Source organism: Dendrobates tinctorius, unplaced genomic scaffold (genome assembly GCF_039654945.1).
Source record: "Dendrobates tinctorius isolate UK_male_01 unplaced genomic scaffold, ASM3965494v1 ptg000104l, whole genome shotgun sequence".
In the NCBI taxonomy this organism is placed as follows: Eukaryota; Metazoa; Chordata; class Amphibia; order Anura; family Dendrobatidae; genus Dendrobates; species Dendrobates tinctorius.
The window spans coordinates 19,678,726-19,949,507 of NW_027361772.1; the positions used below are offsets into that span (position 1 = coordinate 19,678,726).

Sequence of the window (270,782 nt, forward strand, 5' to 3'; positions counted from 1 at the left end):
GTGTGGCCTCACAACTCCAGGAATCACCGCACAGATCAGCTCACAATTCTTTTTCACGCTGCATTTTTGTGACATTTCAAGATGAATTAATAGGGATGGATCGCCCACCAGGGCAGTGGGGTACTCGGTACCGGGCCGGTATTTCACTGGGAAGTGTCATAGTAGCGGTGACCCGGTCCGTGGCCTGGGGCATCCATGTAAGAGAGTGAAGTGATGGAATAAAGTTTATGAATAGATGATTTGTGACGCCACCTGTGGTGTTCGGCAAATGTTAAGCCGACGCTGCAGACAGATTCTCTGGGACTGATGGTGTAGTGCAGCAATGATGTTATAGCCCTCCACAGGCAGGGCTGTAGTCCCAGGGCAGTGTAGGTGGGTGTTGGGAAGGAAGGTGCAGTGTCAGGCACAGAGATGTAGCAGTGCCGGGGAGATTGCACCAAGAAGGCAAGGACACAATAGGTTGCAGTTTCTTTACCTTTACTTGGCAAATGCAGTCCAGGGTCCTGAGTACAGATGGCACAGGAGCTGGTTAGCCTGGAAGCAAATCAGGAATCACTCTGGCAGATGGGTTGTGCAGTCTCCTTACTAGCGCTCTCTATGAAGTACTCCCAGTACTGAGTTACACTGGAGTTCCTCCTTTCTGATGTTATCCACACTCCACTCGCATGGCAGACAGCCGTAGCCTTCTATCTCTCTTGGCTCACCCGTCGCTGTTGTGCCTCCGAGGATTATGTGGGAATAGGGCATTTACAGCTTCCTATTCCTCTGGATTCTGGTGCAAGACCGTTAGTATCCATACACCCTTGGAGACCAGGCTCCAGATTATGCGCTATCACTGGGACTGAGCTCTCCACTTTCCTCAGTCTTCCCAGCTCTTCTCCTCCACGTCTGCACACGACGCCCTCCTCACACTAACTGACTCACTCCTTCCTGGCCCCCAGAGACAGCTCCTCCCCTCAGTTCTGCGTTCAGAGCTCCCTCTGCTGACCGGAGTGGGAACTGTGTTGCATGCAGTGATTAACTGCCAGAGAGACCCTTCATTGCTTCCAGGCATGACATCACTCTCCCTAGGAGGAAGGCAATGCCACTGTGGTGACCATACTCCTGGGGGCACCACAGGGACACTAATCTTATCTCTATCTGCTCTGTATATATACACAACCTACTGTTCTCTGCTATCAATCATTTCAGACCTGCACAGAATATCTACTCCAGAACTTCACCTTTGTACTTGTTATCATATTAGTTTAGTGAGTATTAGCGTGAGATATACTCTACCATCAGAATCAGGGTGCCCGGTGGGGAGTAGAAGAGCGTGGCTAACGATTCTATATAGGAAGAAAGAGAGGACTGAATTAATTGGACATATTAAAACATACACATAAATGTACCAATATCCACACACTTCTGCCCTTAATCTCGTGTGATAAACTTATACAAGGTATTATTTGTTCAAAAAATATTACAACAACCTTATAAGAAAGCGGATAAGTCATAATTTCGATTTAGCGCTTTTCCATATGGATAATACATAACATTAGTTAACATTTGTGACTTTTTCCCCAGGCATTTTCCTTTTATCATCTTTCCAGCTTATCTGAAGCACACTATCATATCCTAATGAACCAGGTGCCACTTGGATTTTCTCTTGTCTTAAGACCACTGAGCACTCATATCCTTTACAGTTATAAAAATAAAGTAGTACCATGTGCACAGCTGTCTATACACTTTAGACGAACTGCGTTACACAACGGCATAACACGGTGTAACGCAGTCCGTTAACGCTGCCATTAACCCCTATTATCGGGTGCATCGCCAACGCATGCCATAATCGGCATGCGCTAGAGATGTGCCGTCATTCAGTGACGGAGCCCCGGACACGGGCTGCAGCAGCTGAGGCTCCGTCACCGCTAGCGCAGATAAATCATCTGCGCTAGCGGTATAGCATAATCTGGTATACTGTAGTAAAATACCAATCAATACTCTGATGAAGGTCCAGAGTAGGATCGAAAACGTTCAGTAATTTTCTTTTTGTCTGGATGCAAAATAAATGGAATTTCCTCTTTTTTCACCAATTTGAGTGCCAAGTTCATTTTTGCTTATATTACGGGTTGCATACCGGGGCGGACCTACCGCTCGTGCAGCCCGTTCATTGAACGGGGTCCCCGGGGGACAGGGGACCCCTCCAGCCTCCAGCACCGCATGGCTAATTATTTTAGCTTTCAAATTAGCCATGTGGAGCGCGGTGGAGCCGAGGCACAAGGAGGAGAGCAGGTTGCTGCGGGATGGCGGGAGAGGGTCTGACTCCTCAGAGTGCAAGCGCATGTGCAGAGGAGCCAGCCCTGAGGTGAGATCAGCCAGCGTCAGTGCTGCGCTGCCGCTGTGGGGGAGGAGAGAAGGAGACAGACTGACTGTCACTCACTGTGCCTGTGGCGCCGGCCGGTTTTGTGAGTTCATTTTCCCCTCCGTCACTGAGGCCTGGTGAACTCCCTATTCTAGTGAAGGAAGGTAGTGAGCCTGATTATCAGGCACCTGGGACTAATGAAGACGATTGGCTGAGTGGAGTCACTGACTGGATTTAAGGCAGCCTACGCCCTTTCTGCCCTGCGGGTGATTTCTCTGTGGACTCTTGGACACCAGTCTGATTCCTGCTCTCCTAAAGCTAAGTTTTCTGTTTTGCCTTTTTGCATTTAAGATTTGTTTTTGTTTTTCTTGCTTTTTGGATTCTGCCACTCCCTGCTGGAGTGTGCAGTGTTCCGTTAGCTCTGTCTTCTGAAAGTTCCTGAGTGCTGATTTAGTTTTTGAAGCTTAGTTGCTTCAGGGCCATTTTTATATCAGCTTGTTGGCTTTTGTCTCTGATAGGGTTTTGGCAGATTGCAGACAGCAGCCTTCTTATCCGTTCCTATCTAGGTAGTTTTGGCCCCGTCTTTGCTCAGCCTGTCTTTCTGTCTGTGTAAGTGTTTTCATCTTGCTTCACCGTCATTATATGTGGGGGGCTGCCTATTGCTTTGGGGTCTGCTCTGGGGCAGTTAGATTTCCCCTTTCCTTCTTTAGGCCTATGTATCTCTCCGGCTGTGATCGAGGGGTCTAGGTCATCGTAGGAACCCCCCACGGCTACTGCTAGTTGTGTTGATAGGTTCAGGGGTCTGCAATCTGATAGTTGCCAACTTCTCTGGTTTTCTGGACTTAGCTAGCATTTCTATTTTTGCCTGCTACGGTGACTCAATCATAACAGAATCACCCGCCGAACCGCAGATCCTGGGGTACTCAATAGCAGGAAAGAATTGTGTTTTAAAAAAAAAAAAAAAGTGTGTGTATATTCTTTCCTCTATATCTCTGAGGCCGTAGGGGGAATTTTTTTTTCTCTCAATAGAGATAAAGCAAGTGTCTGATCGTGTGGAGCAGCTCGCTGCTGAAGTGCGAGGAATTTCTGCCTATCTTGCTCGTTCACATGCTGTTGAACCAAAGATCCCCACACCTGATGTATTTTTTCGGGATCGATCTAAATTTTTGAGTTTCAAAAATAATTGTAAATTATTTTTTGCTTTGAAGCCTAACTCGTCAGGGAGCCCCGCGCAGCAGGTTAAAATTGTCGTCTCTTTGCTGCGCGGCGATCCCCAGGATTGGGCGTTTTCTTTGAAACCAGATGACCCTATTCTGACTAATGTGAATGCATTTTTTCAAGTCTTGGGGTTGCTGTACGACGAACCTAATGCTATTGATCAGGCTGAAAAGACCCTGTTAGCATTGAACCAGGGTCGAGAATCTGCAGAGTTGTACTGTCAAAAGTTCCGAAAGTGGGCGGTCCTTACTACCTGGAATGATAGTGCCTTGGCTGCTCTCTTTCGGAAGGGTTTGTCAGAAGCCGTAAAAGATACTATGGTGGGATTTCCTGTTCCCTCTGGTCTGGACGATTCTATGTCTTTAGCCATTCAGGTTGATCGGCGTTTACGTAAACGCAGGATTACACGAGAGGTGTTGCCACCGGTTGAACAGACGTCTGAACCTATGCAATGTGATAGAATTTTGTCTAAGGCGCAACGTCAGGAATTCATAAGGCGCTATAAGCTGTGTTTTTTCTGTGGAGATGCCTCACATATTATTTCTGTTTGTCCTAAACGTGAGAAACACTTTGCACACACGTTTTCTGTTGGTGGGGTTCAGCCTAAGTTTCTTTTGGCGATTACTCTGATCTGTTCCCTGTCCACATTTTCCACCAAGGCTTTTGTGGATTCGGGAGCAGCGCTAAACCTAATGGACTTGGATTTTGCTAAACGTTGTGGATTTCCGTTGTCACCTCTGCAGACGCCTATCCCTTTGAGGGGGATTGATGCTACCCCTCTGGCTAAAAATAAACCTCAGTTTTGGACCCAGTTGGTCATGCGGGTCGCCCCAGACCACCAAGAAAATTGCAGATTTTTGGTGTTGCATGGTCTGCATGATGCCGTTGTTCTGGGGTTTCCCTGGTTGCAGATTCATAATCCAGTTTTGGATTGGAAGTCTGTCTGTGGTGAGTTGGGGTTTCCGGTGTACCTTTAGTGAGGCTCCGGTTTTTCCACCTCTCCTCAGTCGCATGAGGTTCCTGACTATTTGGCGGACTTCTATGATGTATTTAGTGAGAATGAGTCTGCATCCTTGCCTCCTCATAGGAGTTATGACTGTGCAATTGAACTAAGCCCGGGGTGTAAATTTCCTAAGGGTCGGCTCTTCAATTTATCTGTACCCGAGCACGAGGCTATGCGGTCCTATATTAAGGAGGCGTTGGAGAAGGGTCATATTAGACCATCCTCTTCACCCTTAGGTGCCTTTTTTTTTGTGGCCAAGAAGGATGGTTCTTTAAGGCCTTGTATTGATTATCGTGCCCTCAATAAAATTACTATTAAATATCAGTATCCGTTACCCCTGATTTCGGATCTATTCTCTAGAGTCAGAGGTGCTTGCTGGTTTAACAAGCTTGACCTCAGGGGGGCGTATAATCTTATCCGCATTAAGCAGGGGGATGAATGGAAGACGGCGTTTAATACTCCGGAGGGACATTTTGAGTACCTGGTGATGCCTTTTGGGCTCACTAATGCCCCTTCTGTCTTCCAGTGCTTCATGAACGATATTTTCCGAGACTTTGTCGATAAATTTTTGATTATCTATCTGGACGATATTTTGATCTTCTCCAAGGATTGGGATGCTCATGTGGAACATATTCGGACTGTGTTCCGGATCTTGAGAGAGAATTCTCTGTATGTCAAAGGATCAAAATGCCTTTTTGGAGTACAGAGGATTTCTTTTTTGGGATTTATTTTGTCTCCGTCAACTATTGAAATGGACCCGGCCAAGGTACAGGCCATTTATGATTGGGTTCAGCCCACTTCTTTGAAGGCCCTCCAGAAGTTTTTGGGTTTTGCTAATTTTTATCGGAAATTTATAGCAAAATTTTCTAGTTTTGCCAAACCATTGACTGACCTGACCAGGAAGGGTGCGGATGTGTTGAATTGGTCTCCGGAGGCGGTTGCTTCCTTTCAGGAGCTGAAGCGTAGATTTACCTCCGCCCCGGTTCTGCGGCAACCTGATGTCTCACTCCCGTTTCAGGTAGAGGTGGATGCTTCTGAGATTGGTGCAGGAGCAGTGTTGTCCCAAAAGGATCCGGTAACATCTAAAATGAATCCCTGTGCTTTCTTTTCCCGAAAGTTCTCTTCATCTGAACGTAACTATGATGTGGGGAATCGGGAACTGTTGGCCATGAAATGGGCATTTGAGGAGTGGAGACATTGGTTGGAGGGAGCCAAACATCAAGTTGTGGTCCTCACTGACCACAAAAATTTGATTTACCTAGAGTCGGCTAAACGCTTGAACCCTAGACAGGCTAGGTGGGCCCTGTTTTTTACACGTTTTGATTTTGTGGTCTCTTTCCTTCCTGGAACTAAGAATGTCAAGGCAGACGCCCTCTCTAGGAGTTTCTTTGCTGATTCTCCTGTGGTGACCAAGCCTGCTACCATCTTAGGCGAAGGGGTAGTTCTTTCTGCCATCTTGCCCGATTTGAGACTTGCTCTGCAAGAGTTCCAGGAGGACAAACCTGAGCGTTGCCCCAGTGGAAAGTTGTATGTTCCTGACCAGTGGAAGAAGAGAGTGATGTCTGAAGTTCACTGCTCTGCATTGGCTGGTCATCCGGGTATTTTTGGTACTAGAGATCTGGTGAGTCGCTCTTTTTGGTGGCCCACCTTGTCTCATGATGTCAGGAATTTTGTGCAGTCCTGTGGGACTTGCTCCCGGTCTAAATCTTGTTCGCGCTCTAGTGGGTTGTTGATGCCTTTGCCGGTCCCCAGGAGGCCATGGACCCATATTTCAATGGATTTCATCTCTGATATGCCGGTCTCTCAAAGAATGACTGTTATTTGGGTGATTTTTGATAGGTTCTCTAAGATGGTTCATCTTGTACCACTCCCTAAGTTGCCATCTTCCTCTGAGTTGGTGCCCCTGTTTTTGCAACAGGTGGTTCGCTTGCACGGGATTCCTGAGAACATTGTATCTGACAGAGGAGTTCAATTTGCGTCTAAATTTTGGAGGACGTTCTGTTCCAAGTTGGGAATTCAGTTGTCCTTCTCCTCTGCTTTTCACCCTCAGACCAATGGGCAGACAGAGAGAACAAACCAGACCTTGGAGTCATATTTGAGATGTTTTATTTCCGCTGATCAGGATGATTGGGTTTCATTTTTGCCCTTGGCCGAATTTGCTTTAAATAATAGAGCTAGTTCTGCCACTTTGATGTCACCTTTTTTTTGTAACTTTGGGTTTCATCCTCGATTTTCTTCAGGGCAGGTGGAGTCCTCTGCCTGCCCAGGTGTTGACACTGTGGTGGAGAGAATGCACCAGATCTGGGACCAAGTGGTGGATAAGTTATCTCTCTCCCAGGAAAAGGCCCAGCGGTTTTCCAACCGACATAGGACCATTGGTCCCCAGTTTAAGGTTGGTGATATGGTTTGGTTATCATCAAAAAATATTGCTATGAAGGTGGCTTCTCCTAAGTTTAAGCCTAGATTTATTGGACCTTACAAGATTTTGGAGATTATTAATCCGGTCTCTTTTCGTTTGGCTCTTCCTGTCACATTTAAGATCCATAATGTGTTCCATAAGTCCTTGTTGAAGAGGTTTGTTGAGCCAGTTGTGCCTGAGGTGGCACCTCCGGACCCTGTATTGGTTGAAGGTAACTTGGAATATGAGGTAGAGAAAATTCTGGATTCCCGTCTGGCTAGACGGAGACTCCAGTATTTAGTTAAGTGGAAGGGTAATGGTCAGGAGGATAATTCCTGGGTCTCTGCCTCTGATATTCATGCCAAAAGATTGGTGCGTGCCTTTCATCGGGCTCACCCTGATCGCCCTGGTAGCGTTGTTGAGGGTTCGGTGACCCCTCCTCAAGGGGGGGTACTGTTGTGAGTTCATTTTCCCCTCCGTCACTGAGGCCTGGTGAACTCCCTATTCTAGTGAAGGAAGGTAGTGAGCCTGATTATCAGGCACCTGGGACTAATGAAGACGATTGGCTGAGTGGAGTCACTGACTGGATTTAAGGCAGCCTACGCCCTTTCTGCCCTGCGGGTGATTTCTCTGTGGACTCTTGGACACCAGTCTGATTCCTGCTCTCCTAAAGCTAAGTTTTCTGTTTTGCCTTTTTGCATTTAAGATTTGTTTTTGTTTTTCTTGCTTTTTGGATTCTGCCACTCCCTGCTGGAGTGTGCAGTGTTCCGTTAGCTCTGTCTTCTGAAAGTTCCTGAGTGCTGATTTAGTTTTTGAAGCTTAGTTGCTTCAGGGCCATTTTTATATCAGCTTGTTGGCTTTTGTCTCTGATAGGGTTTTGGCAGATTGCAGACAGCAGCCTTCTTATCCGTTCCTATCTAGGTAGTTTTGGCCCCGTCTTTGCTCAGCCTGTCTTTCTGTCTGTGTAAGTGTTTTCATCTTGCTTCACCGTCATTATATGTGGGGGGCTGCCTATTACTTTGGGGTCTGCTCTGGGGCAGTTAGATTTCCCCTTTCCTTCTTTAGGCCTATGTATCTCTCCGGCTGTGATCGAGGGGTCTAGGTCACCGTAGGAACCCCCCACGGCTACTGCTAGTTGTGTTGATAGGTTCAGGGGTCTGCAATCTGATAGTTGCCAACTTCTCTGGTTTTCTGGACTTAGCTAGCATTTCTATTTTTGCCTCCTACGGTGACTCAATCATAACAGGCCGGACAGTGGCTGCAGCCACAGGTCAGAGTGTGTGACGTGTCTGTCTGTGAGTCACTCACTGTGTGCCTTGCCCCTGCCCATATGCTGCAGCAGCTCAGGAATGTGCGGACACTGGACAGTGTGGATGGATCCTCTTGGTCTGGCCTGCCCAGCCTGCTCCAGGTAAGAGCTGAGCAGGACTGAGGGACTGGGACCGAGGCAGGCATGATTTTGGGTGGCTCCTCAGGTGGGGGAGAACTGAAGCATGGCAGGCATGATTTTGGGGGGCTCCGTCCTGGGGGAGAACTGAAGCATGGCCTGGCTGCTCATGAATGGGGGGGCCCCTGGCCTGGGGAGAAGCATGGCCTGGCTGCACATGAATGGGGGGGCCCTGGCCTGGGAGAACTTGAAGCATGGCCTGGCTGCTCATGAATGAGGGGCCCTGGGGAGAAGCATGACTGCTCATGAATGGGGAGCCCCTGGGGGAGATGCTTGGCTGCTCATGAATGGGGTGGCTCATGGGGGGAGAAGAAACACGAATCAGGCGTCCCACATAGGGGGAGAAGCAGCATAAACTGGGGGCCACATAGGGCGAGAAGCACTATGCCAAAAGTAGACCGCATATGGGGGAGAGCATTATGAAACAAAGGGAAACAGGGGTGCCTATATATATTACCTGGAGGCTGTCTTGGTCTATATATGTTATTTAGAGGCTATGCTGGACTGTATATATTACCTGGAGTGGAGGCTATGCTGGGCTGTATATATCACCTGGAGGCTGGAGGATATACTGGGCTGTATATATTAACTGAAGGCTGTGCTGGGCTTTATATATTAACTGGAGGCTGTGCTGGGCTGTATATATTACCTGGAGGCTGTAGTGTGCTGTATATATCACCTGGAGGCTGTGGTGGGCTGTATATATTACCTGAAGGCTGTACTGGGCTGTATATATTAACTGGAGGCTGTGCTGGGCTGTATATATTAACTGGAGGCTGTGCTGGGCTGTATATATTACCTGAAGGCTGTGCTGGGCTGTATATATTAACTGGAGGCTGTGCTGGGCTGTATATATTAACTGGAGGCTGTGCTGGGTGCTGTATATATTACCTGAAGGCTGTTGCTGGACTGTATATATTAACTGGAGGCTATGCTGGTCTGTATACATCACCTGGAGGCTATAGTGGGCTGTATATATTACCTCAAGGCTGTGCTGGGCTGTATATATTAACTGGAGGCAGTGCTGGGGTGTATATATTAACTGGAGGCTGTGCTGGCCTGTATATATTACCTGGAGTCTGTGCTGGGTGCTGTATATATTACCTGAAGGCTGTTGCTTGACTGTATAAATTAACTGGAGGCTATGCTGGGCTGTATATATCACCTGGAGGCTTGGGGGGGCTGTATATATTACCTGAAGGCTGTGCTGAGCTGTATATATTAACTGGAGGCTGTGCTGGGCTGTATATATTAACTGGAGGCTGTGCTGGGCTGTATATATTACCTGGAGGCTGTGCTGAGCTGTATATATTAACTGGAGGCTGTTGCTGGACTGTATATATTAACTGGAGACTATGCTGGGCTGTATATGTTATTTGGATGCTGTGCTGGGCTGTATATATTAATTGAAGGCCCTATGAAGGGCGGGGGGGCCCAAAAAAATTTCTTGCACAGGGGCCCACTACAGTCTGTGTCTGCCCCTGGTTGGATACCCTACTTGAGCACCATCCATGAGCTAATCTGTTGAGTGCCTTGTTGTTTTCTATTTTTTCAATTCCTGTGATGTGTCACTTACTGGGCTGCATACTGTAGTTTTGATAAAATCGATGTTTTATCAGTAGTTTATCATTAGAGGACTAGTAAACCTGCTGCTAGTTAGTCCTTCATATTGATGAGTTCTTTAAACCCCGCCCTTGCCAGTTATTGGCAGTTCTGTGTACACTGTTCTACAGTGGTGGGACGTGGTTATACAGAGAAATGCTAGACCTGCAGCAGATAAAATGGTGATTTTATCAAAACTACACCAGGCAGACCTGTAATTGATACATCACTGGAATCAGTGTCTCTGCCCCTATATTATGCTGTTCTCAGATGTGATAGCAAAAACCTGGTGACAGATCCCCTCTTAATGGGCTCATGTGATGAACTCGCACCTCGCACGTCAGACAGATCATGTAATGCAGTCTCCCCACTTGAGGTTCTGCACCCCCTGGGGACATGTAGGGTCAGCCTGGTACAGTTTTACATAGCCACTCCCTGACCAAATGGGCCTAGAGAGTGAGAGGATGTGGCCCATGCAGTCACTGACTTGGCACCACACTCGCTCACAACCCTGACAGGCTGAGAGGCCCCTTTCACTAGCACCAGAGAAACAGGGTGCTGCCAGCCCGGAAGGACTACCACTAGTTCCTCGTTAGATATAAGCCCAGTCCCTTACCGGTATTATATCTTCCGAACTGAATCGCAAACATAACAGAGAGACCATATGGCCTTACACTATCCTTTATCCCCTTTGGGTCACTCCCCTCCTGCCCTCTCGGCAGAACCTATATCGCCTCACCTTGACTCTAGCAGCTAACAAGTCCAAAACCTAAGATGGTTCATAGCTACTTAATGGACGGACTTAGGGAGGTGGTTTTGACGCCATCAGATCTGGAAGTGCCCCTGCTAAGTGTTGAGACTAAACAAATTTTTTCCATCAGGTTCCTACTAGCTATTTTACATTAAGCCCCTCCTTGGATTGAGACCCTGGAAGGCGTTCACCCTTTCCAGAAACCTCGAAAATCTTGAATACGGTAAGTCCATATTCTCCTTATGAAATCCAAGCTGTCTGAACAAATCAGTAAGACCGCATGGTTTGAATCCATAAGGGGTATTCCTGTACTAGCTAGTTGTTGTGGGTGTGAATTTCTTTTTTGAAGCTGAGAAGCTTGGTCCCCCTGCTAAGCCAGGTTTCCTGTTACAGCTATATGTTTTCAGGAGGGTTGAAAGCTGTCAATAAATCCCCTCATCCTTCACAGATCAAAGAAAAGACATCCCATATGGATGCCATCCATATAGTATCCATAATGTACTCATCCATTGCACTGATTACATAGAAAACTGTACTTGGCTTTAGTTTTTAAAGTGTGGTCAAATGGATTTCAAAAACAAACGTGAAAAATGGATATACAGATCACCATGCAAAAAAAAAAAATCTGTCTTGTTCTGCATAGAATGTGGCCAGTTTTTCATACGCTCATCTAAACCAGGGTTTACTGCCCAACTACTTTTATTAAACATGTAATCTAAACACAAGTATAACTGATATAAATTGAACAAATGGGGCACTGCCGCAGAGTAATCAACCAATGAGAGGCATCGGACGCCAGGGATCCCACCCATGCCCAATGTACTGGGTTACCTGCGGACTGCACTGTGAATACAGAAGGTAAAGGAGCACTGTTGTGATTACAGGAGAACTGATGTGAATATTGAGGAGATATGAAGGAGGCCTTGTCCCAAACTTTCTAAGGAAGTTTAAACTCTTATGATTGATCACACAGGTATGCAGAATGTGGGTTTATTAACAAAAGTTCAAATCCAATGACTAATTCTAATGTTTTCTTATGTCCTGATTTAAAAAAAAACACTTCACATATGAATTTTGCACAAAACGGGTGTGAAATTCCATATAAGCGAGAAGAACAAGAAAAATCTTTATTATAGCCACAAATGTACACAATATTATGTATAAAAATGTACTAAACATTTATTCTGTAACTTTATTGGAAATTAATTCCTGCGCCTTTTACTTTTCTCTTCAAAGCTTCTCTTGACTTTTTATCTTATAGGTCTGTGGGTCTTCTCTGTGAAGCATCCAGCAGTAGTCCCCCATCATGTTGACGTTCCATCTACCTTGGTATCGTCGTCCCATCTCCTTGATAGCCTGATGAAATCTTTCTCCTTGCTCTTCAAAAACAGCAACAAGGTTTTCAGGAAAGTAGTCCAAATGGGAACGTAAAAAATGTAACTTCAAATTCATCAGACAACCAAAAGGCTTTGAAACGTTTCAGCCTGTTCTCCACAATGGACTGAAATTTTGAATCTTTGTTATTACTTAAAAATTTCTTCCCAACTTCTTTAAAAGAAACCCAAGCCCTTTTCTCAACAGCTTTCATTTTTGTTTCAAACACGTTGTCCTTAACCCCTTTCTGACATGAGACGTACAATCCCGTCCACAGTACCCGGGCGGCTCCTATGACCGGGGACGGGATAGTACGTCTCAGCGATCAGCGGCACTCCCGGCAGGGGGCGCCGCTAATTGCGGCCAGGTGTCAGCTGATTATCACAGCTGACACCCGGCACTATGCGTCAGGGGCGGTCACGGACCACCCCCGGCACATTAACCCCTGGCACACTGCGATCAAACACGATCGCAGTGTACCGAGGGATTAGGGAAGCATTGGCAGGGAGTGGGCTCCCTCAGCGCTTCCCTGAGACCCCTGGAGCAGCGCGATGTGCTGCGCTGCTCTGGGGGCCTCCTTCCCTGCAGGCCCCCAGATCCAATATGGCCGCAGGGGGCCTTCGGAGGCCTACAGGGAGGCGGCTTCCTCAGTGCCTGCAGATAGCAGGCACGAGGAAGCCTGCAGCAGCGCTTGTCAGATCGCTGATCTGACAGAGTGCTGTCCAAACTGTCAGATCAGCGATCTTACACATTACAGTGATGACCCCCCTGGGACAATAAAATAAAGTAAAAAAAAAAGTGTCAAAATAATTAATAAAAAATCCCTAAATAAATTTAAAAAAAAAATATTCCCTAATAAATTCATTTTTTGGAATGACCCGCCCTATAGAACTGTTCCACTAGTTAACCTCTTTAGTGAACCCCTTAAAGAATAAAAATAAAAAACAAAGCAAAAAACAAGGCTTTATCATCATAATGCCGAACAAAAAGTGCAAATAACTTGCGATCAAAAAGACGGATATAAATAACCATGGTACTGCTGAAAACATCATCTTGTCCCACAAAAAAATGAGCCCCCCCACACAGCATCATCAGAGAAAAAATAAAAAAGTTATAGCTCGCAGAATAAAGCGATGCAAAAATAATTATTTTTTTATATAAAATTGTTTTCATTGCATAAAAGCGCCAAAACATAAAAAAACCACATAAAGGAGGTATCGCTGTAATCGTACTGACCCGAAGAATAAAACCGCTCTTTCAATTTTACCACATGCGGAACGGTGTAAACGCACCCCCCAAAAGAAATTTATGAAATGCCGGTTTTTGTTCATTCTGCGCCCCAAAAATCGGAATAAAAAGCGATCAAAAAATATCACATGCCCGAAAATGGTACAAGTGAAAACATCAACTCCGCAACTCGTCCCGCAAAAAATAAGACCTCACATGACTCGGTGGGTCAAAATATGGAAAAATTATAGCCTCAATATGTGGTGATGCAAAAACTATTTTTACAATAAAAAGCATCTTTTAGCGTGTGACAGCTGCCAAACATAAAAACCGCCATATATAGTAAATCAAACCCCCCTTTATCACCCCCTTAGTTAGGGAAAAATAATAAAATAAAAAAAATGTATTTATTTCCATTTTCCCATTAGGGCTAGGGTTAGGGCTGATATTAGGGTTACGGGTGTGTTGGGGTTAGGGTTGGAGTTAGAATTGGGGGTTTCCACTGTTTGGGCACATCAGGGGCTCTCTCAAACGCAACATGGCGTCTGATCTCAATTCCAGCTAATTCTGCGTTGAAAAAGTCAAACGGCGCTCCTTCCCTTCCAAGCTCTGCCATGCGCCCAAACAGTGGTTTACCCCCACATAAGGGGTATCAGCCTACTCAGGTCAAATTGCACAACAATTTTTGGGGTCGAATTTCTCCTGTTACCCTTGGGAAAATAAAAAATTGGGGGCAAAAATTTCATTTTTGTGGAAAAAAATATGATTTTGTTATTTTTATGGCTCTACGTTATAAACTTCTGTGAAGCACTTTGGGGTTCAAAGTGCTCACCACACATCTAGATAAGTTCCGTGGGGGGTCTAGTTTCCAAAATGGGGTCACTTGTGGGGGTTTCAACAGTTTAGGCACATTAGAGACTCTCCAAATGCGACATGACACCCGCAGACCATTCCATCAAAGTCTGCATTCCAAAATGTCACTACTTCCCTTCCAAGCCCCGACGTGTGCCCATACAGTAGTTTTCTCCCACATATGGGGTATCAGCATACTCAGGACAAATTGGACAACAACTTTTGGGGTCCAATTTCTCCTGTTACCCTTGGGAAAATAAAAATATTTGGGACTAAAAGATCATGTTTGTGGAAAAAATATGATTTTTTTATTTTCACGCCTGGGCGTTATAAACTTCTGTGAAGCACTTCGGGGTTCAAAGTGCTCACCACACATTGTCAAATTAGTACTATAGGTTCTATGGAACTCGGTGGCATGGGTCAGAGAAGACAAACACAGTATATGTTCAAAAGTTCAGTATTGTATTGTAGCAACAGATCTCAGTACTATGCAGATGTAGTTCAGGGTATTACAGTAAACAGGCTTCAGTATTGCACGGTATGTAGATATAAGTTCTGGCAACAGGTAAAGTCTGTACGAACCAACTGGCGAGAGTCTGAGGTCCAGGCGAACACAGTCCTAAGGTCCTGAGACTGGACCGGGCTCCAAGAGGAGAGCAGGCCGCAGAGATGACAGAAGCAGAGCAAATCCGGACAGGAGAGGCGGTCAGGCAGGACGGCAGGTAAGTAAGAATGGGGAATCCCGAGGTTTAGAAGAAGCAGGCACAATGCAAGTTCTCCAAGCTTGGCAGCAGGTGAAGATCCAGATACACAAGCACAGGTATAATGAGTCCCTTTAGTACACAGCAGGCAGGAAACAGGAAAAGTCAAACAGGAACAAGATGGCCCCTTGTGAAGCTACTCACTCCATCTTTGATAAGGGCAAAATTAAGGGCAAAGTCAAGCAGAACAGAAACATGGCTCAGAACCTCACACCATTCCCTCCTTCAAGGATGTCCTCCGGACGACCTTAGATCTGGTTTACTGGGGTATCGGCTATGGAACTGTTGGATCAGACGGGGAGCTCGAATGTTCTCCTGAGGTTCCCAGGAATTCTCCTCCGATGGGTAACCCTGCCATTTCTTCAAGTATTGAAGTTTCCTCCTATGGATCCGAGAGTCGATGATCCCTTCCACAATAAATTCTTCTTGCCAATGAGAACCAGACCAGGTGGAACGGGTGTACGTCCAGGAAAAGGATTCGGTACTACTGGTTTAAGCAGGGAGACATGAAAAACAGGGTGTATTTTCAAAGATGTAGGCAATTTAAGACGGCAGGCTACGGGACTTACTATGTTGTTGATTTTGTATGGGCCAACATATTTCTGTCCCAACTTAGATGTCGGAATCCTTAATTTTAAATTTCTTGTCGAAAGCCAGACCATGTCTCTTACCTTGTATGTTGGTGCTGGATTACGGAACCTGTCTGCAGCCTTCTTGTATCTCTCCTGAGCTGCAGCCAGCGTTTGTTTCAAAGACTCTAAATTCTGTTGTAAATACGTAATTCGGTCAGCTGCTGCGGGTACAGACGTGTCTATCGGGAGTCGAGGGAGAATGCTGGGATGATATCCCTTATTAGCAAAGAAAGGAGACTGCTTGGTGGAGGCACTCTGCGAGTTGTTATACGTGAATTCGGCCATCGGGAGTAAGTTTACCCAATCATCTTGTAAGTGGCATACGTAGCAACGCAAGTACTGCTCCAAGGTTTGATTAGTCCATTCCGTTTGTCCGTTAGACTGCGGATGGAAAGCAGGTGATAAATTTACCTTGATGTCCAGGGCGGCACAGAAGCTTCGCCAAAATCTTGAGGTAAATTGGACCCCTCGATCTGATATCACTTTGTCAGGAACTCCATGTAGCCGAAAAACATTTTGTACGATGAGGTCCGCTGTCTGTTCGGCTGTCGGAAGACCGATACAGGGAATGAAATGGGCAGCCTTGGTCAAACGGTCGATCACTACTAGGATAGTGTTTTTCCCCTTAGAAGTAGGCAACTCTACAATAAAATCCATTGAAATAGACCCCCAAGGGCGAGATGGAATAGGGAGGGGTTGTAGCAGTCCCGTAGGTGAGGAGCGGGGAACCTTTGATCTTGCACATACCTCACATGACGAGACGTAATGCTGAACGTCTCTCCAGTAGGTCGGCCACCAAAAGAAGCGAGACAAGAATTCCTGGGTCTTCTGGACTCCTCTATGACCGGCTATCTTTGAGTCATGCATTAATTTTAGTACACTTAGTCTGACCGTTTCCAGAATATACAGGCGTTGTCCCTGAAACCAAAGTCTGTTTTTCAAGGCTAGGTTTACCTGATTGGGGGGTCGGATCAGTAGTGGGTCTCCAGTGTAGGCTTCCTTAATACTTGTTAATAGATCTTGATTGTGTAATACCAATATCAAGTTTGTTTCTGAGAGTATGGTCCTCGGAGGTAATGCTGGAGTTACGTTACCTGAGTGAATCCTAGATAGTGCATCGGCCTTCCCATTACGAGAGCCTGGCCTGTAGGAAACAATGAAGTCAAACTGATTAAGGAATAAAGTCCATCGGGCCTGTCTGGGCTTTAGACACCTTGCCGATCTCATGAATTCGAGGTTCCGATGGTCCGTAAGTACGACAATCTGGTGAGATGCTCCTTGCAGTAGATGCCTCCATTCCTTGAATGCGGTTATAATGGCCAATAGCTCTTTATTTCCGACATCGTAATTCTTCTCTGCGGGCGATAATTTCTGTGAAAGAAAGGCACAAGGATGTAAAAGATCTTTCTCACCTGTTCTTTGCGAGAGAATGGCCCCTATCGCACAGTCGGAAGCTTCTACTTCCATTATGAAAGCTCGATCCGGATCCGGGTGTACGAGGATCGGTGCTGATGTAAATTTAGCTTTCAATTTGGAAAATGCTGTCTGCGCTTGCGGTGACCAGACAAATGGTATCTTCTTCCGGGTCAATTGGGTGATGGGTATGACGATCTCCGAAAAAATTTTAATGAATCGTCTGTAAAAATTGGCGAATCCAATAAATCGTTGTACTTCCTTCACAGACTTGGGAATTGGCCACTCCTGGATGGCTTGAGTTTTACTGGCATCCATGCTGAGACCCTGAGGAGAGATAACATACCCCAAGAATTGGATTTCCGTTTTGTGGAACTCGCATTTCTCTAGCTTGATATACAAGTGATTCTGCCGTAGGCGATCCAAGACTACTCTCACCTGCTGCTGATGCTCCTTGATGTTGCTGGAAAAGATTAAAATGTCATCCAAATAAACAACAACAAAAATATCGAGTATGTCTCTGAAAATGTCATTCACCAAGTGTTGAAACGTAGCCGGCGCATTACGGAGACCAAAAGACATGACGAGGTACTCAAAATGTCCATAGCGTGACCAGAAGGCTGTCTTCCACTCGTCACCGGGACGGATCCGTACTAGATTGTATGCTCCACGGAGATCTAATTTCATGAAGATTTTAGAGTGTCGCACCCTTTCCAGTAATTCGGGAATTAATGGAAGTGGATAGGCGTTCCTGATCGTAATTTTGTTGAGCTCTCGGTAATCAATACATGGGCGGAGTGAGCCATCCTTCTTTTTCACGAAGAAGATCGGGGCACCCGCCGGGGAGAAAGATGGTCGTATAAATCTATTGGCTAGGTTTTCATCGATGTACTCCTTGAGGGCTTTTAATTCTGGCCTAGCCAAAGGGTAAATGTTACCGAACGGAATCGCGGCACCAGGTAGTAGTTCCACGGGGCAATCGTACGGCTGATGTGGAGGCAATTTGTCTGCATTTTTCTTGTCACATACATCGATGAAATCCTGATACTCTATTGGTAGATTTAAGTCAACGGAGCATGCTGACCCAACTAAAGCTGGTTCCTTAGATGATATCTGTCTTTCCTTTGTCTCCCAATTGATAGTAGGGTTTTGCAGTCGTAGCCATGGTAGTCCTAGGATTATGGGAAAATGAGGGGAGGAAATTAACAAGAAGGACAGTCTTTCTGAGTGATCCGCCCCCATATGGACTTTCAGTGATGTTGTTTCAAGATCTACGGGCCCGGACACCAGTGGGGAACCATCCACAGTTTCCATCAATACCGGAGAGATCCTCTTTTGTGAACATATACTGTGTTCTTTAGCGAATGTAATGTCCATAAAATCGCCCCTGGCCCCTGAGTCCACCATAGCGAAACTAGCAATCCATTGGGACTGGGTCCATATCTTGATGGGGATATAAAAGTGTGAGTCCTTCCTTGAGCCGTCCAAGGTCGAAGTAGTGGAACTCACTGAAGAGATGGCTGCATTCACCGGTGAGGATATTTCTGAAGAGAAGTCGTGATTCCAGTCGACCATTTCTTTCCTAGGAGGATTTGAGTGGGAAACTACTGAAGATACATCCGAAAAGTCACATTCGATTACCGCAGCCGTGGTCTTGCGATTCTTACCGGGACAATTCGAAATATAGTGACCTGATTTTCCGCAGTAGAAGCATAAATTTTCTCTAAAGCGGTGCTCCTTGCGTGGGTCAGGAGGACTTCTCCGGACTGCATCGACCTGCATAGGTTCTGACTCTACTGGGAGGAAGGACTTGCTCTGGGCTTCCCTGGAGGGAGATGGCAGGGTTACAAAATTACTGCGGTTAGCATCTGCCCATCTATCTTGCCGGCGTTCTGCAAGACGGATATCAATCCGAATGCAATGATTTATGAAGTCTCCCAGGGCAGCGGGTGACTCGCCTCTAGCCAGTTCGTCTTTAATTGTGGCAGATAAACCCCTCCTAAACACTGCGTATTTTGCTGAGTCGCACCACGTAGTGTCCAACACCCATCTCCGAAATTCCATTGCGTGTTCTACGACAGGGCACTTTCCCTGATGGAGGGCTAGCAATGCGGTTTCTGCTGTGGCACTTCGGTTAGGGTCATCGAACATCTGACACATTGCGGAAATAAAATCATTTAAAGAATTCAAACAGACATCATTAATTTCAATCAGGGGATTTGCCCAAGCAAGAGCCTTGTTGGTTAACAGCATTATCATAGTCAACACCTTGTCTCGTCCTGTTGGAAACTGAGCCGCATGCGCAGCAAAATACAGCTGACACTGATTTAGGAACCCTCAAAATTTTTCTCTTTCGCCACCGAACCTAAATGGCGGGAGTTTAGGGAAAGCTGGAACCGAAGGTGGGGTTGCGGCTGGGGCTGAAACTGTAGTCTCCAGCTTTGAGAGACGAGTAGCTAATGCCTGAATGGATGTATCGGCTATAGTAGCATTATGGTTAGCTTGAGTCTCTAGTGCTGACAATTTTGTTTTGGTAGCCTGAAGCTCCCCTTGAAGTACTGAGATAAATGTGCATATCTTTTTAAGGCGTACATCCACAGAATCTGACCCAGCGAGCTCCATATTTGATGGCTTGTGTATCATGTCAAATTAGTACTATAGGTTCTATGGAACTCGGTGGCATGGGTCAGAGAAGACAAACACAATATATGTTCAAAAGTTCAGTATTGTATTGTAGCAACAGGTCTCAGTACTATGCAGATGTAGTTCAGGGTATTACAGTAAACAGGCTTCAGGCCGCAGAGATGACAGAAGCCGAGCAGATCCGGACAGGAGAGGCGGTCAGGCAGGACGGCAGGTAAGTAACAAACGGGGAATCCCAAGGTTTAGAAGCAGGCACAATGCAAGTTTTCCAAGCTTGGCAGCAGGTGAAGATCCAGATACACACGCACAGGTATAATGTGCAGAGTCCCTTTAGTACACAGCAGGCAGGAAACAGGAAAAGTCAAACAGGAACAAGATGGCCCCTTGTGAAGCTACTCACTCCATCTTTGATAAGGGCAAAATTAAGGGCAAAGTCAAGCAGAACAGAAACATGGCTCAGAACCTCACACACATCTAGATAAGTTCCTTGGGGGTCTAGTTTCCAAAATGGTGTCACTTGTGGGGGGTTTCCACAGTTTAGGCACATCAGGGGCTCTCCAAAGGCAACATGACACCTGCAGACCATTCCATCAAAGTTTGCATTCCAAAACATCACTACTTCCCTTCTGAGCCCCGACGTGTGCTCATACAGTAGTTTTCTCCCAAATTTGGCATATCAGCGTACTCAGGACAAATTGGCCAACAACTTTTGGGGTCCAATTTCTCCTCTTATTCTTGGGAAAATAAAAAAATTTGGGACTAAAAGATCATGTTTGTGGAAAAAATATGATTTTTCTATTTTCACGCCCGGGCGTTATAAACTTCTGTGAAGCCCTTGAGGGTTTAAAGTTCTCACCACACATTTAGATAAGTTCCTTGGGGGTATAGTTTCCAAAATGGTGTCATTTGTGGGGGGTTTCCACTGTTTTGGCACATCAGGGGCTTTCCAAATGCGACATGGCGTCTGATCTCAATTCCAGCCAAAATCGTCAAATGGCGCTGCTTCCCTTCCAAGCTCTGCCATGCGCCCAAATAGTCATTTACCCCCACATATGGGGTATCAGTGTACTCAGGACAAATTGCACAATAACTTTTGGGGTCCTGTAACCCTTTGGAAAATAAAAATTGGGGGTGAAAAGATCATTTTTGTGGAAAAAATTATTTTTTAATTGTACGGCTGTACGTTATACACTTCTGTGAAGCCCTTGGGGGGTTCAAAGTCCTCACCACATATCTAGATAAGTTGCTTGGGGGGGTTTAGTTTCCAAAATAGGGTCACTTGTGGGGGGTTTCCACTGTTTAGGCACATCAGGGGCTCTCCAAACATGACATGGCATCCAATCTGAATTCCAGCCAGTTTTGCAGTGAAAAAGTCAAGCGGCGCTCCTTCCCTTCTGAGCTCTGCCATGCGCCAAAACAGTGGTTCCCCCACATATCAGGTATCAGCGTACTCAAGACAAATTGCACAATAACTTTTGGGGTCCAATTTCTCCTGTTACCCTTGGTAAAATAAAAAAAATTGGACCTGAAGTAATTTTTTTTGTGAAAAAAAGTTAAATGTTCATTTTTTTTAAACATTCAAAAAATTCCTGTGAAGCACCTGAAGGGTTAATAAACTTCTTGAATGTGGTTTTGAGCACCTTGAGGGGTGCAGTTTTTAGGATGGTGTCGCTTTTGGCTAATTTCTATCATATAGACCCCTCAAAGTGGCTTCAAATGTGATGTGGTCCCTAAAAATAAAATGGTGTTGTAAAAATGAGAAATCGCTGGTCAACTTTTAACCCTTATAACTTCCTAACAAAAAAAAATGTTGGTTCCCAAATTGTGCTGATGTAAAGTAAACATGTGGGAAATGTTATTTATTAAGTTTTTTGTGTGCCATATCTCTGTGATATAAGGGCATAAAAATTCAAATTTGGAAAATTGAGAAATTTTTTCAAAATTTTTGCCAAATTTCTGTTTTTTTTCACAAATAAACGCAAGTTATATCAATGAAATTTTACCACTAACATGAAGTACAATATGTCACGAGAAAACGATGTCAGAATCACCGGGATCCATGGAAGCGTTCCAGAGTTATTACCTCATAAAGGGACAGTGATCAGAATTTTAAAAATTGGCCGTCATGAACGTGCAAACCATCCTTGGGGGTAAAGGGGTTAATTAGTTTCCGAATATCCAGACCCACAAAAAACACCTTGGTTCAGTTTTCCTTTGGACAGTCCCTGAAACTTGGTACACAGGTACTGAAAAGTATCTCCTTCTTTCAGTAGAGCTTTAACAAATTGCTTAATCAGTCCAAGCTTAGTGTGGAGTGGTGGCAGGAGAACTTTAGTGGGATAAACTAAACTAACCGCAACTATGTCCTTGAGTCCAGGTTGCAAAGATGTTCTTGTTGGTCAACTTTTTTTGGATCCAGTGTCGAGTCCTATCATGGCTGTCCCATTCACAGAAAAAGCATGGGTACTTTGTGTATCCTCCTCGCTGCCCAAAGAGCAAAGAGAGTTCTTTCAGATCATCACATATTGACCATCTTTGATCCTCGTAGTTAAGTTTAGGTTGAGAATAAAGTAAAAATTCTCATAGCTTTCCTTCAAGGGCACAGAATGCCCTAGGCACTGAAGCATACTTGCTGCCATTGTGCAGTAGCACAGCTGTCAGACTACTTTTTTTTGGATGAATCAATAAAGAGTCTCCACTCGCTGACATTGTACTCAATGTTAAATTTTTCCGTCAGCCCAGGAACATCACTTCAATACACTATAGCACTGTCTTGAGAAAAGTATGGAAGGAATTCCATTTCTCTGCTTCTGTACAATGAAAAACAGGTACCAGGAGCTAGCTAGTTCTTTTCCTTTAGTTTAGAATCTAAAAGTTCTGCAGGAATGTTTAGGAAGGTCCATGTCCCTGACTAAATCATTTAATTTGAGCTGTGAAATAAAGCTATGGATTGTTGGGACTAGCGTGAAAGTCTTCATGTTCTGAACCTTCTGAATCAGGTGTATCTTCAAGTTTCTCCAGAGGTGAAGGGACAGGTATTCCTGGACCGTGAGGCACAGGGTGAATCGCTGACGGGAGGTCTGGGTGTAGAATTTCCTTATTTTTAAGGTTGAGTCCCTCCACGTTGTTTGTACAAAAGTAGCAGTGATCACTATGATTTTATGGTTCCCTCCAGATCATAGGCGCACCAGTATGAAAGCTCTCTTCAGACCACTGCCGTAGTTCTTCTACACAAACAGAACACACCACGACTTGTCCTGATTACCTAGTTTTACATTAAAGTACGCATAATACACCTTTCTACCAAAGTCAGTAATGTTCCTTCATTGTTTCTTCACTACAAAACAACCGCAAATGTAGCAAAAGTTGTGAATTACGACACCCCCTTGAAAACATTTTGATCATATTGTTAGAAACAGAAGCTTAATCCACCACAACTACGAAATGCTGAGAGGAATCGTGGTGAGAACGCCACCACACTCTAATGAACTCTGTCTAAAAGAACATCTGCCATAGCAGCCAATCACAATGGAGCTTTCAGTTGTTAAACTGATGAGGTAAAATGAAAGCTATGCTATGATTGGATGCTATGGGCACCACCACACTCTTTGGAAGCTGGGTTAAGAAAGTCTTCTCTGCCCACAGCAGCCAATCGTCCATTAATTTCTAATCAATCTAATGACACCAAAATCATCCAAAGGTCGCGCAAAGGGGTCAAAGTTGGTGCAAGAAAAAGCCTATGGAGTCAGTGCTTGTGAAAAAATACTGTACATGATGGCATTTTTCGATATTTTTAGTTCAGCGATCGAAAATATATAAAAAAATCACCTATTACTTTTCAAACAATTTTTACCCTTGCAGACGTAATCGTTCACAGGACAGATCAGCCCTACGTCTAAGTATGTAATGTCTGTACACTGAGCAGGTGTTTAATATACAAATTGCAGCCACCCCACCCCCACTTCCCTTGCCCAACATGTGACACCAATTCGGTATCACCCATCCTGGACATTGTGTGACTTCTCAATGAAAGTCAGGAAGCCGGCCTGTTATTTATAACTCAGGAGGAGGGAACCCTAAGAACATGGCTCACAGCGCCTTGTCCTGTCCACTGTGGGAACAGCGACATCTAGGGACATACCATAGACTAGCAGCCTGTCTGTGACATCTTGTTCTTTTACCAATCAGTTTCATCCTTTTCTGTGTCTACAATCTCCTGGACAGAGATACTAAAGTCTTATTTCTATCTGTACCTCAACCCAACCTAACACAAAGCGATAAGAAACGCAAAGACCAATGTCATATATACAGAAACAGAAAACTTTTAATAAAAGAGTCTGGCCCCGGGAGTGTAACAATAGGAGGTGTAGTAGCATACAAGATACTTTAGGCCCCTGCATCTGTGGGTGCTTTCAGGCTACTCTGCCAAGTCAGAAGATCCTGTGTTCTGTCCCCACATGAGGCGAATGGAGGTGTAGTTGGTTGGGACTGGGAGAGATTCCTACCTTCCGTTTCATCAATGCCGAGCAGACAGGACCATTGTTGCTGTTCAGCGTCCGGAGATACACACCAGGGATTGTGAAGTCCAGACTTGTTTATTTGGAAATCTGGACATACAGCATATGATTGGAAATGCAGTACTTCTCCAGAAATGCAGGTGTAACAACCAAGGTGGTACAGCAAATTTGTGAAGCAAGGTGTTGCAGCAAGGTGTGCAGCAAATTATGAGCAAAGTGGTGCGGCAAGGTGGTCGAAAAACTGATGCCTTTCACTGCTCGGTACAAGCGCATCTCTCCCACAGAAAATGAAACTAAGAATGGCTGCTAGCAGGAAGAGAAGGCGTGACCTGACCCGGAAGTGGAAGGCATGTACTAGAAATAATTAGCTGCAGGCTGCTATACAGAAAAAAGGACAGCAGGTGGCAGCAGAGCAAATGCAGGACTATTATACATGGCATGGAAAATAACACATTCTATGAAACCATATATACATAACTTTAGACGGAACAGCACAATCCCCATCTGAAATCCGTAAGGGATTTCACTATATTAATTTTTTTGCTTTTTTTTTAAATAAAGTTCAATAACCTGGAAAACAAACAAATTTGCATACAATGCAATAATAACGCCAAAACGAGGTAGATGACAGACAGTTCCTGAGACAATCCAAAGATACCCATCTTTGTATCGGAGAAGCCGCACTAGGCCAAAATGTCTCCGACCCAACGGTAATCCAATGGACAAAGTACTAGGGCAGTGTTCTGTTCATGGTTCATCCTACCGGAATGTCCACAGAAGAGAGTGGTTTATGGCAGACGTGCCAACCGTGACAGTCTTTGTCTCCACGTGAGTTGTGATAAGAGCTCGCAATGTGGACTAACCTTGCGATAGTCTTGATAAGTGTCATCCAATTGGAGAAACATTCGAAGCACTGGCAACCGAGGCTGGAGGTTGGTTTTGTGTTTGTGGCCAAAGCACTGACCTCGGAGCGGATTTCTGGATCACCATTCGGATCCTGGATGCTAAAGACTTCCTGGACACATTCATTTCCCTTCTGTTCCAACAGAAACTTAGGACCTGAAAGCCAAGAAGAGTTAGCAAAGGACCTTATAGACATAGGTCTAGTGGCATGGTCAGCTGGATTAAGTACAGATGGGATATAGTGCCATTGTTCAGGCTTGGAAGACCTCCTTATTCTCTCGATGCGGTTACTGACGTACACGTAGACGTGCCTTGTTTGGTTGTAGATGTAACCTAAGACAGCCTTATTATCACTGTAGTATTGTATGTCGTCTATGTTGGTGTCCAGCTTGTGCTGTATAAGGTCTGCGAGTTCTACTGCAAGCATGGTCCCACAGAGTTCAAGCCTGGGAATAGTGTGATCAGGCTTGGGAGCCAACTTAGCCTTGCTGAAAACAAACCCAACGTGATCTTGATTGTCGGGTCCCGTCACCTTCAGATAGGCAACTGCTGCAATGGCCTCCGTGGATGCATCCAAGAACACATGGAGTTCCTTCCTAGTGCTAGCAGCAAGTGAGGTTCTGGCGTAGCATCTTGGTATATGGATTTCATCCAAGGCACACAAAGACTGCTTCCAGGTTTCCCATTTGGTTCCTTATCAGGGGGGAGTGGGGCATCCCAGTCCTTGACGGTTTCGAAAAGCTGTCTCAAAAGAGATTTACCTTGTATGGTTATAGGTGCTACGAATCCCAGTGGGTCATATAAGCTATTCACCACTGACTGGACACCATGTTTAGTGAATGGTTTGTCTGCACAGTTGATTTGGAAACTGAAGGTGTCGACTGACAGGTTCCACCTCAAGACTAAGCTTCTCTGCACAGGCGGACAGTCTGGTTCCAGGAATCCAGGTGCGTGGTCACTTGACAAAAAGGCTCTCATGACAGCTGGGCTGTTTGAAGCAATTTTGTGAAATCTAAGCTTGGCTCCGTACAGTATACCTTGGGTCCTCTTGAGTAGTTCGATCGCCGCTTCTTCTGTGGGTAGAGATTTTAGTCTATCATCTACGTAGAGGTCTTTCTCTACAAAGTGTCTGGCGTCTGTTCCATATTTGGACTCTCCTTCTTGAGTGGTTCTCCGCAGGCCATAGGTTTCCACTGCGGGGGAAGGGCTGTTCCTGAATACGTGCACCCTCATGCGATACTCCACCATCTGTTTGCTGGGGTCATTGTCTTTGTACCATAGGAACCTGAGGAAATTCCTATGGTCCTCTCTGACTATGAAACAGTGGAACATCTGTTCAATGTCGGCAGTGATGGCGATGGGCTCTTTCCGGAACCTCATCAACACTCCTACTAGGTTGTTTGTAAGATTAGGACCTGTGAGGAGGACATCGTTGAGAGATAAAGCCTTGATGTTTGGCGCTTGAATCAAAGACAACTCTAATTTGCTTAGGTTTCCGTGGGTGGTATACTCCGAATGAGGGTAGGTACCAGCACTCCTCGTTTTCCTTTAACGGAGGCGCTGGTGTGAGAGGAACGGCCCCCGTCGAGTGTCCGGGCTGGAACCAAAGGAGCCGTCATCTGGGTTCCGGGGGAAACTGTCCCCGGGTAACAGAATTCGGGGACGGACCGTTCTGACAGACAGATGGGCTGGGGGAGGGACCAGTATAAAGGAGGCGGGGAATTCCCCGGACGATGAGTCAGCAGACTGGGACAGAGACTGCAGGAGAGCGTGGGAGCGACTGGAAGCTAGAGCGACCCACCAGGGCCAGAGAGAACGCTCACCGAGGACTCCAGAGGGACGGTGCCAAGGCGACCGGCCGAAACTTGCTGCCCCGCTCCAGCTCGCGGCCGCTGCCGCCTCTTCTCAGCCCGTGGCTGTAGCCTATCCGCGGTTACCCGCGGCCGCCGCCCCACTCTCGCCTATGGCCGCGGCAGGTACCGTGCCGTCGGCGACCACCACTGCCCCGCTCCGGTCCGCAGCAGGGGCCGGGCCTCTGATGACTGCGGACTCCCCGTCGCAGCCGCTAGCTGCGCAAGTGGCCTGTCATTCGCCACAACCCATCGCTACCTCTTGCCCCAGGCCGGGGCCTGCTGCCCACCCGTCCAAGGACTCCGCCGGGGCCTGTGGGCCCTCCAGAGTCACCAGCGCGCCAGAGGGCGCGAAGACTCCGTCAACGCCTCAGCAACTGGGCCCAGCAACTACTACGCCGAAAGACCACCAACCGGAATGGCGAGGGACGTCTGGACAGCTAAGTTGAATTTACAATTAAGGACCCGTAGTCGGCCATACCGCGGCCCTATAGTGACCGGCTATTGCCGGAAGTAGTTGTGTTCTACCTATTTGTGTTTGCTTGTCTATAGCCCCTGCGAGGGCAACCCGTGTTACCCCTGTTGGCGATCAGGCCAAGACTGAGGAAAGTTCCCTCTAGTCTTATAAACGTTATTTTAGAAAGCAGCAAATTGTCTCGCGACTCATCACTTCATCCTGTGTACCTGCAATTACCACACTGGCTCCGCATGGTTATTATGTAATATCTTGCTCATAAAGGTGACAATGTGTTCTTTCATCTCTGGTTTGTTGCTAAGTGTGTGCTGGAGAGAGTTGAATCTGGACAAGGCTTGTTCACGATTGTTCGGGAGTCTTACCCTGGTAGCTCGGAAGGGTAGGGGAAAAACCCAGAAATTAGTCTCGTCCTTAAGGAACTCATTGTCCATTATCCTGACAAATTCCTTGTCTTCCATTGATGGGGCTACCTTGTTGTCATCCTTAGTAGTATGAAACACCGATCTTCCCAAGTCGTCTGCATAGGGAGAAGGAATGACATCAGGCAGCTGTACGGGATCAGGCTTCTCTTTCACCTCATAGTAATGAGGGCATGGTTTGCAGAAAGTAGTTCGTCCGTCTCGGCGTAAGTAGGTCTTAAAGGAATCGACTCTTGTTTGGCCCAAGCACACATTTCCTATTATTATAGGATTATCTTCCGCTCTTGCATGGCTTTGGACCTGAAGCCTCTACATTTGTTCAATGAGTGTGGTTTTTTGTGAATGGGACACTCACGATTGAAGCAAGGTGTTGCAGCAATGAGTGTAGCAAATTATGAGCAAAGTGGTGCAGCAAGGTGGTCGAAAAACTGATGCCTTTCACAGCTTGGTACAAGCGCATCTCTCCAACAGAAAATGAAACTAAGAATGGCTGCTAGCAGGAAGAGAAGGCGTGACATGACCCGAAAGTGGAAGGCATGTACTAGAAATAATTAGCTGCAGGCTGCTATACAGAAAAAAGGACAGCAGGTGGCAGCAGAGCAAATGCAGGACTATTATACAGTACATGGCATGGAAAATAACAGTCTATGAAACCATATATGCATAACTTTAGACGGAACAGCACACACTGGATTGCTGTGACGGTCTTTAAAAAGGGAGAGGGGCCTCAAACTGTCCCTGGAAGCTGGGACCCTAACTATCCCTGACCCGGGGATACTCTTGACAATAAAGAGGCATTACAATACTCTTGTTAAACCCTGCTCAATCTGATCTTACCATGTTCTTGTTAAACCATGAGCTGTTCCCACCCCATGAGGCAAGGGACAGAAATTTAAGATAAACAAGACACAAAGACAAATCAGGGATAACAGAAAACCTCTATCATACAAAAGCACTCACCAACAATAGGAAGGAGGATAGGGACAGGGAGGAATAAGCAATATGGGAATAGGAACCAGGAGATAAACTATCACAAACAACAGGTCACTACTACTACAACTTCTCTCTACTCAGGTTTAGCACTTAGCACAGGAAGACAAATCTTTCACCGGCAAGGAGTAAATGCCCAGACCCAGTATATACAGTTGTACTCAAAAGTTTACATACCGTGGCAGAATTTTATGCTTTCTTGGCGGTTTTTTTTTTAGAGAATATGAATGATAACACAAAAACTTTGAAAAAAGGCCAAGAAAGTAAAAATTCTGCTGGGGTATGTAAACTTTGAAGCACAACTGTATATGTCTCCATAGTAACAGACGACAAATTAATTAGTGCGTAATATTGGTCCCTTAACTCTTACCAGCTTATATTCATTAGGCTAGAAAGATGCAGAAGACAGACTCTGCACTTGCTAATGTCTGATAGTAGCCAGGGAGCATCCTTCCTAATTATGACTGTAATGTCCAGAAATACACGTAAACAACTGTAACTAACGGCAAAGTCCATTACTATAAAGAAGCCGCTAAATACATGACACATCACAGACTTTACTAGGTAAAGGGCATTTAGATAAGAAGCTCTGCTATCATCCAAGAGCATATAGCTCAAAGTCTCCATCTCTACTCATCTGAAAACACATATTTGTGATCCGTCTTTATGCAAGATTTCGCTTAGAGAGTCATCGTCGTTATAATTTCTATTCATAAATCAATAGTACACATGAAAATAAGGAACTTTGTAATATATCTTATCAGAGAAATCTGTTTCTTTCTCATCCTGGACTGATCTTCCACTTTCATTTAATGGATAAAATCTGTTTTCAGTGAAGACAGATTTTCCCATTACTGAGATAGGACATGACAGTTGGTGTTTATTAGATTCTATGGAGAGAGGAGGAGCTAGTGCCAGACACAGACATTCTGCTGCAAGGTCTCCTGAAACCACAGTTACAGAACTTCATAGAATTTTATAAGCACTAAGTGTCACCTCATATCTCAGTAATGGGAAAATCTGTATTCACTGAAAATATATCTTACCTGTGAATTTTGAGAATAAAAGATCAATCCTGGAGGAGAAAGAAGCAGATTTCTCTGATTACTTAAATTATATAGTTTCTTGTGTACTAATGATTTATGGGGAAAAAAAATCAAATGAAACATTTACTTTTTAAAGGGGTTTTCCACTTTCAGGAAAGTGGACTCCATGAATGCTAAAATAACTAGAATAGCAGAGCAGGTATTTACCCTCCCTGAGTCCAATGCCAGCTTTCGGCTGCTGCTCAGGTTTCAGTGTTGTGGCTGCAGGAGTCAAGACATATTGACAGTGCGTATCACCGCTGTAGCCAATCACTGATCTCAGGTGCTCAGTCACTGGCTACAGCAGTGATTTTTTCAGCTCTTATCATGACATCACCGCTGAGCCAAAACACAGGAACTCAAGCAGCTGCGGTCCAGTCACCTGATCTGAAGGTCCTTGCTGGTCCTTCAGTCTCTACCTTATGTAACAAGGTGGTACGGGGTGGTGGTCATGGGTGAGTCCACTAGGTGACAGTCAGTGAGAACCCATGCCCCTTGCACATGAAAAGGCAAAGTCCCTGCCCTGTGGCACAGTTACCTCTGACACACGGTTGCTCTCCACACTGGAATGGCGTCCTCTGGATGCACCAAACGTCACACTTCAGTGCAAACAGTGGCAAACTTTTAATAACGATGAGATAAAGGGAATAACACTTCCTGCACTTTCCCTATCCAGATGTGCAGCATTGTTGGCTTCCATCCGGTTCCTGGGAGTACACCATCCTTTGGTGGGCACTTCCACAGTTCCAGTGTCCGTTCCCACTGCCTGGCAGTGCTTGGCAGTAAGTAATTGTCCTCCAGGGGTATACCCTGGTCCCAACAGTGGAGCGCGTCCTGCCTCGGGCAAGTCTGCCCGGGCTCAGCCCCAGAAGCAGAAAATTCCTGCCTTGTCAGCCAGTTTCTTAACCTCTTCTATCTCTAACTTAATACAAATGCAATGACATAGGATACACAATGACATGAGAGGCACAAAGCATTACACATTACATATAAAACAGGACAAGACAATATGCAACATTAATACACAGAACAGTGTAAAATATGAAGGAACCATTGGGGTGCCATATGGGCCCAGTATACAGGAGAGAGGAGGCAAACAAGGGTCTCCGCCACCTCCTTACACCCTACACCTAAGGGTGAAGCAGAAACCTGACCATTCCCTGCTCCACCATAGTATTCAAATGTGTCTGAGTCCTGAAGACACATATACAGTTGTGAAGTACAGTATTCAGATGTACGGGCCATCTTGTTCTCCGGGATCCATTTTTGTGCTTGCGACGCCATTTTGTTGTTTTACGAGTTAAATTTTGTAACTTAACTAGATGAAAGTTCACGGCTGTTATGAAACCAGACTGTACCAGCTTGTACAAGATATGAGATATGAGATGAGACCCTAAAAGAATGTGCTATTGTTCTATTCTCTACGTCACGTAACTAGGGACATTTATGTAGTTTCCGGTTTTCTTGCAATATTATTGGCTTATAAAGTGAAGCATTACCATGATGTTATTGGTAGTTGAAAACTTTGCATAATTAAGCAAAATATTATAAAAGAAGTGACAAAAATAAAGGGGCTTAGTGATCTGTCTCGATCCTCCCGTACAGAGACCCCCGTCTCCATGTGGTCATTCCCAGTTGCTAGCAACGCCCTGTGAATTAATTTGGAAATCACTGGATCAACCGTGAAGGGTTAATTTAGCCCTCCCTAAATAGCTACCTCGACACAGTAATTCAGGAAGTACCCTGGATCTTCAAGGAAAACATGATGTCTTACCAAATTGGGGATTGTCCCACTGGATCTGTGACAGTCAAGGGAGTATATAGATATATAGATATAATCCAGAAGTTGTACAAAGCCATACTAATGCCATAAACATGAGGTCATGGTTATAATCTGAGGGGCATTGCTAAAATCTCAAGATGTCTTGGAGTAGAGAGTGAGAATAAATTAAAGTGGTTGTGCTTTAGGTGCCTGGTGTTCACCTTGGTAGCATATGGTAAATGTTGGAGTATACAACAGCTGCAGGTTATGTTGTGGACTTATGTTGGAACTAACCAAAAGAGGAATAGTTGCCGGGAGGACAAGTTTGAATGCAGCACTTAGTCAGGTGACATTGATGACGCAGTTCTTTAGTATAAAAGGTCTGTGCCCCAAACTGGAGCGGGTTTTGACACTGGAGGAGAGAGCTGTCCAGATGTCTAAAAGGAGAAGATGCTGCAGCCGGAGTGACAGACCACAGTGGGAAGGGTGTACCAGTGGGCTGTTGTCTGCTTGCAAACAGGACCCAAGTGGAACCAAGTCAGAACTAGAGTCCAGACTACCACAGACAGGTCCTGATGACCCGATCTGCGACTGTCAAGACCCAGAGCCCAGACTACTCCGGTCAAGGCCCGAATCCCAGACCTGTGCCACGCAAGACCCAGGGCCCAGATACCGCCAGTCCAGAGTTGGAACCAGCCCTCAGTATCCTAGAACTGGGAGACACCCGCCGTCAGTCAAGCCCTGAAAATCCATGGGCAGACTCCATCCAGAGGACGCCTGTGGTGGTGAACAAGAGACGCGCGTGAGCTGGGCCACCTCTTCCTGCACTGAGATACGGTACAGGGGATGGCCCGTGCTAGGACACCAGACAGGGTGATGGTCGATTGAAGGAAAGGAGGCTTAACGTGCTTTGGTAGGCTTTGTCAGGAGGACTTGCGGCCTATCGGGAAGAACCGGTGACCCCGGCTAGGGCCATTACCAGAGAAGAAGCCAGCTCAATTACTCTCACATGAACGGCTCTACAGCCCCTCTTAGGGGGCTATGAAAATAATCCATAAGAGGCTTCCATAACATTTAAAGTGAATTTTAGGACTCATTATGCATTCTGAATCATATGATCCAATTTTGATTACTCTGTTTTACATTGTTTGACTGTTGCTATAACTACTATGTTTTCCCGCCGTATCAGGGGAAATAAATAGTTAATTGACTGTTCCTGCCTCGTGCCTATCTGCGTGTTATATCCGATCACCTGGTTTACATAATCTCTCAGGGAGAGAGAGACCTGTTTAACAGGAGGGAGCTAGGATATGACAGAACACACAGGCAAGTGGGATGCCTGTCTGGGAGCCACGGAGGAGACTTCATACTAGGAGCTTAGGGGGTGAGACTGTGGGCAACATCAAGTTGACTCTGGTGGCTGAACTGTGGGGGACATCATACTGTGTGCTGTGTGGGGGGACTGTTGTGGGAATCATGGTGTGTGGTGGAGGGTCATTGTTATGTGTAAGGGAACTGTGAGGACATCGTACTGTGTGAGGGGGACTGTGGAGGACATCATACTAGGTGAGGGGACAGTGAGGGGCATCATACTGGTTGGCGGGGAAGCATCATTATGTGTGAGGGAACTGGGAGGACAACATACTGTGTGTGGTGCACTTGGGGGAAATTGTATTGAAGAAATGTGGGGAAAGTCATACTGTGTGACGGGAGATTCTGGGGAATTTATGCTATGTGGAAGGAACTGTGAGGATAAAATGCAACACAGTGCGTTTGGTGCACGTCGGCGCAGCGCCAAAAAGGCGGATGCGCCGGCAAAAGTGTGCCAGCGCACGACCAGCCTACCCAACGCTAAATATAGGGTACGCTGATCTCATGCAGGGGCATGCGATCAGAGGAGGAGCTGACCGGGGGTGGGTGCGGCCGTGGGCGGAGTTTAGCGGCGACCGTGCGCTGCGCCCAGGAACGCTAGTGTGAAACTAGCCTTACTTTGATAGCATAATACTCTGTTGGGTAACGTACTGTACTGTAGGGCATCATTCAGTGTTTGGGGGTCTCTGTGGGTATCATAGTGTGTGTGGGAGCCATGAAAGGAGTATCATACTGTGTAGGAACACTAATGGTCTTCAATACGAGCAATATTTCTTTGTGGGCACATATAGACTGGACGAGGTTGGGCAAGTAGCTGAGCATAGATTAAAAATTGTTGCTATGCATGTCGCAGTATATGTCCCTCTAGCCTATGGTTACAAGTTGGGAGGTAAGTGGGGTACGCTATGTACCACCATAGCCTTCAGCACATAATATCTACTTTATGCATTATGTGTACACTTTACGAACTTTGGTGACATTTTTCTATTTCTTGTTTCCCGCCTGAGCAATGTTGTAATTCAACCTAAAATGATGCAATACTTTACCACACATTAGATTATATGCCCACACCCACGTATATTACTCAAGGGACAGCTCTGCATCTTGCACAATGAGACACATACTGTAGATAAGGATGTATACAGTTTAACACTTATGAGAATGGTGATTTGAAGGCACATGATAAGATTATGACAGCACTGACCTCACCTTCAGCAAAAATAATACCACAGAAAACTGGAGGCTCATGTTTGCTTGATTTTTCATTTAAGGTCTTTGATTTTTTTTCCTCCTCTTCTTTCTTTATAGCTTTTTATTTTTTTGCCGACATGGCCATAGAAGGGCTTGATTTTGATGAAGAATGAATCCTAGTTTTGAATGACACTAATCATTTTACCATATAATGTACTGGTAAATAGGGAAAGAATTCCAAACAGTGTGAAATAGTGGGGAAAAAAATCACAAAATTGTTTTTTGTTTTTTTCTTTGTTTTTTTTAAGGTGATCATCCTGCACTAAAACTGACCTGGCAAAGTGATTCATCAAATGAGTATAATAAGTGAGTACAATTGCGACAATATCAAACTTTTATGGCCTAATTCGTCAAGTAGTTTACGAAAGTTTTCTGGTTTAAGATTAAGACTACTTGAAATTTTGGGTTAGGGATAGTGCTATAGTTAGGGTTAGGGTTAGTGCTATTGCTAGGGTTAGGCTTAATGCTATGGTTAGGGTTAGTGCTATAGTTAGGGTTAGTGCTATAGTTAGGGTTACTGTTAGGGTTAGGGTTAGGCTAAAGTTATGGTTACTGTTAGGCTTAGGGTTACTGTTAGGGTTACTGTTGGGCTAAAGTTAGGGTTGCTGATAATTAAGGTTAGTTTTACTGTTAAGGTTAGGGTTACTGTTAGGCTAAAGTTAGGGTTATTGTTAGGCTAAAGATAAGGTTATTGTTAGGCTAAATTTGGGGTTAGGCTAAAGTTATGGTTAGGGTTAGGCTAAAGTTAGGGCTAAGGTTAGGCTAAAGTTAGGGTTAGGGTTGGAGCTAAAGCTTGAGTTAGGACTGAGGCTAAAATTAGGGTTAGAGTTTGGGCTAGGGTTAGGGTTGGGATTAGGGTTAGGGGTGTGTTGGGGTTAGGGTTGTGATTAGGGTTATGGTTGGGATTAGGATTAGGGATGTGCTGGTGTTTGGTTTGTGGGTAGGGTTATGGTTAGGGTTGAGATTAGGGTTAGAGGTATGTTGGGGTTAGGGTTGGAATTAGAATTGGGGGTTTCCACTGTTTAGGCATATTAGGGGCTCTGCAAATGCAACATGACACCCGCAGACCATTCCATCAAAGTCTGCATTCCAAAACCAAGCTCCTTCCCTTCCGAGCTCTGTCATGCGCCGAAACAGTGGTTTCCCCCACATATAGTTTCCAGCATACTCAGGACAAATTGAATTGGAAAACAACTTTTGGGGTCCAATTTCTCCTGTTAAGTTTGTGAAAATAAAAAATTGGTGACTAAAAGATCATTTTTGTGGAAAAAAATGATTTTTTTATTTTCATGGCTCTACATTATAAACTTTAGTGAAACACTTAGGGGTTCAAAGTGCTCACCACACATCTAGATAAGTTCCTAGGGGGGTCTAGTTTCCAAACTGATGTCACTTGTGGGAGGTGTCTACTGTTTAGGCACATCAGGGGCTCTGCAAACACAACATGAAGCCCGCAGACCATTTCATCAAAGTCTGCATTCCAGAACATCACTACTTCCCTTCCGAGCCCCGACATGTGCCCAAACAGTAGTTTTCGCCCACATATGGGGTACCAGCGTACTCAGGACAAATTGGACAACAACTTTTGGAGTCCAATTTCTCCTGTTACCCTTTTTGTGGGAAAAAAATGTTTTTTTATTTTCACGGCTCTGCGTTTTAAACTTCTGTGAAGCACTTGGGGGTTAAAAGTGCTCACCACACATCTAGCTAAGTTCCTTGGGTGGTCTAGTTTCCAAAATGGCATAACTTGTGGGGGGGTTTCAACTGTTTAGGCACATCAGGGGCTCTCCAAACACAACATGGCGTCCGATTGATTTATATGCAGAAGTAAGCTGCTAACTTCCCTCCCACCTTCTGAAGAGAAGCAGTTATAAATCACCAGCTGTTAGCTTTCACAACAGGTCTCTTAATAACGTTCGTGCTTTCTCTGGAGCTATGTGGGAGCTGTCTGCTTGTTCAGATGCCTTGTCTATGATTTATTTTTCTATTAAGGATAAAGAACTTAATTTAAAAACTGTATTTTGTGTTTGCTTGTTGTGAAAGATCGCACAGGGGAAGGGATTGTGGACTTCGCTCACCTCGGGGAAGGGGAGAGAAGGACCTAACAGGGGTCGGCTCTCTGGCGCCACCACTTGCCCCAAGTCAGTCAGGGAACTGCACCGAGAGCAAATAGTTGCTGGAAAGGCTTCCCTTATAGGTACGAGTCATTGAGGCTCTCCCAGTGAGGGAGGATATATATCATCAGTGCAGGCTGGGGACATATATATAAACCTCCCCGCTGTCACTGCCAGAGTTCTGCCACCAGTTCTTCGTTCAAAATAAGCCCCGTCTGACAACAGGCTTATATCAGGTCAGAAGCCAACCCGGGTAGTAGTGTATAATATAACCAACCAAGCGTGCGGACGTGAGGATTCGTGAATTGAGATAGAAGAGCAGCTCAAGATTAATTTTATATTTAATTGCCGAAAAGGCGCACTAGAAATATACAGGCATATATTTACAGAACAATATACAAGTATGCAGTCAAGAGTGTAGTACAAGGGTAGGGTATAGATAGGTTGCAATTACCGTGTTATGTAGAATGTGACCACAGGGAGGCGCTGATGGATCACAGGTCCAAATCTTAGTTTGGTGGTTTTACTGGCTGCAGCAGCTAACATATCCTTCTGCCAGTAGAAAAACTCAGTCCAAAATGAGGGTCTGCCTTATATCTCCTAGGCTGTTCCCTCCCACACTCTGCTGCCACCCCTGGGCTGGGCTGCCTCCCTCCTGTCATGTCTGAGAATATGATTTTCTGTCCAGAATCATGGCCCATAACTTTCCACCCGAAGCTCTGAATGGGTCGGCGCCACCGCCACTGGGTTCCGCTGGATTTCATCTGCGCATAGAGACTAAATATGCCTACCGTATGTAATTCCGGGAAGCTATGCTTTATAACTCAATAACACAGAGTGCTACAGGTGGCTGCCAGGCACAATTGTATGGGGGAAGGAATGCCAATTTGGATTATGTGTTTGGCTAGTCTCAGAGATATTGCATTCTGTTATTATAGGTCATTTTCCAGATTCAATACCTCAGAGCCTTGCTGTGATCTATAGTGCCATGAGGTGTCCATGTGCTATGTGAGACAAAGGGAGCCAGCTAGCTGTAGCTGCAGGAGAGTTCACACCCTGGTGCTGATTGGTGGGGACCGAGTTTCAAAGAGCTTATTCCTGGATTTTTAATTAAAGAAGAGCATTGCATTGCTTAGTATGGCCTTGGAGAATTCATGCCAAGAGAGGAGGCACATTCCTGGAGTAGACGGAGATGTGCTGAACCTATAATCCAAAATGGATTCTCCCTCGTCCCTCACACTTGTGTTTTCTTTGTATAATATTTAAATTTATTTGGTGATCTGAAACACTTAAGTGTGACAAACATGCAAAAGATTAGGAAATCAGGAAGAGGCAAATACTTTTACACAACTGTATAGTAACTATGTAATTACAGTGCCTTGCGAAAGTATTCGGCCCCCTGGAACTTTTCAACCTTTTCCTACATATCATGCTTCAATCATAAAGAAACCAAATGTAAATTTTTGGTGAAGAATCAACAAAAAGTGGGACACAATTGTGAAGTGAAACGAAATTTATTGGTTATTTTAAATTTTTGTGGAAATTCAAAAACTGAAAAGTGGGGCGTGCAATATTATTCGTCCCCTTTACTTTCAGTGCAGCAAACTCACGCCAGAAGTTCATTGTGGATCTCTGAATCATCCAATGTTGTCCTAAATGACTAATGATGATAAATATAATCCACCTGTGTGTTATAAAGTCTCCGTATAAATGCACCTGCTCTGTGATAGTCTCAGGGTTCTGTTTGAAGCACAGAGAGCATCACAATGACCAAGGAAAACAACAGGCAGGTCTGTGATACTGTTGTGGAGAAGTTTAAAGCCGGATTTGGATACAAAATGATTTCCAAAACTTTAAACGTCCTATGGAGCACTGTGCAAGTGATCATATAATGAAATGGAAAGAGTATCATACCACTGCAAATCTACCAAGAACCAGCCGTCCCCTCTAAACTTTCATCTCAAACAAGGACAAGACTGATCAGAGATGCAGCCAAGAGGCCCATGATCACTCTGGATGAACTGCAGAGATCTACACCTGAGGTGGGACAGTCTGTCCATAGGACAACAATCAGTCGTACACTGCACAAATCTGGCCTTTAAGGAAGAGTGGCAAGAAGAAAGCCATTTCTCAAAGATATCGATAAAAAGTGTTTAAAGTTTGCAACAAGCTGTTAGAGTGTTAGAGTGTTAGCGACTCCTGGAGTGGACCCTCTGGGTCGCGGCACCAACCCTCCCAGGGCGAGCTAGCCTAGTGAGGACCACCCCCTATACAGGGAGTGTCAGGAGCAAGCCCCAGGGGATACGATACCACGACTGCTGGCACCAGGCGGCCGGCTCACAGGAGATACGAGACTGTGTGACTGGAGGGTGCAGGATACTAGGGAACACAGGAGAGTACACGGGAGTGCGCTGAGTACAGGGTAGTGCTAGACGGGTACACGTGGGCACATAAGGCGTGTAGCAAGTAACAGAACACAGGAATAGAGTGAATGCCAGGAGGCACGGCGGAGCAAGAAACAAGGGACAGGATACGAGAGGATGTGCCAGGAGGCACAACTGAGCATGAAGCAACAAGGGTTCAGAGCAAGTGCTAGGAGCACCACAGAATAGCAGACAGAGCAGAGGACCTGAGAACAGCGCACAGCCAGGCTGGGACACAGCTGACCCAGCCAGGAAGTACAACAATAATCAGGCACCTCCTCTAGGGGGAGGTCGTCTGATATAGCACATGACTACTACTGGTTCCGGGTCAGGACCTAGCCAGAAAGCACATGACCACTAGTGGTTCTGGGTCAGGTCCTCCAATACCATAGAGAGGACCGAGCCCTATACAGCACTGACAGGAGCGCGCAAGCGCAAATGTGGCATGGAGAAGGAGACCCGGGGACGAGAGTTGCGCGTGCGCACCCGACGGGGACCCCTGAGGGACCGCCGTACCGGAGGGAGTGACGTCGGGGCCGAAGCCCCGCCTCCTGGTGAGCGCGGCATAACAGTACCCCCTCCTTTAAGCCCCCTCTCTCTAGAACTGGAAAATAGCACCTTGACACTAGGAGCGGGATCCAGACACTTCCTAACTGCATGAGGACCAATGAGATCCAGAGTCTCAATACGAGAAAATTCGGTCTCCTGCCATACCCTGGAGAACTCCACGGACAGAGAGTCAGAGGCAGGTATCCCCGAGACAGGTCGAACCGGCAGAGGCACACAGACATGCTTGGAGGCCGAAGTGGTGGTGCAGTCATTGGAAGTCAATTCATCCTTAGGAGGCGAGCTGTCGGAGGATGGTTGCTTGGGAAGTCTCTTCTTGGCACACAGTAGGGGAAAGCAGCCACGAAGTCTTTGACGTCCTGAGCAATAGACGGCCATCAGTAATTGTGGGATAAACGGGAGAGTGTCCTCTTGGCACCAACATGACCGGCAGCCGGAGAAGAATGTCCCCAGGATAACACACCTTTACGGTTACCTTTAGACACAAAGGTCTCCCCTGGACGCTGGGGCGTCAACTTGACGGAAGCCACGGTAATTACCTTGGGACAGTCACTTGACGGAGGTGGAGACTGACTCTCAGCACCCCTGTTGATAATGTCACAAGTCACAGACCGGTTGCTTGAAGGATGTGGAGACTGACTCTCAGCCTCCTTCTCGACAATGTCACAAGTCACAGATGGGATGCTTGACGGATGTGGAGACTGACTCTCAGCCTCCTTCTCGACAATGTCACAAGTCACAGACGGGATGCTTGACGGATGTGGAGACTGACTCTCAGCCTCCTTCTCGACAATGTCACAAGTCACAGGCGGGATGGTGGACGGCGGACCTATAACCGTCGAAGACGAGCAAGCAGGGTTCTTCGGATGAATGAACAGCAGGCAACTCTTTTGACAGGACGGTCCCCAACGGAGTATATCACCAGATTGCCAGTCCAGGGTCGGCCCATGAATACGTAACCAAGGAAGGCCAAGAAGAAGGGTATGAGGCGAAGTCGGCAATACGTAGAAGGAGATCAGCTCCCGATGACATGTGCCAATCTGCAACTCAACTTCCTCAGTGACCTGGTTAACGGTGTCCTGCAAGGGCTTATCGTCGACCGGAACTACTGACCTAGGAGACTCCAAGGATCTGACAGGGATGCGAAACTTCTTAACTGCCTCGAGACTAATAAAGTTACCCACTGCGCCAGAGTCCACAATAGCTTTCACAGTAAAAGTCTCGAAACCAAAATTCAGGGAGACAGGCACGGTCAGGGGTAGAGAGGAATCACATACACTTGGGGAGACCTCACTTAACAGTCCCAGGCGGAGAGACTTCCCCAGTCTCTTGGGACATGAGCGTAGAAAGTGGGAGGCATCCCCACAATAGAAACAGAGCCCTTGTGCCTGCCTTTTCACACGACGCCGTTGAGCTATCTGGAGGCGATCCACCTGCATAGGCTCAGGTACCGGATCTGCTGCAGATAACTCGGGTAACGGATGAGAAAAACTGCGAGTGGACGAAGAGAGGCGAGAGGACCCTCTCTCTCTGGCTGACTCGCGGGTGCGCTCCTGAAAGCGCAAATCAATGCGTGTCGCGAGAGAGATAAGATCCTCCAAATTGGTAGGGGTATCTCGGCCCGCCAGTTCGTCTTTGATCCGACCGGACAGACCACGCCAAAAGGCCCCTACGGGGGCATCATTATTCCAACCTAGCTCAGAGGACAAAGTGCGAAAACATATCGTGTATTGTCCAACCGATAGAGAACCTTGACGAAGATTAAAGAGGGACTCGGTGGTGGAAGCAAGGCAACCCGGCTCGTCGAACACCTTACGGAAAGTGTCCAAAAAGATGGAAAGCTGAGCGACGAGCGGGTCATCACGCTCCCAAAGGGGATTCACCCACGCAAGCGCCTTACCCTCTAAGTGAGAAATAATAAATGCTATTTTAGCACGATCGGTGGGGTAATGCTGCGGCAAAAACTCAAAATGCAAACGACACTGGTTCAAGAATCCACGACACAACACAGGGTCACCACTATACCGGGGTGGCTTGTATAGGCGCGGAAGCGAGTGTGGAAGCATGGCCTGGGCAGATTGTATGGAAAGGAGCCGATTATCTACCGACGCTATATAGTTGAGAATCTGAGCCTGGGAGTCGCGTTGCTGCGCAAGTTCCTGCTGGAGACTAGCCAACTGGGCAGCATTCCCAGGCTCAGAGGACTGAGAGGCAGATAAACCGGACTCCATGGACTTGAGAAATGCCATAACCCTAATCTGGTTTTCCCGGAGGAACGTCAGCTCCTTTTGGACGGAAGCCGCAGTACCAGCGGGGTCCATGGCCTGATTATACTGTTAGAGTGTTAGAGTGTTAGCGACTCCTGGAGTGGACCCTCTGGGTCGCGGCACCAACCCTCCCAGGGCGAGCTAGCCTAGTGAGGACCACCCCCTATACAGGGAGTGTCAGGAGCAAGCCCCAGGGGATACGATACCACGACTGCCGGCACCAGGCGGCCGGCTCACAGGAGATACGAGACTGTGTGACTGGAGGGTGCAGGATACTAGGGAACACAGGAGAGTACACGGGAGTGCGCTGAGTACAGGGTAGTGCTAGACGGGTACACGTGGGCACATAAGGCGTGTAGCAAGTAACAGAACACAGGAATAGAGTGAATGCCAGGAGGCACGGCGGAGCAAGAAACAAGGGACAGGATACGAGAGGATGTGCCAGGAGGCACAACTGAGCATGAAGCAACAAGGGTTCAGAGCAAGTGCTAGGAGCACCACAGAATAGCAGACAGAGCAGAGGACCTGAGAACAGCGCACAGCCAGGCTGGGACACAGCTGACCCAGCCAGGAAGCACAACAATAATCAGGCACCTCCTCTAGGGGGAGGTCGTCTGATATAGCACATGACTACTACTGGTTCCGGGTCAGGACCTAGCCAGAAAGCACATGACCACTAGTGGTTCCGGGTCAGGTCCTCCAATACCATAGAGAGGACCGAGCCCTATACAGCACTGACAGGAGCGCGCAAGCGCAAACGTGGCATGGAGGAGGAGACCCGGGGACGAGAGTTGCGCGTGCGCACCCGACGGGGACCCCTGAGGGACCGCCGTACCGGAGGGAGTGACGTCGGGGCCGAAGCCCCGCCTCCTCGTGAGCGCGGCATAACACAAGCCACCTGGGAGACACACCAAACATGTGGAAGAGGGTGCTCTGGTCAGATGAAACCAAAATCGAACTTTTTGGCAACAATGCCAAATGATATGTTTGGCGAAAAGGCAACACAGCTCATCACCCTGAACACACCATCCTCACTGTCAAACATGGTGGTGGCAGCATCATGATTTCGGCCTGCTTTTCTTCAGCAGAGACAGAGACGATGGTTAAAATTGATGGGAAGATGGATGGAGCCAAATACAGGACCATTCTTGAAGAAAACCTGTTGGAGACTGGGACGGAGATTTGTATTCCAACAAGACAATGATACCAAACATAAAGCAAAATCTACAATGGAATGGTTCACAAATAAACGTATCCAGGTGTTAGAATGGCCAAGTCAAAGTCCAGACCTGAATCCAATCGAGAATCTGTGGAAAGAGCTGAAAACTGCTGTTCAGAAACGATCTCCATCAAACCTCATTGAGCTCGAGCTGTTTGCCAAGGAAGAATGGGCAAGAATTTCAGTCTCTCGATGTACAAAACCCATAGAGACATACCCCAAGGGACTTGCAGCTGGAATCGTAGCAAAAGGTGGTGCAACAAAGTATTAAGTTAAAGGGGCCAAATGATAATGCACGCCCCACTTTTCAGTTTTTGTATTTCCACAAAAATTTAAAATAACCAATAAATTTCGTTCAACTTCACACTTGTGTCCCACTTGTTGTTGATTCTTCACCAAAAATTTACATTTGTTATCTTTATGTTTGAAGTATGAAAAGTTCCAGGGGGCCTAATACTTTCGCAATGCACTGTATATGTAACTGTGATAACACCAAGAAATGACATGGGAATGGATATCAAATAAGACATGGAAAACAGGGAGGAATGGCAAGAACTGGCCTACAGAGTAGGCAAGAGTTGCATATGAGTGAATGGATAGAATCAGAATAAAAAATCATAAAGGAAAAAAACATTTTGTGCAGGACCAGATCCGGTGTGGACAAACTGACTACGAAGAAATAATAATAATGTCCTTATATAAGTGTAAGAGGGTCAAGGGTCTAGCCCTTTAAATGTTGACACTACTGTTTACTTATACATAATTGCCATATTTGAATGTGTCGTATTTACGTATCTGTGCATTATGTGTAAGCTGTATATACGTGTTTATTGCCATATTGTTATATGTACACTACCATTCAAAAGTTTGGGGTCACCCAGACAATTTTATGTTTTCCATGAAAACTCATACTTTTATTAATCAAATAAGTTGCCAAAAGAATTTAAAATCTCGTCCAGACATTGACAAGGTTCAAAAAAAGATTTTTATTTGAAATAATAATTTTCTCCTTCAAACTTTGCGTTCGTCAAAGAATGCTCCCTTTGCAGCAATTCCAGCATTGCAGACCTTTAGCATTCTAGCAGTTAATTTGCTGAGGTATTCTGGAGAAATTTCCCCCCATGCTTCCAGAAGCCCCTCCCACAAGTTAGTTTGGCTTGATGGGCACTTTTTGCGCTGATCTTCAGAAGCACTTCGTTAGCGTAGAGGATCAAACAGTTGCTTTGTAGTTGGCACAGTCTGATCTTCTCCAGTACTTTGGCCATGTGCAAGCCCTTCAAAAATTCTAGTATAGTGCTGTCAGTTCAGCTCTCGGGACTGGTTTGAGCAGCTCTGCTGGGATACCATCATTGCCAGGTGCTTTAATGTTTGGCAGATGCTTCAGTGCCCAATCCATTTCACTTTCCAATAGGTCTGGTTTTGGTTTCTCTTGGCCTCTGTGCTCCTCATGATGGTCAGTTCTGGAGCTAGCATATAGTTCCTCTGTGTATTCCTTCCATCTCTGTTTGATGTCATACTGATCGCTAATTTCATTTAGTCATGCCCTTTGGTGTGCTAAGTAAGGATAATTTACTTATTTCACTACAGCAAATAATTCCCTTGTTCTGTCCTTCTTGTAGACTTTTTCAAGGGTCATGCATCGGATATACAGGAAGTAGTTCTTGACATTCCTTGCTTCTCTTTGGAAGTTGAGATTGAGTCACTTCGCTTCATTCAACCTGCCATGAGCCATGGCTCCTCTCCTGATACTAGTGATCAGGGAGGATGGTCGTAGTTAATCAATTTCCACCATGCAATGGCTTTTAGTATGGCACATGCTCTTGAACATTTTCAGTGACAGTTCCTTTGATCTTATAAAGTGCTGCAAACCTGTATTCATGACAGAGTTGCTGTCCAGTTTCGCTCTGGCACTTTACATGACTGAGTTGCTGTCCAGTTTCGCTCTGGCACTTTACATGACTGAGTTGCTGTCCAGTTTCCCTCTGGCACTTTACATGACTGAGTTGCTGTCCAGTTTCCCACTGGCACTTTACATGACTGAGTTGCTGTCCAGTTTCGCTCTGGCACTTTACATGATAGAGTTGCTGTCCAGTTTCGCTCTGGCACTTTACATGACAGAGTTGCTGTCCAGTTTCCCTCTGGCACTTTACATGACTGAGTTGCTGTCCAGTTTTGCTCTGGCACTTTACATGACAGAGTTGCTGTCCAGTTTCCCTCTGGCACTTTACATGACTGAGTTGCTGTCCAGTTTCCCTCTGGCACTTTACATGACTGAGTTGCTGTCCAGTTTCGCTCTGGCACTTTACATGACAGAGTTGCTGTCCAGTTTCGCTCTGGAACTTTACATGACAGAGTTGCTGTCCAGTTTCGCTCTGGCACTTTACATGACAGAGTTGCTGTCCAGTTTCGCTCTGGCACCTTACAGACAAACGGTGTCCAGTCCCAGTGTGCTGTAGGGTGCGGGGTGGATCACACTTACTTGTAGGCTGCAGGCCTCCAGGCTTCAGTCCTCAGGAGCTGCCACTCACAATTTAGGGGACACTAAGTTCTTTACAACAGGCAAACGTTTACTATCAGTCCAAGTTCATCAGGTGGTTACATGTGGGATAGGGCACAGCAATTCACATTTTCTTACTCCTTAGTATAACTCCTCTTCTGCCTTGCCACCTGTTTTTCCTGGACTACCCCCAAGGACGCTGAGGGTAGTCCAGGGATTCGCTGTCCTCTCTGGCAGTGCACCGGGACCAGCCTCCTGCCGGCCACATAATTCTTCGTCCACTGTCCTCAAGATGTCAAAAAATCAGGCAGCTCCTTGGTCAGGGCCCTAGGCTTTAGATGTTGCAGGAATATCCATCAGGGAACTCTATTTGGCCTCCCAGTACCTCAAACGATTGGCTCATGCTGCAAATTGCAACTCACCGCACCTGAATTTGACCTTCACTTTTCACTTCTCTAACTCCTCCTAACTCCTGCAGTGCCCCCTTTTTCGTCTGTCTAACCAGCATCTCAAGTCTACAGCCTGCTCTAGGAATAGCCTTTGTAGTAGTGGGCAAGAGCAATAGAAACATGCAATAAAATACACACCAAATGGACAAATGTATTTAAACACCTACACATTACACCTACAGGAGCTTTAATGACATAGCATACATCCATAGGCATAAATATAGAGTCAGCACCCACTTTGCAGAGCTTCCACTCTTCTGGGAAGACTATCTACAAGATTTTGGAGGTGTCTTTGGGAATGTTAGTTCATTTATCAAAAAAAGCATTTGTAAGGTCAGACACTAATTTTATGACAAGATGATCTCACTCGCAATCTCCATTCTAGATCATCCCAAAGGTGTTGAATGGGGCTGATCTCAAGGCTCTGTGCGGCCGGTCATGTTCTTCAGCACCAGACTCTCCCACCCATTCCGTTATCGACCTAGTGCACTGGGCCTCAGTCATGGGGAACAGAAAAGGTAATTCCCCCAAACTTCCCACAAAGTTTTTTTTTAAACTGTCTTCATTGACTGCAATACAAAGTATACATATAATGTCCAATAACATAACAGAAGAATATTTATGCAATATTATTAACATTAGATGGCATTTTTTCAACTATAACAAAAAAGAGAGGTGAAGTGTGGAGTAATTAAGGGTTGTAACAGTTTATAAAACTCTACCGAGAACCCATCCGGGCCAGGGGCTTTATGCAGTTTTGAAGATTTAATGACTGATCTTACCTCCTCAGAAGAAATTGGTTGGTTTAGGATCTTCCGCTGAGAGTCAGTAAGCCTTGGTGGACAAGCCTTGCGTAGGAATGCATATCCATCCTCCTGAGAGTCCAGAGATGGGCCATAAAGATCTGCATAAAAGTCTCTAAAAACCCCACAAATTTGGGTTGGGTCACGAGTGATAGAGCCATCGGGTAAGGCAATATTAGGAACCCTAGTAGCCGCTTTGAATGGCTTCGATAAAGATGCCAGGAGACGGCCTGGTTTGTTACTGCAAGCAAAATAACGGTTACGTTGATGAGCTAATTGGTTGTGTGCCTGCTCATGTAATAGGGTATTTAAATTTTGTTTAGCTATCAGGTAATCCTCTCTGGAGGAGGGAATATTATGTCATTTAAAGTCTGTATACGACTGAGTGAGCTGGTCTAGGTGAGGCCGCAAGAAGGACAACTACTTCCTTTTTTTCTGGGACACATAAGAGATAACATGTCCCCTAAGTACTGTTTTAACATTGGCCCAAAATAGATAGATATCGTCCAAGTGTTCCAAGTTGTCCTCCACGAAAGTCTCCCACCAGCCCGTCATATAGCGCTTGAAATCATCTGAAGTATAGAGATAATAAGAGGGGAAGCACCAGCGCAAAGACACAGATCTATTAGTGGTGAGTTCCAGAGTAAGAAAGACTGGGGAGTGGTCTGAGATAATTGAAGTGAGAATGTCAACTGTTTTTAGAAGGGAAAGAAGAGAGGCAGAAGATAGCCAATAATCAATTCGAGTGTGAACATCATGTATCCTAGAATATAAGGTATATTCTCTTTCCATAGGGTGGCAGCATCTCCAGGCATCAACCAAGTCAAGCCTGTTTAACAAGGTAAAGCTCTGACTAATATATATCGCCCTGCCTGGACCCTCACCACATCCTGTATAGAAAAATTGAGATCCTTATGAAACAAAATGGCCACACCACTATATTTTTGTGTAAAGGAAGCCTCCAAACACTCCACATAATATCTATTACGGAGCTATGGGTGACCCCTGCATAGCCAATGGGTTTCTTGTAAAAAGACAATATGGGGGCTTAGACGAGTAATGTGATCTAGTACTTTACTGCGCTTGACCGGTGAATTGAGGCCTGCCACATTCCATGATAGCGAGCAAACCTACCAACCCAAGTTAGCAAAAAAGACCAGACATAGAGCGTGCCCAAGGAGACTGAACCCACCCCCACCTCAAACCCCAACTGAACTGAGAAACAACATATAAACCAAAAAGTTAAACATTGGGTTAAGTTATCTTAACTAATGGTATCCCCTGGAAGAAAAAACATGAGATAAGAACAAAAGTTCAATATAGATCAAGCCATAAGCTCAAAACCAAATCTTAAAGGTAAAATAACACATGGCTACAAATCAGACTCAAGTGACCAGAGAGGAAGCCCAGGAAGAGCGCTCAACTTCTGTAATGCTTTATCTGGGTCATCAAAAAACACTGGTTTGCCTTGAAGCACCACCCGAAGGCGTGCAGGGTAGAGAAGACCAAAACGATTGCCTTTGTCATGTAATAGTTTACATACTGAAGAAAAAGCACGTCGCTTGGTCACCACCAAGGAAGATAAATCTTGAAACACAAGGAGGGAATGGCCCTCGTATTTCAATGAGGTGACGGCTCGGTGCGCCCGGAGCAACTGAAGTTGGCCTGGTAATTGAGTAACTTGAAAATTACCGGGCGTGGACAAGCTTTCAGATCAGAGCGCTCAGGTCCAAATCTGTGCGCTCGCTCCACCACCATAGAGCCAGGCATGTCAGGCAAATTGAGTGCTTGTGGGAGCCATGAGGAAGTAAGGTGGTGTAGGTCCTTTACAGATTCAGGAACACCGATGATCCGTAGATTGTTACGACGACACCGGTTTTCAAGGTCATCAAATTTTTCCCGAAGCTGCTCTATCTCATGGTCTCTGTCCTTTATCTGGGTAACAAAGGATTGTACCGTGTTCTCCAAGTCAGAAATCCGCTGTTCTGTCACTGAAATTTTATTGGTGTGTTCAGTTAGCTGTGATGTGATTGATTCCAGCGATGATTGAAAAGATTGAAGTCTGGCATCAATCACCGGTATGAGCGTCATTGTAATAGAAGCAATTGCTTGCAGGGATTCCTCAGACATGGTGGTGTTAGAGTCAGATGTTTTAGGAGGAGACCTGGCAACCTGAGCTCTGCTCTTGACCGATTTGGAGCTACCGTAATTCACAAATTTATCCATGGATGGTGGAGCAGAGTATGCAGCCATGAGGTATACACAGAGAGAGAGAGGGGGGGATACCACAGCCAAGATTTGGCTAAAGAAGCTTACATAGTCTTGTTAGGGTTAGATCGAAGGTATATAACAAATTGGGCCTGGGTCAACTGCAATACGGAAGGCGAGCCCTGACAGAAGGGGGCTTTATCCGTTATTTATCCAAACACGTGTAGGTCTAAGCAGGCGCCGTTATAAAAAAAGCAGTAGTTGCTCAGCGCTGACCTCCGGAAGTTTATCTCAATAACTGGCTATGTAGTTGTAGGCAAATTTTCAGTTTGTTAAAAATGTCTTGTATGCTGAAGCATTAAGATTTCCCGTCACTGGAACTATGGGGCTTAGGCTGACTCATAGAATTAGCGTTCATTTTTCTCACATTAGCCAAATTCAGATTCAGAAGTGTGATTTAACACACCACAAAACATGTTTCCGCTCCATCTGACACTTGGTATTGTGCTTGGTGATGAAAGGCATATGCGCAGCTGGTCGGAGATGGAAACTGATGCCATGAACCTTGCGTCACACAGATTTTGTGCTGATGTAAATGGAGTGCCCGCCAGAGCCATGGGGATACTCGGTACCGGGCCGATTCTTAAGGGGATGTGTCACGGCATCAGTGACCCAGTCCGTGGCCCTGGGTGTCCAATGAAAATGATGACTAAAGGGGAATAAAGTTTATAAGAGATTTGTGATGCCACCCGTGGTACTCGGCAAGTAAGGTGTTAGCCGACGCTGCAGATTCAGTCCACAGGGGCAGCTGTTGATGCAATAGAGTTGGTTCAGTTCTCCACAGGCAGAGCTATTCCCCAGGGCAGATTATGGTGTTGAAGATAATGGTGGTTGTCGTGCAGGGCAGATGACACAGCAAATAATCTAAGGACACAGCAGAATGCAGTCTTAACACTTTTACTCACAGTTCTGTTGTTACAGTCCCCGGCCAGTGTGCTGTGTCCTCCAGATCTGTGGTTCATCCAGCTCCCAGGTAATTTAGTAGTCACCTCACCAGGATTCCCTTCAGATGTCCCTTTCCTGGCCGTCTCACTGCGCTGGTTCCCTCCTCTCCTGCCCTGCGCCTTCACATACAGTGTCCCAAGCCAGCAGCCTTGGATCTTTTCGGGCGATGGCCTCTAGGTCCCCTGGATCCTATATCCGGCTGCCTTTTCAGCAAATGTATGTGGGGTTGGCTGCCACACATGGAGATACTGCAGCCTCCGGTTTTCTAGCTGAGTCCTTAGTTTCTCCACTACTTTTGGGGCCGGTCCCTGTGACCTGGTCCCTCCACCTGACAGCGGTCAGCGTGGATAAGGGCCCCACGGGTGGACTTCTCACTACCCGTGCCCCTAGGACCCCTTCTTCCTCTCTTTCTCTCAAGGAAGCTTCTCTGTCTATCTTTCTTGCCTTTCTTCTCTCTTTCTTGTCATCTGCAGCTGGGACGAGCTTCTCACTGCTCAACTACCCAGCCCTGATTGACTGTCCTTCTCTCAACTCTCACTGTTCACTCACTACAAGCTCCTCCCCCTCCCCCTCTTTCTCCACCCCCACCCTCTATCCAGCTCTCCGCTGGCCATGAGAAGACAGGTGTTGAGTGCAAGTGTCAGAATCCTGGGTAGTGACCCCTCCTTACCCGAGAGCAGGGTACCACATCTCTGAATGAGGTGCAATACCTCTGTGGCGACTGAACCGCAGAGGCGCCACATTAACACCAGAGGAGTTTTGGACTTGCAATTATGGAGTCAGCAGAGCATTGGTGACATTTCTGTCCTCCACTCCTCAGCGCTCGGGCCTCTGCTCTGTAAAGTTACAGGGTCTCCACTTCAGGGCTAAGTTGCTGCAGTTGCTTCTCAATAATATCACTCACAGGTGATGTTTTAATATCTAGGAGTGAACAAATGTCTTGAACTGACTTGTTACTATAGCGCTGGCGTCCCTGCAGGCTGCCCCTCTTCCCCGGCAGGGGCATTGACTCACTCACTGCTGTTGCCCTGACGCGCACTTCCTCCTCCTTCCCGGGCACTGTGCTTAGGGCGCGCTCCCTCCCTCTTGAAGGTTCTCGCGTGCCGTCCTAAAGTATCCACAGCCAATGGCTGAGAGATATTTACTATTTAGGGGCACCTGTGCAATGTCGCTTGTCTGTTCCTAAACATGCTTGCTAGTTCTCAGGTCCGAGTCCACTAGTTCCCGCTAGTGTCTGTCCATCCCTAACCTTCTTGCTAGTACTTGCCTTGCCAGACTGAATATCGGCAGGATCCGCCAGCACTTTCCGCGTTAATCTGTATTTCAGCCGGAGCCGCTGGCATCTGCCGTGCTAGTCTGTACTTCAGATGGATCCACCAGCACCTGCTGTGCCAGTCTGTACATCAGGCAGACCCGCCTGCAACTACTGTGCCAGTCATGTAAACAACATTATGATGATTGTAATCAGTAGAATTAAGAAGACATCCAGAGTGTATAAAACATCCATTATTTATTAACAATAGATTAAAATATACCATTGAAAAAATATAAAAAAACAGAAATGTCTCACAGAGAGAGACGCCACACAATCAATTTACATAGTTACTCAAGAACTTAAGCAAGGTATTAAAAAATAGAATGTTACATATATTTGTCTAGTAAAAAACAGAAGATACAAAAAATCCCCTATTGCTGCATGTGCATAGCAAAAATAGACAGTGAAGGGGAAGAAAATTGTAGCCAAGCAATAAATCAGATGGCACAAATGGGGTAGGAAGTTATATTATAAACATTGTTTTGCTACAATTTTCTTCCCCTTCACTGTGTAGTTTTTGTATGCACATGCAGCAATAGGGGATTTTTTGTGTCTTCTGTTTTTTACTAGACAAATACAGTGGGGAAAAAAGTATTTAGTCAGGCACCAATTGTGCAAGTTCTCCCATTTAAAAAGATGACAGAGGCCTGTAATTGACATCATAGGTAGACCACAACTATGAGAGTCAAAATGAGAAAACAAATCCAGAAAATGACCTTGTCGGATTTGGCAAGATTTATTTAGCAAATTATGGTGGAAAATAAGTATTTGGTCATTAACAAAAGTTCATCTCAATATTTTGTTATATATCCTTTGTTGGCAATGACAGAGGTCAAACGTTTTCTGTAAGTCTTCACAAGGTTGCCACACACTGTTGGTGGTATGTTGGCCCATTCCTCCACGCAGATCTCCTCTAGAGCAGTGATGTTTTGGGCCTGTCGCTTGGCAACACGGACTTTCAAGTCCCTCCAAAGGTTTTCTATAGAGTTGAGTTCTGGAGACTGGTTAGTCCACTCCAGGACCTTCATATGCTTCTTTTGAAGCCACTCCTTGTTGCCCTGGTGGTGTGCTTGGAATCATTATCATGCTGAAAGACCCATCTATGTTTCATCTTCAATGACCTTGCTGATGGAAAGAGGTTTGCAGGCAAAATCTCATGATCCATGGCCCCATTCAGTCTTTCATGTACACGAATCAGTCGTCCTGGTCCCTTTGCAGAGAAACAGCCCCAAAGCATGATGTTGCCACCCCCATGCTTCACAGTAGGTATGGTGTTCTTTGGATGCAACTCAGCATTCTGTCCAAACACGATGAGTTTTGTTTCTACCAAACAGTTCTACTTTGGTTTCATCAGACCATATTACATTCTCCCAATACTCTTCTGGATAATCCAAATGCTCTCTAGCAAGCTTCAGATGGGCCCGGACATGTACTGGCTTAAGCAGGGGGACACGTCTGGCACTGCAGGATCTGAGTCCCTTGCAGAGTAGTGTGTTACTGATGGTAGCCTTTGTTACGGTGGTCCCAGCTGTATGCAGGTCATTCACTAGGTCCCCCCGTGTGGTTATGGGATTTTTGCTCACCATTCCTGTGATCATTTTGTCCCCAGGGGTGAGATCTTGCGAGGACCCCCAGATCGAGGGAGATTATCAGTGGTCTTGTATGTCTTCCATTTTCTTATTATTGCTCCCACAGTTTATTACATCACATCAAGCTGCTTGCCTATTGCAGATTCAGTCTTCCCAGCCTGGTGCAGGGCTACCATTTTGTTTCTGGTGTCCTTCGACAGATCTTTGGTCTTCACCATAGTGGAGTTTGGAGTGTGACTGTTTGAACTTGTTATCAGTAAAAAAGAAACCTGTCCACAACCTCAAACAGGTGCCATTACTACAGGTAATGAGTGGAGGACAGAGAAGCCTCTTAAAGAAGTTACAGATCTGTGAGAGCCAGAAATCTTGCATGTTTTTAGTTGACCAAATACTTATTTTCCACCATAATATGCAAAGTAAATCTTGCCAAATCAGACAAGGTGATTTTCTGGATTTGTTTTCTCATTTTAATTTCAAAATGGTTTTATTGAAATTTATGACATTAAAGAACAAAATGCTTAGAAACATAATCCCTCGCAGGGGAATTTTTAGGTTATCATAACTTACATAAAACCTATAGGGGTAGAGACAAGACAATTACAACAAGAGGGTAAAACAATAGGGAAGGGGAACGTTAAATCCACAGTGTACATTATAGTATCTTTAGCACTTTTTCAATAGCTTATTTGTAAATGGCGTTTCATTCCAATCTCATCCGCATCACGAGTCCAAAACAAACATATAATGATTATATACCTTGGTTTTCAATCTAGATTCAATTCAGTTCCCCGCCCCCCTGTCTGGTTATATTACGGTGATATGCGTAAAATTTGGTCCATTTGCGTGTTTGGATCTAAATTCATCCATGGCCCCCAAATCTTAAAGAACTGATCCCACGTATCGTTTCTGGTAGCTTCAATGCGTTCATAAAGCATAATATTGTTCATTTTTTCTTTAACAAGTAATAATGACAGTGTTGGGGATTTCCATTTTGCCGCTATATGAATTTTGGTGGCCATTTACCAATTTATGGAGACTTCTGGGAAGAGACGGGTGTTTCGCCCCTAGAAGAAAAATGGAAGGTTCTAAAGGGATTTTCTTGCCTGTCAATTGATTCACAATATGTCTCACTCCATGCCAGAGATCCGAGACTACTGGGCAATTCCACCATATATGTTTCATATCTCCCAGAAGGTCACAACCCCGATAATATAGCGCTGATACATTTGGGTATATACTATGACGTTTAGCTGGAACAAGATATATGTCCTGTGGAGAACCTTCAATGAGGTCTCCACGAAAGATGATTGGTGGCTTCCCTTGCACAATGTATCACAACAGGATCTCCAGTCCTTCAGTGGCATATCAAATCCCATTTCTTCTTCCCATTGTATCATAAATTTCAGTTTTTCCTCATCATGGGGTGGGTTAAGAATTGAGTATATTGAGGATATGGTTCCTTTTTCTATAGGGTCATTAATGCACTTTTGCTCAAAACTAGACACACGTAGAGGATTTTTATTCAGGAGAAGACTATTTGCAAAGAGGAGGACCTGGTTTATACGCATGGTCTCGCCAACTGGTGGTTCATATTTTCAAATAAATTCTGATCTGTCTAGCATAATATTAAATGGAGAGCATAAATGCTTTAATGTAATGATCCCTCTCAAGATCCACCATGCGAACATTTTTGGATTGAGGCCCGGTAGAAACATCGGGTTGCACACAATTGAGGTTAATGGGGATGGCTCAGACTGTAGCTTATATTTGAATCTAGCTTTCCTTTGTTTTCTCATTTTGACTCTCATAGTTGTGGTCTACCATTGATGTCAATTACAGGCCTCTGTCATCTTTTTAAGTGGGAGAACTTGCACAATTGGTGGCTGACTAACTACTTTTTTCCCCACTGTATATGTAACACTCTATTTTTATATACCTGGTTTAAGGTCTTGAGTAACTATGTAAGTTGATTGTGTGGAATCTTTCTCTGTGAGATATTTCTGTTTTTTTATGGTATTTTTTAATATATTGTTAATAAATATTGGATGTTTTATACACTCTGAATCTCTTCTTAATTCTGCTGATTACAATCATCATAATGTTGCTTACAATGTTGATTTGAAGTGCCAGTCTCATATGTGCCCTGGACATATTGAAAAATTTAAATTACTGTGCCAGTCTGTATATCAGCATGACCGGCCTGCACCTGCTGTGCCAATCTGTACATCAGCTTGTCCCGCCAGCACTTGCCATGCCAACCTGTGCATCAGCTTTACCAGTCCACACCTGCCAGTGCCTGCCTGTATCCAGGGCTGGTTTTAGGCAAAGTGAGGCCCTAGGCAAAAGTTTAAAATGGGGCCCCAAATGTTAACATATTGCACATCACACAGAAGCATTTCTGTTGTAGTTACATGCGCTGAGTTCAGGCCACTAAACGAGTGTGATCAACAATACTGAAGTTGTTTGCTTGTTTCCTTGGCCTCTTTACACCAACTGAGAAAGAATGATGGGAACAGTACTATCACTAATGGATCAATCTGTCCCCATACAGTATCATGTTATCAGCAGCACATCTACAGTTTACAGCGGGCGATGTGCTGCTGAGAACAATGATTTTTGTTCCGGCATAAACAATCCAATCACTCGATGAATATGCAGCATTTTGCTTGTTTAGTATAATACACCCCATAGCCCTCCATATATTATAATGTGCCCCACAGTATCCCTATAGTCCTTCATATAGTATAATACACTCCCTATAGTCCTCTATATATTAAAATACACTCCCCATAGTCCTCTATATATTATACACTTCCCATAGTCCTCCATATAGAATAATACACTACTCAGTCCAGCATATAGTATAATACACTCCTCATAGTCCTCCATATATTAAAATACACTGCTCAGTCCTCCATATAGTATAATACACTCCTCAGTCCTCCATATAGTATAATACACTCCTCAGTCCTCCATATAGCATAACACACTCCTCAGTCCTCCATATATTAAAATACACTCAGTCCTCCAAATAGTATAATAAACTACTCAGTCCTCCATATAGTATAATATACTCTTCATAGCCCTCCATGTATTAAAATACATTCAGTTCTCCATATAGAATAATACATTACTCAGTTCTCCATATAGTATAATACACTCCTCAGTCCTCCATATAGTATAATACACTCCTCAGTCCTCCATATAGCATAATACACTCCTCAGTCCTCCATATATTAAAATACACTTAGTCCTCCAAATAGTATAATACACTACTCAGTCCACCATATAAGAACAATTTCCACTGATACATGTCACTGCATAGAAATAAATAAATGCATATTTCACAGACACAAAAATAACTCAGGACACTCCAATCAATATAGATCCTACACTAAAGAAACGGAGTACATACGTCCAAATATATAAAAATATAAAGAGAATTTTATTTATAAAAATATCCACATAGATCACAAAATATTATAGTATACAGACTCAGAGACACAAAGCGTACTCCAAGAGCTCATGTATGAAGGTCACAAAAAACACTATTGTAGCAGCCTGGGTGTTGGCAAACAAACCTCATCTAGAATTTACATACAAAAGAGAAAAATGGCCAATAACAATTATATCACAAAAAGTGCATAGTGCATGTCAAGTGCAAAAAAAGGGGATTTCATGTGAAATGCCAAGAAGCCATTAAATCGCTGTCGCTCTCATATGAATCATAGTGATAGATACTCTAGTGAGGAAAAGTATGTCTTACCCATAGTTAGCTGCCAGTGTATGTGTCCTAATGCAGCCCCGATGCACGTTTCACGTGGGCTTCCTCAGGGGGCTGTGTTTTTTGTGACCTTCATACATGAGCTTTTGGAGTACGTTTTGTGTTTTTAAGTCTGTGTACTATAATATTTTGTGATCTATGTGGATATTTTTATAAATAAAATTCTCTTGATATTTTTATATATTTGGACGTATAGCTTTTGAGTGTCATCGTAAAGAAAGGTGGCTATATTGGACACTGATTTTTTTGTTTTGTTTTTGAATGTCAGAAATGTTTATTTCTAAATTTTGAGTTGCAATATTGGTTTACCTGGTGAAAATAAACAAGTGAGATGGGTATATAGAATCATAGAGTTGGAAGGGACCTCCTAGGTCATCTGGTCCAACCCCCTGCTCAAAGCAGGATTCGCTAAATCATCCCAGACAGCCTCTGTTTGAAGACTTTCATTGAAGGAGAACTCACCACTTCTTGTGGCAGCCTTTTCCACTCTTTGATCACTCTAACTGTCAAAGAAGAAGTTTTTTCTAATATCTAATCTGTGTCTCCTCCCATTCAGTTTCATCCCATTGCTTCTAGTCTTTTCTTGTGCAAATGAGAATAAAGATGATCCTTCTACAATGTGACAGCCCTTGAGATATTTATAGACAGCTATTAAGTCTCCTCTCAGTCTTCTCTTTTGCAAGCTAAACATTCCCAAATCATGCAACCTTTCCTCATAAGACAGGGTTTGCAGACCGGTCACCATTCTGGTCGCTCTTTTCTGAACTTGCTCCAGTTTGTTGATGTCTTTTTTAAAATGTGGCGCCCAAAACTGGACACAGTATTTCAGATGAGGTCTGACCAAAGAGGAGTAGAGGGCAATAATGACTTCACGTGATCTAGACTGTATGCTTCTGTTAATACATCCTAGAATTGCATTTGCCTTTTTTGCTGCTGAATCACACTGTTGACTCATATTCAGTCTGTGATCTATTAGTATACCCAAGTCTTTTTCACATGTGCTGTTGCTTAGCCCTATTCCTCCCATTCTGTATAGGCTTTTTTCATTTTTATTGCCCAGATGTAGTACTTTGCATTTTTCCCTGTTAAAAACCATTCTGTTAGTTGCTGCCCACTGCTCCAGTTGCTGCCCACTGCTCCAGTTTATTTATATCTTTTTGAATCCTCTCTCTCTTCTCTAGTATTAGCTATCCCTCCTAGCTTTGTGTCATCAGCAAATTTAATCAGTTTACCCTCAATTCCTTCATCTAAATCGTTGATAAAGATGTTGAACAATACAGGGCCCAGGACAGAGCCTTGTAGTACCCCACTTGAGACATTCTTCCAACTGGATGAGCAGCCATTTACGACCACTCTTTGGGTCCGATCATTAAGCCAGTTATGAATCCACCTAACAGTTGCCTTGTCCATTCCATACTTAGTCATTTTTTCAATAAGGATTGTGTGAGATACTTTGTCAAATGCTTTGCTGAAGTCAAGATATACTATATCTACAGCATTTCCCTGATCCACCCAATCAGTGATTCCGTCATAGAAGGAAATTAAGTTAGTCTGACATGACTTATTAGTTACAAACCCATGCTGACTCTGTTTAATCACTTCATTCTTATCCAGGTACTGACATACATGTTGTTTAATAATTTGTTCAAAGATCTTTCCTGGTATAGAAGTCACACTCACCAGCCTATAGTTGCCTGGGTCCACCTTCTTCCCCTTTTTGAAGATAGGAACAACATTTGCTCTTCTCCAGTCTTCTGGGACTTCTCCTGTTCTCCAAGAATTTTCAAAGATTATGGAGGGGGGTTCAAAAATTTCTTCTGCTATCTCCTTCAGTACTCTGGGGTGTAATTCATCTGGACCTGGAGGCTTGAATTCATTTAGGTTAGCTAAGTGTTTCCTCACTATCTTTCTGTTTATAGATATCCTGGATTCTTCTATTCCCTTAATAGGACAGTGAAGAACAGTTGATGTTACATTTCCTTTCTGAGAGAAAACAAAATAGGAATTTAAAAGTTCGGCCTTCTCAACATCCTGGCTTACCATTTCATCATTTTCATCCTGTAAAAATCCTATAGCATCTTTGACTTTTCTTTTACTTTTGACATATCCCCAAAATCCTTTATTATTGCTTTTGACGTCTCTTGCAAGCATCAATTTATTGTCAGCTTTAGTAATCTGATTAGTGCCCTGCAGGTTCTGCAGACAGCATTATATTTTTTAGATATGCCTCCCTCTTTCCATTTTATAAACATTTCTTTCTTCCTTTTTAGCATGTGCTTAAGTTCTGTGTTCATCCATCCTGGTTTCCTTAAATGCTTCCTATTCTTCCCTCTTTTCGGAATTGTTAACAATTGTGCTTTGAGAATGTCATTTTTCAAGATTTCCCATCCTTCCTGGACATTTTTGCCCTTAAGGATATCCAGCCATTGGATCCCTCCAATTCTCTTACTGAGTCCCTTAAAATCTGCCTTTCTGAAATCTAACCTTGACGTCTGAGTCTTCACAGGTTTTTATTAAGTTGCCTAATAATTCTGCACTGTAATAGTTACCTGCACAAACAGATATCCTCCTTAGGCCTGTTTCACACTTGCTTTTTTTTGCAGCGCGTTTTTCCCGCAAAAAAACGCATTGAAAAACGCATACAAAAGCATACAACTGCTGCGTTTTTTTCAAGCATTTTTATGAGCATGCATGAAAAAAACGCAGCGTTTTTATGCATTTGTATGCGTTTTTAGTGCGTTTTTACCGCATTTGCGTTTTTTTCCAACATTAGGTGGCCCCTCACACTAACCCAAACCATGACTTTACTAACCCTAACCCTGACCCTAACCCTAACCCTGACCCTGACCCTAACCCTAACCCTTAACCAAACCATACTTAACCCTAACCCTGACCCTAACCCCTAACCAAACCATACTTAACCCTAACCCAAACCCTAACTAACCTTAACCCTAACCCTAACCCTGACCCTAACCCTAACCCTGACCCTAACCCTTAACCAAACCATACTTAACCCTAACCCTGACCCTAACCCTTAACCAAACCATACTTAACCCTAACCCAAACCCTAACTAACCTTAACCCTAACCCTAACCCTAACCCTGACCCTAACCCTTAACCAAACCATACTTAACCCTAACCCTGACCCTAACCCTGACCCTAACCCTTAACCAAACCATACTTAACCCTAACCCTGACTCTAACCCTGACCCTAACCCTAACCCTAACCCTGACCCTAACCCTAACCCTAACCCTTAACCAAACCATACTTAACCCTAACCCTGACCCTAACCCTAAACCAAACCATACTTAACCCTAACCCTGACCCTAACCCTAACCCTAACCCTGACCCTAACCCTTAACCAAACCATACTTAACCCTAACCCTAACCCTAACCCTGACCCTAACCCTTAACCAAACCATACTTAACCCTAACCCTGACCCTAACCCTAACCCTGACCCTAACCCTTAACCAAACCATACTTAACCCTAACCCTGACCCTAACCCTAACCCTAAACCCCCTTAACTAACCCTAACTTTACCCAAACCCCTAAATTCCATTGTCTAAACTAATGGTAAAAAAAAAAACGCATGTGCAAAAAAACGCATACATAAGCATGCCAATGCGCACATATGCTCACCATAGACTTATAATGGGTGTCTTGCTGTAAAAAAACGCATTGCGCGCGCATGCGTTTTTTTGAGGCAAATCGGACGCACAAAAAATGCAACAAGTTGCATTTTGTGCGCCCGAGCGCATACCGCAAAAAAACGCATGCGCGGTAAAACGCGTACAAACGCATGTGTATGCGCACATAAGCGCATCCCATGCAAAGTATAGGAAAAAAAACCGCATGCGCTATTTAGCGCTAAATTACCGCGAAAAAAAACGCAAATGTGAAACCAGCCTAAGATAGCCAAATCTAAAAAAAAAACACTCCAACTTCCAAAAATATTAAGCTTTGATATCTATGAGTCTTTTGGGTTGAATGAGAACATAGTTGTTATTCAATAATAAAAAGAATCCTCTCAAATACAACTTGCCTAATAATTCTGCACACGGTGTATAGTGCCCTCCATATTACATAACACATCCTCCCCCATAGAATATAATGTACCCCCCATAGTATAAAACACAGCCTCCCTCATAGAATATAATGTAGCTCCCCATAGTATATAACACAGCCTCTCCCATAGAATATAATGTAGCGCCCCCATAGTATATAACACAGCCTCCCCCATAGAATATAATGTAGTGCCACCCATAGTATAATGTAGCGCCAAAAACAGTATATAACACAGCCTCCCCCACAGAATATAATGTAGCGCCCCTCATAGTATATAACATAGCCTCCCCCATAGAATATAATGTAACCCGAATATAATGTACCCCCATAGTATAAATCACAGCCTACCCCATAGAATATAATGTACCCCCATAATAATATAACACAGCCTCCCCCATAGAATATAATGTACCCCCCATAGCATATAACACAGCCTCCTCCCCCATAATATATAACACAGCCTCCTCCCACCTCCCTAGTACATAACACAGCCTCCCCCATAGAATATAATGTACCCCTCATAGTATATAACACAGCCTCCTCCCCCATAGAATATAATGTGCCCTCCATAGAATATAACACAGCCTACTCCCCATAGTATAAAACACAGCCTTCTCACCCCCCATAGTATATAGCACAGCCTCCTCACCCCCTATAGTATATAGCACAGCCTCCTCACCCCCCATAGTATATAGCACAGCCTCCTCACCCCCTATAGTATATAACACAGCCTCCTCCCCCCATACTATATAACACAGCACCCTCAGCCCCCCATAGTATATATCATAGCCTCCTCCATAGTATATAACACAGCCTCCTCCTCCCCATAGTATATAACACAGCCTCCTCACCCCCCATAGTATATAACACAGCCTCCTCACCCCCCATAGTATATAGCACAGCCTCCTCACCACCCATAGTATATAACACAGCCTCCCCACCCCCCCATAGTATATATCATAGCCTCCTCCATAGAAAAATAACACAGCCTCCTCCTCCCCCATAGTATATAACAAAGCCTCCTCCCCCCATAGTATATAACACAGCCTCCTCACCCCCCCATAGTATATAACACAGCCTCCTCACCCCCATAGTATATAACACAGCCTCCTCCCCTCCATAGTATATAACACAGCCTCCTCCCCCATAGTATATAACACAGCTTCCTCACCCCCCATATTATATAACACAGCCTCCTCACCCCCATATTATATAACACAGCCTCCTCCTCCCCCCATAGTATATAACACAGCTTCCTCCCACAAATAGCACCACAGTCCAGTACTCAGGGATATTTAAAAAAACACACAATCCTCACCTCTCCCCGTGCTCCGCGCTGCTCCTGGCTCTGGTCTCAGAGGCTGCACTGCAGTCTGCCCGGTGCACAGTGCGCGCGCGATGACATGACATCATCGCACTCCCGCAGAGTGGAATGATGGGAGAGGGAGCATCAGCTGACGCTCTCTCCTCCATCACTGCTTTGATCTCTACCGGCATCTATGAAGCCGGTATAGTTCAATGCTAGGGCAGGGGGTGTCGGCGCTGGGGGCAGGCAGGCCCTCCTGCCTCACGGGCCCCATAGCAGCTGCATGATGTGCTGCTAGCTGGGGGTCCCTAGGGAGCGGGGGCCCTAGGCAGCTGCCTGGTCTGCCTGCCACTAATGCCGGCCCTGCCTGTATCACCTGTCGCTTCCCTTCCAGGCTGTTCCAGGTACCAGTATGTTATACACCGGGGGTGAGGGGCCGGATATTATACACCGGGGGTGAGGTGCTGGATGTTATACACCGGCAGGAGAGGTGCTGGATGTCATACTCTGGGGGTGAGGTGCCGGATGTTATACACCGGGGGGTGAGGGGCCGGATGTCCTACACCAGGGGGTGAGGGACCGGATGTTATACACCGGGGGGGTGAGGTGCCGGATGTTATACACCGGGGGGTGAGGTGCCGGATGTTATACACCGGGGGCGAGGTGCCAGATGTTATACACCGGGGGGTGAGGGGCCAGATGTTATACTCTGGGGGCAAGGTGCCAGATGTTATACACTGGGGGGTGAGGGGCCAGATGTTATACTCTGGGGGCGAGGTGCCAGATGTTATACACCGGGGGGTGAGGGTCTGGATGTTATACACCGGGGGGTGAGGGTCTGGATGTTATACTCTGGGGGAGAGGTGCCAGATGTTATACACCGGGGGGTGAGGGGCCGGATGTTATACACAGGAGGCGTGAGGTGCTGGATGTTATACAATGGGGGCGAGGTGCCTGATGTTATACTCTGGGGGCGAGGTGCCTGATGTTATACACCGGGGGGTGAGGGGCCAGATGTTATACACCAGGGGTCAGGTGCCAGATGTTATTCTCTGGAAGACAAGAAACGGGGGCACCTCCGAACAATTTAAAGGGATCCAACCCAGACCTATAATGCCACATATAATTATTAAAAGAGAGAAAAGAAATAGGCCACAAAAAGGGGATCATCCTAGGTAGGAAGTAACGTATACAATACTCATTTTATTGAACACAGAAAACACTGAAAATATAAAAACATTAAAAATGGTCACACAAGTGACACATACAGAAAATTGCACTATGCTCTTAATAGAGCAACCCACCTGCAAGCACACACAACCCCACCGGGAATAGTGTCTATAACCCTAGGTCCATGTAAACATATTAACAATGGTAAGGTATATAAACCCACAAATGGGAGTGATAAACCATACATGAGTCAAAAAGGACAACAATACATGATCAAAAATTGAAATGAATTGCTAACCCAAGAAAGAAAGTAAAAGCTGATAACATGAGGCACAGTACAAATAATAGCATAGCCCCAAGAGTATCTTGGCCAAATTGGTGTATATAGGAAACAGTGTAATACAGACTAAATAGAATTCCTATAGTGATACCACAGCCTAAAGTTAAGCATATAGACAGCAAATGAATGGCCAAAATTATCCAAGCCAATGGGGGCTAGAGGGGGTTAAATGCACAAAGAAATTCTTGTAACCACTCTCAATGATTGACACACATGAATATCAGCAAAATACAAAACCCACATGGAGTGGAGTGGAGCAGGCAGGAAAAAGGACTCGACGCGTGTCGCCACTCTAGGTGTCTTCGTCAGGGGTACTACCTGTCAGTCAGCTGTGTCAATATATATGATTTACCTGATTATTAAGTGGGGAACAGCTGCGCCTGCTGCCATGCCATAGCGAGATTGATATCAGGATACACCTGAAGACCGACGGCCAGCCAGTGCTCCATAACAATAGTTGTCAGCCCATGACGCTGGTGTGTGACATAGCAGAGAGTACTGGAGTGTATAGATTGCGCAGGCGCCGGCGTCTGAGAGCCCAGACGCGCCATAGATACAGGAAGTGAAGGAGATCAACATCATTACTGCGCAGACGCTTAGAGTCCAGACGTGCGCAGTAGATACAGGGAGTAAAGGAGATCAACATCGCTACTGCACAGGCGCTTAGGCTGGGTTCACACGTAGCGGAACTCTCACGGAAATTACCTCGAGAATTCCGGAATTCCATTCCGCGGGAAAATCGCATTTTAAATTCCCGCGATTTTCCCACGGAAAAACTAGCATTTTGCAAGCGTAATTAGCTTGCAGAATTGCTAGCGTTTTCCAAGCGATCTGTAGCATCGCTTGGAGAACTGATTGACAGGTTGGTCACACTCGTCAAACATAGTGTTTGACGAGTGTGACCAACTTTTTACTATTTATGCTGCCTATGCGGCATCAATAGTAAAAGATAGAATGTAAAAAATAATTTAAAAAAAATATTGTTATTCTCACCTTCCGACGTCCCGCGCAGCCTTCCCGCCTCTCTCCACGCTCCCGGTCCCAGTAATCCTTTGCGACAATTACAGCGATGACGTCCGTTCTCGCGGGATCACGATGTCTCCCGGTCATTCGCGATGATGTTGCGCGAATGACCGCGAGACTTCGCGATCCCGCGAGAACGGACGTCATCACTCGCAAAGGCTTACTGGGACTGGGAGCATGGAGAGAGGCGGGTAGGCTGCGCGGGACGTCGGAAGGTGAGAATAACAATATTTTTTATTTTAAATTCTATTTTTACAGGGATATGATAAAAAGCCCAGAGGAAAGTCTCCTCTCCTCCGGACCGTGGGTACCATCCGCAAATGTTCTGCTCACTTTTCGCATGGTGTGCTCAGCCACATGCGGAAAGTAAGCAGAACAATGCATTCCTATGGGTGCGGGATCACCGCGATTCCGAGAAATTAATGAGCATGCTGCGTTTTTTTACCGCGAAGCGATTCCGCCGCGGTAAAAACCGCAGCATTAGCAGAGCATTGCGGAATCCCACAGGAATGCATGGGATGCTTATTTTTTGCGTTTTCTGGGCAAAAACGCGCGGAAAATACCGCCGCGGAAACGCGAAAAAACGGCACGTGTGAACGAAACCTTAGAGTCACATACCCAGCATGATCCTAAAGAGTTTACCAATCGGTTGCTATAGCAATCAACTAAATGAAAAGAGACCGGTTTCCACTGCGCAGGCGCTTGTAATCAAAGGGAGAACATAAGTGGACGTTATCCTATTATCAGTTCTGCTGCTGCAGCAGCTATTAAGTAGGCATAAAAAGAGAGTAAGAACTCTATATCATTAATGCACACAAGCTTATAATAAAGCAAGCTAGACTATGAATAATTAACCGCTCAATAATAATCAATTATGTAGGCGAGAATCGAGCGCTACTAGCAGATACCAGCCGAGTAGACTAGATAAGCGCGATCCTAGAGAGCTTACAAATCAGTTGCTTCTAGTGATCAACTAGATAGACAAAAACCAATTACTGCTGTACAGGCACTCATAACCAAAATATACGTTACTTCCTACCTAGGGTGATCCCCTTTTTGTGGCCTATTTCTTTTCTCTCTTTTAATAATTGGATGATATACTCTGGGGGAGAGGTGCCAGATGTTATACACCAGGGGGTGAGGGGCCGGATGTTATACACCGGGGGCGAGCTGCCAGATGTTATACACCGGGGGCTGAGGGACTGGATGTTATACACCGGGGGCAAGGTGCCAGATCTTATACACCGGGGGGTGAGGGTCTGGATGTTATACTCTAGGGGAGAGGTGCCGGATGTTATACACCGGGGATTAAGGGTCCGGATGTTATACACCGGGGGCGTGAGGTGCTGGATGTTATACACTGGGGGCGAGGTGCCTGATGTTATACACCGGGGGGTGAGGGGCCGGATGTTATACACTGGGGGGGTGAGAGGCCAGATGTTATACCCTGGGAGATGAGGTGTCGGATGTTATATCCCAGGGGCGAGGTGCCAGATGTTATACACCGGGGGTGAGGGGCTGGATGTTATACTCTGGGGGTGATGTGCCAGATGTTATACACCAGGGGGTGAGGGGCCGGATGTTATACACCGGGAGCAAGGTGCCAGATAATAATAATACATTTTATTTCTATAGCGCTGACATATTCCGCAGCACTTTACATTTCAGAGGGGATTTGTACAGACAATAGACATTACAGCATAACAATAATCACATAGATTATAACAAATACCAAGAGGAATGAGGGCCAAGCTCGCAAGCTTACAGTCTATGAGGAAAGAGGTAGACACGAAAGGTGGGTGGTAACAATTGCCCTGATTGTTTGAACCAGCCATAATGTTAAGTGTGTAACAGTACAGACACAGAGGGCTAATGGATGCATAAAGCATGTGGGAACATGATGTGGGGAACCTGGTTATGGTAAAAACTTTTGACTGTGCCATCCAGGGATAGATTAGGCTAATGTGTTGAGGCGGTAGGCCAGTCTGAATAAATACGTTTTCAGGGCACGCTTAAAATTGTGAGGATTGGGGACTAATCGTATTGACCTGGGAAGTGCATTCCAAAGAATTGGCGCAGCACGTGTAAAGTCTTGGAGATGGGAGTGGGAGGTTCTGTTTATTGAGGATGCTAACCTCAGGTCATCAGCAGAACGGAGGGCGTGGGTAGGGTGGTATACTGAAACAAGGGAGATGTAGGGTGGTGCTGAGCCATGGAGGGCTTTGTGGGTGAAGGAAATAAGTTTATACTGAATTCTGGAGTGGATGGGTAGCCAGTGTAATGACTGGCACAAGGTAGAGGCATCGGTGTAACGATTGGTGAGGAATATGATCCTGGCTGCAGCATTCAAGATAGATTGGAGAGGGGAGAGTTTGGTAAGAGGGAGACTGATTAGAAGAGAGTTACAATAGTCGAGACGAGAATGAATAAGAGAAACAGTAAGAGTTTTTGCGGAGTCAAAAGTAAGAAAAGGTCGAATTCTAGAAATGTTTTTGAGGTGCAGATGACAAGAGCGAGCCAGTGATCGAATGTGGGGGGCAAAGGAAAGCTCGGAGTCAAGTTTGACCCCAAGACAGCGGGCATGTTGCTGGGGAGTAATAGTGGAACCACACACAGAAATAGCAATGTCGGGTATAGGTACATTATTAGCGGGAGGAAACACAAGGAGTTCAGTCTTTGACAGGTTCAGTTTCAGATATCGTGAGGACATGATGTTTGACACAGCGTTTAGACAATCGCCGGTGTTTTCTAGAAAGGCTGGCGTGATGTCAGGAGAAGAAGCGTATAATTGGGTGTCGTCAGCATAGAGATGGTACTGAAAAACCAAATCTACTGATTGTTTGACCAATAGGGGCAGTGTACAAAGAGAAGAGGAGGGGGCCTAGGACTGAGTTATGTATTGGAATCATGGAGTGGCCCATAATACAGGACGATTTTCCCTCCTTACTAGAGTTTCACTTTCCATAGATCACTGTTCAGTGTGTGTCTGCGGGAGGAGCAGCTGGGTGGTTCTGCTCTCTGCACTGAGGCTGCTAGAGGGGGAGGATTTGTTACTGTGTGAGGAGGGCTTGTTCATGTGGACGTGGAGGGCCTGTTGCTATGGAGGGTGGGGTTGTTGCTATAGAGGGCAGGTTTTTAGTAGAGTAGGAGGAAACGACCAGATCTCATTTCAATGCAGAACACAACCCCCCTTGGATGTTCTGCTCAGAAGCAAGAGAGTGATATCTAGAAAACCATGCAAACTGGTGACAGAAGGTAAATTACTTATTGTCACCATTCTGCAGCCCAGATATGAACTGAGATTATGTGAAAAGCCGGACAACCCCTTTAATGACACTTATCTCGTAGTCAAAAGAATCATTCAAGGCTGCTAAAGGACAGACAGATAGTTAAATAACCCTCAAAAAAACATCTACAATGAAAAGTACAGCAACAAGATGCATATAAAGCACTTAAAGGAAAATATCCAGCCTCAGGACAAGCCTGTGGAATAATTATGCACACTGCACAATCAAAAACAGACAAAAATATAAAAAATATATATAGTCCACATGCGAGATCTATTGCAAACAAATAGGGGTGTAAAATAGCCCCGCAGTAGAAAAAAGACGGGGGTAACAATTACCCTGTGTAGCAAGAGGTTAAATCCACATCAGCATGCAATAAAATATACGGTAGTGGAATTTCTTTGTGTATAATTTACACCCAGAGTACAATCCTCCCTGCAAACATAATTGATTCTTAGACAGAACACCATCTCATGAGGTTAATGCAATTACCTCAATCATGATATAGCATGTGGTATCACAGTCTGCTCAACGCAATGTGCAAAAAATAATACTTATCAGCCATTGGTGACTGCGGAACAACTAGAGTGCCAACCTCAGTGGAGAGGAAGGGCCTTATTAGGGCTTGTTAGGGCATTATAGCTTTTTGCCCCTCTCTTTGTATAGACACCTTTATTTATATGTAGAATATGCAAATGTATTTTCTCTGACCCCCTGGTATCATGTGACTTCACATATGTATGTTTCCTTTGAATCATTAGATTAAAAGTTATATTTTAGGGGTTTTCCCTTTTTGTGCTTTCTGGTTTACTGATGGTCCCACAGTCTACAAGACTAAGCTCTTCCATTCATGGATTGAATTTGGCTTTCCTAAAGTTCCAGGTTTTTGTATTTCCCCTTTGAAATTTATTACTTGAATATTAAATTGAAACTTACCATATTATGATCACCGCATGCCAAATGTTCCCCAATGTATAGATCTGATACTGTATATGATCTATTTGACAGGACCAGATCCAGAAAATTATATTCTGTTTGTTCATCAGTTCCATTGTCACTGTTGTATAACATCCAGTCCATCATTCCCCAATGTATAACATCCGGCACCTCGGCCCCAGAGTATAACATCTAGACCCTCACGCCCCCGGTGTATAACATCTGGCACCTCACCGCCGGTGTATAACATCCAGCCCCTCACCCCCCCAGTGTATAGCATTTCAATCTCTGCTCTGAATCAACTCCATTCAATGTCAGCAAGCAGTTAATCCTGAATGCTTTATATATGTCTTCAACTATGCAAGCTTATATCTGGTATATAGTTATTTCAACTTACTCTGCTTGTCCCCTTATGTTGTGAAGTCAAGAAACTTTTCAAAGTCCTTTATGATCCAAGTAGTGCTGGACATCTGTTTATCTGACCACAACATTTATTGGGTCCTGCTGTCTCAATTTAGTTTGATTGATTAACAAGAAGAGAGAGAGCAAAAAAAAAAAAATCTAAGCCTTAGCCTCCTATATATTCAGACATAGCTTGGGGGAGCATTTATGCAGGGGGCATTTATGCACATGTAATCGAAGTACATGTTTCAAAGTACGAGGCAGTTATAACATGGCAGTTAGACAGGGCAGGAGACAGGTAAGACAATTATATACATCTACTCCCTGTACATTTGGAGTACAACAAATATATACCATATGCATTTGTGTAATTTATATCCTGGCCGCTGCATTCACACACATCCACCGCCCTGGCATTAACTCTCTACAATCCATCCATATCGGCCCCTCCTATCCTCTCCTATGTATAGCACTCACGCTCTACAAGCGTTATAAGAGAAAACCGCAGGGATCGGTACTGGGAGCACTGAGGACCGCGGGGATCTATGCTAGCACCGTTTCTTTATAACCTCTTTATTAATGACCTTGTGGATGGGATTGAGAGTAAAGTATCAGTCTTTGCTGATGACACCAAACTACCGGTATGTAGGATAATAACTTAGCTTGACAGTATGAATGATCTGAATAAGATGACTGAATGGGCAAACACTTGGCAAACAAGGTTTAATGCAGATACATGTAATTCACCTAGGATGGAGTAATCCTCCAGCTGCATATACATTAAATGGGAGTTTACTCGGGACCACAGAACAGGAGAAGGACTTGGGTATTGTGGTAACAAGTAAGCTGAGCAGCAGCACTCAATGTCAGGCAGCAGCCTTAAAAGCAAACAAGATTTAAGGGTGTATAAAGAGAGATAAAGTCCTGTGATCCCAATGTACAGTCATATGTAAAAGTTTGGGCACCCCTATTAATGTTAACCTTTTTTCTTTATAACAATTTTGGTTTTTGCAACAGCTCTTTCAGTTTCATATATCTAATAACTGATGGACTCAGTTATATTTCTGGATTCAAATGAGGTTTATTGTACTAACAGAAAATGTGCAATCTGCATTTAAACAAAATTTTACCAGTGCAAAAGTATGGGCACCCTTATCATTTTCTTGATTTGAACACTCCCAACTATTTTTTACTGACTTCCTGAAGCACTAAATTGGTTTTGTAACCTCATTGAGCTTTGAACTTCATAGCCAGGTGTATCAAATCATGAGAAAAGGTATTTCAAGTGGCCACTTGCAAGTAGTTCTCCTATTTGATTCTCCTATGAAGAGTGGCATCATGGGCTCCTCAAAACAACTCTCAAATGATCTGAAAACAAAAATTATTCAACATAGCTTTTCAGGGGAAGGATACAAAAAGTTGTCTCAGAGATTTAACCTGTCAGTTTCCACTGTGAGGAACATAGTAAAGAAATGGAAGAACACAGGTACAGTTCTTGTTAAGCCCAGAAGTGGCAGGCCAAGAAAAATATCAGAAAGGCAGAGAAGAAGAATGGTGAGAACAGTCAAGGACAATCCACAGACCACCTCCAAAGACCTGCAGCATCATCTTGCTGCAGATGGTGTCACTGTGCATCGGTCAACAATACAGCGCATGCATAACGCCTTTTTGTATGACCAAACAACTCAATCTTTGTTTCATCAGTCCACAGGACCTTCTTCCAAAATGTAACTGGCTTGTCCAAATGTGCTTTTGCATACCTCAGGCGACTCTGTTTGTGGCGTGCTTGCAGAAACGGCTTCTTTTGCATCACTCTCCCATACAGCTTCTCCTTGTGCAAAGTGCGCTGTATTGTTGACCGATGCACAGTGACACCATCTGCAGCAAGATGATGCTGCAGGTCTTTGGAGGTGGTCTGTGGATTGTCCTTGACTGTTCTCACCATTCTTCTTCTCTGCCTTTCTGATATTTTTCTTGGCCTGCCACTTCTGGGCTTAACAAGAACTGTACCTGTGTTCTTCCATTTCCTTACTATGTTCCTCACAGTGGAAACTGACAGGTTAAAGCTCTGAGACAACTTTTTGTATCCTTCCCCTGAAAAGCTATGTTGTTTTCAGATCATTTGAGAGTTGTTTTGAGGAGCCCATGATGCCACTCTTCATAGGAGAATCAAATAGGAGAACTACTTGCAAGTGGCCACTTGAAATACCTTTTCTCATGATTTGATACACCTGGCTATGAAGTTCAAAGCTCAATTAGGTTACAAAACCAATTTAGTGCTTCAGGAAGTCAGTAAAAAGTAGTTAGGAGTGTTCAAATCAAGAAAATGATAAGGGTGCCCATACTTTTGCACCGGTCAAATTTTGTTTAAATGCAGATTGCACATTTTCTGTTAGTACAATAAACCTCATTTGAATCCAGAAATATAACTGAGTCCATCAGTTATTAGATATATGAAACTGAAATAGCTGTTGCAAAAACCAAAATTGTTATAAAGAAAAAAGGTTAACATTAATAGGGGTGCCCAAACTTTTACATATGACTGTATTATTACCCCTCTATAAATCACTTGTGAGGCCACATCTAGAATATGGCATCCAGATTTTGGCTCCTCGTTTTAAAAAAGATATTCAGAAGTTACAGTCAGTTTTAAGGTGGAAATTAGATTATTACATTGGATGAATGAGGAGATCTCATTTACATGTATAAATACATGTGTGGTCAATACAAAGGACTTGCACCCGATTTACTCCTTCCAAAGACCATACTGAGGACCAGTGAGAAAATGGAAACGGTCTTAGGAGCGCAGGGAAGAGACTCAGACAAGAGATGGGGTTAAACCACAACGCGTTTCGACGGAGGATCCGTCTTCATCAGGTGGAAGTTTAATTCCATTTTCTCATTGCTCCTATCCTCCATTGGAGGTTTTCGGCTGGAGCTGCGGTGGAGACCTGACATTTTTGTCTGCCCCTGGGTTGCCTCCTAAGCGCTCCTCTATGACCGCTTATCACTGACTCTCATACTGAGGACCAGGGAGCACTCATTACGGGTGGAAGAAAGGCGATTCGGCAGCTAAACAGGAAAGGGTTTATTACCGTTAGCAGAGTCAGACTGTGGAATGGCCGACCACAAGAGGTAGTGATAGTGCATACTATAACAGCTTTTAAAAAAGTACTAGATGCTTTTATCATAACAAATGGCAGTGTGGGTTATAAATAATCTAGTGATAGAGAATGTAGAACTGGTGGAGAAAGGGTGAACTTGATGGAACCAAGTCTTTTTTCAACCTATGTAACTACAATTATCGACATTTCATAAGTTTTTAAACTTTTATTGACAAATATATTACATTTTTGTAAAGACCCAATATATACAGCATTGTTCCTTATTTTTCATGACTTCTGCCCTTCTCCCTGGCAGCTGGATATCAGCTTTTGGGCCAAATCCTGACTGATGACCGCCCATTCTTGCCTAATCAGTGCTTGGAGTTTACCATAATTTTTGTGTCTATGCTTGTCCACCCATTTGTTTTGGGAATGACCACAGGTTCTAAATGGGTTTGAGATCTGGTATCTCCTGTCCATGTCCCCAGAATATAAATAATTTGTTCACCAAGCCTCTTAGGTATCACTTTTGCCTTCTAACATGGTCTCCATCATGCTACAAAAACTATCATCACCAAATTGCTCCTGGATCGTTGGGAGAAGTTGCTCTTGGAGGATGGTTAGATCCCATTTTTCATTCTTGGTCGTGTTCTTAGGTAAAATTGTAAGTGAGCCCCCTCCATGGAAGAAAAGCCCCCACACATGAATAGTCTCTGAAGGCTTCATTGTTGGCATCACACAGGACTCATGGTAGTCCTCACCTTTCTTCTCAGGACAATCATTCTTCCAGATGTCCTAAAGAGTATGAAGGGGGCTTCATCAGATAATATAACTTTGCAGGAAGTAGAGATGGGACGACAAAGGCCTGGGTTAAAGTTGCCCTTTATATATTCTTTTTTCTTATGTATACAATGAGATCATTTACCTGTGTAGAACATGACCTTGCTCACGATTCGGCTGATATATAGAAGACTGTAGGTGACACACTGATACATATAAATCCAAATATTTTGACAATTTTATTAAAAAACAAGAAACATGTATTCTCCGTAAACAGAATGATCGGTCCACTTAGCCCAAAATATACATAGAGCATTTATATGGAAGCCTCCCCTCCATGAAAACAGCAGCCATAGATCCAAGGGGAGGCATATAGACTGTGGTACCTACACAATCGCCCGCACACACACCCCGCTGTGCCTTGATCAATATATACACATTCTGTATATAAGCCACACGCAATGAGTTTAATATGTGGACTGCTACATGCCGAGAGGACTTAATTTAAGGAAAATTTATTAAAAATTATTAAACACTGATAATCAGTGATTAAAGTTACAGGCTGGATCTCTGCAGCTTGTCTCCTCAATTGACCCTATGACAATACTTATTGTTGTCCTCACCGACAGGTCATCCCTGGATTCAACTTCCCCCCCCACTAAAAAAATTGAGACTCCAGAATTGCCATTTTTCAACCTCTCTCCCTTATCCAAAGAAAGGCAATAAAAAGTAATCAAAATCTTGTATGAAGTCCATGATGGAATCAATTAAAACTACAGCATGTGATACAAAAAAGAAGACCACACACAGAGCTCTGCAAAGATGGAAAAGTAAAAACTTGTGCATGTCAGAAGATGGAGGCACAACCTAAAAAAATTTTTTTAAAGAAACTTCTGAACTTAAAGGGGTATTCTCAGATTTGAAAGTGATCATAGAATCATAGAGTTGGAAGGGACCTCCTGGGCCATCTGGTCCGACCCCCTGCTCAAAGGAGGATTCGCTAAATCATCCCAGACATATGTCTGTCCAGCCTCTGTTTGAAGACTTCCATTGAAGGAGAACTCACCACTTCTCGTGGCAGCCTGTTCCAATCATTGATCACTCTAACTGTCAAAAAGTTTTTCTAATATCTAATCTGTGTCTCCTCCCATTCAGTTTCATCCCATTGCTTCTAGTCTTTCCTTGTGCAAATGAGAATAAAGATGACCCTTCTGCAATGTGACAGCCCTTTAGATATTTGTAGACAGCTATTAAGTCTCCTCTCAGTCTTCTCTTTTGCAAACTAAACATTATTATTATTATTATTATTTATTGTTATAGCGCCATTTATTCCATGGCGCTTTACATGTGAGGGGGGTATACATAAAAATAAGTACAATAATCTTAAACAATACAAGTCATAACTGGTACAGGAGGAGAGAGGACCCTGCCCGCGAGGGCTCACAATCTTCAAGGGATGGGTGATAATACAGTAGGCGAGGGTAGAGCTGGTCGTGCAGCGGTTTGGTCGATCGGTGGTTACTGCAGGTTATAGGCTTGTCGGAAGCTTCCCAAATCCTGCAACCTTTCCTCATAAGACAGGGTTTGCAGACCGGTCACCATTCTGGTCACTCTTTTCTGAACTTGCTCCAGTTTGTTGATGTCTTTTTTAAAATGTGGTGCCCAAAACTGGACACAATATTCCAGATGAGGTCCCCTATCCATGGGTTAGTAGATAACTGCGGGATCATTGGTGGTCTGACCGCTAAGGCCATCACCGATCCTAAGAATCGGTAATCTGAAGAGCACCGGCTGAATAGTCGATCATGTGCACTGTCGCTCCATCCGTTCTCAATGACACAGGTAGAGATAGCCGAACGCTCCGCTTGGCTTATATAGAGGACACCAATTAGAATGAATGGAGCGGCAGTGCTTATGATGGACCTCAGCTCCATTCAACCCAGGCTCTTCAGAGTCCCAATTCTTGGGTTCGGAGGGGACCTTAGCGGTGTGGGCCTTATAGATCTCTGCGGGCAACATAAGCCAATAAACTGATCCATAAGTCATCTAGGCAATAAATGTTTTATAACCTATTATGAGTGGACGATACTGGACAGCCTGATGTTGGGCCAATTATTGGCTCCTACTAATAGACCAATGTGGTCTGAGCCCTGTCAGCATGCAGCAGTCACAAACCCGCTTCTCCGATTCACACACATGTCCATATATACACTGATGCACCCCTCTAATGGGAGCGCACAACACCCTGTAGTTCTCAGAGTTTAGGTACTCAGGAAATATATGAGCTAAATATGACAACAATGATGACGAGGAGCATGCTGGTAAACCCCATTCTGACATCCAAGCCCCCAATGATTGAGTATACCAGGACAGATACCTCTCTGTAAGCATGGAGTGTAATTATCAGTGCCATAGAAGTGGAGAGTTCTGGAGTTATTTTTTTTTTTTGGAGTTTGTATTTCTTAGTAAAATTTTAATGTAACATTATAAAAGTTTATTTCTAAAACAGTTAAGATGGGAACTAATCATCATCTATCTGGTTGGTAACGAAAACTCCGAAGAGACACTTCTATGAAAGGACGGCGGTGCAGAGAATACTATATACTGCGTGCGCTGCCGCCTGCACGGTGGATGTTATGGGGCAGGAGCGCTTAATAAAGGGTCACTTTGGAGAGCTCAAATACAGTCCGTCCAGATGAACCGTCCAGGAGTCACCTCCAGTCCACCTAGATATTTCCCCGAGATTGAGATGAACAATAAGTCCAGCCAGACCTGGTGCAATTTTTTTTTTGGAAGGTGACACGTATGTTGTTAACGATCTGAAACTTTTGGACACCTTATACATCCATGCATACGCAGAAGGGTCAATTATTGTCACTGTCTACGAGGATCGATATGATGGAAACGTCCATTAGATCCTCAGCCAATGTTCACGCTGGCGTCATTGGAGTTCATTGTATTTTTTTACAGCATGCACTGCGCTCGCCATAAACAATGCTGCCACTCAGGCTAACCATAAAAATGAGTGGGGTCTCTCAGGATTTACCAGTGTCTATTGGAAAGTGTTCTGGTATAGCTGTGACAGCTCTGTTATGGTCTCCAAGTGAACAGAACATAAGAAGGGCAGGCTGTAGACAAAACCAGTCTCCTTCCCCCTCTGGCAGCTAACACTTGGGTTCCTTCTTACTTTCCCTGCACATGAAGTCTTCCTGGCTATATTACCCTGAGACTCTGCTCCTTCCTTGACAAGCAGTCTGTACTGAATAGAGGATTACTTTGCAAAGACCTCACTCTAAGGAGAGAGAATTTACTACAATTCGGCATATATTAGGACTTCAGTCTATTAGAGAAAATAGAGCAGCAGTGTCCCTTGTTCTGGGCATCAGTGGAGTAGTGTGATGGGGGCGCAGGGGCTGGTTGACTTGGATGCTAAATTCTTAAGAAAGCAAAATTTAAAAACAAAAAAAAAAAGAAAGTTCTGGTAGCATCACTAGCGCCAAAGATCCAGGCTAGTGCACATGCCCCAGTCTTATAGCTGGGTACCCATGGATCTCCCGTTGAGCGCCACTGTACTTTATCAGCATCAACATGACACCAATACAGTTGGATTCTGCGGTGGAGCGCGGTGCCATTGTCGGGACCATCACTCTTGGTCCTTTTGGCTCTAAAGGGTCCCAGTGCAGGTGCCATTATGACGTCACTGGATTGCGCCGCCTGTGCCGACCCATTCTGTGTGCAAAGGAGAAGACTCGGAAGCTCAGGTTAGGGGTGGTTTTTTTAAGTGGTTGGCATAAAGGTGACATTATTACTTTTAGTGGATGCACTCAGGAGTCATCATTACTTTAGAGTATTAATTTCCCCTTAGTGCTTCTCTAAAAGAGGGTAATCAGGCAACATTATTTATTTTAGTGAGTACTCAGGGGTCATTAATACAGAGTTTTAGCAAAACACGCTACTCCACTAACTGGTATGGATGTCAGTAGTCATAATATACTTTGCTTTTCAAGCATCCAGGAGAAAGATTGTCCAGTTGTTTTAAAGACATAGGAAAATCTCTGTGCAATATCGCGTTCTTCAGAAGTAACGGATACCGAATCATATGCTGCTCTTACCCCCAAATATGCACCTCTGTCCAAAAATTGCACCACGTGAGGCCGACTTATGATTAATTCTTCCTGAGAGTAGACTCACATAGAAGCATCATTAATGATAACCATTAATAATCATCAATAAATATTCTCTTCCAGATTAGACGCTCATCCATGATGTGCTATTGCGTAAAGCTGAAGGGAGTAACAAAATGGTGCCGGATCAATTGTGTTAGGAGGTGGAGATGAGCAAATTAATTCGGTGGACCCTGGTCTAGCGGCCATGTCAGCACTCTGTGGCCAACGTACGGGCGCCTCATAAACCTGCTCTTACCTTCCAACATCCCCGATTCCTCTCTTGATTAGCCAGCCTTTCTGTACATGCTGACACCACGTCAGGTCAGCTAATCAAAAGAGGAGCCTAGGAATTGATTTGCTCATCTCTAAGAGGAAATTCTATTTTCTACTGCAGTGGAAATACTTGGCTTTCCCTAAATTAGCCATTTGCCATGGGTAATGGAAGGGTGACCAAGAGCGATAAACTGATTGCACCATTTTGTAGGGATTGTCTCTGATGTGACAACCCCTTTAAAAGAGAACGATTCCATAAATAACATTAGATTTAAGAATCAATATAAACAATTCCCCAATATCTGAACTGACTGACAAATGCCCCTTTAACAGTACCAGATGCTACTAAATGTTTCAGCAAGACAGGACCGGCTGCGCTCCAACCAGTGACAGCCAAAGGAGATTTCTACAAATCAAAGAACTCTGTGCACAGTGGTAAAAAGTTCCTGGGAAAGTTTTCGGAGGTTGCATTGCTGAGGCGGTTTGTACCTATAGATAGTGGCTTATTGAGCCAAAATCTAGATATGATTTGTCATTTTGTACAGTTCAGTAGACAGTAGGCAAAAGAGTAGTGCACATTCATTCAGATATGCAGGAACACAAGACACACATAGCCTCTCATATCCTTGCATGCACTCATAGCTGCCGGAGGGAGATTATGCAGACATGGTACCATGTCTTAGCCCACAGCCGAGGAAGAGGTCGTAGAAGACGCCGGAGAAGCCGCACTAGAGCTGTTCCAGAACAACCAGCGTCTCCTGGGTTGTCTCTTCTGGTGTAGGGCCATCTCTTTCTCACGTTCCCTCTGTGCTCTTTGGAAATGGTCTTCTTCTTTCAGGTACCAGACGGGGGGCCAACGCTGTGCCTCTAAGGTCTGCTGATTCTCTGCAGGATATAAACACTTTATGTCAGAGAAGATGAGTGATCTCTACGGCTACATAGATTAGACCTAATCTACAAGGATCTGCAGAAGGTTTCACATGTCTGAAATTCACAGTCCGAGTATGCACTGCAAACACCAGATCGGCCAAAGGTTGTCAATCATAGTCATATACAAGGCTCTTGAGCTCTGGTCAGGAGACCAGAAGCCGGTGCGGACATTGGATTGAGAATGTCGGACTTTTAAAACCAGCCTTAATTTGATAAAGTCAGCCAAGCTTGTCAATATGAAGGGGATGATCCCATAGGTATGGGGAAATAAAAACACCAGATCCTGTCTTCTCCTGGGACATAAGCCCTACAAGACGTAGGCAGTTGCTAATTCTCCTAAGTCAAGAGAGATTTTGAACAGGCCAATAGGCTGAAATTTATATAAAAAATGCAAAATATACACCCAGGCAAACCAAGGTCCATGCAGACACCTGGTTTCTGTGTTAGAAACCCCTGTAAATCAGCCAAACAAAACACAAACTGATTTGATGGCTACATCCTCCTTGATTGTCTTTGATGATGTTTCCCAAATCTGCTGTCATGAAACCATCAACAGTTCATGTCTTAATGGTTTCCCATCTCACTACGTAATGGCGTAATGCTGGGATATTCCAGATATTCCACCACTTGATTGTTGGTGACACAACCTTTCGGACTCACACCTATCCTGAGAATAAAGAAGTTGAAGCGCCGCACCAGTTTTTTCCTCGTCACCTGCTCCATTAAATGGAGCTGAAAGCAGTTCTCTGTACAGTATAGTGTCCAAGAATCTGGGAAGAAGGTACGGCGCTGAAGAAACACAGTTCCCCTTTATTCTCAGGATTCTAGAGTCCATCATTAGGTTATGAAGATATGTCATCACTTGCTAAGACAGGAATACCCTTTTAATTTTGCAGAGGGGGCTTTATGAGCAAAAAGTTTTCTCTATGGGAGAACATGGTCTGTTGAAGTTCATTAAGGGCAGTTTTTTTGGGGGACACTCAAGGGACACTTAGCATGCTTCCATTAACAGGGAATGCCGAGGTGGGTATTGCCTGTAGGTACTGTATGCATTGTGCTATTGTAGGATCAAGTATTTTAACGCCATTACTATACCGCCATACTCACCTGGTGACACCAGCTTGATGTCCCGGGGGAATTTCCTGCACACGCGGTTATAATTTGTGGAGATGTGATGTAAACACCAGGCCGCCAGCTGCTGAGCACCGTGAAACTGAAAGACACAAAGCACTGTATATAGGAACCTCTGGAATAGATGGCTCCGCAGAGGCGGTGCCAGGACATTGGCATATGCAGGCTTGGCAAAGATGATTTGGGATGTGTCAGATTTGGCTACGGCTTTGAAGACCATGGGATGGCAACTTGGCAAATATGACCTTGCATCTTGTACACTAGGTACATGGGGGAGATAAAAGATGTATAATAGGACAATTTGATTTTATGCCCAGGTAAGCAGAGAGGCGGAAGGGCAGATACCTGAGCAGCTTCAAGTAACACAAGTGCTTCCCCGTCAATATCCTTATTATTCAGAGATGCGTCCATCATGACCGACACCGTGTGTCTCTCTGGGAAGACAGAATGAGATGCTAATTATGTCTGTAAAAAAAAAAAATCAATATTAATTATCATCTGTGCTACATCTGCATCTGCAGATTCACCGCACAATGGCGGATATCGTCTTCTTAAACACTTTATGGTAGAATCTCCCCTGACATTCGACATGAAGAGAGAAGAGCCTGCTCCTCTTGTCAGATGGTTAAAAACAACCACGTAGATATGCCGGATTCCCAGATCAGTCTCAGATCTGATTAGGACACTCTTTAGGGGGTCATTTGACTTTTTAACTCCCTGAGAATAACATTAAAATCAATCCAAAAAAATGTTCAAACAACAATGATGTGGATATTTTATTAATGTCTCAAAGACAAATAGACGCCGCATAAATGCAATCTTTTCAGAGCATTTTTACAAGAGCAGAGGATTGAATGAAAATAAAATATAAAACTGTGCTGTTATTGTGCAGTGCTGCTAGGACTACTACGGCGCCCCCTTCTGTTGGCTCTGGTGGTCGAGTACAGTAGAAGGGAGGGTTAAAGGGATTGTCCAGAAAAACAAGTTATCACCTATTCACAGAAAGGGCGCAGTAAGACGGCTGTATAAATAGGACCAAGATTGGACTGCAATCCTCGGACTGGAAGAATACGAAGCTGTCACGCCAGAGTCAAGAGAGCTGCCGGTCAGTCCGTGCATTGCAATCTCATCTTGGTCCGATTTATACAGCCATCTGTTTGTGCCTTAGAGGTGATAACATGCTGATTGGTGGGTGTGTCACTAGTGGGATCGGCGTAGATTATGGAATTTTTATCCCTGACGTTGACGTTTCATCCTTGTTACATAATGGAGCAGCAGTTCATTCATTCTCTAAGGGGCTGCCAAAAAAATGTCGAGTGCAGCGCTCCTCAGCTGCATAGGAAATGAACAGAGTTCCCCGTTCTGCTAACGGTGCGGTTCCCAGCAGTCGGACCCCCTCCGATCAACAAGTATAAAATTAAAAAAATTACTACTCAGCTATTCGAATCCTCGCCATAACTCCAGTGGACCCCGTTCATGTCACTGCTGCGGGATTATGTCCATCAATCATGTGAACACTGTAGCCAATCGCTGATCGGAGTGTAACATTATAATGTACAACATGTGACTACTGAGGCCAGTGACTGGCTGCAGTGTTCACATAAATGATGGATATGATGCCAGTGCTACATGACTGGCAGATACCAGAAGAGTTGCAGTTCTAGAACAGGGGAATAACAGACTGACTGCCTCATTACAGCTAGATTGTCAGACTTCTCCCTAGACACAGCAGGCAGGTGGAAGTCTGCGGAGAAATACAGGTGCTTCTCACAAAATTAGAATATCATCAAAAAGTTAATTTATTTCAGTTCTTCAATACAAAAGGTGAAACTCATATATTATATAGAGTCATTACATACAGAGTGAACTATTTCACGTGTTTATTTCTGTTAATGTTGATGATTATGGCTTACAGCCAATGAAAACCCAAAAGTCATTATCTCAGTATATTAGAATAATTAACAAAAAAACGAAAAGGCTTCCTAAGAATTTAAAAAGGCCCCTTAGCCTGTTTCAGTAGGGTCCACAATCATGTGGAAGACTGCTGACTTGACAGATGTCCAGAAGGCAGTCATTGACAGACTCCACAAGGAGGGGAAGCCACAAAAGGTCATTGCTAAAGAAGCTGGCTGTTCACACAGTGCTGTATCCAAGCATATTAATGGAAATTTAACAAAAGAATTTAAGGAGTGCTGACTTCATAATATGATGCAAATATATTTTTAATTTATTGAAGACAATTTACAAACAGTTATAGAGTAAATAATCATAGGTGAACAAAGAGGATTTCATATAATCACCCTAGGAATATAGAGTAAAGGGTTTGCATTGATCAAATATCAAAAGACATGATATATCCAATTATTCTGGACTATCAGAATGGTGAAACCTAAGGTGAAACAATAATGATAAAGTGCAAAGTACATACAGTATGCCACATTGTCTCAATGCTCAGATCAATGTAATCTACCCATCATAAAATGCAAACCCTTTACTCTACATTCCCAAGATGATCATATGAATTCCTCTTTGTTCACCTATGATTGATTATGTACTCTACAACTGTTTGTAAATTGACTGCAATAAATAAAAATATCTTTGCATCATATTATGAAGTCAGCACTCCTTAAATTCTTTTGTTAAATTATATATATTGAGTTTCTTCCTTTTTCATTCTTTGGATTATAATTTTCCTTGACAGTAACTATGTTATTGCCATTTCTACTTACCTTAGTTATTATTCCTGTGTATCATTTAGCATATTAATGGAAAGTTGAGTGGAAGGAAAAAGTGTGGTAGAAAAAGGTGCACAAGCAACTGAGATAACCGCGGCCTTGAAAGGATTGTTAAGAAAAGGAAATTCAAAAAGTTGTGGGAGATTCACAAGGAGTGGACTGCTGCTGGAGTCATTGCTTCAAGAGCCACCACACACAGACGTATCCAGGACATGGGCTACAAGTGTCACATTCCTTGTGTCAGCCACTCATGACCAATAGACAACGCCAGAAGCGTCTTACCTGGGCCAAGGAGAAAAAGATCTGGACTGTTGCTCAGTGGTCCAAGGTGTTGTTTTCAGATGAAAGTAAATTTTGCACTTAATCTGGAAATCAAGGTCCCAGAGTCTGGAGGAAGAGTGGAGAGGCCACAATCCAAGCTGCTGGAGGTCTAGTGTGAAGTTTCCACAATCAGTGATGGTTTGGGGAGCCATGTCACCTGCTGGTGTAGGTCCACTGTGTTTTATCAAGACCAAAGTCAGCGCAGCTGTCTACCAGGAGATTTTAAAGCACTTCATGCTTCCCTATGCTGACAAGCTTTTTGGACATGGAATTGTCATTCTCCAGCAGGACTTGGCACCTGTCCACACTGCCAAAAGTATCGCCTGACCTTAACCCAATAGAGAATCTATGGAGTATTGTCAAGAGGAAGATGAGAGACACCAGACCCAACAATGCAGAAGAGCTGAAGGCTGCTATCACAGCAACCTGGGCTTCCATAACACCTCAGCAGTGCCACAGGCTGATCGCCTCCATGCAACGCCGCATTGATGCACTAATTGATGCAAAAGGAGCCCAGACAAAGTATTGAGGGCATTTACTGAACATACATTTCAGTAGGCCAACATTTCGGATTTTAAAATCATTTTTCAAGCTGGTGTTATACAGTATTCTAATTTACTGAGATAATGACTTCTGGGTTTTCATTGGCTGTAAGCCATAATCATTAACATTAACAGATGTAACACCCCTTTATGGCTACCACTGCACCCTGGGTGTTATGGAGGGTCTCACCTCTTCTGTACGCAGTGCCTCCACCCGAATCTTGATTGGAGCTCTGTCTCTGGGCTGCAGAAGGACAGTTATCTTCTGCCAGGGGCTGATTCGGGAAACCCCTGCCACAGCTCGGTACACACTCAGGAAGTTTAAAGGGAATCTGTCACCCCTTTCTTGAGATATCATATAATGATATCATTCAATTGTGTGTCACATAAATATTCTCTTAGTACTTTTGCTTCCCCCTGACCCCGCACCTTTCATGCATAAATACCTTTTTTATATCGGTTCAGATGTATGTAAACTGCCACGGTCTGGTCCGATGGGCGGGGCTTATTCAACTGCTCCCCCCCTCCCTGTCTTGCTCTACACAAGAAGAAATGCATAGAGCAAGACAGGGAGGGGGGGAGCAGGTGAATAAGCCCCGCCCAGCGGACCGGACAGCGGCAGTTTACATACATCTGAACCGATATAAAAAAGGTATTTATGCATGAAAGGTGCGGGGTCAGGGGGAAGCAAAAGTACTAAGAGAATCCTTATGTGACACACAATTGAATGATATCATTATATGATATCTCAAAAAATGGGTGACAGATTCCCTTTAAGGGATGGAATCTCCAGCGCTGGACTTCAGTTAAAAATTCATCATTTATTGGAAATTCTTAAAATCGGACAGAAAAAAGAATGAATAAGGACATACAGGCAGATGGGGTCTCTGGTGGTCTCCAACCAACGCGTTTCGACCTAGAAGGTCTTACTCATGGTTCACACTAGACCAATACTGACGACTACAAATAATACAAAGACTGATAAATCACAGGTGTTGGACAAAAGAATTAATGAAAATAGGGTGTATCCCTACCAGTTAACTCTTGCAAAACACTCAGCCTAATGTGGAGCTGAAATATACATTAACCCTTTTACCATTAGTAAATGAAACAATGTAAACAAAGACTTATCGGAAAAACAGAAAAAAATATATAAAAACTAATGAAAAGATATCATAAGAATATAATGAATGGCAAGAAAATAAAATAAAAATGAAAAAAAAACCAAAAAAAAAAAACCTTCATTAATTAATATAATATTAATAAACAAAGTAACAATCGTAAAAATTATCAAAATAACCAGAATTAAATAGGACTAAGTAAATGTAAATATACAGAAGAAAATATCAATCTAATTGCAATATTAAATCAAGTCGTTTGTTCAGACCTAATGGTACTCTTGCATTTAATTTAAAAATCCAGAAGGATTCACGATTTAATAATTTTCTCCTGAAATCACCTCCCCTAGTAGATCTATAGACTTTCTCTATTGCTATAATTTTGAGACTATCAGTTTTACCTCCATGAACAGTTTTACAATGAAAAGAAACTGCTGAGATATTATAATTGTTGCTGGTAGCTTCTGACAAATGTTTCCTAATTCTCTTTTTAAGAGGTCCTATTGTACAGCCTACATATTGTAGGTTACAAAAAACGCATTCAAAAGACAAGTTAACTGGTAGGGATACTCCCTATTTTCATTAATTCTTTTGTCCAACACCTGTGATTTATCAGTCTTTGTATTATTTGTAGTCGTCAGTATTGGTCTAGTGTGAACCATGAGTAAGACCTTCTAGGTCGAAACGCGTTGGTTGGAGACCACCAGAGACCCCATCTGCCTGTATGTCCTTATTCATTCTTTTTTCTGTCCGATTTTAAGAATTTCCAATAAATGATGAATTTTTAACTGAAGTCCAGCGCTGGAGATTCCATCCTTTATTTTGCTTCAGTCAACGCCCTTGATCAAGGTGACTCCGTGCGCAGGAGGACTATGGATCGCAACTGAGACTGGTGAGCTGACCTCCCCTTATTTTCCCTATCCTTCTACAACTAGATTCCCTTTAACAGATTTATTGCTATGAAGCAGTATTAAAATGGATTTACAGAAATAAACATACAATGCGATTTACTGCGCTCTATAAAAGTCATATACCCATCACAGACTAATTAAACCCCAACCCTGCAAATATAACGTGGCCAATTCCCCCTCTTTTGCATTTACTCAGTCCGACCGTTGGGGCCCTGTTGCCGCGGATGTTGGCGCGCCAAGGAAGGTTGGCGCGCAAAGTAGAAAACGTAGGTGCACTTAAATGAATGTTGCTGTCAATAGTCTCGGTTGCAGTGTACTCACTGTAAGTCGCGCTGATAGAATCACAAGTCTCAGCAGAACACTCACTGTGTCTCCAACAATTGGAGGATTCTTTAGACTCCAGCTGAGGGCTGCAGGATTTAGACCTTTATCCGATGGGAGTACTGGCAGGACTCTCTGGATCTTTGCTCTCTCCGGCAACACTGGTATCTCCGCGGGGTCCCCCACACTCTGCAACTTAGGGGAATCAAGATCCACACCGCTCTGTTTCTCATAACCAGCAGCAGCAGCCACGTTTTCTCTCCTCTCTATCTTTACTTTCACTTTCTCCTCAACGTCCTCCCCCAAGTCCCTCCTCCTCCCTTCTTCTATCATCTCACTGGAACAAGGATCCCTGGGAGCTGTAGTCTTCTGTCACTCAGGAGAAAAACGATTAGTGTCTGTAGGTCCCTGTTTAACAGCCACTGCAAAACTCTTCTTAGAGTCTGTAAGCTCCAGCATTCCGGTAGATGCTCTAACAGTTCCCTGTGCATGTGTTACACAGAAATAAACACCTGAAATAGATCAGTCTGTAATGACTCCATATAATATATGAGATTTACTTTTTGTGTTGAAGAACTGAACCGTGATTTGGTTGTGCTCAGATGTTATCCTAGTGCAGTGCGATATTTTCCATGCGCTCACTGACTTGCATGGTAGAGGGCAATGCCAAACTCGGGCATGCTGCAATTTTTTCCTCGGACTGAGGAAAAGAATCAGACATGCATGGCCCATAGGATATCATTGGTCCATGTGCAGTACAAAGTTCTGTCGGATCGCATTCGGACCGAAAATCCGGCCATCTGCACGAGTGCTGTTAAAGAAATCTCAGAAATTGGAATTGGAGATTAATGGTGTCCAAACCAACAGTACCTACCCATCCCTTACCTGTCAGTGCTACCAGATGTGGCAGGCAGAGTCGATTCGCCAGTATAATGAGGTCCAAGGGGTCAAGATCGAGTCCAGCGGTGAACTGTCCAGTATACAAATACTCTAGCACCGCACGCATACTGCCTCTGGAGCTGTATGGAAGGACTACCTGGACATAGAAAAGATTAGCTATAACACTACTATTATTGCTATACATCATGTAAGCCATTCAGATAATTATTTCTGTACTAATAATCCACTATGGGGTTTATTTTCAGACCATTGACAAGTCGTCTAGGTGATATTCTTGGGGTGCCACTGTCAGACCCCCACGACCCAAAAATGATTGCTTTTTCTCAGTGAGAGGGTAGTTGTTACAATCCAGGTAGATGGCAGAGCTCATGAAAATGTTAGTTTCTATTGAGGCCAGTTTCACATGTTCAACATTCATGATCCGACAATGGATCTCGATGATCAGACCAGTCGTGGTTCCCTGACCCGAACTCAAGACCCTCATCGGCATACGTGAGCCTGTTGAGTTCTGGTAAAGAGACCTGCGTCCGTTCTGAAAATTGTAGTCTGTTCTCAGATAATGAATGTCGGACATGTAGAATAGTGAAATGTTTTACTTGGTGCAATAGAAAACTGAACAAACACACATACATATGATTATTTATTTGTTCTTTTGGTGTGCTGATCATATTTATTTAAGATGAATAAGGTTTAAGGTGATCCCAGTGTATATGGCCTGTGGCTTTTCTCTATTTATCTTTAGTTCTGTGTATTAACAGGCCTCAGGTGTATCCCTCTTACTTTGTGGTGTCCTCCTGTACTAGATTTAGACAAATGTCGGCAAGTGAAACTGAGCAAAGCAATTACTAAGTATGAAGTTGCCCTTGTTTTTGGGGTTGGTGGGGATCCAAGCAATCAGAACCAGCACTAATAACATGTCTAATTGTAATCTCATGCCAGAAAAGTCAATAAGGGGATACGGTTAATGATCAGAATTACTGATCTATTGAAAATATGGATGATGCCTCCGCCGTCATACACGATGCACTCAGAGAAACGGCTCACAAGCTCTTTCCTGGCAGATGAATCACGCTTGGTAGGTGCTAACCCTAACTCTTTACTACGAACACCACAAAAGACCTGTCATTTATTGATGCTCTGTGTCATCCAGCCATCGTTATTTGGCCCTTAAGGGCCCGTTACACATAGCGATATCGCTAGCAATATCGCTGTAACATCACTGATTTTGTGAAGCAGCAGCGATATTGCTAGCGATATCGCTACATGTGATACTTACCTCCGACCGGCTCCCCCACTGATTATCGCTGATCGTGCGAGAACGTCCTGGACCATTTCTCGTCGGGCACATCCTGATGGGCTTCCTGTGGCGCCGACGAGCGACGCGTGGACGCGGGCGGGAGGACGTCAGGATCGCCGCGTCTGACAGGTAAGTAGCGACCCCCGACCGCTGCTATGTCTCTGGTGAGATCTGCCTGTTTGGCATCTCACTAGCGACCACTTAGCGATGCACCAGCGATCCATATCGTTGTCGGGATTGCTGGTGCATCGCTAAGTGTAACGGTACCCTTAGTCACTTAGATCCTCACGATAATCAGAGTTATTCACTTCACCTGTCAGTGGTTGTAATGTTTTGGCTAATCAGTTTATCTAATTTTTCTATCTATGTACACTAAAATTATTGGCAAACACATCTAAATAATTGAATTCAGGTTTTTCATTCAGTCCCATTGCCCCCGATGTATAACATCCGGCCCTTTGTCTCTCTGTTTATATCAGCCGGTCTCTCACCTTCCCAGTGTATAACATCCGTCTCCTTGCCCTCTGGTGTATAACATTGGCAACATCATGGGCGATTTCAACATCCCCATTGCTCTTCCCCTCTTCCCATCTGCCACTCACCTTTTGTCTCTAACCTCCTCATTTGGCCTTTCGCAGCTTACTAATTCTCCAACGCATGAAGACGGAAACTCCCTCCACTTGGTCTTCTCTCGGCTTTGTGCAGTGGATGATTTTGCAAACTCCCCTCTACCGCTCTCTGACCACAACATTCTTTCATTCTCTATCAAGAACTGCCAGGCTGCTCAGGTCACCCCCACTGTCCATACTTATAGAAACATACAGGCCATTAACACCCAGAAACTCATGAAGAACTTGCAGTCTTCATTGGCCCCTATCTCCTCCCTCTTATGTCCTGATTCTGCATTGAAGCATTACAATGAAACATTTCAAAGTGCCCTGGATGAATTTGCACCTCCTATACAGTACATAGAACACCACAACACAGACGGCGACAACCCTGCCACACCCTGCAAACACGTTTCCTGCAGCGGTGCTCCAGGTGCGCCGAACGTCTGTGGAGAAAATCCAATCTACACGAAGATTTCATCCATTATAAGTTTATGCTTAGAACATACAACACTGCCCTTCACCTCTCTAAACAAACCTATTTCAACACCCTCATCACCTCACTGTCCAATAACCCTAAACGTCTCTTTGACACTTTTCATTCTCTACTCAACCCAAGAGTACAGGCCCCAACCACGGAGCTTCAAGCTCACGATCTGGCCAATCACTTCAAAGAAAAAAATTGACCAGATCCGACAGGAAATTATCTCCCAATCACCTCATACCATGCACTGTCCTCCCTCCCACACTGCATCTAGCTCACTCTCTGATTTTGAACCAGTCACAGAAGAAGAAGTAAGCAGGCTCCTTGCATCTTCTCACCCAACCTCTTGCACCAGTGACTCATTTCCGTCACATCTCCTCCAGTCCCTTTCCCCTGCTGTCACCCCTCATCTAACTAAAATATTTAACCTCTCTCTTCTGGTATCTTTCCCTCCTCATTTAAGCATGCCATCATACATCCACTACAAAGCCATCCCTCAACCAAAACTGTGCCGATAACTATAGACCTGTCTCTAATGTTCCCTTCATCTCTAAACTCCTGGAACGCCTGGTCCACTCACGTCTTATCCGCTATCTCTCTGATAACTCTCTTCTCGACCCTCTCCAATCCGGTTTCCGCTCCTTACACTCTACTGAAACTGCCTTCACTAAAGTCTCTAATGATCTACTAACAGCTAAATCGCATGGTCATTACTCCATGCTAATTCTTTTGGATCTCTCTGCAGCATTCGACACTGTGGATCATCAGCTCCTCCACACTATGCTCCGTTCCATTGGCCTCAAGGACACCGTTCTCTCCTGGTTCTCCTCCTATCTCTCTGACCGCTCCTTTACTGTATCTTTTGCTGGCTCCTCCTCCTCTCATCTTCCCCTTACTGTTGGGGTTCCTCAAGGATCGGTTCTAGGCCCCCTTCTCTTCTTTTTGTATACTGCCCCTATTGGTCAAACAATCAGTAGATTTGGTTTCCAGTACCATCTCTATGCTGACGACAACCAATTATACCCTTCTTCTCCTGACATCACGCCAGCCTTTCTAGAAAACACCGGCGATTGTCTAAACGCTGTGTCTAACATCATGTCCTCACTATATCTGAAACTGAACCTGTCAAAGACTGAACTCCTGGTGTTTCCTCCCTCTACTAATGTACCTACACCCGACATTGCCATTTCCGTCTGTGGTTCTACTATTACTCCCCAGCAACATGCCCGCTGTCTTGGGGTCATACTTGATGCCGAGCTTTCCTTTGCCCCCCCACATCCGATCACTGGCTCGCTCTTGTTATATGCACCTCAAAAACATTTCTAGAATTCGACCTTTTCTTACTTTTGACTCCGCAGAAACTCTTACTGTTTCTCTTATTCATTCTCTTCTGGACTATTGTAACTCTCTTCTAATCGGTCTCCCTCTTACCAAACTCTCCCCCCTCCAATCTGTCTTGAATGCTGCTGCCAGGATCATATTATTCGCCAATCGTTACACTGATGCCTTGTGCCAGTCCTTACACTCGCTACCCATCCACTCCAGAATCCAGTACAAACTTATTACCCTCACCCACAAAGCTCTTCATGGCTCAGCACCACCCTACATCTCCTCCCTTGTTTCAGTATACCACCCTACCCGCGCCCTCCGTTCTGCTGATGACCTGAGGTTAGCATCCTCAATAATCAGAACCTCCCACGCCCGTCTCCAAGACTATACACGTGCTGCGCCAATTCTTTGGAATGCACTTCCCAGGTCAATACGATTAGTCCCCAATCCCCACAATTTTAAGCGTGCCCTGAAAACGCATTTATTCAGACTGGTCTACTGCCTCAACACATTAACCTAATCTATCCCTGTGTGGCACAGCCAAAAGTTTTAACCATAACCAGGTTCCCCGCATCATGTTCCCACATGCTTTATGCATCTATTAGCCCTCTGTGTCTGTACTGTTACACACTTAACATTATAGCTGGTCCATACAATCAGGGCAATTGTTACCACCCACCTTTCGTGTCTACCTTTTTCCTCATAGATTGTAAGCTTGTGAGCAGGGCCCTCATTCCTCTTGGCATCTGTTATGATCTATATGATTATTGTTATGCTGTAATGTCTATCGTCTGTACATGTCCCCTCTGAAATGTAAAGTGCTGCTGAATATGTCGGCACTATAGAAATAAAATTTATTATTATTATTATAATTAACATCTGTCTCCTCGCCCTCCGGTGTATAACATCCGTCTCCTTGCCCTCCGGTGTAATACATCTGGTTTCTTGACCCACCAGTGTATAATATCCAGCACATCACGCTCGGTGTATAATATCTGGCCCCTATTCCCTCAGTGTATAACAGCCAGCTCTTCGTCCTCCCGTGTAAAACAACATCCGGCCCCTCACCTCCATCCCTCCGGTGTATAATATTCAGGCCATTACCCCGGTGTATAATACCTGACTCATCACCCCTCAGTCTATAACATCTGGCTCCTTGCTTCCGGTGTATGACATCCATCTCTTCGCCCTCCAGTGTAATACATCCGGCTCCTCGACCCACCAGTATATAATATCCAGCCCATCACGCTTGGTGTATAACATCTGGCCCCCCATCCCTCAGTGTATATCAGCCAGCTCTTCAACATCCGGCCTCTCACCCCCGATTTAGAACTTCTGGCTTTTTACCCTTCAGTGTATAATATCCAGCCCCTCACCCCCTGGTGTAAAATATCCAGCCCCTTTGCTCCGGTGTATAACCTCCGGCCCCTTGACCCCATGTATAATATTCAGCCCCTTTGCTTCCAGTATAAAACTTTCGGCCCCTTGCCCCCAATGTATAATATTTTGTCCCTTTGACGCTAGTGTATAACCTCTAGCCCCTTGCCCTCGGTGTGTAACATGTGGCTCCTTGCTCTCGATGCATAACATCCGGCCCCTCAAACCCCAGTTTACAACATCCGGTCTCTCACTCTTCCCGCCCCCCCCACAGTGTATAACATCTGTCTCCTCACCCTCCGGTGTATTACAACCGGCCCCTCGCCCTTGGAGTCTAACATCTGGCCCTTCATTTGCCCGGTGTATAACATCCGTCTCCTCGCCCTCAGGTGTGTTACATCCGGTCCCTTGCCCCCTGGTGTATAATATCAGGCCCTTTTGCCTCCGGTCTATAACCTCCAGCCCCTTAAGGCCCCTTCACACATAACGACATTGCTAGCGATATCGCTAAAGCGTCATCAATTTTGTGACGCAACAGCGATATCGCTAGCGATCTCGCTACATGTGACACTTACCTCCGACCGGGCTCCCCACTGGATATCGCTGATCGCGCGAGATCGTCCTGGTCCATTTCTCGTCATCGGCTTCCTGCTGGCGCCGACGAGTGACTCAATGGACACGGGAGGAAGTCGTCATAGAGCTGCCATCTGACAGGTAAGTAACGACCGCCGACCGCTGCTACGACGCTAGTGAGATCTGCCTGTTTGGCAGCTCACTAGCGATCATTTAGCAATGCACCAGCGATCCTGACTGGGTCGTATCGTTGTCGGGATCGCTGGTGCATCGCTAAATGTAACGGTATCTTTACTCTCAGTGTATAACATCTGGTTTATCGCCCCCGGTGTATTACATCCGGCCCCTCATCCTCGGTGTATAACATCCATCTTCTTTCCCCCCCCGGTGTATTCCATCCATCTCCTCATCCAACCCCTCGCCCCCCGGTGTATAATATCTGTCCACTTTGCCTCTGGTGTATAACCTCTGGCATGTTACCCTCCATGTATAACCTCCGGCCCCCCGCCATGCCGTCTGTTTTTACTAACGTGTAATAAAATGGCTGGTGTTAAAGATCTCACTGATACCAGCGCTGTCCTGTAACACCGGTGTAACAAGTCTAAATCTTCCCCCATCACCTGTGAGGGATATAATTGAGAAGTAGAAGGAACCACAGCAACTCAGCTACAAAGTGGAAACTCCGTAACGTTACAGAGAGAACATGACCGGCCGGACCTCAACACTATCCAAACACTTTTGGGATGAACTAGAAAGGAGATTGCTTCTGTCGGGTCAGTGTCTGACTTCACAATTGCTCTTCTGGATGAACAGACACCTCCAAAATGTTGTAGAAATCCTTCCCAGAGGAGAGGAAGATGTTACATCAATGTTTATATACATACATGCTAATATATGAATGTACATAGATTCTTAGCATATTCGGCCACACCAGACATGACTCATACGCAGGATGATACCGCGCCAACATAAGCTGCCTGCAGACTAAAAGTAATGGACTCGCTGGTAATTTCCTTTTGTCACTGGGTGACAAACTATTGTGAGACGATTATAGAATATTAAGTACGTAATATCCTCTATGTCTGTGCGTAAATTAGCCAAAAATAACAGGGAATTTATTTATGGAGAAATGAAGAAGACTCCACAACAGTAGGATTTATACAGTGTCGGGGGTGAATTCCTCAGTAATTGACTGGCCGCTTATTTATACACGTTGGGTCGTTGTTTGGGAGGCTAGATGTAGAAATTAGAGGAGGAAAGAGTACTATATTGTGCACTTACCGACATTTTGCAAGGATGTTAATAATGCATAGCTATAAAGAAAGAGGAACCACAAATTATTTCATGTTTCTTACCTCAGAGGTGCTGCTTTCCAAAAAGGGTCCACCAAACATGGCGGACATCCAGTCGCAACCTGAGATGAGAAGTGGTTTATGGGCATTTATGCTCCCATCGTCCAGAACAAAAGTGACATCTAATGGAGAAAAAAAAAAGGGAAAACAATGACCGACGAAAAAGCATAAATTACCTACTTAGATTTCGAACAGATTAACTTATAAGGTATGACAGGTTGTAATTGGAATTTATTCAGTATTTTTTACAGCAAAATTAGTATTGTAGAGAATACTCTACTGTAAAAAATACTGGAAATAAGGTATTATGCAAGTGACAAATCCATCGATTCACATAGATTTGACAAATCACATCTCATGCATTTGAATAATGTTTCTGTGAGACCATTTATATACGAATAATAAAATCTAGCTGCTGTGAAAATGTATTCCTTATATCCGCAGAATCCATGTGGGAAAGCAAAGGATTAGTCACAGTGAATGACATCAGGACTAATCCTCATGTGGTTCTGACGCACAACCATAGCAAAACTGCGGCATAAATGCAAATGTAAGTCATGAATCTCTCCTACAGATGTAAATGGCGTTTTTATTCTTCTATGGCAACATGTAAATAAGTCCTAAAATGTGTGCCGAGATTGGAACCACAATATATGAACACCTCAGTCCCATAATATATACAGTATATCTTTTCATGGTTCCACCAGACAATTCTCACCAGAGAAGATTCCTTTTGTCAGACACTCCTTGATACGATTGCTCCTTCTGACATGGAAAGCTCTAGTGATCTCTTGGTTCATGAAGGCCTCTCGATTCAAGATATTTGCCACCATCATACGCAAGTCAAAGACTTCCAAAAGCTCAGCAATGTGTGCCACCTCCATCAGCTCGGGCTCTCTTTCGTCCAATCGGCCAGTGTATAAATATTTCAGCACGGCTCTGAATGGTCCAGACCTCACCGAGCTGTCCATCTTTACCACAGTTACCCTTCTGGCCCGGTAGCCAGGTGGCTCCTCCAGAACTCCACTTCGTATGCTTTCAAATGCTCGACTCCACCCTGACAAATCTCTATCTCCCTCTCTACCCAAAGTCCCATCACTGGCTGAGGTTCTCATTCCTCCTCCCTCTGTTTCCGAGCCCTCACAAGCATCAAAGCTAGAGGCACGTAGAAGGGGGTCCCTGGCTTGAGATGGTTGATCTCCATCCTCCATTAGGAAAAGGTCACAGAATTTCGAGGAAGCCGTGGAGAGGTAGATGCGGTGGGCGTAGATACGAATCCTTTCTTGGACCACCAACACCACATCGGCACAGGAGGCTTCCTCTAAAAGGTGTCCAGGATGATCTTCACTCTGAGCAGGAGGATCAGGCACTATGATAACAGGTGGAGGGGGCCGGGGAGGAAGAAAGGGGGCTTGTGGTAGAGGTTTGCGTACACTCCTCAAGTGCGACTTCCAAAACTGTAAGTGGCGACGAGATATGAGTGCCGAACGGATGGCGTTATCGAAAACTTCCTTAATGCCACATTGCGCCACCACGCTGGTTTCGTAATAGGGAATGCCAAGCTCTTTGGCTACTTCTCGACCTTTCTCTGGTGGAAGAATCTCTTGGGCTCGAATTGGCCTTAAAAAAGAAAAAAAGAAGAAACAACGATGAGAACAGGTGAGAATCCATATTTAACCAAACTCCACCCAAATTCTCGGCCTAACTCCAGCCCAGCAGCTGAGCTTTTCTGCCCCATTTTTTCAGCGATTGTCAGCTTCTTAGCACCTGAAAACCCACCAAATCAGAACTTCTGACATTTCACTATGGCAAAAAGTCTTATAAAACAGTATTAATAGGGAACAATTTTTCTGATGGTGCCTGACACAGTCCGCCTATTTGTTGGGGTCTTTGATTGGGGTACCACCATTTCTACACTGCCATTTCACAGGCTGTTTGGAGGCATAATCCTGAGGGATTTACCGATATATATCTCTGATGGATGCCACTATATGTGTTTAGTGGTATCTGAGTCCCTTAGACTTCTATGTTTCAAAAAAAGTGTGAAAAAAAGTATACGTCTGCATGGAATATCACAACAACCTGAGCTATATCAAACAGCCGAAAAAAAGGTATACCGTCACATATCAGCCTAATGGAGAGCAAAAAAACAGTCTCTTGGCCTCTAATTAAGGCCTCTTTCACACTTCCGTTTTTGACAATCAGTCAAAATCCGCTAAGTTTTGAAAAAAACGGATCCGCAATTTTTTTTGCGGATCCGTTTTTTTCCCCATTGAGTTGCATTACTGGTGGATCTTGACTGATGGTCATCCGTTGGATCCGTTTTTGTGAGGATCCGCCAAATTTTTTTCATCCGCCGGCATGCCTGGATGGACCCTGCAACGTTTTTTTGTGGTTGGATCCGCATTTTCCAGTGCGCATGGCCGGAGAAAGGAAGTCAGGGAGAAAATTAACCCTGAAATCCTTTCTGCCGGAGGAAAAAAATTCATTCTCTCTCTCTCTCTCTCCTTCCCGGCCAGCGGTTCCTTTAAATCTCCTCATTCTGCGGATCCGTCTAAAAATGGATCCTGTGGCATCCGTTCACATCAGTTAGGAACGGATCCGCTTGTCCGCCTTTTTGGCGGATTTTAACTGACACAAAAAACTGAAGTGTGAAAGAGGCCTTCATTCATACATCAGCGTTTGTTGATGGTGGGTTGTTTGAAAAAACAAACAATGGATTGAACGCAACCACATTACATACTATGGGGCTGTTCACATGGCAGATTTATTTTGCTGACCGATGGTCCAGATAAAAAAAAATATCCTACTTTGGTCTTTACCAATGTGACCCATTGAAGTGAATGGATTCTCCAAAAAATGACAGCGCTTGGATGTTATCCATCCATGTGCTTTCCATTTTTCACTCATTGCTCAGAGAAGCTTGGAAAACTTCCATTTTTCTTTCAAACAGGAAAAAACAGATAATATATAGAAATGGTAAAAATGGACGCCCAGACCAAAAAAAACGGAAGAAAAATGGATTCAGCACTCCATTTTGCAGATTAGAAAACAAAATAAGATGTGGAATAAGATACAAGCTGAATAGGGGCCTAAGGCTGTGTTCACACGTGGCATTTTCACAGCTTTTTTTACTGTTTCTTTCTCTGCACTGCGTTTAACAGATTTCAAAAATCTCATGTATTTTTTTCCATTTGTTTTTTTTAATTTCCTACGTGCCTTGAAATCTGCAGCATGTCAATACTTGCAGAGTTTTTGCAGCGTTTTTCACCCATGATAATAGTTTTTTTTATGTGCACTCGGTCTGCAAAAAAGCAGGATATGTGAAGCTAGCCATAGACAATAATGGATATGTGATATATCCATGTAAAACACTGGAAAAGATCACATGTGCATTGCTATTACACTGTGAGGCATTATATTAAGGATCCGGTGGGTGAGCAGCTAAGCTGAGGAAGGACGACTCTTTAGCACTGCCAAGTGGCTTCACATTCTCGGCTCAACATGGCACCAACGCACTGACATTTAGGATCGGACAGGTGTGAGGCAAGAGCTGACGGGCAGCATTAGCCAGTTGTTCGCTCATTTCAGTGTCTCGCTGAAGGATTGGCACTGATATGAGGAATATATTATTAATGTAATTACCCACAAACCTTATAACATTTAAACATACAAAAAAAATGACAACCTTGCCAGTGGGCGTCGGGCGCGGTTCACTGCTTCCAGATCAGCATAGCGAAGGTCCAGTTGGCAGCCAACCAGTATGACAGGCGCTCGTGGGCAGAAGTGCTTTATCTCCGGGTACCACATAGTTTGGACATGCTGCAGGGAGTTGGGGTTTGCGATGGAAAAACAGAGAACAACCACATCTGACCTATAAAAGACAACAGAAAGGGATCATAAGCGTAGCATACAACAGGGTGGGCTGAGAATGGAGAAATAGGAGGTGCCGAAACCCGGGTCTGTGCCTTAGGGTCTAAACACCCACCTGGCACAAAAAGACACTGGGGTTATAAAGTGATAGTTGGGGAAGCTATTACAGATTTTGCAATTGTATCTGTGGCGCCCCTGAGGCTCAGTCGCCACAGAGGTACTGCACCTTCTCCTAAGGTGTAGTGCCCCTCCATCCAGGTAAGGTGGGAACTCCTTTCCACGGTCCAACACTCGCACCCCACACAACAGAGTAGTTCTGCACAACCACGTAGCAGCTTAGTACTTAGAGAGAAGCAGAGCACCTTTAGTGGTTCCCTGCTTGGAACACTGGACATGCTGGAAGGTGGGTGGAGTTTAGATACATAAAGGAGTGGGAAAGTGTAGGATTACAGGTCAGTCTGACAGAATTTTCGGCGGAGTAGGAAGTCACTTGGAGAGGAGTGAGGATCCCTGGTAGAAGGAATGGAGGAAGGAGTGCTGTAGCTGCCTCAGTGACCTGAGCCAGTTGGCACGGGAAAGGAGGAGAAAGACGTAGAACTGCAACCTAAGCTTCCATAGAAAGAGAGATTGGTACGGAACGAAGGAGTAGAGAGAACAGAGAGGAGATGTGGGTTGGAAGAGGCCCGGTCCCCGAGGTTGTATGGACACTTATGGTTCTGCAGCAGACACCGGTGGAGTAGGAGGCTGTAAATGCACTGCTCCCATCTAAGACTTGGGGCACAACAGCAACTGTATAGAGAGCCGGGATTCAGGAGAAGGGAGTCACCAAAGCAGGCTGCAGCTGTCTGTCATACAAGTAAGGTTCTCGGGAACATCTGTCAGGAGGAACTCCAGTGTAACACGGTACTAGGAGATCTTCAAACTTTAAGGCGCTATAGAGGAGTCGTTCAGGAAGGTACATAGTGGCAGAGTGTTGGAGAGGAGAATTTCATCTTGCCTAGAGGTTGACTGGGTCCCTCACCCGGAGGACACGGTACAGAAGCGGGCACTACAGACTGTGAGTAAAGCTTTGGAACTACATGCCCTGGTGTCCTCCATTCCTTTCTGCGTCTGCCATCCTGGCACTGCTACATCCCCTGCGCCGGACACTACACCATCTAAGTGTCACTTCATCTACACTGCCCTGGGGCTACAGCTTCACCTGTGGGGAGCTATACCATCTAGGCTGCAACACATCATCAGCCCCAGAGGATCTGCATGCAGCGTCGGCCTAACATCTCACTTGCCAAACACCACAGGTGGCGTCATGAACTATACTATTCCATTTAAACTATATTACAGACTACCATTGATTTGTGCGCCCAGGGCCACGTACCGGGTCACCGCTGCTGTGACATATCCCCCTGACACCGGCCCGGTACCGAGTACCCCACAGCCCTGGGTGAAGGGCGACCCATATCCATGAAATGTGACATTGGATGCCAAGCAATACCTTTGAAAGAAATATGATGTAGATTACTAAGCCTAACAATATGGCTCGGCCATGCCTGGCTACAACCCTTTCAGCTAAACTTGGACCACTTTTTTAAAAAGTTGAAGGAGTTGGTTGGAACTTGAGTAAAAATGCAAAAGTGGACAAAAGTTTTGCACAACCATGCATTGCACAAAAAAGTTTTAGAACAGGATTCTCTTGAAATCTGTTTGACGAATTGGGGTCATAAGTGTTTATGTTTATTGTATAGGTTTATAGCGATACCTAATTTATGTAGTATTATCTATGTTTTATTACTTCTATGCAATAAATATATATTTAAATTTCATTAATTTTATGCAAAAAACATTTATATTGTGAGAGCTAAAACTTTTATAATTATAGCATATTTTGTGAGTGACTAGCTGTATTCTTCATTGGTATTACATTGCTGTACACCCAACTTTTTGATCACTTTTCTTTGGCAGGTAAAAAGGAAAAAAAACAAACAGTAATTCTAATTTGTATTTTTTTCTACTCACCATTCGTATAATTGACATTTTATCTTTATTTATTTTATTATTCGAAACCGATATGGATGACGCCGAATGTCTACATGTTTTTTTTTTAGGCTTTAGTACTTTTGAACACAAGAAAAACACTTTTGAAATTGTTTTCTTCTTGGGCATAATATTCTGAGACACCATAACTTTTTATTATTTTTCACACAGACAGAGCAGTGTGATTTTGTGATAGGGGGTTTATACATTGACCTTATTATACCTTCCATACGCGAATCGTCTGTCTTTATGGTGGTCTCCAAAAGTGTCCCAAAGCCTCAATGACACACTGACATCATCCACGACATCTCGGGAGCGCTCTAGCACCTACAGCACGGAGGAAGAGAAAGAGGGTAAGGATCTCAGGAGAACGTTCTATAAGTCCCTGATTGCTCCCCTCATAATAGGGAAAGGTATTCATGTATGTTCTATAGTTAACTATGCACATAAATTTCAAGGCTCACTTCACCTTCTGGGATCAGTGACCATGCTATAGGAAAAAAATGGTAAAACCTTCTAGAACGGTCTCCATGAAGATATTAGCCTGGTTTTCTGTATTTAAAGGGGTTGTACACCTTTCGGCACATTTTTATTACTTAAAGGGGTTGTCCAGGCTTGAGGTTCAAGTCTGCAGTTACTGTATGCGACCTCATTGTGCGCGCTGAGAGGATTCTCCGAGAGCGAACAGGCGTGTGAAAGCAAGTATTGGTATACATGCAGTCACGTACCAACTAGAAGTGTGCGGGCTCACTCTATACAAGTGTATTGAGCGAGGCCAGACATGTCTAGTTGGAATGTGGCCAGAAGTATACAAATCGAATACTTGTGGTTACATGTCCGACCGTTCCAGGAGAACAGTGTGCACTATGAGGATTCACATACAGTAGATTGACTGCAGACTTAAACGCCAAGCCTGGACAACTCCTTAAAATGTCTAAAAATAATTTTTGCAATTGGGTTTCATTAAAAATGTAATAAACCGCTTGCCCTCAATAGCCCCTGTGTTGCACTGTATATAACTGGCTGCAGAATGAGATAACTGAGAATCCATCAGTGAGCTCTTTCTGACAATCAAATACTTTTATCTGCCTCTTTTTGAGCTTCTCTCAGCTGTTTTATGATAACAGACCACATCAAAGTTGAATGTGCAAGGATACAACGAGCAAAAGCAAAACGGTGCAAAAATTTTAATTAAATCAACTTTCAAAAATTGCTTTTTTTTAGCATCAAATACATGCATTTAAGTGTAAAAGAAAAAGTGACCTCCTTTAAAGCCACTAACCCCCTTATACCAGGACTCCCCCCAGTACTGAATACTTACCTCTTGGCACACACGATACTGATCTATGGCCCAGACAGTTGGCACATGTGTGGCAAGAAGCTGGTATTGTGTCAGGGTGGCGTTACATGCCCGAGCACAGATCAGACGAGTCTTCCCGACGGCGTTGTCTCCGACCACCACACATTTTATCGTCTCAACATTGGGACGCTCATAATCCATATCAGTGTCCAGCAGCTGGGATCTGTACAGTGGCGGAAAGACAAAATGAGGTTTATATGGGATCCGTACTATCATCCAATAACGTGGCGCAGACTGCAAAGTAAATGCCACATTCAGCCGACCATTTACACACATCGTCGTATCAAATGAAATTGGGCATATTTGATTGTTTTTGTGAGGTAGAAAAACATACTGTTATCTAATGTGTATGGGGTCTTTACTGCCAGGTTTCCCCACAGATTACAGCTGATCGCTGGGGACCCATTAGGGGTATGCTTTGTGATCAAAATATCGTCATGTAGGGATTGTCCAAAGTGGAGAAACCCTTTAAAATGAGTTCTGCTGCCTATTTATTACCATCGCACCAGGGATGGACCCGGAACTTGTTGCCCTCTGACCATTTCCCAGTTTCGACAGTTACGTTCCAAACATGATGTCCGGACCGCCGCAAGTCCCTGATCCGAACTCCATCCCATCATATATTAATATAAGACTGTTGAGTTCGGACCAGGGAACCCGCGACCAGTCTGGATCTATCTATCCGTACTCGGCTATGTTCACACGTTGCTTCTTTGCTGGTTTTTTTTTTTTACCTGTAGCCAAAACCTGATCACTTGGCAGTGAAAAAGCTGCAGGCAAAAGGCAGGTTTTGCTGCTTTTCTTGCACCATTTTCTTCTGTGTTTTTTTTTTTTTTTTTTGCTTTGTTTTTCAGGATCCCAAAATTCAGCCTTGTTTCTACCATACCAGGTGTTAGGCCACCAACGCAAGAATTATTTGAAACCGTAAAATATTTTTTGGGGAAAAAAAGTGCAATGTGATCAAATTATTTAAGGGAAAAAGTTTTTTTTTATGTTTGAAATATAGTGACTATTCTGAACCAAAAAAGTTCATATGAGTTCATGAAAAAAATACACACTTGCAAATGTAAAACTAGCAGGGGGAGACAGCTTTTAACTTACATACAAAACGCAGCAGAAATGCAACGTGTATTACAAGATCTCTGCTTGCAGCCAAGGAATGGCAAGGATCTAATGCGTCTCACTGATGCGACTGGTTCATAGCCAGTCGGTAACTTGCAATAATATAATGGATATTGATCGTCATCACGGCATAGTTCTGACATGCTCAGCATGCTGATTTATTATTCAGCTGCCAAGAGATAATCCAACAAGGATTTTGTTATGTTTCTTACAACAAAATGGCCACTGATTCCTAAATAAGGACATTAAGTGACCTGTATTACTCGTACAGGCCGGGCCACACAATGTACAGCCCATAAAGCAACGCAACCTGGCACAAGACATTTCTTTTAGGCCATGATGCAAGCTAGTTTTAACATATGTGTTATGACCACAAGTCCAGCCTGACTGCGAGTCTACCAGCCACCTCATAGATCTCTTGCAGCCATAAAAGATGGGTAATACTGGCCTCAAAGGAGCATTGCATGGCCTATAAGTCTCCTTAAACTGGCATGTCACAACGTTACCCCTTAGATCCCAATCAGAGGTCTCTCATACAGCCAAATCAGATCTCATGCTTTGAACTGAGGAGGGGCAACAATCCGAAACACCATGTCTACAAACTGAGATTCTGGTTAGGCTTTTATCCAAAGTCATGTGGAAAGGCTCGTTAAAGGGTCGATATTGACTTTTAGGATTGCTACTTCCAGTAGGTGGCACTAGAGTTCAAGTCCTCTTCCCCTTTGAAGAGGCAATTTGCAAAATGGTCTAAGACACATCTAAGTTCACGGTCTGTGTATAGACTATGACTTCCAGATAGGTTGTGGGTCTCCTGATCCAAATGAAAAGCCTTCATAAGCATATATAAGGCTGTTGAGCTCGGGTCAAGAAACCCATGACTGGTCCGGCCTTAGGCTGAGTCTGTTCCTTGTTGACAAGCTTCCCCAATATATTATTATGATGTAAGGTACAAACAGTATATACACATTACCCATAGGGGACCACTGTAAAAAAACAAAAACAAGTATGAAAACAAAAACCTATACCAACCTATACCTAGGAATATGTTGAATGTGCACGCTGTATACTACCATTCACACAAGCAGATCTGATGTTCCAGTGATATCCGGACAACCTGCGCTTGTCTAGATGATACAAACTACAAGTCTCAGAATGCGACACACTCACCTATATATCTATAATGACATGATAAAATAAAAAATAAATATACAGATGTAGCAGAGCTGCGTATATTACATATAGCTGGGCCGCGTTGTCACATGGCACGACTTGAGAGAGTAGCACTTCTCACTTCCGCTAGATCTCGTGCATGGCTGGCATATATATCGTGCACCTGTCCTAATATTACAATAAGTCAGAGGGCAGAATACCTGGCAATACCTTGCAAAAGCCAGTGGATGCCACTTTAGTAACACGTTCCCCTTGTTCATGCAGAAGCGAGAGGAGATGGATAGCCCCTTCTATTATAGGGGTGCAGAGATTGCGCCACATCCAGAAACCTGCATTGATCTCCCTATATTAGGAGACCATTGCTATAAGGCACAAATAATAGGGGAAGTCTTTTGTAGACTCTGCATTGGTTCCCTGAATATAACAATGCTTTACATATGATTGCAGGTTAAACTGGGTAAGGAAGGAGCAATAATGCAGCCCATTGCCGTACCCTGACCATTTCAGCCTCCGTTCTGTACGGCGAGTATACTGTATATGAATTATACCATTAATAATAATAATAATAATCTTTATTTTTATATAGCGCTAACATTGATCGGATAAAAAAATCGCATAACTTCCTGCTCAGCATTTCTAAGAATGAAAACTATTGGAGCAGCCGAGAAATCCAGGTCATAGTACGCTGCAGAATACGGCGTCTCTAGGGTTCTGCGCCTGGTTAAAAAATAATAACTTTCTCTCGCCTTTCAGATTATGCCGAGAATCAGGTCACATTCTTACGACTCAGGATCAAAGTTTGGGAGCGAAAGAAACCATAGCTGGAAAATCACAGGACGGAGAGGGATGGGGGGCACATACTATTGTAATATCACATAAACAGACCCCCCCTCCCAATCATAGCATGCAATATAAATCACAAGACCCCATAATAATAAGCCGTCATCCACCGACATCACACACACAGCTGATACTACACCCAGTGCTTGTCCCATACATGGCAGCCATGTTGTCACCCGCGCATCCTCTCTGCAGTCCGGAAATCGTCAGGCCACGGCTATGGGTATATGTGCCTATCTATAACTACACGTGTGTATCGCTGGTATGTGCATATATCCATGCCATGCCTGCACAGGGCACACACGTCCGAGCTGCAATGTGCGTGTGTATGCCTGATGGATTTTGCCCTTGCAGATCCGAGAACAGATTCTGTGCCTATGGGATGGCACTGTATACGCACGTCACGTTATCAGTGCCATGTTAGTGTGCATTATGTATCGGTGTGTGTGTGGTGTAGCCTGGATATCAATGCGGGTAGCTGTGTCTATGTATCCGTATACTGCAGCCCCATGTCATGATGTGAGTGTCTGTAGCTGTGATGGGCGCAGGTTGCGATTCCTCATTTCCAGCCAGGAGGTGTGCGTGCATATGTATGAGATGTGTTTCCAACCAAGGGGAGGAATTTCTATTTCCACTGGATAGGAAAGTCTTGAGTGCCATCTGCAGGCGCCGCGGCATTATAGACATCTCGGAAAAATCCAGATGCAGCTGCTGCAAATGATCAGGATGTTCTCTATTTAATCTGCTGACATCTATGGAAAAGAATTGGCGTGCAGAACACGGTGAACCGGAGCTGCGATCACATCTCCGAGTGTACACTATTGTATTTCGGAAGTATCGCTCATCCGTAGAGAAATCCGGATCTGGAATGTAGCTGCCGGCAGGGGGAAATGGCCACAGAGGGCATCCGGGAATTAGGATAACGTGCACACGTTAATTATTTGGCGCAGAAATTTCTGCACCATTTCTTGGCAGGAAAAATAGGCGCGGTTTTTTTTTATATATGTGGTTTTTGGTGCAGATTTTTCCCCACTTATCAGTAGTGAAATCCGTGGCAAAAACACTGAAACGTTTGACATGCTGCAGATTTAAATCTGCAAGGGAAAAAAAAGAAACATGTGCATGAGACTTCAAAATGTGACGAATCTGCATAGAAAAATATGACGAATCTGCAGAGAAAAAATGAGTCGAATCTGCATAGAAAAAATTAGATGAATCTGCAGAGAAAAAAATGGGACGAATCTGCAGAGAAAAAAATGAGACGAATCTGCAGAGAAAAAATTGGGATGAATCTGAAGAGAAAAAAAATGAGACGAATCTGCACAGAAAAATATGACAAATCTGCGCAGAAAAAAACGAGACAAATCTGCACAGAAGAAATGAGACGAATCTGCATAGAAAAAATTAGACGAATCTGCAGAGAAAAAAATGAGACGAATCTGCAGAGAAAAAAATGAGACAAATCTGCAGAGAAAATAATGAGACGAATCTGCAGAGAAAAAAATGAGACAAATCTGCAGAGAAAATAATGAGACGAAACTGCAGAGAAAAAAATGAGACGAATCTGCAGAGAAAAAAATGGGACAAATCTGCAGAGAAAAAAATGGGATGAATCTTCAGAGAAAAAAATGAGACGAATCTGCAGAGATAAATATGACAAATCTGCGCAGAAAAAAACGAGACGAATCTGCACAGGCCCCTAATGTGACACCTGAGTTGGAAACTAGTCCATCAGCCGAGTCAGTGATCTGTGGCCCCTGGCCGGGAGCCCTGAGGACCACCTCTGACCTGTCGGCATCCATGATTTTTATTTCGGTTAGCCAGTTTGGCATGACATCATCAGTGCTGCGTTACGTCATTCCAGGTTGGCTAATGAAAAGAGGAGCCACAGAAGTGGTCGGGTCAGAAGTGGTCCTCAGGGCTCCCATTCAGAGGCCACAGATTACTGAAGTCTAAACGCCCAGGCTATAGCCACGTTGTGGACACAACCGATGCCACAAAAAAATGCCCCCTATCACTTACAAATCCATCCTGTCCGTGATTTCCGGCTCCCACCTTGGATCGTCTGGATTCATTCCCAGGAGAAGATCTTTCTGCTGCTTCCCTCTCTTACCCAACACTACACTTTTGGATATAATTGTACGTTTGACACTTGGGTGTTTCCTAAATGATCCATTAACTCCATCCAGGTCATATAGGTTATGTAGATGACAGGAAAAAAAAGTAGCATAAAGATCCCTTGGCATAATAAAATAAAACTCTTAAAGGGATTGATCAGCGGTAGAACCAAATCTTTTTTTTTCTGAAACAGCGCCACTCTTGATTAGGCGGCATTTGGTACTGTACCAAGTGGAGCTGCTTTTAGTTGAGTGCAGTACCGCACGCAGCCTGTGTACAAGAGTGGCGCTATTTCTGCAAACCCTTTCATCCTTTAGTCAAAATAATAGAACAAAAAAATGTATAAATACTTTATAGTTTATCCTCTGGATTTGCAGTGGATTTTTGGAGCATTTTGCATATTTTTCCCATAGCTAAATCTCCAGAACAAACCTCTACTGTGTAATTAGGGGTCAATTTACCATGGAAAACAAGGACATTAGTATAAAACCTGGCAGTAATTCCCCCGGTTAATCCGTATTAAAGATTAGTGGCCTCTATTACGTCTAATTATGGCACATGCAGGCGTCCAAAAGAAACGAGCAGGTTAAATATTTATATCCCTGACCATGTGTGATGTTTTTTTTGGCCATATGAGAAGACTGGGGTTAGGGTTGTCAGATTTGCATATTCATAATATGCAAATATTAGCAGGCTGCGCATGCTGGGAGTAGTCGCATTTATAACACTAAGTTGCTTAGGAACGCACAGGCTTGGAAGGAGATGAGGAAATGGAGGCAGGGCTGGAGGAGAAGTCAGGAGACGTGACGTGGGACATTATATAACACCACGCACGGTTCACATAAGGTAACCAGGCAGCGTATTGTACCAGAACAAAGCAGCAGGAAAAATCTGACACTGCCTATAAAACATCGGCAGCGAATAAAAGTCATTACATCGTCCACCTTTAGGGATCTTTTTTTTTTCTTACTTAAATGCATGTATTTTTGACGAAAAATCATTTTTAGAATTGGGTTTCATTAAAAATTTTGCACCGTTTGCCTTCTACATCCTCTGTTACGTGCTGTCTGTTGCTGGCTGCAGAATGAGTCAACTGAGAATCTGTCAGCGAGCTGGCTACAACTGTCCAATGGGAGAGTTTGTACCTCTTATTAGCTGATTTATGACCATAGACCACATCAAAGATGAATGTGAAGGGAAACAAAGAGATCATAAAAAAAAAATGGTGCAAAATTTATAATAAAACCAAAGGGCAAAAAATGATACACAAAAGCGGACAACCCCTTTAATTACATCTAATTTCAAGGAATACTAGATGATGACCATAATGTCCTCAGTCGTGATCCAGCTTTCCCAACGCCTGGAATATCAGACAATGATATAAATGCCCATCACTTATACTATGACAACCCCTGCGGGAGCTGTAATTTTTACCGTTAACGGTTGTAATTTCTTAAAGGGGTGAACAGATTAGCTCGCATTGGGAAGAAAACCCGCTATAGGTAATGTACAGCCTTAAAGAACCTCAAAATCTCTTTAAGTGTTTCCCACCAATCCAGATTGGACTTCCGATGCAAAACACAATGTACACTACTCAAAAAAATAAAGGGAACACTAAAATCCCACATCCTAGATATCTCTGAATGAAATATTCCAGGTGCAAATCTTTATTCATTACATAGTGGAATGTGTTCAGAACAATAAAACATAAAAATGATCAATGTAAATCAAAATGAATATCCCATGGAGGTCTGGATTTGGAATGATACTCAAAATCAAAGTGGAAAATCAAATAACAGGCGGATCCAACTTCAGTGGAAATGCCTCATGACAAGGAAAAGATGCTCAGTAGTGTGGGTGGCCTCCACGTGCCTGTATGACCTCCATACAATGCCTGGGCATGGTCCTGATGAGGCGTCAGATGGTCTCCTGAGAGATTTCCTCCCAGACCTGGACTAAAGCTTCCGCCAACTCCTGGACAGTCTGTGGTTCAACGTGACGTTGGTGGATGGAGCGAGACATGATGTCCCATTTGTGCTCAAACGGATTCAGGTCTGGGGAACGGGCGGGCCAGTCCCTAGCTTCAATGCCTTCATCTTGCAGGAACTGCTGACACACTGCATCCACATGAGGTCTGGCATTGTCCTGCATTAGCAGGAACCCAGGGCCAACCGCACCAGCATATGGTCTCACAAGGGGTCTGAGGATCTCATCTCGGTACCTAATGGCAGTCAGGCTACCTCTGGCGAGCACATGGAGGGTTGTGCGGCCCTCCAAAGAAATGCCAACCCACACCATTACTGACCCACTGCCAAACCGGTCATGTTGAAGGACGTTGCAGGCAGCAGATCACTCTCCACGGCGTCTCCAGACTGTCACGTCTGTCACATGTGCTCAGTGTGAATCTGCTTTCATCTGTGAAGAGCACAGGGCGCCAGTGGCGAATTTGTCAATCCTGGTGTCCTGTAGCAAATGCCAAGCGTCCTGCACGGTGTTGGGCTGTGAGGGAAAACCCCCATTTGTGGACGTGGGGCACTCAGACCATCCTCGTGGAGTCGGTTTCTAACCGTTTGTGCAGACACATGCACATTTGTGGCCTGCTGGAGGTAATTTTGCAGGGCTCTGGCAGTGCTCCTCCTGTTCCCACTTGCATAAAGGCTGAGGTAGCGGTCCTGTTGCTGGGTTGTTGCCCTCCTACGGCCCCCTCCACGTCTCCTGGTGTACTGGCCTGTCTCCAGGTAGCGCCTCCAGCCTCTGGACACTACGCTGACAGACACAGCAAACCTTGCCACAGCTCGCATTGGTGTGCCATCCTGGATGAGCTGCACTACCTGAGCCACTTGTGTGGGTTGTAGAGTCCGCCTCATGCTACCACGAGTGTGAAAGCATAACCAGCATTCAAAAGTGACCAAAACATCAGCCAGAAAGCATTGGTACTGAGATGTGGTCTGTGGTCCCCACCTGCAGAACCACTCCTCTATTTTTGCCCATTAGGACTAATTCAGACAGCCGATTTTCATGTATGAGTGCTATCCCTATTTTTCACCTGTGATATTCTATGTGTGAATTCACATGTCCGATTTTCTTCCTAGGACCGATTGGTCTGCGGAAAATATCGGGGATGAGTCCAATTTTGATCAGAGGGTCGGATCTAATTGGGCCAATGGGTCCGTGAAAAAAAAAAAAAAAATCGTACCACACTCGGACATTTGCCTGTCACATAGGAGAAAGTGGAGACAATTTTTTTGAAATTTCCCCAGTCTAAGTGCCCCAGGCTGAAATAACTCATTATTACAATATGTAATGGGAATATTTCATAAACTGGTAAATATAGACATCTTAAGACCCCCATACACATTAGACTAATGTTGGCTGAACCTGTCGATATTGATGGCTTCAGCCGACGGTCTAATGTGTATGGGAGCACCGGTCGACTGATAGTCGGGAGAGATTTCAATCGGACATGTCTGATTTCAGACTGGTGATCTCCAGGAGATAAGCCGACGGCTGACGAGTCAGTCGGTGGTCTTCTCATAGAGAACATAGGAGCGCTCAGCCAAATGAGCGTCCTGTGTATGGGAGAGTCAGCTGAGATGGCTTTCAGCCAAACGATTGACCCAAGCATTGGTCAGCAGACAGCCACCTGATGTGTATGGCCTGCTTTAGAGGGGAGGTCTATTCCTCAGGACCCCCCATGAATCATCCTGGAGAATATTGTCTGCAAAAATGTATGGTGTACGGGTCGAAGTGACTTCCACACAATGCAAGAACACACGGTTTCCCAGCAGACGTTCCCTATCACTCTGCCTCCGTGGGTTGTCTTCTTCTCATAGCGCATCCTGGTGCCATCTCTCCCCAGGTAAGTGATGTTCACGAACCCGGCCGTTCACAGGGTGTAAGATGCGATTAATCAGACCAGACACCTTCTAATGCTCCATGGTCCTGTTCTGATGCTCATGTGCCCATAGTAGACACTTTCGGTGGTGGTCAGGGGTCAGCATGGGCTCTCTGACCGGTCTGAGACTGTCCTGACACCTTCTGTGAGGTCAGACGGCCTGCCTTCACTACCCACATGCATCACTTGGCGTTCATGACCCTGCCCTCGGTTCACCTACTGTCTTTTCTTGTAACACTTTTGCTCTGTACATACCGGGAACACCCTAAAGCACTGAACATCCCCAAGTACAGATCACTACATCTGGCATTTTGCACTTTCACCACTTCCATTGACATCACGCATTTATTAAACCTGTTCCTCCTTGTTTTTGCACCTAGGCTTCTTCTCCAGTTACGTATGTGTAATGGTACGAGATGTGAGCTCCGCACATGCCCTTATCTTGCTCCATCCAGAATATGCCGGTCCTGTCTTGTGTCACATAGAAAAGGGACAAAGAGATGCTGAGAACAGAAAAACATCCTGAGGAACCGAGGCCGTGACGTTTCTAAGTAATGACCATCAATCAGGACACGGAGATCCCTGTATACAAAGCGACATAAAGTGGGTGCTCATAGAAAGTTCATTCCACACTTGCAGCAATGATATCGTTCCCCTCAAGTATGCGGACCCTAAAAGCAAGGAGGCCACCGATACCTTACAAAAGTAATATCGGCATTCCCAACTGTTTGATGTATTTCCAGTGAGGGATTTTCTTGAGGGTCATAATGGAGATGATCCATGGATTGTACCCTGTCCTCATCACATTTAGGCTAGGGTCACACGACCGCATGTTCTCCATCCAAGAAAAATGGTCCGATTATGCTAATCAGACTAGGATCCGGCATTGCATCAGTCCTTGAAAATCAGACCGTCCTTGGATGATTTTTTCAAGGACACCTAGAGTTGAGTGGTATCCGGTGTTTTCACAAATTGCACTCGCACCGAAACTGCGGTCATCTGCACGAGACCTTAGAGTTAATAAGTACTGAGAATCACGTTGTTCTAGTCCGGGGTTCCAGCCCTCCATGGCATTCGGTTTTAACTTCTGCGCCTTGCTTCCTGGGCACCTCTGGCCATGATGGCATGATGGTGCCTCGCCGCCATGAGTCCTGCCACTGTGACATCTTGACATAGTAATCACCAGCGTTGCCCCAGGATGATAATGACGAGGCGCAGAAGTGAAAAGTGATTACCAGACTGGACGGCGGATCAGGGCAGCACAAATCGAATTGTTATTCGGATGTCTTACAAGTATGGACCGTGATGGTCAGACTGGCTGCGGGTCTCCTGACCTGAACTTGGCAGTCTCATTTGAAGATGTTAAGTTCAGGTCAGGAGACCTGCAGCCGGTCCAAACATCGTGCTCCATACTTACAAGGACATGTGAAGGAGGCCTTAGAAAGTACGGGTCCCATGTATCACTCTTACCCATAAATCTACATGAATTTGATATTGAAAAATTTAAAATCTCCAAATTCCTACTGCTATGCCGAGTCTAACTCAACATTAAAATTGAGGAAAAATCTTTTATGTTCTCCGTCCTTAAACCCGTAATGCAGCGACTTTTATTTTCCTTCCTTCCCTAGAGTCCAATAATCTGGAGCCCAAGTGCATCATGGCCGTCCGCTGCGTGCCTCATACCTCACTCAGTGTTTTGCAAGTTCACTGTGACTGACAGGTTGGATATTACAGCAGATGACCAGATGACAGCACAGCGGATTCCACTATGTGCAGACGACCGTTTCATTTTTACACTGTTTTCTCTGTATCGTCTGATCCTATCAGCAGCAGAAGTAGCTCAGTGACATTCTGTTACCTGCTGAACTCACAACCTGTTCTGACCGCCTGTCAATAATGGCCGTCTATTCCCTCCGGGAGGCTCCACTGCAAGGTCACTATGAGCTACTTGCACAAAGAGTTATTATATATGAGTGGTGCGATTTACAAAACACCATCATGTGCCCACGAAACTCATCAGTAGCCATCACTCAACCCCATACATTTTGCATCGGCCAGTATAAGGGTTTTTTTAAATGAGCGCCGCTTTGAGTAGGGGGTTGGACCAGATGGCCCAGGAGGTCCCTTCCAACTCTACGATTCTATGATTCTATGACTATTTACATAGCCAATCACTAAGCATTATGGGCAGAAATCTGTTAGTGTAAATGGAACTTCATCCTACGTAAAAAGTTGAGTCCTTTTGTAAATAGATTACACTAATTATCTTGTACTGTTCCTGAGATCCATCTTATAATATGAGCCAGGGCTGCATTCATAATTCTGCAGCTTTTGCATTCTCACATTATGATGTAAAAAACGAACTATAATGTAGGAGCTCAGCTAAACTGCTAAAGGCGAGTCTGACAACAAATGTCGTTTGCAGAATTCTAAATGCAGCTCTGAAGTATAACACAAACTACAACTCAGAATTGGTGCCGTATAAGTAATGTAATGGATGAACAAAATTACTCTGCGTATTCTATATAAAAAATAGATGAAGTATTCCGACCAGTGCCGTTTATCACTCATGTACTTCTTGATAGGTGGTGATACACTAGATCGGTCCGTGTCCGACATACTGATCCTCTCCTATTCACAAGACCACTGCTAGGAGGAGTTTGAAGACAGCTCTGGATGCCAATCCTCTTAAAGCCTATGACACTGATTATAAAAGCCGAGAGGACCGTTCTATCACCAGATTTCAGAATATAAACTTTATAAATTCTTAAAGGAGTGGTAGGGGGTAAGTACTGCTGCTTTTGTTCTTTTTTGTGCAAGGATGTGCCCTAATAAAGAATAAAACCTGAAAAGCCCTCTAGATAGATTTCTTGGACCCAATGAGACCGGTGTGCTTACTTTTAAAATGCATGTCAGAATGGCTGTATAATCCTGCTATTAACATGAGTCCCAGCTAAAGAATGAGAGAACTCATGGTACCAAGTGTAATTAGTCTCTGTCCATCCAGGCTGACTGACAGTTGCAGCTTGTACTGAGCAGTGTGAGATTTGAGCAGTAGCAGGTAGGAGGGACACTGAGGAGCGGTCAATTCGGTTAGGTGGGCGCAGAGTCGGCTGAGAGGAAAGACACTTGGGAGCTGTTAATCTGGCTAGGTGGGCAGAGATTTAGCAGAGAAGAAGGACACAGAGGAGCTGTCAGTCAGACTAGGTGGGCAGAGATTCAGCAGAGAGGAGGGACGATCAGGAGTTGCCAATCTGGCTAGGTGGGCAGAGATCATTCAACACAGAGTTGTGAATCCAGCTAGGTGGACAGAGATTCAGTAGAGATGAGGACACAGAGGAGCTGTCAATCAGGCTAGGTGGGTGACATGGAGTTTAAGCTTTCAAAAATAATTATACAGCCATTTTGCTATGGATTATCAAAGTAAGTATACCAGCCTCATCAGGTTTAAGAGATCTACTTAATATTACAAGCAGTTTTACAATTAAATCTTGTGATTGATCTGCTTTAATATTCAGGGTCTAAGGTGACGCCTGCAGCTTGTGAAGAACTCATGAGTAATCATTTTCCATATGGGAAAGAAACTAGTAATCTCTCTTACCTACAGAAGAAAAAACAAAGTACTGAGCTGCTTAACCTTACAGACAGCATGTCAGGGAGGGATGACTTATTACTTCTGTCGATCATCGACATCTTACAAGACTGACCTGAGAATCTGGTCAATTAAATACCTGTCAGGGAGACGTCTGTGGATATTTCCAGCCATGGCCTTTACCTTTACTATAAGAGCTTTGACGTCAAGGATGTCCATGCTCACTGAAGGCATCTGTCGTGTGTCTGATTGATTCCTCTTAGGCCAGGGTCGCATAACCGTATGTTCTCCAGCCGCCCGTCAAAACGAAGCATAGCGCTTGCATGATTTTTACGGTCATGTGCCCGAGCCCTCAGGACTAGTCAAGATGTCTTTTTCCCATTATTGCCTAGACGGGGCACACACTGTAGAAATGTTTTCCACAAACTGAAATCTCTGGCATTGTAAGAGGTGACATTTGTGTTACGCTTAGATTATGATGTGACAGATACTTGTATTCACACATTCCTAACATACCCTGAAGAGAATGGCATGTCTGAGATTGCTGCCCCTCATTACTGTGCTCTACGTCCGATACCTATCACTGATCAATAATCCAGCAGCTGGGCCAAATTCACGCTGTCCGTCCACCATATTGCGCACTGCACACTGTCAGGATTCTTTAGTGCAGGCAGGTGGGTTACTGCAAGGATGTGCATACATGCAGTCACATGCCAACTAGACGTGTCTGGCCTCGCTCAATTGCAAGGTCGGACACGTCTAGTTGGAATGTGACTGGAAGTATGCAAATCACATACCTGCGGTCTTGCACCCACCTGCTCCTGGAAAATCCTCACAACAGGCAGTGCCTGTGATGTGAGGATCCGCTTGTCTGCAGTGACTGCAGACTTGTAGCCTAAGACCAGGCAACTCATTTAAAAAGGACAGGGTAATTTTGCCATTTTTCGCACTTTTCCTCTCTTTATTTTCAAGAACCATAATGAGTTGTACTATTGAATGACGCCTTTTATTTACCTTATAATTTACTGAAAAGTGGGAAAAAATTCCAAGGGAGGCGAAATTGCGGAAAAAAACAACAACAACAACACAATTCCCCAATTGTTTTTTTTGGAGTTGTGCAATAAAAATGATAAAATATGTTTCTCCAAGTCAGTACAATTATGGCGATACAAAACTTGCATATTTTGTTTTTGAGGAAAAAAAAATGTAAAAAATGCGTTAAAAAAATTGCTTATGTCGCCTTGTTACATAACCCTAACGTAAATGTTTTCAACAAATACAATGAGATTGTATTGTTTTCAATCTTTAGGAGGACACCAACCCTTCGCCTCCAGGCTTCTTGCATAATGATTGATAGTTTGGAGCAGCCACATGGTTGCGCTGCTAGTGTGAACTGCGCACTCTCCCTGCAGCATCAGAAGAGCGCAGGGACACCGAGCACGTAAATTTGAAATTTAATTTTGGGACTGTTTACACCCATCATCCGACACCTGCTGTCGCTAATAACAGTGACAGTAGGTGCGGATGATCAGGGTATTCCACATCTCCCACCTGCTGTCGTTCGTAATTTAATGTAGCGCTCATCATTCTCCTCTGCTTGCTGGCAGAGCAGGGGAGAATGAAGACAACCGACTCCAGCACCAGCCGCCACGGAACAGCGCTTACAGTAGCTTCTTCTCCGGCGGCTGTCCGTGTAGTACTGATGCGGCACACGGTTGCCACACGTAGTACACACACGGACATCTCCGGTACCGGAAAAATACGGATGTATGAAAGAGGCCTAAGGTATTTTTTTTTGATGATCATCTTTTGCACAGATCCACATAATTTAGTGCCACGGATTTCTGTGGATTTTCTGTTCAAATTTCCCAAATCTGTTAGTCACGGACGTATCCACAGATGCTTCCAGTTCTGGCTGCCATAGGTGGTTCCAGAGCTAATCTGGCCGTACATTGTATGGAGCGGTGCTGTATACTTTCCTGTATGTATAGGATCTGGTTAATAGGGCAGATTTATGTCTACACACTTCCAGCAGATCCTGTAATTAAGATGTCAGGATTATCCTCTTTGTCCATCCTCTTTTCTCATCATTGCTAATACGCTCATACTATTACAAATGGCAGCAGCATTAATAATGACACTTCTCAGCTGTCACTTTCCAGAACGACAGACTCCAGTTATCACATCATATTTCTTCTCCTAATGACCCACTTCCCTATGTAATCTCACGTACCTAGATGAAGGTTTCTGCTGCAGCTGGGCGTCATTTGTGATTTACAAAAAAGCTGTGATATTAAATTTTCATTTAATTATGATGGAAAAATTTGCGAGGACCGTGGTTGGATTTTTTTTGTGATTTTTGCAACGTTGCGCCAAACTAGAAAACATTGAAGTTCCCCATAAGTTAAAATAATACGGCGCTACATTTTGAGTCAATATTTCAAGTATACGGGAAAAATAGCTCCCAACATACACCTCCGATGGAAGCGACATACCTGAGTGTGCAGTTATGCTGGGATACGTCGCCCATGGGCTTTAATTGTAAAACTAAACCTCTTTCCTCACTGTATAGGCACCAAGAAGACCTGGACAAAGTCCAATGAAGCAGTCCAACACACTTATCAATATGAAAAGCAGATAAAACTGCATCAAAAATATTTTGAGCTGAATCCACATCATACAGAATCCTTTTTCTGTCCAATATTGGTGTGAACCATCTGATAATGTTGCTCTTTGTCGTGCTGCGACCGGTAGGTCCTCAAGAGATCCTCACCAACACTATCATCATGAGTTTTCTTTAAAGAAAGAATAACCAGACATAGAGCAGTTTACTTCTGATCAGGATCTTTATTATACTCACAAAAGAGTTTAAAACACCTAAAAAAAAAAAATCACACATGTCACATTCAAACTTCTACTCGACCTTGGGTTTCACCTATCACCTTCAGGGGTAAGCCAACAAGTAAAACCATGAAGAAGCCAACAGGTGAAACCCATGTGTGATTTTTTTTTTTAATGTGTTTTATACAATTTCACTTTTGTGAGTATAATAAAAACTCTAATCGGAAGTGAACTGTCCGGCACTGCCGCTCTTTCTTCAATAATTCTTTAGATGAAACTCATGACAGTAGAATTGGTGGAGATCTCTTGTATAATAATTGGTCTCAGCAGGATGAAAAAGAGGATCATCAGATTGGACAAACAGATACTAGAAGGAAGAGGAATCTGGCTGCTGAGTATTATGCTCCAAAGATTGATGATGCGGCAAAGTGGTCTTATTATTAAGGCATACTATTTTTTACTAAATATCTTTCCACTTTAGTGTGCTACTCCATAATTGAAAAATAAAGGTATACCAACATACTGTTATACTGGCCTGACAGAGGCCAAATGGACATATTTTTAGCCCCTTTTAGGTAAAACATGCTGTATCAATATGCTTAGCGTCTAGGATGTAAGGTTTTCCTGGCCTATATACCACGAGTAGAGCTATAATGTGATGTGAACAGAAGCCTTACTGTTCTTCTGTTCTCCTCATGCTCCAATAGCCTTCTTTCTCCTGACAATAGCCATTAGGAAGAATCCAAGGGCCCCAGTACACATATGATTGTCTGACATTGTATGGATGCCTTTAGGCCATCATTCTCCTCAGTGTTGCCCCACTTGTTTAGGCCGCATTGAGACGTCCATTTTTTATACACAGAACACGTACCCTTTACAGTCTTTTGGGGCTGTTCACATGTCGGCGTATTTTGCAGACTTAGGCCTGTTTCACACTTCAGTTTTTTGTGTCAGTTAAAATCCGCCAAATAGGCGGAAAGCGGATCCGTTCCTAACTGATGTGAACGGATGCCACCGGATCCGTTTTTTTGAAGGATCCGCCAAATGAAGAATTTTAAAGGAACCGGAGAGAGAGAGAGAGAGAGAATTATTTTTTCTATGTCCTCCAGAAATTATTTCAGGGTTAAATTTCCTCCTGACTTCATTGCTCCGGGCATGCGCTCAATAAAAATGCGGATCCTGCAGTACAAAAAACGTTACATGGTCCGTCCAGGCATCTTGGCGGACGCCAAAAATTGACGGATCTGCAAAAAAACGGATCCAACGGATGGCCATCAATCAAGATCCGCCGGTAATGCAAGTCAATGGGGAAAAAAACGGATCCGCCAAAAAAGGGCGGATCCGTTTTTTTGCAAAAACGGCGGATTTTGACTGATGGTCAAAAACGGAAGTGTGAAACAGGCCTAATTGTCCACCTCGAAAAAAAGGTAAATAAAAAAAAGGCATGTCCATTTTTTGGTCCATTAAAAAAACTGAAAAGCAAACGGATACTATCTGTGTGCCAACTGAGAGCTGTAGGAGATATGTTTATTTTTTTTGCACACGAGAAAGACTAAAAAAGAATGAAAATCGGATCCAACCACTGATGAAAATCAGATCCAACCACTGATGAAAATCGGATACAACCACTGATGAAAATCAGATCCAACCACTGATGAAAATCAGATCCAACCACTGATGAAAATCGGATACAACCACTGATGAAAATCAGATCCAACCACTGATGAAAATCGGATACAACCACTGATGAAAATCAGATCCAACCACTGATGAAAATCAGATCCAACCACTGATGAAAATCGGATCCAACCACTGATGAAAATCGGATCCAACCACTGATGAAAATCAGATCCAACCACTGATGAAAATCAGATCCAACCACTGATGAAAATCAGATCCAACCACTGATGAAAATCGGATACAACCACTGATGAAAATCAGATCCAACCACTGATGAAAATCGGATCCAACCACTGATGAAAATCGGATCCAACCACTGATGAAAATCAGATCCAACCACTGATGAAAATCGGATCCAACCACTGATGAAAATCGGATCCAACCACTGATGAAAATCAGATCCAACCACTGATGAAAATCGGATCCAACCACTGATGAAAATCGGATACAACCACTGATGAAAATCGGATACAACCACTGATGAAAATCGGATACAACCACTGATGAAAATCAGATCCAACCACTGATGAAAATCGGATCCAACCACTGATGAAAATCAGATCCAACCACTGATGAAAATCAGATCCAACCACTGATGAAAATCAGATCCAACCACTGATGAAAATCAGATCCAACCACTGATGAAAATCGGATCCAACCACTGATGAAAATCAGATCCAACCACTGATGAAAATCAGATCCAACCACTGATGAAAATCAGATCCGACCACTGATGAAAATCGGATCCAACCACTGATGAAAATCAGATCCAACCACTGATGAAAATCAGATACAACCACTGATGACAATCGGATACAACCACTGATGAAAATCAGAGACAACCACTGACAAAAATCGGATACAACCACTGATGAAAATCAGATCCAACCACTGATGAAAATTGGATCCAACCACTGATGAAAATCAGATACAACCACTGATGAAAATCAGATACAACCACTGATGAAAATCGGATACAGCCACTGATGAAAATCAGATACAACCACTGATGAAAATCGGATACAACCACTGATGAAAATCAGATCCAACCACTAATGAAAATCGGATCCAACTGTGGCGCCCCTGAGGCTCAGTCGCCACAGAGGTACTGCACCTCCTCCTGAGGTGTAGTATCCCACCATCCAGGTAAGGTGGAGACTCCTGACCATGCTCCAACACCTGCACCCCACACCACAAAGTAGTGTAGCAAAGCACCTTCGGCGGCCCCCTGCTTGGAGAATAGCAAAGCACCCATTGGTGGCTCCCTGCTTGGAACACGAAACGTGCTGGCAGGTGGGTGGAGTTAGATTGCATTACAAGGAGCGGGAAGAGTTTAGGATAAGAGGTCAGTTGGTTAGAGAGTTGGAGAGAAGAAGATCCCTGGAGAGAGGGATAGATGGATGGAAGTGCTGCAGCAGATCCCAGTGACCTGGGTCTGCTGGCACGGGAAAGTAAGAGAGAGAGCAACATAGACTGAAAGCCTGATTCTCCATAGAAGGAAAGATCAGTAAGGAACGTGAGGAGTAAAAGGGAAAAGAGGACGTGGGTTAGAAGAGAACCCTAGAAGTTCCAAGCGCAAGTCCGGGGCCCGGTCCCCGAGGTTGTATGGATACTAATGGTCCTGCAGCAGACACCGGAGGAATAGAAGTAGTGACCGCTTTATTCCCACACAAGACTTGGGGGCACAACAGCAACATATTAGTGAGCCGGGACTTTGTAACAAGAAGTCCCCGAAACAGGCTACAGCTGTCTGCCGTACAAGTAGAGTTCATAAGAACATCGGACAGGAGAAACTCCAGTGTAACTCAGTACTAGGAGTACTTCACTCAAAGGCGCTATGAGGGGAGACGTTCAGAAAGGCACATGTTGGCGGAGTGTTGGAAGGGAGTATTCCATTTGGCCTGGAAGTTGACCGAGTCCCTGACCCGGAGGACACGGCACAGAGGCGGGCACCTGTTTGCACAACAGACTGTGAGTAAAGCTTTGGAACTACATGCCCTGGTGTCATCCACTTATTCCCTGCGCCATCCCGATTAGCACAGCCGCCACCTCTGCGCCTGACACTACACCATTTACAAAAGTGTCACTTCACCTACACTGCCCTGGGACTCCAGCCCTGCCTGTGGAGGGCTATAACATCACTGCTGCACCACACCATCTGTCCCAGAGGATCTGTCTGCAGCGTTGGCTTACATCTTCATTGCCGAACACCACAGGTGGCGTCACAAATCACTTACAAACTTTCATCACTATAAGCACACTGCAACAACCCCCTTTACAATGGGCGCCCAGGGCCACGGGCCGGGCTACAGCTGCCGTGACATCTCCCATTGGAGCTCATTGGGCCCGCTACCGAGTACCCCACAGCCCTGGGTGTGAAGGCGACCCACAACCACTGATGAAAATCGGATGCAACCACTGAAGAAAATCAGATCCAACCACTGATGAAAATCAGATCCAACCACTGATGAAAATCGAATTCAACCACTGATGAAAATCAGATCCAACCACTGATGAAAATCAGATCCAACCACTGATGAAAGTCGGATACAACCACTGATGAAAATCAGATCCAACCACTGATGAAAATCGGATCCAACCACTGATGAAAATCGGATCCAACCACTGATGAAAATCAGATCCAACCACTGATGAAAATCAGATCCAACCACTGATGAAAGTCGGATACAACCACTGATGAAAATCAGATCCAACCACTGATGAAAATCGGATCCAACCACTGATGAAAATCGGATCCAACCACTGATGAAAATCAGATCCAACCACTGATGAAAATCAGATCCAACCACTGATGAAAATCAGATCCAACCACTGATAAAAATCAGATCCAACCACTGATGAAAATTGAATCCAACAACTGATGAAAATCGGATCCAACAACTGATGAAAATCAGATCCAACCACTGATGAAAATCAGATCCAACCACTGATGAAAATCAGATCCAACCACTGATAAAAATCAGATCCAACCACTGATGAAAATCGGATCCAACCACTGATGAAAATTGGATCCAACCACTGATGAAAACCAAATCAACCACTCATGAAAATCGAATCCAACCACTCATGAAAATCGGATCCATCCACTGATGAAAATTGGATTCAACCACTGATGAAAATTGAATCCAACAACTGATGAAAATCGGATCCAACAACTGATGAAAATCAAATCCAACCACTCATGAAAATCGGATCCAACAACTGATGAAAATTGGATTCAACCACTGATGAAAATTGAATCCAACCACTGATGCAAATCGGTTTGCTTTTTTTCTCAAATGCAAAAAAAATGGATTTCACATGATTGATGTGATTTCACAGGTGCTCCTGAATGTTTGGAACATTGCAGAATGATTTGCAAATCATAAGGCAATGCATTAATAATAATAATCTTTATTTTTATATAGCGCTAACATATTCCGCAGCGCTTTAGAGTTTGCACACATTATCATCACTGTCCCTGATGGGGCTCACAATCTAAATTCCCTATCAGTATGTCTTTTGAATGTGGGAGGAAACCCACGCAAACACGGGGAGAACATTGCAGATGTTGTCCTTGGACATGATAAAATAACACATTCAGGCTAGGGTCACACAACTGTATGTCCTCTCATCCGACAGTATCGCGATGATTATGCTAATCACACTCTGATCAGAGTTCGATCAGACTGAGATCATAGTGTGATGTGATTCTCTTGGATGAAGAGAAGATAGAGAAGAAACTTTCTCCATCTTCTCCATTGTGTCAGTCTATGGAAATCGGACTGCACTCAGATATCATCAGAGTGCAGTCCGATGGTTTCCACACACTCATAGACTTGGCATGACCAAGTGCGATCCGAATATCATATCCAGCCTGTGATTTTTTTCATCGGACTGGCTCTGTTCAAGGAAAAAAATCTGATGTACACAACCCCATAAAATAACATTGGTCCTAGTGTGATCCGCTGTTTTGTTGGATCACACTCGGACCGATACTACAAAAAAACTAGACATCTGAACATCCCAAATGAATAATACTGGTCCGTGTGAGGTCAGGTTTTTTTTTAAGGGCTCATGAAGAAGAGAGTATAAATGGGATGTGTGCTACCCAGTTTGTAATAAAGTGGTGCACTGACCCATATTATACGATTGTGCTGCTTTCTCAGCCCAAGTGTCCATGAGACTAAGGCTGTGTGCACACGCTGCGGAATCTGCTGCGGATTGATCCGCGCGGATTTTCAAAATCCGCAGATAAATCCCCAGGTCAAAAGACATGCGGTTTATCTGCGGATTATCCTGTGGTTTTACCATCTCCACAATGGAGGAGATGGTAAACCGCTGCGGAATCCGCAGAAAGAATTGACATGTCAATTCTTTCTGCGGTTTAGAAACCGCAGAAAATCCGCGTGGAAAATTCCGCAGCATCTGCACTGCGGTTTCCATTTCCCATAGGGAATAATGGCACTGTACACCGCAGCAGCCTAAGGCTATGTGCACATGCTGCGGATCCGCTGCGGTTTTGGCCGCAGCAGAACTGCAGCAGTTCTGCAGACAGTGTACAGTAGCATTTTATCCTATGGGATTTACATTCTGCTGTGCACATGCTGTGGATTTTTAACTGCGGAAAAGCTGCGGTTTTGAATCCGCAGAAGGAAATGACATGTGACTTCTTTACTGCGGATTCTGCTGCGGTTTACCATCTCCTCCAGTGTAGAGATGATAAACCGCAGGGAAAACCGCAGGTCATTTTACCTGCGGTTCCGCAGATAAAAAATCCACAGACCAATCCGCAGCGCGAGCAATTAGCCTAAAAGACACAGCATACACTATTTTAATCCAAGTCTCGGATGAGACTCATACAGTCAAGTCTATGGGTGCCTGGAAAAATCTGATCCCACACGGACCATCAGGCAGCGGGCACACGTAGTAGTTTCCAACTTTTGGGTAGTTTCCATTGAGCTTTATGACTATAAACTATGAGTTTTATGTTATTTCCAAGCCACTGAGGTTGACACCAGGAGCCATCTGACTGGCTCCTAATACCCAAAGGCTTCCCGTACACGTCGACAATGTAATGTGTATGGAGCGCTTCCAATTCATCAAAGAAGGATTGGGTTGGTTGAATTTTGGGGATACACCGCTGCTAAAGGTATCGTTCTGCCCCTTGAAAACACACAGACACTTGGACAAGCCAAAATTTTGAATGAATGGGCGACATATCTGTGTGCCGACTTAACATAGCCACCTAGTAATTGTAAGTACAGCAGTTCGTTCCCTCCTCGTAATCATAAGTTACAGGTTTGATCATCCCTATTACATGACTTTCCAATTGTCAAATTTTTGGAATTCACTGAGGCTACAAGCATCTCTAAAATTGGCGTAGAGTAGACTCACACACTTATACGCAAGAAGTCTCACGTTACCATTGGAAATGCGATAAAACACTCACTCGTCATAATCGAAGTCCGTCAACTCCATCATCTCTCTCATCTCTTCCTCCATTTTCAAGGGGGTCTGTGCAGATTAAAAACAAAAAAAAAAGAAAATGATCAGTATGAACTCAGTCTGCCATAGGTCTCAGTTCTCGCCCCTTAGGAGTCCGGATTGTTACCTGTTTTTTCGTGCTGAAGATTAAAAAAAAAAGTTGTCTCCTCTGCAGAACTCCACTGCCTCATTTACTCACTCTACAGATGTAGACAGGTGTGTACTGGAGCGAGGAGCACGACAGGTATATAGTACACCCCCCTCCACTCCTCCAGACGTCACCAGGTGGGAGTCGGGCAATGTGACCAATGGCCTGGAGTGGGTGTGAGCCACCCTTATATCCAACCTGATCTGCTACAATTCTTCGCAGCGCACAACCATGCAGGACGCGGCTCCATGCCCCAGAGCAGGTTTTTTTCCATCGCCTTCCTCATTAAACTCCCCATAGGATTTCCTTATTTAGTACATAGGTGAATTATCATATACCGGTATAAGCCAGTAACTGAGACACGGCACCGAATGGAGCCAAATGGCATTTTAGTTCAAAAGCATTACCAATGCTGTGGACAGACGCTGACGTTTGTCTACTGGGCTCTGTGTGTAAAGTACAGAGCGTCTTCCGAGAGGAAAACGGCAGAAGAATGAATGGTCAGGTCTCTTCTTTTTAACCACTTGGCGTTTTCAGAAACCTGAAGTGGTTAAAAGACGTTCAAAAACCTGAACATCCGCACAGCGATTCGTTTTTACAAAGAAATGTATGTTCATTCTTTTGCACCTTTTCTGATAGGTTTTTGCAGGCGGTTTCCGAGGAAGAATCTGCCAGAAGATTAAGCAGCTTCCACTAGAAAACCGTGGAAACTGCGGCGGCGTCCATATAGGGTGCCATGGGCAGAAAGCCTATGGGTATGTTCACATTGCGTCTTTTATTTTAAACGTCGGGTTTTTCCAAGCGAGGTCGCTTCAGCAGATTGTTGGTAGTGGTTCTCCAAAATTTCAGCCGGTTGTGCTGTCGTTCTTCTTGTCTTTCTCTTAGGTCTTATTCAGACGTCATGTGCTGTCCATTTTTCACTGACTGATAGAATTGATGAAAAACTGTTGAAATTTATAAAAATCAGTGATGAATCTCGGTCCCCTTTTCTCCTACTCCAAAAAACCATGACGTCTGTGAAGTATAGAGAGCGGCTGGCGTCCTATATGAAGGATGAGCATGACACTTCTTTTAACCACGGTCAGTTTCGGAACCCTGAAGTGGTTAAAAGTGTTATAAGACGGAACGTGTGAGCAATATCATTTTTATGTACATTTTTATGGGGAACATTTGCGCTTTTTTTTCAGGCAAAATCTGTCTGGAAAAAGACATCATAGGTGCAGTGCTACCACTACCCAAACCGTCGTGTCATGCTCCCATATGGTGCTTAGTTTGGAACCAGGAGGATCAGGATGAACAGAGATTAGCAGAACACTGCAATGTAATCTATAAGGACCTCCTGAAGATGTTTTCCACGCTGAAACCAAATTGAACATTGTTTTTGGGTATTCAGATGACAGCACCATATTGAGTGCTGAGCCGGGAGGAGGACCCAGTGTGAACGCTACTATATTGTGGCATGACACATCTATGTAATAGAAAAGTGGGTTACATAACATCGCCGCCACTCTGCATTCTCCCACTATCTTTTTATCTTTACACATATTTGATAACATGAAAGTTATTTTTAATGAAAAACTATGGACAGAAGTCGTGACCGGTATCACAATGCCAGCTTAGTCTTAGGGTCGGCTACCACAGAGAGCCATTTTGGCTTACAAATACTGAGGTAAAATACTGACCAAAGACTGAGGCAAAATACTGACCAAAGACTGAGGTAAAATACTGACCAAATACTGAGGTAAAATACTGACCAAAGACTGAGGCAAAATACTGACCAAAGACTGAGGTAAAATACTGACCAAATACTGAGGTAAAATACTGACCAAAGGCTGAGGTAAAATACTGACCAAAGACTGAGGCAAAATACTGACCAAATACTGAGGTAAAATACTGACCAAATACTAAGCCAAAATACTGACCAAAGACTGAGGTAAAATACTGACCAAAGACTGAGGTAAAATACTGACCAAAGACTGAGGTAAAATACTGACCAAAGGCTGAGGTAAAATACTGACCAAAGACTGAGGTAAAATACTGACCAAAGACTGAGGTAAAATACTGACCAAATACTGAGGCAAAATACTGACCAAATACTGAGCCAAAATACTGACCAAAGACTGAGGTAAAATACTCACCAAAGACTGAGGTAAAATACTCACCAAAGACTGAGGTAAAATACTGACCAAAGGCTGAGGTAAAATACTGACCAAAGGCTGAGGTAAAATACTGACCAAAGGCTGAGGTAAAATACTGATCAAAGACTGAGGTAAAATACTGACCAAATACTGAGGTAAAATACTCACCAAAGACTGAGGTGAAATACTCACCAAAGACTGAGGTAAAATACTGACCAAAGACTAAGGTAAAACACTGACCAAAGACTGAGGTAAAACACTGACCAAAGACTGACGTAAAATACTGACCAAAGACTGAGGTAAAATACTGACCAAAGACTGAGGTAAAATACTGACCAAAGGCTGAGATAAAATACTGACCAAAGGCTGAGATAAAATACTGACCAAAGGCTGAGGTAAAATACTGACCAAAGACTGAGGTAAAATACTGACCAAAGACTGAGGTAAAACACTGACCAAAGACTGAGGCAAAATACTGACCAAAGGCTGAGATAAAATACTGACCAAAGGCTGAGATAAAATACTGACCAAAGGCTGAGGTAAAATACTGACCAAAGGCTGAGATAAAATACTGACCAAAGGCTGAGGTAAAATACTGACCAAAGGCTGAGGTAAAATACTGACCAAAGGCTGAGGTAAAATACTGACCAAAAAGGCTGAGATAAAATACTGACCAAAGGCTGAGGTAAAATACTGACCAAAGACTGAGGTAAAATACTGACCAAAGGCTGAGGTAAAATACTGACCAAAGGCTGAGGTAAAATACTGACCAAAGGCTGAGGTAAAATACTGACCAAAGACTGAGGCAAAATACTGACCAAAGACTGAGGTAAAATACTGACCAAAGACTGAGGTAAAATACTGACCAAAGGCTGAGATAAAATACTGACCAAAGGCTGAGGTAAAATACTGACCAAAGGCTGAGGTAAAATACTGATCAAAGGCTGAGGTAAAATACTGATCAAAGCTGAGGTAAAATACTGATCAAAGCTGAGGTAAAATACTGACCAAAGGCTGAGGTAAAATACTGACCAAAGCTGAGGTAAAATACTGACCAAAGGCTGAGGTAAAATACTGACCAAAGCTGAGGTAAAATACTGACCAAAGGCTGAGGTAAAATACTGATCAAAGCTGAGGTAAAATACTGACCAAATACTGAGGTAAAATACTGACCAAAGACTGAGGTAAAATACTGAACAAAGACTGAGGCAAAATACTGACCAAAGACTGAGGTAAAATACTGACCAAAGACTGAGGCAAAATACTGACCAAATACTGAGGTAAAATACTGACCAAAGACTGAGGTAAAATACTGACCAAAGACTGAGGTAAAATAATGACCAAAGACTGAGGTAAAATACTGACCAAATACTGAGGCAAAATACTGACCAAAGACTGAGGCAAAATACTGACCAAAGACTGAGGTAAAATACTGACCAAAGACTGAGGTAAAATACTGACCAAAGACTGAGGTAAAATAATGACCAAAGACTGAGGTAAAATACTGACCAAATACTGAAGCAAAATACTGACCAAAGACTGAGGCAAAATACTGACCAAAGACTGAGGTAAAATACTGACCAAAGACTGAGGTAAAATACTGACCAAAGACTGAGGTAAAATAATGACCAAAGACTGAGGCAAAATACTGACCAAAGACTGAGGCAAAATACTGACCAAAGACTGAGGTAAAATACTGACCAAAGACTGAGGCAAAATACTGACCAAAGACTGAGGTAAAATACTGACCAAAGACTGAGGTAAAATACTGACCAAATACTGAAGCAAAATACTGACCAAAGACTGAGGCAAAATACTGACCAAAGACTGAGGTAAAATACTGACCAAAGACTGAGGTAAAATAATGACCAAAGACTGAGGTAAAATACTGACCAAATACTGAGGCAAAATACTGACCAAAGACTGAGGCAAAATACTGACCAAAGACTGAGGTAAAATACTGACCAAAGACTGAGGCAAAATACTGACCAAAGACTGAGGTAAAATACTGACCAAATACTGAACGTGTGAACGTGGCCTTACAATAAGCTTCCTACACATAGGAAAACCAACAAGTTTTTATCCGATAAAAAAAAAAAATTACGTCACTTTCTTTTTCTTTGCGGATTCCTCCTGGAAGTTTCAGGCTGCAAAAAAGGGTGAAAAGAAAAAGCATTAAAAACCACATCAGATTTGACGACCGCTTAGAAAAGCACGTGAATTCTGTCGGATTTTCCATTTTCAAAATAACTCAATGTGACCACGTCCTTAAAAAACTTGTTTTTTTTTCTTTTTGCATTGAATCATTTTTTAATGGTAAGAAAAAGTTATTCAAAATGTCTTAAAAGATTCCCATCAGTTTCTATGTGATCCTGGTCACAGACGTCATGGGGCATAAAAAATAAATAAATGCCCCCTACCCCGAATAAAAAATTATGCTCATGAATGAATGGTGGGTAAAGTGTCCAGTAATAAAGGGGTTAAAGAACAGGACCTGGACAGAGTTACACCATTTGGAGGTAAATGGAGTTTTCCATATACTGACAGCAAGCAGAGGTAGAAGAATAACACAATATTATTTGCAAAAACTGAACAACCCTGAAAAAAAATGATTGCTTGCTGCATATATGAAGCTCTGCAGGAAAATAAGAACCTGTGTGAGTATAAGTCCCTATAAAGTATACCACCCCTTCACACAAGCACCAGAACTGCACCAGAACTGCACCAGAACTGCACCAGAACTTCACCAGAACTGCACTCACTCTACTGCACCGACCGTGATTGACAGCAGATGCGGCCAACCAGAGAGATGAACCTTACAGCCAATCAGCTGCTAGCCACGTGGAGGGGGTGGGGCTACCATCCAAATAACATCAGCTGAGCTGGCGGGGTGGCAGTAGTGGCCTCAGGGTGACGGAGGAGCAGGAGGAGGAGGCGCTGTGGTGAAAGTCACAGGTCAGAGGCCTCTCTATGAGATTTGTTCACTGCAGCTGACACATTAGGGGTCTCTGGCTGTCTGTTCTAAGTTGGGGGGGACAGGTATCTGTGTTGTAACACACATTATGTAATGTATCTGTGCATGTCACATGGTTTTTGTGTCAGGTGGGCACAGGGGTGCCAAATAGTAATGCTCGTTCCAAAATAGCATCAAGTAGTTATATATCTATATCTGGTACATCAACCACAGGACGGGTGGGGTCACCGCATGAAAAATGGGTACCTTAATGGGCACCGAGAGTGCCCCTCCCCTGGATGGCACCACTTTGTAAGCGGAATTGGTCAGTATCAGCCTGAAAGGGAATGTTCACATGTTGCGTATTTTACAGGTTTTTTATTTAATGTGTGTAAAAATAAATAAATGTGTTTCGAAGTAACTACAAAGAGAATAAAATTTCTAAGATGCCTTTTTGCTGCAGAAACGGCATGTGATGGTGTGAACATGTCCAAGACATATTCCTTGTTGACAGAGTTCTGCAAACTTCTCTCATGATGTGCCTTTCCAGTGTGCGTTCCCACGCTGTGCCTCTTCCGGTGTGTTCCCACGCTGTGCCTCTTCTGGTGCGTTCCCACGCTGTACCTTTTCCGGTGCGTTCCCAAGCTGTGCCTCTTCCGGTGCGTTCCCACGCTGTGTCGGTGGGTCAATCTGCAACTTATTGCAGTACTAACAAAGTGGATGACATTTCTTAAACCTGAGTCACACAAAAAAAAGTTTACAGTAAAAATCGACATGCGGCAGAGATTTTAAGGCCTCGTGTACATAAGGAGGGAGCTTTCTCTACAAACTTCCTGGAGAGAAAATTATGTGTGAGATTTGTGTGAGGCTGAAGTTGGTTTCTTATTCAGCAGTTTCTTATTCAGCAATTTTTTCTTTTCTGTTTTTTTATAGGTTTAAAACAAAAAATAAGCATCACAGTAATGACATACAATGCACCGAGGTGCCCTGATGTGAATACATTTAAAAACGGCTACAAAAATGATAAAACTGGCACAAAAATGGGCATCAAAGTGGGCACCGAAGGGCTTTAATGAAAGGGTTAAATGACTTTGGGCCACTGAAATCACACTGCAGACATTTAGAACAGGGATTTGATACCAATTCTGATGCCCAGAACCCATTTGGGCTGGGCTAGAGGGACCTGAGTTTGATGCGAGGCATCACTATTTGTGTATTCTTAGGCCTGTTTCACACTTCAGTTTTTTTAAATCAGTCAAAATCCGCCAAAAAGTGAAAATGGCGGATCCGCAAAAAATGTGTAAAAACAGATGCAAGCTGATGGTACGGATCTGTTTTTTTACGGATCCGCTATACGGATTTTTGTATGGATCCGTCAAAAAGCGGATCCGTCCCATCCGCTGGCCAGGGCTGTGGAGTCGGTAAGCCACAGTTGCGACTCCGACTCCTGGATTTTATCAGGCTCCGACTCCGACTCCTTCATAAATGGCCAATTCATAACAACAAATTTACTGTTGTAAAATATTAAACATCGTGCTTATTCAGTTTCTCACCATCATATAAGTAATCAGACCACTTAGAGCAAAAACTACATTTATTAGAATACAATTAGAATATAGCAAATAACTTTTATAAACTTTTCTAAACTGTAAGTAAATATGCAATAAACACTTTTATGCAGTTAATAAGAAGAAATCTATAAATTTGTCCTCAGAAAAAGTATTGCCTCTGTCAGATCCTCCTTCATGGATGCCCTCAAATCTGATCTAATTATTTTGAGAGCAGAGAACAACCTCTCTACACTAACTTGTGTTGGTGGCAAAGCAGTAACCACTCGGGCAACATCTCTGACAATGTCAGGATACAGAGGAATCGCTTGTTGCACTGTTATTTTTGATGAACGGTCAAATTTCTCAATTTCTTTTAGTGCACATGAAAAATTCTGCTGAAATGTACTGGCTGTGTTCCTTGATGGGGATGACTCTTCTTCTATGCGGGAACGCTTTGCACGGTCCTTGTGATCCAAATATTTTTCGAAATTAAATTCTTCATCAGTTGATGATGAGGGTGAAGATGTGGCAGGACGACCAAATTCTTCTTGTTCCTCCTGACTGTTCTGCAACCCTTTCATCCTTACTGCTATTTCAAACAGAGCTTCTTTTCCTTTACTTAGCTGTTGATCATCTAGAAGAATCCGATGCATTGGGTCTACATAAACAGCTGCCAAAAGAATGTTATTTTGTAATAGTAGCTCCTCTCTCCGTTTCATTGATGTAGCAATGCCACTTGCAATTAACCCTCCTCTTTGGGACAGGCGAAACATCAGCTTCTTCCACTCCTTTAAGAAAATACCTGGAGTTAAGTCCTCTGCTTGTAATTTTTTAGTCACTGTAAATGGGTGCTCTAGCAATTTTTCCAGCTCAGTCACCTGATTCCACTGACTTTCATTTAGCGTCAGTTGAGGGTTAGCCATGTCTACAAGAAAGGTTTTCAGTTCAACCAAGCGCTGAATCATTAAGTAAGTACTGCCCCATCGTGTGGCTTGATCAATAATTGCCCCTTTTCCAGCACGTCTCTTCAAAATTGAGTCAACTTTAGGGGTTCTGGCAACAGTAGCCAATTTTCTCACCTTGCCAATCAGTGCAGCAGCATGTCCTTCTTGCAGACTGTCTCTTATAGCCAGCTGTAGCGTATGCACAACACAGCGCATGTGATGAATAAAAGAACATATTGATACAGTTTCAACAAGATCATCTAAACTATCATGTTGCTGTTCATCTGAAGCAACTTCAGTTTGCTCCTCAGTTACAATACTGTGTTCCACTATTTCAAACATTTCTGTGTCTGTGGACCCAGAATGTTCTAGCTGCTGGTCACCATCATTACTCTCATTCATTAGCTTAATAGTACTTATCATATTTGAAGCATTGTCAGTTACAACAGAAAGAACTTGCTCTTTTTTAAGTTCATAGTCTTGCAGAACCTTTTCCACCAAGACCTGGAGAAACTCACTGGTGTGATGAGCTTTGGTGTCTTTTACTGCCAATGTCTTGGTAACTATTTCATTTTTGTCACAAACAAATCGGACATTGATGGCAAAATAGTTCACTCTGTGACGTGTGCAGGCATCCATTTTAAGAAACAGAAAGCGTCCCTTGAGAGTTTTTTTTAAGTTCTTCCTTTTGTTTAAAAGCTTCTTCGATTACTAATTTTCTAATACTCTCTCTCTCCAGAGAAACACCAAGCTTGCGGGCCATTTCCCCATTCAGACACATAAAAGCTGGTCGTGAAAATAATGAAATAGGCACACTATCCTTTACAGCAAGCTCTATGATCTGTTTTTTAAATGTATCTACTGTCATTGTCACAATAACTTTGTCACTGACAAAATATCTTGCAACTGATGGCTGCAAAGTTCTCTGCTCCTTTGTTTGACTGGAAGAGCTGGGCACTGGTTCATTGGTTTGGATGCAGTCTTTCTCATCCACTGCTTTCGGTACTTCTGGATGAAAGCGCTGTAAATGTCTCTTTAGATTAGAAGCTCTGGTAGGAGCATTTTTATCTTTGCCTGAATATGCACTCATCTTGGCTTCACAGCATTTGTTTTCGTCTGGATCATTTGTCATACACTGACAGACATAATGTTTTCTATCTTGAGTGATGGTGAAATGTTCAAATACAGCTGATTTAATGTGATGCTTCTTTGACATTCTCAGGTTTTTAATTCTGCATTCACAATCCAAAGGACAATTGTTTTTCCTAAAAACAATTGTACAAAATTATTGCCAGGTCGTACAACTGATATAGTGGTCAGTAATACTGTTAATATTCCTCATGTACTCACAGTTAACTGATGCAAAGTTTGTTGAAAGGATAATACTTCTTACAGTCTTCCTCTTCTGAGTAGCAGGCAGCTGTGAGATGCTTAGAAGACGCACACCTAGTATGATCTAGTCTAGAGGAGGAGCTTTACTACTAAGAATTTGCAACACATTTTCACTTTCAGTTTCTTACATTGTAAGTAGGGGGGTTGGGGCAGCATGAGGTTAACCAAGTATAAGATTAGATAAGGGCAGTGGAGAACCGTGGCACACAAGAAGTAAAGGCCCTGTCACACTAAGCGACTTACCAGCGATCCCGACACTGATATCAAGGTGTCAGGATCGCTAGTAAGTCGCTATGTGATCGCTGTTGAGCTGTCACACAGACAGCTTCACCAGCGATCAGCACAGCGATGCCGAGCGCCCGGCATCGCTGGCCATCCTGTAAAAAATAGAATCAAAATAAAAAATATAGTTATTCTCACCTTCCGACGTCGCGTTCAGCCATCCCGCCTCTCTACACTCTCCGGTCCCAGTGATCCTTTGCACGAATGACCGCGAGATGTCACAGTCTCGAGGGATAACAAAGTCTCGCGGTCATTCGTGCAAAGGATCACTGGGACCAGAGCGTGGAGAGAGGCAGGATGGCTGAACGGGACGTCGGAAGGTGAGAATAACTATATTTATTTTTTTAATTATTTTTTACACCTGATCGCTGGTCTCCTGCCTGTCACACACAGCGATGCGTGCTGGCCAGCGGGAGACCAGCGACCAAAGAAGTGTCCAGAGATTTCTTGCAGCGATCAGCGATACCGGCAGGGGGGCCGCTCGCTGATCGCTGTCACACACAGCGATCTCGCTGGTGAGATCGCTGTTACGTCACAAAAGTTGTGACTCAGCAGCGATCTCGCTACTGAGATCGCTTAGTGTGACAGGGCCTTAAGAAATGTCTCTATCTCCAGCAGAACTGCTTATCACTGTTGTTCATAGTTTGATAGAACATATATATTTGAGTAACATTTATAAAATTCATATGAAAGTTCAATTATGAAATATTAATACATTTTTTTTAAAGCTGGAGTCGGAGTCGGTACATTTCTACCGACTCCGACTCCAACCAAAACTAACTCCGACTCCACGACTCCGACTCCACAGCCCTGCCGCTGGCATCCGTTTTTTTCCATCCGTTGGATCCGTTTTCTTGCAGATCCGTTTTTCCACACCTCCAAAATGGGATGCTCCCAAATATGATTGGCTCTTGGAGAATGCTCCCAAATGTGATTGGATCCTGGAAACTAGGGAAAACTATATCTAGGGTGTTGTAATACAAAATCTTTGAAAGGTTTTAGAGCTAGTGGCAGCGATGGAAGGAGTTATTGCGAGTATTGACAGCTTCTGTGTGGACTTTGATCTTCACTGCAATTGGTTGGCAATTATTGCTCTCCAGAGGGAGAAAAGAAGACTGCGAATCCTGCGTATGAGGAGACGACGGCAGTGGATTCATCCAATCAATGCGCAGAGGTTTACCCGTGGTGTGTTTTCAACACTATACCTGGAATTGAGGGATAATCCGGACAAGTTCTTCAACTATGTGCGCATGAGGCAGGACTTGTTTGAGCTATTGGTGGAGCGTGTTGGAGAACAAATCCGGAGAAGGGACACCTTCATGCGCTTTTCTATTTCACCGGCGGAGCGTTTGATGGTGACCCTTCGGTAAGTTATCTATTTTTTTTAAAAGGTTTCAGATTCTGCAGACTTTTATTGTTATGTTATGGCTTGTAGTTTGTATTAATTTGACTTTTTTCCCTTTTTTTCCCAGATTCCTGGCAACTGGAGAATCATTCACCTCCCTCCATTACCAGTTCCTGCTTGGTATTTCAACAATATCTGGAATTTTACAACAGACCTGCCGTGCATTGTGGTATTGTCTACACGAGGAATACATCCCACAGCCAACACAGGAGAGGTGGCTGGAGATTGCCGACAACTTTCAACAAATCTGCCAGTTTCCAAATTGTGTTGGTGCGGTTGATGGGAAGCATATCAGGATTGTGAAGCCCATCGGATCTGGATCTGAATTTTACAACTACAAGAAATTCTTCTCCATTGTACTTATGGCCATTGCAAATTTATTGCCGTGGACATTGGTGCGTATGGGCGTTCAAACGATTCTCAAGTCTTCAAGATGTCCGCAATGGGCCGTCGTTTGTATGGAGACAATTTTGACTTCCCACCTCCAAAACCACTCCCTGGAACAACAGGCCCACCAATGCCATTTGTGTGCGTTGGTGACAACGCATTTCAGCTGTCCAAACACCTACTCAAGCCGTATGGTAGTCGTGGATCGACACACCGCAAAAAAATATATAACTATCGATTGACCAGAGCGCGAAGAATGGTGGAGTGCGCTTTTGGGATTTTAACTGCAATATGGAGAGTCCTGTTAACGGCCATAAAAATGAAAACAGACTGTGGATGAGGTGGTGAAAGCCTGTGTCATCCTGCACAACTTTGTACTTTCAAAGGAACCTGTTTCCATAGAAGAAAATCTTTCTGAAACCACCGTGTGGGATTATCAGCAGCCCACTGTTCGGAGTACAGGGTCAGTGGCAAGAATGAGGGACACATTTGCAGATTATTTTATGACACCAGAGGGAAAACTTGACTGGCAAGATGACATGGTATAATTTTTTTTTTTTTATATCAATTGTGGGTAATAAGTGTTGTGTTTTTTTTTAACTTTTTACACCACCGGTGTACAGTGAAATGTTACCAAGTGTTGTGTTTTTTTTAACCTTTTACACCACCGGTGTACAGTGAAATGTTACCAAGTGTTGTGTTTTTTTTAACCTTTTACACCACCGGTGTACAGTGAAATGTTACCAAGTGTTGTGTTTTTTTTAACCTTTTACACCACCGGTGTACAGTGAAATGTTACCAAGTGTTGTGTTACAAAGTGTTGTGTTTTTTTTACCTTTTGCACCACCGGTGTACTTTGAACCTTTACCAAGAAATAAAGAACAAAAAAGAAACTACACAATAAAGTTCTTTGAAAAAAAAACCTTGTTTTATCGTGGAATTTTTCAAAGTTATATATTTTAAAACTTTGTTTTTTATTTTAAAACTTTTTTTGGTATTTTTTTAATTTTTTTGGTAGACATTTCTTTTATTTTTTTGTAGAACAAGCAACATTTTATTACAACTGCTGGTAGTTTTGGGTGGAGACACTATCGGAGGGGTTAACAGGGTTGACCACATCGAGGGGGGGGGGGTGGAGGACTGGGAAGGGAGTTGGTGAGGATCAGAAGTGGAAGGGGGTTGAAAACATGAGGTTGGGACGGGAGTGGATGGACAGACGAGGTTTGTGGGAACATTGAGGCTATGTGCACACGCTAGCGTTTTTAAACGCTCAGGAAAAGGATCCCCTTTCCAGAAATCGCGCGTCTTTTTCCGTGCGATTTTTGACGCGATTTTGACGCGTTTTTTGACACGCGATTTCTGGGATCATTGGGGATGGCTAAAAACGCTCAGCAATGCGGAAATTAATGAGCATGCTGCGTTTTTAGCCGCTAAGCGATTCCTGAGCGGTTAAAAACGCATGCATTGGCACAGAAAGCCAAAAACGCATGCTAATTAATTTGATGCATCTTTTAAGCGTTTCTGCAGCGTCTGAGCTGGCTCAAACGCTGCCGTAACGCTTAAAAAAACGCATCGTGTGCACACAGCCTGAAGGTGTGTGTGGGGGTGGGTATGGTGAGGGCATTGGGGTATAATGCAATGGGGAAGGAAGGTACTGGGAAGAATGGAATGGGGAAATAGAGAAAGGAGAGGGAGTGGTAGGAGGAGGGATGGTTGTATGATGGATGGTTGTATGAGGATGGACAGAGGGAGGATGGACAGGGGGAGGTTGGGACAATACTTCCACTAGAGCATTGTGACAGGCTTGCATCACACGCATCTGTTGGTGAGTACTTAAACCTTCCATCTGCCGGACAACTGATTGAAAAAAAAATATGTCTCGGCATCTGGTTTGACTCTGAATTCATCTGTTCCATGTATCTTCTGAGTTCCATGATACTTTGATTGATCATGGTCAACCCAGAAGATAACTGTTGTCCATAAGTGTGGAAACCATGCTGGACAGATGAGTTCAGACTCAAACAGTCAGACAAGGTCATTCTTTCCTGACCTCTCAGACGCTGCCGGCCAGAACCAAAAGTTGGTCGAGATGTTGCGGCAGTGTCTGAGGGGTGGGGAACAGGGTACAAGTCGTCACCAGCAGCTTCATGTGATGAAGACTGCCCTGCTGCTCCAGTGCTGGTTGAGGGGAAAGAGGGATGAGACAAGAGGGAAGGTAGAGAGGGGTTGGATACCTCGATGTGATCACCAGGGGCAGTCTCACAAGGGATCACTCCAGAGGGAGGCAACTCAGATGCAGGTTCCCGAGTGCCTCAGACGGTGCTAAAAAAAGAAAAAAAAATATATTAAAGATATTGATATTTAATTTAACTGTGCTGAAAAAAAAAAGGTTAAACATGTAAACATTTGTACTACAGAAATGGTGTGTGGAATAATTACCTTCTGCTCACCATCGTTGACCGGAGGAACGCCAGGGCTCTGTAGTTCTTGTACTGGGGTCCCCGGCGTCCTCCCGATCCACTCGGGGCCTGCATCTCCTTGTTGAAGTCCCTCTTGAAGCGATCCCTGAGCGACCGCCACCGTGTGATAACCCTGTCACCTGTGAAGAAAAAAAAAAAAAAAAAGGGGTTTGGTATTCAACGCTTCACATGCTGGAATATAAGTTACTGAAATTGTAATACTTACGCACTAAATCCCTGGCCCTCGCATTGAGCTCCTCCCAGTTCTCTACAACCGCGCAACACACCTCATCCCAGAGTCGTCGGGTGGTTGGTCGGCATGCAAACGGTTTCCCATGTTCCACAGCGGCTCCCGTGTTTCTACTTGATGGATGAGGTCGTCAGTGTCGATTATGACACCCTCCTCAACTGGTCTCCGGGGAGCACGCTGTGAAACCTGTGAAGAAAAAACAAAAAAAAAAAATTACATTCAATTCAAACACATGATGTTCATTACTCAATTATCCAAATAGGGTTACTTACCGTATGCCGACCACCAGACGCATCACCTCGACGACGCTGGGATGTCCTGGGAGTCGCTCTTGTGTGGGCACCAGATTGTGAAGACTGTAAAAAAATAAATTTTGGTTTGGATGGATGCGTAGTTATTGTGTGTGCGCTGTGATGAATGTTTGTGTTGGGTGTAGCATTATGTTTGTATGTCTGTATGTGCTAAACTTACACTCTGCACACCCCCTCCTTGCGTCTCTCCACCCTGCATGTCTCCTCCTGGAAGCTCCTCTGAATCAGCTTCCTGTGAAAACATAATACATGCATATAGGGTTAAAAAAAAAAATGTAAATAAGAGTAAAAAAAAAAAAAAAAATATTTACCTCAGTTCGCTGATGATGTGAGGGGGAGCTTTCAGAAGAAGACATTCCTGCGGTCTGGCTTGCGGGTCTGCAGCTACTATACAAAGGATATCAAAAGCTTTCAGGCCTTTATACTTACTGAGCAAATTTCACTCTTTTGTGTGGGTCTGCTGTGGCCTGGTGGGTTTGCTGCAGCGTGGTGCGTCTGCTGCGTACTGGCGTGTGTGCGGTTCTTCCTGAAATGATATAAAAGTGTAAACAAAATTTTAATAACATTAAAAAAAAAGGCTTCATTGGTATTTAATGTGTGTAATTCCCTGAAACTGAGTATACGCACAGTTTTAAGTGTTTGCATGTGTGAATTCCCTGACAATCTCTCACTGAGAATGTAACCACACTGATTGCAGGTGTGTAATTCCTGTGTATACCCACACTGTGTGTTTGCATGTGTGAATTCCATGAAAAACTCTCACTGAGAGTGTAACCACACTGTGATTGAAGGTGTGTAATTCCTGAGTATACCCACACTTTGTGTTTGCATGTGTGAATTCCATGAAAATCTCTCACCGAGAGTAAACCCGTGTTTTAATGTGTAAATTCCAATCTCTCACTTGAGAGTATAACCACACTTGTATACCAAAACCCAAAAATTAATGTACCTTTTTGGTACATAACCATACTTAATTTTACCTGGTTTGAAAATGATACTACAGAGAGTTTTTCAAAACAGTTTTTATTAAAAAAAATTGTTTAATTTATATAGAATTTATTTATTTATTTATTTATTTTTTTTTACACAAATAGGAGCTACTCTGCTCTTTATTTTAAATACCACAATAAATGAAAAATAAAAAAAACAGTGATATACAAAAGAAACACCACATACAATACACAACACAATCACAGCACAATTGCAAATATTAAAATAAAATTCAGTACACATTCAACAGAAAAACAATTAAAATATGAATAAAAAATCCAACTAAAAATACACACACACATGCAACACTAGGAGGCCACGAACATACATGCAGGAAGGCAGACCACACACACACAGACAAGCCACAGACATGCTCCAGGGGTCTTGCAGGTGGAGGTCTTGCAGCTGGGCAGGCAGGTTTTATAGCTCTGGCTCTGTCTCCTTCTATCAGTCTGGCTGGTGCCGGATGTCTGGCTCTGTGTCTTCAGTGTGGCTGGTGTCGGATGTCTGGGCCCAATTACACCACATGCAATGCACACAGAACACAATCCCAGCATACTTGCAAATATTAAAATAAAATTACAGTAGTATGAAAATAAACTGCAGTACACATGCAACCGAAAAAAAGCATAATAAAAATACACACACACAGACATGCAACACTGGGAGGCCACAAACATACATGCAGGAAGGCAGACCACACACAGGCAGGCAAGCCACAGACACACACAGGCAGACAAGCCACAGACATACACAGACATGCCCCACACAAATAGTTTTAATACTCACACAATTGCAGGCTTTGGTGGCTTGGTAGCAGGCCTGTCCGTCCTGGCTTGTTGCTGGGCAGCTGGGGTATGGCAGGCTGGCAGGCTCTCTCTCTTTCTTCAGCTGGGGGTCTTTCTGTTGGGCAGGTGCTGTCTGGCTGGCTCCGTCTTGTCAGTGTGGCTGGTGCCGGATGTCTGGGCCCAGTGATTAATTTGCCCACCTTATATAGTTTTGGGTCTGTCTGGAAAAGTATCTTTTTTTCTGAGCATGCTCAGTGCGATTTAGCGGATTCCGCAAAATAGCGGATCCGCCACCCATAGGCGCCCATTCTACCGCATGGCGGACGACGGCGGATCCTCCGTTGTCCGCCATTTTGACGGCGCAAAAAACTGTTGCAAGCTCCGTCCACCTCAGACAGAATCCGCCAGGAATATGGCGGATCCACCGAATAGCGGACGTAACGGACGACCATCCGCCAAAATCCGCCACTAATGTATCTCAATGGGAAAAAATGGCGGATCCGCAACAAAAAAAGCGGATCTGCCATTTTCACTTTTTGGCGGATTTTGTCTGATTTCAAAAAACTGAAGTGTGAAACAGGCCTTAGTGTGAGATCAGTGGCCCAAAGTCATTTAACCTTTTAATTAAAGCCCTTCTGTGCCCACTTTGATAATTTTTTTGCCAGTTTTACAATGTTTGTAGCTGTTTAAGTGTATTCACATCAGGGCTCCTCGCTGCATTTTATGTTGTTATTGTGATGCTTATTTTTTGTTGTTAAACCTATAAAAAAAAAAAAAAACAGAAAAGAAAAAATTGCCGAATAACAAACTGGACGAATCAGAAACCAACGTCAACCTCGTGAGTTTTGTTGAATTTTATCTATGATACACAGCAGACTTTCCAAAAATCTGCATGTACGTCCCTGTGTACATGTGACATTACACTGTAGATTTTCACTTTGGATTCCACCCTTTGCAATTCAATCCGCTGCAGATCCTCAGCGCTACTGCAACTAAATCCATAGTAAAGGCGTCCGGTGTGGACGTATCCCCATTGTATCTACCGAGAGGGCGCAAATCTGTTTTCATGCACAGGTGCTGGGCTTGTCAGGGCTCCTCGAACTGTCCACAGTGAAAAGATTTTTTTAAGCCACCACCATGACAAGGTAGACTCTTTTGGCCAGGCCCTACTCTAACCTATTAAACATTTGTTAAAATATCCAATACAATTTAGGTACCGTATATTTTTATTTTTCAATTTTTAAAATGACCAATAATATCACATGCAGAGGACAAATACCACCGCACCATGACCAGACACTATATTACCACCACATACTGACGTATAATTCACAGACAAGGAACAAGTCCCACCACCCCATGTGCAGACACCATATTACCACCACAGTGACCCAATAATATCACACACGGGACAAATACCACCACACCATGTCCAGACCACACATTACCACCACATGATGACCAATAATACCACATACAAAGAACACATACCACCACACCATGGCCAGACCACATATTACCACCCCATAGTGACCACATTATAGCACATACAAAGAACAAATACAGCCACACAATGGCCGGACAACATATTACCACCACATAGTAACTGAATACTACAATACTGATCATTAATAAAAAAACACAATGCTAATATCACCATAAGTGCCATTATACACAGAAGATCTGAACTTAGTATGCAGTGTCTGTGCACAGGTAATACAGTGATCACTGGTGACATTGTACACAGGACCGCTGTATAGTATACAGTGTATAGTGTCAGTGTACAGGTAATATACTGACTCACCGGTACCGTCTGTAGGCGAAGTCCGTCATTTTCGCTTTTAATCTTCATCCAGCACAGACCCCGTCACTTCCAGGGCAGAATCCTGCCACTGGGGCCCAATCGCCTGATTGCGGCCCTGGGGCTTGTTACAGTGCAGTAATCAGAACTGTGTGATTTAAAAGGAATCTGTCATCAAGTGTATACTGCCCAAAGCCCAGGCTATATAAATCAGAGCCTGTGCGATTGCAGCAAGTTATGTTTTATTCTGAAACACTGCGATATTTTAGAGTAAACATACATTGAAAAAATGGCCAGGGACTATGGAGGCAATTCATCAAAGTTTTTTCACCAGATTTCTGGTGAAAAAAAGCTTTGAAAAGTTACATTTATTTGCACAAACACAAGGTTGTGCAAAAAAAAACAAAAAAAACTTTTTGCATGAACATTGTCGCCATAGCTCCATACAAGTGGGTGGAGCTGGGGGGGGGGCGCGGCGACCCTTGTTTGCCAAATACATTATGAGCGACAGCGGTTGCTACACTACAAATCTTATTCCAGCAAGGGCTGGAGTATTATTTGTGGCAAAATGTACATACCGGCGCATGCCACTATTCTCGTCGCCTGATTCATTAAGAGGCACGAGCGTCTGCTCAAAATTGCCCCCTCGTCAAGACCGGCGAGCGAATCGATGGTTTTCACAAAATCATAGAATGTTAGAGTTGGAAGGGATCTCCGGGTCATATTGTCCAACCCCCTGCTCAATGCAGGATTCACTAAATCATCTCAGAGAGATGACACCATTATTTTTAACATATCTTGTACTAGTAAACGGGGAAAAAAATTCTAAGTGCAGTGAAATTGCTAAAAAGTGCAATTCCACAATTGTTTTTTGTTTTGTTTTCATACTATGTTCACTAAATGCTAAAACTGACCTGCTATAATGATTCTTCAGGTCATTACGAGTTCATAGACACCAAACATGTCTAGGTTCTTCTTTTAATCTAAGTGGTGAAAAAAAATTACAAAGTTTGTTAAAAAAAAATTGCGCCATTTTCCGATACCCCTAGTGTCCAATTTTTCGTGATCTCGGGTTGGGTGAGGGCTTATTTTTTTGCGTGCCAAGCTGATATTTTTAATGATATTGACAAATTGCACCCCTCTATCAGACACCATACTGACAGGCACACCATGCAACCGAATCACATGCTCAATGAATAGCTTAGATAGAGTCTCAGCATTAGGAAGACCCGTTAAGGGTACAAAATGTGCTTGTTTACTGAACCTATCCACAACTACCCAGATCACAGTTTTGCCATTAGAGGGTGGGAGATCGGTGATCAAATCCATGGACAGGCGAGTCCACGGTCTATCCGGAATTGGCAGTGGCACCAATTCCCCGGCCGGCCGGTTGTGGGAGGCTTTAGCGCGGGCACAAATTTCACAGGAGGACACAAAACCAGTGACGTCAGAAGTCAAAGAGGGCCACCAGAACAGCCTAGTGATGGCTTTACGAGTGGCCGAGATTACAGGATGCCCACTCAGAGCCGAGTCGTGGAACTCCCGAAGCACCCTTAACCGATACTGGACAGGCACAAAGTGCTTATTTTCAGGTATGGACGGAGGAGCAAGAGATTGGGCCTCACGAATCTCCTGCTCCAATCTCGGGGACACCACAGCCACCACCACCCCGCTCTGAAGAGTGAAGGAAGGAGGCTCAGGAGGCGATACCGGATCTAGGCTGCGAGACAAGGCATCCGCCTTCACATTCTTGGAACCTGGTCTGAAAGTGATGGAAAACTGAAATCGGGAAAAAAAAAAATTGACCACCTTGCCTGTCTCGGAGTCAGACGTTTGGCGGATTCGATGTAAGACAGGTTCTTGTGATCTGTAATGACAGTGATACGATGGACAGCCCCCTCCAAAAAATGCCTCCATTCTTCAAAAGCCAATTTAATGGCCAACAACTCTCGGTTACCCACATCATAATTTCTTTCAGCAGAGGAAAATTTTTTAGAAAAGAAGGCATAGGGTCTTTAGTTAGTTAATGTGGTGGGCCCCTGAGACAACACAGCCCCCACTCCCACCTTAGAGGCATCCACTTCTATGATGAATGGTTTAGACAAGTCAGGTTGAACCAGTACCGGAGCAGTCATGAAATGTTCTTTTAACAAAGAAAACGCCGCCACAGCTGGAGCTGACCAGTTTTTGAGATCCGCCCCCTTTTGGGTGAGATCAGTGAGGGGTTTGACCACTTGAGAGAACCCCTTGTTGAATTTTCTATAATTGGCGAAACCCAGAAATCGCTGAAGACCCTTGAGATCTCTGGGTTGCACCCAATCCACAATGGCCTGTATCTTCCTCGGGTCCATACGAAACCCCTCAGTGGACAGGATGACCCCTAGAAAGGACAATTCTTGAGTAAAAAATGAACATTTCTCCAATTTGGCAAAGAGTGAGTTGTCCCTGAGCCTCTGGAGAACCGCATGAAGATGACCCATATGACTTTGTCTATCAGAAGAATATATGAGTATGTCATCAAGATAAACAACTACAAAGCGTCCAATAAAGTCAGAAAAAACATGGTTAATGAAATTCTGGAATACCGCTGGTGCGTTAGTCAAACCGAAGGGCATAACCAAATTTTCAATTGATTGTACAAATCAGGTATCAGTGGGAGAGGATAAGTGTTTCTTATGGTTATTTTGTTCAGTTCTCGAAAATCGAGGCATGGGCGTAAACCACCATCTTTTTTTTTTACAAAAAAGAACCCCGCTGCCACAGGAGAGACAGATGCCCGTCTATGCCCTTTACGGAGGTTCTCAGAGATATACTCCTTCATAGCAGACAGCTCAGGGCCGGAGAGATTGTACAGCCGGGCTTTGGGCAATTTGGCACCGGGAACAAGATCCACGGCACAATCGAATGGGCGGTGTGGTGGTAGAACCTCAGCCTCCTTTTCAGAGAACACATCCTCAAAATCCTTCAGGTACTCCGGAATACCCTCCAGACTGACGGATGACATACACACAGTAGCAAGACAATTTTCAGAACAACCAGGTCCCCATTTAACAATATCCCGGGACCCCCAGTCAATAACCAGGTTATGCCGTTGCAACCAGGGAAACCCTAACACCAGGCCAGCAGGGAGGTTATCCAAAACAAAGCATGACATGCGCTCCTGGTGTAGGGCCCCCACCCTGAGGGTGAATTCTTTAGAAGTGAAATGGAGACCATCCTTAGTGAGAGGTGTAGAGTCAATAGCCACAATTTTTAAGGGAGTCCCCAACCTAACTGTCCCTAATCTACAGCGAGCCCCCAACTTAGAGTCAATCAGGTTCAGGGATGACCCACAGTCTACAAAAGCCGACGTATGGAAAAAGCCGTTCTCAACACCCAGTTCCACCTTTAGCAGTATCTTTGAAAATGAAGAAAAAGGTACCTGAGAGTCTGGGTGACCTCCACGATTATCACCCAGACTCAGCCGCTTGTTAGTCAGAGGACAGGAGGGGCAGTCTTTTTTCCAATGTCCGGGATCTCCGCAGTAAAAACACAACTTTCCATCACGTCGCCGTTTCCTCTCCTCCTGGGGGTTGGTGGCTCCCACCTCCATATGTTCAGATGGAAGCAAAACATCAGGGTTAGCAGGGAAAATCGGAAACCCTCGCTGAGTAACACCTCTCTCCCGCCGTCTACGATCCATACGGATAGCCTGAGTCATAGCCTCCTCCAATGAGCTGGGAGGTGAATGGAGAGCCAGAGCGTCCTTCGAGCAATCCGACAGTCCCTTCCTGAACAGACATCTCAGTGCGGAGTCGTCCCAGGACACCTCAGTGGACCATCGACGGAATTCGGAGCTGTACCATTCGGCTGAATGCTTCCCTTGCCCCAGACCCATAATAGTCTCCTCTGCCACCCTAACACGGTTTGGTTCATCATAGATAAGTCCTAGGGCCTCAAAGAACCTATCTACCGACATCCGTTCAGGGGCAGTAGGGGGCAACGAGAAAGCCCAGGATTGGGAACCCTCCCTAAGTAAGGAGGTAACAATCCCCACCCGCTGAGTCTCATCCCCAGACGATTGGGGTCTAAGAGAAAACCATAATTTACAACTCTCCTTGAATATGTGAAATTTATCCTTTTCGCCAGAAAATGTCTCAGGAAGTTTAACTGAGGGTTCAGGAGAGTGCAAAATAACATCTACAGAGTCACCTGGTGGACAAACAATATGAAGTGTTTCCCTGCATGGTCTTAATAGTCTCAGTCAGTTCTTTCTGTAAGTGGGTATGAGACATGACAAGGGACTGATGATTCACAGAAAAGTCCTGCGCCATCTGCGTCAAACTGGACACTTGATCTGCCAAGTTATGCAGCAGATCCATGACCAAAGGGAAAAAAAAGTGCAAAATCCCATTTAAATGTATAGGTTAGTGATAATGTAGTGAAACCTCCACCAGGGGGAGCTGGTGAGGGAAGAGAGGTTACACACTAAGAGCAGCAACCCTGAGCAACAGCACAGGTGCCACAGGTAACGAGAGAGAATAGTCAGACGAACCGAGTCAGAAACTAGCAGGAGCAGACGTACCAGAAGGAGCAGCAATACACGTAGTGTAAATACCAAGCCGAGAGTCAGAAAGCCAGAACATGAGCACGAGGTCCAAAACGTGAGACGAAATACGTGGTCGGGGTACAAGCCAGGGGGTCAGATGCCAGAAAGGGAATGTAACAGCAGAGACGAATACCAAGAGACGGGGTCAGAGATCAGTCCGGGTCATACACGTGAATATCAGTCAAAGGCAGGAGGATCACCAAGGTACAAGGGTCAGAGGCTCTAATCTGGAAGCTTGAGCTATCACTAACACTGGTCAGCAGGCTGTGAGAGACTGAAATAGCCCAGCTAGCTCCAGAACGAGGCTGAGATTAACCCCCCGCATGACCAGTCCGGAGTGAAGACAACAGAAAAACTCCGGACTGGACCAAGACACTAAGTTCTACTTTATCTGCTGTTTGAGTAAAGACTCTTGGGATTTCTGCCTCAGTCTCGGTTTGTGACCCACTGGATCTTATTCGGACCTCCGGTCATTATATAGTTGTGGTCTACCTATGATGTCAATTACAGGCCTCTCTCCTCTTTTTAAGTGGGAGAACTTGCACAATTGGTGGCTGACTAAATACTTTTTTTCCCCACTGTATGTGCACATGGTCAGTAAACGCTGCAGGTTGGATGCTGCGTACATCCGCATCGTTCAACCTGCAGGGTCCAGCTGTTACAGCATAGTGGAAGGGATTTCAAGAAATCCCATGACCACTATGTATGCACCGATGCCTTCAGCTCACCCACAGAGACTGACATGCGGCTCATCTTTCCAGACCACAGCATGTCTATTTATGTAGCGTAAATTACCTATAGACTTTCATTAGATGCGGTAAAACCACATTATCTTCCTACAGTAGTCACATGCGTATTGAATGTGGGAACGCAGCTTACTACGCATGTGTACTAATTTAAATAATGGTGAATCTTGTGACAGAGGCAGAAGTACATGACACAGGAAGTGGAGGAAAACACAGAGGTCCCCTCCAGTTTTAATAAATAATAATTTTTAAAAAAAAATGGCATGGGGTCCCCCTATATTTGTTAACCAGCCAGAGTAAAGCAGACTACCGGGACTGGTATTTCAGGCTGGTAAGGATCCAATATCCATGAACCTTACCAGCCTGATAATACCTGGCCACAGTAGTCTGCTTATTTTGGATAGTTAGCAAAAATAGTGGGATCCCCTAAAAAAAAAATAGCGTGGAGTCCCCCTATTTTTGTTAACCAGCCAAGGAAAAAGCAGACAGCTGCGACCTGGTATTCTCAGACTAGCGAGGCCCATGGATTTTGGCCCTCACCAGTCTAAAAATAGCAGCCCGCAGCCACGGCACAATTGGCACATCCAAAGATGCGCCAAATGTAGCACTTTACCCGGCTCTTCCCACTTGCGCTGTAGTGGTGGCAAGTGGGGTAATATTTGTGGGTTTGATGTCACCTTTGTATTGTCAGGTGACATCAAGCCCACGGATTAGTAATGGAGAGGCGTCTATAAGACACCTATCCATTACTAATCCTATAGTTACATGGTAAATAAAGACACAGCCAGAATAAAGTCTTTTATTTGAAATAATGACAGAGTCCTTTAATCTTAAATAAACCATACTTACTGCATGGCCTATTCATCCATCACCCTCTTCTCCTGGAAGAGAATAAAAATAAAAAAGCAACAATATCTTTACCTGTCCGCCGAGAAGATATACATACTGTCCCACGACGAGTCCAGCTCTGCTACATCTGGATGCCTATGGCTGAACAGTGGCATTATGCCACCATTCAGTCTGACATCCAGAACACAGCGGAGCTTGAAGATTATCACCGGAGAAAGCTCGGTCCCTGACGGTCACATGCACGGTGTCATGCTCGCCATGTCTGTCATGTCCGCCATGTCTGTTTCGCCTCATGACCCCTGGAGCGGTGTGCACGCGCATCTCATGTCTGCTATCCTGCATGTTCCCTAGAGCAGTGTGCACACTCACCTCATGACTGCTGGGCTGCAAGATGCCTGCCTTTCTTCCAAGAACCCCTGATCATGTGTCCTTCCTAGGTCCCAGCACTGGCTGGTTCTGCAATCATCTCTGCATGTCTGGAACCCCTGATCATGTGACCTTTCCTAGGTTCCAGCACTGTCTGGTTCTGCAATCATCTCTGCATATCTGGAATCCCTGATCATGTGACTGCTCTCTGTGATCCTGGAGGTTCTGAACTGGAAGTTCTCCCCTGGTCCTGACCCGGAAGTGGAGGTGCTAATGCCCTATATCAGACCGCCTCTCCCTATGGTCAGGGGCTGAATATTGTGTTGCTTCCCTGCATGGCTGCTTGGTCTGCTGGGTCGCTCTCCGTATTCTGTGCCCCTGCACTTTGCCCTGTTGTGCGTCTCTGCACACGCTCTGTGCTTGTACTTTGCCTTAGTCTCGTGCCTTGTCTTGTGTTTGTCCGTCGTGCCATGTTTTGTCTCTGCCCTGCTTTGCCTTGTAGTCAGGGCTGTGGAGTCGGTAAGCCACAGTTGCGACTCCGACTCCGACTCCTGGATTTTATCAGGCTCCGACTCAGGCTCCGACTCCGACTCCTTCATAAATGGCCAATTCATAACAACAAATTTACTGTTGTAAAATATTAAACATCGTGCTTATTCAGTTTCTCACCATCATATAAGTAATCAGACCACTTAGAGCAAAAACTACATTTATTAGAATACAATTAGAATATAGCAAATAACTTTTATAAACTTTTCTAAACTGTAAGTAAATATGCAATAAACACTTTTATGCAGTTAATAAGAAGAAATCTATAAATTTGCCCTCAGAAAAAGTATTGCCTCTGTCAGATCCTCCTTCATGGATGCCCTCAAATCTGATCTAATTATTTTGATAGCAGAGAACAACCTCTCTACACTAACTTGTGTTGGTGGCAAAGCAGTAACCACTCGGGCAACATCTCTGACAATGTCAGGATACAGAGGAATCGCTTGTTGCACTGTTATTTTTCATGAACGGTCAAATTTCTCAATTTCTTTTAGTGCACATGAAAAATTCTGCTGAAATGTACTGGCTGTGTTCCTTGATAGGGATGACTCTTCTTCTATGCGGGAACGCTTTGCATGTTCCTTGTGATCCAAATATTTTTCGAAATTAAATTCTTCATCAGTTGATGATGAGGGTGAAGATGTGGCAGAACGACCAAAATCTTCTTGTTCCTCCTGACTGTTCTGCAACCCTTTCATCCTTACTGCTATTTCAAACAGAGCTTCTTTTCCTTTACTTAGCTGTTGATCATCTAGAAGAATCCGATGCATTGGGTCTACATAAACAGCTGCCAAAAGAATGTTATTTTGTAATAGTAGCTCCTCTCTCCGTTTCATTGATGTAGCAATGCCACTTGCAATTAACCCTCCTCTTTGGGACAGGCGAAACATCAGGTTCTTCCACTCCTTTAAGAAAATACCTGGAGTTAAGTCCTCTGCTTGTAATTTTTTAGTCACTGTAAATGGGTGCTCTAGCAATTTTTCCAGCTCAGTCACCTGATTCCACTGACTTTCATTTAGCGTCAGTTGAGGGTTAGCCATGTCTACAAGAAAGGTTTTCAGTTCAACCAAGCGCTGAATCATTAAGTAAGTACTGCCCCATCGTGTGGCTTGATCAATAATTGCCCCTTTTCCAGCACGTCTCTTCAAAATTGAGTCAACTTTAGGGGTTCTGGCAACAGTAGCCAATTTTCTCACCTTGCCAATCAGTGCAGCAGCATGTCCTTCTTGCAGACTGTCTCTTATAGCCAGCTGTAGCGTATGCACAACACAGCGCATGTGATGAATGAAAGAACATATTGACACAGTTTCAACAAGATCATCTAAACTATCATGTTGCTGTTCATCTGAAGCAACTTCAGTTTGCTCCTCAGTTACAATACTGTGTTCCTCTATTTCAAACATTTCTGTGTCTGTGGACCCAGAATGTTCTTCTAGCTGCTGGTCACCATCATTACTCTCATTCATTAGCTTAATAGTACTTATCATATTTGAAGCATTGTCAGTTACGACAGAAAGAACTTGCTCTTTTTTAAGTTCATAGTCTTGCAGAACCTTTTCCACCAAGACCTGGAGAAACTCACTGGTGTGATGAGCTTTGGTGTCTTTTACTGCCAATGTCTTGGTAACTATTTCATTTTTGTCACAAACAAATCGGACATTGATGGCAAAATAGTTCACTCTGTGACGTGTGCAGGCATCCATTTTAAGAAACAGAAAGCGTCCCTTGAGAGTTTTTTTAAGTTCTTCCTTTTGTTTAAAAGCTTCTTCGATTACTAATTTTCTAATACTCTCTCCAGAGAAACACCAAGCTTGCGGGCCATTTCCCCATTCAGACACATAAAAGCTGATCGTGAAAATAATGAAATAGGCACACTATCCTTTACAACAAGCTCTATGATCTGTTTTTTAAATGTATCTACTGTCATTGTCACAGTAACTTTGTCACTGACAAAATATCTTGCAACTGATGGCTGCAAAGTTCTCTGCTCCTTTGTTTGGCTGGAAGAGCTGGGCACTGGTTCATTGGTTTGGATGCAGTCTTTCTCATCCACTGCTTTCAGTACTTCTGGATGAAAGCGCTGTAAATGTCTCTTTAGATTAGAAGCTCTGGTAGGAGCATTTTTATCTTTGCCTGAATATGCACTCATCTTGGCTTCACAGCATTTGTTTTCGTCTGGATCATTTGTCATACACTGACAGACATAATGATGTCTATCTTGAGTGATGGTGAAATGTTCAAATACAGCTGATTTAATGTGATGCTTCTTTGACATTCTCAGGTTTTTAATTCTGCATTCACAATCCAAATGACAATTGTTTTTCCTAAAAACAATTGTACAAAATTATTGCCAGGTCGTACAACTGATATAGTGGTCAGTAATACTGTTATTATTCCTCATGTACTCACAGTTAACTGATGCAAAGTTTGTTGAAAGGATAATACTACTTACAGTATTCCTCTTCTGAGTAGCAGGCAGCTGTGAGATGCTTGGAAGACGCACACCTAGTATGATCTAGTCTAGAGGAGGAGCTTTACTACTAAGAATTTGCAACACATTTTCACTTTCAGTTTCATACATTGTAAGTAGGGGGGTTGGGGCAGCATGAGGTTAACCAAGTATAAGATTAGATAAGGGCAGTGGAGAACAGTGACACACAAGAAGTAAGAAATGTCTCTATCTCCAGCAGAACTCCTTATCACTGTTGTTCATAGTTTGATAGAACATATATATTTGAGTAACATTTATAAAATTCATATGAAAGTTCAATTATGAAATATTAATACATTTTTTTTAAAGCTGGAGTCGGAGTCGGTACATTTCTACCGACTCCGACTCCAACCAAAACTAACTCCGACTCCACAGCCCTGCTTGTAGTCCTTCCTTGCTCTGATTCCGTTCTGTGTTTCTGCCTATGCTTCTGTTCCTGGTTCCGTACTCTGCTTAAGCTCTGCCTTGTTTCTTGTCTTGCCTTGCTTTATTGCTTCGAGTGCCCTTTGCATGCGCCTGGCCTTCCTAGCCTCCTGTTTGTGCCTCAGCCGTGCCCACCCTAGCTGTGCCCGCCTGCTTGTGCCTCAGCCGTGCTCGTCGGTCAGTGACAGCTGTGTCGCCTGCCATGCCTCAGCCGGGTTCGCTGGAGTCTTGCCCATCTGTCAGTGCCGTAGCCCGATCAGCTTGTCAGTGCCCCAGCCGTGCTCTCTGTGCTTCATTGCACCTCACGCTGTGTTTGCACTGTCCCCTACGTGCTCTCCAAAGCACGCGCAGGTCCTCGCCTGCCCCTTGGCATACCTCCCCGTGCTTCTATAATAGTACGCGCAGGTTTTGCCATGTAACCTGTCGTGCCCTCTTGCACGCACAGGTCCTATCTTTTTCGCTGGCGTGTCCCTCTACACGCGCAGGCCTCCATCCCTGTACCTGCCCCTGGTGTGCCCTCTACACGCACAGGCCTCCGTCCCTGTACCTGTCCCTGGCGTATCCTCTGCCTGCGCAGGCCTCCGTCCCTGTACCTATCCCTGGCGTGTCCCTCTACACACGCAGGCCTCCGTCCCTGTACCTGTCCCTGGCGTGTCCCTCTACACACGCAGGCCTCCTTCCCTGTACCTGTCCCTGGCGTGTCTGTTATGAATGGGTCACCGAGGAGAAAAAAGCAAAACAAGCTAAGTCACAGAAAACCAGAGAGGTTGGTAACTATGCAGATTGCAGATCCCTGATCTTACCACACAACTAGCAGTAGCCGTGGAGCGTGCCTACGATGTTCCTAGACGCCTTGTCATGGCCGGAGCACTAAATAAGCCTAAAGCAAGAAAAGGGAAAACTAACTGCCCCAGAGCAGACCCCAAAGGAATAGAGAGCCCCCACACATGTATTGACGGTGAAACAAGATGAAGGCACAAACACAGGCAGGAAACTAGGCTGAGCAAATGATGGGGCCCAAACTAACTAGACAGGAAAGGAAAGACACTGTCTGCAACGAACCCTACAAAAATCATGTCCAACACTTCTGATAGCAAAATTAACCCTGAAGTCACTAGACTTCTCCCACTCTATCAGCACTCTGAAATATTCTGAGACAGAGCAAAAAGAGACCGATCTAGTAAGGGACAAAGCCAATTGGCAAAATACTGATAAATAAGAGTGGAAATTCAGCACAGCCCCCAACAGGGGCTGGCTGACCACACCAAAAAACTGAATAGGCCAACAAAATCAAGTGTGAACATTAGCAGAAAAACTTAGCTTTAGATGACTGTAACAGAGCTGAAAACCAAGAGCTGACAAGCCAGAAGGAATCACCAGCAACTGAATAGGGCGTCGGCTGTCTTAAATCCAATCTGAGACTCCTGAGATCCAATCGTCATCCTCATTCTCAGGTGGCAGATCTTCACCGATCAAATCAGCCTCTCTACCTCCTGTTACCATCAGAGGGAGTCTGGAAGGAGAACTCACAACTGGTGAACCAGAGAATGAACTCACAACACGTGTCCCTCTACACACGCAGGCCTCCGTCCCTGTACCTATCCCTGGCGTGTCCCTCTACACGCGCAGGCCTCCGTCCCTGTACCTGTCCCTGGCGTGTCCTCTGCACGTGCAGGCCTCCTTCCCTGTACCTGTCCCTGGCGTGTCCCTCTACACACGCAGGCCTCCGTCCCTGTACCTGTCCCTGGCGTGTCCCTCTACACGCGCAGGCCTCCGTCCCTGTACCTGTCCCTGGCGTGTCCTCTGCACGCGCAGGCCTCCGTCCTTGTACCTGACCCTGGCATGCCTCTCTGCATGCGCAGGACGCTGCATTGAACCTGACCCTGGCGTGTTCCTTAACACGCATCATGTCTCTAACTTGTCTTGTCTCCTTGCATGGAACCTTGGTTTGCTTACCGGATGCCCGGACCCTGCCGATCGCCATCAGAGCTACAGAACCTGATGTCCCGGTTGATCCTTGCTTGCTGTCCAGAGTCCGACGTCACTGTGCCTCTGCCTACCATCTTGCACGTACCATGCTTTGGACCTTGGCGTGCCCTGCACGCACCTTGTTATGTGTTCCCTGTGTGTTTACGTTTTGCACCTGTTGTTACCCTGAAGTGTTCCATAATGAAGTTATCTTGAACGTACGTCTTGTTTCACCTTGTCTTGTTTCCGTGAGCCGGCCGTCTGGTTTCAGCTGTCGTGGTGGCTCATCCCCTTGGTCTTGCCCCTGACACTTCCTGTATAGGGGGTGGTTTCTCTCAAGGTCAGCTCGCCCTACGTGGGTGGGTGCCACGGCCCAGAGGGTCCACTCTCTCTAAAGAAAAATGACTCAGTGTAAGCTGACGCTCGTCACACACGGCAGTGATCGTAAGAACTTGGCTAGTGACCGGAGATAACCCCGTCCCCGGCAGTCACGTGCAAGGCAGTTCTTGCAATCAGCTCATCGCAAGAACTGCAGTGTACGCAAAATTCCGGCTGAAACGAGTACACCATTATTTAAATTGGTACACATGCGTAGTAAGCTGCGTTCCCAAACTTAGTACGCATGTGACTAGAAAGATAATGCGGTTTTACCACATGTAATCATAGTGAATGGGTAATTTGCGCAGCAGAGACGGAGCGTCTCTGCTAGCATAAACAGACATGCAGCGATCTTGAAAGACGCGACGCATGTGCGTCTCCGCACGGAAGCTGGAGGTGTCTGTGCATGCATTGTGGAGATGGGATTGTTGAAATCCCATCCACTATGCTGTAATATCTGGACGCTGTGGGTTGGACGCTGTAGATGTACATAGCGTCCAACCCGCAGCGTTAACATACCCTTGGTACACCCAAATCTTTTTCACACCTGCTGTTGCTTAATTCTAGTCTTCTCATTCTGTAGATGTAATTTTTGTTTTTCTTGCCTAGATGTAGAATCTTGCATTTCTCCCTGTTAAATACCATTCTATTAGTCGCTGCCATCCCTCCTAGCTTTGCATCATCTTCAGATTTGATTAGTTTATCTTCAGTTCCCTTATCTAGATCATTTATAACAATGTTGAACAACACTGGGTCCAGGACAGAGCCTTGTGGTACCCCACTTGAAACACTCTTCCAATTGAATGTGCAACCATTTATTACCACCATAAGTCCACCTAACTGTAACCTTGTCAATCCCATACTTGGTCATTTTTTCAATAAGGATAGTATGAGATACTTTATCAAATGCTTTGCTGAAGTCAAGATATATCTACCACATTTCCCTGATCCACCCAGTCAGTGATTCCATGATAGAAAGAGATTAGATTAGTCTGGCATGACTTGTTTGCTACAAACACATGTTTGCTCTGGTTAATTACTGTATTCTTATCCAAGTACTTACATACATACTGTTTAATAATTTGTTCAAAGATCTTCCTGGTATAGACGTAAGGCTCACTGGTCTGTAGTTTCCTGGCTCCATCTTCTTTCCTTTATGATGATAGGGACCACATTTTCCCTTCTCCAATCTTCTGGGACTTCTCCTGTTCTCCAGAATTTTTCAAAGATTATGGTGAGTGGTTCTGCAATTTCTTCTGCTATCGTACCCTAGGATGTAATTCATCTGGACCAGGAGATCTAAATTATTTTAAATTAGCTAAGTGTTCTCTCGCCATCTCAATGTTCATAGATAGTTTGTATTCTTTTATTCCTTCAATGGCACCATGAAGATCAGTTAATGTTACAATTGCTTTCTAAGAGAACACAGATGCAAAATAAGAATTTAAAAGTTCGGCCTTCTTAACAACATTTTTGACCACTTCACCCTTTTCATCCAGTAGAAATTCTATAGCATGTTTGACTTTTCTTTTGCTTTTGACATACCCCCAACATCCTATTTTACTGCTTTTGGTCTCCCTTGCAAGACTTACTTCATTACTGGCTTTAGCTCTTCTAACACTTGCCTTGCATTCCCTGTAAACAGCATTATATTCTTCTTTAAATATGAATAGCCCCCTACATTTCTTGAATTATTAGTGAGATCATTCCCTGGCGGTTTTCTTCCCACCCTGATCTGATCCCTTTGATTGACAGGTCTCGCTCTGTGTGTACAAAGGGAGAGACCTGTCAGTCAGCGGGAGCGGGGTGGGAAGAAGGTGGGGGAACCAGCCTCTAGGACTAAGAATACAAGAAATATAACATAATCCTTGGCTGGCTTTTCAAAGTAGGTTTACTCTGCTTTTTTTGTGTGTTTTATGTCTAGATTTGATGTTTAACCTGTTGAATTCTGTTTATTATGTTATTTCTTACTAAACTTATTGAGCTTTATAGCTTTTTATTTACCACATCACATCATATTTTACAATAATTAGAAAGAATATTATTACATATAAAGTGAAAAAAAATCATTTATCCTTGTCACAATAAAAGAGAAAAATCTTGTCTTATCAGGACAGTAATGAAAAGCAAATGAGAAGCATTCTTAAGTAAGTCATAAGACTCCTAGACTGAGTTCACACTTTGTTTATTTGGTTCTCACGTAAAATCTGCAGCATAGTAAAGCAACTGCAGACTGGATAAGAATTAGCTTTTTCTACTGCATTTTTTTGGGAGGGGGGCATATCTTGCTTAAAACAAGGCATCAAATTAGAATATAACTTGCTCACAGACATGCTGTGTAAAAAAACTTGAACCAAGCACTAAACATGTGACCCCAGCCTGACGGTAGACCACGCTGTCTTGGTTGCAGAAACCTCACCAGTGGTGGCCTCTGGCTGTAGAATTTTGCAGGTTGGCAAGTTCAAGGCCCTGTGTGATAGACAGAGTAAAGGAAGCCAGGTCCTGGCACTCACAGGTTGAAAAATGGCTTTTTTATTTCAATGCACAAATCCAATTAGACTTTTCAGGCCATCCCATGCTTTTTTCAATAACTGCGTTATTGATGCAGTCTTTGTCTCTTGTGGTGTCATGCTTTAAATAAAGGTACCTTGTTTTTGATACTTTCTGGTATTTGACACATGGATACTTCCTGACAACTTTGCGTGCACAGGAGCTGTGTACGCACGATCGCCGCACTGATGCTGACACCTGGCGCTTTAACCCCCTAAATGATGGGATCGATATCAATTGGTAACCCCCTCTGCCCCTGATCGGCGCTCCGAGGGGGCCTGATTGTTGCTATGGTGACCCGATGTCGTCACAACGACATCCAGGTCACCAGGCACTAGCAAGGTAGTTAGAGCATGTGCATATCTACTGTTCTGTATACCTCTTCAAACTAAACTAACATCCGGAAGCAGTGACAGCTGTGGCTGTCCTCTGGATGTCAGATACATCCAGAGAAGGTGACAGTAAAATGGCTTCTGATTGGCTGCAGTGCTCTCATGACATAATGTCATGCAATCCCCGGGAGAGCCAGTGCCGACACAGCTAGAACGGAACTGAGTAGGGGACAACCCCTTTAATACTTATATGGGTATTTGCTGTCTATATCAATAGGCAAAGTTTATTAACCAATCACTCTGGTTCTTTAGAAAAATACAATGCAGATGTTAGTATTATTAGTCTGTAATGTGACTGCTGTGCTTTCTCCAAGGAATAATGTGGAAGGCGTTGCTTCTTCATATGTGCCACTTATCATTAGTGGGCCTTTTCACAGTGATCCATGCCACATGCGATCTACATCCTATTTCTGGTGATGATGCTCAGTTTTGTAGGTAAGTTTTATTTTTAATTTTAGTTACATATAATCTATAATCGTGCTTTTTCTGACCCCTTGAAATACAGTTTGAAATTTGCTCCCAGTTCCGGGGTATTCTCATGGGGACAAGTCCCTCTGTATAATACGTGCTGGACATTGAGGTCTGTGTGGCTAGGAAAATACTATCTTCATAAGGGCTCATGTATTTGTACAGCTTCATTCCAGGACTGATTTACCCTTCTACAGCCTCCTGTTCTCTGTTATCACCTACACTGATTGTGTACTTTATTCTTCCTCCCTCTGTAGAGTCTGCCTTGGTTTTTTTAGTTTTTTTTTCTCATTACACACATATGCAGCTTATTTTTTTCACCCCTTGCAGATTACCTTGAGATGTTTTTTTCATCCCTATCTACATCTTGTGTGATCTGACCTCCATCAAGAGTTGAATTCTTTTTCCCATCTCCACTTTGCCTCGTGCATCTTCTTGCGCCTTCCTGTTGCTACGCTGCGAAAAGGGAGCGCAGTCAGAGCCAGTTGCAGTGTGCAGTCAGATCTGTGTCAGGAGCAGCAGAACAACCAGTTGTGCGATGGAGTTGCACAGATTCTACAATTGCAAAAAGAGAAAATATTTCATGAAAATTGTTGGATTTTATATTTAAGAGGCACATACACATGCATTCAAAATAAAGTACAAGAGTGCACGTAGCCTTTCAGCAATTGAAAAGACTTACTGATTTAGTTTACAATTATTTCAGGAAAGAAAATCAAGTTAATTAGGCCCCCATACCACTTTCATGTTTTTACCTGAGTTTAAAAAACAACTATCTGAACAGCCCACCACATATCACAAAAGGTAATTTGTTAGGAAATACAGAACACAAAATGTTACTTGCAAAAAAAACAGGAAATCAGGAGGCAGTGGAAAAGCTCCGGAAGAGGACAAGTGACTAAGAACAACCCTTTCAGCTAGTTGTTAATACAAATATGTATAGCAGTAAAAGCACAGAAAAAGGCTGGGGACGAAACATGGTGGCCATGTAGGGTGGTTACGACAGCTTTAAATAGATCAGCACAGCTTTTATAACAAATGATTTCTCCAAAATTCAGCACACAATACCATATTTACTGACTAATGCAGTCTCAGAATTATTCAACTTCTTCATGACCGGCATCTTTGGTACTTAGTAGAGTCCCTCTGGCTGTTATGACCTGATGCATAACCAGACAGCAGCTTCTTGCAGCGTTCCTGAGGTTTCTTTATCCACTCCCCATGAGCAGTGGCCTCTTCAAATCCCATCAAAGATTTTCTATTGAATTCAGTCACACTCTACAATTTTCCAAGACTTCTTCTGAGACTGATCCTTGATTAACTAGGAGGTATGTTTGGAATCATTGTCCTGTTGGAAAGTCCAATGATTCCCATGCTTCAGCTTCCTCACAGAAGGCAAGACTTTTTTTTCAGGACTTGCTGGTACTAGATTTAATTATGTCCTCTATAAGTTGCAGGTTTTAAGTTCAAGAAGAAGCAAAGCTGCGCTGGAGCATAACCGAGCCATCTCCATGCGTTACTGTAGGCATCACAAAGACACCGTCGTGCTTTACTGTAGGCCTCACAAAGACATTGCAATGCTTTACTGTAGGCATCACAAAGACATTGCCATGCTTATCTTTAGGCATCACAGAGACATCACCATGCTTATCTGTAAGCTTCATGTTACTTGCCTGTGCCAGGCCTTTCTCCTTTTTCCTACAGCCAGCTCCCTCTGTGCTAATACACACTAGGTTGATGTGGTAACCCGGGAAGCACCCCTGATACCATATTTTAATGCAGGCTCAGACAGCTATGCACTGCCTGAATATTGCGGTAGTACGCATTTTACGTATGCTATTTTGCTGCTTTCTCCCTCACCCATGACAGCACCACGGAGAGAGGGAGTTCGCCCATCAAGGACAGGAACCTACAGACAAAAGAGCGGCACCTCTCCTCCGCCCCCCCAGTTGGGTTCCTGTCCTTGACGGGTCAACCACGGCAGCAGGAGCGCAGCACTTACCGGGGTGAAGATCCGGGACCGTCCCGTCCGCGGTCAGACAGCGGGGAGGCCCCTGTCGCGGCGGGGTCGGTTGCCGAAGCCGCCACCGCTGCAGCTGAGGGCTGTCCAGGGTGAGCGGGCGGGGAGGACCGGGCAGCCGCTCCGGGAGGAGTAGGGGCTGGGGGACGCCGGTATAGGGGCAGCGCCGGGTACAGAGGTGTACCAAGATGGCGCTGCCCCGGAAATAGAAGGAGGAACTTCCGGGTCCCCGCGGTCGGCGCATGCGCAGTGCGCACTCCCCGGGGAGGCAGCGGTGCAGGCCGGGAAAACAGGTGACGCCAGGGCGGCCTATTCAAATTTGGAACGCTGAAGCAGCCTCAGGGCTGGAAGCGTTCAGGCGTGATGGATAGCGACCAGCATGAGGAGCTACAGCAGCCTAAGCAGCAGCAGCAGCAACATAGGCAGCATCACCAGCACCGCCAAAAGGATAAAGACGGACGGGAGAGCCGGTCCAGTAGTCACTCCACGCAGCAATCAACTGCAAGGAGCAAGTCACCTGCCATGGATCGCCCAGTGAGGGATTTGGATTCACTTCCAGAACCGGTACCTGCAACCGCGCATGGGGGGTAAGTGGATCTTCGTGAATGTTCCCCATTGTAATAGACTTATTTCCCTTATCAGGGAAAGAAGAGAGAAAAAACCAAGAACAGGGAATGCCCCACCTGTAGGAAGCCATTACCAACGCCCTGGGAGAAAAAATTATGTGACTCCTGTATACAGGAGGTCCTCGGCGGTGAAACCCTGGATCATGCCGCAGACCTAAGGGCGGTAATCCGCGCAGAAATTCAGAGTGCCCTTTCATCCAAAAAACGGGAAAGGAAAGGAAGGAAGGGGGACGTGGTAATAGAGTCCCAATCAGAGAGCTTATCGTCAGGGGAAGTCACCTCCCATACTGTAAATACCGACTCGTCATCCTCCGAAGAGGAGACGGAAGGTCGTCATTGTTTCCCCCTGGACGAAGTGGATGCCTTAGTAAAAGCGGTAAGATCCACTATGGGGGTGGAAGACCCCCGGACTGATAGATCAGTCCAGGACATTATGTTCGGAGGACTGGGTCAAAAGAAACGGAGGGTATTTCCGTTAAATAAGAACGTCCAAGGCCTCATAGATAAAGAATGGGAAAAACCGGATAGGAAAAACTCTACGGTTCCTTCCATCAAAAGAAAGTACCCATTTGATGAGGAGGCATCCACATCGTGGGATAAAGCCCCCAAACTAGACGTGGCGGTAGCCAAAGCTTCAAGAAGGTTTGCGCTCCCCTTTGAAGATATGGGTACCCTGAAAGACCCATTAGATAAAAAAGCGGATACCCTACTTAAGGGCACCTGGGAATCAGCAGGGGGAAACATCAGGCCGGCGGTAGCGGCAACCTGTACCTCCCAGAGCTCTTATGGTATGGATAGACCAATTGGAGAGACAGATAAGGGAAGGGGTTCCCAGAGATAAAATCCTGGAATCCATGCCAATGATAAGAGGGGCGACAGCCTTCCTGGCCGACTCTTCGGCTGATTCGATAAGATTGTCATCCAAAACGGCAGCCTTGTCGAATGCAGCTAGAAGAGCTTTGTGGTTAAAATGTTGGCCTGGGGATCTCCAGACAAAAATGAAGTTATGCGCCATTCCCTGTGAAGGAAAATTCCTCTTCGGGGAAACTTTGGATGACATCCTCGAAAAGGCAGGCGACAAAAAGAAAGGCTTCCCAAACCTAGGACCAGTGAGTGCCACGGGCTTTAAACGGTCCTTTCGGAACAAAAAGTTCTTTCAGAGGAGACCCCCGAGAGACCAAAAATGGGAAGACAGAAGAAGGGACAGGGGGTTCATCTTCGGTAACTCGTCCCGGGATAAAAAACCCGCCAAGTGACTGTGGGCCCAGGGTGGGAGGGAGACTAAGTTTTTTCCTCCCAGCCTGGGAGAAAATATCCAACAATCCCTGGCTGATAAATCTTATAAGATCAGGATTAAGGATAAGCTTTTATTCTCTCCCTCCGCAAAAATATATAATTACCCCGATAAGGTCGTCGAAAAACGAACAAGACGCCCTCGAAAAGTAGGTCCTGAGTATGTTGGACAAAAAAGTCCTACAGGAGGTTCCCCCACAGGAGAGAGGCAGGGGGTTCTACTCGCCTCTCTTCCTAGTAACCAAACCAGACGGCACCTTCCGCACCATCATAAATTTAAAAAGACTGAATTGCTATATCAAGAACGAAAAATTCAAGATGGAGTCGATCAAATCGACCATCAAAATTCTCTTTCCGCAATGCTTTATGGTGGTCTTAGACCTCAGCGATGCCTACTACCATGTCCCCATTCACAAAGAATCCAGGCAATACCTCAGGCTAGCGGTCTCGATAGCAGGAGAAATAAGAGAATTCCAATACAGGGCCCTGCCATTTGGGATCTCAGTGGCTCCACGGGTCTTTACGAAATTGGTGGCAGAGATGATGGCTCACATAAGAGAACAGGATGTTCTGATAGTGCCATATTTGGACGACTTTTTAATAGCGAGCAACTCAGGCCAGAAATGCACAGAACAGAGGGACAGAGTGATGAGCACTCTAAAAAACCTCGGGTGGCTTCTGAACCTGAAAAAGTCAAGGCTGGAACCAAGGATAGTCCAGGAGTTCCTAGGCCTGACACTGGATTCAAACATCCAAGTGTGTTACTTGCCAAATCACAAAAGGGACAGAATCATTCATATGGTACAAAAAGCGAGGCAAAACCCTTCTATGACACTAAGACGAGCAATGTCTCTGTTAGGGTCCCTCTCTGCATGCTTGCCGGCGGTCCAGTGGGCACAAATACACATGAGGGATCTGCAGTGGGATGTCCTGACCAACCAGTGGGCTTTAGGAGACCACTTGGAACATCATATTACGCTAGATTCAAAAACTATTCATTCCCTAGCCTGGTGGGAGGACAAAAACAACTTGTCCAAAGGGATTCCCTGGGAGGCCAAGATCACACATGTAATTTCCACCGACGCCAGTCCTGTGGGATGGGGAGCACACATGGGCATCAGTGTGGCTCAAGGAGGATGGAGAGGTCAAGAACTAAAAGCCTCCTCGAATCAAAAAGAACTGCTAGCAGTAAATTATGCCTTGAGTCACTTTTTGCCAGCATTAAAGGGCCATCATGTCCGGATATTCTCGGACAACCGAGTAACAGTGGCCTATATAAACCACCAGGGGGGAACCAGGTCCAGAACGCTAATGGAGGCATCCTCCGAGATATTCAGGTTAGCCGAGGGAAAACTTACTGTCCCTATCGGCGCTACACATACGGGGAGTAGAGAACCAGACAGCAGACTTTCTGAGCCGTACCCAACTACATCAAGGGGAGTGGGCTCTAAATCAGTCCGTTTTTCAGAAGATTGTGGAAATGTGGGGAACCCCAGACATAGACTTATTTGCAGACCACAAAAACAAAAAGGTGGAAGCATTCTGTTCTCTAAATCCCAAAGGGAATCCTCGGACCCTGGACGCATTTATGCTCCCATGGACACGGGGACTACTGTATGCCTTCCCACCGACCATTCTCCTCCCGGCGGTGATAAGGAAAGTCAGGGAAGAGGGGGCTCGGGTAATACTTATAGCCCCTTTCTGGCCAAAAAGAACATGGTTTTCATGGCTCAGAATAATGTCAGTAAACGACCCCTGGGTTCTACCAGATCTCCCCGACCTTCTATCGCAGGGTCCTGTGCTACACCCCCAAGCAGTGAACCTCCATTTAACAGCATGGAATTTGAAAGGTCACTGCTGAGGGGGAAAGGATTTTCAGAAAATCTAATTTCCACGTTGCAAAAAAGTAGAAAACCAATTACAACCAGAGCCTACGGTAGAACCTGGAGGAAATTCCTATCCAGTTCGGGGGCAAAGGTTCAGGATGGAATACAAATGGATAAAATCCTGGAATTCCTCCAAAGGGGGTTAGAACAGGGACTAGCGACTAACACACTGAGGGTACAGGTAGCGGCCCTAGGCGCCCTCTATAATCAGGAGGTGGCGAGCGACCCTTGGGTATCACGGTTTATGAGGGCCGCAGTTAGGTCTAGACCAATAACTACCCAGAAAGTACCATCATGGGATCTGAACTTAGTGTTGTCAGCCCTAACAGGACCCCCATTCGAGCCTATTCAGTCAGCTCCACTAAAGACCCTATCATTAAAAACGATACTGCTAGTGGCCCTAACATCTGCTCGCAGAGTGAGTGACATTCAAGCCTTATCGGCAATACCCCCATTCATTAAAATTATGAAGGATAGAATTATATTGAAACCTAACCCTGCATATTTGCCTAAGGTAGCAACACACTTCCATAGATCACAGGAGGTAGTCCTTCCTTCCTTCTGCCCAAACCCTACGAATAGAGGAGAGGAGAAATTTCACACATTAGATGTGAAGAGGTGCTTAGTGCACTACCTAGAGGCCACCAAGGGATGTAGGAAGGAAGGATCTCTCTTTGTGTGTTTCCAGGGACCTCGGAAGGGGCTCGGGGCGTCCAAAAGTACCCTGGCAAGATGGATAAGGGATGCGATTGCCCTGGCATACTCATGCAGTGGGAATACCATCCCGGAGGGTCTAAAAGCCCACTCTACGAGAGCAATGGCGACCTCATGGGCAGAAAGATCAGAGGTATCAATAGAGCAGATCTGTAAGGCGGCCACCTGGTCAACACCTTCTACCTTTTTCAAACACTATCGCCTAGATCTAGCCTCTGCGTCTGACCTGACCTTCGGGAGAAGGGTCCTTCAGGCGGTGGTCCCTCCCTAAGCTACCAATCTCTGAAATTCTCTCCGTGGTGCTGTCATGGGTGAGAGAGAATAGCTTAGTTACTCACCAATAACGGTGTTTCTCGGAACCCATGACAGCACCCGCTTAATTCCTCCCCTTTTTCACGTGTGCGGTGAGCACGATTTAATGTGTGTAGAGTGTGTTCTTAGACACGAGGCTTCTCTATAAGTATACAAATTATAATGTTATGTATATACTTTTGTTGTTAACTAACCGGGAGACCCTCTGATGCTCTGTAACCAACTGGGGGCAGAGGAGAGGTGCCGCTCTTTTGTCTGTAGGTTCCTGTCCTTGATGGGCGGACCCCCTCTCTCCGTGGTGCTGTCATGGGTTCCGAGAAACACCGTTATCGGTGAGTAACTAAGCTATTTCTGCAGAAAATAGATGCTAATCTGTGCTGTACCAACTACTTAAATCCTTACAACATATCTGGTGCACTATTTGCCTCCTAAAAGTCACAGTGATAAGAGTGCAGGAGTGAAATCTGCACAACATTCATTGCTATTACAATGATATCAGAGCAATCGGGGGCTTTTCGGCTATGTGCACACGGTGCGGATCCTCCCGCGGATTTTACTAAATCCGCAGGTCAAATGACATGCATTTTTCCTGCGGATTTAGTGCATTTTTTGTGCGGATTTACTGCCGTTTTTGCGTGGTTTTCTACAGCCGTTTTCCACCTGCGGATTTGTAGAATGGAGCAGGTGGAAAACTGCAGCAAAACCGCACAAAAGAAGTGACATGCTGCTTCTTTTATTCCGCACGAAATCCGCGCGGAAAAATCCGCAGCATGTGCACAGCGTTTTTTTTTTACATAGGCTATAATGGTACTGTACATCACCTGCGTTCTGCTGCGGATCCGCAGGGCCAAATCTGCTGCGGATCCGCAGCAGAATCTGCACCGTGTGCACATAGCCTTCAGGTGCTGCACCTTTGACAGGCACATGGAGAGGGGCGATGGAGAGTCCTAATAGTGCGCCTTCTTATAGCAAAGTGAGAGCAGGAACGAGTCTGCACAGCGCTCCCGCTGACAGTGTAATGATGCTATAGTCAGAGTGTTGTGCAGGTTCTGCTCCTGCTCTTACTGTGGCTTCTAGAAGGCAGATCGCATGTATGGTGCTTCCCTGTCAATTCGTGGTTGGTAGATCCATACAACAAGTATGGTGTACAGATATCATCTAAGCAGTTGTTATAGCACAGTTCACCATATGTTTTCTACAGGAAAGTAGCAAACTAGAGTAATTAATCCTATCACAGTATTTTTTCAAATTGCATATTATGGTAGATCAGCTCAGAGGAAGACTCATGCAGCATTTTTAATAAACCAATGAGAGGTTTAAAGAGACAGCGTTCCTATGCCAGTGCAGAGCTAGCAAAAATCAACAAGGCCTAAACAAAAAAAAAAACATAGTATACAACATAGTATACTGAACAGTATGTGTGGTTGCGGGGATCCGCCCGTTCAGGGAAATCAACATACACAGGTTCAGCTTCCTTGTCAGGACACATAGCACTGGAGTTCCTCTCTCCAGCTCTACTGAACACTGAATGCCTCAGAAGGCTGACTATTTAAACCCCAGATCACACCCTGGGGTGGAGATAATGTGGACAACCTCCCATCCCCTCTATGGTAGTGTATAAAAAAACAGCCCTTAAAATGGCCAATTAACCCCTCTTAACACATAGTCTGCTGGAGGAAACTTCTGGGTTTCAAATCACTGAAGCTAATAGTCTCGTCTCAGTGAAACATATCTCCCCTCAGCACTTTGCCAGTGACTTTGACACAATATGCAACATTAAAATGGAAAAAAAATGAGTTAAAAAGTAACTTAATGATTTCAGCTAATACTGTTCTGAATTGTACTGTTAACACCTACAACTCTGCTTCAACAAGGTTCCTGACCGCTATCCTGGTGCCTTTGTATCTTTTTGCATCCTTTTGCTTGTTTACACAAGGCAGTGATCACTTCTCGTAAGTTGCCAGGCCACCAAAAACACAGCCATGTAGCACACATTCTTGAGCTTTCTCACTCTTGATCACTATCTCCTCTCATTCTCAATCTCTTGATTTCTTATTCTATCTTGATCTCTTGTTCGTCATAATCTCTCATCTTCGATCTCTCTTTCGAACTCTCTCAATTTTCTCGATCTTTCCCGTTCTTGATTTCTCTCCCCTGTTCTTGATTTCTCTCCCCCCTCAATTTCTCTTCATTTATTTCTCTTTCTGTCAATTGTTGTTCTGTCATCCTCTCCATTTTTTTTCTTTCTCTTGATTTCTCTTTGGAGCAAGTGAGGAAAAGAAACGATTTTTGTTCAAACTTCTGCACTACAATTATTCTCGTATATAAAATATCGTAGAGGCTGAAAGTAATGGAACTACTAATAAAAGCTGATTGCTGTGGGGACCTAGGGTGGGTTGGTTGGGAGTCATTTTATAATCCTCTTCTTGTTACGGATGTCCAAAGCTGAGAAGCCATTTAAAAGAAGTCCAATATTCCCACTCCCCCCAAAAAAAACTTTAATTGAACCATTTTGATATCAATTTAGGGAACATAGCCTCTATAATAATCATACTGGAACTGTAGATTTTAGTAAATGTGTTTTAGAGAAAAACTGTTTTATTACATATGTAAATGAGGAGGCTTCGGTGCTCCCTTGGTGTGGCCAAGTGCTCAGTGCACCTGCCCACATCCTAATTTCAATACTCTGCCCCTTCCTTCATGGTGATTGTCAGCTATCGCTTTGAATCGTTGTCTGATCTGACCCCACAGGTCCGCACATACATTAGAGGGGCTGAGGGCCTGCACACAGTGTCAGTCTGCGCAGGTGCGGAGTTGTCACCCTCTCTCCTGTGTATAACAGACGCTCGCTGCACGCAGGATCAGACAGCTGATGCTGACCGGAGAGGGGTGAGAATGTGCACAATGTCACGGTGTACATGCTCCACACCCCCGCTATTGTGTATAGTGGCCGCCAGCTGCTGTGTGATCCCGTGTACAGTGACTGGCCACTTCACACAGGTGCTGTGAATAACATTGATCATCTGATGACAATGGCTCCTGTCAGTGGTGCGGTATATTTCACAGCACATGAACAATCAGCTACAGTCGAAAGTGCCCAAAACTGAAAACGAGCAAGGGTACGGATGGGAGCAACTATGTCAGAAGTCAAAATATGATGCCAGATGGCTGGGTTAGAGCATCTCCAGTATTTCAGGATGTTCCCAGTAGCCAGGGGTGTACGAGGACCGTTGGTGCACGTGGATAGAGAAGGTAACTTGTCCGGTCCTATCCAATAAAAGGGATATGCAGTGCAAATTATTGTAGGGCACTACAGGCATAATGTTTTCTTTTTTTCCATAATATTCTTTTGCGTCCTTTTTTTAACACTTTTTATTCTCTCCTTTCTCGTAGTGCTGGGTTCCATGTTGTGTATCAAGGCATAGGTGATGTGTCCTGCAAACACGTCCCACCCTGTGAAAACTACACTCAAGCACTGAGTGATGTCCCGGTGATTACATACTCTAATGCCCAGGAGGTAGGTTACATAAAAGAGCAGGATGCAGAATGGTGTAATTAAGCCGTTTCTGAAGGTAGACAGCATGCAGAATGAATTTTAAGCCCGGTTCAGACAGCCGTGTGGAAAAAAACGGCCAGTGGCATCCGTAGAATGCTCCTCTACATTGCTAACTGGTGCCAGAGATGCCTTTACATTGCACACATTATTCTGGTCTGTAAACCAGACCAAAATCTGGTCCTTAATCCAGGCTCAAAATCTGATGCTTAAACCAGACCAAAAGCTGATCCTTAACCCCTCCAAATCTGGTACTTAAACCAGTCCAAAATCTGATTCTTAAACCAGACCTAAAGCTGGTCCTTAAACCAGACCTAAAGCTGGTCCTTAAACCAGTCCAAAATCTGATTCTTAAACCAGACCTAAAGCTGGTCCTTAAACCAGACCTAAAGCTGGTCCTTAAACCAGACCTAAAGCTGGTCCTTAAACCAGACCTAAAGCTGGTCCTTAAACCAGTCCAAAATCTGATTCTTAAACCAGACCTAAAGCTGGTCCTTAAACCAGACCTAAAGCTGGTCCTTAAACCAGACCTAAAGCTGGTCCTTAAACCAGACCTAAAGCTGGTCCTTAAACCAGTCCAAAATCTGATTCTTAAACCAGACCTAAAGCTGGTCCTTAAACCAGACCTAAAGCTGGTCCTTAAACCAGACCTAAAGCTGGTCCTTAAACCAGACCTAAAAGCTGGTCCTTAAACCAGATCAAGTAGTTTTTGTTTTTTTGGTCTGCATGGAAAATCGATCATGTGCACACAGACCGATCATACGCTTGTCTCCGTGAGACCTTGGTGGCTTGTACTATTGGGAACAGTTGGGATCTTTCGTACAATAGGATCTGGAGCCATATTGCCAATGTTCTCGAATTCTTTGCCTGTCCTGTTAGATGTATTTTTCATACCCTGGAACAGAAAGATTCGTGGGAACTGATGCTGATGGGCCAGACATTTACTTTCCTCCTGGAGGGGGAGCGAGGAAAATATAATTGTATTGTACCGTTTAGGGCTCCCGTGTTGGTTGTATGTACCTCGGTATATATGGATTTTCTCATTAGGACACCCCCTTCAGTATAAGCTATTGATGTCTATAGGTAGACAATCCCGCTCTGTGCCATCATCTTATTAGCTGGAGTGACAGATTACTTGACACAAGCACCGGTTACCAATTTGATTTGGATAATTGATCTTCTGGATCTGCTGCTTTTAGGACCGAGGTGGGAAGCCCTCTTTAAGGGCTCATACCTAATTTGCATGGAGAGCTTTGTTTGACTTGTAGTAGCAAACAAAGCTTATTTGGTAACTCTATTTGCCTTTCTGTTAAATACACTGAAAATGTTAGATAAATATGGTTGCTTTATTTCTGAGAACAGCCCCACTCCTGTGTACAGGGTTTTACTGGTATCTTATCGGAGTCCCATTCACCTCAATGGAGCTGAGCTGCTAAACCAGTCATCATTAGACTTTCATAAAAAGGAGCTGGAAGTGTTTCACCATTTTTTAAAAATTTTTTTTTTATAACTAGTCTGTTCTCCATCTCTTGATCCCTCAGAATATTAGCCTCCGCCATGAATAGGGGAGCAGATTGCATAGATTATAGCGGAATACTTTTAAGAACAATGTTTAGCTCTGTCCACTAGATGGCAGTGTTAGGTCAGTGGAATGATTATAGCGGGCACTGGTGATGCAGAATTACAGGATTCAGGTCTCAAAAGTGTCTAAAAGGATAATTGGCTTTGTTGCCCATAGCAACCAGTCACAGCTCAGCTTTCATTTCGTAAACTGACCAGGTGAAATGAAAGCTGCTCTGTGATTGGTTGCTCTAGGTAACAAAGACCCTCCCCTTAGTTACTGTGCTGTTTTTCATACAGAATTTAGGGGGATGTATGTGGATGTGCAGGGGGGCTGCTAGCATAGATTTTGGATCTAACCCTATTTCAGATCTTAAGTCAGACCGTAATAATGGAATAAAGCAATGAAGACCAACTATGGCAACAATAGGCTCATATATTGGTGCATACATTAAAGGGAACCTGTCATGTCCAGAAATGCTATTTAACTCCTGATATAGAGAGAGAGTCTGCGGTAAAGGACTGGCTTACTGCAGCAGCTACAGGGAGAAAATTCAGTTATATAGGTTTTATTGACCCATGGTTATACCACGCGGAAGTGCAGATCTGCGATTGGTTTCTCATGCCGAAAAAAAACGCAAAAAGAAAACAAACGACTCATGGCTCCAGACTTCAGATCATGCACCCTTACAAGTCCAGACAATGGAGAAGATGGAGAAATTAAGTTCTCCATCTTCTCACCTGTGCTGTTATCTCTCATGCGAGTGAACCGGATCACACTAAGAGGACACTCAGACTCTGACAATGTCATTGGCATACTCCGCCCGATTCTGTGGCATGACAGAATCATCGCTCGTGTGACCCCAGCCTAAGGCCGGTTTCACACAGCTTGGTATTTTCGGTACCGGAAGGGGAGAATGATGCGAGCAGTCTTGAGCACCTGCCGCCGGGGAACAGCGCTAACTGTACAGCTGCTTATCATGCGCCGGTATGTGTCGCACAGATGACATCCCTGTGTGTCATCCGCGTGCACGTGTGTGGGACGTTTTGCGGCCCCTGCTGCTGCTAAAAGAAAAGGACATGGGAAATGCACTAAAACCCGCGTGCGTTATTTACCTGCAGATTTTCCGCATCTGATACAACTCTGATTTGCAAGTGAAAAATATCCCTAGTTATTGACTGGAGCAACTCGGCACATAGAAGGGATTCTCCAGTTGAGGCAATCCTTTTAATCTTTCTTACATAAGTGTAAAGGTCATTTGGGATGTGAGTGTCTTTTAATGAGATCCCCCTAATTGAAGGGCAATATCTTGGTGACCAGATACCTTTATGTCAGATTGCTTTCCATTGTCCCTGTGCACAATGGGTGTAGTACACCCTTCTCCTTGGGTGCTGTTCTCTGTGGCTTCATGCCGAGCTCTCCAATATATACCGTAAGTTAATGATGAGTCCATCGTGCCGGCCTTGCCAAGCTCAGCAGCGACCACTCAGTGCTGATAAATGGCAGCGATTCCCGCCGTCCGCTGCCTGATGTATGGATCATATTAACACTGCTGCTGAGTTTACTTTATTCCTCTCCGGACACTGACACAATCCATCTGCAACCAAAGGAGCAAATGGAGAGAGTGATGATCCGGGCCAACCTGGGTCAAAAGAATGGGGGGAAAACTTAAGTTGCAGTCATTTCCTACTTATCGGACCATTCATCAGTGAGAAAGCGTCCGGTGACATTTCCACTGTGTTGTGATATTAACGCACGGTCATTTTTCAGGAGGGAAGTCTCTGTTGCCGTCAGTTTTGGGTCTGAAACTGGCGTGAGAATGGCGGACATGTGACATATGTTTCGCACTTATTCCATTGGAGAAAAAAATGCTGCAGTCGGTTCTAAGTGGCTGATAACAGCGAACAACAGACGTTATTCAGCAAACTTGGATAGTTCTAAAGAAATATTAGGGCTGATATGAAAGGTAGAGGGGGGGTAGTTATTGTGGAGCCGCAGGTTGCAGTATGATGTCACTGGCAGGTTGTGATGTCATCAGCTGGTACGTCTAATCCGTACCTCTCTATCTGACATCGGAGGGCGCTTCACGTTGTTTTTCCCGTGTGATTTAACCCATTTTACTATGAAAATGACTCTCTGTGTTACAAAGCCTGTATTAACCTAGCTTCCTCTTTCCCATCCGGACGTCTCTGGTATCTTCCCTGCAGCCCCCACATGCAGGGGAAGCCCGAATGGTTTTCTCCATTGCAGAGGAGGACAGATAGCATGAAATTTGAAGAGAGGGGGCGGTGGGTGGAATGGGGGTCCCTCCGCCTCCACTTGGACAGCACACCTAAAAGAAATAAAAACCAATACACCCTTAATAAGCCGCATCTCTCCCTACTGCTGCAGCTGCCACTGGTGTGACAGGCGGTGCAGTACCCGCACTGTGACAGCAGGGGGCCCAGCAGTCACTTAATGATGCCATTTACTAATTTTCCCTTCCTAACACATTAATGATCACATTCATTATCAGGGGCTCTTTATTTTATCAATGCAAAGAAATTTTGCATAAAAAAAATAGATCGTGTTTTGTTTTTTGTTTTTTTTCAGCCAGCGCCTCACATTTCTGTTAGTGCTACCTAGACTATAGAAGGATGAATGAAGGGAGGTCGAGGAAGTGGTTCTGATATCGCCTGGAGCACCATGCAAGGGTAGACACTTCTTATATATGGGCTGTTTACCCCTGACTATTAGTCACACAATTATATTGTTTATTGTATAAATAATTGTATTGTGTTAATTACATATCAAAATATACCGTAAACGTATAACAACCTATAATAATCAAATATTACCGACATACAGTGATAGTATAAAACCACCATACAGTAATCAAATAACGGTCGTGCTGTGATCAAATAATACTGCCATAAAGTAAGAGTATAATACAGCCACACACTAACCAAATAACCTATAGTGTTTATATAGTACGACATTAAAGTGATTGTATAATGCCACAATACACTAACCAAATAACAGCCTTACAGTAATCAAACAGTAGTGCCATAAAGTGATAGCATAATACCGCCAGACACTAGCCAAATGGCCTACAGTGTTCAAATGGTAATGCTATAAAGTGATAGTATAATACTGCCATGCAATGACCAATTAACAGCCATACTGTTATCAAATAGTATTGCCATAAATAGACAGTATAATACCGCCATACACTAAAACCAAATAACCTACAGTGATCAAATTGTGCTGCCATGCAGTGATAGTACAGTTAGGTCCATATATATTTGTACAGAGACAACATTTTTCTAATTTTGGTTCTAGACATTACCACAATGAATTTTAAACAAAACAATTCAGATGCAGTTGAAGTTCAGACTTTCAGCTTTCATTTGAGGGTATCCACATTAAAATTGGATGAAGGGTTTAGGAGTTTCAGCTCCTTAACATGTGCCACCCTGTTTTTAAAGGGACCAAAAGTAATTGGACAGATTAAATAATTGTAAATAAAATGTTCATTTCTAGTACTTGGTTGAAAACCCTTTGTTGGCAATGACTGCCTGAAGTCTTGAACTCATGGACATCACCAGACGCTGTGTTTCCTCCTTTGTGATGCTCTGCCAGGCCTTCACTGCGGTGGTTTTCAGTTGCTGTTTGTTTGTGGGCCTTTCTGTCTGAAGCTTAGTCTTTAACAAGTGAAATGCATGCTCAATTGGGTTGAGATCAGGTGACTGACTTGGCCATTCAAGAATATTCCACTTCTTTGCTTAATAAACTCCTGGGTTGCTTTGGCTTTATGTTTTGGGTCATTGTCCATCTGTAGTATGAAACGACGACCAATCAGTTTGGCTGCATTTGGCTGGATCTGAGCACACAGTATGGCTCTGAATACCTCAGAATTCATTCGGCTGCTTCTGTCCTGTGTCACATCATCAATAAACACTAGTGACCCAGTGCCACTGGCAGCCATGCATGCCCAAGCCATCACACTGCCTCCGCCGTGTTTTACAGATGATGTGGTAGGCTTTGGATCATGAGCTGTACCACGCCTTCACCATACTTTTCTCTTTCCATCATTCTGGTAGAGGTTGATCTTGGTTTCATCTGTCCAAAGAATGTTCTTCCAGAACTGTGCTGGCTTTCTTAGATGTTTTTTAGCAAAGTCCAGTCTAGCCTTTTGATTCTTGATGCTTATGAGTGGCTTGCACCGTGCAGTGAACCCTCTGTATTTACTCTCATGCAGTCTTCTCTTTATGGTAGATTTGAATATTGATACGCCTACTGGAGAGTGTTGTTCACTTGGTTGGCTGTTCTGAGGAGATTATTCTGCGATCATCCACCACTGTTATCTTCCGTAGGCGCCCAGGTCTTTTTGCATTGATGAGTTCACCAGTGCTTTCTTTCTTTCTCAGGATGTACCAAACTGTTGATTTTGCCACTCCTAATGTTGTAGCAATTTCTCGGATGGGTTTTTTCTGTTTTTGCAGCTTAAGGATGGCTTGTTTCACCTGCATGGAGAGCTCCTTTGACCGCATGTTTCCTTCACAGCAAAACCTTCCAAATGCAAGCACCACACCTCAAATCAACTCCAGGCCTTTTATCTGCTTAATTGAGAATGCCATAATGAAGGGATTGCCCACACCTGTCCATGAAATAGCCTTGGAGTCAATTGTCCAATTACTTTTGGTCCCTTTAAAAACAGGGTGGCACATGTTAAGGAGCTGAAACTCCTAAACCCTTCATCCAAATTTAATGTGGATTCCCTCAAATGAAAGCTGAAAGTCTGAACTTCAACTGCATCTGAATTGTTTTGTTTAAAATTCATTGTGGTAATGTCTAGAACCAAAATTAGAAAAATGTTGTCTCTGTCCAAATATATATGGACCTAACTGTATAATACCGCCATACAACGGCCAAGTAACAGCCATACTGTTATAAAATAGTACTGTCATAAAGTGATGATATAACAATGCCATACACTAATCAAATAGCCTGCAGTGACTAAAGAGTAATGTCATAAAGTGATAGTATAATACAGCTATAGAATGACCAAATAACAACCGTACAATAACTAAATACTACTGCCATAAAGTGATAGTATAATACCATCATACAAGGCCAATTTTTTTTTGTGAGACCATTTGAGGCCCAGTTTGTAGCACGGCTCAGTTTGCCCGCAGGACAAGTAAGGATCCCTCTCGAGTATTTTAGGCGACATTGCATCACCCGCCTGGTGGCATTGCCCACACATCTCATAGTCAAATCTAATTCCATAAACTCGCAGAGATCTTTCCGCGTCCTGTTTGCATAATCCGATAATGGCGGAGACACCAACAGTGTGTCGTTAAAACAGCGTAATAACAGGCAGCACAGTAACCGTAACCCTTTATGGTGCGTCCACACGGGACAGACATGCTGTCGCTGTACCTTTTTCTGCACGGAAATTCAGCCTGTGGATTTCACCTCTTAATGTAGAGGGGCGAAATCCTGGGTTGATTCTACAAATCATCTGCTGCCAAGTCCTGGTGAGTATGAGGCTTCGGCGGAGGCGCATGGATTTTTCAATCCCATATGGAACCAAACTGGTGGCTCATTTTTTTTTTTTTTGTTTTTACAGTAAAAAGTTAGACTTTGTTCCAAGTTACTAAATGCAGGATTTGGGAATGTTTAGTTTGCAAAAGAGAAGACTGAGAGGAGACTTAATAGCTGTCTACAAATATCTCAAGGGCTGTCACATTGTAGAAGGATCAACTTTATTCTCATTTGCACAAGGAAAGACTAGAAGCAATGGGATGAAACTGAATGGGAGGAGACACAGATTAGATATTAGAAAAAACTTTTTGACAGTTAGAGTGATCAATGAGTGGAACAGGCTGCCACGAGAAGTGGTGAGTTCTCCTTCAATGGAAGTCTTCAAACAGAGGCTGGACAGACATCTGACTGGGATGATTTAGCGAATCCTGCTTTGAGCAGGGGGTTGGACCAGATGGCCCAGGAGGTCCCTTCTAACTCTACCATTCTATGATCCCCTATTAATAGGATAGGATAGGGTATGGGGGATAACTTTTGAACTCTTTGGGGTCCGACTATTGGGACTCCCAAAATGGGGTTATGAAAAGCCCATTCCTTCTCCATAGGACTTCCAAAAATGACTGACCCTACCAGTCACAGCGATCGAGCGGAGATCCCCATGATCGACCACTGCTCCGTTATTAGTCCCGGTCTGAGGATCAGTTGGGACACCAGCAGTCGGTCCCCCAGCAACGTGGACATTTTCTCCTATACTATTGATTGTGTATAGGTATAGCTTAGTTATTTGGTACAGCAATCTTTTTTTTTTTTAGACTATTTCTCAATACCATTACTGTATCAAAGTTCTCAAGATCTCTGCTTGCTGTCATAATCTTCAGAGCTAATTTCTAGTGGCTAACAATGTCTGATGTTATGATCACAGCGGTGCGCTCTGGTAACTATACCATACCGACTGGGTATTACCGAGCCATGTCCTTCACAAATTTGCATCATCAGGATGTAAATAATCAAGGTTCAAACTGACAACAAGCAGACAGCCCGGGAAATGTTAGATCTAGCACCAGTTTTTTGTTTTTTTTTTCGTTTGAGTCTGTATTAATCCATCGTGAGAAAAAAATTGTGGTCTGCTGAATCAGATGATGGGATATGGAGGTAGTATTGTAGGAAATATCACCCGTAATGTGTCTGTGTGCAGGGCAGACCTGTCCCTCTTGTTACACACCTAAGATGCTACAGTCCCTTTTGACAGTAGCATCTACATTGTTAAACTGCCAAGATATGAGTTATCTCTGATCCCAGCAGTTGCATCAAAGTCCCGGCTGTGTAGTAGAGGTCCTGCTACTTACATGGTCCTGCTGTTGAAATTGCAGGCACAGTCATAGTGCCCAAAGAGTCAGAATGCAGAGTGTGGCACTGGTCCCAGGACTGGAGAGGGAATAGGCTAGCGTTGCCAAGGGGCTGCGGGCAAACCAGGCTAGTGTTGCCAGAGGGCTGGGAGGAACCAGGCCAGCTTTGCCAGGGGACGGTGGGGGGGACCAGGCTAGCGTTTGCAGAGGACGGAAGGGGGACCAGGCTAGTGTTGCCAGAGGGCATGGGGGAGACCAGGCCAGTGTTACCAGAGGGCTGGGAGGAACCAGGCCAGTGTTACCAGAGGGCTGGGGGAAAACCAGGCCAGCGTTGCCAGAGGGTTGGGGGAATACCAGGCCAGCGTTGCCAGAGGGCTGGGGGAAAACCAGGCCAGCGTTGCCAGAGGGCTGGGGGAAAACCAGGCCAGCGTTGCCAGAGGGCTGGGGGAAAACCAGGCCAGCGTTGCCAGAGGGCTGGGGGAAAACCAGGCCAGCGTTGCCAGAGGGCTGGGGGAAAACCAGGCCAGCGTTGCCAGAGGGCTGGGGGAAAACCAGGCCAGCGTTGCCAGAGGGCTGGGGGAAAACCAGGCCAGCGTTGCCAGAGGGCTGGGGGAAAACCAGGCCAGCGTTGCCAGAGGGCTGGGGGAAAACCAGGCCAGCGTTGCCAGAGGGCTGGGGGAAAACCAGGCCAGCGTTGCCAGAGAGCTGGGGGAAAACCAGGCCAGCGTTGCCAGAGGACTGGGGGAAAACCAGGCCAGCGTTGCCAGAAGGCTGGGGGAAAACCAGGCCAGCGTTGCCAGAGGGCTGGGGAAAAACCAGGCCAGCGTTGCCAGAGGGCTGGGGGAAAACCAGGCCAGTGTTGCCAGCGAACAGGAGGGAGACCAGTCTAGCTTTGCCAAAGGGCTGGGAGAAAATCAGGCCATCATTGCCAAAGGACAGGGGGGAGACCAGACTTACATTGCCCAAGGGCTGGGCTGGGGGAAGACCGGGCTAGCGTTACTACGGGCAATGATATTAGACTGCATTTTTTTCATATCACTCGTCACAAAATACTGATTTTTCCACTGATCATCCACTGCAAAATCCAGAAATATTTTTCATCCTTACGGAGTTCAGTATGATAATTTCACAAACCATTCTCACTTGGGCTACATTTCCATGATGAGCTTTTGGTGATTTTTTTGATGTTGCAGATTTTACTTGTATTTTTTTAATTGTGTTTTCTTCCCATTTTTGACACTGCATTGTTGTCTCTTGTTGGTTTGTCATGTTTTAAATAAAGCTATTTTGTTTTTGATACTTCCTGGAATTTGGCTCTTGCAAAACTTTGATATAGTCACGTGGGGATTACATGTGTTTTTGATGCGTTTCCGTGGCATGCATACATACATGAAAGTAATACCTAGTATTTTTAATTACCGTATCTCACAATGAGACACTATGACACAAAGGAGTTGTCAATGCAATGGCTAAATTAAAAAATAAAGAGTAAAAAAAAAAAAACAGTAGATCTATATAAAAAGTAGATTTATGCGCACACGTGCGGTGCTGGATATTTGGACATAAGCGACGAGTATCAAAGATGTCAACTTTTCCACACATCCCGGGTCTTTTTCAAATAGTTGCTGTATCCAAAGAGAGGGGGATATTGGTGTACCGCGCAGCGACTATTTGAAAAAGGTCCGGGACGTTTCAAAACATCTATGTCTTTAATACTAGTCGCATATGTCCCCGTATCCAGCACTGTATTTTTTTGCTGCTTGCACAAATTAAATGTCAACATTATAAAATTTCCTAAGTCTTCAGGTGGTTGATTTTCTTCGGACTACTACTTGAGTTACTACCCAGTTCAACCAGCACCTTCCCACTTATGCAGAGTCCACACCAAACCTTCTTCTTCTAAAGGCAGGGGGTAGACCCCATGGCTGGTGGGTCGCCTTCCCAGGGCTGTGGGGTACTCGGTACCGGGCCGGTGTCAGCGGGATGTGTCACAGTAGCAGTGACCCGGTCCGTGGCCCTGGGCGCCCAAGTAATGGGGGAATTGAAATGGTGGAATGTAGTTAATGGTTCGTGACGCCACCTGTGGTGTTCGGCAAGTGAGATGTTAAGCCGACGCTGCATGCAGATCCACTGGGACTGATGATATGTTGCAGCAAAGATGTACAAACTCCCCACAGGTGAAGGTGTAGTCCCAGGGCAGTGTAGATGTGGCTGGCACGGGGATGTAGCAGTTCCGGAAGGGTAGGAAGCAGACAAAGACACTGCAGGGTGCAATTTCTGTACCTTTACTTGATAAATGCAATCCAGGGTCCTGATTACAGATGGTACAAGAGCAGGCTAGCCTGGAAGCAGCTCAGGATTCTCTCTCAGTAGAAGGGCTGTGCAGTCTCCTTCTTAGCACTTATTTGAATGAAGTACTCCTAGTACAGAGTTACACTGAAGTTCCTCCTAATTCTCTTCTACTAGCACTCCTTGTATGGCAGACAGCTGTAGCCGCTATTCCTCTCTTGGCTCACTCCGTGCTGTTGTGCCTCCGAGTCTTAGATGGGGTGGGGCATTTACAGCCTCCTACTCCTCTGGTGTCTGTTGCAGGACCGTTAGTATCCGTACAACCGTAGAGACCAGGCTCCAGTTCTTGTGCTCTCGCTGTGAGGGAGCTCTTTCCTCAGCTCAACCTCCAGCTTCTCTCCACACGTCTGCACACGTGGACCTCCTCACACTAACTGACCACTCCTTCCTCTTGGCCCTCAGAGAGCACTCCTCCCCTCAACTCCGGTTCAGAGTCCCCCCTGCTGGCCTGAAGTGGAACTGTGTTGCATGTATAGGTTAACTGCGAGAGAGACCCTTCACTGCTTCCAAGCATGACATCACCCCCCTGGAGGAAGGCAAAGTCACTGTGGCGGCCATGCTCCTGGGGGCGCCACATTCCCCCCTAGTGCAAGTCAACACTCCTGGGCTGAACAAAACATGAAAAACATATAAACAGTTAGACAATGTGAACAATTATAATCGTACAAGTTTTGTAAAAAGGGAAAAATTTACAAAAACCAGAAGCTCCAAAAATAGTCCTATGATGACAAGTCCAAGCATCAATGTCCATGGTCCATTCCTGGGCAAATGGTGAACTATATACAAGTTGGTGACCACACAAGTCCTGTGGTACAATGTCCATAAAACAAAACTGGCAAATTCCAAAGGCAACTCTTACAGATTACCTGTAGGCACAAAACTTGAGAACAGTTACATATATATATATATATACACACAATTTCAACATTTACATTAACTTAGCTATATACGATATCTGATGGGTGGTATACATTGTGTAGTACGGGTAGACCTGCGTAATGCTGGTGTAGTGTGTAATGTACTGGATACACTACTGGTGGTTCTACATGGCACAGGGATACTAGACTGTCTGTGGACTCTTAGACTCACCATGGGCATAACAGGTTCACCACTGGCAGGGCGAGGGTTCTCTGGCTCCACTGCTGGTTTGGCTTCTGCTGCCTGATTTTCCTGATCTTCAGGATTTTCTTGAGTCCCTTCTTCCTGTGCTACCAATTGGGGAAATGTCAACACTGGCACCACTATTGCATAATTTACTTTAGTCCAATTTGCAGGGAATTCTCCAAGTATGGTGCTGATCTTTTCTTCCTCTATGGGTTGGACGTTACCTTGTTCTTCCATTCTTTATCTTAACTGGTCAGTGCATAATTTCAAATGATCCCTTGATACGGCTGCTGAGGTTTCTCCTCCATCTTTACTAATAAGGCACACCTTGTTATTATCAAAATTTGAGGGTAGAACGGTATAGGGTTCAGCTTCCCATTGATCATCCAGCTTATGCAGTCTTCTTTTCCTCTTGAGGACTTGTTCTCCTGGTGACAAGGGAACTGCAGGTGCATGCTGATTGTAGTGCCTTTCTTGCTTTTGTCTTGCCTGGGCCAAACTCTTTTCGACACATTCTTGTACTCTTCTGTACTGCTGTTGTCTTTCTGTATCCCAGTCAGCATCTGGGGATGTCACCTCAGGCATAAGGACTCCCATGTCCAAATCAATAGGCAGTTTACCAGGCCTCGCTCTCATTAGGTATGCTGGAGTACAGTTGGTGGAGTTCACTGGAATATGGCTGTAGAGGTCTACCAGATCTGGCAACTTTTCTGGCCACAGATTCCTCTCCTCCAAAGGCAAGGTTTTCAGCAGGTCAATCACTACCTGGTTCTTCTTCTCACACATGCCATTGGTCTGTGGGTGATACAGTGTTCTCCGGATCTTCTTACAACCATACAAGTTACAGAATTCCTGGAACACTTCTGCCTCAAAGGCGGGACCTTGGTCTGTAAGCACTTGCTCAGGATATCCATGTGGTCTACAGAAGTGCTGTTGGAATGCTCTGGCTGCTGTCCTGGCTGTTTGATCTTTGACAGACACAACTACCAGGAATCTTGAGTAGTGGTCCACAATGGTAAGAGCATAGATGTAGCCTGACCGGCTTGGAACCAGCTTCACATGGTCCAGGGCTACCAACTCAAGTGGCTGTTTGGTGATGATTTGCTGCAGAGGAGCCCTCTGGCTGTCTCGATCCTTTCTGCGCAGGTTACATTGTCCACACTCCCGATACCACCTCTCCATGGCTTTCCTCATACCAGCCCAGTAGAACCTCTCCTGGAGCAATGCTTCCAACTTCTTCCATCCGAAGTGTCCAGCTCCATTGTGGTATGCTTCCAGGACCATTGATGCCTCTCTCTTTGGGACTATCACCTGCCAAACCAGCTCATGAGTGTGGGCATTGATACTCCTCCGACACAGCTTTGCTTCATAATTGAACAGCCGACCTCTTTCCTTCCACAACTGCTGAGTTTCTTCAGGAGCATTCGACTCTGGGTGTGAGTCAGCTTGTGACAGTAGCTCCTTCACCAGGCGGACTGCGGGGTCATTATCCTGAGTTTCTGCCAAGTCATGATGGGGCAATGGATTTAGGGGTGACCACTTTCAAGCTAGACCGTCTGTTTCTCACTCCTTGAGCACATTGGGCCGCAAGTGGCCGGTGGAAGGGAGGTAACTCTATTTCTTCAAGAGCCTCAGGGTCTTCTCCTGCATCTGGCAGATTAGGCATTCTGGACAGCGCATCAGCATTGGCATTCTTGTGCCCTGCTCGGTACTTGATGGTAAACTCATAGTTAGACAGCCGAGCCATCAATCGCTGCTCCAGTGCACCTAGTTTTGCAGTGTCCAAGTGAGTCAACGGGTTGTTGTCCGTAAAAATGGTAAACTTGGCTGAAGCTAGGTAATGCTTGAACCTTTCAGTCACAGCCCAGACTATGGCGAGGAACTCCAGCTTGAAAGAACTGTAGTTGTCTGGGTTCCTTTTAGTGGGACGAAGCTTCCTGCAGGCGTAGGAGATCACTCTTTCTTTGCCATTCTGTGCCTGCGACAGTACTGCTCCAAGTCCCACGTTGCTGGCATCAGTATACAACACAAAGGGTTTGTCATAATCTGGGTAGGCCAGAACTTCAACTCCTGTGAGAGCCATCTTTAGTCTGGTGAAGGACCTCTCCAACTCCTCAGTCCATTCAAATGTGGAATTCTTCTGTTTGGCTTTCTTGGACTGCCCCACCAGAAGATTTTGCATAGGAGTGGCTATTTCAGTGAAGCCTTTGATGAACCTTCGGTAGTAGCCTACCAACCCGAGGAATTGGCGTACTTCATGGAGGTTGCTGGGCTTTGGCCAGTCCCGGATGACTGTGACTTTGTCAGGATCTGGTGCCACACCTTCTGCACTCACTACATGACCGAGGTACTGTACCTTGGGCTTCAGGAGGTGGCATTTGAAAGGCATCACCTTTAGGCCAAAATTGAACAAGGCTTCAAACACCTCAGCCAGGTGCTCCAGATGATCTTCATAAGTCTTGGAGAAAACAATGACATCATCAAGGTGCAACAGGACTGTCTCAAAGTTCATGTGTCCCAGGCAGCACTCCATCAGCCTTTGAAATGTTCCTGGGGCAGTGCAAAGCCCGAATGGCATATAGTTGAACTCACAGAGACCCAATGGAGTGGTAAATGCTGTTTTCTCCTTGTCTGCCTCTGCCACGGGAACCTGCCAATACCCACTAGTGAGATCTAAGGTGGAAAAGTACTTAGCAGTTTTAAGTGCAGCCAATGACTCTTCAATTCTAGGTAATGGGTAGGCATCTTTATGTGTAATGCTGTTAATTTTCCTGTAGTCAACACACATTCTCATGGTACCATCCTTTTTCTTTACAAAAACTATTGGAGCTGCCCAGGGCTACAACTGTCTCTGATAACCCCTGCTTCCTTCATCTCTCTCAACATCCCTTTTGCACATTGGTATGGTGTTGGGGGTATAGGCCGGTACCTTTCTTTAATGGGTGGATGATCTCCAGTGGGGATATGATGTTGAACCCCTTTTGCCTGCCCAAAATCTAGTGAGTGTTTACTGAATACCCGCTCATATTCTTGTGTCACTCTGTAAACCCCATTTTTCTGGTATGAAGGTGTAGTCAGTCCCCACCTGCAGTTGCTGGCACCACTCCTCCAGCTGCTTCGCAGAGCCATTGTCCTCCACCTGATCGGATGAGACCAAAGGCTCTGCTGCCTGCAAAGAGTTGTTATTAACAGTGAGCAGCTTGGCAACTGTGGCGTACCGAGGTATTGTGGCCTCCTCCTCCCCACAATTCAAAAGGCGTTCAGGTACTCTCCCTTTACGTACATCAACCACCCCTCTGGCTGTCAGGACAGTGGGCCTGCTATCAGAATATACTGGCTCTACCAATGCCTGGTAATCCTTCCCTCTGAGGCCTATGGCTGCCCGACACCAAATCAACATTTCACATCTGGGGGGTATTGCAATGGAGAAGGGATCACTCACTCTGACGCTGCCAATTTCTCCGCCAGAGAGTTCTACCTGTTGTCTTTGCATCAGGGCTCGGATCTCCTTCTGCAGGACTCGTTGTTCACTGGAACCAGCAGTCTCAGCCACCTGTTGCAACAAGACAATAACCTCGGAAAGACAATTTTCAATTACATTTGTACCAAGAGTCATCATGGGATTACATTCACGTCGATCAATATCCACAACTATCAGACCTTGAAATTTTAACTCCACCCTCCCCACTTTAACAGTAATTTCTTTACATCCTATCTGCGGCAAAGACTGGCCATTACTGGCAACTACTGTTAGTTCATCCGTGGGGCCACGGGTAAGTTCAGAATCAGCCCAATACCGCTTGTAGAGGATATAGGGCATGGTGGTCACCTGGAGTCAGTGTCCAACAAAGCATTCATGGAGATGCCGTCAATCACCACAGGAAGGATCGGTCTCCCTCCCACATACTTGGCTCGCCAGTTCCTTGGGCCTTGTGGTCCTACTCCTGGGGATTGGCCCTCTGCCCCAGGGGTTGCTCGTTTAAAGGACAAAATCTTGCAAGATGACCGGCCTTGTAGCAGCGACGACAGATGGGACATCCGTCCTTGTCATAGCGATCATCATTCCTTCCTCGGAGTGGCGGGGTTCTCCTCCTCCGGAGCCACGGGACATCCTCTGGACTGGAAGCAAGCTGGATCTTTTCTTTGGAGGACACCTGCAGGGACTGCACGGTTTTAGTAAGTGCAGCCATCCCTCTGGTCAACTCCTAGACCTGAAGACGCAGCTCTTCTGTAGGATCTTTATCCAGAGTCTGTGCATCAGCCTCCACAGGGATGGAAGGAAAAGAGGTTGCTTCCTGATGGTAGGTGATCGCTGGGCGCCTAGGGGGCGCTGGACGGCTGTCAGTTGATTCCTGCAGGACCCGAATAGCCCTGTCCTTAAAGGGAAGGTGCCATCCAAAAAAATTTTTTTCAGCAATTGAAAAAATGTGAAGAATTAATGTTTACATTTTCTTAAATATTATCATGTTTTTAATTTTGTAAAATATGAAAAATAATTTTAAAAAGTTTGGCATTTCCACTTGTTAACACTAGGGGGAGCAGCTACTGAAATTTGGCACAAAAACCTAGTGTACAACTAGCTCACATTACTGCACTGCAGTAATTATGGGCGGAATCTGCTGACACGGGTGTGATGTCACTCCTCTCCTCCCCTTCTGGGTGTTTGCTAAGAGAAAAGAGAGGATGACATTTAGGAACACAGTGAGCAGCTATTTTGATGGGGCCTGCAAAGTTACTGACTGTCTTTGCATGCAAAGTCTTGATCAGGACAGGTCATCAATCAGCAGAAATGTTTCCTGGATTTCTGTGGAGCAGACAAGCAGATGGTCCATCCATGTGTATAAAACACAGCACTCTATGTACAATCCCTGGCACCGAACAGGGCGCCCCCCATAGACCAGCACACTGCTCTCCTGAAATACTCTGTGCTGCTGTCGCCCTGCTCCTTCCACCATCGCCAGGACGGGATCTGAGGAGAGGAATGGGGTCTTCGGTCACCGAGGATGGCAGGCAGCAAGGATTCTCGGAGTAGGGTGACAGCAGCACAGAGTATTTCAGGAGAGCAGTGTGCTGGTCTATGGGGGAGGTCACAGAGGTAGATATATGGTGGAGGAGCAGGGTGACAGCAGCACAGAGTATTTCAGGAGAGCAGTGTGCTGGTCTATGGGGGGCACAGAGGGAGATATATGGTGGAGGAGCAGGGTGACAGCAGCACAGAGTATTTCAGGAGAGCAGTATCACACGGGATAGGATTAGATACACGGCTCAGCAGTCAGTATCACACAGAATAGGATTAGATACACGGCTCAGCAGAAAGTATCACACAGGATAGGATTAGATACACAGCTCAGCAGTAAGTATCACACAGGAGAGGATTAGATACACGGCTCAGCAGCCAGTATCACACAGGAGAGGATTAGATACACAGCTCAGCAGCCAGTATCACACAGGAGAGGATTAGATACACAGCTCAGCAGACCGTATCACACAGGAGAGGATTAGATACACGGCTCAGCAGACAGTATCACACACGAGAGGATTAGACACACGGCTCAGCAGACAGTATCACACAGGATAGGATTAGATACACGGCTCAGCAGTCAGTATCACACAGGAGAGGATTAGATACACGGCTCAGCAGACAGTATCACACAGGAGAGGATTAGATACACGGCTCAGCAGACAGTATCACATAGGATTAGATACACGGCTCAGCAGTCAGTATCACACAGAAGAGGATTAGATACACGACTCAGCAGACAGTATCACACAGGAGAGGATTAGATACACGGCTCAGCACACAGTATCACACAGGAGAGGATTAGATACAGGGCTCAGCAGTCAGTATCACACAGGAGAGGATTAGATGTCCAGCAGATGGCCAAGTGTTTTGAAACAGCAGGGAGCAGCTCCTCCTATGTTTTGCAGGGGCAGCAGCTGGCCGTGTGATTTGGAAAGAGCAGCTTGGTGTCCAGGAGCTCGTCCTGGTTCCTCTTCTACAGCTGGTATGTGCAGAGTGAACATCCAAGCCCTGTTATGCTGGAACAGTACAGCATCAGTGATAACAGGGCTTGCAATAGAGTGTAAATGGAGCTAAAAGAAAAGCACTGGCCTCTAATAAGATGGCGCCTGGCCACACCTACAGCTGTGAATTGAGCTGCCCACAGAGGCGTGCCCATTTCACTCCTGATGCAGCTGCAATGAAAGAGATAGGGTCGGCAGCCGACTATTGTCTCTTATGCCCAGGGACTGCCGTAAATGAGCATGGAAAGTGTCGTTCAGCAGCCGGAGAGGTAAGATGGCAGCCGCCAGTGGCTGCATTACTACAGAAAAAAAAAAATCCATACGCACCACTGAGTCAAGCTTAGGGGACAATATCTTTTTATACTATTTTCTTTTTTACATTAAATTATGAAAAAACACGGCACCTTCCCTTTAAAATCAGCAAAGTCCAGATCAGGGTTTTGCAGGGTTATAATGCGCAACTGTCCTCTTTGGGTACTGGATAGGAGTCCTTCAATGAACTGCTCCTTTAACAGTTTATCTTCGTCCTTCACACTGTCAGGATCAACTTGCTTAACTGCTCGCAGCTCCTCCTGCAGGTTAAGAGCATAGTCCCTTATACTGTCCGGCATTCTCTGCTTACATCTAAAGAATCGTATCTTGATTTCAGCTGCAGTGCGGGTGTCAAAGGTGCTTCTCAGCTTGGCTAGAATCTTTCTAACAGTCTCTTTGTCAGTGTCCTGCCAGGCTTTCACCTCTTTGTGCTGCACCCATTAGCTGTCCAATAAGGATGTTCACTTTCTGGCTTTCAGACAAAGGGTATACTTTAAACAAACTGCACAGTCTTGCTTTAAATTCACTCAGGGTATGTGACTCACCCGAGTATTGCGGTAGCCAGGCCGCTCCCGGAAGGTAGGGCATAGACAGCGGCATTATGGGGACCGCTGCGGCGGGCGCTACTCCTTGCGGCGCTGCAGGGTTGGCGAAGGTGTCGCCGCTGCATTGTTGCTCTGCACAGACATTCTCTTCCCCTCCTAGTTAACGTTAGCCAGGGGTTGTGTGAGCTCACCAGCGGCCGCTTCGCAGGCCCGACGCTCCGGGCTGTAGGCCTCAGCTCTTCCACTTCTCGCGCGCTGTCCTCTCTTCCCACGCGGCACTTCACTTCTTCGCGCTCTGTGGCAGGCTCCGCCCGCGAAGGCCCGCCCCTCTTTCTTCCTGCGAGCGCCAAGCAGCGCGGCAATTGGCGCCAATTTCACGCACTCTTTTACACAAGCACAGTCTATGGCACACAGGACCCGGGGGGGGAGGTACCGGGCTCCGTAATCCTGTACGTGACGCCAAGTTGGGTCGCCCTCCCGGGCTGTGGGGTACTCGGTACCGGGCCGGTGTCAGCAGGATGTGTCACAGCAGCAGTGACCCGGTCCGTGGCCCTGGGTGCCCAAGTAATGGGGGAATTGAAATGGTGGAATGTAGTTAATGGAATAGTTCGTGACGCCACCTGTGGTGTTCGGCAATGAAGATGTTAAGCCGACGCTGCATGCAGATCCACTGGGACTGATGATATGGTGCAGCAAAGATGTACAAGCTCCCCACAGGTGAAGCTGTAGTCCCAGGGCAGTGTAGATGTGGCTGGCACGGAGATGTAGCAGTGCCGGAAGGGTAGGAAGCAGACAAAGACACAGCAGGGTGCAATTTCTGTACCTTTACTTGATAAATGCAGTCCAGGGTCCAGATTACAGATGGTACTGGAGCAGGCTAGCCTGAAAGCAGCTCAGGATTCTCTCTCAGCAGAAGGGCTGTGCAGTCTCCTTCTTAGCGCTTATTTGAATGAAATGAAGGAATGAAGTTCCTCCTAATTCTCTTCTACTAGCACTCCTCGTATGGCAGACAGCTGTAGTCGCTATTCCTCTCTTGGCTTACTCCGTGCTGTTGTGCCTCCGAGTCTTAGATGGGAGTAGGGCATTTACAGCCTCCTACTCCTCTGGTGTCTGTTGCAGGACCGTTAGTATCCGTACAACCGTGGAGACCAGGCTCCAGTTCATGCGCTCTCGCTGTGAGGGAGCTCTCTTTCCTCAGCTCAACCTCCAGCTTCTCTCCACACGTCTGCACACGTGGACCTCCTCACACTAACTGACCACTCTTTCCTCTTGGCCCTCAGAGAGCACTCCTCCCCTCAACTCCGGTTCAGAGTCGCCCCTGCTGGCATGGAGTGGAACTGTGTTGCATGTATAGGTTAACTGCGAGAGAGACCCTTCACTGCTTCCAAGCATGACATTAACCCCCCTGGAGGAAGGCAAATTCACTGTAGTGGCCATACTCCTGGGGGCATCACATTGGACCTTGAGAAGCCAGGAGAGATGCATGAATACAACCTCCCTTTAGACAGAGGGTCAGACTCGGAGCTTCTTAGGCAAACAGTAGAATCCTCTGGACAGGAGGGCCTAATGTTTGCTAATGTCAGATGTTCTGTGTGCTTGCTTCCATCCAGACTTTTTATGGTTGATCTGGGTATGCGATCCATAATATCAAATATCTCTGTCTGCTTCTAGATGAAGTGCAGCAGTATAAGTGCTAGATGGTTGCGGAGGTTTAGGCACAATGGAATGTTTAGGAGCAAATTGCTCATTTTATTCGATAATTCTAATGGTGCATGTTACGGGCTTGCGGAACGCACCAAATAATAAAGATGGAATAAGGTGTGTTCGCAGCCCGGGGTCCACCGTGCAGAGATAGTAAACTGCTGCTCGGTAATGGCGGAGAACTAAGTGAACACCGGGGGAATATCCGCTGACCCGGTATTCACAGGAGCGAACTCTGTTACCTCACAGAGCTGCTGAAATAAATGCCAGAGCCTGTTAATACTCACATGACTCGGCTGGGTGAGAACTAGCTAACGGTCACAGAACTCTGCCTCAGAGACTCGGGGCTAGAGTCCCTCTAGACCACTAGCGCTCGGCGCCGCAGCTGCGGTGCCAGCAAAAGACCAGAAAATATAAATTGCACCAAGTGCACACTGCACCACTCTACCCAGAGCAGGGAGGAAAGCGCTTAACTAGCGCACGGCGCCGCTGTAAGGAACGCTGCTGCTTGTGCGGTGCAGAGGTGCCTTGTGCTGGATGGCACTATATGGCGCTAATGCTCGTGTGGAGAGCGGGATGCTCTGTGGCAAATAGACTATGCCACTACTGGCGCAGACTCTGACTCTGTAACCCCTATACCATACACAACCAAAGGGAGGGGATCATAATGAGTCAGTCACCAGTCTCATGCATCCATGGAGTTATAGAAGAGCCAGAAGGCGCAACCAGACGCCTAGCATCAGCCTGGACAAGATGCCTGGACCGACGTCTCTGCTGAGCAGGAATCTCTGCGGCTGCAGAGGAATGGGAGACCGCAGAGGACATGGCTTGCGATTCCCCCTGTGCAGTGAGGGAAACCTGACGCCTAACAGTGCATGAGTGGACAGTCTTAGCCCACCGGTTTTTCCAGGACGTTCATCCTGACACTACCATCAGGAGATAGCCCTTGATAGGGACCGCAATACACAAGAGGTTAAAAAGCCACTCTCTCCACCACGCATCAGCAATTTTCTTGTCCCTATCAGAAACAGACATGAGAGGAGCCATCGAGGCACAGAAGACTTGCCCAGATCAGTTATTATTTATTGTTATAGCGCCATTTATTCCATGGCGCTTTACATGTAAGGAGGGGTATACATAATAAAAACAAGTACAATAATGTTAAACAATACAAGTCATAACTGGTACAGGAGGAGAGAGGACCCTGCCCGCGAAGGCTCACAATCTACAAGGGATGGGTGAGAATACAGTAGGCGAGGGTAGAGCTGGTCATGCAGCGGTTTGGTCGATCGGTGGTTACTGCAGGAGCTCTTGTTTGATGGACACAGGGGTACCGGGGGGGGGGCTGGTCCCTTCCTTTGTCCTGCAGGATTGTCCGGAGGCCGACATCTCTCTGGGCAGAGGTATCTCAGTCTGTACAGTAGAGGTGTAGCTCCAGATTCAACTACTTCCCCCTCAGGAGATCAGGATACCTCTCAGCTTCCTCACGGCAGAAAACTTGGCGCTGATAACGCCCACATGCCGACACACTTTCGATTTCCAGGGGAGCAACATGTGAGACTTCTTTGCAGACTTTTTCAACAGGAAGAAAGTACATGTGGCACCCCTGAGGGTTCAGTCGCCACAGAGGTACTGCACCTCCTCCTGAGGTGTGGTACCCCACCATTCAGGTAAGGTGGAGACACCTGAACACCTGCATCCCACACAACACAGTAGTGTAGCAAAGCACCTTTGGTGGCTCCCTGCTTGGAACACGAAGAGTGCTGGGAGGTGGGTGGAGCTTAGTCTGCACAAGAGAGCAGGAGATTATTAGGACTAGGTCAGTCTGACTCAGTTAGTCTGTGAGAGAAGATCCCCTGAGTGGGATGGATGGAGGGAGGTGCTGCAGCAGTCTCCTGTGACCTGGAGCTGCTGGCACTGGAAAGAGATATAGAAAGCCTGATTCTCCATAAGGAAGAAAGATTTGTACGGAACGTAAGGAGAAGAAGAGAACTAAGGACTAGGATCAGAGCAGAGCCCTTCCTCAAGTTCTAGGCGCATGGCCGGGGTCCGGTCCCTGAGGTTGTATGGATACTAATGGTTTTGCAGCAGACACTGGAGGAATAGAAGTTGTCACCACTTTATTCCCACACAAGACTTGGGGGCACAACAGCAACGTGAGTGAGCCGGGACTTGGTAAGAAGGAGTCCCCGAAGCAGGCTACAGCTGTCTGCCGTACAAATAGAGTTCAAAGGAACATCTTAAAGGAGGAACTTGGGTTTAACACACAACCACAAGTGCTTCATTACAAGCGCTAGAAAGGAGACGTTCAGAAAAGGCACAAATGTTGGCGGAGTGTTGGAACGGAGTACTTCATCTTGCCTGGAGGTTGGCTGAGCCCCTGACCTGGAGGACACGGCACCGAGGCGGGCACCTGTATGCTCAACAGACTGTGAGTAAAGCTTTGGAACTACATTCCCTGGTGTCCTCCGCTTATTCCTGCGCCAACCCACTCGGCACTGCTACATTTCTGTGCTTAACACTACACCGGTCTCCTGTCCTCACTACCACTCCATCTACACTGCCCTGGGACTACAGCCCTGCCTGTAGAGGGCCACAACATCATTGCTGCACCACACCATCTGTCCCAGAGGATCTGTCTGCAGCGTCGACTTAACATCTTCATTGCCAAACACCACAGGTAGCGTCACGAATCATTCACTAATAAACTTTAATCATCAGCCACACTATTTCTTTTACATGGACGTCCAGGGCCATGGACCGGGTCACCGCCACTGTGACCTCTCCCATTGAAATCAACAGGCCCGGCACCGAGTACCCCACGGCCCTGGCGGGCGACCCATTTATACATCAGAATGGGTACGTAACTGGGAAGAGTTTAATCGGGTAACCCATTGCTGGGGTATCCCGCAGGTAGACCTTTTTGCCACAAGGAAAAATGGATAGGTTGAAAAATGTTTATCCTTAAATCCTGGAGACAGCCCTGTGGGAATAAATACCTTGTCACATGTGTGGAACATGAGGTTGGCGTATGCTTTTCCAACATTTCCCCTAATTACGGCACTTTAAATTTGAGAGGATCAGGTCATAGTAATCTTAATAGTACCAACTGGCCTAAGAGAAACTGGTTTCCCCTGCTAAAACAAATGGCACTAGATAATCCCATCCTCTTACCATTGAGGCACCATCTTCTTTTCCAGGGGCCAGTATTCCATCTCAATGTGAAGTTCCTGCAGCTTTCAGCCTGGATGCCGAAACGGAAATCTTGAGACTTTGATGGCTTTCAGATCCAGTAATATCCACTATCCAGAAAAGTAGAAATTCTGTAACATTGGAAATATACAGAGTCTATATCGAACATCTCAGATACAGATATTCCAAAAATTCTGGACTTCCTCCGTTCTGTGTTCGACAAAGGGTTAAGACTTAGCACCTTAAAAGTACAAATTTTAGCCTTAAAGGGGTATTCCCAGCTCCAAGATCCTATCCCAATATCTAGTAGGTGTAATCATAATAGCAAATACCTCCAATTGGAAATGTAGTATAGTTTTTCTGATTTCTTATCTGATTTCTTATGTCTCTTACCTCATGTGCAAACATTGCAGGACCTTAAGTATCCATGGTTACGACCACTAGCAACTAACTAACTGTGACTATCAGTGGTCGTAATCATGGATACCAAAGGTCCTGCAATGCCTACACATAAGAGACAAAGTGAATCAGAAAAACTATACTACATTTCTAATTGGAGGTATTTACTAATATGATTATTATTATTATTATTATTACACCTACTACATATTGGGATAGAATCTTGGAGATGGGAATACCCCTTTAAGTGCCTACCTGGATTATCCACTATCAAGTCATCCCTGGATTGAGAGATTTATTAAGGCCATAGGCAGACTTGTGCTGGCAATAAAAACGCCATTCCCCCAAGGGACTTGAGTCTGGTCCTAAATGGAATATGTAGACCACCATCCAAGCACGTAGAAGACTCCGATTTGAAATCACTCTCCTTAGAAAAAAATAGTCTTCTTGACTGCTATTACTTCTGCAGGAAGAATAGGAGAGATCAGGCCTTGTGTATCAAAGATCCCTACCTAAGCGTTCTAGAAGACCGCAGCATACTAAGGCTAGATCCAACATTCTTACCTAAGGTGGTAACGACCTTTCATATGAGCCAAGAGATCCTCCTACCTTCCATCTGTCAAAACCATAAGAATAGACGAGAGCTCGCATTTCACTCATTAGATGTAAGGAGGGCAGTTCTTCAATAATTAAAGAGGCCACAAAAGATTGGCAAATGTAGAATTCATTCAATTTGGGGGAAAGAATTAGGGGAAGAAGGCTCCGAGAGAGATCCTGACAAGGTGAATTAAATTGGTAATCAGTCTGGCCTATTCCTCAGAAGGAACAACTCCTCCAGATAACATCAGAGCCCATTCAACCAGAGCAATCTCTACATCATGGGCATAGGCCTCGGTGGACCAGATCTACAGAGCAGAGACGTGGTCAAACCTTAATACTTTTTGCAGGCATTATAAATTGGACATTTTGTTAGGCCAAAGGACTACATTGGGCATGAAATCCCCCCAAGCAGTGGTCCCACCCTAAATGTTTCTCTGGTATTCTCCTGATGCTGCTGTCAGGAGGGACGTCCTGGAAAGGGGGAAATAGTCCTGGAAACACACTTATCCATTAGGACTAATAATTATACAGTAGCATGTAAAAGTTTGGGGACCCCTTGTCAAAATTATTGTTGTGAACATTTATATATACATCAAAAAAGAAAATGAGCCAATGCAAAAGTTTGCGCATCCTTGGAGATTTGTGTGCTCAGATAACTTTGACCAAGATTTCAGACCTTAAAAGTTTAGCCTCTTACCGTTATGGTTCGTTCAAATTTCCCAGCTTTATAAAAACCCTCTGACCTTGTGCCAAAAAACAGCAGCCATGGGTTCTTCTAAGCAGGTGCTTAGCACTCTGAAAATAAAAATGGTAGAGGCCCACAAAGCAGGAGAAGGCTATAAGAAGATGGCAAAGCGTTTTCAAGTTCCCTTTTCCTCCGTTTGAAATGTAATTAAGAAATGGCAGATAACAGGATCAGTGGAGGTCAAGATAAGGTCTGGAAGGCCAAGCAAAATTTCAGTGAGAGCTGCTTGTGGCATTACTAGAGAGGCAAATCGGAACCCTGCTTGACAGCAAAAGACCTTCAGAAAGATGTAGCAGACTCTGGCGTGTTGGCACATTGTTCTATTGTTCAGACACCTGCACAAATATGGCCTTCATAAAAGAGTCTTCAGAAGAAAACCTCTCCTGCATCCTCATCATAAAATTAAACATCAGAAGTATGCAAAAGAACATCTAAACAAGCCCAATGCATTTTGGAGACAAGTCCTGTGGACCGATGAGGTTAAAATAGAACTCTTTGGCCACAATGATCAAAGATATGTGTGGAGAAACAAGGGCACAGAATTTCAGGAAAAGAACATCTCACCAACCACTAAGCATGGGGATGGATCAATCATGCTTCAGTGTTGTGTTGCAGCCAATGGTACGGGGAACATTTCTCTGGTAGAGGGAAGAATGGATTCAATGGTTAGACCCAGAGGTGTAGCTAGGGTTTTGGTTCAGGGGGGCGAAACTTCTGAGTGGGCCCCTATCCAGAGAACCTCAGCAGATGACTGCGCTGTTGCCAAAAATAATCTATATAATCTGTATATATACTGTGTGTGTGTATATATATATATATATATATTCCATTATTGCGGCGTCAGCGCGGCCCCCCAGTGCGCGCCGCAATAATGGAAGAGTCTTCCATCATTACCCTATTCCTCTGACACACATCGGGTGCGCGATGACGTCACTTCATCGCTTCCCCGCTGTGTGCCAGTCTGACTGCAGCGCAGCTCCTGACATCAGATCAGAGCTGCCACTGAAATCAGCGTGGGAATGAGGAGGCGAGGTGAGTATAGTTTTTTTTTTATTTATATAGTGAGGCATGGTTGCATGATTATGATACCCCGTATCACACCAAGCCTGTGCTCTCCACTGTATATAAATAAGGTTTCTTCAAATATTTTGTTATATCAGCCTGATGAAGGGACGTAAGCAGTCCCGAAAGCTTGCTTTGTAACATCATTCACTATTATTTGTTAGCCATTAAAAGGTATCATACCCACAAGATTCCTATTTTGTTTCTCTCACTGAGAGCACTTTATATATATTTTTTCCCACTGGCTAACACGGGACCAAACCACTTTTTACGGTTTACGAGAGAGAAAGAAAGAAAGAACAGAGAGAGAGAGAAAGAAAGATTAGAGAGAGAAAGAAAGATTAGAGAGGAAGAGGGGAAAGAGAGAACAGAGCGAAAGAAAGAACAGAGAGAGAAAGGAAGAGGGGAAAGAAAGAAGAGAGAACAGAGAGAGAGAAAGAAAAAAAGATTAGAGAGAGGAAGAAAGAACAGAGAAAGAAAGAAACAGAGAGAGAAAGAAAGATTCTATAGAGAAACTATAACAGCCCAGCTCCCATTGTAGTGCCTACCTGAGCCTCCCAATGCAGGACATATGATCCGCTCACATGGCTGACATCCCTGAGTCCAAGGTGATCCCGCTGTCGGAGGAGACATGTTAATGGATCTGAAGCATTCCTTGAAGTGCCTCCACGGTTACGTCACAATCTCCTCCCGAAATTACCTAATTTCCTGTCAGCTTCCAGCACGTCACTTCCGGTGGAGTGTCACGTGCGAATTTTAAAGTGCTCCTTGGGGCTCTGCCGTGTACTCCTGTGTCCGCGGGAAAAGTAAGCTCTCGACCGGGGCAGACTCTCTCTCAAAACCGAGACGGTTGGGAGGTATGAATGCTCCCCACCATATACCTTGTACACGCATAGCTCCGCACACCTCATACACACACGGTTCCGCTTTCTGTGCCTCGTACACACACGGCTCCGCTACGTACACCTGGCACACACATGGCTCCATTCAGTACACACATGGCTTCACTCCGTAAACCTCGCACACATGCGGCTCTGCTCTGTACACCTCGTACACACGCGGCTCCGCTCCTTACACCTCGTACACACACGGCTCCGTACACCTCGTACACACACGGCTCCGCTCCATACACCTCGTACACATGCGGCTCCACTCTGTACACCTCGTACACACACAACTCCGCTCTGTACACCTCGTACACACACAGCTCCACTCCGTACACCTCGTACACACGCGGCTCCGCTCCGTACACCTCGTATACACACGGCTCCGCTCCGTACACCTCATACACACGTGGCTCCGCTCCGTACACCTCGTACACACACGGCTCCTCTCCGTACACCTCGTACACACACGGCTCCGCTCCGTACACCTCGTACACACACGGCTCCTCTCCGTACACCTCGTGCACACGCGGCTCCACTCTGTACACCTCGTACACACACAACTCCGCTCTGTACACCTCGTACACACGCGGCTCCGCTCCGTACACCTCGTGCACACGTGGCTCCGCTCCGTACACCTCGTATACACACGGCTCCGCTCCGTACACCTCGTACACACGTGGCTCCGCTCCGTACACCTCGTACACCCGCGGCTCTGCTATATGCACCCTGTAAACTCCTCTTGACCCCACACATAAACTTCCCCTCATCCAGCAGCATGACAACCAGCACAGCAGAGTCCTGCAGACATGAAGCCCCTGATCATGTGACCTCATTACAAGTCCTATTGCAGAGAAGAGAACATAGCGGCAGAGCAGGGAGATGATTGATTCTCCTTACTCTGCCGCAGATAGTTACAGCAGCGTAGCCCAGGTGGGCCCCCTCAGAGCGTGGGGCCCGGGGCCACCGCCCCCTCTGCCCCCCTGGTAGCTACGCTACTAGTTAGACCTCAGAATAGCAGTGCATGCAAGACGATCCGGGAATCTCACAGAACTGGAAGAATTTTCCAAGGAAGAATGGATGAAAATCCCTCAAACAAAAATTGAAAGACTCTTGTCTGGATACAAAAAGCGTTAGCAAGCTGTGATACTTTCAATAGGGGGCACTACTAGGTACTAACCATGCAGGGTGCCAATAGCATATATGCAAAGTAAGAATGAGGGGAGCACAATATTAGACCACATGTGGAAAGAAATACCCTACTGGTCACAATAAAAAAGTTAATGGTGGAAAAAAATGCACAGCAATATAGACTCTCATTCAAAAAATAAACATGTGTAACCTGACGAATATCAAAGGCCAAAAATGGAAGATCAATTCAAAGAGCATGGCCAAGATGTTAGCAGGCAGAAGGACCGGGGGGGACTGTGCCCAACGCGTGTCGCCACCTCAGTGGCTTCGTCAGGGGCAGAGCTGCAGCTTTTTTCCACCATTAACTTTTTTTTATTGTGACCAGTAGGGTATTTCTTTCCACATTTGGCCTAATATTGTGCCCCCCCTTTCTTACTTTGTATATGTGCTATTTGCTTAATAGAAATCTGTATCCTTGGAGCTACTATAGCCATTTTTAGTGGTTTTGCACTTAGACTGAATCAAACACTTAATATCCTAAATTTGGCCTCTTGTCCTCACTGTATAACCTGAGCATTATGTATTTATTACGTCATTCTATTATGTCAGCCTTTTCCTCATTTTGGTCTTTGTGGGATTTGTTAATCTGCTGTATTTCTGTGGGTTTTAACCTTTAACTCATTTATATATGCACATATACAGCTTTGTATTATTGGACTACCTATCAGTATAAGGCATGGATATAACATTTCTCACACTGATCATTTTTATATGGGCTTGATACATAACAGGCTTTTTCTTTGGTCCGAGGGGGTCACCCCACTTGGGGGTGTGTTTTAGATTTTAAATGCTTTTAGCATTCTTTTTAGTGTGTTTTTGAAGTCTTTCTGAATAAACATTGCTATTTCTTTACTCTTTATTGTGGTCCCTGGTGTATAGTATGTCTCTTTCCCATTTGTGCTCAGTTTTTTACATACTCCAGGATGACCCAATAGTTCATATTTTGGATGGTGCCCTCCATCTTGTTGTTCGCTGCACAATATGTTGACACTATATAAACAGGCGTAAAATAAAGCCTAGTTTTAGCGAGGTGGTGGCAGGACACATATACTCCAGGGAGGAGGAACCTCTGAAGTTATAACTATGTTACTATGCTCCGCAACATGGTTATTACAGCAACAAGAAGGATAAGTCATGGAGTTATGGAAATCGCAGGACAGAGACCTGTTACTGATTGTAACAACCTTGCTGGCGTCACTGCATGGCCTCCCATTCCCCGCACACCAACTTACTTTCTGCTTCAAGCCATGCTGTGAAATCTGTCTGTTGCCAGCCCTGAGCTCCATGTGCTATGCCTCTTGTTCTCCTGCTTGCTCTCCATGTTTCCTGACTGTGTGTGTATAGGGGGGCGGCACCTGAACTCTCTGGTTCTTATGCAGTCTGGGTGCACCTGGGTAATCTGTCCCTGACCAATCACCTGGAGCCCTTGACTATTTAGTTTCGCCACTCCCACTGAAACATTGCCTGTGCAATGTCTAAAGTCAGTTAGCTCCTTGCTGCTGAACTAGCCAGGCCCTGTTCTGTGTATCTCCTTCTCTGTAGGAATACTCTTTCTCGCTTTGTACCTTGTCCGCCTGCCAGGAGGCAGAATATCCTGGTCCTTGTGTCTTTGTCCCTGTGTCTCTGTCTGAACTCAGTCTTACCTCTGTCTGTCAGTCTCCTTGTTTGTGGTTTCCTTCTCTGCCGTGTCTTTCCTTGTGTCCTCCCTGTCGGTGCATCTGCACCCTCGCAGATTTATCTGTGTTCCGCACTCCTGCGGCTCTGCCTGCTCCGCACTCCTGCGGCTCTGCCTGCTCCGCACTCCTGCGGCTCTGCCTACCTGCACCTCCTGTGTGAACAGGTCCAAACCTGTTCTCTCATATACCACACCTTCCTGCCTATGTCCAAACCTGTTCTCTCATATACCACTCCTTCCTGCCTTTATCCATACCTGCATCTCCTGTGTGAACAGGTCCAAACCTGTTCTCTCATATACCACACCTTCCTGCCTATATCCATACCTGCATCTCCTGTGTGAACAGGTCCAAACCTGTCCTCTCATATACCACACCTTCCTGCCTATATCCATACCTGCATCTCCTGTGTGAACAGGTCCCTACCTGTCCTGTGTCTCAAGCCGTGCCCGCCTGTCCTGTGTCTCAAGCCGTGCCCGCCTGTCCTGTGTCTCAAGCCGTGCCCGCCTGTCCTGTGTCTCAAGCCGTGCCCGCCTGTCCTGTGTCTCAAGCCGTGCCCGCCTGTCCTGTGTCTCAAGCCGTGCCCGCCTGTCCTGTGTCTCAAGCCGTGCCCGCCTGTCCTGTGTCTCAAGCCGTGCCCGCCTGTCCTGTGTCTCAAGCCGTGCCCGCCTGTCCTGTGTCTCAAGCCGTGCCCGCCTGTCCTGTGTCTCAAGCCGTGCCCGCCTGTCCTGTGTCTCAAGCCGTGCCCGCCTGTCCTGTGTCTCAAGCCGTGCCCGCCTGTCCTGTGTCTCAAGCCGTGCCCGCCTGTCCTGTGTCTCAAGCCGTGCCCGCCTGTCCTGTGTCTCAAGCCGTGCCCGCCTGTCCTGTGTCTCAAGCCGTGCCCGCCTGTCCTGTGTCTCAAGCCGTGCCCGCCTGTCCAGTGTCTCCAAGCTGTGCCCGCCTGCCCAGTGTCTCCAAGCTACGCCTGCTTGCCCTGTATCTGTCGTACCTTCTTGCCCTGTGTATCAGCCTGCTTGTCACTCAAACCTATCCAGGTGTCCTGTTCCCGAGAGGGATCAGCAGCCACAGCCAGACACCACCCTGGAGTGGCACCCGGCAGCTACCTGCCGCACAAGCCTGACCTCACCATCAGAGGCTCCAGTGAAGACCAAGGAAGGTTTGTGGCACAGTGGGGCCACAACCCCCCCGGCTCGCGCCATTCAGCCGAGGCGCGAGCGTGACAGTCTACCCCCCGGCTCGCGCCATTCAGCCAAGGCGCGAGCGTGACACTGATCTGCAAAAGGAGGAAAAAATGGAAACAACATTTTTAAAGTATCTTGATTTATTCAGTATGGGGTAGGAGTGCCATGTGCAGAAATCTCCACACTTCCACACCTTGAGGTTATTAATAGGTATCTGAGAAATGTTCTTGGGCAAATCACCAAACTCCGCTGCTGGCAGCTCCCTTTTACAATCGTCAAAAAATGATGTCCCAGATGTTCTCGATGGGAGACAAGTCTGGAGACGCTGAGCGCAGGTTTAGGCCATGAAGAATGCTTACAGTAGCACGAGCCTGGCAATTGCATATCAGTAACACGTCTATCTATCCTGTGATTCCCATGAGTCCACAACTTTTCCTTCTTAGTGTTGCAGTTTCAATGTTGAAGTGAATATCAAAGAAGGAGATCTACAACTTTTTTTTTTTTTTTTTGCTATGAAATCATTGCATAAGAGTTTTATCCTTTTTCCGTCCCAGGACTTGTAGGATTCCTGCGCGCCACGTTAACATCCTGCTTTTTCTCCTAGCGCAGATTGTATGAAATATAAAGAATTGCTCCTGAATTCTTCACCTACTTCCAACCAGCAGAGAAGTGGTTACTACTAAGCTAGCATGCAAGCAAGCACATTAGTTGGGGAGACAAAGGAAAGCGTGCTGTAGTGCCTCCCAGAATCCTCTGCAGTGTTGCCATGCACTGCCGGTGAGCAGCACGCGCTGCATGTGTCAGGCTGAGCAGTTGTCACAGAAACACAGCTTTAAATAATGTAATTACTTTAGAACACAGAACGCGAGGACCGATCCCTCCACCGCCCCAGCTCCAAGGAACTGTCTGCTCTGCCGCCTAACCGCAGCGCCTTGCCTCTATTATATCCTTAGCACAGGGACCATTAAGTGATTCCTGTACACCAACATGGCTGGTTAACTCTTTCTGCGCTGTCTCCCAGTGCATTCCAAGCTCTAGATCGTCACGGTTATAATTACACGTTTTATTATACACATGTATATGTCCTTTGTGTGTATTGGCACGCCGAAAATACTCGATCAGGACATGAGCGTGCCGGGATAACACCTTATCCGAGCACACTCACTCATCACTCGTGCGCACCAGTCTCCTCTTTTTCAGGCGCTTTTTCAGGCAAATTCTTGTGGGGACTGTTCTGTCCGTAGAATTGTAATAAGATTTGAATAGATTTAGAATTTAATGTTGATTTACATAAAGTATTGTTTTTAATATATATTGGTGAACCGATTCCTCTATACTTTATACTGGTTAATAATTGTACTTGTTTGGTGAAATATTTTCTATGTTATCTGAGATTAGCATAATGTAGGGACAGAGAGCCTGATTCCAGCGATGTGTCACTTATTAGGCTGTGTGCCGTAGTTTCAGTATAATCAGGAGATTATCACTGCAGGACTAAGCATCACGTGCAGGCCTGTCCAGCTAATCTATGTAGCCCCGCCCCCTCCACTGATTGGCAGCTTGCTGACAGTGTATACAGGACTCTGCCAATCAGTGGTGTGGGTGTGGTTATACACCGCTCAGCATTCAGAGCTCTATTACATCTACAGCAGAGAAAACAAGGATTCTATCAAAACTGCAGTAAGCAGAGGAGCGAGTGATACATCGCAGGAATCAGGTTCTCTGCCCCTAGATGATGCTGCGCTCAGATTATATAGTAAAAATCTGCTGACAGATTCCCTTTAAATCTGAATGAATTTAGAATTTATTATAGCTGAACGTTTTGGGTTTTTTTTTTTGTGTGGAAAAATTAATCAAATCCATAAAAATAACCCATTATGTGCTTTAGACAGGAGTTTCAATGTGACCACCGCTAGGCTGATAATTTTGGGTGGATGTGACCAATTAAGAGCTGTTGGAAGTTTTTCTAAATCTAGCCAAATTTTTGTGTCTATGGCTCATTTTACTATTATCTGTTACGGCAAGTTCCTCTGGCCTCGTCTGTCCGCAGATCTATGAGCTCACAGCCTCGCATCCCCATAGTCTCCGTGCTTCATTGTATGGCAGGGCGCTTTACATCTTCCTGTTGTAAGATTTTGCTGCCAGTGCTTCTCTCTTTTTCTTCTTTTTTTTTTTTTCCCCAAGTAAGAAAGCTGTGTGACTCTCCGCACACTTACTGTTTAGGGGGATGGGGTGGAAACAGATGGGGGTCTTTAATAGCTGTTCTCCAACAATATGGCGTATCTGCTCTTATACACTGTTGTTTCTGTCATTAGAGTGTCAGCTCTTGGCCGTTAGCGGGCCCTCTGGGCTTTATACACTATTACTTCATGTTTATTATGGTGGTATCTCTTCTTTTTTTTTTTTTCTCTTGTCACGCGTCAGTATGTGTACACCACGTCTTTTTCAGGTGTAACCCACCTGAAAAAGCGCTAATGAAACGCTACAAAGAATGAACATATGCTTTTCTATGTAAAAACATTAAAAAAACAGCCTAAGTGATGGCAAAAAAAGATGCTAAAGGCAAAAAACCTTGTGTGCACATACTTATAGGGATCGGATTAAACGTCCGTACGCAATAGTGATAGCCTACGGACAATACACTGACCAACGCAAGTCTGTTTGATAGTTCACATTAGCGGTTTTACACCGATCGTCTGCATGTAAAAAATTGCAGCGTTAACCACTCGGATTCATATCCTGGATCAGACTCGGCCATTATGGGTGGGTAAAGATATGGCGCCCCACCAGAGGTGAGTATAAGGCTGGGAGCGTAGATTCTCTCATTACGGTAGTGACACTGGCGTCATACTCTGATCTGAATTTGATCAGGGTGTCAGCTTACTGTGTTCCGATTCTCTCGGATGAGGGAATCATAGCACAGGTGAGAAGATGGAGAACAAGATTTCTCCATCTTCTCCATTGTGTGAGAGTCCTCGTAAATCGGACTGCACTCAGATGTCATCCACGTGCAGTCTGCTTTCTATGCATTCCATGAATTTGAATGGGTGAGTGGCATCCGATGTATACGCTCGTGTGATCCCTTACTGTTATTTAGGAAACATATGATTGAGAAGGGGTCGTCCGAGTAGTGGATAACCCCTTTTAACGTTCTAAATTCTGATTTGTTTTAGAAGAGGGATTGGTTCTGTTTAAAGTGTTAATTTGCTAAAATGAATATTACTTTACATTTTCTTCTCTCATTCTAGGATAAGGTCTATATTCTGATAATGGTCGATCCAGATGCCCCCAGCAGACAAAATCCAAAAGCCAAGCACTGGAGACACTGGGTGCTCGCCGACATAAAGGTGACTGGGAAGTGGAAATGTCAAAACGCCACAAAAAAAAAATTAAAAATATGATTCATTCTTGAACATAATTTTCCTTGATTTTTTTTTTTTTTTTTTTTTGCCAAAAAACATTGGGCCAGGATTCATCAAAGTTTTTACGCCACTGGACATTTTTGAAAAGTAGCATAAAGTCACGAGACTTCTGGGGTTCTCACGCCTTTTTTCACAAGGTGGGCAGAGCTGGGGCGGGACGTCAAAATCATGACGAGCAGCAACGTTCATTACTCCACAAATCTTACTCCAAGCAGTGACTGGAGTAGGATTTGTGGCAGGGAGCACACAGAGGCGTACCCCACTCGTCTGGCACTCCTGATACATGAAGAGGCGTCTGACTGCAGCCCATGTCTACATCAAGACAGGCGTGACCTATGCTAGTCTTGATGTGTCAGGCCCATTGTTTAAAATGGATGGCACCACACAATTTTTCAATTCGGTGGGTTTTTATTTTTCTTTTTTTTTTTGGGAGGGGGGGTGGAATTGTCTTCTCTGTAGGAAAAAGACATAATATATGAATGAAAACATGAAATTGATAGTATATTTTTAACAGAAAAACCACAAGTCTGTAAAGGAACGTTATGAAGTCTGAATTCGAAGTTCAGGCTGCAACAATAATCAGTCACACCATAATAAACAATAAAGACACCCTGGAATACAGCAAGTATATAAAGCAAGGAGACAAGTGGAATACTAGACACCACTGTGACATAATACATCCCTCACATCTAATAAATGGGGGGAAGCATACAACCAGATCACTCCGATTATTTTTTACATTTTCTGATCACAGACTAATGGTGACAATAGAAGATAATGGCTTCTAATTGTGCCAACCTGTTATAACCACTTCTTCTTATTGTCTCTCCCTGCAGTAATTACAGATATTGCTCCTCCCATCGGGGGTTAATGAGATATTCTAGCGAGTTGACATTACTAGAATAATTATTCCGGGCATCAGTAAAATATGATTGTTTTATTTCAATGATTTTTTTTCTTTTTTAAGTCATAGGAGAAGCTGATTATGTGCACATCATCTTCACACCACGGATAGAAGGCAGCCATCATAATTATCACTGATGTTTTTGACACCTGCTCCTGGCTGTGGAGAGAGCAGTATATCTAAAATTGGCACCTGAAATGTGCTCGTAACGGTATCATACACTGTATGGACACAAGTATCGGAACACCACACTCTACACTTACTGGAGCTTTTTTTGACCTCCCATTCCACATCTATAGACAATGATGATTAGTCGGTTCCTTTGGAGCTATGACAGCTTCCACTCTTGTACAAGATTTTGGAAGCGTCAGTGGTAATTTTTGCCCTTTCACCCAGAAGAGCATTTGTGAGGTCAGGCCCTGATGTTGGGGGAGAGGATGGGGTCACAATCTCTGTTCTAGTTCATCCCAAAGGTGTTGGGTGGTGTTGAGGTCCGGGCTCTATGCGGCCAGTCAGGTTCTTGCACCAAACTCCCTCCAACCATGTCTTTATGGACCTTGTGCACTGGGCACAGTCATCGGGAACTGAAAATGGTCCTCACCAACCTGTTCCCACAAAGCTGAAAGCTACCATTGTCCAAAATGTCTTAAGCTGAACCATTAAGATTTTCCTTCTCTAGAATTATGGGGTCTTGCCCGACACCTGAAAAGCAGCATCATGGCATCATCCCTCATCTATGCCAAATTTATAAGTGATCCGTCACTGCATAGGACAAATTTCCTCCAGAGTCCAGTGGTGGCGGCTTTACACCACTCCATCCAATCCTTGGCATTGTGCTTGGTGATATAAGGCTGCTCAGCTATGGAGCTCTCGGCGGGGGTGCAGTGTTTGTGCTGATGTTAATACCAGAGGAGATCTGGATTCTGCCGTTATGGAGGCAGCAGAGAGTTGGTGACTTTTATGCCCTCTGCTCCTCAGCACCCAGTGACCCCGATCTGTGGTCTATACTTGTGGTTGTGTTGCTGTGGTTCCTAAATGCTTCCACTTTTCAAGAAACTATGGCTTCCTGTTTATGAAGCACTGGGGGGGATGAGGTCACTGGTTGCTGTCACTCTTCTCTTTGGCTGTGTTCACACGCAGCACTCATTGGTGGTTTTTAGCCAAAACAGCCCTGTACCGCTTTCTTTTTTTTATCCCTTTTACCATTTCCCCGTACAATCACTTAGTCTCTAAAGGAAACAGCCGTTACCTGAAAGTCTGCGCAGCCATCACCATCGGAACAGCTGTTTCTTTGCAATATTAAGTGATTATGTAGGGAAATTATAAAAAGACCACAGCAGTACGGGGCTGTCACAGCTAAAAGCCGCAGCTTGACCACTGAGTGTGAGCACAGGCATTAAAGAGTAACTACAATTCACTTGCCATCAAATGCATTTTTGAGAGGAAGAAATTGATTCAGGTAATATAAACAGTTATTGACATATAACTTGCAGTTTTGAATCAAAGAGGTTCCACAGCACCAGTATAACGGGTAATGAACTGCCGTAATACATGGCACCACTGAGCGTATTGGTTTTTAAATGATTGTGTGTGTATGTATGCGTATACAGTGCCTTGCGAAAGTATTCATATACTATCAAAACCATTAATCTGGCTTATGTATGTTTCTTTTGGAGGAATGGCTTCTTCCTGGCAGAGTGGCCTTTCAGCCCATGTTAATACAGTACTCGTTTCACTAGATATTGACACAATCTTACCAGCTTCCGCCATCATTTTCACAAGGTGTTTGCTTTTTTGGCCTTGGATTGATATGCACATGTCGGACGAAAGCACGTTCATCTCTGGGGCACAGAACCCATCTCCCGCCTGAGCTGTATAATGGCTGGACATTCCCATCTTGTTTGTACTTGTGTATAATTGATTGTACAGATGAACGAGGCACCTTCGGGTATCTTTAAACTTTACCCAAGGATGAGCCAGACTTGTGCAAGTCCACAATTCTCTTCTTGTTATCTTGGCTAATTTCCTGAGATTTTCCCATGATGCTGCACAAAGAAGCAGTGTGTTTCAGGTGTGCATTAAAATACATCCACAGTTGTGTCTCCAATTAACTCAGATGTTGCCAAAAAACAACAGTAATCTGCACACAGTGTACTAATTATACAGTTGTGTGAAAAAGTGTTTGCCCCTTCCTTATTACCTATTCTCTTGGATATTTGTCACTCTTAAAGTTTCAGATCACCAAACAAATTTAAATATTAGACAAAGATAACACAAGTAATCACAAAATGCAGTTTTTAAATGAATGTCTTTATTATTAAGGAAAAAGGAAATCCAAACCTACAGTGATCCCCCTTCCCCCTTAAAACATAAATTAACTGTGGTTTATCACATCTTTGGAAAGCGGAGTTCAAATTCCCTAGCCACACCTAGGCCTGATTACTGCCACACCTGTTCTCAATGAAGAAATCACTGCCTGACAAAGTGAAGTAGACCCATAGATTCTCAAAAGCTACACATCATGCCGCGTTGCAAGGAAATTCTGGAATGAAAGAGAAACAAAGTAATTGAGATCTATCAGTCTGAAAAAGGTTATATGTTGTGAAATCGCTTTCTGGCCTACCTCTGATTACTGCTGAAGGTGGTGGAGCTGGTCAGGTTGACGGAGGGGTTGTGAGTTCTCTTTCTGGGCTCCCTCTGGTGGTTACTGGAGGTAATGGAGCTGATCTGATTAACAGAGGCTTGCCACCTGATCATGAGGACGACGATTGGACATCTGGGGTTTCAGACTGGATTTAAGACAGCCGACTCCCTCTATCCCTGCTGGTGATTTTTTCCTGCCTCCTGAGGTCTTAATTTCCAGCTCAGTCCCTGCATGTTCAGCTAAGTGTTCTTTTGCTATTCTGTTCACATTTGATCTGGTTTTGTCTATTTCAGGTTTATGTGGGTCTGCCAGCTCCGGCTGGGGCTGTGCTGAATCACCATCCATATATTACTGCTTGTGCCAGTTTGTTGTTGTCCCTTATTAGATTGGCCTCTTTTTGCTCTGCTTTCAGAATATACCAGAGTGCTGATATAGTGGGCAAAGTCATGTGACTTAAGTATTTTTGCATCAGACGTGTTGGACCTTTTTGCCGTTTTTTTTTTTTTTTGCATGATTGCAGACAGTGTCTTTCCTTTCCTGTCCTGTCTAGTCAGTGTGGGCCCCATCATTTGCTCAGTCTATTTTTCTACCTGCGTTTGTGTTTTCATCTTGTCTCACCGACAATATATGTTTGGGGGCTATCTATTCCTTTGGGGTCTGCTCTGGGGCAGCTTAGATTTCCCCTTTCTTGCTTTAGGCTTAGTTAGCTCTCTGGCTGTGCCGAGGCATCTAGAATCATCGTAGGTACGCTCCACGGCTACTGCTAGTTGTGTGGATAGGATCAGGGGTCTGCAATCCGCTTAGTTACCAACCTCTCTGGTTTTCTGTGGCTTAGCTTGGGCTTGCTCTCCTCCTCGGTGACCCAGTCATATCAGTTATAAAGCCATTTCTCAAGCTTTGGGACTCCAACGAACTACAGTGAGAGCCATTATCCACAAATGGCGATAACCTGAAACAGTGGTGAGCCTTCCCAGAAGTGGCTTGCCAACCAAAATTACCCCAAGATTGCAATGAGGACTCATCCATGTGGTCACAAAAGACCCCCCAACAACAACCAAAGAAATGCAGAGCTCACTTGCCTCAATTAAGGTCAGTGTTCATGACTCCACAATGAGTAAGAGACCGGGCAAAAATGGCCTGCATGGCAGAGTCCCAAGGCGAAAATTATTGAGTAATAAGAACATAAAGGCTTATCTCAGTTTTACCAGAAAACATCTTGATGATCCCCAAGACTTTTGGGAGAATACTCTGTGGACTGACAAAACAAAAGTTGAACTGTTGGGAAAGTGTATGTCCCATTTCATCTGGCGCAGAAGTAAAACAGCATTTCAGAAAAGAAACATCATACCGACAGAAGAATATGGTGGTAGTAGTGTGCTGGTCTGGGGCTATTTTACTGCTTCAGGACTTGGAAGACTTGCTCTGGTAAATGGAGCCATGAATTTTGCTGTCCACTAAAAATATCCTGAAGGAGAATGTCCGGCCGTCTGTTCGTAACCTCAAGCTGAAGCACACTTGGGTTATGCAGCAGGACAATGTTCCAAAACACTCCAGCAAGTCCACCTCTGAATAGCTTAAGTAAAACAAAATTGAGACTTTAGAGTGGCCTAGTAAATGTCCTGACCTTAATCCGATTGAGATGCTGTGACATGATCTTAAAAAGGCAGTTCATGCTCGGAAACCTTCCAATGTGGCTGAATTACAACAATGTTGCAAAGATGAGTGGCCCAAAATTCCTCCACAGCGTTGTAAAAAACTTATTGTCACTTTTCGCAAACGCTTGATTGCAGTTATTGCTGCTAAGGGAGGGCCAACCAGTTATTAGGATTAGGGGGCAATCACTTTTTTCACACAGTGTCCTGTAGTTTTTTTCCCCTTAATAATAAAGACCTTCATTTATAAACTGTATTTTGTGATTACTTGTGTTATCTTTGTCTTATATTTTAATTTGTTTTGTGATCTGAAACATTTAAGTATGACAAACATGCAAAAGAACAGGAAATGTATAATTAGTACACAGTGTGTGCAGATTACTGTACATGTAATTAATAAATTATTATTTTTCAGAAAAAAAAGGCGTGGGCTCCCGCATAATTTTCCAAACCAGCAGAGGGAAAGCCAACAGCTGGGGGCAGATGTTTATAGCCTGGGAAGAGGGTAATACCCATGGAGCTTCCCAGGCTATTAATATCAGCTCACAGCTGTATACTTAGCCTTTACTGGTCATTAAAATGGGAGACCCCCCCAGAAAAGTGAACTAGAGGGCCCTATAATTAATAACCAGTAAAAGGCTAGACAGACAGCTGTGGGCGGATATTAATAGCCTAGGAAGGGGCCATGGATATTGGTTCCCCAGGCTAAAAACACCAGCTCTCAGCCACCCCTGAAAAGGCATATCTATAAGATGCGCAAATTCTGGCACTTAGCCTCGCTCTTCCCACTAGCCCTAGAGTGGGGGCAAGTGGGGTTATAGTTGGGGGGTTGATGTCATCTTTGTATTGTCAAGTGACATCAAGCCCAGAGGTTAGTAATGGAGAGGCGTCTATAACCCGTCTCTTTCTGGCATATCTGCAGCTTCTTCAGGGTTACCTTTGGACTCTGTGCTGCCTCTCTGATTAATGCTTTCCTTGCCCGGGCTGAGAGTTTTGGTGTGTGGCCCTCTCTTGGCAGGTTTGTTGTGGTACCATGTTCTTTCCATTTGAAGATAATGGATTTGATGGTGCTCTGCGGGATCATCAGAGACTTAAATATCTTTTTATAACACAGCCCCGAATTGTACTTCTCAACAACTTTGTCCCTGACTTATTTGGGCATCTCCTTGGTGTTCATGGTGTTTGGTTAGTGGCGCCTCTTTTAATGGTGGTATTTGGTTAGTGTTGCCTCTTGTTAATGGTGTTGCAGCCTCCGTGGCATTTCAGAAAAGGTAAAGTGTATACTGACAGACATGTGACACTTAGATTGCACACAGGGGGATGTCCTGTCAGTAAGCATGGGACTTAAGATTTCCGGTGCAAGCAATTCCCTTCATAAGGGCTTCATCGCAAAAGAGGTGAATACATATATACATGCTAATTTTTATCTATTTGATCTATAAATTTAATTTTTGCCTATATTTTTCTCATTTCAACAACTTAGACTATTTATTGCTGATGAGTCACACACAAATCAGATTACAAACATCTTTAAAAACATAGGCGATAATGTAACAAATGTGGTAAAAAGCCAAGGGTGTGAATACTTTCACAAGCCACTGTAGGCCCCATGCTTAAAATAGATCCCATGGTTGGATTCGCATTGACTATAAATTTAAGGCATCTCCTGGGGAAATTCCATAAATGTACAAGAGAACTTTTTAATGATGTGCCCAAGATTTGTTTTCAAAATTTTTTGGCAGTCCGGGATCGTCTCTCCTTTTCTTATAGCCTCCCTGACATTTGAGGACAGTGGACAAGTATGCAATCAATGAATGGTAATCAAGGCTTGTCGCCTTTCTTTAAGAGAGGTTCTGCAGAAGCTGTGCTCTATAATCCAAACCGTATATATTACAGAACTGCTTCAAAGGGAACCTGACAGCTGATTCATGCTGCCCGAATCTTCGGCATACCAGAGAAAACATACTTTAAAAAGCCGGCCAGGGATGATACAGCTAGGGTGACTAGTTCAAGAGATAGGTCCCGGACTACTCCCCTTTTGTGATAAGTCTCTCCATATGTATGTGTTTGGAGAGACCTGTCAGTGTAGATGAGAAGCCGCCAGGGCTGCCTGCCTCTTGGGCTTGTCATCCCTGGCCGGCTTTTTAAAGTATGTTTGCTCTTGAACGCCTACTTACTGTGGTCAGGTATGAATCAAGTGTTAGGTTCTCTTTAAACGGGTTGTCCACTATTTTAAAGGGGTTGTCCACTACATATTGTTACACAGTGCTCAAAAAAATAAAGGGAACACTAAAATACCACATCCTAGATATCTCTGAATGAAATATTCCAGGTGCAAATTTTTATTCATTGCATAGTGGAATGTGTTCAGAACAATAAAACATAACAATTATCAATGTAAATCAAAATGAATATCCCATGGAGGTCTGGATTTGGAATGATACTCAAAATCAAAGTGGAAAATCAAATTACAGGCTTATCCAACTTTAGTGGAAATGCCTCATGACAAGGAAAAGATGCTCAGTATTGTGTGTGGCCTCCACGTGTCTGTATGACCTTCCTACTGTACAACGCCTGGGCATGCTCCTGATGAGGTGGCGGATGGTCTCCTGAGGGATCTCCTCCCAGACCTGGACTACAGCATCCGACAACTCCTGGACAGTCTGTGGTGCAACGTGACGTTGGTGGATGGAGCGAGACATGATGTCCCAGATGTGCTCAATCGGTTTCAGGTCTGGAGAATGGGTGGGCCAGTCCATAGCTTCAATGCCTTCTTCTTGCAGGAACTGCTGACACACTCCAGCCACATGAGGTCTGGCATTGTCCTGCATTAGGAGGAACCCAGAGCCAACTGCACCAGCATATGGTCTCACAAGGGGTCTGAGGTTCTCATCTCGGTACCTAATGGCAGTCAGGCTACCTCTGGCGAGCACATGGAGGTCTGTGTGGCCCTCCAAAGAAATGCCACCCCACACCATTACTGACCCACTGCCAAACCAGTCATGCTGAAGGATGTTGCAGGTAGCAGATTGCTCTCCACGGCGTCTACAGACTCTCACGTCTGTCACATGTGCTCAGTGTGAACCTGCTTCCATCTGTGAAGAGCACAGGGAACCAGTGGCAAATTTGCCAATCCTGGTGTTCTGTGGCAAATGCCAAGCGTCCTGCACGGTGTTGGGCTGTGAGCACAACCCCCATCTGTGGATGTCGGGCCATCAGACCAACCTCATGGAGTCGGTTTCTAAACGTTTGTGCAGACACATGCACATTTTTGGCCTGCTGGAGGTCATTTTGCAGGGCTCTGGCAGTGCTCATCCTGTTCCTCCTTGCACAAATGCGGAGGTAGCGGTCCTGCTGGGCTGTTGCCTCCTACGGCCCCCTCCACATCTCCTGGTGTACTGGCCTGTCTCCTGGTAGTGCCTCCAGCCTCTGGACACTACGCTGACAGACACAGCAAACCTTCTTTCCACAGCTCGCATTGATGTGCCATCCTGGGTGAGCTGCACTAGCTGATAGCTGAGCAACTTGTGTTGGTTGTAGAGTCCGTCTCATGCTACCACGAGTGTGAAAGCACAACCAACATTCAAAGTGACGAAAACATCAGCCAGAAAGCATTGGTACTGAGATGTGGTCTGTGGTCCCCACCTGCAGAACCATTCCTTTATTGAGGGTGTCTTGATAATTGCCAATAATTTCCATCTGTTATCTATTCCATTTGCACAACAGCATGTGACATTGATTGTCAATCAGTGTTGCTTCCTAAGTGGACACTTTGATTTCACAGAAGGTTGATTTACTTGGAGTTATATTCTGTTGTTTAAGTGTTCCCTTTATTTTTTTGAGCAGTGTATAAATACTAGGTCCAGAGAGATCATAAAACAAAAAAGAACAAATACCTTCAGTACCATATAATCGTGATCCTCTACTTCGCTGCCCCACCGGTCTTCTCCCTTATTTTTCTAGCAGGGGTGTGTGGCCTCATGTGTCCACTGCAGCCAATCAGCTGTCACCTTTACTGCAGCCTTGATGAGGAAGAGCAGAGACTCGAGGGGAACAGCGGCAGCATTGCAGAGGAGCGATGGGAGACTTATATGTGAGTATTAGAGATGAGTGAACCCGAACTAGTGTCCGGTGCTGAACACCAAACATGAACTTCTCCTGGATGTCCGTTTTAGTGTTCGGAGTTCCGGGAGAACAGAGGAACTATGCTTCTTTACAGCACCAAAGTTTGGGTCCCCATTGACTTCTATGGGGTTCAAGTTTGCATAGAGTTCTGGTACCCGAACTGAACTTTGCCCTTAAGTTCGGAGAAACCTGAACATCCTTGGGCCCATTTTTAATATAAAAAAATGTGGTGGACAACCCCTTTAAAGAGCGACCCTTATTGTCATAAATTAAAGGATGCTTCCTGAAGTAAAAGATTCTAAGTCTCGTCAAAGAGCTGTAAACTGAGCTCCTTCCCCTGTATTCTGCAGCCATGGAAATCTGCGAATTGTGTGATATATGGGAGGTGGGTGCATTATATATAAACACTACACACCGGCTCACTATGGAGGAGATGCCATCCCATGTCTGCAGGCTCCTTTCTGGACATATGTTGCAGCAATAAGCTGTGGGATGAGGATGATGAGGAGGATAGTGGTGATGATACAGAATTGTCCTGTCCCATATGCAGGAGCAAATCTCACAGCACCAACCTGACTCATCCCAAAAGCCGAACTCTCTGCAGTTACCAAGGGAACCATCAGGATAAGTGATGTGGAGGGTGGGGAGTGCCTCCGAGGGTAATGGAGGGCTGAGAGTAGTCAACAGGGAGTTTTAGCTTTACGGCGGGTGATTTTCATACGAAAGATAGACAAGGGGTAGGGTGAGGTCTAGATCTGTTTTGGAGGACTTTTTTTCTGGCCCATTCTTGGCACATGAGAGGTCACCTTCTCTTCACCCCTTGCGTTCTCCTGTCTCTCCGTGGTCCTCTCCCTGCCTCTCCTCACTCTCCCTCTCCCCTGTGTTCTGCTTTCCACTTTCCCCGTCTCCCACGCCTGGTCTTCCTCCTGTTTCTCTTACGTGTCTGAGTGGGAGATTCCTTGTCACACGTGGCCTGGGAGTGGGAGACTGAAAGAGCTTCCCCAAGATCCAGCTCATCATTATAACACTCTGCCCTATAGAGCTTACACTTTAATAACCCGGCCGAGCCAGCTGTGACTTCCGATTATGAGACAGCCGGATCCATTGTTACATATAGATTCATCTCCGCCGCCCGCTAATATTAGAAAATATTCAGGAACACGTAACCTTGCCTGACACCCCGAGCTGCAAACTTTATTCCATATAAATAAAGCTCATGGTATCTGATCTGCCGGAGGAGCTGATGAGAGTGATATACATTTTTCTGGGAAAACAATCAGTTTTTTATTCATTGATACACCTGGTGTTTGTTTCACAGGAGTCCAGTGGGTGGGCCTACTAGTGATTGCCTGTCTTCACTAGCTGTTAATCGCTAGTAGGACCGCCTACTGGACTCTTACATAAAAACAGCAGGAACTTCAGTAAATAATATATTATACTAAATCTTTCCCTGCAAACCGATATATTATTCTGCTTATCTTCTCCTTCTTTACACCAGGCTGTCCACAGATCGGGCTGCATGTACAATGTGACTGGTTCCCTTTAACCACTTGATGACAACTTATTTTTTTTCCTTGGTTTGACCACGTTTTCCTTTATAATGGCTCTAGCATATATTAGCAGGTTATGCATCTAACCCTGTTGGCGACTCACTATTTTTTTGGTGCAATCCAACCACTGTATGCCGGGAACCCTCCTACATGACCTGCCATTTTGGTGGATAACCATTACTATTTGGCTTTTGTCTCATTCCTCCCGCTTCCTCATTTTTCCAGCTTCCAACACATCAAGAACTGAAAGTTCACTCACTGCCTAATGTATCTCACCAACATATCAAGAACTGACAGTTCACTCGCTGCCTAATGTATCTCACCAACACATCAAGAACTGACAATTCACTCGCTGCCTAATGTAACTCACGAACACATCAAGAAATGACAGTTCACTCGCTGCCTAATGTATCTCACCAACACATCAAGAACTGACAATTCACTCGCTGCCTAATGTAACTCACGAACACATCAAGAAATGACAGTTCACTCGCTGCCTAATGTATCTCACCAACACATCAAGAACTGACAGTTCACTCGCTGCCTAATGTATCTCACCAACACATCAAGAACTGACAGTTCACTCGCTGCCTAATGTATCTCACCTACACATCAAGAACTGACAGTTCACTCGCTGCCTAATGTATCTCACCAACACATCAAGAACTGACAGTTCACTCACTACCTAATGTATCTCGCCAACACATCAAGAACTGACAGTTCACTCGCTGTCTAATGTATCTCAGCCCCAACAGGTGCCACTGTCCGAAGTAAACTCAACGTATCGGCAAAAAGATAGTTAGTTTTTTCTATATGGGGTTACTGTATAAAGCCTAAGCTTCTCACAAGAGCTATCTCTTGGTGGTTAGCAAGGAATCCTGGGAGATTTCAGCTCTCGATGTTGCAGAAATGTGAAAATTCCACAAGGTCAGGTCGTTGTAAAGCCCCAGTTGGAAAGTGCCTCAGGTGCCAAATAGGACTGGTAACCCCTCTTGATGAGTAGGGTTTACCTAACCATGCACTTCTTTTATTTTTGAGCATCGCTGCGTCCGTTTTAGCCATGACCCTCTATTTGGGTTTCAATTTGGCAAATTTTTTCAATTATGTCTGGAAGACTATATAATATTCTCCGGGAGCCAACTGCTTCTCGCACCCTTGTGTAGGCACAGATGATCTCTCTAAGCTTTGAAGAAGGGGTAAATGCTTTTGATTCTTGCAAAGCAATCTGGTGCAAAGAACTGGAGAACCTCAGGAGCATTTCCTACTAGTTAGTAGAAGAAAGCATAATCTCAAGATTTCGGTAGAGTACATTCACTCCCCGAAAGCAGAGATTTTGATAATATCGAAGAATTGAAACACTGTTCTTCTGTAGCAAAGATACTTTGCATCGCAACATATATGGAGAACCTTCCTATGCCTTTATCAAGGGGCTTTCCTACCAGCCCACCCACACAGCCAGTGTCAGGGATCCCCTGTGTGCCGCATCTCCTGCCCCCTCAGCTCGGCTCGCTCCCACACTTCTGTAAGTCCTCTTCACTTCCTGAGTGATGCTGCTTTTTCTTTCTCCCTGCATTAAATACTTTCTATTCTCCAGTCGTCTTTTGCTCCTTACTTATACTTCTCATTTTTACTTCCATCGCTTTTTCGCTGCTTCTCTTGTGTGTTTTTTTTCTTGTTTTTTTTCACTCATTGCTGTAATAGCTCAACTAAACATAGTGAATTACATTTATGTGTAAATGTTATATACGGTGTACAATTTGTATTTTTGATGATTTAATGTTATGATGGATCAACATCAGTGCTATCGGTCGATCCAAAAGGTTAATAAACCCGAATATTTGAGAAAGTAAAAGCGAGATGGTATCTTTCTTAGGAGAATATCGATGTGCAGAATTAAGTAACAGAATGAAAAATTTTCCATCTCAAATGTTTTGTTTTCATCTATTAACGTGAGAATAATTTAAGTTGGTTCTGTAATCACGTGTCAATATAGTAATTTCAGGAGTGCTGCATTCCTCTGTAAGACTTCTAACAATTTTTGACTTTCCAGAGTCAGGTAAATCTCCCTTTTTTAGGCCCATTTTGCCTGAGGAATACAAGCTGCCTAATTCTGCACACCTTGATGAAGGGCGTTGTATCCTTAGGTTGCTGAATCTCTTATTACACAAATTCACATCACCGATCCGCTTCATCCATCTCATGTCCACATACAGATAGTAGCCGAGTACTGGAGCAATGCTATTCTATGTGCTTTACTGTATTAACCAGAGAAAGTCCTACCTATGTGGGGGTATTTGCTGCACTCTCAAGGACATTTACAGAAAATTCTTGTGTACGTTTTACACCATTTTGGGGCTGAGGGCCTTGTAACTTTCATTTACTCTGGCTAAAAGATGAGGGTCCCAAATGGGAAAACCCTCTTCTATGTATGAATAGTTGTAGAACGCCTTGTTTAGATCACTATTCTCAACTACTAATGGTATGGGCAGCGCTGGGGTCCTGGGTTCAAATCCCACCAAGGACAACAGCTGCAGGGAGTTTCTATGTTCTCCCCGTGTTTGCGTGGGTTTCCTCCGGGATTTCCGGTTTCCTCCCACATTCCAAAGACATACTGATAGGGAATCTAAATTTTGAGCTCCAATGGGGACAGTGATGATGATAATGTCTGTAAAGCGCTGTGGAATTAATGGCGCTATAATGTGAGTAAAATAAATAAATAATAGAGGGTCTGCAGCCTGCAGCTCTGACATGAAATAACATTACTTAATCTTCATAAGGTATGTAGATCTTTAGACAGTTAGTATGATATTTTGAACATGATGGCAACGAGTGGTAGGTGACTGCCTAGGGTGAAACCCTGCAATAAGCATGTGGAGATGTACAGTCATGGCCAAAAGTTTTGAGAATGACACAAATATTATATTTTCACATGATCTGCTGGCCTCTGGTTTTTATGTGTGTTTGTCAGATGTTTTTATCACATACAGAAATATAATTGCAATCATATTATGAGTAACAAAAGGTTATATTGACAGTTAGAATGAGTTAATGCAGCAAGTCAATATTTGCAGTGTTGACCCTTCTTCTTCAGGACCTCAGCAATTCTCCCTGGCATGCTCTCAATCAACTTCTGGATCAAATCCTGACTGATAGCAGTCCATTCTTGCAAAATCAATGCTTTTATTTTGTCTGAATTTGAAGGGTTTTTTTTGTCCACCCGTCTCTTGATGATTAACCACAAGTTCTCAATGGGATTAAGATCTGGGGAGTTTCCAGGCCATGGTCCCAAAATCTCTATGTTTTGTTCCCTGAGCCATTTAGTTATCACCTTTGCTTTATGGCAAGGTGCTCCATCATGTTGAAAAAGGCATTGTTGATCGCCAAACTGCTCTTGGACGGTTGGGAGAAGTTGCTCTTGGAGGACATTTTGGTACCATTCTTTATTCATGGCTGTGTTTTTAGGCAAGACTGAGAGAGAGCCCATTCCCTTGGCTGAGAAGCCACTCCACACATGAATGGATTCAGGATGCTTGACAGTTGGCATGAGACAAGACTGGTGGTAGCGCTCACCTGGTCTTCTCCGAATAAGCCGTTTTCCAGATGTCCCAAACAATCGAAAAGGGGATTCATCAGAGAAATTGACTTTACCCCAGTCCTCAGCAGTCCACTCCCTGTACCTCTTGCAGAATATCAGTCTGTCCATGATGTTTTTCCTGTAGAGAAGTGGCTTCTTTGCTGCCCTCCTTGAGACCAGGCCTTGCTCCAAGAGTCTCCGCCTCACAGCGCGTGCAGATGACTCACACCTGCCTGCTGCCATTCCTGAGCAAGCTCTGCACTGCTGGTAGCCCGATCCCGCAGCTGAAACACTTTTAAGAGACGGTCCTGGCACTTGCTGGTCTTTCTTGGGCGCCCTGGAGCCTTTTTGGCAACAAGGGAACCTCTCTCCTTGAAGTTCTTGATGATGCGATAGATTGTTGACTGAGGTGCAATCTTTCTAGCTGCGATACGCTTCCCTGTTAGGCCATTTTTGTGCAGTGCAATGATGACTGCATGTGTTTCTTTAGAGATAACCATGGTTAACAGAAGAGAAACAATGATGCCAAGCACCAGCCTCCTTTTAAAGTGTCCAGTGGTGTCAGTCTTACTTAATCATGACAGATTGATCTCCAGCCCTGTCCTCATCAACACCCACACCTGTGTTAATGGAGCAATCACTGAAACGATGTTAGCTGGTCCTTTTAAGGCAGGGCTGCAATGATGTTGAAATGTGTTTTGGGGGATAAAGTTCATTTTCTAGGCAAATATTGACTTTGCAAGTAATTGCTGTTAAGCTGATCACTCTTTATAACATTCTGGAGTATATGCAAATTGCCATTAGAAAAAATGAAGCAGTAGACTTTGTAGAAATTAATATTTGTGTCATTCTCAAAACTTTTGGCCATGACTGTAAAGTGGTTCTGTATGTGGTCGACTGGTCGCTCAAAACTAGGGCTTCCACAGGCAAGCTTTGCACCAGCTACTCGGTCTAACAGGTCCCAGGCGAACCCTGGCATTCATCTATTTAACCCTTGTCCAGGAAGGTGAACCTGCTCATGGGTCCTGGGTTGAGAAAACGAAGTATGTGCTGGTCAGTGGAACAGGCTGTCAGGAATAGTCCGTAAAGGAGCCGAGGTCTGAGACAGGAATGATCTCTTGGCAACAGGAGCTGTGAACAGGTGTGTTAACCAGGTAAAGCAGAACTTATAACTGGCAGTGGGAGACGGACGAAGGGGTTTATAGAGTGAACAGCCCCGACCAAGGCTTATAGGAGGAGATAACAATGAAGAAATCAAGGATAACCCCCATGTTCCCTATTTGAACATCACAAGTCCCAAAGAATTAAATAGCACTATTGTATTTTCACCCCGCATCTCCCGCAACAAAGGTGCAGCACCACCCCGCTACAGAAGTGGAAACCGAGCAGTAAGTATCGACATGGATGTTACAGGAAGTCATGTGTTTAAGGCCATGTGCACACGTTGCGGATTCTGTTGCAGATCCGCAGCGTTTTTGGCTCTGCGGGTCCACAGTGGATTTAGGTGCGTTGTACAGTACCATTGTTTTCAATGGTAAAATGAAAAATGCAGTGCACATGCTGCAGATTTTTCCGCGTGGATTTGCTGCGGGTTCGAATCTGCAGCATGTCAATTCTTTGTGCGGAATCCTCAGCGGTTTCACACCTCCATTGTAGAGGTGTGAAACCGCAGGGCTAATCCGCAGGTAAACCGCAGGTCTTTTTACCTGCGGATTTTTCCAAATCCGCGCAAAAAAATCCGCAGCACCTTTCACTACGTGTGCACATAGCCTAAAGGACTGTGCCATGCAGAATTGTAGTCTGTTAAAGCCACCTGTGACCCAGTAGGAAAACTTTGTCCAATCATCTCATGCGGTCATCTCATTAGTCCAGTCCATGTGATGAAAGTAGCGCTCATAGCTACGTGCTTTATACATACTATGTGACGGTGCAGACATCAGACCCAGAATGGGGGCATCCGGAGCAGAAAGGGCCTGGAGAGTGGGTAGAATAAGACGGTCTCAGGTCTCTATTTTGGGATCTGATTTGTGTTCTGAATTAATTTAGGGGTTGAATTATTTCATGTCTAGCCCCAGTATATTGTAGCTATTACCCTGATTTTATCTGTAGGAGTGCGAGATTGGATTTGGGAACATCAGTCAATAACTGTGACAGACAAGCTATAATTCACTTGTTGTCCCGGAACATGGCGATTCGAAACCCAGATCCAAAGGCTCCGAAGAGTAACCTCAGCAAAATGTAGGCCAGGGCTATGGAGCCGCCTGCAGCCACACACGATGGTTTGTAGATGGATGTGACGCCATGTTTTGGCTATCACAGGGTGAGATGACATTACATCTTCTCGCCATCTACCTCTGCATGACTGATACATCATAGTTACACATTTATTGTCCCCTGGTTTGGTCTTTGGGCCGCCTATTTTATACCAACATCTGCACCATGTATTCATCTCTTCATGTCTTTTTTTTATACAGGGTAGAAATCTTCTATCTGGAAAAGGTCCCAATGGAAGAGTAATAACAGGTAAATCTGTTTGTGGGGAAAAAAACAACAACTTGATGGGATCAAAATGCACAAAAATAAATCCACGCGAGTGCAAGAAGACAAACGTGGAGCAAACAATCAGATTCCAGCTCTCATCGTTTACTGTAATCTGCGGCCTGGTCAGAGTTGGCCAGCACTTCTGTTCTGGGGCTCTCTGGCTCTCCACAGATGATCTGGAGGCATCTAATCTCATTCCATGCTTGTTGGCCTTCACTTTGTGAAGAACTCACTTTATTTTCTGATTTCATGGTATTCTATGGATTCCTGAAACTGACATCTTTATTACATAATATGGTATAAAACATGAAATTATCTCTTTGCTTCTGCTGCGACAGCGATCAATTAGGCACCTTATCTGTGCAGTTGTTGTGCAAGATTTATACAAAGGAAGGAGAAGAGAGTGCGGCCTGGGATAAGGGAAAACTTGTTTCACATAAAATGCAAATTACTATTATAAATTCATTATATATATTTATATTAATACTGCAGACTGATCCAAATTTCAGGCTTTACTCATATGGGAGTGTCTTTCTCAGTAATATAGGCTGGATGTGAGATCTGAGTATTTCCAGGGTGATGGTGTCTTCATTGGCTTATATATCAGCACAGCTCCTATCCTGCACTTATTTCCTCGTGCTTTCCTTCTTAGCTGTAGTCTGTTTTCTCTGTCCTCCCTAAGACGAAAGATGCTTTCCTATATCTCCTTTCATGGTATCTGAGTACAACTCCCTCCCCGCTGTTATCCCTAAGGGCTGCTTCAGAAATAAGGTCCAAGCACAGACTGGCCACAAGTCTCCTTACTCAAACTCAGCAGTCTCAGAGGCATATAGGAGACTGTCAAGTTTGGATCGGATGACCCGCACGCGGACAGTCCATACATTGCGGACCAAGTTTAACAGATGTCTGTGGGAGCCCCTAACTCGAAGAGAAGAGAAGGGACAGAGTGAGAGAAGAGCTCTCATGGATTTATCTAGATAAAGCACTTACAGATTCTCTGTAGCATCAAAGTGGTGGAATATATTAATGAAAACTATTAAGAAAATTACTTAATTTTGCATTTAGGAAGCAAATGAATAATAAAATGTATTTGCAAAGTTGGCCAAAGGCTTTAAGATGAGCCATCATACACGATACATTTCCCTCACACAGTGCCATCAATGGGGCTGGGGAACCTGGAACCAGAGAGGAGTCTATAGTATATGGCAAGCAACGATTCTGTCTCCAGATTTTGGGGGATCTGGTGTTTGTCTATGATATGATGATTCAGCCTGTTTCACATTTCAGTTATTTGATGTCAGTCAAAATCCACCAGAGTGTGAAAAAACGGATCCGTTTCTGATTTGTCTCAAACAGATGGCACAGGAGGATCCATTTTAGCTGCTAGGTTAATGAAATTTAAAGTGACATGTGTCTTGAAAAGGAAAGAGAGAGAGAGATCGAAAGAGAGATATATATATAGAGAGAGAGAGATTTTTCGCTGCTTCCAGAACGGCGTATAGAATCGTAGAGTTGGAAGGGACCTCCTGGGCCATCTGGTCCAACCCCCTGCGCAAAAGCAGGATTCGCTAAATCATCCCAGACAGATGTCTGTCCAGCCTCTGTTTGAAGACTTCCATTGAAGGAGAACTCACCACTTCTCGTAGCAGCCTGTTCCACTCATTGAACAGTCTAACTGTCAAAAAGTTTTTTCTAATATCTAATCTGTGTTTCATCCCATTGCTTCTAGTCTTTCCTTGTGCAAATGAGAATAAAGATGATCCTTCTACAATGTGACAGCCCTTTAGATATTTGTAGACAGCTATTAAGTCTCCTCTCAGTCTTCTCTTTTGCAAACTAAACATTCCCAAATCCTGCAACCTTTCCTCATGAGACAGGGTTTGCAGACCGGTCACCATTCTGGTCACTCTTTTCTGAACTTGCTCCAGTTTGTTGATGTCTTTTTTAAAATGTGGTGCCCAAAACTGGACACAATATTCCAGATGAGGTCTGACCAAAGAGGAGTAGAGGGCAATAATGACTTCACGTGATCTAGACTGTATGCTTCTGTTAATACATCCTAGAATTGCATTTGCCTTTTTTGCTGCTGCATCACACTGTTGACTCATATTCAGTCTGTGATCTATTAGTATACCCAAGTCTTTTTCACATGTGCTGTTGCTTAGCCCTATTCCTCCCATTCTGTATATGCTTTTTTCATTTTTATTGCCCAGATGTAGTACTTTGCATTTTTCCCTGTTAAAAACCATATAGGGTTAAAAAGCATCGCCGATAAATTCACCCGGGCAGGCGCAGTCAGAAAAAGCGGGCCGCCAGTGTAATAAAACGTTTCATTGTCCGTCTGCTCCGCCAGGGAACCGCTAAAATTTTAGCGGATCCATCAAAGAACAGAAGCAACTGATGACCATCAGTCAAGATCCGCCGCTAATGTACCGTAAGTCTATGGGGAAAAAAACGGATCCGCCAAGAAAAGGGGCGGATCCGTTTTTTTATAAAAGTGGCAGATTTTGACTGATGTCAAATAACTGAAATGTGAAACAGGCCTTAGACGGAATTTTTTCTTAAATCACTTTTTTTTTCTAATCAGTCTACAAAGGTCCCACTCCCCCTGCAAACACTGGATACCACAGATATCAATTCCGTCTGTACCTGCAGCCTCCAGGTTCCTTCCCTTCTCTCCCATCCTCTGAAGAGAAATCTCGAGGTACGTTATCTCCTTAGGACCTAAATCAAAAAGAAAATGTCATTTTCTGCATTCATAGTGCCCATACTTCTTATAGACATACTGCCTACATTATTCTGGTATCCACTAGCCCGGACTACCAATAATCTTAAAATCAAATGGATAGATAGTAGTGATGAGTGAACGTGCTGGGATATGGTGTTATCTGAGCATGCTCGTGTCCTAACCGAGTGCTCGAAAAATATGTTCTAGTCCCCGCAGCTACATGTGTTGCCGCTGTCGTACATTTGCGAGATATGCAGCCACGGGGACTTGAACATATTTTTCGAGCACGCTGAAGTCACTCGGTTAGGACACGAGCATGCTCAGATAACACCTTATCAGAACATGCTCGCTCATCATAGATAGATAGATAGATAGCTCAAAATTTTAGATGGGATGGAAAAAGGGAGATACCAGAACTCCATACCTGATCCACTTCATTAAGAGAGTACTAGACAAAAAATGGAATTACGGGTGAATTTTTGCCTCCGTGTTCCAAAGAAAGTTGTTGCACAGCGGTCGCAGAATAAAGCGGTGATGGAGCAGTTTTGTTCAGGACAACTGGAGGGTCTTGAAGGGACAAAACATTTCAGACTTTAATAACGCCCACCGGTGCGCCGACCCATTAATCCCTGCCATAATATTAATTGAATTTCCTGAAAAAATGCAGGGATGGCAAAAAAAAAGTGTAATATCCCCACCAGGCTATGTCTCTCCCATCCGAGGTAACATTATTAACCCTTCCCTACTTCTATACTACATTGAAAAGGAATAGATAACAATGCAACCCAAAATAGTGCGACGTCCCTCCCCTCACTCCTCTTGCATGTCCAAACCACCTCTTTATAAGAAATCTCCACTAAAAGGTGCCCATATACCTTAGATAACTATCGGACGTACAGTTGTCCAGATGACTGCAAGCCTTCTTGACTCCCTCATACACATGAATACCCTGTTCGGTTGAAAGTTCATGTGTTCTCTATGGGGAGAGAGGATGGAGCAGCTGCCAGGCATCTCAGACTGCCCAATGTCTTCCTCCCCTGAGATAATATGTCATGCATGCCCCAGATTACCCAGCAAACTTGCCAGGGTTGTCCCAAGTGTAATTCTAAGGCATATGGGGACATTAAAGGGGTTGTCAGGGCACAAGTTTAAAGTCACCTGCCAACTAGACGTGTGCTGCCTCGCTGAATACAAGTGAATTGAGCGAGGTCGGGCACGTCTAGTTGGAATGTGGCAATTCTCATACTTTTAGTCACATGACTGCCCCGGTCCCAGTATCGGTTATGAAGACTTGTACTGCAAAACAGCAGACTTGTACCCCACGGCCTTTGCAGGTGTACAGTGTCGAGGAGCCAAGCATGTGCAGTAAGAGTGTGAGCGTTTCCATGAGAAAATCACACAGGACGCCAAATGTAACCTCGCCGACACGAGATTCGGCAACACTACACATAGTGACGTCAGAGGCAGAGAGGGTAGGAAATAAAGTATGGAAGCGAATCTTCCAGACTCATTACCATGTGGCAGACAAGGTGGCATGTGTCAGCTGCACACGCTTTATAGTGCGAAAGACTGAGTACAATAATAAAAATTAGGACTCCGGGTCATCATTTACCTTCTAGTGTTATTCGCTGACATTTATTGTGCCAAAGTTATCAAAATGGCACACGCTGGTCATAAATTGGTACAAAGTCAAATATTGTCTTTTTCCTGCCGCTTATCATTTTAGCAACTCTTCAAAATGTCGCAAAAAAGATGAGACCTATGATTTAGGTGCATGAAAATGACTCCAGTGACAGCCATATGCCTTACTGAGCTGTAGAAGACGGTCATGATAATAATATTAATCTTCTGTTGCAGGTAACTTTGACCCTGATGAATTCGCATCGCACTTCAGCTTGGGTAGACCAGTGGCCACCACTCAATTTACGGCCCAGAATTCCCAACAAAAGGATACCGTGTCGTTCTGAAAAGTGCAGGTCACCCCGTAACACCGTCCCGCTCGCCTCTCCCCGCGAAGCTACGTCAGTATGTAGTCAGATCGATGTACTTGCATTGTGCCGCAGCAGAAGAGATTACCGTCCTCGGTCAATGATTCATTTTATTCTGGTCGATTCATTTACAGCAGAAGGTCTGTAATAAATGGAAATGTCCTCAGTCTCTCTTCTTATAGTTGTTTCTTTTCTTAAACTTTTAGAATTAAAAATCGGATACTCACACCAGCCAATGTTATGGCATAGAGGTATGATGTCTGAATGGTGGGAGTCTGACACCGGAGACCCCCTCCATTACCACTGTGGCCTGCACAGTGGCGCTGCTGGTGAACCGCTGTGCAGAGAGTTACAGGACAAGGATAATGGGCATGTCACCGTTCCCAGCATAGTAATTGGCCTAGACCAGGCCTGGGGTGGGCAATTAATTTTCCCGAGGGGACACATGATAGACCGTGTCTGTTGTGAAGGGATGAACCAATAGAATGAAATTTAATTCTGCTTAATATTAACATTAATTTTAATAATTATTTTATCTTGTCTCACTTAATTTTGAACACCGGACTTTTACCCAATTATAACCTATGGCCACCACCTTTTAGCCCCCTATATGCAGTACGAGACCCCACATAGCCCACTGTATACAGTGGGAGACCCCCACATGACCTATATACAGAAATAGCCCACTATATACAGTGAGAGCCCACATAGCCTCTGTATATACAATATGAGCCCTCATATTGCCCTCTCAATACAGTATGAGCCCTCACATAGCTCCATAAATGCAATGTGAGACCCCCACATAGCCCTCTGAGGATGCAGGTAGCTGTAATATCAGGACGCCGTGGTTGGCGAGGGCATGGTGCGGGCCGTAGGCCAATGTTTACAACCCTTTGGTTTGTTTCAGTCCGAAAGCTAAACTGGAACATCCAGAGGGCCGGATGTGGCTTGCGGGCCGCACTTTGTTTTGAAAGGCAAGAATCAAGCAAAAGAGGTAACTTGCATAATGTTTCTTAAGGCTGTGTACACACTGCGTCTTTTTATAGCAGTTAAAACGTCCGTATTTCAAGCTGAAGACGCATCCGGAAACTCTCCTTTTCTCTGCAATGTTCCAGAGATGTCCAGGCATCATCTGGATGTCTTTTTAGCCTTTTCGTTGACTTCTATTGTAATGTATTGAGTATCTTCCTTTTGGAAAACGCCAGAAGAATGAACATGTCACTTCTTTTAAACAATTGGCATCTTTGAAAGCCTTAAGCGTTTAAAGATTTTCGAAAGCTTGAACATATGAACGGCAACTTATTTTCACATTCAAAGTAATAGAATCATTCTTTTGATTACTTTGTTAGCACTTTTTCCACCATTTTTTGAGCAGAGCTGCTCAGCAGATGGCAGAAAAAGATGCAGTATGAACATACCCTAACAGTAAAAGCTTTCATCAGTAACAAAATGCATTGGACACTCAAATCCATGAGTCCTAGGAAGGCCATTTACACTGTCTGTGGACAGTCTATGCTACAAAGACATGCAGAAAGTGATGGCCAACTCAACTAGCTGTTTTTTGGTGACCCTTGAAGACAATGGCTCTATATACAGTGGGTACGGAAAGTATTCAGACCGCTTTACATTTTTCACTTTTTGTTTCATTGTAGCCATTTGGTAAATTCAAAACATTTCATTTTTTTCTCATTAATGTACACTCTGCACCCCATCTTGACTGAAAAGAAACAGAAATGTAGAAATATTTGCAAATTTATAAAAAAAGAAAAAATGAAATATCACAGTCATAAGTATTCAGACCCTTTGCTCAGACACTCATATTTAAGTCACATGCTGTCCATTTCCTTGTGATCCTTCTTGAGATGGTTATACTCTTTCATTGGAGTCCAGTGTGACATCGGCGGTCGCGCCCGCCGATGCCCCATCAGCGGCGGCAGCCGCCGCAGCCTCTCCACCTTCACGCCACCGCCCGTGCGCGCGCCTGGCCTGCCTTCCCTCCTGCCTTCCCTCCTGCTGCACGCACCGGCCTTAGGTTTCAGGCGCGCGCCCGTCCGTCCTCGGAGTCTGGCCGTGGGCGGCGCTGAGGGGCATGGCTTGAGGAGCTCTTCCGGGCGCTAAGGTACTTCAGGCGTCCTCTCTAGGAGGAGGGCGCCTGGTGATAGTGTGGATCTCCCGCACTGTTCTGGCCGCACTGCTACCTTCTTGTCCTACTTCTTGGTGCTCGTCGCTGCATCTATTTCTGTGTTGTGTCCGTCCCTCCTCCTTGCCTCGGTTCCCTTGTTCCGTTCTGTCCTCCTTCTCTGTCCCTGCCTGCTGGTATTCTTTCCCCGGTCTGTTCCCTGCCCTCCTGCTCTCCCTGTCTACTCCAGTCCGGATTCTCTTGCTTAATTCCCCCTAAGGTTTCCTCGTCTGTCCGTCTCCCCGCTGTGCCTCGCCCCGTCGCCCCACGGGCTTTTCTGCTGGGTTCCTCCTTTCTATGATTCTCCCACCTAGGTACCCTTGTCTTTGTCCGTAGTTCCTTGTCCTGCCTCGAGCCTGGCTTCTCCCTGAGCCGTCCCTCTTGGTACCGGCTGTCGCGGTTCTGACCCCTGTGGTCTTGCCCTTAACGATCCCTGTATAGGGGTTGGTCATCACCTGGCGCGCTCGGCCCAGGGGCTCCAGATCCGCAACCCAGAGGGTCCTCTCTCGGACGTAGTTTGCTCCTGAGCGTCACAGTATCACTAGGCCATGGACCCCGCCGGTGCCGCGGCCGCTACGCAGAAGGAACTGCTTTTTTACGTGAGAATCAGACCCGGATAATGTCCTTCATGAAATCGATGGACACCCGGCTCTCCGCCCTACAGACCTCTGACCCAGGGCATGCTCCCCTCTTAGCCAGTCTCCAGCAGGAGCTCGCGCAGCAGTGCGATGCTCAATCACACATCCTGGGGTACATGGCATCCGTTGACGATCGACTGCTTGCTCTGCAGTCCTCTGCGGCCGCTTCAGCCTTACCTCGGGACGCAGTTTCGTCTCCGCCTCCCCGCCTGGGAAAGCCTCCCAGGTACAACAGGGATCCTAAGCTATGTCGGGGTTTTCTAAATCAGTGCAGATTGCACTTTGAGCTTGTTCCTCAGCAGTATCCCACTGACCGCGCCAAGGTGGCGTTCATAGTGTCCCATCTTGAGGGCGAGGCTCTGGCTTGGGTAAACCCTTTGTGGGAGAGGGATGACCCGGTAGTTTCCAGTATCCAGAATTTTCTGGAAGTATTCCGCAAGGTGTTTGATGAGCCTGGTCGCTTGGCATCCACTACTGAGGCTCTCTTCATTCTCCGCCAGGGCTCACTTACTGTAGGACAATATGCCATCCGCTTTCGGACCCTGTCTTCGGAGCTGGGCTGGAATAACGAGGCTTTTGTGGGTGCCTTTTGGAGGGGTCTCTCAAGTAAAATCAAGGACCAGCTGGCCGGGCGAGACACTCCCACAAACCTGGAAGATCTCATTTCCCTGGCCACCCGTATAGATCTGCTGTTTTTGGAACGCGCTCGAGAGTCGGCTAGGGAGAAAAGACCATTCAGGCTGTATCAGGCTCCTATTCCGCGTTCCTCTGCATCCCCTATTAGCACCGCTCCCGAGCCCATGCAGATAGATCGTATCAGGCTGTCAGAGCAGCGACGCAGGGAGAGGATGACTAATGGTCTCTGTCTGTACTGCGGTGGAGCCAACCACTTCGTGCGTACCTGTCCTGAGAAACCGGGAAACGCCTCCACCTAGGTCAGGTAAGAGAGGACCTCCTAGGTGATCATAATTCCTCTCTGCCCCTTACCCTTTCAGCTTTGATTATTGCAGGTTGGGGGCGTAGATCTGTGGAGGCGTATGTGGACTCGGGCGCAGCCGGTAATTTCATTCGTCAAGAAGAGGTTGATGAACTCCAGATCCCGGTGGTCACCCTAAGAGACCCGCGTGCTATTACCTCCGTCGATGGCAAATCTCTACCCGAGCTCGTCACCACTGTCACCGCCGAAGTAGATCTTCAAATTGGGGCACTCCACTGCGATAAAATAGCCTTTTACGTCCTGCCTCGATTGTCCCATGCTGTCCTCCTAGGATTGCCCTGGCTCAGACGGCACGAGCCAGTTGTCGACTGGCGTTCAGGAGAGATTTTGCGTTGGGGTTACTCCTGTCAAGAACGCTGTCTGCAGGCTCTGGTTTGTCCTAGCTCCCTGCCTAGGCCAGTCGATCTTCCGGGCCTTCCCGCACCCTACCACGCATACGCAGATGTTTTCAGCAAGAAGGAAGCGGATTCCTTGCCGCCGCATCGGTCCTACGACTGCCCTATCGACCTGATCCCCGGAGCCTCCCCTCCCAGAGGGAGAACATATCCTCTGTCCCCAGCAGAGACCACGGCTATGACAGAATACAGGAAAAACTGACCAAGGGGTTCATCCGGAAATCCTCATCCCCTGCAGGCGCAGGTTTTTTCTTTGTCCGGAAGAAAGACGGTTCACTACGACCATGTATTGACTACCGGGGTCTGAACAACATCACCGTTAAGAATCGGTATCCGCTCCCGATGATTCCAGAACTCTTCGACCGGTTGAGAGGGGCTCGGATCTTCACGAAGTTGGATCTGCGGGGAGCCTACAATCTGATCCGGATCCGTGCCGGGGATGAGTGGAAGACGGCCTTCAATACCTGTGATGGGTATTATGAGTATCTAGTCATGCCGTTCGATCTCTGCAATGCTCCGGCAGTATTTCAGGAATTTGTTAACGAGGTGTTCAGAGATCTACTCTATTCCTGCGTGGTGGTGTACTTAGATGATATTCTCATCTTCTCGCCCGATCTGTCCTCCCATCGGAGAAGCGTACGCATGGTCCTACATCGCCTTCGAGAGAATCATATCTACGCCAGAATTGAAAAGTGCCTCTTTGAGCAAACGTCGTTACCCTTCTTGGGTTATTTCATCACTGATTCCGGTCTGAAGATGGACCCAGAGAAACTCTCTGCAGTACTCAAGTGGCCTCGGCCCATGGGCGTAAAGGCCATCCAACGTTTCCTTGGATTCGCTAACTATTACCGACAATTTGTGCCTCATTTTTGTACAGTTACCAAGCCCATCACGGCCCTGACCCGTAAAGGGACTAGGGCAAACAGCTGGTCTCCCGAAGCTGAGGACGCCTTCCTTGCTCTGAAACGCTCTTTTGCAACAGCCCCAATGTTACATCGCTTTAGTAGCCAGTAGGCCCTTTGTCCTAGAGGAGGATGCCTCCTCCACCGGAGTCGGGGCTGTTTTTTCCCAGCAGGCTCCATCCGGACGTCTGGTTTCCTGCGGGAATTTTTCTAAGTCCTTTTCACCTGCGGAGTGCAATTACTCCATTGGAGACCGAGAATTGCTAGCCATTAAGATGGCCCTGGTGGAGTGGCGATACCTGCTTGAAGGGGCAGTACATCTCTTTACTATCTTCACGGACCATAAGAATTTGGCCTATCTGCAGTCCGCTCAAAGACTCAATTCCAGACAGGCCAGATGGGCTCTGTATTTTTCTCGTTTTGATTTTAAGCTCCACTTCCGGCCTGGCAATAAGAACATCAAAGCGGATGCACTTTCCAGGTCTTTGCAGTCACCGGAGGGAGATGAGGACCCATCGTATATTATCGAGCCTGCTAAAGTTATCACCGTGGCTCCGGTGAGTTTCTCTTCGCCGCCGCCAGGCAAAACCTTCATACCCCAGAGCAAGTGTTCGGAGGTGCTACACTGGGGGCATTCCTCCAAGATCGCAGGGCATGTTGGGACTAAGAAGACTTTTACTTATCTCCCGTTACTACTGGTGGCCCTCCCTTCGCCAAGACGTGATGGACTATGTAGCCTCTTGCACGACCTGTGCTCAGAACAAGGTTGCTAGGACCCTGCCTTCCGGTCTACTTCACCCATTACCTGTTCCGGAAACTCATTGTCAGCAAATCGCCATGGATTTCGTGACTGATTTGCCCCGCTCAGCTGGATGTACTACCATCTTAGTCGTGGCAGATCGCTTCTCTAAGATGGCTCATTTCATTTCTTTGCCTGGACTGCCGTCCGCCCCGAGGTTGGCCGAGATCTTCATCCACCAGATCTTCAGGCTGCATGGCATTCCTCAGCGGATCGTGTCTGACCGGGGGCGTCCAGTTTACCTCTCGATTCTGGAGGGCTCTCTGTCGGCTTTTGGGCATGTCTCTCGACTTCTCGGCGTATCATCCTCAGACCAACGGGCAGGTGGAACGGATTAATCAAGTTTTGACAGCCTTCTTACGTCACTTTTCCAGCGCCCATCAGGACAATTGGGTCTCTCTTCTACCTTGGGCATAATTCGCGCATAATAATCATTCCAGCGAATCTACCACCAAGTCGCCGTTCCTTGTGGTAACAGGACAAAATCCTGATATTCTGCTGCCCTTTTCCACTTTGTCAGGAGTTCCTGCAGCAGATACTCGTGCCAAGGAGTTTTCGCAAATCTGGAGGGAGACCAGGGAGGCGCTCGAGAAGGCCAGTAACCGAATTAAGAAACATGCGGACAAGAGACGGAAGGATCTTCCCCCATATCATCCTGGTGACAAAGTCTGGCTTTCAACTAAGCATATCCGCCTGAAGGTTCGTCTTACAAATTAAGTCCCCGATACATCGGGCCTTTTGAAGTGCTTAGACGCATTAATGAGGTGGCTTATAAACTGAGGTTGCCTGCTTTGCTCCGGGTCCCTAATGTCTCGCTCCTGAAACCTGTGGTTCTCAATCGGTTCCAACCAGCTTCCATTTCCCCTCCTTCGCCAAGGGGATCGGATGACGTTTTTGAAGTAAAGGACATTTTGGCCATGAAAAAAGTCAAGGGAAAAACTTTTTTTCTTATCGATTGGAGGGGTTTTGGCCCCGAGGAGAGGGGGCCCGCCGATGCCCCATCAGCGGCGGCAGCCGCCGCAGCCCCTCCTCACCTGCGCGCCACCGTCCGTGCGCTCGCCTGTCCTGCCTTCCCTCCTGCATGCACCGGCCTTAGGTTGCGGGCGCGCGCCCGTCCGTCCTCGGTGTCTGGCCGTACGCGGCGCTGAGGGGCCGGGCTTGAGGAGCTCTTCCGGGCGCTAAGGTACTTCAGGCATCCTCCCTAGGAGGAAGGCGCCTGGTGATTGTGTGGATCTCCCGCACTGTTCTGGCCGCACTCCTACCTTCTTGTCCTACTTCTTGGTGCTCGTCGCTGCATCTATTTCTGTGTTGTGTCCGTCCCTCCTCCTTGCCTCGGTTCCCCTGGTCCGTTCTGTCCTCCCTGTCCGTCCCTGCCTGCTGGTATTCTTTCCCCGGTCTGTTCCCTGCCCTCCTACTCTCCCTGTCTACTTCAGTCCGGATTCTCTTGCTTAATTCCCCCTAAGGTTTCCTCGTCTGTCCGTCTCCCCGCTGTGCCTCGCCCCGTCGCCCCACGGGCTTTTCTGCTGGGTTCCTCCTTTCTCTGATTCTCCCACTTAGGTACCCTTGTCTTTGTCCGTAGTTCCTTGTCCTGCCTCGACCCTGGCTTCTCCCTGAGCCGTCCCTCTTGGTACCGGCTGTCGCGGTTCTGACCCCTGTGGTCTTGCCCCTAACGATCCCTGTATAGGGGTTGGTCATCACCTGGCGCGCTCGGCCCAGGGGCTCCAGATCCGCGACCCAGAGGGTCCACTCTCGGACGTAGTTTGCTCCTGAGCGTCACATCCAGCTGCATTTAATTAAACTGATAGGACTTGATTTGGAAAGGCACACACCTGTCTATATAAGACCTCACAGCTCACAGTGCATGTCAGACCAAATGAGAATCATGAAGTCAAAGGAACTGGCCAAGGAGCTCAGAGACAGGATTGTGGCAAGGCACAGATCTGGCCAAGGTTACAAAAGAATTTCTGCAGTACTCAAGGTTCCTAAGAGCACAGTGGCCTCCATAATCCTTAAATGGAAGAAGTTTGGGACCATCAGAAGTCTTCCTAGACCTGGCCGTCCAGCCAAACTGAGCAATCGTGGGAGAAGAGCCTTGGTGAGAGAGGTAAAGAAAAATCCCAAGATCACTGTGGCTGAGCTCCACAGATGCAGTAGGGAGATCTGAGAAAGTTCCACAAAGTCAACTATCACTGCAGCCCTCCACCAGTCAGGCCTTTATGGCAGAGTGGCCTGATGGAAGCCTCTCCTCAGATAAATGAAAGCCCACAGAGAGTTTGCTAAAAAAAACCACATGAAGGACGCCCAGACTATGAGAAATAAGATTCTCTCGTCTGATGAGACGAAGATAGAACTTTTTGGTGATAATTCTAAGTGGTATGTGTGGAGAAAACCAGGCACTGCTCATCACCTGCCCAATGCAATCCCAACAGTGAAACATGGTGGCAGCATCATGCTATAGGGGTGTTTTTCAGCTGCAGGGAAAGGACGACTGGTTGCAATTGAAAGAAACATGAATGCGACCAAGTACAGAGATATCCTGGATGAAAACCTCTTCCAGATTGCTCTGGACCTCAGACTTGGCCGAAGGTTCTGTAATGTATTGCTGCAGTGCAGTACAGCGCAACTTCCATCAGGGGGTGCTGGTGAGGGAAGAGAGGTTGCACACACAGCTTACTAAGGCAGAGCAGCAGCACAGGCGTACAGGTTACGAAAGAGTGGTCAGACAAGCTGGAGTCAGCAACAAACAGGAAGATGAAGCACCAGAGGTCACAGCAATGCACATAGTGAGAGAGAAGTCAGATCCTACTGAGAACAAGGTATTCAAAATGTGAGAAGTAAGACGTAGTCGGAATACAAGCCAGAGTCAAAGCCAGTCGGGGAGCGTTGTATCAGAGATGGGAAACGAGAGGCGGAGTCCAGTGATCAAGCCGAGTCATACACAAGTACAGGAAGTCAGAGGCAGAAGGATCACTAGGGTATACAGTTCAGCGGCTCTAGCCCAGAAGCTTGGACTATAGCTGACACTGGCCCGTAGGCTGCAGAGGACTGAAATAGCCCAGCCATCTCCAAAACGAGGCAGTACTTTCTCAAAAAGGTGCTTCTTCTCAATACTGAGCAAAGGGTCTGAATACTTATGACCATGTGATATTTCAGTTTTTCTTTTTTAATAAATTTGCTAAAATTTCTACATTTCTGTTTTTTTCAGTCAAGATGGGGTGCAGAGTGTATATTAATGAGAAAAAAATGAACTTTTTTGAATTTATCAAATGGCTGCAATGAAACAAAGAGTGAAAAATTTAAAAGAGTCTGAATACATTCTGCACTCACTGTAGATTACTGGAAGGACATCCCCGCTAAAGAATAATCTGGAACTTGGATCAGGTTATAAACTGCATCCTAGGGCATTTAAAAGTGAATGGAAGAATGAAGAGTGCATACTGAAACTTAGTGCAATTTTATTAAATAAAGGTAACTACTAACATATGTAAAAAATAATTTTCTCCATGTAAAATTATCCATAGCCTATTGGATTTTTCACCTGTCTCTTTCTTTTGTTGGTATCGGGAGGGGAATACCAGAACACCGGAGAGCTCCACAGACTATTATTCACTCCCATGCCATACATCTGTTTTTCTTGATTAAATAATTCCTCTGTGTGATATCCAAATTCAGGGGGAACTAAGGGGCTTGGACACTACCCCCATGTGGGAGACTGGGACTGACATGCGGTGCAAACTCAGTTGGGTTTAGGTCAGGGCTCTGGCTGGCCAGTCAAGAATGGACACAGAGTTGTTCTGAAGCCACTCCTTTGTTATTTTAGCTTTGTGCTTAGGCTCATTGTCTTGTTGGAAGGTGAACTTTCGGCCAAGTCTGAGGTCCAGAGCTCTCTGGAAGAGGTTTTCATCCAGGATATCTCTGTACTTGGCCACATTCATGTTTCCTTTAATGGCAACCAGACGTCCTGTCCCTGCAGCTGAAAAACGCCCCCATAGCATGATGCTGCCACCACCATGTTTCACTGTTGGGATTGAATTGGGCAGGTGATGAGCAGTGTCTGGTTTTCTCCACACATGCCGCTTAGAATTATCACCAAAAAGTTCTATCTTTGACTCATCAGACCAGAGAATCTTATTTATCATAGTTTGGGATTCCGTCATGTGTTTTTTAGCAAACTCTATGCAGCCTTTCATATGTCTTGCACTGAGGAGAGGCTTTCGTCGGGCCACTCTGCCATACATGCCCGACTGGTGGAGGGCTGCAGTGATAGTTGACTTTGTGGAACTTTCTCCCATCTCTCTATTGCATCTGTGTAGCTCAGCCAAAGTGATCTTGGGGTTCTTCTTTACCTCCCTCACCAAGGCTCTTAACATAGTAACATAGTTAGCAAGGCCTAAAAAAGACATTTGTCCATCCAGTTCAGCCTATATCCCGTCAGAATAAATCTCAAGATTTAAGTCCTCCTGAAGATACAATACAGTTGCGCTCCAGGAAGACATCCAGGCCTCTCTTGAACCCCTCTCTTCTCCCACGATTGCTCAGTTTGGCTGGACGGCCAGGTCTAGGAAGACTTCTGGTGGTCCCAAACTTCTTCCATTTAAGGATTATGGAGGCCACTGTGCTCTTAGGAACCTTGAGTACTGCAGAAATTCTTTTGTAACCTTGGCCAGATCTGTGCCTTGCCACAATTCTGTCTCTGAGCTCCTTGGCCAGTTCCTTTGACGTCATGATTCTCATTTGGTCTGACATGCACTATGAGCTGTGAGGTCTTTACAAATCAAGTCCTATCAGTTTAATTAAATACAGCTGGACTCCAATGAAGGAGTAGAACCATCTCAAGGAGGATCACAAGGAAAAATACAGCATGTGACTTAAATATGAGTGTCTGAGCAAAGGGTCTGAATACTTATGACCATGTGATATTTCAGTTTTTCTTTTTTAATAAATTTGAATTTTCCAAATGGCTGCAATGGAACAAAGAGTGAAAAATTTAAAGGGGTCTGGATACTTTCCGTACCCACTGTAGGCTGAATGTCAGATCTGTGTGTATGCAGTGTGCTGCTGTCTTCATTAGCTCACATATCAGCACAGCTTCTATCCTCCACTCATTTTCTCTGCAGATGTTTTCACCATTATCTAAAGGCTGCTTTTTTCTGCCCTCCCTGAGACTGTCCATACTTTCTCTTATCTCCACTCTTGAAGATCTGTGTACAACCTTCTCTCTGCTGCTGTCTCTAAAGGTACTGTCACACTAAGCGATATCGCCAGCAATATCGCTATAACTTGTGACGTTATAGCGATATTGCTAGCGATATCGCTGTGTCTGATACTTACCTACGACCCGCTGGTTATCGCTGATCGCGCGAGAACGTCCTGGACTGTTTCTCGTCGTCAGCTTCCTGTGGAGAGACGAGCATGGAGCCGGGCGGGAGGACGCAGGATCGCCTAGTGTGACAGATAAGTAGCGATCCCCGTCCCCAGCGATGTCGCTGGTGAGATCTGCCTGTGTGGCAGCTCACTAGCGACCACTTAGCGATGTACCAGCGATCCTGACCGCGTCATATCGCTGGTCGGGATCGCTGGTACATCGCTAAGTGTGACAGTACCTTAAGGCTGTGTTCACGTTATCTTATTTTCGGTTAGAGTACTGTACGTGACAAAAAAAAACTGACAGCACTCGGACTAAGGTTATTCAATAAGGCTGCTCAGATGACCAAATGTCTATGTGAAAAAAAATCACAGCATACCTGTGTCATACACATACGACATAGTCTTTAAAATCAGGTCACCTCCCCCAATGACCTGGCATAATTTGGCTCTGTGGTTTTACAAAAGCGAATGCCGAAGTATTAAGTTTACCAAAAGCCTCCAAACCAATATACATAAGGATTAAAATAATACATAGACAACTTTGGGAACTAACACCATTTTGAATAAGATGGAGACGATGACAGAGATAATGATTGTTTTCCTGGCATCTAGCCTTGTCCTGGATGAAGAGGAACATTAACCCCTTCACCCCCAAGGGTGGTTTGCACGTTCATGACCGGGCCAATTTTTACAATTCTGACCACTGTCCCTTTATGAGGTAATAACTCTGAAACGCTTCCATGGATCCCGGTGATTCTGACATTGTTTTCTCGTGACATATTGTACTTCATGTTAGTGGTAAAATTTCATTCAAATAACTTGCGTTTATTTGTGAAAAAAATGGAAATTTGGCGAAAATTTTGAAAATTTCGCAATTTTCCAACTTTGAATTTTTATGCCCTTAAATCACAGAGATACGGCACACAAAAAACTTGATAACTAACATTTCCCACATGTTTACTTTACATCAGCACAATTTTGGAACCAAAATTTTTTTTTGTTAGGAAGTTATAAGGGTTAAAAATTGACCAGCGATTTCTCATTTTTGCAACACCATTTTATTTTTACGGACCACATCACATTTGAAGCCACTTTGAGGGGTCTATATGATAGAAAATACCCAAAAGTGACACCATTCTAAAAACTGCACCCCTCAAGGTGCTCAAAACCACATTCAAGAAGTTTATTAACCCTTTAGGTGCGTCACAGGAATTTTTTTGAATATTTAAAAAAAAAAATGAACATCTAACTTTTTTTCACAAAAAAAATACTTCAGGTTCAATTTTTTTTATTTTACCAAGGGTAACAGGAGAAATTGGACTGCAAAAGTTATTGCGCAATTTGTCCTGAGTACGCTGATACCTGATATGTGGGGGGGAACGACTGTTTCGGCGCATGGCAGAGCTCAGAATGGAAGGAGCGCCGTTTTACTTTTTCAATGCAAAATTGGCTGGAATTCAGATCGGACGCCATGTCACGTTTGGAGAGCCCCTGATGTACCTAAACAGTGGAAACCCCCTACAAGTGACCCCATTTTGGAAACTAGACCCCCCAAGGAACTTATCTAGATATGTGGTGAGAACTTTGAACCCACAAGGGCTTCACAGAAGTTTATAACGTACAGCGGTACAATTAAAAAATCATATTTTTTCCACAAAAATGATCTTTTCACCCCCAATTTTTATTTTCCCAAGGGTAACAGGACCCTAAAAGTTATTGTGCAATTTGTCCTGAGTACGCTGATACCCCACATGTGGGGGTAAACCACTATTTGGGCACATGGCAGGGCTCGGAAGGGAAGCAGCGCCATTTGACGTTTTTGGCTGGAATTGAGATCGGACACCATGTCGTGATTGGAAAACCCCTGATGTACCAAAACAGTGGAAATCCCCCACAAATGACACCATTTTGGAAACTAGATCCCCTAAGGAACTTATCTAGATATGTGGTAAGAACTTCGAACCCCCAAGTACTTCACAGAAGTTTATAACATACAGCCGTACAATTAAAAAATCATATTTTTTCCACAAAAATGATCTTTTCACCCTCAATTCTTATTTTTCCAAGGGTAACAGGACCCTAAAAGTTATTGTGCAATTTGTCCTGAGTACGCTGATACCCCACATGTGGGGGTAAACCACTATTTGGGCGCATGGCAGAGCTCGGAAGGGAAGCAGCGCCATTTGACGTTTTTGGCTGGAATTGAGATCGGACACCATGTTGCGATTGGAAAACCCCTGATGTGCCAAAACAGTGGAAACCCCCCACAATTTTGTAAACTAGACCCCCCAAGGAACTTATCTAGATGTGTGGTGAGCACTTTGAACCCCCCAGTGCTTCACAGAAGTTTATATCGCCCGGGCGTGAAAATAAAAAATTCGTATTTTTTCCACAAACATGATCTTTTAGTCACCATTTTTTTTATTTTCCCAAGGGTACCAGGAGAAATTGGACCCTAAAAGTTGTTGTCCAATTTGTCCTGAGTATGTTGATACCCCATATGTGGGAGAAAACTACTGTATGGGCACACGTCGGGGCTCGGAAGGGAAGTAGTGACATTTTGGAATGCAGACTTTGATGGAATGGTCTGCGGGTGTCATGTTGCCTTTGGAGAGCCCCTAATGTACCTAAACAGTGGAAACCCCCCACAAATGACCCCATTTTGGAAACTAGACCCCCTAAGGAATTTATCTAGATGTGAGGTGAGCACTTTGAACCCCCAAGGGCTTCACAGAAGTTTATAATGCCAGGGCATGAAAATAAAAAAATCGTATTTTTTCCACAAACATGATCAATTAGTCCCCAATTTTTTATTTTCCCAAGGGTAACAGGAGAAATTGAACCCCAAAAGTTGTTGTCCAATTTGTCCTGAGTACGCTGACACCCCATATGTGGGAGAAAACTACTGTATGGACACACGTCGGGGCTCAGAAGGGAAGTAGTGACGTTTTGGAATGCAGACTTTGATGGAATGTTCTGCGGGTGTCATGTTGCCTTTGGAGAGCCCCTAATGTACCTAAACAGTGGAAACCCCCACAAATGACCCTATTTTGGAAACTAGACCCCTAAGGAACTTATCTCGATGTGTGGTGAGCACTTTGAACCCCCAAGGGCTTCACAGAAGTTTATAATGCCCGGGCATGAAAATAAATCGTATTTTTTCCACAAACATGATCAATTAGTCCCCAATTTTTTATTTTCCCAAGGGTAACAGGAGAAATTGAACCCCAAAAGTTGTTGTCCAATTTGTCCTGAGTACGCTGACACCCCATATGTGGGAGAAAACTATTGTATGGGCACACGTCGGGGCTCGGAAGGGAAGTAGTGACGTTTTGGAATGCAGACTTTGATGGAATGGTCTGCGGGTGTCATGTGCGTTTGGAGAGCCCCTGATGTACCTAAACTATTGAAACTCCCCACAAATCACCCCATTTTGGACACTAGACCCCCCCATGGAACTTATCTAGATGTGTGGTGAGCACTTTGAACCCCCAAGTGCTTTACAGAAGTTTTTAACACTCGGACGTGAAAATAAAAAAAATCATTTTTTTCCACAAAAATGATATTTTTGCCCCCAATTTTTTATTTTCCTAAGGGTAACAGGAGAAATTGGACCCCAAAAGTTGTTTTGCAATTTGTCCTGAGTAGGCTGATACCCTACATGTGGGGGTAAAACACTGTTTGGGCGCATGGCAGAGCTTGGAAGGGAAGGAGCACCATTTGACTTTTTCAACTCAGAATTGGCTGGAATTGAGATCAGACGCCATGTTGCATTTGGAGAGCCCCTGATGTGCCCAAACAGTGGAAACCCCCAATTCTAACTCCAACCCTAACGCCAACACACCCCTAACCCTAATCTCAGCCCTAACCCTAGCCCTAATGGGAAAATGGAAATAAATACATTTTCTTTTAAGTTTATTATTTTTCCCTAACTAAGGGGGTGATAACGGGGGGTTTGATTTACTATTTTTGGCGGTTTTTATGTTTGGCAGCTGTCGCACGCTAAAAGACGCTTTTTATTGTAAAAATAGTTTTTGCATCACCACATATTGAGAGCTATAATTTTTCCATATTTTGACCCACTGAGTCATGTGAGGTCTTATTTTTTGCGGGACGAGTTGACGTTTTTATTGGTATCATTTTCGGGCACGTGACATCTTTTGATCGCTTTATATTCCGATTTTTGGGACGCAGAATGAACAAAAACCAGCGTTTCATGAATTTCTTTTGGGGGGGTGCGTTTACACCGTTCCGCGTGCGGTAAAATTGATAAGGCGGTTTTATTCTTCGGGTCAGTACGGTTACAGCGATACCTCATTTATGTCATTTTTTTATGTTTTGGTGGTTTTATGCAATGAAAACTATTTTATATAAAAAATAATTATTTTTGCATCGCTTTATTCTGTGAGCTATAACTTTTTTATTTTTTCGCTGATAATGCTGTATGGCAGCTCATTTTTTGCGGGACAAGATGACGTTTTCAGCGGTACCGTGGATATTTATATGCGTCTTTTTGATCGCGCGTTATTACACTTTTTGTTTGGCGGTATAATAATAAATCATTATTTTTTGCTTCGTTTTTTATTTTTATTTTTTAAGGAGTTCGCTAAAGGGGTTAACTAATGGGACGGTTTTATAGGGCGAGTCGTTACGGACGCGGTGATACCTAATATGTGTACTTTTATTGTTTTTTTTTTTTTATTTCCAAAAAATGGATTTATTGGGGGAATTTTTTTTTTTTTTTCTAATTTATTTGACGATTTTTTTAAAAATTATTTTAACACTTTTTTTAATTTTTTTTTAACTTTATTACATAGTCCCAGGTGGGACTTCACTGTCCTGTGACAGATCGCTGATCTGTCACATCACAGATCACTGTGACAGATCAGCGATCTGTCACAGGCACTACTGCAGACTTCCTCATGCCTGCGCTTTGCAGGCACTGAGGAAGCCAGCTCCCTGCAGGCCCCCGAAGGCCCCTGTCGCCATCTTGGATTCGGGGGCCTGTAGGGAAAGAGACCCCCGCAGCAGCGCCGCACATTGCGCTGCTGTGGGGGGCTCAGGGAAGCACGGAGGGAGCCCCCTCCCTGCCGATGCTTCCCTTTAACCCCCGGTACACCGCGATCATGTTTAATCGCGGTGTGCAAGGGGTTAACGTGTCGGGGCGGTCTGTGACCGACCCTGACATATTGTGCCGGGTGTCAGCTGTGATAATCAGCTGACACCCAGCCGCGATCAGCGGCGCTCACTACGCTAGACGTACTATCCCGTCCAAGGGCATAGGGGCCCGGGTCCCATGGATGGGATAGTACGTCTGATGTCAGAAAGGGGTTAAGGGAATAAAAGTCACCTAAAAATCATACTTGGATTCCCGAAGTCAGCTAACTGCGGGAACCATTTCCGAGAGAGCACAATCATCTACAGAAGATCGACACGATCAGACAAAACTTTGGCCCGCAGCCCCCAATGCCCCTCTTAACCGCTCAGCCCTGTTCTGAAAAAGCCAGCTTCTCCACCGTGACAGAAGATCAGCTCTCCACCCTTCTGTCAAGATCACACCTCACCACTTGTGCCCTCGACCCACTCCCGTCTCACCTCTTCCCTAACTTGGCCACAGTCCTCATCCCATCTCTAACACACCTATTCAACCTTTCACTTACAAATGGTGTCTTTCCCTCATCCTTCAAACATGCCTCAATCACACCCATCCTCAAAAAGCCCTCCCTTGACCCATCCTCTGTGTCTAACTATCGCCCGTTATCTCTTCTCCCTTACGCCTCAAAACTACAGGAACAGCATGTATATCTTGAACTGTCCTCCCACCTCTCCTCCTGTTCCCTCTTTGACCGGTTACAATCTGGCTTCCGACCGCATCACTCAACTGAAACTGCCCTATCTAAAGTCACTAACGACTTACTAACCACCAAGAGCAAGCGACACTACTCTGTCCTCCTTCTCCTAGACCTGTCTTCTGCCTTCGACACCGTAGACAATTCCCTCCTGCTACAGATTCTCTCATCTCTTGGCATCACAGACTTGGCCCTATCCTGGATCTCATCATACCTAACAGACTGAACATTTAGTGTCTCCCTCTCACACACCACCTCCTCACCTCGCCCCCTGTCTGTTGGTGTTCCCCAAGGCTCTGTCCTAGGACCCCTACTATTCTCCATCTATACCTTCGGCTTGGGACAGCTCATAGAATCCCACGGTTTGCAGTATCACCTCTATGCCGATGACACGCAGATCTACCTATCTGGACCCGACCTTGCCTCATTACTGACTGACATCCCACAATGTCTGTCTGCTATCTCAGCCTTCTTCTCTGCTCGCTTTCTCAAACTGAACATGGACAAAACAGAATTCATCATCTTTCCCCCATCTCACTCTACCCCTCCACCAGACCTATCCATCAATGTCAACGGCTGCTCTCTTTCCCCAGTCCCGCATGCCCGGTGCCTTGGAGTGATCCTCGACTCTGCGCTCTCTTTCAAACCACATATCCAAGCCCTCGCCTCCTCCTGCCGCCTCAAACTCAAAAATATTTCCCGGACCGCTCATTCCTCAACCACGAAACCACAAAAACACTAGTGCACGCTCTTATCATCTCCCGCCTCGACTACTGAAACCTCCTACACTCTGGCCTCCCCTCTAGCACTCTAGCACCGCTCCAGTCCATCCTACACTCTGCTGCCCGACTAATCCACCTATCTCCCCGCTATTCCCCAGCCTCCCCCCTATGCCAGGCCCTTCACTGGCTTCCTATTGCCCAGAGGATCCAATTCAAAACCCTAACCATGACATACAAAGCCATCCACAACCTGTCTCCTCCATACATCTGTGACATGGTCTCTAGGTACCTACCCGCACGCAACCTTCCATCGTCCCAAGATCTCCTTCTCTACTCCCCCCTTATCTCTTCTTCCCACAACCGCATACAAGTCTTCTCCCGTGCTTCCCCCATACTCTGGAACTCCCTACCGCAACACATCAGACTCTCACCATCAACGGAAACCTTCAAGAACCTGAAGACCCACCTGTTCCGACAAGCCTACAGCCTGCAATGATCCTCGGTCTACTGAACCACTGCACGACCTGCTCTACCCTCTCCTACTGTATCCTCACCCATCCCTGTAGACTGTGAGCCCTCGCGGGCAGGGTCCCCTCTCCTTATGTACTTGTGTGTCCCTTGTCTTACACTTGTATATTACTCTTGTATATATTACACTTGTCTATATTTCCCGTTTTCACATGTAAAGCGCCATGTAATAAATGGCGCTATATAAATGCATAATAATAATAATCTACCAGGGAGGTAGCTGAGAGAAAACTACTGTAAAGGTCACAAAGCTCCCAAAAGTGCAGTACATTCCCAAACCCCTATGCTTCGGTCCCAAAAAGAGACTCTACACGTCCCTCTTCGAGTTCCAAACATTTTAGAGACTTAGGAAATTAGAAAAGCAGAAGTGAGCTGTGGTGTTAACACGCATGAATTTTGGGTATTCGGAAAGTTCAGAGTATGGAGTTATGTTTCTCTTCTGGAATTATGAAAGACTTAGGGTTAGTGTATAAGTTCCCCCTGCCAAGATGTAAGGAACCCTGTTAGCATTAGGCACTTTTGGATGGCCACCCATGTTCCACATTTATGTGTCACACTATCTTTTAGGATGGGTTACTATTATGGGTGTCACTCTTAGGGTGGGTGGCCCTGTATGGCCATCAGGTCCTTCTGCTGCTACAACCTTAGTCCCTCCATAGCCATCCATTCACCCAATTTCTATCGCCAACCCCCCCCATTATCAGCCACTAACTATAAAATTATAGAAATTATGAGTTACCTTGGGTAAAAGATTTTTTTGCAGCAGTTCCCTGGCTGATAGAGAGGTCCAGAACGAGGACACCACCCTATAATGTCCATTCACTAACCAAGTTTTTTCAAGAAAAGCCTGCAAACAGATAACAGAGCGATGTTTTTTGTCTCGTTCCCATCAGTACCAGACTGACCACCATTGTCCCCCTATTTGATAACTAGGTGACTGGACAGGCTGGATTTTGACATGCCTGATCCTTTGCTTTCCCCAGATGTCGGACAGACCCCTATCCATTATGGCGAATTAGCCGTGCGAATTGAGTTGTGGAAGAAGATCGCATCTAGAGAAATGATATCTTTGGAATATTGCAGTTTACTTTAAGACGGGAAAGAAATGACGTGTGAGACAAGATCATTTAAGGCAGCAAAATAAGTTGCGCAATTTTTGGAAAAAAAGGGACTCTTTAAGCTTTTCTGGGAACTGATATTTTTGTCATGTCCTAATTTTTAAAAGGTTAAAGGGCTACCTCTATGCACAACAAATGTGAGAAACGTATGATTGGTGGGGGGTTCGACCTCTGGGACCACCATTGATTCTGAGAATGCAGATCCCAAAGTCCCATGTGAGCGGAGCAGTAGATTGCTCTCCCATAGACCGTGAATGGAGCAATGGTCACACATGCGCACTACTGCTCTATTCACACAGGGCCACCAAACCCTCAGTCTAGTGGGGTCTCAGTGATTGAATCCGACACGATCTTATTATTTCACCTATCCTGTGGCAAGGGGAGAAATAGTTTGTTTTTTTAGAACAACTCCTTCAAAGATCCCTTTAAAGAAGCCAAGAAGTTGGTGATACTGTTTTCGAAAAAAGTTCATGATAGTTATCTCCCATGAAGAATCCTCTATAACATGGGGAATATTATAAGGGGGAGTATTTAAAAACAGTTTTCTAGCATTAACCCCTTACGAACATATGAGGTACAGTCGCATCGCGTGCCACCTCCCTGACTCTGATGCAGGCTCACAAGCTGTAGGTTGGCTCTAATCCATTGACTTATATAGGAGAGATTTCTAGGCGTGCTCTGATTGGTGCAAAGGTCATTGTGAAGGGAAGGGAAAGGTGAGCTGTGATCATCACTTACTGTGGATGGTGGATCAGGTGTTATCTACTGTATATAGAGGCGCTATCAGTCATTGTACAGGGGGAGGAGGTGAGCTGTGACATCAACTATTGAGAATAGTGGATCCTGGGTTATCTACTGCATATAAAGGTGTTATCAGTCATTGTACATGAGGGGGAGGAGGTGAGCTGTGACATCACCTATTGTGAATGGTGGATCCTGTGTTATCTACTGTATACAGAGGTGAGATCAGTCATTGTACAGGAGGAGGTGAGCTGTGACATCAACTATTGAGAATGGTGGATCCTGGGTTATCTACTGTATATAAAGGTGTTATCAGTCATTATACATGAGAGGGAGGAGGTGAGCTGTGACATCTATTGTGAATGTTGGATCCTGTGTTATCTACTGTACATAGAAGTGTTATCACTCATTGTACATGAGGTGGAGGAGATGAGCTGTGACATCTATTGTGAATGTTGGATCCTGTGTTATCTACTGTACATAGAAGTGTTATCAGTCATTGTACATGAGGGGGAGGAGGTGATCTGTGACATCTATTGTGAATGTTGGATCCTGTGTTATCTACTATACATAGAAGTGTTATCAGTCATTGTACATGAGGGGGAGGAGGTGAGTTGTGACATCTATTGTGAATGTTGGATCCTGTGTTATCTACTGTACATAGAAGTGTTATCAGTCATTGTACATGAGGGGGAGGAGGTGAGCTGTGACATCTATTGTGAATTTTGGATCCTGTGTTATCTACTATACATAGAAGTGTTATCAGTCATTGTACATGAGGGGGAGGAGGTGAGTTGTGACATCTATTGTGAATGTTGGATCCTGTGTTATCTACTGTACATAAAAGTGTTATCAGTCATTGTACATGAGGGGGAGGAGGTGAGCTCTGACATCTATTGTGAATGTTGGATCCTGTGTTATTTACTGTACATAGAAGTGTTATCAGTCATTGTACATGAGGGGGAGAAGCTGAACTGTGACATCACCTATTGTGAATACTGGATCCTGTGTTAACTATTGTATATAGAGTTGTTATCAGTCATTGTACATGAGGAGGAGGTGAGCTATGACATCACCTATTGAAAATGGTGGATCCTGTGTTATCTATTGTATATAGAGATGAGATCAGTCATGGTACAGGAGGAGGAGGTGAGCTATGATATCACCTGTTGTGAATACTGGATCCTGTGTTATCTATTGTATATAAAGGTGAGATCAGTGATTGTACATGAGGAGGTGAGCTGTGACATCACCTATTGTGAATACTGGATCCTGTGTTATCTATTGTATACAGTATATAGGAAAAAAAGAAGATTGACAGCACTCCAGGAATAAAGAAAAAAAAAAAAATTTTTATTGTGGCAAATCAAGCCATATTAAAATCAAAATGCCTGACGCGTTTCTCGAGTGCCAGGTGTGCACTCTGACTCCTATGACGGTAAGCGTGCACACTTGGCACTCGAAACGCGTCAGCATTTTTATTTTATTATGGCTTGATTTGCCACAATAAAATTTTTTTTTTATTTTCTTTATTCCTGGAGTGCTGTCAATCTTCTTTTTTCCTGATTTCGCTATGCTAACTAGCTAACTAGCACCCTCCACATGTGAATTGACTTGTCTAATTTGGACTCATCTCTGGCAGCTCCAAGACCTCCCTCCATGCACCTATTGTATATATAGTAGAGGTGAGATCAGTCATTGTATACTATAGTAAATGGTGGATCCTGTGCTATATAGGTGTTAACTTTCATTGTAATCTTGCCTGTAATGATAATTAGACTACTGAAATGTCAGAACAGCAGTGTAATAATATTAGGCTTAGTAAAAAAAATGGCAAGATTGATTTTTTTTTTAATTTTACATATCACTATTTTTATTAAAAAATATATATTTTTTTCAAAATGATTTAAAATGAAACCCGATAAAATTATATGCCATTTTCTGATGACACAATTCCTGTAAGCACAGGGCTCTCTCTGTGGCATAAAAGGCTCATTCATGCAATGATTTTTGGTCCAAGTGCTGTCCATGAAAAAACATACCGCATTCGGACCAATGTTAATGCATGGAGCAGTGCGGATGAGCAATTTTCTTCAACGACCAAATCTGCGTGTGTAAAAAATGGCAGCATGTGCTTGTTTCTTCCTTAAATAGGATGAGATTCACCCATTGAAGTCTACGGGTGCGTAAAAAAAAAAAATCGGATGCCGTGCGGAGCCACTGTCCAGCATCTGTTTTTTTACGGATACGTTGTAATTCTGAACCGTAGGAAACTGTAATTGAACTTGTAAAAAATGGATTGTATATGGATCGCAAGTAAGAAAATAATCGAGTTTTCCAGATGAAACCCTGAATGATTTTTTTTATACGCTGGTGTGAACTGGCCTTATAAGGGGCTCCGTAATGTAAGACAACCCTTTAAAACTAAGTGTAAAAAACACAAAATTGCCACCTTGAAGCCATGAACAAGCGGCTGCTGCTGACAGCTTAGATCTTCTTTCGTTGGGTTTCTCTTTCTGTAGTTATCTGTAAAAATAATAGTTTCCTGACTGAAAAATAAAAACAGCAAAGAAATAAAAGGAAAAATGCCAACGGTTGCCTAACACTGAAACAAAAATGGCTAATTCTGTAAATCTGTGCGCGAACATGTGCCGCCATATAGGCAAAAAGTGACGTGTCGCCTATAGGGTTCTATTGTAGGATACATTTGTCACATGGTGGTGGTCCTCTGTATAGGAAATGCCAGAAAAAAAAAAAAAACTATCCCAAGGCATACCACTCCAACGGAGGCCAAAACAATACATAAATGGAGCCCTACCCCTTACTTGTTCTTTTCACACTGCTGAATGGTCGACCATGGAGAATCCGGCAGGGGACTTCACATCTGCGTTAGCAAAGACAATACGCGACACAAGAACAGCAAAGTGACAGCACATGACCACGGGTAGGACACGTGAAATCACATTGCCTAGTAACCGTTTTCCTACCCTGTAGCTTTTACACAACTGTCTGTTCCTGACAATAGTCACTAACAGCTGGCAGGCCGAGCACGCGCCCGAAATTCCATTATTTGGTTCCGTCTCATCTGAATTGCATTATTTAAAGGCAAATTACGAGTTGTGAAAGTTGGATCTAATAAGACCACACATATTCTGCTGTGCTTCGTGTTCCTGTGTACTAATACACAACTTATTAAACAATTAATATTTTTTTTTATAATTTTGTCGTCAGCATAAACTTTCCAATCACTTTATTAGTGGATTTGTCTGCATAACTGGGAAAAAAATTGCATATAAGTGACTTCCAAACCCCAGCTATTACCCACAGTCTATCTTCCTGCCTTCAGCTGCATTGATATCAGTACATACTCGTTTGGAGTACAGATGATGGCAGTGATGGGTCATTAGTGTCCTCCTCTGGGTGTTCTGCTTATGTCACAGGTGTGTAAGATGCAACAGACTGTCACCCTACATCTGGCTGCAGAAGGTCTCTGCGTTTGGCATTACAGATGCCTTCTTAATCCTTCTGAATCTTGGATCCAGCGGCAACCTCCCTCGGACTCTAGTTGACATACCTAGTATCACGATCCATTTTTGGATCTGTGTCAGATCTGCATTCTCAAATATAAACTTTTTCCTTTCAGGCCATCGGGGGTTAATATCAGTTTTTCCCCCGGTCGCCGCTGGTGTAATTGCATTGCTAGGTGAGTTTGCTGATGCAGGTGGTGACCGCTACAACCTTCCTTTAAACGGTCACCTGTTGCACCAGCTGACTGCTGGTTATACAGGTCTTTTTGGATACCAACTGTGCTGAAGACAGGAGCTTTCTTGTGCAGTGGTGCTTCAGCTGAATGCTGTGATCGGGTGCCTTACTCTGCTGTGCAGTGCATTGCAGCAGAGAAAGCTAAGTGTGGTTTGTCTTACCTCATTTGTTGTTTCTTCGCTTGGTGTTGTATTAGTGCAGCAGTGGGACCGGTGTCCGCACTTGCCAATTCCCTACTGAGGGATAATTACAGAGCAAGTGAGGGCTCAGGTATCCTGCTCGGCGATGGTTTGAAAGAAGCCATATAGGGTTGTCAGGATAGACCAGGGCACAGCCTCAGGAGAGTGCAGGAGGTGTCCATTTCCCCTCACCCTATCGCAGGGCCCACCGTTGTAATCGTGTCCCCGGTGTTCCCTTGTTTGTTTGCTGTTTGGTGACTGACCGATTGCTGGGTCGTGTCACACAGGGCCAGTCACTTTGTGACATTATAACCAACCACCCCATTTTTTCTGGTGAGCAGTTGGTGGGGTTCTGGGCCTCGGCTCAGGTGCAGGCTCAACCAGAACCCAAGATATCTCTCCCTGACAGGTTTTCTGGAGGGAGAGATAAATTTCTGGTTTTTCAGGAGGCCTGTAAATTATACTTAAGGCTCCGCCCCCGTTCATCAGGGAATGAGGAACAGCGTGTGGAGATTATTGTCTCCCTTCTCAAGGGTGATCCCCAATCCTGGGCCTTTTCCCTGCCGACCAATTCGCGATCTTTACGGTCGGTGGATGGGTTTTTGCGGCTCTGGCGCTGGTGTATGAAGATCCTGATGGCGTCTCCCTGGCGGAAACCCGACTCCGTAAAATCAAGCAGGGGGGTCGACCGGCTGAGGAGTACTGCTCAGTAGAGTTGAGCGACTTTGGTCGGATCGGGTTTCGTGAAACCCGAATGAAACAAAATAAGTTTCAGATGAAACTCGTCCGACTAGAGCAAAAAAAGTCGGAGTTTCGTCCGACTTTTATTTCCCATTGACTTGCATTGGGGTCGGGTTTCGGACGAAACTCCGACTTTGTTTTGCTCTAGTCGGACGAGTTTCATCTGAAACTTATTTTGTTTCATTCGGGTTTCACGAAACCCGATCCGACCAAAGTCGCTCAACTCTACTGCTCAGAGTTTAGGAGGTGGGCTACTGACACACAGTGGAATGACCCTGCCCTGTCATTTTATGCAGGGTCTGTCTCCAAGGTTGCAGGATACTCTGGTGCAGTACGCCGCCCCCAGGTCGTTGGAGGCCGCCATGTCCCTTGCCATCCGGGTGGATAGACGCCTCAGGGAGAGGCAAACACCAATTGTGCCTCCTGTAGTCCTTGTTAGGGAGGAGGACACACCGGTGCAGTCGGACGAACCCATGCATGTAGGAGGAGTTGGTTCCCAAACGGTGTTGCCTGCGGTTCGTCGTGGTGTGGGGGCATGTTTTTACTGTGGGCAGACTGGTCATTTCATCAGTGTCTGTCCAGCTCGCGACAAAATTTCTGTACCACCTAAGAAGCCATGTCCCCCTGGTCGTGAGGAGGGAGGCGACCAGGGAGTGTATTTTTCTCCATTTTTTCCCCTCAGTGTACCTTGTCAACAGAGGAGGTGGTTGGCGGGGTAACTGAGGGTATATCGGTGACTGTGGCCAGTGGAGCAGGAGTCAATCTGGTGGATGCTCACTTTTTCCAGACCCATGGCCTGAGGTGTAGGATGCAAGCGAAACCATTAAGCATCCAGGCCATTGACTCTGTCCCACTTAGCGAGGGGATGTTGACCCAAGTCATGGATAATATACATCTGCGTATAGGGGCTGATCATGAAGAGTACCTGTCATGCTACGTCTTGGGGGGAATGCCAACACACATCGTTTTAGGCCTCGCTTGGTTGAAAAGACACAACCCGGTTGTAGATTGGCGGTCTAGGGAAGTAGTCAGCTGGGATCAGTCATGTGAGGGCTGTTGCCCAGTGGCTACTGTCTCTGCTGTCATTCTACAACCGCCCCCTTCTTCTCCAGTGGGAGCAGCAGACGTACTGCCAGGGAGTAGGGACAAGTCTCAACCCTCACCACATGTAAACCCTGAGTGTCGGAGTCCTCTTAGGAGGAGGGGTCAGAGGAGGGTGGTGTTTCCTTCTGAGCATTGTGGGGGTGTGAAGGTGACTACACAGGGGGACGCCTCTGTTGTCAGATCTGTGAAGAGTTCACCATCTTGCGGCAAGCGTGTGAGTGGCAATATACGTTCAGGTCTGGACCTGTGTGTGAAAGAGTACGTATGGGTGTCCACCAAAACCATCCGGTGGAAGTGTGCGGCTGGGGTCTGGAGTTCTCGGGTGATTGGGCCGTATCGGGTGTCTGCCATATTAGGCCCAGGGACTTACCAGCTGGAGTTAACCCCAGTAATGCCCGTACACAACTCATTCTCCAGGTCGGCACTCTGGAGATTTGTGGCACCTCCGGAGCATACATTGTCACCTCCATCAATCTACGTTTGCCATAAACCTGAGAGTCAGGTGATTGCCGAGGTGAACTCTGATGGATCGAGGCATCCTCATTGTAGGTTGTTTTCTGGTGAGGTGCGGTGTTGAGGGTCCAGAGGCCCCTCATTGAAGTAGGGGTACTGTCACGATCCATTTTTGGATCTGTGTCAGATCTGCATTCTCAAATATAAACTTTTTTCCTTTCAGGCCATCGGGGGTTAATATCAGTTCCCCCCCACCTGGTGGCCGCTGGTGTAATTGCATTGCTAGGTGAGTTTGCTGATGCAGGTGGTGACCACTCCCACCTTTCTTTAAAAGGTCACTTGATGCACCAGCTGACTGTTGGTTATACAGGTATTGTTGGAAACCAACCGTGCTGAAGATATGAGCTTTCTGGTGCAGTGGTACTTCAGCTGAATGCTGTCACCTGATGCCTACCCTGCTGTGTGGTGCATTGCAGCAGAGAAAGCTAAGTGTGGTTTGTCTTACCTCATTTGTTGTTTCTTCCCTTGGTGTTGTATTAGTGCAGCGGTGGGACCGGTGTCCACACTTGCCAATTCCCTACTGAGGGATAGGTGCAGGGCAAATGAGGGCTGAGGTATCCTGCTCTGCGACGGTTTGAAAGAAGCCGTATAGGGATGTCAGGATAGACCGGGGCACAGCCTCAGGAGAGTGGAGGAGGTGTCCATTTCCCCGCTCCCTATCGTAGGGCCCACCGTTGTAATTGTGTCCCCAGTGTTCCCTTGTTTGTTTGCTGTTTGGTGACCGACCGATTGCTGGGTCGTGTCACACAGGGCCAGTCACTTCGTGACACCTGGACATGGGTGTTAATAAATCCTCAGTCGGCTGCAGAGAGTCGCTGGTGATATTTACATTTTTCCCTTGTGAATGCTTGGAGCTATTGCAGTCAGCTTACTTCCTCCCTGGTGCTGTTGCTGGATGTTTGGTGTTATCTCTCCAAGTCTGCTCAAGCTAAGTTCATTTACCTTGTCTGTCTACCTTTTTTGCCTTTGGTTTACAGTGGGGACTGACAAGTGCTCATCCCACCCTCTCCCTATCCAGGGCTTAGCTCAAGGGATATACAGGGCTTAGATTTCCTGCTCGGTGATTGGTGAGGGACCGATTTAGGGACGGTAGGGCAGGTAGGGTGTTATCAGATCTGCCTAGGGGTCTCTACTCACCCTTTCCCTAGTTGTGAGGATTCTCCAATGGCTGAGCCAGGAGGTCACAAGACCACAAGTAAGCAATTTGTATAATTCTGGCCACATTTGTAATGAGTGAGTCTGCGCACATCTAGTTGGAACGTCACCCCATATATGCAAATCAAATACTTGTGGTCAAGCACTCACTTCTGGCACCAGAGAATCCTAACAGCGCATAGTGTGTGCACTGTGAGGACTCACAAATCTGCAGTCACCTAGACTAACTGCAGACTAGAGCCCTGAGCTTGGACCATCCCTTTAGAAATGTTTAAGCAAATTTAGGAAATTCAATTACAATTCACTCAGTAAAACTATCAGTCAGCAACCAAAATTAGAAAGTTATGTCTCCTCGTTTGCTGTCTACAAAGAGCAGCAGCTTATGACAAACTGATCTTATCTGTTATACTCTACATAAGCAGTAACTTCGAGGACTGAAGATGAGCAGCTAATGAATGAAGGCGGTATTGAATCATGTGCACGATTCAATATTGCATTCATTCATTACTAAAAGCTACTTGTATATTTTTACTAGGGTTAGGGATTGATTTAAATAGGACCTTTCACCAAATTTTTTTATGTTGAACTGCATATTAGATGTTTTCATGGCTGCAAAGTGAAATAAAACTTTTTTTTAATTTCTCGTTCTCCCCTTTGTGGAGTTATTAGCTATCAAAAAATTTGGAACCTAGTGATTTTACTTTTGTTAAGTCCAGGTGGGTGGTATCAGTTATTTTACACTGTAGGTGTATACTTCTTCTCCCTGTATGAGTGACCCAGTTATAAAATGGCAGCAAAACAGCAGGAAAAGAACACACTCCCACCATAGCTTAGGTTTCTCAGTGTGTGTGAGATATAAGGATAAAGCTCTGATTTCCTGGTCTAATCCTGCATGATTAAAATGTGCAGCTGAGCTTAGCTGTGTCACATTGCAAATCCCTCTCTCAGCTCTCCTCCTCTTATAGGGCTGTCAGGGAAGAGAGACAGTATAACAGAACTGACAGTGCTATACAGTCCTGCTTATCGTTATTGGCACCCATGAATTTTAAGTACAGGGTGGGCCATTTATATCGATATACCTAAATAAAAAGGGAATGGTTGGTGATATCAACTTCTTGTTTGTGGCACATTAGTATATGGGAGGGGGAAACTTTTCAAGATGGGTGGTGACCATGGCGGCCATTCTGAAGTGGGCCATTTTGGATCCAACTTTTTTTCAATGGGAAGAACGTCATGTGACACATCAAACTTATTGAGAATTTCACAAGAAAAACAATGGTGTGCTTGGTTTTAGCATATCTTTATTCTTTCATTAGTTATTTACAAGTTTATGACCACTTATAAAATGTGTTCAAAGTGCTGCCCATTGTGTTGGATTGTCAATACAACCCTCTTCTCATAAAGTTACGTTAAAGAAATCCCCAACATTGTCTCTACTACTCGTTAAAGAAAGGATGTATAATATTATGCTTTATGAATGCATTGAAGCAACCAAAAACGACAAGTGGGATCAGTTCTTTAAGATCTAGGAGCCATGGATGGAGGTGGAATCAAATACACAACTAGGTCAGATCCTGCGCATATCACCATAAAATCGCCAATCTGTGGGGATGGGGAGTTGAGATCAGGACCTTGAAATGCAGTTCATAACTATTGTGTATCTACTCTTGTGTGATGACGTAGAAGAGACGGGACTAGAATAATTAGTGACACTGGTCTATCATAATAACACTTGATATTTTCGTACGCACTGTGGATTAAATATTTCTTTCCCCTAATGTGTTAACCTATTGTTGTTATCGTCTTGTCTTCCCTCCATAGACTATTTGTAAGCTATGACAAATCAAAACTCCCCTGCGAGGGAAAATGGTTTACAGTCTAATGTTCTTTTAAATTATAAAAATTTCAATAAAAAACATTTTGAAATTAAAGTTACGTTAAAACTAAGCCCACCATTGTTTTTCTTGTGAAATTCTCAATAAGTTTGATGTGTCACATGACCCTCTTCCCATTGGAAAAAATAAAGTTGGATCCAAAATGGCCAACTTCAAAATGGCCACCATGGAAAAGTTTCCCTCCTCCCATATACTAATGTGCCACAAACATGAAGTTGATATCACCAACCATTCCCATTTTATTTAGGTGTATCCATATAAATGGCCCACCCTATACATAATGTGGAATATCTCCTGAAAATAATTAATCAAGTGAAATAGTTTTTTTGTATAAAGCACTCTTGTTAAATACAAAAATCAAATGATAAACAATAATAATTTTACCAAGCATGGAACCATCAAGAGCCTCCCTGGACATGGGGGAAGGAAGAAAATTGACAAGAGATGTCTTCAAGCGTTGGTGTGAATGATGGAAAAAAACACTACGTCAAACAATCAAAGAACTGAAGGCCAACCTGGAACAGTCTGGCGTCATAGTTTCAACAAGTACAATACGCCGCACAGTAAACCAAGCAGAGCTTTATTTTGAAGGCCAAGGAAGAAACCATTGCTGAATAAAAGACGTAAAAAGGTACTTATGCTTCACCGCATCACGATTCACGTAGACCTTGTCCCCAGTCCATTCCTCCTCAAGGAAGCCATATCCTTACTCAATATCGAATGCCATGACCTGCCCCCATGTCTGGGACTCTTAGGCCGGCGTCACACACAACGTAGAAAAATACGGACGGTATTGTACGGCCGTAATACGAATAAATGGTCCCTAAATAGTAATCCGTATGTCATCCGTTGTCAGGGTGTGGCCATGTATTTTTTCCCGTGTAAACATCCGTATGTAATCCGTATGGCATCCGTATGCCGAGAATTTCTTGCAGGCTTGCAAAATGGACATATAATGGATCCCTAAGACAGGTTTTCAAACACAAACGAAAGAATAGATATAGACACATAGAATGCATATATATATATATATATATACACTGTATATATATGTATGTATATATATATATATACACTGTATATGCATTCTATGTGTCTATATCTATTCTTTCGTTTCTTTATTAAACCTGTCATTTACTGTATCCCGCACTGAATTGCCGGCTTTTCTAAAGGACACCGGGTGCGTATTTCTCGCAAGTCACACATCTGGTCCGTGTGTAATGAGTATTTTTTGCGCACCAATAGACTTGCATTGGCGTACTATGGTCGTAGTATGCTGACAGTCGCAGCATGCTGCGATTGGCTCGGCCCATAAAAAATACGCGAGAAAAATACGGCTGATGGGAGCTACTCTATAGAGAATCATTAGGCCGTGTGCAATGCGTTTTTTTAACGCTTCTCACTCGTTCGTATTTCTCTCTAGTTTGATGCCGGCCTTACACTGACTCTCGCCGGCCAGCATGCGACCCTTCGAGCCACCCCCGCAGAATGAGATCATTCCACCTGCGTTCCTCTACTAGGCTCATTGGTGGAGCACGCTCAGTCGGTGTTTGACAGCTGGATTCTTCATAATGTCCTGTTCTATCCCCCCTCCAGTTAATATACAGGGCTTTTTTCGGGCCCAGCCTCACCTCAGGTTTACCTACTGCTCCAACCAGCTCCTCCTCAAGGACTGGTGGGCCACACTCAATCTTCTCAAGATGTGCTGCATTCGCACCCTCCAGGGTATTTTCTCCTTCAGCCAAAGTAACTGTACCCGCTGGCATCCGACTCCAGCACATAATCCGCAGCTCGTGAGCCAAGAGGCCCACAATAGGATGTGGCACTGCCATCCACCGGACTAGCATCGGCAGCAGTAACACCAGCACTTGAGCAGCTCCCACTGTTTGGTAGCTGCCTGCTGTGGCCCCGGAGGTGACTATCTTTAGCATCTCCTCACCGACATCTTCTGGACTACTGTAGAGCACGCTATGGTCCCGGCTGCTCTGTGCCATTTCCACGAGGAGCCTCCTGCACTTCTCACCTCTTACACGTTGCAGGGAAAATAGCGCCAGACACCTTTTAACGCTGCGCTTCCTGCATGCCCAGCTACGCCTCTTCCTGGGCCGAACTCCTGATGCGTCACACACGCCTCGTCACATTTCACTCTCGGCGGCTCTGCCTTCAGCCTCGCCCTTCCAACGCAATCTTCCATGCAGTGGTCCGCGCTTCACACTGCGTCACGCTTTCCTCTGGAACGTACCCCCTATTTCAGGCAGACCTCCGATCACTGGGCCCATCCTTCTTTGGGCAGTCGCTCATGGGGGCTGAACATCTTTTTGTGCTCTCAGGGGCTGTCCACACTCACGATAGCCAGTGTTTCTTCTCTTAACTGCCGTCTTCGCCATCTTGAAATGCATACTTCGAGTTGCCATTTGGGCAGCATGTATTCCGGCGCTCTTCCATCTGCGCCATGTGACATATCTTCCCCACTTTCTTAATGTGAGGCTCTAGCATCCTTCCGACTAGGCAGATGACCAAGCGAGGTAGTTGAGGGCGAGCTTCGGTCCCCATTCTGGCATCCTACAGATGTGGGAGGAAGGGCCCCCGCTGAGTGTCCAGGCCAGAAGAACCAAGGGGACCGTCATCTAGGTTCCGGGGGAAACTGTTTCCGGGGGACAGAGTTCAGGGACGGACTGTGGAGACCGACAGGTGGGCTGGGGGAGCCAATATAAAAGGGGCGGGGAACGCTAGTCACAGTGAGTCAGCAGAACGGGACAGAAGGAGCAGGAGACCATGGGAGCGACTGAGAGCCAGAGCAACTTACCGGAGCCAGGAAGGAGGACAGAAGCAGGAGGGACTCTCACCCTGGACATCAGTGGGACGGCGCCGAGACGATCGTCCGAGGACCGCTGCCCCGCGTCAACCAGCGGCCGCTGTCGCCTTACTCCAGCCCGTGGCTGCGGCCTGCCCGCGGTCACCAGCGGCCGCTGCCGCCTCACTCCAGCCCGCGGCTGTGGCGTGCCCGCGGTCACCAGCGGCCATTGCCGCCTCACTCCATTCCGCGGCTGCAGCCTGCCCGTGGTCACTCTCGGCCGTTGCCGCCTCGCTCCAGCCCGCAGCTGTGGCCTGTCTCCCGCCGCCCGCAGCCGCCCCGCTTCCACCCGTGGCCGCAGCTAGTTCAGTGTCGTCGGTGGCCACCACTGTCCCACTTCAGTCCGCAGCAAGGGCCGGGCCGTTGCTCGCTGCGGATCCCCCATTGCAGCCGCTGGCTGCGCAGGTGGCCTGCCAGCCGCCACCCCGCATCGCCGCTGCTTGCCCCTATCCGGGGGCTACGGCCCATCTGTCCAAGGACTCCTCCGGGGCCTGTTGTACCCCTGCTTCACCGGAGCATCGGAACGCTCGAAGACTACGACAGATACTCCTCGACTGGGCCCAGCAGCTGCTACGCCGAAGAACCATTGTCCAGGACGCCGAGGGACGTCGAAGTGACACTATATAGCTAAGGACCCGTAGTCGGCCATACTGCGGCCCTATAGTGACCGGCATTTGCCGGCTGTAGTCGTGTTCTTATATTTCAGTGTTTGCTTGTATTGAGTCCCTGCGAGGGCAATTCCTGTTACTTGTTCGGTTGCTTAGACTACCCCTGTAGATAGTTACCTATAAACCTATAAAAGTTATTACCAAAAACACAAAACCGTCTCGCGACTCGTCACTGCTTCCAACGTACCTGCTAGTGCCACACAGACAAGGTGTGTCACAGTCCCAGTGTGCTGCTGTTTATGTGATGCATCTCACTTACGTCTGGCCTGCAGGCCTCATCTGACTCCAGGAATCCTTCTTCTGGAACCAGGGCAGCAATCAATCCAAGGGACACGAAGTTTACAAAAAACAAGCTTTTAATTTGTGATTGGTAGTATGTGCAGTATTTACAGGCAGATGCAGAGGATAAGGTCCAACGGGCTGTTATCTTTCCTACAAATACCAGATACAACTTCAGCCCTGGTTCTCGGGATATGTGTAATATCCCTCTCACTGGCTTTCCTAGCCCTAGGAAGTCTTCCTCACCTCTAATAGTATATCCGGATTGAAATACCTTCCGCCCCATGTAGTCTGAGTCCATCTTTCCGCTTCACAAGCTGAGTGTGCCCCTTTACCGACGTCCATCTCAAGGTTGCCCCAGTGCATTTAGATGGAATCACATGGAAGGGAATTTGCGGCAATCCACTGCCCCAATTATTACGCTCAGGCTGTCCCTAGGAGCCTCCCAAGCCTGCTACTTCACTCACTGCTGTCCACATACTGACTGCCCTGTGACTTCCTGGATCTGCTACCAACTCTCAGTTCCACCTCCCAAACTGGACCGGCCACTACAGTTAACCGTATCCCAGCTAACTGCAGCCCCAGTGGGTATCATACTGTTATCACATACATGAGCATCAAATACATTTAACCCTTGAGTGTCAGGGAGCAATCCATCAGCTCTCACCATCGTTACATAACCACAATTGTGAATCCGTGTCCCACAAAGTGGCAAAAAAAAGTATTTTGTGGTACGTGGCTTTCCTTTCTTTTGGGATATGTTGGGAATGGTGGTGTCGCTGGGTAGCTCGGCTAACAACCAGGTCATATATAAAAAAAAACATTGCTGCATGCTGCAGCAGACTGGTTCTTATTGTCGGTGCTTGTTGGCAATAAGGATGAGGTAACACTGTTGTGAGTTCATTTTCCCCTCCGTCACTGAGGCCTGGTGAACTCCCTATTCTAGTGAAGGAAGGTAGTGAGCCTGATTATCAGGCACCTGGGACTAATGAAGACGATTGGCTGAGTGGAGTCACTGACTGGATATAAGGCAGCCTACGCCCTTTCTGCCCTGCGGGTGATTTCTCTGTGGACTCTTGGACACCAGTCTGATTCCTGCTCTCCTAAAGCTAAGTTTTCTGCCTTGCCTTTTTGCATTTAAGATTTGTTTTTGTTGTTCTTGCTTTTTGGATTCTGCCACTCCCTGCTGGAGTGTGCAGTATTCCGTTAGCTCTGTCTTCTGAAAGTACCTGAGTGCTGATTTAGTTTTTGAAGCTTAGTTGCTTCAGGGCCATTTTTATATCAGCTTGTTGGCTTTTGTCTCTGATAGGGTTTTGGCAGATTGCAGACAGCAGCCTTCCTATCCGTTCCTATCTAGGTAGTTTTTGGCCCCGTCTTTGCTCAGTCTGTCTTTCTGTCTGTGTAAGTGTTTTCATCTTGCTTCACCGTCATTATATGTGGGGGGCTGCCTATTGCTTTGGGGTCTGCTCTGGGGCAATTAGATTTCCCCTTTCCTTCTTTAGGCCTATGTATCTCTCCGGCTGTGATCGAGGGGTCTAGGTCATCGTAGGAACCCCCCACGGCTACTGCTAGTTGTGTTGATAGGTTCAGGGGTCTGCAATCTGATAGTTGCCAATTTCTCTGGTTTTCTGGACTTAGCTAGCATTTCTGTTTTTGCCTCCTACGGTGACTCAATCATAACAGAATCACCCGCCCAACCGCAGATCCTTGGGTACTCAATAGCAGGAAAGAATTGTGTTTAAAAAAAAAAAAAAAAAAGGGAGTGTGTATATTCTTTCCTCTATATCTCTGAGGCCGTAGGGGGAATTTTTTTTTTTTTTCTCTCAATGGAGATAAAGCAAGTGTCTGATCATGTGGAGCAGCTCGCTGCTGAAATGCGAGGAATTTCCGCCTATCTTGCTCGTTCACATGCTGTTGAACCAAAGATCCCCACACCTGATGTATTTTTTGGGGATCGATCTAAATTTTTGAGTTTCAAAAATAATTGTAAATTATTTTTTGCTTTGAAGCCTAACTCGTCAGGGAGCCCCGCGCAGCAGGTTAAAATTGTCATCCCTTTGCTGCGCGGCGATCCCCAGGATTGGGCGTTTTCTTTGAAACCAGATGACCCTATTCTGACTAATGTGAACGCATTTTTTCAAGCCTTGGGGTTGCTGTACGACGAACCTAATGCTATTGATCAGGCTGAAAAGACCCTGTTAGCATTGAACCAGGGTCGAGAATCTGCAGAGTTGTACTGTCAAAAGTTCCGAAAGTGGGCGGTCCTTACTACCTGGAATGATAGTGCCTTGGCTGCTCTCTTTCGGAAGGGTTTGTCAGAAGCCGCAAAAGATACTATGGTGGGATTTCCTGTTCCCTCTGGTCTGGACGATTCTATGTCTTTAGCCATTCAGGTTGATCGGCGTTTACGTGAACGCAGGATTACACGAGAGGTGTTGCCACCGGTTGAACAGACGTCTGAACCTATGCAATGTGATAGAGTTTTGTCTAAGGCGCAACGTCAGGAATTCAGAAGGCCTAATAAGCTGTGATTTTTCTGTGGAGATGCCTCACATATTATTTCTGTCTTTTCCTAAACGTGAGAAACGCTCTGCACACACGTTTTCTGTTGGTGGGGTTCAGCCTAAGTTTCTTTTGGCGATTACTCTGATCTGTTCCCTGTCCACATTTTCCGCCAAGGCTTTTGTGCATTCGGGAGCAGCGCTAAACCTAATGGACTTGGATTTTGCTAAACGTTGTGGATTTCCGTTGACACCTCTGCAGACGCCTATCCCTTTGAGGGGGATTGATGCTACCCCTCTGGCTAAAAATAAACCTCAGTTTTGGACCCAGTTGGTCATGCGGGTCGCCCCAGACCACCAAGAAAATTGCAGATTTTTGGTGTTGCATGGTCTGCATGATGCCGTTGTTCTGGGGTTTCCCTGGTTGCAGATTCATAATCCAGTTTTGGATTGGAAGTCTGTGTCTGTGGTGAGTTGGGGTTGCCGGTGTACCTTTAGTGAGGCTCCGTTTTTTTCCACCTCTCCTCAGTCGCATGAGGTTCCTGACTATTTGGCGGACTACTATGATGTATTTAGTGAGAATGAGTCTGCATCCTTGCCTCCTCATAGGAGTTATGACTGTGCAATTGAACTAAACCCGGGGTGTAAATTTCCTAAGGGTCGGCTCTTCAATTTATCTGTACCCGAGCACGAGGCTATGCGGTCCTACATTAAGGAGGCGTTGGAGAAGGGTCATATTATACCATCCTCTTCACCCTTAGGTGCCGGTTTTTTTTTTGTGGCCAAGAAGGATGGTTCTTTAAGGCCTTGTATTGATTATCGTGCCCTCAATAAAATTACTATTAAATATCAGTATCCGTTACCCCTGATTTCGGATCTATTCTCTAGAGTCAGAGGTGCTTGCTGGTTTACCAAGCTTGACCTCAGGGGGGCGTATAATCTTATCCGCATTAAGCAGGGGGATGAATGGAAGACGGCGTTTAATACTCCGGAGGGACATTTTGAGTACCTGGTGATGCCTTTTGGGCTCACTAATGCCCCTTCTGTCTTCCAGTGCTTCATGAACGATATTTTCCGAGACTTTGTCGATAAATTTTTGATTATCTATCTGGATGATATTTTGATCTTCTCCAAGGATTGGGATTCTCATGTGGACATATTCGGACTGTGTTCCGGATCGTGAGAGAGAATTCTCTGTATGTCAAAGGATCAAAATGCCTTTTTGGAGTACAGAGGATTTCTTTTTTGGGATTTATTTTGTCTCCGTCAACTATTGAAATGGACCCGGCCAAGGTACAGGCCATTTATGATTGGGTTCAGCCCACTTCTTTGAAGGCCCTCCAGAAGTTTTTGGGTTTTGCTAATTTTTATCGGAAATTTATAGCAAAATTTTCTAGTATTGCCAAACCATTGACTGACCTGACCAGGAAGGGTGCGGATGTGATGAATTGGTCTCCGGAGGCGGTTGCTTCCTTTCAGGAGCTGAAGCGTAGATTTACCTCTGCCCCGGTTCTGCGGCAACCTGATGTCTCACTCCCGTTCCAGGTAGAGGTGGATGCTTCTGAGATTGGTGCAGGAGCGGTGTTGTCCCAAAAGGATCCGGTAACATCTAAAATGAATCCCTGTGCTTTCTTTTCCCGTAAGTTCTCTTCATCTGAACGTAACTATGATGTGGGGAATCGGGAACTGTTGGCCATGAAATGGGCATTTGAGGAGTGGAGACATTGGTTGGAGGGAGCCAAACATCAAGTTGTGGTCCTCACTGACCACAAAAATTTGATTTACCTAGAGTCGGCTAAACGCTTGAACCCTAGACAGGCTAGGTGGGCCTTGTTTTTTACACGTTTTGATTTTGTGGTCTCTTTCCTTCCTGGAACTAAGAATGTCAAGGCAGACGCCCTCTCTAGGAGTTTCTTTGCTGATTCTCCTGTGGTGACCAAGCCTGCCACCATCTTATCCGAAGGGGTAGTTCTTTCTGCCATCTCGCCCGATTTGAGACTTGCTCTGCAAGAGTTCCAGGAGGACAAACCTGAGCGTTGCCCCAGTGGAAAGTTGTATGTTCCTGACCAGTGGAAGAAGAGAGTGATGTCTGAAGTTCATTGCTCTGCATTGGCTGGTCATCCAGGTATTTTTGGTACTAGAGATCTGGTGAGTCGCTCTTTTTGGTGGCCCACCTTGTCTCATGATGTCAGGAATTTTGTGCAGTCCTGTGGGACTTGCTCCCGGTCTAAATCTTGTTCTCGCTCTAGTGGGTTGTTGATGCCTTTGCCGGTCCCCAGGAGGCCATGGACCCATATTTCAATGGATTTCATCTCTGATATGCCGGTCTCTCAAAGAATGACTGTTATTTGGGTGATTTGTGATAGGTTCTCTAAGATGGTTCATCTTGTACCACTCCCTAAGTTGCCATCTTCCTCTGAGTTGGTGCCCCTGTTTTTGCAACAGGTGGTTCGCTTGCACGGGATTCCTGAGAACATTGTATCTGACAGAGGAGTTCAATTTGTGTCTAAATTTTGGAGGACGTTCTGTTCCAAGTTGGGAATTCAGTTGTCCTTCTCCTCTGCTTTTCACCCTCAGACCAATGGGCAGACAGAGAGAACAAACCAGACCTTGGAGTCGTATTTGAGATGTTTTATTTCCGCTGATCAGGATGATTGGGTTTCATTTTTGCCCTTGGCCGAATTTGCTTTAAATAATAGAGCTAGTTCTGCCACTTTGATGTCACCTTTTTTTTGTAACTTTGGGTTTCATCCTCGATTTTCTTCAGGGCAGGTGGAGCCCTCTGCCTGCCCAGGTGTTGACACTGTGGTGGAGAGAATGCACCAGATCTGGGACCAAGTGGTGGATAAGTTATCTCTCTCCCAGGAAAAGGCCCAGCAGTTTTCCAATCGACATAGGACCATTGGTCCCCAGTTTAAGATTGGTGATATGGTGTGGTTATCATCAAAAAATATTGCTATGAAGGTGGCTTCTCCTAAGTTTAAGCCTAGATTTATTGGACCTTACAAGATTTTGGAGATTATTAATCCGGTCTCTTTTCGTTTGGCTCTTCCTGTCACATTTAAGATCCATAATGTGTTCCATAAGTCCTTGTTGAAGAGGTTTGTTGAGCCAGTTGTGCCTGAGGTGGCACCTCCGGACCCTGTATTGGTTGAAGGTAACTTGGAATATGAGGTAGAGAAAATTCTGGATTCCCGTCTGGCTAGACGGAGACTCCAGTATTTGGTTAAGTGGAAGGGTTATGGTCAGGAGGATAATTCCTGGGTCTCTGCCTCTGATATTCATGCCAAAAGATTGGTGCGTGCCTTTCATCGGGCTCACCCTGATCGCCCTGGTAGCGTTGTTGAGGGTTCGGTGACCCCTCCTCAAGGGGGGGTACTGTTGTGAGTTCATTTTCCCCTCCGTCACTGAGGCCTGGTGAACTCCCTATTCTAGTGAAGGAAGGTAGTGAGCCTGATTATCAGGCACCTGGGACTAATGAAGACGATTGGCTGAGTGGAGTCACTGACTGGATATAAGGCAGCCTACGCCCTTTCTCCCCTGCGGGTGATTTCTCTGTGGACTCTTGGACACCAGTCTGATTCCTGCTCTCCTAAAGCTAAGTTTTCTGCCTTGCCTTTTTGCATTTAAGATTTGTTTTTGTTGTTCTTGCTTTTTGGATTCTGCCACTCCCTGCTGGAGTGTGCAGTATTCCGTTAGCTCTGTCTTCTGAAAGTACCTGAGTGCTGATTTAGTTTTTGAAGCTTAGTTGCTTCAGGGCCATTTTTATATCAGCTTGTTAGCTTTTGTCTCTGATAGGGTTTTGGCAGATTGCAGACAGCAGCCTTCCTATCCGTTCCTATCTAGGTAGTTTTTGGCCCCGTCTTTGCTCAGTCTGTCTTTCTGTCTGTGTAAGTGTTTTCATCTTGTTTCACCGTCATTATATGTGGGGGGCTGCCTATTGCTTTGGGGTCTGCTCTGGGGCAGTTAGATTTCCCCTTTCCTTCTTTAGGCCTATGTATCTCTCCGGCTGTGATCGAGGGGTCTAGGTCATCGTAGGAACCCCCCACGGCTACTGCTAGTTGTGTTGATAGGTTCAGGGGTCTGCAATCTGATAGTTGCCAACTTCTCTGGTTTTCTGGACTTAGCTAGCATTTCTGTTTTTGCCTCCTACGGTGACTCAATCATAACATAACACCCTTTGAAACCAATGTGCCGGAGCTGGAGGTCTCTAGAGGAAACTTTGGAACCACCTAACTCAGGGACTCAAGAAAATACTCGGGAAAAGTAAAGATGAAAATTGTTGCTTCCCCAGAGATGGAACAGGGTGCTAATAATGGTGCTAGGCATAAGGGTCCTGGTACCAAAGTGAGTGGCTAGGTAAAAAAAAAAAAAAAAAAAGCCTCCTCAGGGCACCGCAAGCACGATCTAGGAAGAACAGTCTGTTGGCTAAAGTAAAACAGTTCAAACGTGGGGATCGGGTACGGGTGCTGAGCCCACAGAGGAATCCAAATACCTCACCAGGTGGCAAGAACCCTATGAGGTGGTGGAAAGGGTTGGTATGTGTCACTATAAAGTTCACAAACCAGGAAATGTGGATGTCCTCTCAATGGACCACTGTGTTAGGCGTCGAGTTTCCCCCACTGCACAGGGGGAATCTCGAGCCATGTCCTCTGCAGCCGCAGAGATTCCTGCTCAGCAAAGATGTCGGTCCAGGCGTCTTGCCCAGGCTGATGCTAGGCATCTAGTTGCTTCTTCTGGCTCTGCTATAACTCCATCCTTCAGTCAGCAGAAAGTAGACGCTTCTGGGACTTAAGTCCTGTCTTTTGGGTACTGAGCATGCCCGTGGGACGACCTCTCGTTGGAGGCCGGAAGTCACATGCGCAGGTCCCGTTCCTGCTCGGAATGGTCCACTACTGGGAAGGTCCCAGAAGGATGCCGCTATAAAAGAGCCGCTTGGCCATGCGCTAGTATAGACAGTTATGGATAGTGTTGTGATGATGGATGCTTGTGAACCGCTGAATGACTTATTAAGAAACCCCTTCCCTTTGATACGTATGGTTTAGGGTTTTGAGTCAGCGCCAAGCGGTGACACTGCATAGCGCCGCAGTGCTCCCAGCCACCTATTACACGCTCAGTCAGAGTGTCCTCTGCACGAGACACCTCTGCACCGCATACACCGCAGTGTCCATCTCAGTGGTGCCGTGCTCAATTATTGCGCTTTCCAGCACTAAGCTTGAAATGGTTAGTGGCATCCGCCAGAACGGCGCTGTACACACGCAGTGCGGTAACACCACGTCGGCTGCGCCCTGTGTTTGCTAATAGGGCACAGCGTTTCTCTAGGGTTATAGGGTTAAACCCTGGTGCCGCAGTAGCGGTTCCTTTATCCGTAGCCTGTGAGGTAACAAGCTTCGGCGTCTCTTTCTGCGGCTCTGTGCTGTAACCGAGTTCGCTCCTGTGCACACCAGGTCTGCGGTCACTTCTGCCGGTGTTCAGTTGGAGTCCGCCATTACCGAGCAGCAGTTTGTCATCTCTGCACGGTGGACTCCGGGTTGTGATCACACTTTATTATATTTTATATTTAGTGGGATCCGCAACCCTAACACTGTATGTTGGCAGAGATGCCCAGCCCTTTGCTTTGGGTAGAGGGTATGTAAAATGGCAGCTGGCCTCGGTGATTTAACACCTGAGAAAGGCTCCAGCACTGATATGGTGCTGAGAGGTTTTGCCTTAATGTAGAAGTACAGGTTCAGGTGTCAGGAATGATTGGTAACTTATAGGCGGGACTGGTCATTCCCATCCTCCAATCCAAAAAAACACCTAGGTTAAAAGGGCAGCTGAGCTGATCATGATGGTCTGTGTGTAGAGGAGGAAACATCTCTGAGACCTGATCTCTGTGAGAGCTGGAAAGACCTCTTACTTCTGGTCAGACTGTGAGGTCAAAATCTAGACAATGGTGTGAAGGTGTGAACCCTGTACAACTGTATGGACTAATTTGTTTTGCCTTATGCCGAAAGGCCGTTTATCTGTTTCGCTGGAAAAGATTTATGAACTTTTATAAATCTGCCTGCTTGGACAAAAAAAACGCATACCTGTGTGAAGGCTCCCTACTGCTGATAGTGAAACCATACAATATACACTCTGTACAATGCCTCATGCCAGCCTGCCTGTATACCCTATGTATAAGGTCACATTCACACATTCAGTATTTTACAACAGTATTTGCAAGCCAAAATAAGTAGTGCAGAAATCAGAGAAAAAAAAAAATAGAAGCACGTCACCACTTCTGCATTTTTCATCAACTCCTGGTTTTGGTTTACAAATACTGAGGTAAAATACTGACCAAATACTGGACGTGTGAACGTGTTCTACTACCTCCATACCACCCTGCCTGCATACACTCTGTATAATATCACCATACCCCCCTACCTCCATACCACCCTGCCTGCATACACTCTGTATATCACCATACCCCCCTGCCTGTATACACTCTGTACATTACCTCCATATCACCCTGCTTGTATACACTTTGTATAATACCTGCATACCACCCTGCCTGTATACACTCTGTATAATACCTCCATACCACCCCGCCTGCCTGTATACACTCTGTATACCTCCATATCATGCTGCCTGTATATACTTTGTATAATACCTCCATACCCCCCTGCCTGTATACACTCTGTATAATACTTCCATATCACCCTGCTTGTATACATTCTGTATAATACCTCCATATTATTATTATATTTATTTATATAGCGCCATTAATTTCATGGTGCTGTACATGAGAAGGGGGGTTACATACAAAGTTATAGATATCGTTAACAGTAAACAAATTTACAATGACGGACTGGTACAGAGGGGAGAGGACCCTGTCCTTGCGGACTTACATTCTATGGGATAGTGGGGAAGAGACAGAAGGTCGGGGGTGCAGTAGCTCTGGTGGTGATGAGGCGGCAGCTCAGGCGATGGTGAGGCGGCAGAATGGTCATTGCATGCTGTAAGCTTTCCTAAAAAGATGGGTTTTCAGGTTCCGTTTGAAGGATCCGGGGGTGGTGGATAATCGGACGTGTTGAGGCATGGCATTCCAGAGGATAGGGGATATTCGGGAGAAATCTTGGAGGCGGTTGTGTGAGGAACGAATAAGTGTGGAGGAGAGTAAGAGGTCTTGGGAGGATCGAAGATTACGTGAGGGAAGATATTGGGAGATTAGTTCAGAGATATAGGGAGGGGAAAGGTTGTGGATGGCTACGTAGGTCAGTGTTAGTAGATTGAACTGGATTCGTTGGGGAATTGGGAGCCAATGGAGGGACTTGCAGAGGGGGGGGACAGGGGAGTAGCGAGGAGAGAGGTGGATTAGTCGGGCAGCAGAATTGAGGACAGACTTGAGTGGTGCAAGAGAGTTAGCAGGGAGGCCACAGAGGAGAGTGTTGCAGTAGTCAAGGCAGGAGATGATGAGGGCATGTACAAGAGTTTTAGTGGATTGGACTGAGGAACGGACGGATTCTGGAAATATTTTTGAGTTGGAAACGACAGGAGGTGGCAAGAGATTGGACGTGTGGTTTGAAGGACAGGGCAGAGTCGAGAGTTACTCCAAGGCAGTGGATTTCACGTGCTGGAGAGAGCGTGATGCCGTTTACCATAATAGATAGATTGGGTAGGGAAGATACGTGAGATGGAGGAAAGATAATGAGTTCAGTTTTGTCTACATTGAGTTTTAGGAAGCGAGAGGTGAAAAAGAAGGATATGGCTGATAGACACTCCGGGATTCTGGACAGCAGAAAGGTGACATGTGGGCCAGAGAGGTAGATCTGAAGGTGATCTGCATACAGGTGGTACTGGAAACCATGGGACTTTATGAGTTATCATAGGCCAAGAGTACAGATGGAAAAAAGTAGGGGCCCCAGGACAGAGCCTTGGGGGATTCCAACAGAGAGGGGGCGGGATGAGGAGGTAATGTGGGAGTGGGAAACGCTGAATGTGCGGTCAGAAAGGTATGAGGAAATCCAGGACAGGGCAAGGTGTTTGATGCCAAGGGAAGAAAGAATCTGTAGCAGTAGGCAGTGGTCAACTGTGTCAAAGGCAGAGGACAGGTCAAGAAGGAGGAGGATGGAGAACTGTCTGTTAGCTTTGGCTGTGAGTAAGTCATTAGTAATTTTGGTCAGGGCAGTTTCAGTGGAGTGGTGGGGGCGGAAGCCAGATTGGAGGATGTCAAGGAGGGAGTTAGATGAGAGGTGGGAGGAATATTGTGTCCAGTTTTGGGCACCACATTTTAAAAAAGACATCAACAAACTGGAGCAAGTTCAGAAAAGAGCGACCAGAATGGTGACCGGTCTGCAAACCCTGTCTTATGAGGAAAGGTTGCAGGATTTGGGAATGTTTAGCTTGCAAAAGAGATGACTGAGAGGAGACTTAATAGCTGTCTACAAATATCTCAAGGGCTGTCACATTGTAGAAGGATCATCTTTATTCTCATTTGCACAAGGAAAGACTAGAAGCAATGGGATGAAACACAGATTAGATATTAGAAAAAACTTTTTGACAGTTAGAGTGATCAATGAGTGGAACAGGCTGCCACGAGAAGTGGTGAGTTCTCCTTCAATGGAAGTCTTCAAACAGAGGCTGGACAGACATCTGACTGGGATGATTTAGCGAATCCTGCTTTGAGCAGGGGGTTGGACCAGATGGCCCAGGAGGTCCCTTCCAACTCTACGAGTCTATGATTCTATGAAAGTTGAGCATGTGACCCTGCCTGTATACACTCTTTATAATACTTCAAAAACACCCTGCCTGTATACACTCTGTATAATACCTCCATACCTCCCTGCCTGTATACACTCTGTATAATACTTCCATATCACCCTGCTTGTATACACTCTGTATAATACCTCCATATCACCCTACCTGTATACACTCTGTATAATACATCCATAATACCCTGCCTGTATACACTCTGTATAATACCTCCATACCTCCCTGCCTGTACATACGCTGTATAATACCTCCATAACACCCTACTTGTATACTCTGTATAATACCTCCCTGCCTGTATACACTCTGAATAATACTTCCATATCACCCTGCTTGTATACACTGTGATAAAACACTCCGGGATCGCCTTTGCTGGGGTCAAAGGTTACGTGCGTTTAGCATGAAACTCAGGCGCACAGCCGGGGTCCGGGTATAACTGACACTGGGGGTCAGGTTTATTAAAGGTGAAAGCAACGCATTAAAGAAAAAAAAACATAAAACAAATCCTTGCCTGTCCGGCACTAACTAAACAAAATACAACCTAACTACCAACTGGCGGGCTTCTCCCGTCCAGCCAAACCACAGTTGCAGTGGGCACTGCTTTCACTCACGTGTGTCTCTCACACAGACAGGCTCTCTGTGTTCCCAGGCTGAGACCCTCACACAACCACCTGGCATCCTTTTATATCCGCCTCCCATTATTCATTAGTAACCAGGTGAGATACTGACCAGACTAGGCCACATAGGAAAGGTATCCGGGCGAGATATACCTGCCCTCATCCACTATTCTCACATGATTCTCACATATCCCCCCCTCTGCTCAGACCACTCCGGTCGAGCAATGACACCCGCCAAACAGTGCACTCGGGACAGGGCATCTGCATTCCCCATCTGTACCCCTGGGCGGTGCTCCACTGTAAAAGTGTAGGCCTGAAGGGCAAGGAACCACCGGGTCACCCGGCTATTCCGTTCCTTGTGCAAGTGCATCCACTTGAGAGGGGCATGGTCAGTGATCAGCCTGAACTTTCGGCCCACCAGGTAATATGTGAGGGCCTCTAGAGCCCACTTAATGGCTAGGCACTCTTTTTCTATGACTGCATACCTTTGCTCGTGTTTATTCAGCTTCCTGCTGAGATAGAGGACCGGGTGTTCCACTTCGTCCCTCACTTGTGACAGTACGGCCCCGATACCGGTATCAGAGGCATCCGTTTGTACCACAAACTCGCTGCAGAAGTCCGGAGTCACCAGTACGGGTTGAGAGCAAAGTGCCCGTTTTAGGCTATGGAAGGCTTCTTCAGCCGCTAAACTCCATTTAATCATGACGGAGTCTTTCCCTTTTGTAAGATCCGTCAGGGGGGTAGCGATGGCTGCAAAATTGGGTATGAACCGGCGATAATAGCCGGCGATCCCCAGAAAGGCTTGCACCTCCTTCTTGTTGACAGGTTGCGGCCAGTCCTGAACCGCCTGAATCTTATCGAGCTGAGGCTTAACAACACCCCTCCCAATTACATACCCCAAATACCGGGCTTCTTCTAGCCCGATATGACATTTCTTGGGGTTCGCGGTTAGACCTGCCTCCCACAGGTCGTCAATCACAGCTTGTACTTTCTGGAGATGAGTCTCCCAGTCCAAGCTGTAAATGACAATGTCATCCAAATAGGCCGAAGCGTACTGCCTATGTGGCCTCAGGACTCGATCCATCAGTCTCTGGAAGGTCGCCGGTGCCCCATGCAGTCCAAACGGCATATACACATACTGAAATAAACCTTATCAGATTTACATGATAAACCTGTTCAGGTTTCCGTTTACCTGCCTGGTATACTTTGTAGTTTACTTCACCAATTCTTTCCTCAATCTCAAAGGGGCCCTGCCACTTTGCTAGGAACTTACTGTCCACCGTGGGAACCAGGATCAACACCCTATCTCCGGGTGCACCCCTATCATAGATTCTTTTTTGGGCTCCTTGAGCCTGCATCATGTGTTCTTTGACGATAGGCATAACAGCCGCAATACGGTCCTGCATTTGGGATACGTGATCTATCACCGTTTTAAACGGAGTGACCTGACTAAACACATGCACCAGTTCCTTGGCAATCGTCTTGGTGGCCGTGTTACGCAAAGGGATGGCCTCCGGGTAACGAGTGGCATAATCCAAGAAGACCAGGATATGTTGGTGTCCACGTGCAGACCGTGGAAGGGGCCCAACTAAGTCCATCCCAATCCTCTCAAATGGGACCTCAATAATAGGTAGGGGTACCAAAGGGCTACAGAACCGGGGCTTAGGCGCAGAGGCTTGGCAGTCAGGACAAGACTCACAATATACACGAATATCGTGAAGCATGCCTT

At 45.1% G+C, this 270,782-nt stretch overlaps 2 protein-coding genes and 2 long non-coding RNA genes across 6 annotated transcripts; 2 read left to right on the forward strand and 2 right to left on the reverse strand.

The window, feature by feature from the left end:
* Positions 1 to 32,962: 32,962 nt before the first annotated feature.
* On the forward strand, positions 32,963 to 47,473 carry LOC141100413 (uncharacterized). The gene is made up of 3 exons (XR_012234692.1): positions 32,963 to 33,050; positions 34,537 to 34,594; positions 47,422 to 47,473. It is a non-coding gene; the product is annotated as an uncharacterized lncRNA (long non-coding RNA).
* A 25,691-nt stretch (positions 47,474 to 73,164) lies between these two features.
* On the reverse strand, positions 73,165 to 123,568 carry RHOBTB2 (Rho related BTB domain containing 2). Of its 2 annotated transcripts, XM_073588900.1 has the most exons (11): positions 123,449 to 123,568; positions 123,287 to 123,351; positions 100,538 to 100,739; positions 99,440 to 99,543; positions 97,001 to 97,186; positions 94,031 to 94,932; positions 93,316 to 93,434; positions 86,278 to 86,428; positions 79,790 to 79,878; positions 79,421 to 79,526; positions 73,165 to 78,268 (listed from the first exon to the last, which is right to left on the reverse strand). In XM_073588900.1, the coding sequence occupies exons 2-11, from the start codon at positions 123,337 to 123,339 to the stop codon at positions 78,063 to 78,065; spliced, it is 2,118 nt and encodes a 705-aa protein (XP_073445001.1). In that variant the 5' UTR covers positions 123,340 to 123,351; positions 123,449 to 123,568; the 3' UTR covers positions 73,165 to 78,062. The 2 variants fall into 2 exon arrangements, with proteins under 2 accessions (XP_073445001.1, XP_073445002.1); XM_073588901.1 differs by lacking the exons at positions 123,287 to 123,351; positions 123,449 to 123,568 and adding an exon at positions 103,866 to 104,321.
* A 4,893-nt stretch (positions 123,569 to 128,461) lies between these two features.
* Positions 128,462 to 223,986, forward strand: PEBP4 (phosphatidylethanolamine binding protein 4). Of its 2 annotated transcripts, none has more exons than XM_073588902.1 (7): positions 128,462 to 128,562; positions 156,734 to 156,854; positions 167,132 to 167,255; positions 201,938 to 202,036; positions 219,035 to 219,083; positions 221,689 to 221,805; positions 223,687 to 223,986. In XM_073588902.1, the coding sequence occupies exons 2-7, from the start codon at positions 156,739 to 156,741 to the stop codon at positions 223,794 to 223,796; spliced, it is 615 nt and encodes a 204-aa protein (XP_073445003.1). In that variant the 5' UTR covers positions 128,462 to 128,562; positions 156,734 to 156,738; the 3' UTR covers positions 223,797 to 223,986. The 2 variants fall into 2 exon arrangements, with proteins under 2 accessions (XP_073445003.1, XP_073445004.1); XM_073588903.1 differs by lacking the exon at positions 128,462 to 128,562 and adding an exon at positions 154,652 to 154,711.
* On the reverse strand, positions 135,469 to 137,721 carry LOC141100414 (uncharacterized). The gene is made up of 4 exons (XR_012234693.1): positions 137,701 to 137,721; positions 137,206 to 137,585; positions 136,960 to 137,119; positions 135,469 to 136,842 (listed from the first exon to the last, which is right to left on the reverse strand). It is a non-coding gene; the product is annotated as an uncharacterized lncRNA (long non-coding RNA).
* Positions 223,987 to 270,782: the final 46,796 nt, after the last annotated feature.

Coding starts and splice junctions, on each gene's coding strand:
- PEBP4 (XM_073588902.1), top strand. CDS start 156,739: ATGTGGAAGGCGTTGCTTCTTCATATGTGCCACTTATCATTAGTGGGC. Junction 156,855..167,131: donor GATGATGCTCAGTTTTGTAG/GTAAGTTTTATT, acceptor CCTTTCTCGTAG/TGCTGGGTTCCATGTTGTGT. Junction 221,806..223,686: donor CTCTGAAGAGAAATCTCGAG/GTACGTTATCTC, acceptor CTTCTGTTGCAG/GTAACTTTGACCCTGATGAA.
- RHOBTB2 (XM_073588900.1), bottom strand. CDS start 123,339: ATGGAGGAAGAGATGAGAGAGATGATGGAGTTGACGGACTTCGATTAT. Junction 94,933..97,000: donor GCCCGACGCCCACTGGCAAG/GTTGTCATTTTT, acceptor TTCTTTTTTAAG/GCCAATTCGAGCCCAAGAGA. Junction 93,435..94,030: donor GACAAAAGGAATCTTCTCTG/GTGAGAATTGTC, acceptor TTTCTCCATTAG/ATGTCACTTTTGTTCTGGAC.